At 37.1% G+C, this 261103-nt stretch overlaps 2 protein-coding genes across 4 annotated transcripts; one reads left to right on the top strand and one right to left on the bottom strand.

Moving 5' to 3' along the window:
- Positions 1-97489: 97489 nt before the first annotated feature.
- On the top strand, positions 97490-162983 carry nr5a2 (nuclear receptor subfamily 5, group A, member 2). Its single transcript, XM_028443869.1, has 7 exons — positions 97490-98210; positions 100678-100796; positions 104134-104275; positions 111336-112051; positions 133196-133315; positions 136616-136763; positions 161813-162983. Exons 1-7 carry the CDS (start codon positions 98129-98131, stop codon positions 162058-162060), a joined length of 1575 nt encoding a protein of 524 aa, XP_028299670.1. The 5' UTR covers positions 97490-98128; the 3' UTR covers positions 162061-162983.
- Positions 162984-164090: 1107 nt separating this feature from the next.
- On the bottom strand, positions 164091-260825 carry LOC114461632 (adhesion G-protein coupled receptor D2). 3 transcript variants are annotated; one of them, XM_028443868.1, is made up of 25 exons: positions 260634-260825; positions 260501-260537; positions 260194-260218; positions 259100-259324; positions 258279-258920; positions 254792-254968; positions 254594-254661; positions 253192-253482; positions 252914-253025; positions 252592-252738; positions 252275-252377; positions 250265-250376; positions 249960-250015; positions 249613-249739; positions 248089-248192; positions 246375-246477; positions 245934-246087; positions 244745-244878; positions 243257-243372; positions 241465-241585; positions 213405-213446; positions 207688-207741; positions 204087-204225; positions 183208-183290; positions 164091-164517 (listed from the first exon to the last, which is right to left on the bottom strand). In XM_028443868.1, exons 2-25 carry the CDS (start codon positions 260534-260536, stop codon positions 164389-164391), a joined length of 3300 nt encoding a protein of 1099 aa, XP_028299669.1. In that variant the 5' UTR covers position 260537; positions 260634-260825; the 3' UTR covers positions 164091-164388. The 3 variants fall into 3 exon arrangements, with proteins under 3 accessions (XP_028299669.1, XP_028299666.1, XP_028299668.1); XM_028443865.1 differs by having other exon boundaries at positions 164091-164456; XM_028443867.1 differs by having other exon boundaries at positions 164091-164456; positions 254594-254658.
- Between the last annotated feature and the right edge of the window lie 278 nt (positions 260826-261103).

The following is a 261103-nucleotide window of genomic DNA, read 5'->3' as shown; positions in this document are numbered from 1 at the left end:
CCACTGGACTACAGCATAAACCAATTCAACACATATTCAGTCTATGTCCTCCCAGTACATCCTAACTGGGTAATCTGTCCATGACATGAAACACACAACAGCAGTTTTAAAGCCAAGGCTTTAGCCCAGCATGCTCTGGCTTCCAAACACACTTAAAGCACTGTATGCACTGATACACTCTTATCATTCACATAAATGCCTGCGCAGGCACCAAAACCCTCTCAATTCATGGAGAGGAAGAATGAAGCCAGTGTAGGAGCCAGTATAGATCAAGGGCTGGGCCTCGGGTCTTTTTTCCATGTGTGGTGTGGTGTGTGTGTGTGTGTGTGTGTGTGTGTGTGTGTGAGTGTGTGTGTGGTGGGGGGATACCACATGTATGAAAAAGTCTGGGTATATTAGAGAGGAGTAGGTTATGGGTTTAAATTGAAAGTATATTAATGTAAATAAATGAATGAGACATTTGTGTGAACCTCGTTCTATGACAAACTATGAGAATCTGCAGCCACGTCTGACTGCAGCACAAAGCACAGCGAGGATGTGAGAGTTAAAGCAACTTTGCCAATAAATTATTAAATCATGAATGTTTTCAGGCTAAAAATAGAAGCTTTTTTAAACCCAGCACTCAAAGGATTTAAGTAGCAAACAGGCTTCATAGAGACACCAAACACAATATCAGAAAAAAAAAAAAAAGTCTGTCATTGTTAGTTTACCTCACGTAATCAACAAAAGCATATATTTACTCATTAATTTATGTATTCATTATTAATATAGCCATTGATTTATTTATTTCCACTATTATCAACATACCTGCCATTGCTGTTCTAAACTTGAAGTGCTGATTTAAACAGTCAAAGACTCGTTACATGAACCTGAACATGCTTAGAGACGTCTTGCTCGAAGTAAGTTCTACAGAACACGGGGTTAATATTTTTCAAACCATTATTCAGTACTGCTGCACACAGGGCTTCATTTTTATTGGCACAGAAGATCAAGCAGCTCATTAAATAAAGAGCTCAGCGTAAAGCCTCTTATGGAGGTTCCATGCTCCTTTTTTATCCATATCATGGATGTTATAGGTTGATGTAAAGGCATTATTTTCTTGCCGGATACATCTTTGTTGGTTTCCTTTTTATTTGAGCAGTTATAGGAGCAACAGTTTGTTTATTCCCTGCTGCAGGAGATTTAACAATAAAACCAGGAATGCCATCAGACGCTTTTCCCGTATGCACCTTTATACAGAATTACTGAGCTATGCCAGTGGGGGGTTCAATGCGGAGCTAAACTTCAAAGTCCATGAAAGACGTTTAGTCTGTTCCAGTTTAAGGTATAAAGCCACTGACACTGCAGGTGTTATTTGAACACTGACGTTGAATTTAAAGCATTATTGCATGCCTGTGCAATTTAGACAGATGCTAATTCTGAAAATCAGTGCATTAAATTGTCCATCCGTGTTCATATTACTGCATTTATGTGAGAAAATGAATTAAAAATACTAAGGTTCCTGATTATGATGATTATGGAGAATTGTGAGAAAATCATTTATGCTATTTAAAGGGATACTCAGTCCAAATTACAAAAACCTTTATGTATATGTAAAATTTCCTATGAATGGAAGCAATTTAGAAGCTGCATAAGCAATAGATTGTACTTTAAATGCACACTTAGGGAGGTCGACATGTTTCACGATCCATGACTTTGTGATTACTCAAGGAAGTGCACCATTTACGTAACTCCATCTGGTGTCATGAGGTTAAAGGCATCCGATGGTTCCCATGGTCGTGGAGACTTATCGGTTTTAAGGTGTTTTTCTTGTCCAATTTAAAGGCATGAATGGATCAAAAGTAAAATGGTTGATAGTTGCATCTTAATGCTGCGTCCACCGCATTTTTAGGTCCACTTTCTCATTTACTGGTATGTGCAATTAATCTGTCCATTGTAACGTTTCTGGTCTTGTTACGAAAAACATTATAACATCAAAGGAACTAGATGACATGTAACTAAGAGCTACAATGTCAGATTGAAATGTTATATCACCATAGACTTTGAGTGAGCCTGATATTACGATAACATGATAAGTGATCGCTTATGGGCTGAAATCTCCAAAATGGCAATGCTCATATATCAAGGACTATTATGTATTTGAAGGCTAAAAGTATAAATGACTCCAAAGACGTTTTTTTTTTTACATAAATCAGTTAAAGTTTTAATCACCTTTTGACATATCTAAAATCATCTGCAGCAGTTCGCAGACAGCTGGTCAAAAATAAATAAATACTTAATGTCTCTCATGTTGGACTAGTCTTTTATTTTGAAAGAAACTTGTCTTTTGACAGGCATGCTGTGAATTCGCGATTTAATGACCGTGGCAAAATGTATGTCCCAGGGTTGAGAACCCCTGATGTAAAGTGCGACTGTATGTCAAGTATTGTTTGTTTTTTTAGCACATTTATTTTTGTCAGTTTTCAGTTGTAGTACACATGTTCTAGCATTTAGAGAGAACCTACAAACAACAAAACAAATGTCCTGTTTAAGTTTCCTTTGGGTGAAAATACTGCTTAATCGACTTGTTTCTATCAAAACCGTTTCTGTCTTTCTTGTCATGTGTCATCGCAGGGAGAAGAAGCATTTGTTAAAGTGTGCTAAAGTCAAATGAACTGAATAACAACTTCATCACTTTTCCTGTCATAAATTCTCACATTTTCACACTCCCGCTTTTTTACAGTACGGTAATTCTTTTTAAAACTGCCCTATTTTCACGAAGGCATATGTGAGGGTTGTGGTTGAGTGTGTAAGTGTGAGCCTATGTGTGTACGTTTGAAAGAAATTAGCCAAAGAGCCTTCTCTTTTCAAACCCAGAGGGCCCGGCTGACTCCAGTTTCCAACACGGTCACCGTAAATCAGAAGGAGAAAGAGCTGAGTTAATTGCACGGGCGTTTTTGAAAAAGAAAGCCTCAATTTAGTCCAAAAGCTTTACATCTCCCCAGTGGATGTGGAGGGATGAAAGGAGCGTAGGAAAGGAAAAAGGGGGAGAAGTATGGTGGCGGGGACAGGGTGAGAACATGTCTAGTGTGAACAAAGTTCAGTTTGCAGCATATTAGATTAACTGATTGCCAAACTAGATTATGGCTGATACAAATCTTTAGCCTCAGGAATAAAAATTAAAACTGTAAAGAACACGAGATGACTTTGGATTGAGGAGCATATCGTTTCAGTTTGAAGTTTAATGAAAAGTAGCAGTTTGCATGTTATACTGTACATAACTTTACATAAATTAGCATTAAAACATTGAGGAAACAAACTCCTGGTATGGATAAATGCAAACAGCCTCCGGCTTTAGTAACGCTTACAAGTAAAGGATGGACATTTAGATAACCTCAAAGAAAAGGATGTTTTTTTCAGAATGAAGACTGAAAAATACAGTAATAGCAAACCTCTCAAGTACGAGAGTCACATTATATGTCATAATAATAAAATGTTCTTTAAATATTTCAGTTTTTTGTGGAATCTCATACAGAGCAGTTACAATGATATTATTATAATCTGCTTTGCTAAAAATTCATTTTGGTGTTTGATACTCTTTATCTTACATAAAAACAGATGGCTCATTTAACATTTTAAACACTGTGAACAAACTAAAAGTGCTCTATAGTCTATGAGTGAGCAGCTTTTTTGTATTTCTCCTGCTTATTGAACTTCTCCATTCTACAATGTGTTGGTGTTTGTTTGAAGCACCTCAGACAATTCTACACATAATCTGTGAAAACACCACCAAACTGTAGCTACACATCAACCCAACCTGGAAACAGCTTCTGCAACGGTTCACTCTCCTGTTTTAAAGCTGTTCCTTTCTCACTTACAGTCACGTCTTATTAAAGGTAATTCAAATGTGTTTACAGTTTATTTCTTTATTCATTTATTAAATACAATTGGATTAAATACAGATTGTCTCAAAAGGAGGACAAATGAGTGTCTGTCTGGCATTAGGCTGCATGGAAACTTACAAGTAGCATTATAACAAAAAATGTTTGTGTTTCATTAGCCTTGTATTTAGTAGGTGGTTACTGTTCTATTCACATCTTTCCCATTATGAGTGTTTTCTACTGTTAGGAAAAAAAAACATTGAAAAGGTTTTATGAGAAATACACTTTCTAGCATTTTTGTTTATAATGTTGTTGTTTTTTTGTTTTGTTCCTACTTTGTCCTTGTGAGCCCCTATCCATTAATTCCAGTCTTTCTGTGTTTCACAAGACTATGTATAGGTCTATAGCAGTGGTTCCCAAACTGTGGTACATGTACCCCTAGGGATTCTTGAACACCTCTCAGGAGGTACACAGAAACATATTAAGAACTCTTTAAAACACACCAAATGGTGAATTTCAACATGTATAACATGAGCTAAAGCAGCGTTTCCCATACTTTAGTGCCCCATGTACCCCATAGCCTTTATTTCTTATTGCAAGTACCCCTTAGCAGAGTGCATGTTATACATTATTTATTTGTGTCTGCAGACTCATCTAAACTCTTTCCTGTGTCTTGTCCGACATTAACCTTGAATTTAGGTCTTTTTATTCATTAAATTCTGATGTTTTACTCGTTGTAGAATTTAAATTGAACCTTTTGCTGTATTTTTGTTGTGAGAGTTGTGCCACAAATTATTATTGATGGATGAGAAAAAAAAACAAAAAAACTCTGTAATCTTAAAGAGTAAACTGAGAAACGTTTATGTGTACCTTCTGAGAAGTGTTCAAGTACCCCAGTTTGGGAAGCACCGAGCTAAGGGGTACTTGCGATAAGAAATAAAGGCTAAGGGGTACATGGGGTACTAAAGTTTGGGAAACACTGGTCGATAGGATACAAGGCTACATGAATGTAAAGACTTGAGCTTTAAAAAAAAAAAAACTCCCGACATAGGATCATTATTTTCAATTCCCTGGAAACCAAGCTATTTTTTTTTTTCTTCAGTTTTCTGACTTACATTTACAATTTCTGATGCTATGCAGCAGGGCGGGTCCCTAAGCTAGTGACAAACTTCATTTTACATATCTATAAATAGAGGAAAAGTGCCTTCAGATAATAAAAATGAAACAATGGCTGCATATACCTCAACTTTCTACAGTTTTGTGTTGGGTGGAAAGTTGAGCTGGATTCAGCTTTCCCTTGTTAGCTAACAGCGCACTGTGCGCCTGAGTTAGCTACGGTCATTAGTAGCTGTTACGAACTCTATCAAAAAAGACACTCTGCTTCTCACTCCTGCACTCAGTAAAGAGTTTGATGACTTCCCATGCATGGTGAACATCTGTTTTATCCACAAAGAGACAGATTAGCAAACGACCCTAAAGCCCCCCCCACCCCCCCACCCCCTTCTTCCTAATTTAGCTGCTTAAGGTGCACACAGCTAACTTGCTTCCTTTCTGTTTGCTGATGTTATCATGGTTTCAGGAGACTGTTTGGCAGCTGAAGCCCAACACACACACACACACGCGCGCACACACACGCACGCACACACACACGAAGTAGGTGGATGTGGTGAGAAAGCCGTTGAGGCCATGGTTTCAAAGGTAGCTCTATGTGGCTGCTGACTGGAAACATTCGTTACTGTAAAGCAAAAAAACTCCAGTCTTACATTGGGTAGTTATACAAGACAAAGAAAACGTAAAGAAAAACGCAATAATTCCTTCATGTCTTTATAACCCTATTTAAACTTTTATGCTGATTCTACTCAAATAACATATATAGAGTAAACTTTGTTCTAAGTTTATACCCACGACTACTGATACAACTACTGATCCTGCATGGAGTCAAAAGAGGGTGCCATCCCAACTGACTTCAGTCAGAAATGCTGGGTTTACCATGAAGAAGATGTCGGACTGAAACAGTGTGAACACAGAGACAATCACACCAACCCATTTTTTTTAAAGAACCAATTCAGCGAGTACTGATATATCCTACTCAAGTAGAAGTACTGTTAATTAATTAAAATTGTACTCTTACAAGTAGAAGTAAAAAGCATCTAAATTAAATAGTACTCAATGTAAAAGTTAGTAGTTACCCTCGTTTATTTTTGGTAATAAATCTCGCCACGGGTCGCTTGCGTACAGTAAACATCTCATGTATAAACTTAAAGAGAAAGAGACAAAATCTTGCACAAAGGCATCTGTATAAAATAAAAGGTTTGTCGAAATGTACAATTATTTAAAAAATCGCCAATGAATTCACCTCAAAATGAAAACAATTCTCAGGCACTAAGTATATACGTAGCTACATGAATTCTAAAACTGAGAAAATAACCGTCATTCAATGTTGCTGTTTTGGCACCGTTCATTACATTTAATCTGGTTGTTCGGCTATGATCCGATGCATTTCATCATTGTTTGGTCATTTAATTGTTTGTAGTTTCGCAATGTCCGTTGATAATTTTAAAACAAAAAATAATAATTTACGCAGTAATGGTTGGATGTATTAATGTAACAAATTACTTTACTTCTTGTAAAAATGTACTTAAGTACAAGTAAAATGACTGATTTAGAAATATACTCAAAAAAGTACAAGTACCCAATAAAGCAACTTAATTACAGTAATGTGAGTACTTGTAATCCATTACTTTCACCTCTGCAATTTCCTTTTTTCGTGACCATTTTTTTAATTTCATTTGGAGAAATGTTGTGCAATAATTTAAGAAAAATCTGAGAAATTTTGGAAACATTTAGAATTATTTCCACAATTTGAGATAAAAAAAAATGACTGTCATCATGTGATATAAGCATGGGAAAACTGTGAGCCCTCTAAATATCTTGGAGTTTTATCAAATTTGTGTATTTGGAGGGGTTGAAATACTTACAACTGAATTATTTGGTAATTTACACAATGATCTCTTGCAGGCCACATTGGATGCTCTAAAAGGCCAGATTTGGCCCCCGGGCCTTTAGTTTGACCCATATGGCCTTAAAAAAAACCTAAATAAGCTTTGGGAGACATAGAAGATGCCCCTTGGAGTCAAACCTAAAACCCATGGTTGGATTTCATCACAAGTGAATAGACATTTTTTTTAACAGATATCCATAAATGAAAGCTGAAATTTGACATCAAGTGTGTGAGAAGAGTTTTTAACTAACTGCAGGTTATGTCTTTATTCATTGAATGAATGTTACATTGAATAAAACAGGTGTTGTGGTATAAGCAGTTACTAAATGTTCTTGAATGTTCTTAAAATATATACGGTAATAATTTATGGTGATAGCTTCTTTGTTCTGGTTTTAGTGTTTTTTTTGTAATACATTATTTTCTGAACAGAACTCTTCAAATGGCGAGTTTAAGGTGACGACCTCGATAACAAAGTTAACCATCCTGCTTCCTACGCTCAGCACTCTGTCTTCTCAGGTACTCGAATCCCTGCAGTTTTACACCAATGAGGATTTAAACTACATGAATATGGATATAGTGTGACGATGGTGACGGTGATGAACCAGATGATGAAGGTAGTTTGGTCGTCTTTCAGATAAGCACTAATCTCATTTGGAAACCGTGGCAACAGAGCTAGGTGTAAACTTGGCCGGCAGCATTATCCAGATGAAGAAAAAAAAGTGGGGGTTGAAGGGAAGGGGCTTTTGTGAGTGTGAGTTTCGGTGTTTGAGAATCACGCGGAGCAGCATTAAAACATTTACCCTGAAATAGGGCAGATCTTTGTAGGGGTGAGAAAAGCCTAGGATATTATCTGAGCATGCATAATCCCCAACCAAGGATTGATCTCTTCACTCTTCCTTAGTATCTCCTCTTCCTTTCCTTTCCTTTCCTTTCCTTCCTCCACTACTTCCTCATACTCCCTGTCTTTCTTTTCTGTTCATCCAAGTTATTTGATTTCACTAAATATTACTGATGTGAAGACGGCAGCAAGATTGGGAAGTATAATTAGCCAGAAAGAACTTATTCATATTCAAATTTCACCTTTTACTCTAAAATTGATTTCCAAGAAGGAATCACAATTTGCTTTCCCTTTCTCACCAAATCATCAGATGTGTCACAGCGCCGATTCCCATGGTAAACAACATCCCATCATTGTGATATACAGTATTCCAAATAGTCACCAAAGTATCATTATAAACAAAATCCATGATATGTTTTATATATGTGTATGAAATATAGCACCCTCTAGTGCAGGGGTGTCAAACTGATTTTAGTTCAGGGGCCAAATACGGAGCAGTTTGATCTAAAGTGGGCCAAAGTTTCTATGCTGGAAAACATGTCATTTACACATTATTGTGCCCTAGTTTGCACTTCTACATATACATAAAATATATAAGAAATCGACAATATCCATGCAATAAGTGATGGATATCAGTCCCAACATGATCTTCACTTTAAATTTCCTAGATTTTGTGACCAATTTCTATTCAATTAAGGGAAATATTATGTAGTAATTTGAGGAAAACTGAAGTAAGATTTTTGAGTTTCTTTCAACAGTTTAACATTGAAAATGACTGTAATCATGCAATATAAGCAACAGACGCTCTGGTGTAAGGACAGGTAAAGCGTTTGGCTCAAGGTTAAGCCTATCATTACACGATTAGTTCAAAATTCATCCATCCATCCATCCATCCATCCATCCATGTATTTCATCATTATTTTCATTCCTCAACTACCATAACACAAAAAGTCTTAGGAAGTCTTTTTATAGTAACTATTTAAACAAAGCCATTGCTCTCATTTTGTACCCTAAACCTTTGTTAAAGTGACTGATGCTGGATGTTTTTCATTCCTTGTGTTAGTATACATTGCTAAATTTGGTCCTAAATTGTAACAAAGTCTTTGACATTGCTGATAAGTTCATCATTGTAACGATTCACTGGGTTCTCCACTATTCAGCATTCGCTTAACTTCTCTCTGAGTCAGAAGTTTAGTCACAAAGATTCACTGAAGCTTACTTGATGTGAATACACACACACACACACATGCGCGCACACATTTCAATATATTTATAAATCTATTTATTTATTTTGTTGCAGCACTCCACTCACCTCGGGGTGTGTGTCCTACATGCTTGCTCAAGCATAAGCCAATGTTGCCTCTGCTGCCTTTGCAGGACAGCTCAGAGTTGCTCATTTATCTTAGATGGGTTTTAAAATATGACGCAAAATTCACCATGTTTAAAGTGAAGTCACTCAGAAGCAGACTCCAAAGGTGTAAAAATATTTTCCTAAAATGAGTTTATATTGATTCAATAAATTAATTTCAATACTGACTATTAAATCTATAAGTTAAAAACTATTTCAAAATGCATTTGAACTTGTTTATTTATTTTATTTATTAATAAGACCATGAGAGCGATGGAGATCTTAGGTTCCATTCTTAACTTATCTGTTTCTGTAAAAGTATGATGACCTATCTCAGTTGTTCTTCTCTGCCTTGCTCCCAAAGAAAGCTGTGAAAGGCTTCATCATTTCTGCATCCAATGACAAGTTGAGACAAGCATTATGTATAACAGCAAAACATAAAAAAAAAAATGTAGAAAATGTTTTTTTTTTCATTTGTAGTATTTTCTGGTACTAAAACTATCACCGCAAACAGATTTCATGAATCGCATTGTTCCCCCTGCATATGTTTATTTGCATTTCCTCCTCCCATGTTTTTGTTTACCCTGGGAGATCTGCCTACTATGCATATTCTTTAGGGGGAAACGCGCTAAATGGGTTGAGGGCGCATTGGGAAGCGCAGCGACGGCACAATCCTGATTCCCTGGGCTTTGTACTCCTTATTAGCGTGTGGAGTAATGTTTGCACATGTTTTAATACCACTAAACCTTTAGTGAATCTGCTCCTAAGTTTGTAGAACTCTTTCTGGGCATGACACCGTACTGCTGCTCACATATGCTCTCTTCTGCCCTTAGTCTAGCTTCCACCACTCTTTCCCATAACTTCACTGAATGACTCATCAACTTTATTCCTCTGTAGTTGCCACACCTCTGCATGTATCCCTTGTTTTTGAAAAAGTGGTACCAGCATACTTCTCCATTCCTCAGGTATCCTCGTACTGTCAAAGATCCTGTTGAACTTCCATCCTCTTCAATGCCTGCCTCACTTCAGCCTTACAAATCTTTGTTACTTCCTCTTCTACTCTTCGTTCTCTCTTGCTTTGCTCATTCATCAGCTCTTTCCATTACACTTTCGGCCTCTGTCAACACATTTCCATCTCTATCCTTAATCACTCAAACCTACTGGATGTTCCTCCCATCTCTATCTCTCTGCCTTGCCAACCAGTATAAATCAGTAATTCCCTCTTTACCAACAAACCTAGCATGCAAGTCATCATGCACACTTTGTTTGGCCTTTGCCACCTCCATCTTTACCTTCCGCTGAATCTCCTTGTACTCCTGTCTACTCTCTTCCGTTCTCTCAGTGTCCCACATCTTCCAACCTATTTTTCTGTACGCACTCTTGTACTTTCTCATTCCACCACCAAGTCTCTTAACTACTTTTCTCTTCCAGATGACACGCCAAGCACTCTTCTACCTGTTTCCCTGATCACATTAGCTGGAGTTGTAGAGTCATCTGGAAGTACCTCCTGACAACCCAATTTTTTTCTCAACTACTTTTTAAAAACCACACAACACTCTTTCCTTTTCAGTTTTCACCACTTCGTCCTCTGCTCTACTTTACAGGTCGCTAATCTTTTTCAGATTACCTCGTCTATACAAGATGTAGTCCACTTGTGTGCTCCTACCTCCGCCTTATAGGTCACCCTGTGTTCCTGCCGCTTCTGGAAGAAAATTTTCACTACAGCTGTTTCCATCCTTTTTGCAAAGTCTACGACATCTGTTCATCTACGTTTATATCCTTGATACCAAACCTACCCATCACCTCTGTTGCCTGCACCAACATTTCCATTAAAATCTGCGCCAATCTCCACTCTCTCATTTCTGGAGATACTCAGCATCACTCACATCCTACCTAGGCAACAAAACCACTAACAACATTGAGCATCACACCTTCAATTTCTAGCTTTAAACTCATCACTCTGTCTGACACTCTGTTTACCTCCAGAACATTCCTAACAAACTCCTCCTTTCAAGATACTGTAACTCCTACTCCATTTCTCTTCCTACCCATGTCATGACAAAACAGCTTGGACCCTGCCTCTCCTCTTCTCTCTCTGCCTATGAAAACACCATCCTCCTCCCCTCCGACCAACAGTAGTCCAACTTCCACTGGTGGTGGGCATTGTTAACCTGTGCCTCAACCGATCCACTATAGAAGTCATTTGAGTGATTTGAAGGTTTAATTTGGTATAGATTTTACTTGGATACCCTTCCTGATACAACCCTCTGCATTTATCCGGGCTTGGGACTAGCACAAGCATTCCCCCTTAAGGCTGCCTTATACTTAATATTATTATATTATTGTCTGTTTATATTTCTGTAATTATAAAACAAAAATGTGTCCATATGTTGGTGCTGTTGTTTTTGTTAAACGGATAATATTATTCTCCAAAGTAATTTATCCTACTAGAAGACAAATAAAGTTGACTTTGACCTATTGTTAATATTAATGATGTTATTATTCAATTAATTTTCTTCCCTTGTTATTTATGTTTCATTTATTTGTTTCTAATATTTGAAGCAATATTTTCTTTTATTCTTTTTGCTGCTTGTAATGAATCATGTTTTTTGAATGTGGGACGAATAAAAATCTATATTGTATTGTATTCTATTTAAAAGTAAACTCAAACGACAGTGAAATGTTTCTTATTTAGCACTTTACTATTAGCACTGGACTTGTAAACACAATCTACAAGTGAGAAATAAAAGTGGTTGTAATATTAAATTGACACTCATGGCTTGAACAGATCAGGTAAGAAAAGAACCTACAGCGCCATCAGTTGAAATGTTGTATATAGTTTTTTTTTATATGTTTAGCATGTTATGATTCACATTTCATTCTGAAGCAGTTTAAATCAGCCGTCACTGAGAAAATTCTCTCTGCCCTAAACAGTGCATGCCAGCTTAAATCCTGTGTGCCCACTGATTGACAGCAACGGCATTTCATGGTTGGGCGACGATTATTCTGAGTGCTTTGTCTTAAGCTTGACCTATTACACTGTCCTTTCTCATAAAGTGTTTGAATATCTTTCTTGATCTTTTGTGGCATCTTTCAATTTTGACTTTTGACTTTCCCTTTAGTAACTTTTGAGGGCTTACTGATTGAAAGGTTGGATCAGGGTTGTCCAAACTTTTTGCACTGAGGGCTATAAACAGTAGGGTTGTGAAGGGCCATGCCTCAAGATACAATATATTTTTGTGGTGATAGTAAGTTGCTCTCAACCCAAAAATATTTTCAATATTCAGTCACTGATAAGGTCAAAGCTTCTGTTTTGGGAGTAGTTTGCTTTACTCTAACGTGATCCGCTGTTGGTCTTGGCCTGAACGTTTTTGTTTCCCGCCCCCTCCCCCCTCTGTCCTCAGGGCCGGTTGTAGGCAGGCATATATGAGGGGGCAGTCAGAAATGTTAAGGGGGCATATATGTACACATCATGCTCCAGCATTTTTTTTTTCCCTGGTGTGTTATAGTAACAGTGTTTTCTTCATTGAATTGATAGCCTGCGGTGGTGTTTGTCATGGCCCCGATGGTAGAAGACCACCGTCCACACGCCCTCATATCCCCGTCTATCCATAACAGGAGTAAAACATCCAAAAGGAAGAAAAAGCAAGCCGGTAACACAATGTTTCGGTCTTTAAAAGGACCTTTTTCAGACAGGCTTGCTTGCTAATGCATGTGTAAAAATGTGCATAGTGTAATAGTTGCATCTCTCATAAAATCTGAGCATGCAGTGAGGAATCATAATCTTTGATTTGAGGGGGCAAGACATTTATTTGAGGGGGCACTGCCCCCTCTTGCCCCTGCTAGATGCCGACTCCTTCTGTCCTTCTCATGCTATTTATTTTATCAGAGTTATCCCAGAAACAGTGAAATACCTTTGAATTGTTTGTTTGTGTAGGGGTGCATCAGTATAGAGATGTGCAGGACTTTGACAGCAGACTGGAAAGACAAGAAGCGAAACTTATTGGAGATCAATAATGACGGTACTATTATTGAGTGCGCTGCCTGTGTATTAAGCGTTCTAATTTCTGTGTGTAGAAATACCTTGATAAAGTTGTTTTGTTCCACTACACTTTGTATATTTGACCAGTGTTGAATTTCCAACCAGCCTCTGACACTGAGAAAATGAGTTTACTTGATTCTCTCGCTCTTTTCCTCTCTATTCCTTCGCAGTTAATAGATAATTCAGGCAACGCCGAGTGTTGTGACAGCTACAAAACCCAGAAATAAATCTTTGGGTTGCTTAAAGTCCCTGCATTCCACTGCATACCTCACCCTGGCTAACTTTATTTGATATTAAAAATCCCAACCGTATTAAGAATAAAGTAAATCACAACTTGATATTTCAACATTCTGTTTGTGAACTGATTTAACCCAAGATTTGACTTCGAAAATATATAGCACCATGCTGCAGCAGACACACAATAACGTAATTAGAAACAGTGATGAAAATTGTCAAGCCTTCAGTTAGAATTAAAGGGTAAATCTCATCCCTTCACTCAAAGATGCCTGAAATAGGAAACCAATTACATGTTCATGTAGAACCCTTGAAATTCAAAGGCTGTTGTTATTAGAGATATAGAAACTACATGCGAGCATTAGTAAGACTTTTAAACTGTGACAAGCTGTGTATGTGTATCTCATTTGGTAAAATGTGGAGCATCCTTGCCTGTGATCGTACAGGATATAAATGTTTAACTCAGTCTTAAATTCTCTGGCTGATTGATTATCGGCTGTTCTTGACAGTTTAATTATTTTTCAATCTGCTATTATTAGATGATGACATTTTATTGCCAGGGTTTGACCTTGTAGAACACACGGTTAAGTTATATTGTCATTTTCCAATAACTAACCTCCAGATCTGTTGACAGCGATGTGGGCTGAACTATTAATGTTTCCTTAAAGGTCCAATATCATGCTATTTTTCACCCATCTCCATTTGTTCTAAGAACCCCAAAAACATAGTATTTTAGGTTTATTTTACCAAACTCACCTGTTTTCCAGAGTTTTAGCCTCTTAAAAGTCACTTTCTGAGCAACTCTACACAAACAGGCTGATTTGCGGCCTACTTATGCATATTCATGAGTCTATTGATGGGACACTGACTTCCTCGTCCCCGCACAGTGACGTAGGGCCAGAGGAAGGCCCGCCTTCCTCCCACCCACTCCTTAGTCGAGATCATGCTGCTTTATAAACACGAGACAGAGCGTGGGGGCGGGGCATTCACCGGTACATACATAGACTGTAGAAAACATAGCACTGCGCAAAGGATGCTGAAACGCTCACCTTTGTGGGCGTGTCTGTTTACATGTCAATGACGGCAGAGAGCTTCGTGGAGGCGCGGCTTCTCCAGCTCTGTGCCTCATCAAATTGGAGCGAAGTGTTTGGGCTCACCCTGCAGTATGAAAGGAGCAAATCACCCTCTAACTAACAATTGAGGGAATCAATGAAAAAAACACTTTGGGCATGTGTATGAAGCCCAAATAGCACTTTGTGATGTTTAAAGCACAGAAAAGTTGATTTAGCTTAACATGGACTCTTTAACTATAGTAAATAAGTTTTCTTGTGTTTGAATGCACTTTTTATATGTTACACATTATTGCACATTATACAATTACAATGACCTATTTGAGAACTTCAAAGGTTTTCCACATTTTATGAAGCTACAAAGTGCACTTTGACAAATATCTAGGGCCTTCAAATGATGTGCACAAATCAAAAGAGGGAAACAACAAAGGAGTTTGATTTCAGTCATACAAGATGTTGCTGAATCTAATCTGCATTTCTTTTTTGACAGGAGAGGAAACCATACGCAGAGTTTGCAGTGGGAGATTTATTTTAGCAGGTCCATAATACAGCTGAGAAATAATAATAATAAAAACTTAGTTTGCTAGCAAGGATTCCAACGGCTGTTCCAATAAGTCTCAAAGGGTTTAAAACAGTATTCACATAAATAGTACAATATATTTATATTGTCTGTATATAAATTTGTCTGTACATAGAATTTGGATGAATACATTTACTCCTCACTCAAGAGCAATAAGAGTGATGCATTCTAATTGTGAAATAGATGCAAATGGAATGGCACCTTATCTTAATTCATGGAAAGAAAAGCTATTTATCCAACTGAAAAATGGCTCCGTTATGCATCTGCTAAGCTGTTTCACCAGCTTCCCTCTTTTCTTTCTTCAACTGTTAAACTGCTTTTCTTATTTATTTATTTTTTCTCCATCATGTATCTAAACAGAGTCTGAGTCCTCTGGTTAATGAAGTGTGTCCTTTCCAAGCATTGGGAGCTGACACCCCGCTGCTAATGGAGTGAGAGAGGAGAAGAAGAACAGCCGGACGAGCAAAGACAGCCGCCACCTCACACCAGGAGACTGACTGAACAAACCCGATCCTGCTTGTAAATAACATGGCATCAGTGGCTCCAGGTGCTGAGCATGCTGAATGGTGGCATTGCTAATGCTAGTTCATTAAAATCCTGTTTCTGATCCAAAACTCTGGGGAGTCATTCAGTTTTTTTAAAATACTTGGGCTGTGTCTTTTTTCCTGATCTTTTAATTATTAAAACATCATATTTACTGAAAAAAAAAAAAAAAATGGATCTTAACACCAGTTGGTCAGCAATGTGTGACGTCCACGGAAGTTATATACGTCCATTGTCCTTCAGGTTGGATTTACAGAGATGACTTTGAAATTATATCTGCATTCTCCAGCTCTATCACGCAATAACTTCCTAGCTGAGAAAGCTGATTATTTCATTATTTCTTAATGATAAAGTCTGGCTACGATATTGCCCATTTTCTTTGTAGATATGACAAAAGTAAGCAACTGTCACCATTGGTGTGTGAATGTGAATTTGAATGAGAAGCGTTGAATTTCCTTTAGGACTACGTAGGGTTTGAATTAAATTGCAATAGATCAAGACTATTTACCATGTACCAACTATATATTGTATGTAGACATGGTATATGAAGGAGAAAAAGAAATTGACAGTAGGTTAAAATGTATGGACACCTCCATTTTTTGGGGGGAAAACAGAAATAAAATACACTCGGTGGGGTATTTGTGGAACCAACCCCACAGGATCGAGTTACATTCCATAAAGTTTGGTCAATTACAAGCAGAGATATGAGTTTTTAAAATTTCGCCAATGATGAGAGCTAAGGTTTGATTTTTTAAAATTTGTCCAGAATCAGTGTATTGATCTGGCTCCCCTCCAAAATGTAATGAAATCTTCCATGGCTTGAGGTCTGTCTTTGGTTAAAATTTTGTCAAATGTCAGAATCCAATTAATACTTTTGGTGCAATTCTGCTAAAACTCCAACAAACGGTGAAACTATTTCTGTCTTGACGCAGGTAAACAGGAATTGTTTAACCAGTTTAGGAAGTGACATTTTTCTTACATTTAAATGGAAATAAAACACTTTTTGATTATATTTAATATTATTTAAACACTCCCAAATAGGGTAGACTTTGATCCTATGATCTTTAGTAGATACATTATTTGTAGATGGATGTATGGCAGCTATTAAAACATAATGCTTGACAACGGGCAATGGTGAGAAGCTAACAAGATTTCTTGGCTGCCTTCCAAGGCTTATTCTAACTTTATAGAAACATCAAGTGAAATTCCCTGCGTGCTGGAACAGGCTTTGGCCGCAGAAAATGAATGGAATTCATTTATGGTTGCAGCCCAGCTTGGTTCTTCCAGATGCTTAAAGCTGCTACCCCCTGATAATTTTTTAAATTTTAAATCATAGTGTAGCTATCTCAATGTATCAAACATAATTTACTCCAAAAAGAAAGGACAAGAGTTGACATATGCTTGAATGTTTTGTTGACATTTTTGCGCATTGCATTGGGAGATGTGGAGTCGCGAAGATGAGTGGATAGAAGAGTTTTTTTTTTTTTTTAACATTCTGATTTCACGGGGGATACTGGGAACAAACCAGAACAAAAAGGGTGTGAAGGGGATCACCGTCCTCTTTGTGTGGTGAAGAAACACAAGAAATCACAGTAAGAATGAAGTAAAATCACTTCGTGTACCAGACTCCACATCCCACAATGCATTGTGCAAAAATGTCAATGGTGTGTTTATGGTGGAGATAAAAAAAAAAACAAGCTTTCAAGTGGTAATTTCAACCTTTTTCCTGTATTTTTGGAGTAAACAATTAATTTGATTCATTTCACCTATGAGAGGGGTGTCAAACTCACTTTAATTCAGGAAAATTGAGTTCTTTGAACAATTTAAATTGACTGCAGTCATGTGACAAAAGCATGGGAAAATTGCAATCCTCTATATATTGTGGAGTTTCATTGAATTTGTGTATTTAGAAGAGCTGAGAGATTTACAACTGAAATATTTGGTAATTCAGACAATAATTTTTCTGTATTTTTATATTTCTCCTGCGGGCCGAACTGGATGATCTAAAGGGCCAGATTTGGCCCCCAGGGCCTTGAGTTTGACACATGTGATCTATGAGGTACAGTATATGGTAAGATTTTATCTATTCAATAAATTGTTGGTTTTAGCAGCTTTAAATGAAATCCTGTCCCTTCTTATGTAGAACATTTACATTCAAGTACTGCCTTTCAATGGACCACATATAGTAGAACACAATTCAGTGGAAATTCAAGGTTTCTCAACATTCCCTCACCATCAACTGAACAATGAATGATAGAAATAGGCACACAAATGTAGATAATGAAAAGACTTGAAATATAAACATTGGAAATGGAAGAAGCCTAAGGAAAGAGGATCTAGTCATCCATTTGTGTTTAAGCTCATTGTATCTTTTGTATTAAGTTGGGAGAGACAAGTTGCCTCCAGATACAAGACAAATAGTGAATCCCTGGAACAGCAGCCTGCTACTGTTTATTTGTGTGTGTTGGAGAGTGTTCTGGTGATTCAGACAGACAGTTATAATTAAGGCCAGCTTCTCAGCTGGATGAGCAGAAAGAGATAATACGGATGTGGGCAAACTACCGTCTCCTCTTCTCCTGCACTCTCTCTCATACACTTAAATACAAAGCATGGGCAATTTAGGTGACACACAAGGTTCGTAGTCTTACGCAGAGGCACATGTGTGCAAGATGAAAGCGTCAGAGAACTTCTGTAATGAATTGAACAAGTAGGACACTACTCATTAGCGATGCCTTTGCGCACAGGATGCAACAAACAGTTTATTAGTTTCAGCTTCATGAATTTTGGTGCATGCACCTAAGTGAAATCAGCAAGATAATGTCTTCAGCCCAGTAAGTCTGTTTGTCAGTGAGTAATAGATAAAGTGGCCTGTAAACAGCAGCTGAAAATGGTCTCTGTAATCTTGGGAAGAAATAATAATAATTAAATAAACATGCTTAAATTATAATTGGAAAACTTCACATTATATTACATGGTTTGAATCAGTCAAAATTCTATTGAAAAGAGGACACAAAGGTTAAAGGGAAAAGATCAAATGCTACATTATTAGAGGTAAAAGTAATGGACTATAAGTACTCACATTACTGTAATTGAGTTTCTTTTATGGGTACTTGTACAGTTTTGAGTATCTTTCTAAATCAGTTTTACTTGCACTTAAGTACATTTTAAAAGAAGTAAAGTCATTCTTTACATTCCTACACCCAACTGTTACTGAGTAAATTGTAATTTATTTGTTTGAAAATGATCGACAGACATTGTGAAACTACAAAAGATGAAATGACCAGACAACAATCAAATCAAATCATAGCCAAACAACCAGATTAAATGTAATGCACCGCTCCAGAGTTCATTAATTTAGCTATGCATAAGAATTGTTTTTATTTTGAACTGAATTCAGAATCAGAATCAGAATCAACTTTATTGACCAAGTAATGTATTGAATACACACGAGGAATTTGTCTTGGTGAACTGTGCTCTCTCTGATAGTGTAAACATTAAATAATAACAATCAACTAGATTAAAGAAAAATAAATAAAAAAGAAGTACAACATAAATATAAAGAGTAGTTAGACTAATACTGTATGTGCATGGTGATATCATGTTTTCAGGGTCACATGGGTCTGCTGGTGCCTATCTCCAGCTCTCAATGGGTGTTAGGCAGGGGTTCATTGGGTTGTACATTTTGACAAACCTTTTATTTTAAATAGATGCCTTTGTAGAAAACAAATTAAATTCCAATTGTGCAAGATTTCGATTTGGTCTCTTCCTTTTTAAGTTTATACATAAAATGTTTACTGTATGCAAGGAAACTGTGGCAAGATTTATTACCAAAAATAATTGTGAAGGGTGAAAGTAACTAGTAACTTTTACTTTGAGTACTATGTAATTGAGCTACTTTTTAATTGTACTTGAGTATTTTATGTATGGGAGAAAAAAAAAATCAAATGCTGCTTTATACTGTATATGGTTTCAGTTTTTGAACGTTATCTCTACAACATCTCACCAAATGTGACGTGGTTGTATGCAGGCTGTAATCAAGTGCTGTAATCTGCTGTAAATCTATACTATATCAGTTTGACCACAGTGCAGCTGCAAACGCTTATAGTACACCTCAGACTCCACTGCTGCTGCTCAGGTCTCTTTCACTTGGCACTTCCTGTAGTTTAGGGCCATGAATAACCCGTGCCTTTATTATACTCCCAAGTACCCATTGCTTTTGTCATCAGTACGCCTTACTTCCCCTTCAAACGGGAAGAGACAACAGAGAGGCTTTCAAGCCTAATCAACACATAAGCTCCATCGTGTTAACCCACCATGGTTTACCACTCCTTTCCATTGTGGCTGCTCAAAGGTATAGCATGAGGATTCATTGCAACACATATGGCAACATGTTTACAGGCCTGTGGCCCTGTTCTGGACTGCTCATTGAGTCTCTTGTAATCGTGCACTAGTCTTCAGCCATTCAGAGAAAAGATGAGAGACGTCTGTTTTGCTTTCAAATATTGCAAACTGGAGCATTAACTCCTTTACTAAAGCTGATATCCGGAGTTTCTGAGAAATCAATGTTTATGTATCATTCTTTTGAAATGCAGAAAAATACCTAACTAGTCCTTCGCTATGGTCTACTGTCGGTGGTCATTCATATACATTAATGTATATAAGTCCCTCCCCCTCAAAATTCCTGAGTAGAAATGAAAATCTGCTTTGTGTCTGGTTGAATTAATCAATGCATATAATAGAAAACTGATACAAACACTTACAGTATGAAGTCACTGACTGTACCAAATATTTGTTTAATTAAAAGATTAGTTATCATTTAGTAGTGATATCCTTAAATGATACCGAGGTAAATGCTCCGATACCACAAACTTTAAGAATTTTAGTCCTAACCACTTTGATTTGATCTATCATTTAGCCTATTTAGTGGTGAAAAAGCAATGTCAGCAGCCTTGTAAATATGTTTATGTTCCAAATACTGTTGGATAAAAGAAGATTAAGAAGAATGACAGTGGTTTAAAATGGTTCAGATGATTTTTTTTTTTTTTTTTTGCAGTGTTGGAATGTAAAGTTTTAAATCCCAGCCTGAATTATACGCTTTTAAGTGGCTAACATTTTAATTGGAAATCGACCTCCATTAGTATAGCTGGTGACTGTAGTGATGGATGAGACTGTCGTTGATACCATGTTGAACTGTTAAAACAAAGTGTTAATATTTAAGTATTCAGCTACTCTTCCTATGAGCTGCATACAACAAAAGACACACAATACACACACACACACACACACACACACACACACACACAATTATTCATGCATGCATATTAGAGGCTATACATTAAATATAAACATTAAAAGGAAGCACTGAGTACAGTTATTTTTTTCTTTTCAAAAAGCTGTGCCAATGTTGTCCGTATTAAACGTCTAAATGAGGCAACAAAAAAATTCTTGTTTTGGTTTTTTCCAAAGCCAGACTGAGTTTCTTATTTGGATTCATTATTTTTCATGTGTAAAAGGAAGTTTGTCAGATTTTGCCGTACTTACAGTACAAGTTACAGTATGAGCCTAATTTTTCTGCAACTTACAGGAAGATGAAGCTTTGCCTGGTTCTGAATCCGACACACGATATTTAGCGTGTGTATATGAGTTGGGACTTTTCAGATAAAAAAGAAGTGTATTACTGATTTGATATCGCTTAAGATGACTTTTTTTCAACACAATCATCTGAAAGCACATGTAAAGCTCATCTGTGATGTTGGTGGAAAGTCATTGCTTGTTTGTGTTTTGGTTAACCACTGATTAAAAATGTTAAATGAAAGGGCACCATGTCCACGTCAATTAATGTGTGTACAAAAAAATTCCCCGATTAGTCTTGATTACAACTCGACTTTAATCAGTGCTGCTTTACATAGTGAAATAAATCTGTTGTAATAAAATCATTTGTAATTAGGTCGTATTAAAACTGCGTTTGTCAGTGTGTGTTTATTAAAAAGTACAAGGAAACCTAATGTATTTTAGATGGTTTGCACTGTGTGTGTGTGCGTGTGTGTGTGCGTGTGTGTGTGTGTGTGTAATGCAGGGTGAACGTAGATGGTTGCTCCTTGTGTGCACACCTCCTGTTTTTTTTTTTTTTTCCACAATCTCGTCTTCAAGAAAAGGACTCGCACTCGTGATGTTTACAAAGGGCCCCTCAAGCGTGACCCCTCATTATGTACGGCCCCTCCCCGGACAACTGACAGCGTCCCCGAGGGCATGAAGCATGAGGAACAAAGAAAATAAAAATCACACAAACCACATTTGCATTTGATGTGATTATCCTTCATGGTTGATTCATGGCCTTTTGAGCTTCTGTTAGGGCTGGGTTTATACAAGCCATCAACCTGACACACTTATTTGTGCATCCACTTTTTTCCTGAAAGAAAAGTAATTTTTTCAGTGTTGGATATTGTATTATTCCTAAACGTTCCTGAGTCCTCGTGGGCCAAGAATGTGGTCCTTCTTCTAAGCCTTTGCGTAGTCCTGTAGCATTGCCAATAAATACAGAACGACAGCATCCAAAAATAAATGAAGACGGCTTAGTTTTTGTGTGTTTACTGCTCCCAGATAGGGAGCTTCCAAAATTATTCAAATTGGCTCAACAATGATGTTATATTCAACAATCAGTACAAAATTAGTCCGTTTTTATCAATTTTTGTTGATTTTTAACAGCTTTTTTGGGGAGCATAACGTTATCTGTATTCTGGTTAGTAAGTATACAGAAGGATGTAAGTATGGCCTTGTTTTATTCATGGAACTCTTTGCTCCCGCAGAGCAAAGTCAGCTTTTTAAAGTTTCCCAACAACAGATTAAAACAGTAAGAACTTTACGTGTTTTTCAAAATAAGATTCTCCAGTAATGACATGGCCTTAGGCAAGGATATATATACTGTATACAAATGAACTATAGAAAGTGAAGCACTTTTCAATGTTCATAACAGCACTGCTACATCTAACATACATAATATAATGGATATATATTATATAAAACAAGGGCTTCAATGTTTATGAATATATGTAAGGGTCGTTTAACATTCTTGTCAAGTTTATTTTAACTGTGTAATAAAAATAGATACAACATTTTATTCTAGAAGAATGACTGAATCAAAATGTAAAAATGAACACTAAATCTAGAATCATTTTAGTACTGCATTTTCTGAAAACTTTAAGTAACTAGAATGAATAAACATGTGGAGTGCAAAAAGAAAATAAAGGTGTCGTTTAGAATCATCCAATTTTTGAACAATAATGTGTTTCTTAGTCCATTTTTTTTTTCTCATGCATTTATATTTATCATTACATTTTACATTCTCTGTGCTTGAGACAATTTGTTCAACATTCTTTACAGCTTAAAAAACTCACTAAATCCTGTGAGGACTTAACTTAATAATGCTGTTTATTCACTGGTTTGATGCACTGTGCCATTGGATTGCAAAGGTGACTAAACATGCTTTTGAGCTCTCCTTGAAGGCATTTCACCATCAATAAAAAAAAAAGATTAAAAAAAAACACTTATGTTTATGTAAGCTTGTTGAGGGAATGATGAATTGCCATCTAGTCATTGTTACCCTCAAACATTTTTTGTTTTGTGAAATAGTAATAATAATTTTCTGAAATTACATCTGTGAAAAACAGGTTAAATATTATTTATAATAATAATGTAAGTAAATTATTATTGCAGATACTACTTTTTTTTTTTTTTGTCAAGTAACAAAAATGATGCTGTATGGTTCATCAGCTCCAAGGCAGATTCAGAATCTCCTTTCCCCTGTGTGTGTGTGTGTGTGTGTGTGTGTGTGTGTGTGTGTGTGTGTGTGTGTGTGTGTGTGTGTGTGTGGCACATGTCTGCGGGGCAGCTGTGTCCTCGATATGTGGGGACCTGACCCAGCTGTCATAAACCGTACTGTTGTAGGTCGTTCAGAAAACACAGTAATATATATATATATATATATATATATATATATATATATATATATATATATATATATACATATTAAATGTACGTTCATATGACAGCAGGGACTGACAGGGAATTGTCAACAGTTGATACAAACAAATGTGTCTCAACTGGGCACATTTCAACCTTAGTTTCTTACAATATATTAACATTTTTAATTAGGAATTGTCAAGACAAATCTCTATTTCCTGAGCTTGTGATGTCACAAGTGTAACACGTGGAAAATTAGGTTATATTTGAATGAACATTACAGAGAAAATCACATCATTTTTAGTATTTAAAGTTCATAAGTGAGCTCAGGTAACAGTTGTTTATTTCACATCAAGATTGACAGCACAAAATATAGCCTGAGAGCTTCTATGCTTGTTGGTTTATGCATATTTTATGTTGCAGAGCTATGCATGAAAAATCATATCCTTATCTGTTTCCTCTGTTGTCCACTGAGCACATAATGCTCTGGGGTTAAAAATAATACCAACAAGCCCCTTAAAACAAATGCAATGTGAAAGGCTGGCAAAGACGAGGGGACGCAGCTGTCGGCCAAGCAAATCTTTTTTAAAGGCTGCCCCTAATGATTGAAGACAGTTGGCAATTACGTAAGTATTCACTTTTAGGCCACTGGGCTGAACGTCGTGTCAAGCCCCCCAGACCCTGGCACACATGCATAAATGGGAAGGAGAAGAAGAAGAGGAGGATGAGGAAAGTGGGGGTGGGTGGAGAAGAAGAAGAATAGGGGAGTATAGGGGGGAGGTGGCGAAGAGCCAGAGCAGAGGAGAACAGTGATGCACGTGCCAACACAGCCAGATCAGCATTTACAGATGGACGGAAAGAGAGGGGGAGAATGAGAGGAAGGAAAGGCAGAAAGTAAACGAGAACAACAAGAGAGTAATCACAGATGAGAAGACTGATGTGATGAAAAAGGAGAAAAAGATACAAATGTAAAACTCAGAGGTGAAAGTAATGGATAACAAGTACTCAAGTTAGTGTAATCAAGTTGCTTTTATGGGTACTTGTACTTTTTTGAGCATATTTCTAAATCAGTCATTTTACTTGTACTTAAAGCTGATATCTGGAGTTTCTGAGAAATCTGTTAATTTATGATTCTTTTGAAATGCGAGAAAATACCTAACTAGTCTTTTATTAAGGTCTACTGCTGGTGATCATTCATATACATTAATGTACAGTATATAAGTCCCTCTTTCGTCCTAGAGACCCCTAACAAATTGAAATGATTGCTGAGTGTGTCCAGCCAATAGGCTTCAACTTCCTGTTTTTGAGACTGTCAATCAAAGTGAATGCGAAACTGTGCACGGAAACAAGGCAACAACAGCAAACAGGTAAATAGGATTTTGGCTCTTACCTGACCCATAGACCTATATTAATGCGACCCAATGTGACCTTGTTATGTTCCGTGATGCGCGTGCAGAAAAGTAGAGGCGTGGCTTCTGGTAGGTTGCAGAGGCAGGGGGAGGAAGTGGAGCTGTTGAGGGCGGGACATGGAGACGTTTCTCAGAAACTCCGGATATCAGCTTTAAGTACGTTTTAAAAGAAGTAATTTGTTACATTTCTACACCCAACCATTACAGAATAAATGATTATTTTTGGTTTTAAAATGATCAACGGATGTTGTGAAACTGCAAAAAAAAACAATTGCATCCCATCATAGCCGACCAACCAGATTAAACGTAATACACGGCACCAAAACAGCATTGAATGGAGGTTATTTCCTCAGTCTTAGAGTTCATAAATGTAGCTATACTTAGAGTCTGGGATTTTTTTATAATTTTGAACTGAACTCATTGGTTATTTTGTTTAAAAAACAGTTGTTTTGTTTTTACCAAAAATAAACATGGGGGTGAAAGTAACTTGTAACTTTTACTTTTAGTCCTATTTAATTCAACTACTTTTTACTTGTGCTTGAGTATTTTACAAATGACTTACTTGTACTTTTACTTGTGTACAATTTCAGTCACATAACAGTACTTCTACTAGAGGAGAATATGTTAGTACTATTTATACTTGTGGTAAAACTGCATCTGATCACTTAAAGTTCTTAACTCATGGGCTGGAACCTATTTTTCCAGCCCATGTGTTTCAGCCATTGAAAAGCATGTTTTTTTGTATATACACAAGGAAATCATTACAGAAAAAGCTAATTTTGTGTACTTAAAACTAAAACTACTGCTTTTTTGCATTAAAAAAGAACAAAGAGAAACGATTTTAACTATCACCACCTTTTAGTGTCATAAGGTGATATCCTGACTGACTGTAATTGCAAGTTAAACTTTTTTAATTGATTTTAGGCCCTGCTTTTTCCTATTTATTAGGTGATAATTTAATTATCGTGGGGGTTACAGTATGCTCTTGTAGCAATTACTTTTTTTTTTTTTTTTTTTTTTACTTAATAAAGAACATTAACTAGAAAATGAGAAAAATATGCAGCAGGAAATGAGAGGAACAAAACCCTTGCAAGATTAGTCTACTTTTGCACACAGTAGGTACGTAGGAAATGTTCTGACATGTAATCTGTCTGTAAAACCACATTAACCAATAAAAACCACTCAAATGCATTTAAATGGCCATCGTTCAGTGACTTATTAGCAACATGTAAGCTATTACCATACTCTTACAGTGTTTCCTTCCAGTCATGAGTGAGTACTTGGCCTCGCCACCTGTTTCTTATTCAAACCGAGAAGGTAAACAGCTGCCTTAAAAGAAGATTGATGCACATGCATGCAGAATGCAGATGCACGCTGCAAAATACGTAGTTATTTGCTGGGAAATGACTCTGTACTGTGCACAGTGTGGTCATAACAGCCCCATTTTATTTGCTACAATTTGTCTCAAGTGTCACATCCGTAAAAGGAGATCCTCTCACAGAGAATAATAAGACTGAAATTACAGTTGGTTAAAAACATATGAATGTCTTTTTAGTAGCGCTGATATCTCATGTTTTCACTGGTTGATGGTTATATATTGATAGGAATGACATTTTCCTCTCCCAGGTGTGTGTGGCCAAGTTTTTGGCGAACTTAGGTCATCAAAGCATCAGCAAGAGCGTGTGTGTGTGTGTGTGTGTGTGTGTGTGTGTGTGTGTGTGTGTGTGTGTGTGTGTGTTTTCACAGCGTGTTTAGCCTTTGGATATTAAGTGCAGTCTCCCGCACGGAGACTATTGATGGCACGGCATTATTAGCAGGCTCGTCTGTGTAGTTCGCAGTGGCGTCCCACTGAGTCCACTCATCTGTGATCAAATGTTTGTAGATGTCACTACACTGAGGGCTCCCATTAATACGAACCAGGGTGAGGAAGCCAGTTCTGTCAAATTAGTTGGTTCATTGAAAGCATTGAAAAGAACAAAAAAAAACACTTCATTGCTTTTGTCTTCATCTGGACACTCAATTAGTACAAATATGTGTGAATAACTGTGCAACATACTCCATTTATTCAGTGTATAATACTCTATAAAGTGGAATGTCTATATTGAACGCAGGCATAGCATTCATTGATTAGTGACTATTTTCTTGCTGCAGAGGAACATAGAAAAGCAGAGAGGTTGGACAAAGGGGTGTCAAACTCATTTTAGTTCAGGGGCCAAATACAGAGCAGTTTATCTTAAGTGGGCCACAGATTTTAGTCGGGAAATAAGTAATTTAATCATTATTGTGCTCTAGTTTGCACTTCCACGTATAAATAAATTATACATTATGTACGGCACTGATAATATCAAAGCAATAAGTGACTGATATCAGTCCCTGCAGGGTCTTCACTTTTATGATATTTGTTTTTGTGACCCATTTTTAGTCATTTGGGGAAGTTTGGTGGAATAATTTATAAAAAAATAAAAAATAATAAAAAAAACTGCAGGATTTTGGAAAAAGTTTGAAATAAAAAATGATTGCCATCATGTGATATAAGCATGGGAGAAATGTAGGCCATAGTAATAGTGGAGTTTCATTGAATTCTTGTATTCATTTGGAGATATCTACAACTGAATTAGTTGGTAATTTACACAATGATTCAGGGTTTCTCTGACATTTTTGCTTTCTGCTGCGGGGCTGGATTGGATGCTTTAAAGCAGACATAGGCAACTGGCGGCCCGGGGGCCACATGTGGCCCTCAGTCTAATTTTGTGCGGCCCCCAATGTATATGCACTAAATGACTCAAAGAACACAAAATGACTGAAAAATACAGAAAATTTTACAAAATAATACCGAGGACTCAAACAAGAACAAAAAAAAACACAAAATGAGAGATAAACACACTAAATATCTGTGAAAAGACAAAAAATATACTAAATAACACCAAGAAGATACAAACAAGAACAAAAATACACAAAACGACAACTAGAGTAAACAGAAGTAGAGAAAAATACAAAAAAATGGCACAAAAACACACAAAATATCTGTAAAGGACACAAAATATACTAAATACTGTACCAAGAGGACACAAACAAGAACAAAAAAAACACAAAATGACAAAAAAAACACACTAAAAATCTGTGAAAAGACACAAAATATACTAGATAATACCAATAAAACACAAACAAAAACAAAAATACACAAACAAACAAACACAAAGAAGAATACAGAAAATGGCACAAAAACACACAAAATATGTGTAAAAGACACAAAATATACTAAATACTATACCAAGAGGACACAAACAAGAACAAAAATACAGAAAATGACAACGAAACATACAAAATATGTGAAGAATGTACAAAATGGCACCAGTAACACATATAACGACAACTAAAACAAAAAATTGTAGAAGAATACACAAAATGGCACTAAAAACACACAAAATGAAAGAAAAACACACAAAATGTCTGTACACAACCCTCTCTCAAAAAAAAACGTAATGCAGAATTGACAATAGTGCTGGTAATGTTCACATTTGTTAGATTCCTAATGCTGGCATTAATTCTCAAATCGTTGCCCTCTGATCAAACAATCACATTTCTGTGGCCCCCACTATGATCAAAGTTGCCCATAAAGGGCCAGATTTGGGCCCCGGGCCTTGAGTGTGACACGTGTGACATAAACCACTAACATTTTAGAAAAGGGAAAGCACATTTCTGCTATTTGGATGGTTTTAAACAAACATTTATTTACATCCATGGCTACAAACCCAAAATGTGATTCTTCTTTTATACTTTTACATATTTGTTGTTGCATATTTTAAGTAATCATCAGATTTACATGGCAACTCAACTCCTTTATGTGTTAGTCTTGCAGAGGATGGAGCCACTGGTGCCTGGTGTTCATTTGTACGCCTTGTTTATCACTTTATAACACTGTCCCAGTGAGGAAGCTGCTGCAACAAAGAGGCTGTGTTTATTCCCTTAGACAGCCTTTGTCATGAATGATTTTGTTTAACCAGAAAGTTTGTCCTAATGCAGTGAGTCTTAGCGTTAAGAGGAAATGCTAAACAGCGTGTTTCAGTTTATTCTTGGATCTTTAAGTATCATTTGCATTTCCCTAATGGCTTGATTTGTGGTAATGACCGCTGTCGCTGGTCAAGTTAAATATTTAATGGTAACTTATATTAGAAGGCAGAAACATGTCATTTTTTTATTGTAATTTAACAAATCCAGACAGATAATACCACAATGTGCATTTAAATAACGCTGCATCCATTTACAGAGACCAAAGATCTTGACTAATGGCACTTCATAACATTTCTGCTGGTAATACTGTAGGTCCTGTGCAATAAAAGGCTCCATCCATGATTATAGGCATACAATGCAGGAGACGAGCAATCAAAATGACAGCTGCTTTAAAGCACGCACATCCTATTTGCATATTTTACTTCCTGCATCCTCAGTTCTCAGTGACACGCTGGCGAGTTTGTCTCCTGTCTCATCATTCGTAAATTTAAAACGGATTAATACCCCCCCACCCCTTGTCTCTGACATGTTAGTGAAAAACTGCTTCGATTTTCAAAAAATTATATAAAAAGTAACTCGCAGGGCGGCTTGTCAAACTGTGATTGCTAATCTATGAGAGAGGATTTGAATAAGTCCTCAGTGGCTCTGCTCTCACCCTCTCTCTCTCTCTTTCTCTTTCTCTCCTCCTCAATCTCTCTCTCGTCCATTGCTTGCAGCGAGGGATGAGAGTATGAGAGCATGAGGGGCCCTTCGCCCATCGCACTAACTGAGATTAATTTCAACATCATAAATAACGCAGAGCAGGTCACTGTACTGAGGAGACTGCGTTAGAGAAACAAATGTATTTGATTGATTCAACATTTCAATCTATGTTTTACATCCTGTTTTTGTTTAAGCTGATCGTTAGGGTTTGTCTTAAGTAATGAAAAGCAATGTCACAGTGACAGGCTGTTTTAAATGGGTTCCTCAGTAAAGAAGGACACAGTTTCCAAAAAACGAATCCTAGTAATTATACTTGTCCTCCTCTTTTCCAGCTGGAGGTCACAGGGGCAGGATGTAATCTAAGCAGAAAATCTCAGATAGCGCTCTCCTCGGGCTCTAATCTGAGCCAATCCCAAATGTCAGAGCTCCCCACTCTGTTTCTATGGCTGACCTTAGCCACCCTGTATTAACAAGTGACTTTGGTGTTTCATATTTGCAATGTCATTCTTTTGCTCACAGGTGAAAGTCGACAGAAACGTGAACAGTCGAAAGGTGTACATTTCAGGACATCTTCAGTTCTCATAGTCAGGTATCAGGAAAACCTCTGTCACATACTCGTGTCTCAGCAAAATCTCCGTCAAATGAAACGGCGTCACCTGTTAAAGGGCCCATGTTAAGCTAAATCAACTTTTCTGTGCTTTAAACATCATAAAGTGCTATTTGGGCTTCATACACATGCCCAAAGTGTTTTTTTCATTGATTCCCTCAATCATTAGTTAGAGGGTGATTTGCTCCTTTCTTACTGCAGGGTGAGCCCAAACACCTCACTCCAATTTGATGACGTGTTCCCACTTTGATGACAAATTTGACGCATCACTGAGCTGGAGAAGCCACGCCTTCACAAAGCTCTCTGCCGTGATTGAGATGTAAACAGACACGCCCACTAAGGTGTGCATTTCAGCGTCCTTCACGTAGTGCTATGTACTGTATGTATTTTCTACAGTCTATGTATGTATTGGTGAACATACCCCCTGTCTCGTGTTTATAAAGCAGCATGACCTCAGCTACAGAGTGGGTGGGAGGAGGGCGGGCCATCCTCAGGCCCTACGTCACCATGCGGGGAGGAGGAAGTCAGTGTCCCGTCTATAGACACGCCCACTCATTAATATGCATAAGTAGGCCGCAATTCAGCCTGTTTGTGTAGAGTTGCTCAGAAAGTGACTTTTCAGAGGCTAAAACTCTGGAAAACAGGCGAGTTTGGGAAAATAAACCACAAATACTATGTTTTCGGGGTTCTTAGAACAAATGGAGATAAATGAAAAATAGCATGATATTAGACTTTTAAACCATACGCCATCAGACTAAACGGCCTTATGCCGTAAAACACGACATGACGTTGTATTTTGAAGAAACCAGAAATAAACATCATCAATATGTGCCGCTTCTGATACATAGAGTAAGTTGAAAGCTGTTATATTTTATGTATTTCTAAAGGCTGAGATATATCAACGATTCATTTAACTATGTATTTATTAATCAATCAATACGTTAATATGTCTTAACTTTTAATAAACAAAAGGAATGTTTTCTATTGCACTTTATAATCATGTAAAGCACATTGAATTGCCTTGTGTGTGAAATGCGTTTGCCTTGTTCTTTTCTTTACTTTCATCATCTTTGTTCATTATTTTCGGCTCTTGAAAGAAAATTGTTTCCACAGGCAATTAATAGAGCTGTCCTCACATTGTGGCATTCTAAATGCATGAGGAAATCAACCAGTAATAATTCCTGCACACTCTATAACTAACGTGTATAGTGTTAAAGCTGTGGTACTCAAATTATTTTCTTTAATCAAAAAAAAGATTCTTTTTAGCATCGTATAGTACATCGCAAAAGTAATAATTTCTGAAAAAATCGTACGTCTGCGTGCTGTCTGTGCTTTATAATTAAGAATTTTTGTTCATAAAACACCGGAAAACAAATTGTTGGCGGTCACCCCCTCCAGCTCCAATCATAGGATTTAGAGAAAGGAGGGGAGAGCAGAGCCCACAAAGGAGCCTCCTCATTGGCTGCCACGATTTATAATGACGCGTGTGCACGGTGCTAACACATACCCTTGACAATGACATTTTATTTTTGGCAACAAAATGCAAACTAGGAGATGCTTGGATGCAACTTCAGACTGTCAACCTATGTGTGTGCACGTTCAGCGCTCGTGCGTGACTTCGTGCACTTCCAGAGGAGGAGACTGGGAGGGCTTGTCAGAGTTGGGGGCGGAATTTAGGGTTCTAATTCAGCCATGCCCCTCTCTCATGGTTCAAGATTCAGGTAGTTCAGCTTTAAGGCTGCTTTAAACCAAGGTTGCAGTAGTTTGTGCACTATTGGCCTCATATTTGCATATTTTACTATTAACTGTTATCAGTATCCTAACAAAGTGGAAGCATAAAATCACAGTCAAGGGGTGCTGAGGCACAATGCACAAAAATGTTGAATTTATAGCGAATAGACATCTAAACTTTGTTTTGTCAAATTCAAATTAGCTCAAACGCAACAACCAAAAATTGGAATCAGTTTTCACTGCCAAGGTGTATCCAGATCATACTTAACAATGAATAAATGAAATTGTGTTTACAATTTGATGCTCCCGAATTTGTGGAAAATGACTTCACACCAGCGCACAAAGCAAGGGTCCAAAAAGACACTGTGGGGGATGTTGGAGAAATAAATGCAAATACTGTCATACATACATCTGTATTCTCTTAATCTTTATCTACTAATTTGGTGTCTGATTACATCTTTTGCTTCATGTGATTATATTCACTGATTGTCTTGTTGCACTCTCCATACACTCTTGATTCATCCTCCACTGAACCCAAACGCAAACCCCTTTGAGACAAGCACTTCATCTTTACAATGACAAATCCTCTAAAAAAAAGCAAACGCTGTCACGTTGTAGTAATTTGCAATTCAATACAGTGAAATTGCAGAAACAAACATGGGGGGGGGGGGGGGGGGGGGGAGCTTTCAACCTAAGCAATCCAAACAGGACTGACCTTAAATAAAAACATCCCTTCCACAGTTCCTCGATGATGCTGGATTTGTGTCTGTTGGTCTACATTTATTCAGGGGTGTCAGGGTCTGTTCCACCTTGTTTACTTTTAAGAGGATGAAAATGAACATCCAAGTAGCGCTCTGTTTATAAGCCTTTTTATACATGCTAATACCAGAGGCTGTTTTGCACCCACTGCAGCACTGCTGGATGTGACTTAAGACCCCCCCACACACGCACAGCTTAATCACCAACTATGAAGTTATTAATAAAGATTGAGTAAATTGCAGATTATGGTCATGACTGATACAGTAAATACAATAAAATGTTTTGAATTTTCACCGACAGTCATATAGCGAATCCAGCTTGTGTTAATCGTAAATACACCTGCTTATCAAGATCAAGGGTTATGGAATTTAAATATTCTATATAATCTTAAAAGAGACTTAAATAACTATTTTTTTCATTTGCAGGCTGACCTAAAAGGAGACACTCTCTTCCCCTCATGCCTATTTTACCAATTAAACTGAAAAAATAAAAAAAAATAGACGAAGAACCACTTCAGGTCAAAAAGTTTGAATAGCACAGGTGAAATGGTGCCAAAAAAACAAAATTATCCTAGGGCAAAAGAATATTCCTGCACAGTTCCAGACAGTTTGGTCAGCTTAGATCTTTTCTTGGCAACTCAAACACCCAATTTCTTTCTGACATTATTAACATGGACAGCGTTGACGTGCCTGGTACGCGCCCTGGGCGTGTAATGTCTGAGTGGGTAAAAAGTCCTGTGCAATGACTTCAAGGCTGCTTAACACCTCATAATAAGAAGAAAACGTGACAGATCTCTGACGGTATACCTGCTCCAAAATAATGATTTGTAGGAATATTGATAATTGGGGTTTTTCTGCCAAAGAAATAAGTAGCTAACACATTTGTTATTGTTGTATGATAATGTTTGAATTTTGAATTTATTTTATCTGTCCAATTCATCCACCAAAAAGGTGTCGGTTGAAGCGAAGCTTTTATATATATATATATATATATATATATATATATATATATATATATATATATATATATATATATATATATACAGTTCCTACCCCATCACAACAAAACAAAACAAGTTTCTCTACATAATTTCACACAAAAATTATTTCACTTATATTACTATTTTCACAATATACATTCAATATATATTCTGCACAAGTTTTATATATAGTATACAATCACATCAAACATGTATACATATGTACACACATATACATACATACACATGAATGTATATGACATGTACATAATATTAATGTTATACTATTTCTTATTTACGACACAAATTTCATCAATTAAATTTAGAGTGGCAATGCATAAATGAACAAAAGCCTTTTATTGTGTTTAAGTATTAATATATTTTATACCATTATATACATGTTACTGTATATGTTATTGCTATCCTAGGTAAAATCGTTGCTCTTCTTTCTTCTACTTAAAAATGATATATGATTTAAAAAGCTTTTTAAACTGGTTCATGGTGGTGCTTTGTTTTATTTCATCCTTTAGTCGTATAGCAGTAGTTTAGAAGTATTCCTGTAATCATTCTATTCTATGACCATTCAGTGTACGCCAAGACTGGTGTCCCAAATGATGGAAAATTTCAATTACTCAAAAAAAAAAAAAATCAAAAGGATGGCTATTGCATTTTAAAAGAAAAAATAAAATAAAAGATCCAAGCCCTGAGTGCCTGTGTGACAATCATGGATTATGCAAAGGCTGCAGTGTTTGATAAGATAGATTAAGAAGGTGTTATTTATGTAATAAAAGCCTGCTTGGTTTAATGCATTAACAAAATGATTAGCTCACTCCTAAATCTGCTACATGACATGCAGCGTGAAGAACAGAGACAGATTAAAAAGATTAAAAAGTATATAGTTTAACTCCAACTAGTTTTCTTTTACCAAAGAATTTTAACTTTTTGAGAAAAGCCCAATGTCCATCATCGGTGTTCAATTGAATTAACCTGAAACTTCTGTATTTATATATTTTTTGTGTATGCTGTTTAGGACTACTTGCACTTAAATATTACCTTGCATTTCTTTTAAAATTATTGATAGCATGTAAAAGTAGTTTTTGACTTTTGTTTTCTGTCAACAGGCGTCTAACGTCTGACCATAACATCCATCTTTGAAACATTAATGATGATGATGGAAATGTCTTGTTTTTTCTAATTCATTAAGGTAGCGCATTATTAACATTAATCTTCATTCACCACTCAATGTTTTTCCCTCATTTTTGTTTCAATGACAGACAGTGCATGCATTGATGGACCTCTAACTTTACTTTCTTCCTCCAATTTACACAAATCATCTGCAATTTTTCAGTCCAATTATTATTATTTTTTAAATGGATATTTATTCTCTTTTCACAAAGGGAGTTATTTCACAGAGCATTCATTTAAACATTGTACCCAATGACCATTCTTGTATTTCATATTCTGTTTGCAATGCTAGTTTTGTCTTTCTGTAAAGGGCAGGGAGACAGACAGGTGGACACAGGTTGAAAAGTGGAAAAAAGTTCAGTATTTTGTCCATTGCATGCAGATGTACTATTTATTCAGTTGCAGCTTTGTTTACTTTGGATCCTGCTGTGAGTTTTGGTGGCACAGTCCGGGATTGCATGTGTAATTATGCGTTCACTGACACATCACTTCTCCATCTTTGCACTCTTTGTTCCTCGTATTTCACAACGCCATGATAGCCTCCATCATAACGTCCTTTAGTGAAGTCATCCATAGTCACCCAGCCCAGTGGGTCTCAACCTTTTCAACCAGCGAGCCCCAAACATAGGTGCGGACCCCCAATGTACCTGAAGGTGGTTGAACACAGAACACTGCAGAACAGTCATGTGGAGACGGGGCCATCTATGAGGGGGAATAAAGGGGAGAGATTTTTGGGGCTCATCCATAAAGTCAGCAAAATGATGTTCCATTGTTCTATGAATCTATGATAAGTACATTTATTTATTTATCTGAATAATAGCCACTGTTATCCAATACTTTTAGTATTATTTGGACCATAGTATATAGTATCTTAAAGATGTCAATTCTTGTTTTAATCAGAAATAAAATGGGTTAAAAGTTTCCAAAAAATGGTGGAAAATGTGGTGAAATAGGATTTTTAAAAAAACCCACAGAAATTGATTAAAAGTTGCAAATTGGAGTGTTGAAAAATGGACAGAAAAAGTGGTAAAAGGGGTTAAAAGTGCTAGATAAAAGAAAAAATAATTAGTTTAAACTGGCAAATAATGGGCACGACAAATTGTGAATGTGGTTACGTTGGCAAAAATAAGTATGAAATATGGTTCAACATATGCAACATTAGATGATGGAAAAGTGACAAAAATGGGAGTAATGTAGCAAAAATGCATTGAAAGGATAAATACAGTAATATGGAAAGAAAAAGTGATGAAAATAAATAATAAAACATGGCAAGTTTGGTGTAGTTACAGAAAAAAAGGTAAAATATTCTAGGTTTCTTAAAGGCAACTGGCGAGCACCTCCCAGTGTCTCGTGACCGCAAATGGGGTTCCAAAACCAAGGTTGAGAACCCCTGACCGTAACCCTGGAAACGCTTCCATTATGTCTGTTGGTGTAATCATTCCCATGACACTGAATAAACTGCTTTTATCTGCTCGGTCTGGGCTCATTAATAAGAACCTGTATATGGAAAAAAAGGAACCGTACTGTAGAAAGCACCCAAATGTCTTTGGTGGGGTAACAGAGGGAACAACAGCAGAGCAGCTGAGTGTTTAGGTTATTCCAAAATGAAAGAGAAAAGCTGTCTGGATTTGCTTCATTTGCCACATTACTTTCCAAATCCCACACTGTATTCCATATTTCCAAGACGACTTGCATCACACTGTATGACAATCCTATTTGTGAGCCACTCAGTGTAACCACAATCTGCCATGGACTAATTTTAGACAGGCGATATTCATCAATGTTATTACTATTATCAACTGAAAAAGGGTTTTTATTTCCATGTAAGACTACCTTTAGGTCTATTAAATATAAGTACATAGCTGTGATGAAATTGGCCTAGTGGTGTTTCATTATCTTTGTCTGACTTTTTTTTTTTTTTACTCATCCAATTATTATCTTTAGAACATTTAAAGCCAAATTACTTGTTTTTGTCTTTTTATTCATGGTTAAAAGAGAGAGAGAGAGAGAGAGAGAAAGACAGAGGCAGAGACAGAGACTAAAGAAAATATAATCAACACAGCCTGAATAAATTTAAGAGGTTAGGTGTATTTAAAAAAAAAAAAAAACATTTCCCAGGGTGTCCTTTCACTCTCTCGATGTCAACGCTTCTTTTTAATAATCCATTTTAAGCACTCACTCTTTCCCTGAAATAATCCATTCAACAACCAAAGGCTCAAAATCTGAGGTTACTTTTGCCGGAGGATTTTTTAGATCCAGTAAATTCAGGCAATTACTAACTCCCTCGCTCGAAATATTATAAATGTGTGGGCTTTAAACACGTGAAACCTGTTTAAACATGTTCACATCCAACATGGTAAAGGTAAACCCATTAAGGGGTTTCATTCATTCAACTGTAACTTAGAGATACATCACTCTCTCTGTATATCCAACCAAGTGGAAATGATTTGACCTTTTCACTAAACACTTATTTGTTGTAAAATGTTACATAAAAAAAAAAAAACAGATATTGAGATGTATTATATATGGTACGATTGAGAGAATCAACATCTGACCAGGACATATGTTGCAAGATGTTGCCCCACATTATTGCGGTTCACATGTTTTATTCACACACGACTGCCTATCAACTCATTAAATTATGTGTCAGTTCACATGCGCTGACAAAACAAGCACATATGGATGCTAATGAGGTCATGACGTAAAAAAAAGAAAAAAAAAAGGTATGTATAACATGGAGTCTTCGAAAGATTGTGAGAGAAAATGTGGGAAAGGTGAGGAAATAAGAAATCATTCACTTTTTTCCTGCATATTTCAAAGATAATTCCTCAATTTCAATATTTTTTCAATTTAATCACTGGTATATTCTACAATTATTCCAGGCCCTGATATAAATAGACACTGTAGCTTTCACAAACGTGATTAGGTCAGGATAAGAGGTGGACAAAGTATTAAATGTCATTACTGGAGTGAAAGTATATACAGCTACTCCTTCATACAAATTAAATTAACATTGTAATAACATTACCTATAGTGAATAGATTATCATTGCATGAAATATTATTTAAATCTATCAAGTAATCAAGAAAACCCTGAAACATAATTTTCATCATTAAAATTTCAGATGTGCAATCTGTCTCATATTTATAGTATAACTAAAAACACTGCGTGGTGTTTCAACACTACCATAACTTTATGGTTTGTGTCTATAAAAACCTAAATCAAATAAATAAACATAATTCACTGAATGTCATCACTGAGTCTGCTCATCAGTCCAAAGACGTGTTTGGTGTTTCTCCCTGGGCTCTCACATTGTGTACTGTACCAACATAACGTTTTCCTTTTACTAGCTTTCGCCTTTAGTTCATCACTTTAGTTATTCATTTTGTTTTTTTTTGTTTTTTGTTTTTTATTTCTAGAACTTCCAGGTGACCTTTTTTACAAAAGTGAAATAGGGTCAATTTTGATGGAGAAAATAATTTTGGGCAAATCAAGAATCAAGTTTAAATGTCGAGATTAAAATTGAAATTTCGAGAATATAGTATAAATATTAATACCAAGACTCAAGTCAAAATTTAAAGAATAAACTCAAAATACAATATCGTGATAAACGTTGAAGGTTTGTTATTAAAGTCAAATCTACGGAAGCAGACCAGGGCCAATTCACCATATACAACAGTCTCCATCAAAACTGGCCCATATCTGTTTCCGTAGCTCCTCAATAGCCACAGACGGACTGAATGATCCACCTTTTTTTTTTTTTTTTCTGAACAGATAACATTTTTTGGCCATATCCCTTCAAAGTCAAAGGCAGTGGCTATCCGTACGGTTGCAGTATCAATATACCGACATTCTATCCTTATAAATGGCCCTCATTGGCCAGTTTAGGTCACGTGACTAAGACTAAACCTAACCGTGAACCCTAACCCTGAAAATTGTTGTGATATAGGGTTATAACCTAACCCTAACCCCTAACCCCTAACCCTAACCCTAAGACGCTACTTACGTGTACTTCGTTAAACGTACCAATAGCACCGGGGGTTGTCCGCACGGCAACCGTACGAATAGACACTTTCAAAAAAGAAAGAATCTATTTATTAACTTTGTAAGTATAGTTTAACACATTCATCGATACACGGCATTTTGTAGACGTATGGCATATGGTGAATTGGCCCTCGTCAGCTTCCGTAGATTTGACTTCATTAGAAAACCATAGACTTTTATCACAATTGTATTTTGAGTTTTTTCTCAAAATTTTGACTTCATTCTCAACATTTTGACTTTATTCTTGATTTGCCCAAAAATATTTTCTCCATCAAAATTGGCCCTAATCCGCTTCCGTACTTTTTAAACAACTCCATACTCGTTATTCTATGTTAGCATTTTAAAAAAGTCTTCTGTTGTTTATCTAAAGTTATGTACGATATCTCGTGTAACCAGTATTTGACCTGGAAACAAAATAAAGAATTGTGTTCTGTCTGAAACACAAGGGTTAAATCATGGTAAAAATGTAATCAAGACCGACTCGGTTACCCACCATCAAATAGCTTTTTACCATCTTCGACATAAAGATCTGCATCATATCCTGCCATGTCCTTAAAAAAAAAAAATCACTCATCACAATCATTCTCTCAGGATCAAATTTGAAACCATCACCGAATGCAAGCAGTGAAGAAGACTGAGGCTCCAGCAGCCTGTCAGCTCTGCTCACGTCTTTATCTTTCCTCTGAGTCTTTCCACAGCGAAGACAAGAGGGAGAGGGCCGTGCCTGTGGCATAGGGAAGAAGGAAACGTCTATTCTAATATCCTGTGCTGCCGTATACTCTCTACGCCGGCTTCACATCTATCAGTCCATCTTTGGTGGATCTGCTGTAGGGAAGACACAGCCGTGCTGATATCTGATGTTCTCCATGTTCCTCTTTTCCCCCACATTCAGACAAAGACATGCAGCAAATTACAGGAGAAAAGGAGACAGATTGGAATAGATTTATTAGGTTTTATGCATAGTCGCAAAATCCCAATAAGTGCTTCGTAAAGGGTGAAACGACATAGTTTTCTTGGCATAATTTGATTAAATCAATTGCATATCAGTTGTTTTATATCAGCTAATTGATCATTGATTTGTGCTAAACATTATTTTTAGCATTAAAACTTTAAATTAAGAATAAACATGTCATTTTGAAACCACAGATTATTTATAGATGTAAGAAGCAAAGTCAGATTTATTTTTATACTTTAATCATTTCACATTATTAAAATGTGGTTAATTATTATGTGACATTAAAAAAAAAAAACAAAAAAAAAAACTTGGGCAATATTTATGCAGTAAGCAAAAAATAAATAAATCAGCTTTACATGTTTAAAAAAAAAAAAACTGTATTGGTAACTTAGCCTTTCGATCATGTCAATGATTTTGAGAAGATGGACTACAGATGAAAAATAGCCTTCTGGCTAAATCGGGAACATTATCTTAATAAAATATTGTACACTGTCCCTGTTAAATAAACCAATAAATAAATAGAAGAAAATAGGAAAAGTGAAAAAGGGAAATAAAGAAACTTTACCATCTGATTTGGGGTGCCTCCAAATTTAAAATACTGTTAATTTTGTTTCATTTCAAATAAAGAGAAAACGTGTGACAACATGTTTAGATTTTAATAGAATATTCTGGTGCAGGGTGTTCATTTTGTCGACACATTTTTCGTCATAATTTTCATCGACTACATTTTTTGTAAGTGACAACTAGACTTAGAGTTAGCAAAACAATATAAAAATATATTTATATTTTCATTGACGAATGAAAATGAGACTAAAATTGTTTCACATGGGACAAAATGCAATCAGAACTCGTGAACATAAGATTGTCTGCATCAAATCTGTGTGTATTTACCAAACATTAATACCATCCCATATCAGGTTGATCAATAATAATTCATTCTTTAAAAATGCATAAACTCTTATGCTTTATATCTGTAACATATTTAGCCAACCAAAATCATAATGTCATTTAGTTGACTAAAACTAGACCAGTGGTTCCCAGACTTTCCACAGTCCTGTAGTCCTTTAGACATTAAATCTGAAGCCATGTACCCCCTACTCCTGCACACTTAAAAATACACTAATGTAATGTGATATATATTGTAGTCCTACAGTGAATTTTACCTATCCTGTTGAGGAATGATATATAATAATAATAATAATAATAATAATAATAATAATAATAATAATAATAATAACTACAATATTTGCATTTCCTGAAGAAAATGCAAGTGAGGATGCAGATGCTGGCCCGCTTCATAATGCATTAGTTAGCATTAGCATTAGCCTAGCAATAGCATTAAGCTAGCATCAACATTAACATTAGCATACCAATAGCATTAGCCTAGCATTAACATTGACCTAGCACTAGCTTTAACCTAGCATTGGCATTAGATAGCATTAGCATTAGCCTATCTTTAGCATTGGCATATCTTTAGCATTAGCCTAGCTTTAGCATTATCATTATCCTAACAATAGCATTAACCTAGCATCAACAATAACATTAGCATGCCAATAACATTAGCCTAGCATTAACATCAATCGAGCATTAGCTTTGACCTGGCATTAGCATTAGCCTAGCTCTAGCATTACAATTAGCCTAGCATTAGCATGAACTGCTCTATTCTAGTTTCCAATGTTGTCAATGTTTTTAATTTTCATTCGCATACCCCCAATGACAATTCGCATACCCTTGGGAATACCCGTACCCCACTTTGGGAATCTGGGAACTAGACTATAACTGAAAACATTTTGACTAAGATAAAAATTGGTTTTGGTGCATGTTTTTTTTTTTTTTATATTTTGCTTATTTAGAAGAAAAAAGAAAAGAAAAGAAAAAAAAACACAAGACTCTTATGCCCAAAGGTGTTAACCAACCACCCAACATGTTTACTCACAACATAACTCTAAGTGTCTATAGTGTTTTTCTGTCTGAGGGCATGCAGAGCCTCCACTGCACATAAATAGCTTTAGGGAGTCTAAAGTTTAATTATTTTTCACAATACGCTGTCTATTATAGAAAAATGGAAACCAAATTTAAAATCTATTTTTATTTATATATAATTGTCCAAAAATATAAAAATGAAAAAACCAACCTAAAGGTCAATAAATGAATGAATCCATCCTTGCTGTTTTGTGCAAGTACTGTCAAAAATATGATCCTCTCTGTGTTTAAGTCTGGATTATTGGAGTCACACAAAGTGCAGGTCAGCATGTTAGGATTTACAGAGAATAATCCAGTGCCAGAGTTGTTAGGAAAAGGAGTATATGTTCAGTGTGCTACTTTACAACCAGGTGCATGTATGTACACAAGCAGGTGGTGGAGGTTTGCTGCGGTTGGTGAAAAGGCGAGTGGAAGGTGATGGTGGTTTAATCTCTTCACCTGAAGGTGAGTTAAAGTGGACGCAGTTCTGGAGCATAAACTGAGGGAACACTTGATTCTCTTTTCTGCAGGAAGAAGACAAGGAAGGATCAAACAGATTAAGATCTGGCTTTCAAAATAAAAATGAAAGGAAAGACTTCAATTATTTCCTTGAGCGTGTGATCTCAAGCAGGGGTACGTGTACAGGAGCACATTGCAGGGGGTACTTGGAAAAATGTAACAATTTTTTTAGGCAATTTTTTGGGGGGGACAAATTCACCACAAACTGACAAACTAATATTTCTTATAATTTATTGAAACAGGCCATTTGATCACATTTCTGAGAATAGGACGCAATAATTAGTTACATTTTACTCTTAACTTACAATTGATGTAATCACGTAAACGATGCATTGTTGTTTTTTATTTATTTATTTGCTTTTTAAATAAATTCCACTCATTGTTTTGAATGTTGTAGATGAAGCCTAAGGGAACCAATGTTGGAGACACAGTTAGGGGTTTTGGAGAACCCAGTGTTCCACACATGAAAAACCATATGAAATTATGGAGAGAGGGTACTCATGACATGAAGGGCGTAGAGATGATTTGACAAAAATACAAAGGGGGTACATGGGACAAAAAAGAATGGGAATCAACAATGTGATGGATATTATTTAGTTATTGAATGAAATGTAATTGGTAAATAATAAGATTTTCCATCATCTCAGAACAATGTCCTCTTGTGTTATCAATGCAAGATGTAAAATCAAGTTTTCAATTATTTTCATCGTGAATTTTTTTCAAAATCGTGGCTAAAAACGCAATTGATAATGAATTGGATTGCATGTGAGTGTGTGTTTGCAAAACATGTATGGTACACCTAATAAGCTTTACTTACTTGGAAATTTGCATAAATACAGTGTAATTACCTGCTGAACTAAAGATAATTCATTTAAAGAAATGTCTGATTCATTTGCAAAGTCATTGATCTATTGAAAGTCAGCAGGGTTCATTTAGATATATAAGTTGCTATATTACCAAAATAAATGCAAACGCAGCCTTTACGTGTGATATGAGACTATATTTCCAGTCACGACGTGTCTTTTTGGGAGCTGAGAATTAGAAAAGATCAAAGGTTTGGGACAAGAGAGCATGAGCCTCCTTTGTATGAAAAAGAAAAAACTAAAAGAGAGCCCCAATCACCAGCATGGGGTACAAAGTGCAGCTGCCCTACTAATGAGATTTTAAAATAGGCGATAATGCACCGTTAAACGCCCCTACATGGAGAATTATATGCTTCATGTGTTGATTTATTCAAAGAAGGAGGGGGCTTTGGCATGGATGCGTGCATCTGTGTGTTTGTGTGTGACTGTTCTTCAGCACAATGGCCTAGAGCTGGGTCACCTCGCCTGTCAGGAAGCTGTCAACTGTTCTGCACCTTTGCATGAGTGACAACAGATATATAAAAGACACGGACTGTTTTAGCAACCATGTGAAATGACAACACTCTGTAGCTTTACATGTACTGGGGGGGGGGGGGGGCTCTTTCCAAAGGGAATAAAAAGCAGAATAAAACCAAGTGAGAGTGATAGAATGGTTTCATATTTAAAGTGGCTAAAGCTAACATCTGTTTCATTAAGGCAGAACATGTGTCGTCGTATTCAATGACAAATATCCTCAATTATTGCACTGAATGCTTTCACAAGTGATCTGAAATGCTTAATTACCATAATTTGGAGTTTGATTGATTGTATGCCCACTTTTTAAAGGACAGAACAGATCCAAATTAGATTAATTAGAATTAATATTTTTTGTTAAAGAAAGAAAGAAAGAAAGAAAGAAAGAAAGAAAGAAAGAAAGAAAGAAAGAAAGAAAGAAAGAAAGAAAGAAAGAAAGAAAGAAAGATCACAAAAGTAAAAAATAAAAAAGAGCAAAATGAGAGGCTGCGATAATTTCTGAGTTGAACATCAGCTGCAGCTGATAAAAATCTTTTTGTGTTCTTTGAAACGGACAAATTTTCTCATTTGACCCTTGCTAAACCCTTCTTCTTCTTCTTCTTCTTCTTCTTCTTCTTCTTCTTCTTCTTCTTCTTCTTCTTCTTCTTCTTCTTCTTCTTCTTCTTCTTCTTCTTCTTCTTCTTCTTCTTCTTCTTCTTCTTCTTCTTCTTCTAAATGTGTGAACCCGTGTGTAAGAACGCATCAGCGTAAATCAAACAACAAATCACTGTATTTAGCTACTTCAATGGGACTCTGTGGAAATGAGTGCGTGAGACAGAGAGTTGTGTGTCTCGAGTGCGCTTTTGTATGAGCGATGTGTACCCTTTGTGGTGAAAAAAATAAAAAAATTGCAAAATCATTAGCATGATAAAGGAGAGCTAAGGCTGCCTTGCTGATCCTGTGACACATTACTGAAAACCGCTTAGATAGAAAATGACAGCCAGTTCATTCACGCTCATGGAACCCAATGGCTGCGCCAAGAAAGATACAAAAAGCAGGCTTTTAACATCATAATAAATAACAACAACAGTTGTCTCTTGCAGTAGAAATACACTGTTTATTTACAGTGCCACACTGCGTTCCTTTCTTTGATGTGCCCTGTCTTTTTCTAAGATGTAAGTGCATGCAATGGATTGTGTGTGGTTTCTCTGTGCATGCGACAGGGTTAGACTTCAAGCCTCCGTGGGCCTCTTTAATTAAAGAGTGCGTCTGAGCCAAGCTCTTGTTATTTAAGGTCCTTTTTCAAACCAAGACGACCGAGATGAATTATTTTTGGGATTGGAAAGTGTTGGTTTATCCTCAGAACGCACGCGCGCGCCATATTGGGTCGACAAGGACGCAACAAGAGCAATCAGTGGAGCAAAATCTAGCTTTTGTATCCGACAAAAGGTCGAGCTCTCATCTGTCACTGTGTGACTCTTTAAATGCTAACGTTGACTAATCTGGTGCGACAGCTCTCTTAGGCATCACTTAATGAGGTGTGATGATTTGCAAGGACTTAAGACCCAAAGCTGATCTCTGCGCTACCACCTTGTGGAAATACACGGAATTACGCCTCATTAATACAATCATGCAGTGGAAAAATGAGGCTCGTTTTACAATTCAGGTCATCGGTGATGAGATTTGAAAAGTAACGTGATGCAGCCTTGCCTGTGTTTCTTTGTGTTGTTGATGCATTAATTAGATTCAAAATGTGAGCATTTTCTTTTCACACGTTTCACTTGTATAACGCGTGTATTAGCTATAGCGCCAACGCGCCTCTTTGTTTCCTTTAACATCAAAGGCAATTCTTTGTGTTGCTGTTCATCCTCGTTATAAATGCAGAAAAAAAGAGGTCACGTTGGTGCAGTCACAAAGAAAACATCTATGCATCCGATCCTTTAATCATTTTGTCTTTTTAGTGATACTCAAAACGGGATTTCAGTAGCTAGGATCATTTGATGGCCACATCTTATCGTTTTTAACTGGTAACATGACTCTGCAATTTAATACTAATTTGAAAATATTGTTACACAAAAATGTCATTAGCAGTGCTTTACCACCATTGTTAGCAGGAAGTGGAACTATTTCCCTCTCCCGAGCCATGACAGCACTGATAGCCTGTTAGCTTAATGTGTCTACACTTAAAGCCTTCAGCAGTGTTGGCAAACCCTTGGTTTTCACCCACTGGGTGCCTTTATTCTTACTCATGATGATAAGCTGTTTTAATAACAATCGTGATCTTCTACTCTCACCATTTGCAGTTAGAGTAATTTAATTTTAAAACACTGTTAGGACTTGAATGTAGATAACCACATCTTGGACTTATCCCACAATATAGCTATAATCTATCAATTTCTATGTAACGTAATATAATGTAATCTGTTACAACAGATCTTTTTAGTTATTTTGTGTCTTATAGTTGATTACTAGTTGGCTAGCACAAGCACTGCCTTTGTTAACAAAACAATGATGAGCAGTAAAATAGTTTAGAAGCATAGATATGCGCGTAAGGGCAATGAAAGGAAGCCTTCAATAAACATTACAAATGCAATGCACTATTAAAATTCAGATGAATCAACAAGGAAGACATGATGCATGTGTGTTAAAGAGCTGAAGGTTTCTTTGTTTGGAATGACCCAAACTAGAAGATGCTGCCCTCTAGTGACAGAACATTAGAACAGCAGGCTCACAGTCTAAGGTCAGTACTTCCTGCGTGTTTTAGAATTCTGACATAAAAAATATTTTTGAAACTTAGTCATCAGATATATTTTTTTTGTTAGTTTTTCTTTTTATTAACCCCAAAAAAAATGTATTTATGATAATTAGCTATCAATAATTTCCTTTTTTAATAGCAAAGTAAAGTTTTTCGGGGTTTTTTTTTTTTTTTTTTTTGGAAAAAGTATACATTTCAGTCGAAGTGGGTTTTTTTTCCGTTAAAGTCTCAGTTTTTTTGTAAAGGTTGTGAGCAAAAATATCAGGAAAATAATCAGACATAATTAAAAATATTTACAGTGGGGCAAAAAAGTATTTAGTCAGCCACCAATTGTGCAAGTTCTCACACTTAAAAAAATGAGAGAGGCCTGTAATTTTTATCATAGGTATACCTCAATTGTGATAGACAAAATGAGAAAAAAAAATCCAGAAAATCAAATTGTAAGATTTTTAATGAATTTATTTGCAAATTATGGTGGAAAATAAGTATTTGGTCAATAACAAAAGTTGATCGCAATACTTTGTAATGTACCCTGTATTTTGGCCCATTCCTCTATGCGGATCTCCTCGAGAGCAGTGATGTTTTGGGGCTGTCGCTGGGCAACACGGACTTTCAACTCCCTCCAAAGATTTCCTATGGGGTTGAGATCTGGAGACTGGCTAGGCCACTCCAGGACCTTGAAATGCTTCTCATGAAACCACTCCTTTGTTGTCCGGGCAATGTGTTTGGGATCATTGTCGTGCTGAAAGACCCAGCCACTTGTCATCTTCAATGCCCTTGCTGATGGAAAAAGGTTTTTGCTCAAAATCTCACAATACATGGCCCCATTAATTTTTTCCTTTACATGGATCAGTCGTCCTGGTCCAGGGAAATAGCTTCAAAGCATGATGTTACCACCTCCATGCTTTACAGTAGGTATGGTGTTCTTTCTCCTCCAAACATGATGAGTTGAGTTTTTACCAAAAAGTTTGTATTTTGGTTTCATCTGACCATATGACATTTGCCCATATTGATTTTTGCTCACCATTCTTGTGATTGTTTTGACCCCACAGGGTGAGATCTTGCGTGGAGCCCCAGATCGAGGGAGATTATCAGTGGTCTTGTATGTCTTCCATTTTCTAATAATTGCTCCCACAGATTTCTTCACACCAACTGCTTACCTATTGCAGATTCATTCTCTCCAGCCTGGTGCAGGTCTACAATTTTGTTTCTGGTGTCCTTTGACAGCTCTTTGGTCTTGGCTATAGTGGAGTTTGGAGTGTGACTGTTTGAGGTTGTGGACAGGTGTCTTTTATAATGATAATGCCTTCAAACAGGTGCCATTAATACAGGTAACGAGTGGAGGACAGAGAAGCCTCTTAAAGAAGAAGTTACAGTTCTGTGAGAGCCAGAAATCATGCTTGTTTGTAAGTGACCAAATACTTATTTTACCAAGGGATTAATTTACCAATTAATTCATTAAAAATCCTACAATGTGATTTCCTAGATTTTTTTTCTCATTTTGTCTCTCATAGTTGAGGTATACCTATGATGAAAATTACAGGCCTCTCACATCTTTTTAAGTGGGAGTACTTGCACAATTGGTGGCAGACTAAATACTTTTTTGCCCCACTGTAAATATCAGGGGGTGGGAGATATATAATAGAGATATGATGATTCTTGACCAATGAGACACAAACTGTAACGTATGTAATGTATGTTTTACTGACCTCTTATCATCACATTCAGAAGCCGACTAACCTAAGGCTACTTAACTCCTCCCTCTTTTTCCTTTTTCATCACCTCACAATGGTGATACAATTCTCTACCTGGGTATAAAATGTTTTTCATTTATTATTGCATGTTCTATGTTTAATGTAACCGTTGCTTTTTATGCTAATATGGAGAGCCTGTGATGCACAAACACAAAGGCACATTGGTGTTTATCTGCAAGTTTAAAAATGCATTCACTTTTTCACCCCAAATGTTTAAAAAAAATTCCACATTCAAGCAATTTTCTTAATAATAAGAGGTTGAACTCTATACGACAGATATTTGTCATGCAGTGAAAGCACACAGAGCGTCAGGTCAGAGAAACTGTCAGGTGTCACATTAGATCAGCTCAACGGCCAGCGATCATTATACAAACAAACAAATAACGTTCCTATTTTGAATTTTAGCCAAGGGTTCAGCTTTAATAGGGGCCTTGTCAATCTTAATATCCTCCAGCAAGGCACTGAACTCGACTCATGCAAAGTACATCAACTCTAGTGACAGAGAGCAGTTCTCAGCTGCTCCATCCAAACAGATAAACCTCAGTGGGGCTGCAATAGCTCCTCCAAGAGACAACCTCCCTGCTCTCCATCCGCCATCATCCACCCATTGTCTGTGATAGGTGGTGGAGGGAGAGACCAATGAGAGCCAGGACACACCACACCACTTCACCTTCCCTCTCCTTCAGTCTGACAGACCCCTGAATTACAGTAAATGATGGCCCTCTTTGGTCATGAAACGATTTGACCCACCACCGTATCTCTCTGTGCTCTCCCTAACTCACCCTGCTTCTTAATAGGTCCCAGAGGGTGGCCTGAGTCCCTGAGGAGCGTCTGACAGAGAGGGGGGACAGGCTCTTTGGGGAAAAAGAGGGATGGGGATGAGTGCTTTGAGAAGGAGGCGGATAATAGGAAAGAGTTGCTGCACAGTATAAGAGAGCTGACAGTGTCTGCAGCACATGGTGCATGGCTGCAACTTTCTGTAACATAAGCATCACTTAAACGATGGCATTTTATATATGTTAAGAAAAAAAAATGTGCCAGTTTTTGCAAAAGTGTGACAATGTTGAACTGCAAGCAACAAAAAAAAAAAAAAAAAGCCCAATAAAAACAACACAATACCTGGAAAATGCAGCGAGGAGCAGCTGCTGACAGTTATTTTTATGAGCCCCTTTGGAATTTTTCAAATCACACCTTCATTCACATTATGCGTGACATCTTATGACCCGCCTTTTTTATTACCACAAATCTACATTTAATCACAGAGCGAGGCCTGAAGGTCTGACCTGCCACTGACCTGTAACTGCATGTAAAGATGTGTTACTTTTCCTCATCATGTGCTTTGGGGGAAAAGATAGGGATCACCTGGGAGCATATTTATTTCTTTATGTGTCAACAAATATCTGAATGTTTATGGGCACAACTGTGAGCGTGCAGGATGCTAGAATGAACAGGGCAAACATGACAGAGAATTTAGCTTTTTTTTTTCTGCTTCGCATTACCAGACAGTTTTTGAGTGCAATTTAAAAGATGTTGCTGAGATTTTGATTAGGAATGTATTGCCTGGATCTGGAAGAACTGTTAAAATACTTAGGAATCATTCACTTCTGATCAGTCGTTAGGTCCTTTGATTCAAACATTTACCGATAATGGAAAACAAAGATGTAAAAGCATTTTGGTTTTATGGCCAAACAACTATAGTGGATGAAATGTTGTGAATCCTAAACCTAACCTATGACAGTTAGTGAGAGGATGATCAAAATGTGGTTTCGGGATTTTACAATTACAGCAAACAAAAATCATGTCTTTGTGAAAATCAATATTCAATTTAACTTAGAAATGAGAAATGTGGAGACCATCAAAGAGGGGCTGAATTGTTCCTTTATTAAAAAAAAGATTACATTCTTAATTAGAATAGTCAATTCTTCTCCACCCCTTCCATTATCCTACCCTGACTCCCTCTTCCCTGTTCCCTTCCCCCTCAAACTGCCCTCTCTTTTAATACTTTCAATGATGTGTTTCTTACCCTTCCTTATGGAGGGCTGGTGATGGTCACAATTATGCAATAAAATAAATTAATTTCATTAATTGCAATAATAAAACATGCATTGCTGCAAAAAGATTGCACTACATGTAGTGTTGACCTTCGACAGCATGTGTAGACAAAAAAGAGAGAAAAAATTAAATTAAAATGGAGTGCAGAATTATTAAGTTATTGCCAATAATTAATGCAAGTATATGTAATTTTGACTCAAAAATATTGATGCTTGATTGCTTGCTGTTTTTCTTTTTTTCTACAGCTACTTTTTTTTTTTTAAAGTACTTTAAGATATTGATCATCTTCCTTCTTTTAAAATACATCAGCCTTTATCTGATGCTTACCAGCAACACAATATAAATTTGTGCCTAATTAGTGATTTTTTTTATTTATTCATTTTTTCTACATGATTTTTTGATAATGTAGATATCATGTTTATGTTTTTTGTAAAAAAAAAAAAAAAATGTTTTTGAGATAATTTGTCATGACACACAGCGTATTAAAGTTTAAGTGTTGCTTCCGCCAAGTCCAAAATATACAGTAATATGATTAATAACACGACACATACCAAGGCTTTACCAGATATTGTAGCTCACAAATGAAACAGGAAAGCTTGAAGTGTAACCTCGGGGTCAGGACCCCATTTGTGGTCGCGAAACACTGAGAGAGGGTCTGCAGGGTCAAGAAACTAAGAGTATTTATTTTAACTATTCTTGCTTATTTTTTACAATTTTTCTGCACCAAACTTGCCTTATTTTTGCTCCTTTTAATGAATTTTTGCTACATTACTCCCATTCCTGCCCCTTCTCCATCCAATTTAAATACATTTCCTGCACATTTTTTTCCACTTTCAAGACATTTCTTGCACTTATAAACTCTTTCCGCCACTTTTCCACCTAATATGTTACATATGTTGACCCATTATTGTCACTTTTAACCTCTTTTCACCATATTTCGTGCTTATTTTTGCCAATTTAACCACATGTACTATTTGTCATGCCCATTATTTGCCAGTTTAAATTAAATGTTCCTACATTTGTTTCTATACTAATTTTTCCAATATTGACTCAGCTATGAGGTAGAGTGGCACCCAGCCGCTAGATGGCAGTATTGTGTTATTAAAAGAACAGACTGGGTTCTAACGCTCCATCAACATCACTACTAACTGTTCTGTCTTCAGATTGAACTAATACAAGTGGATGCTAAACATCAAACTCATTTTTCTTGATTTTAATGGTTGAAGTCAGCCACACTGTTTTAAACTAGGGCTGGGCGATATATCGTGATTCAAGATATATCGAGTTTTCTATTTTGGCAATATCAAAAATTACAGTATCGTCTATCTCGATATACATATTTTTAATAGCTTATTTTGTATGAAAATATTAGTTTTACAGAACTCACGCACACATGCATCAGCAAATTTATTCCAGAATTGTCTTTCTGGTCAATGGTCAATGGCTTTCTGGTTAATTTGAATTAAAATGATCCAGATTTATATTGTATATCGCCATATTGAGAAAAAATATTGAGATATGAGTTTTGGTTTATATCGCCCAGCCCTGTTTTAAACTAACAAGTTGTTTGGTCTTGAGATAGTTACCATTTCAAGAATGAGGCTAATCGTGAATGTGCAATCAATAATTGGGATTAAATAATTATTGTAAATTATTGAGTCAAAAAGATGAATAATCAATAAGAGATGAGGAATTAATTTTCACAAAAATTTAAATGATAAATTGTTTTGCAACTAGAATTAATGCTGATATATGCTAAATTATAGGTTGTAACTTCATTTGTTTTATTGAAAATGAAATAAACAAATCAATGAAAAGGTTTTGGGGAATTAGCTTTGATATATAGTGAATTACTTTGAACCTTGTACATTTTAACCCTTCACAAGTCACTCTAGTATGAGTGCGCACCTTTGTGAGGGGAAGCAGAAAAAAATGACTCGTCTTTCTCTCACTTTCACCTTGAATTAGTAAAGAAGGAGCATTGAGAAGTTTCCTTGTTAAATTGCCTTAGCTGTCTCTAATCATCTCTGTGTCTGTCTGAGCTATTTTCATCATTGACACTTAGCCATGGTTGACCATATTTAAAGCCTCGGCTAAATAACAGGAATGCCACAGCTACTATACATAGGTCAGAAAAAACGTTGAACCCACAATGAGTCTGTTAACACATGTTTCATTGTGCTGAGATGTTTATTAGGTAGCAAACACTTCTAAAGACCCCTAATGAGTAACTATGAATGTTTGTGTCTATTCTTGGTTCTGCTTTATAAATATGTTGCTTTTATTGTTGTTTTTCTTCCTTAATGACTCAAAAACATTATACGTGTAGTTTGATTTTATTGTTTTGCTCATTATAGCAAAGGGGCCAGTTATGGTGTGTTTCATTTATAGGAATTGTAGAACATATCAATAAATCCATGGTGATTTGTCTGTGCAGATAGCGTACGTTGGTTAAGGGCAAAAATGAGTGTCCTTGGTTATGCAACAATATTTTCCAACAGTCCAAACAGTTAAACATTAGTTATATATAAAAAAAAAAATAGATTTACATAAACTGGGATATCCACCCTAAACAGAACAAACTAGGTATCAATGTCTAATGGATGGAAGGCTGTAGAGCAGTGTTTTTCAACCTTGGGGTCGTGACCCGCCTAAAATGTATACTAATTGGTAAAAAAATAAAATAAAAAAATACGGATTACAATTACATTGTTAAAGTTAATGTTCATTTTCAAATTACCACATGAATTACAATGTTGTATTGGGGGCGGATAAAATTATACCAAGGGCCACATGTGGCCCCCGGGCCTCCAGTTGCCTATGTCTGATTAGAGTGTAAGGAAATAAAATGACAAGCAGCAAGACCTAGTAAACGTACCACATGCTAACACACACACACACACACACACACACACACACACACACACACACACACACACACAACTAAACTTTCTCAAATATCAATCAAGCTAAAATAAAATATCTGAGGTGACACATCTGGCTACTCTGTACTTTTAACGCATGACAACAAACATGATTAAAACTAATTCTAGAAAGAAAAAATAATGTCTCTGGGGTCATCAGAAATACATGGTATCAAAATAGGGTCACAACCCGAAAAAGGTTGGGAACCACTGCTGTAAAGATAGAAGAAGAGCATCCATAAATATTTTTTTACTCAATACACTGTATAAAGATTAATAAGCTGCATTTATTAAAAAACGGGGGGGAAATAAATGCATTAATACAGTGTTTTTCAACAGTGGGGTACTGACCCCATGCGGGGTCGCCTGGAATTAATATGGCGTCGCCTGAAGTTCTAGTAATCGAAAAATAAACAGATTAAAATTATATACCCAGTTTTAATTATTAATACATTAATATTATTATTAAATTATTATTCTTTACCACACACAAACGCAAACAAGTATTCTATACTTTCACTTTCTCAAATATAAATCTAGTTCAAATAATAATAATAATAATAATAATGCATTGGATTTTATATAGCTCTTTATCATAGACACTCAAAGTACTGAATAAATAAAATGCAGTATAAAAATATCTCAGCTGGCGCATTGTGTAACTTTGTGTACTAATCCTGGCTACTCAGTTTATAAAACAGTGTAACAAACATGATCGAATACTAATTTTATTTAATGTATTTATTTTTTCAAGTCTCCGGGGTCGGCAGAAATTTGTGATATAAAATGGGATCACGACCTGTAAAAGGTTGGAAACCACTGCATTGATAGAAGATGGACCTTCTATGTTAACATTGTTATTTGTATCTTATTATGGACAGTGTATAGGTAAAGACTCAGCATATGCAGTCGAAGGCAGTTTTTCCCAGTATTTGGAGATGTGTAGAGCAGGTGTTTTACTAAACTTTTTCTAACCGATGACAGGAGAGACACAGGGCCGGGAAACAGCGAGTGAAGTCCCCAAAGCACCACAGAGCCTGGGAGAGAACCTGCAGCCATATATCTGCTCTGGTTCTCAGGCCTCCTGCTGCGATGCTAGTGTGTGAGCTCATGTGAAACAAGCTGTTTTCTACCTGCATCCATGCACCCTCGATCAGGATTCTACTACTATTCTATTGTTTTCTACTAAAGAAGGAGCACAACAAATAAAAAACAATAGGTTTTACCAAGTTAAATTGGATTTATGTCACCAGTTTAACCAAAAAAGACACATTTTACATGTTCTCAAAACAGCTCAAGAAAAGTTTAACAAGAAAATTGGCTTGACTTTCTAAGCTTTTTGTGGATTGGAAGAGGTTTTATTAACTAAAATAGGCCTAATTGTGCTTATTTGTACAAGTTTGTTATCCGATCATATCATCAGTTATGTAGAGACCTGTTTTCCTGTGAAGATTATTTATCAATAAAAATTTGAAGTTTAAAAAAAAAAAAAAAAGGTGTTTGTAAGACGATCAACCGAGTGCACCACCAACAACAAGAACACACGGATATGATAAGAACTGATTAAATGTCCATTTTTCTTTCAGACTTAAAATGTTTCCCATCAATTTGTCAAGTTTTGCAAAGCCTAGGTGCACCGCTGAATTCATTTCTCATTTAAATCAATCTCGCCCGACAAAAAAGTGCCTTCAAGGACAGAATGAATGTTGCATGAATATCAACGACCGGTGAATGCATCGCTCCTCATTGGCTTAAAATGTTCGAGAACTTACAGCTATAATAGTGCTGGAAAATGTGGTATTATGTGTCCATAATTTATTTAGCAAATATGTTTGTAATAGCACCTCTAAAGCTGCCAATTTAATTGACATATATTTCATTTTTGACCAAAAGATGTCATTTCCAAGGGCGTAGAAAAGATTTAGGAAAAAGTGATAAAAAAAAAAAGATTTGATGATAAGTGGTGGATTAATGGGAAGAGATAATATTTGATTAAAACCGTGGAAAGGAATGTCTGTAAATATTTGTGTGTGTGTGTGTGCCACACACTGCATGGATGTGCCTGGTCCTACTACAGTATATTGAACATGTGTGTATTCTGTTAGTCCTGATGGAGGTAACCTCAGGATGAATGTAATTAACAAACTCAATAATATAGACGGGCTACAGGGTGGTCCTGTGCATGAGAAGTTAGAGAGGAAGACTTTTATGAGTGTAATTGTGTGTGTTTTATAATTACAAGCACAATTTCACTGCAAAACCAGAGATTGAAAGCATGCTGTAACAATGCAATGCTGTATGTGACTCCATATAACTCACGTGTCAAACTCAAGGCCCAGGGGCCAAATCCGGCCCTTTAGAGCGTCCAATTCAGCCTGCAGAAGAAAGTAAAAATGACAGAGAAAGTGTAAATTACAAAAAAATCCAGTTGCAGATATCTCAAATTCACCAATTTAATGAAAAACTAATATTTTTAGGGGCATTTTTTCTTTGTTTATATCACATGAATGCAGTCATTTTGAATTGCAAATTGTGAAAAGCTCTCAATATTTCCACAAATCTTGCAGTTTCTCACAAACAATTGCACAGAATTCCTCTAAATTACTCAAACAAAAAATGGTAACAAAATCTAAATTTGTTTAAGGGAAATGAAATGATATTGAAAACAATGGCACAGTAATGGTAAAATTGTTCTGATTTTCCCCACCAAAAATCTGCGGCTCGCTTGAGATCATCGTATTTGGCCCCTGAACGAAAATAAGTTTGACACCCCTGATATAAATGACATATAATATATCAAAATATATAATATAATATATCAAAACCTATACAAATTTCAGACCTGCTTGTCACAATTGATTTTTGTCCTTTAATTTATCAGTCACTGTTTATGATATATATCTATATATATATCTATATATATAGATATATATAAATTTTGATATTTTATCCATTCAATAATCAGATTAAATTAAATTAAATCTGTGCTGCTTTGAAAATAATACTTTGTTTTGAAATGGCAGCGTTTTACTTTGTCAATCATCCCAAAGCATCAGGTTATTTTACATTTGAAAGACCTGAGATCATAACATTATAATTTATTTAGTCTGTATATAAACCTATGTATATTTAGACATACTGCAGCTCACTACATGATTGGGAGGTTTAACAAAGAAATTAATTATTTTTAACTCTAGTAAGTTCAGTGTGTCTTCCTTTTTTAACCTTGTCATATATTTCAATTGTTTTTAGTCATTCTTACAGAAAGACGACAAGTTTAAATTATTCGTCCTAGAAAATAGCTAAATATGTAGGGCTGTGACGCAACAATAACTCACTTTACTGTAAAGCTAGTTTGTCAAATAATAACAAGATATCCTTAACAGGATGTTTTGTTGAATACACACATTTTCACACAGATATGTTATTTTTTGCCAAATACCATAAATGTATGTTATTTTATGAACAAATAGGCCTATATACAGACATGTCTCGTTAACTGCCCCGCCTCAACCCCTCCTGTGGGCTGTTTTAATGAGACATAGGATATGCATGGTACAAGTCCAAGTTGAAAGAATCAGTCACTGGTGGCAACAGTGCTGATCCATCAAGGATAACACCTTTTACCCTGAAAATTCTGCCAACTCAGGAGGGCAATTAACACTTTGGCAGCCTGGGTCAGAAATGAGCAGAAGATTTGTCCCCTGTGGATGCTGCCTTGGTTGGTCTGAGAGCTGCAGTTTTGATGTTTGTGTGTTTTTGTGTGTGTGTGTGTGTGTGAGTGCATCCCTGCGATGCTGATAGGCAGCAGGAAGTATTCAGGTAAGGTAGTTACTCCGCAGGGTAATTATACACAACCACTGGAGAGATCACACTAGGGCATTGTGGGTATTTGTGTTTGTTTTAGCCATTTCCTCTCTCTCTCTCTCTCTCTCTCTCTCTCTCTCGAGTCGTTCACATGAATGTAAGATCAAATGTACCTCAGAGGTTCCAGCTAGTTTTAAAAAGAGCATTCATCTGCATATTAGGATTGGTGCTAGGGGGGAACGTGATCACATCCCTGGACTCCAGACACGCGTTTTAGTAAATTTATTATGCGCTCGTAGGCTCACAGAGGAGGTTACATGAATATTCATCAGGCTTAATGTGGATGTCTACACAACTGATAACACTGTCGATTGGACGAAAACATTCTTAATGTTCTTAATTGGTTGAGGTCCCAAGACTGCGTTATAGGTTTTGTGCTTTTATAAACATTTGACGTCTCCCATTGATCTCCTGCAGCCTGACCACAGAATACTAAATCTTCTGACCTCTGATCAAGGCGATTAACCTACGCTATCAATTACCCAATGAAGCATAGCACAGCAGATACGTAGCAGACGTAACGCAAAGATTGTAACGTGACTCAATTGGCTTTAAGGAAATCATACAAAAACTACTTCTGCTCAATGAACTTTTTTTTTTTTTTTTTACAGATTGACCCTCCTATTGTCCTTGGGGACAGTTTGACCCCATACAATGTTTATCATCCAAAAACAATAGTTGATTTTTCTTTTTTTCTTTTTTTTGCTTCATATTTCATGACTTTTCTCTAATTTGATGGATACAATTGATTAAGCATGAAATTATCATGATGCTATTTTGACAATGTGCAGAACAAATACAGTATTGCATGCATTGGTGCTGTTTTAACACTAGTCTGTCAACATGTGACCCATGTGTGACCTTACATCCCCACACCTTCAGGTGCAGAGTTGATACTTTTGAGCTGACATAACTTAATATAATATAGTAGTAGATTATTCGGTCATTTCATTCTATTAGACATTAACAAAACATTTCCATTATTATGTTTACAACATGACCAAAAGGGTTTAGGCTGAAGTTAATACTTAATATATCTAACCCTATTTACAGACTTCCACAAGACAAAAACACAAAGATTTACAGTATAATAAACAATTTCAAGTGTCCAACAAAAGAGAAATACACATATATTTAGCATAGTTATTTTAACATAAATTTCATTTTGTTTAATGTTATTTTTAAACTAAATCATGTCATCATTTAATTAATTTAATCCATTATGGATCTATTAAAGTCTTTTCATTAGTTGCTTACTTTATTCATCTGAGCTTGTATATATTTTTAATTCTAGTAGATTTATACATCTTTTTGAAAGCTGTGACTGTTCCGGACTGTTTTATTTGATCTTTCAAGTCGTTCCACAGATTAACACCTTTCACAGAAATACATCGACTTTTTTTTATTAGTTCTAGCTTTTACATTTTTGAAAATGCCGGTTCCTCAAAGGTTATACTGACTTTTCCTGTGTTCAAAAAGCTCCTGGATGTGTGGAGGGAGAAGATTATTACGCCTTGTACACCATTACTAACGTGTTAAGGTCAACAAGATCATGGATTTTTAATACATTTAGTTCTACAAAAATAGCGTTTGTTGGTGCAAAGAAATCTGCTTTAGTGATAATTCTTATTGCCTTTTTTTGGAGTTGGAAAATAGGATGAGTATTGGATTTGTAGTTGTTTCCCCATATTTCCAAGCTATAATTTAATAAGGAAGAATGAGGGAGTTATATAGTAATAGAAGAGATTTTTTGTCAAGTACAGTTTGCCAATTACAGCAATGTTTTTTGCTAATTTTGTTTTTAATTATATAACATTTGTACATAATGTACAAATATCTGATGTGCCATAAAACACGGTAACTGTACAAAATACAAGGTATTTTTTGGTTTTCTTCTTCTGTTGCGCAATTCTTCTTCACAATGAAGCAACACTGCATCCAACAGGTCATGTATGGTACTGCAGCAACAATGAAGTAGATAGCGGCCGCCGGCCTGATTTTATCAAGAATTTACAAAATTAAATGACGCGTCAACGCAAAATTCTGTCGTCAACATCATCAATTATGCTACTAATCATTTTTGCATTATTGTATTTGTTTCACACTGGTAATAATCTCAAACTTTGCCTATGTGAATTGATATATCAAGGTCATATCATCATCACAACCAATAGGGTTCATACTGTTGTACGTAGTTGTTAATGTTTGGAGATTTGGATGAAAACTATTTAAGATAATTTAATTCAAATTTAAGAGTATGGCCTGATGGTGGCGCTAGAGAACAGGTCAAAGTTTTATTATCAAGGGGTTATTTATGTATTCAACAAATAAACAAAGTGCCGGACACAAAAAAACTTTTTCTGGAGGCAAAAATCCCTGGGGTCAGATTGACCCCAAGGTAATATTTGAGGATAATAGGAGGGTTAAATAATGAAAAACAGTAAATAGGAAAAGTAACCCACTTACAATGAAAACATGCACATTTGTTCAGACCTACATTAACCCATGGAATCTGATCACTTAGTCGTGAAGCTGCCGTGCTACAAACTTATCTCGTTCTTTGTGCCACTCATAAATAACAATAGGAATGTGTGGAGAGAGCCGAGGTGGTGTGGGGTGAGAGGAGTTTGCGCTGCAATCTGTCACGGCTTCTTCACAGACCAAAGTAAAGCAGCGTCTCATTTTGAAGCAACCAGGAAACCTGAGCTTTAGTTGCACAAACACATGCTACTTCAAAAATAACAATGCACTCCTGTGACAGCGACCGGAGCTCTCTAGACATGAGGCATGCATTGCTGACACTCAGCTGCATAGTGCAGGGTTCCTATTACCAAGAGTAAAACACACAGGACCAACAGTAGCTAAAGATAATCACAAGTGACAACTTCAGGACACTCAGGTGTTAAAGGGGATCGTTGGTTTCCTGGAGATGTTGTGGGTCATTGTCTTATAAAAGGGGGCGTCACAGAATGTGGACAATTTTCACTGGATGTTTCAGCTAGTGTTAAAAATGCAAAAAATAACTTATTTTCATGGAATATTCTTTAATAGCTTATACTAGATAAAAAAAAAAAAAAAAGCTATAATTGTCAGGTTTGGTCGCAGTAGACGAAATGAAGTTGTTCCAAATTAAATTTTAAATTAAATTGGGGCCTTTTGCCTTTATTGGTCATATATATGTTGTTACACATATATGAAATTTGTCATCTGCATTTTAACCCATCCCTGAGGAGCAGTCGGCGGCCAGTTTTGCGGCACCTGGGGAACAAATAAAATGTATGAAAAAAAAAAAAAAAGAATCAAAATCTGTAAAAACAGCAAACGGTCCAATAGACGACTTTGTTGGCCATTGATTCTTGTATATCTGTATTATATTTGAACATTTGTATATCTGTATTATTATTTTATCTTATTTGACTTTTTCTACTGTAATATGTGCACTTGTATTTAATCTTTATTTAATGGACAGCCTTTAACTTAATAATGTACATTTTCTTTTCTCTTCCTTGTTTACTGTTCATTCTTTTCATTTCACTTGACACAAGTCATTTCCCTCTGGGATAAATAAAGTATTTCTATAGTTATCTATCTCTGAGAATACCATTAACATAAATAACAGATTCAGAAAACGTTATTTGTCCCAGAGGAGCAATTTTAAGACACAAGTGAGCAGCGTAAACAAGGAAACAAGAAATAGGACAAGAGAGTATTTACAAATACATATGAATATACAATAAATATAAAAGTTGTAGTGGATGCTCTGCTGTTGCATTATTACATAGAATATTGTCTTTTAAATATAATAGTTTTCCAAGAAGCAAACTCTTTCACCGCATCCTAACAAGTTTATGTGCCGCCATAAGGGAAACAAATGTAACCCCCACCACCACCACCACATTCTGAGCCTTAGTGAAGTCACTGTGGAGGTGTCAGCTTCACAAAATGTGCGCATATATTGGAGGAGGAAGTGTTCTGTCAGCTCAGGACAGGTCTCTGTCAGCAGCCTGTATCCTTTAGGGTTCGAGCAGGAGGAAGCAGCCTTGACCAGGCCTTTTCTCCTCCACATCACCACCCAGCTGCCTCACAGCAGCCGGCTGTAAATCCACTCTGGCCAAAAATGAGAAGTACAAGCACACACATACGCATGCACACGCACACACATACAGTATATAGAGTAAACACACATGTGTAAGCGCACCTGGATGCACCATAAGTGATACTGAAAAGTCTCAACAACTTTATTAAATGGACAGCATAATTACTTCAACAGTTCGTCTCTCCTTCACTATTTGGCAGCAGCAGGAAAAAATCAAAGAAGTTGTGATAATGGTGTAAAGAGTACTGGTATATCCTACACCAGTAGAAGTACTGTTACTTTATTTAAATTGTACACAAGTACAAGTAAGTCATACATAAAATACTCAAGTACCAGTAAAAAGTAGCTCAATTAACTAGTACTTAAAGTAAAAGTTATAGTTACTTTCACTCATTTTTGGAAATAAATCTTGCCACAGTTCCCTTCCATACAGTAAACATCGCGTGAAGAAACAAAATCGTGCACAATTGGAACTTAATTTGTTTACCACAAAGGCATCTGTATAAAATAAAAGGTTTGTCAAAATGTACAATTATTTTTTAAATAAAATAACACAAATTATTTTGATTCATAATAATAAAAAAATAAAATAAAAAACGTTCTCAGGCTCTAAATATAGCTAAATTTATGAATTACATGAACTCTAAAACTGAGGAAATAACCAGCATTCAATGCCGTTTTGGCGCCGTGCATTACTTTTAATCTGATTGGTTGTCTGGTCATTTCATTTTTTTGTAGTTTCACAAAGTCCGTTAATCATTTTAAAACTAAAAATAATAATTTAATCAGTAACGGTTGGGTGTAGAAATGTAACAAGTACAAATAAAATTACTGATTTAGAAATATACGCAAAAAATACAAGTATAAAAGCAACTCAATTACAGTAACGTGAATACTTGTAATCTATTACTTTTACCTAATGTCTACCTATCTTCTACCTGCTTATCCTGTATAGTGGGTGCAGGGGACATCAGTTGCCCATTAGGATATCATTAAAATAATATAATATTATATTAAATATTATAGCTTTTGTGATGCCAGGCTTTAGTATTCAGTCTATATTAAAAGATGTCAAATGATGTTAAAAATTTTACATTAAAATTCATGTGCAGTTGATTCCAGCCGCTTAGATTTACAGGTGCCTTTGACCTTTTCATCATAGGAAGTCACCACAACCAGCTGGGTCTCCCTCCGCCTGCTCATACTCATCCATCCATTCCTCCTCCTCCTCCTCCTCCCTCTTCTTCACTCATTCTCCTGAAGTCAAAACACGTCGTTCTGCTTAAAAGCCTGCAGGAATCGCTCTTAGTGATGATGCAAATCAGACATTGGTTTAGTCGTTTTACCAACATTTAATTCATTCATGGGTGAAAATGTTAAATTGAAAATAGTCATTTCAATAAGGTGGACTTTTATTTGGATGGATTTATTTCTTTGATATAAAGCACTATAAAATAACCAATGATGTATTGGTTTATTGGTATGCTTTATTTTAACCCAGAGGATTACAGTTTTTTTTTTTTTTTTTTTTTTTTTTTTTTAACGTTATTTATGCAATATAACATTTTCATTTGGGGAAAATTTAAAAACCTTCAACTAAAGCTGGGTTGGACATTTTCTGTGATCACTGAGAAAATGACGGTGCAATACGTTTTTGATAATACAAAAATATGTCTGTTCCTTGTTAATTTTATATTCTAGGGCAACATACAAAACTTAATGTAATGTTAGATTTAATATATGTAAGGCCACCATTGGAATATCTTTGTAATATATAATCCTTATGCAGATGCAGGTTTGTGACAAGCCAATGGTTCCCTGGCTGACACGTTTTCTGTATTTCTAAAATACATATATATATATATAGTTTTTTTCATGAATTCCTGTTTTTCTCTCATGTTCAACTCTTGATTCAATTCTTGATTTAAAAAAGAATAAATCAACTGCACTGTTTGGTCAAGTATGTACAACTGTGGATTTACAGTTTATCTGTTTTATGTGTTTATTGACTGGCAATAGTTCCCAAACCCCAGGACCACAGTGCAAAATCGGCTCATTCATTGCCATTTAAAGTGACCATTAACATCTCCCATCCTGATAGATTAGCGTACATAACCTCTTTTATACCCGAAAGCCGATTACACCTCCATTCGTGTAATAATGAACTCATGAACCCAGCTTTATTGGAAAAGCCTGAGAAAACGGGGATCAATACGAATGGGCTGGTGAAGCGAGGAACATAGAGATCTAGATTCATGGCGCTGAGGGAAAAGCTTCTCTAAAACGGAATTTATTTGGATGTCAATGAGTACCTTTCACATCAGTCAGTCTCACCTGTTCTGGATAGCTTCACAGAATGAGCAATGTAAGTGCAGCAAGTAGAACATTTCAGCTGCTTAAGATGGATATTTACACATTTGTACGTCAGACAAAATAATTAATTTGGGGAAAAGGATTCGTCTTAGAATCCTTTTTAATAGGGTCAGCCCTTCAGCATTGAATCCTGGGGAATTGTTCATGATCCCTGGAAAGAGGGATCGGGTGATCGAACATTCTGTCACTCTTGCAAATACATTAACGTTATTTCATTTAAATGGGAATCCTCGAACATTTTGCCAGAATCAAATAATAGTTTATTGACTCCACCAAAGTCTATTAAGGTAGAAAAAAATGTCTGAATATCAAAATAGGATTGAACAACTGAGGTTAACCAAGGTAAAAAAAACAGTAAAAGCAATTTAAGTGTCTAATATCCAACTGATAAACCAATAACCAATATTTGGTGCAGATTATAGGCTCCAATGACTTAAAACACAATTCATGTTTACAGTATACTATTAGTAATTTCAATACTGATTGTTTTTAGTATTATCACACATAGCTGTGACTAAAGAAGGAGACTTTACTATTATTGGTGCATAAGTCGCAACTGAATCTATTTAAAAACTTTTTTTCACCTCGACAGAGGATTTCCTGTTTTTGATGCCATTAACCCGCTCTGGACAGGAGCCATCAAAAACTTATGTGTTCATGATTTCCTCTTGGAACTATGGCTTCCTCTTCCTCTTACTAGAGCCATAAAGGCTTTTCCAAAAACATTTTCTGTTACCGACTCAAGCTATAGCTTTATCAAACTATTTTAAACTTGTTCACTTTTCGTGATGAAGCTCTGAATCTTTTTTTTTTTTAATTCATAAAAGTCATTCATTTTTAACACCTGCGAAAACTTTAGATTTAAACAGACCTCAACATACACTTTGCACTGATATATTTATATATTTATACTGCATCCCTTTCTGACCTGACTTTTTATTATTTTTATTCTTCTTACTCTTGTATTCTCACTGTTTATCCAAATTTTTGTTGTGGCTAATGCAATGTAATTTTGTTCAAATGCATCCCTGGTGTTAAGTTGAATGACAATAAAGGAAATCTATCTATCTATCTATCTATCTATCTATCTATCTATCTATCTATCTATCTATCTATTTATCTATCTATGTCATTATTATTGGTTGTTTCATTAAATATTGTGGTTTTTGTTTTACATAATGCACAACACTTTTGAAAGCATTTGGCTTATTTTTCCTGCATTTTAAACATTTAAATTTATAATATGTCTGAGTAGGGAAAACTTGACAGTGTTATCCCTGTGAATATAATTACTTTAATTGTCAATTTATTTTATATCACTTTATTATGAGAATTTATTTTGTCAATATATTCACCACAGATTGGTGTGTTTTTATTTATTTTTTTGTTGATAAACCAGCCTAAAATTGTTGTTTTTTCATCTTATCAACACCAAAGTCTTTGCCCCATTTGTCTCCAACGAAACCCAATAGCTGCAAAACAATCACAAAATAACATAAAAAAAGAGGTCTACACCTACATACTGTACTGTATATATGATAATAATAAAATGCCCTTTTGTATTTGTTTCATAGCGATACATGGAGTCCTCACGACCCTGATGTTGAGAGCTTCCTCTGCTCCTGTTTTTGGATAAATAACTTTTTAAAGAATAGTGTTGTAAACCAACTTGGAAAGTCAGAAAACAATGTAGCATATAGAGTTCCCTTTGTTTTGTGTTTTGTTGTCATGGTTGTAAACCAGCCCTGTGCCAATTCTTCTGAGAATCCCACTGACGTCATCATGGCTGCTTTAAGACAAAAACAAAGTACACAGTCCTTATTTTTGAGCTGGACCTCTCTGTTTAGTTCAAAACAGGCGTTGTGTATACTGTACCTACAGTAGCATTAAAATCCTAGGAAAAGACTCTTTTATAAACATAAGTCTGTGTTAATATGATGCCCTCTGATGTAGTGGTTTTCCCCTGTAAACATTGCTGTACCTGACGCCTATTTCTAACGTTTGGATAGTAGCATGGGATCCTCAGGATGGGACGTCACCGCTTTCAGCACTTCCTCGCATCATCCACCTCCCTCTGATCTGCGACTGTTGCGTGTTTTATTGCGAGGCCAGGGTGAGTATGAAAACAAACTGGGTCTGACTCCGAAGCTTTGATCTCCCCTGTTTCCTGGACCATTATTTACGTCTGTTTCTCACGAAGATTTTTTTTCCAACTCTTTTTCCTGATTACTATGCACTTCCTCACATATTTTCAGTCTAAGTCTCAGACATTGTCTTGGACTTTAATGGTTTCTTCTTGCAGGAAACTATAAAGGGCTTTAGTTGGTTATTGTCTTTCTTCACGACCCCCAGTCAGAACACTGCAACTGCATTCAGGTAAACCTACATCGATATCAGCATTGCCATTTCAAACTCATTTGTGGAAATACTTGTAAAAAAAAAAAGTTTATTATTTTGCAGTGACAATGATTTATAAGCAATATTTATAGGTATGTAAAAATAACCGCTTCCAGAAAAAAGTATAACAAAATCAAAACAAATATACATGCAAAAAATCGAACTCCAAAATCTTAATCTTCAACTAGAATTCAATATGTTACAGGAATAATGATAATTTAAAAAAGCATTTTTAAAAAAAACTATAAAACTATGAAGCATGAAGTCAGCTCCTATAAACCAGAGCTTCTCTGAATTCTGACCAGTGGACCCTGCACATCTCTCACCCTGACCTGTGGACCACCAGCTCAGCAAATATATCAGAAAGGTCCCTCCATGGTAAAAACTATAACCTGGTTTTAGCCAAAAGGTTGGATGTCATTAGAGACCCGAGGTCTTGGGGTCAGTGCATGACTCAGTTTGTGACCTGAGCTGATTTTGATCTATGATACAAGCAGTCCTGGGGTGATGATGAACAGAAACACACACAAAAGTGGATGTGTGTGTGTGTACCTTGTAAGACTTTGTACATTTGTTGGTTGTTATTCCTTTTCACTTGGATGTGGCTAGAAATGCTATTGTGAACCTTTGTAGCTAAGTAGGGCTGTGCATTGCCATGAATCTTACGATAGGATACGATTCACTATTTGCATGTCACGATACAATTTATCCCAGTACTAACAAAAACGATAAACAATACAATCAGGGATTTAAAAAAAACACCCGCCAATCCACCAATTGGCTTTGGCAGGTAACATTGTAGCGTTAATAGCCATTTTGGCTGGTGATGAATGAAACAAATAGCACTGCGTCTGTTTGAATCAGAGGGCTGCAGAAACAATGCGACAAGATATTGTTGCCAGATTGGGTTGTTTTTCGCCAAGAAATTTCAGGGGTTTTGTGTGTGTTTAGACTTTAAAACGTAATGTGTATCTGGCAACACTGCTGGTTGTACTATTCCTACATTACCCATGAACACTATGTCTTGACGTGTCATACAACAATTGGCTAAGTGCTTACGTTAGTGTGATAATGGTTTGGTATCAGAGAAGACAAACAGAACAGTGCAAAACAAACAATAGGAGCTGAAATTAAGTTGTAAAATTAGTTTGGAAAAAACAAACAAACGTGGAGATGGGTGTGAAAAACCTGAACTGCAAAAAAAGAAGGCTGCTGCTGACACAGGGGAAAATGAAGATGGAAAAGGATCAGAAAAGAGGAAGAAATTGAGGAGTTTTAATACTAAATGGATGTTGGGTCATGAGTGGCTGGCAGGGTCGGCTCTGGGTATAGGCGAACCAGGCGGTTTCCTTTGGCGCCATCTGCTGGAGGGGTGCAAAATTTGAATTCTCAAAGTGAAATAAAAAAAAAATGAATAAATACAATTCAACCCATCCTTAACATTTACTTGACACAATTTTTTTAAGAAAATAATAATAGAAAAGCTCGATATGACAAATCTATGTACTGACCAGGTCAGTCCAGAGCCTCTGCACTTCCTGGTCCGGGACCATGGAGGCTTTCTGCTCCTGCTACACCGGGGACCAACGCGCAGTGATGTCACAAACCGGAGTCTACTCTCGCCTGGAGCACCATATTACCCAAGTGGCTGGTATTCGACCATTTGTTCACTTTTAAAATGTCCACTATACAGTTTGTTAAAAAAACTTGAAAAAAAAAATGATTTGGACATTTTTTGGATCAATATGATAATCGCTCAGTCAATTTTCACGATGTATCGCCAAATAAATGTTTTATTACACCCTGTTATTTGTCACTAATGTCACAGATGCTTGTATCAATATATTGACCAAGTTCTGTAAGTTAAACCTCTTTCAGAAAGTCTACACAACATCCACGACTCCATGTTTTCCAAACATTCCTAAAGTGCCATTTGCGCTTTAATGATTCATAGTCACCAATCAGCGACTCATCTGTCATTATGTCTTTCTCTGCATCCGCTGGTCAGTTTCCAATATCACAGGCACTCTGAAGGATCAGCTGAAAGACACTCATTCCTTACAAACACATCACTGGTGAATTAATTGGAGCTTGTGTGAGGGCATTTAGGCAGACATAAGGAGGAGGAAAGCTCCTGTCTGGGAGGGGGCACATGAAAGGAGTCAAGAAGGAGGGGGCGTACAAAGTGTCTGAGAGGTGGGCAGAGAGAGAAAGCCAGACTGGGAAGTGAGTCCGGCCATTGCGTGCTTGAAAGCAGCAGTTGGGACCCTGATGACAGAGTGGTCTCTGGGAATTTAAGAGCAAACGCTCAGAAGTGGGTGTTTCCTCAACAGAAGACCAGGCCAGGAAGGAAGGCTTTGGCTTTCAAAGCATCCACAGCTTTATTTATATTGCGTATTTTCATCGCTAGGAGTCTTTCAAAGACAGTAGGGAACTGTTTTCCAATTTTCAATACACTTTGGCCTCTTTTCTCTCATCTGTCTCTGACATTGTATTTGTTTCCAGAACAATGACTGGCCGGAGTTCTGTTCATCACTGAATGATACTGACAGAATGTAATTGTTTAAAATGTTATGAGTGATAGAAGTTGTGTGAGTGCTTTAACTCTCCTGTGCTCTTCTGGGTTTTACATGTAAAGAAGAACAACCAAAAACACACTGGCATACGGGCCTCGGTGGAACTGTATGACGACAGGAACGGTAAGACTGTCACCGTGTTTTAATTTAAGTATAGGCTTTTGGCTGGTGTGAACAGAAGAACAAGATGCTAACTGTATTCGTAAGAGGACTACCTGTATTTTGCCTGCAGATACTTTGAAATCTAGAGCCAAAACACATGAATTATATTAATTTAATACAACCTTAAAGGATTGTTTTAGTGTGATTATATGAATCCTTGATTGATATCAATAGACACACCTAACGTACCATTGCATTTCTACAGTACATTTGTTTTTAACTATTAACAAATAAAAATTACACACTCAAGGTATAATTCCTTCCTCTTTGTATTACATAATATATAGTGTTAATAACCACAGCACAAAATGCATCACCTTTTCCCAGTAATGACCTGAAACATCCCTCTTGTGCCGTCAATAAAAATCATTAGGTCAACACAGCCAATGGTAAATTAGTCATCCATCAAATGCTTTCATATTTTTTGTAGTCCCCAGTTGTTGATGGATGCAAACAGTTCCTGCTCCTTTGGGTAATGGACTATCCCCCCCCCCCCCCCCCCCCCAAAAAAAAGAAAAGAAAATTTAAATGAATGACATTCCATTTTTAAAACCTATTCTCTATAAATTCCACTGAATGAAATGAAATACAGACTTTCTATATTGCTTTATTGTAAATTTTGATACATTAATACTATTTAAAAAAAAAAAAATCTAATTATCTACCTTTAAAATATGTTGTAATAAGCAGTTGTAATTTCCAGGATTCCCCCCTAATCACATGTAATCATGGATCACACGTCTGAGCTCTCCATTAATATTTAGCTTTTGTGACGTATTTTCCTTTGTAAGTTAGTCTGAATGATCTAAAACACAGTGAAATGACTTAATACATTTGAATTAATTCCTATTGGGTAAAGGAAGAATGATGATTTAAGTTCCCAAAGGACGATTTATTTAGTTTGGTCTGTATTCATCACTGTTGAATTCATGTAGAACCATGAACAAAATGATGTGGATGGCAGAGTCCATTAGTATTGTGGGATATCTAAATAAATGCATCAGGATCAAACAGCAGCGTTATAAGGATAAACTTATCAGAACATGCTGGAATGGTGACTTAAGGTAAAGCAACAGTGCACGTGACTGTATGTATGGCACTCCTGAGGTGAAGGCTTGCAGAACAATGCTTAATTAATTAAGAAGAGGGTGCCAGCCGGTCCTTGGACTCTGGGGTAATCATACAGAGCAAATTTCACTACGCTGAACTGAGGGGAAGCCATCAGTGCATCTGTCATGTTGATTAATTTCTCTCCAGATAGATGCATGTGTAACCTGTCACTGAGCTCCCAAGTGTCTATTCATCACTGCCTGAGGTGTGTGTGTGTGTGTGTGTGTGTGTGTGTGTGTGTGTGTGTGTGTGTGTGTGTGTGTGTGTGTGTTTTGCACAAGAACCTATGTGACTAGGTCTTTCTGCTTGTTATTTTATTTCCTTACACTCAAAGTCAGACATAGGCAACTGGCGGCCCAGGGGCCACATGCGGCCCTCGGTCTAATTTTGTCTGGCCCCCAAAACAAAATTGTAATTCATGAAGTTAGAAGGCAAGGCAAGGCAAGGCAAATTTATTTATATAGCGCATTTCATACTCAAGGCAACTCAATGTGCTTTACATGATAAAACATTCAATTGTTTAAAATCAATAAGAACATTTAAATCAATAAGAACATTTAAAATCATCAGTAAAATCAATTAAAATCATCAGTAAAATCATCATTACATCAACAACATGATAAAAAATCTCTCTCTCAATCATATGCAGTAGAGAAAAAAAGTGCCTTTAACTTTGATTTAAAAATGTTCACATTGGATGCTGACTTCAGCTCCGCTGGCAGTTTGTTCCACTTCTTTGCAGCATAACAACTAAAAGCAGCATCACCATGTTTACTGTGAACTCTGGGCTCCACTATCTGATCTGTGTCCATAGATCTGAGAGACCTGCTGGGTTCATACCTGACTAACATGTCACTGATGTATTCTGGACCAAACCAAGTTATAGGAAGCCCAACATAGCACAGAAAACTGACACCAAAAAAACAGTTTTTGGCTGCGCGCTATTCTGCCCCTGTACTTAATTCCGGCGACCGTGGATCAGGTGGTAGTGGGTCGTCTTCTGATCGAGAGGTTGGGGGTTCGATCCCAGTACCTGACTATGTGTCGAAGTGTCCTTGGGCAAGACACTGAACCCTAAGTTGCTCCCAGTGGTCGACTAGCGCCTTGCATGGCAGTCCTGTCTCACTGGTGTGTGAATGTGAGAGTGATTGGGTGAATGAGCTGATATGTAAAGCGCTTTGAGACTGCTTCAGTGTGGTGATAAAGCGCTATATAAAATCAAGTCCATTTACCATTTACCATTTAATTCAGTCGTTGCGCACCTTCATCCCAGTTACGCACTCTGGGTGCAGCGGGCCCGAAATGTGGGCGCTCCCATTCAAATCTGGCCTTACGCGCATTCTACCGTCTGCCTAAGTTTTTGCCTCTTACACTCATCTGAAATTTTAATGATGAAAATTATGTTTCAGGGTTTTCTTGATTACTTGATAAATTTAAATAATATTTCATGCAATGACAATCTATTCACTATAGGTAATGTTATTACAATGTTAATTTGATTTGTATGAAGGAGTAGCTGTATATACTTTCACTCCAGTAATGACATTTAATACTTTGTCCACCTCTTATCCTGACCTAATCACGTTTGTGAAAGCTACAGTGTCTACTTTCCGATAAGGAAAACATTATATTGCACTAGAAATACGGACTCAGTCACAATTTAAGCCACACATACTCATAATATTGCAAAAAAAGTCTCCCAGAATGAATCTATCCAAATTGACACTGTCACGGGGTTCTATATGATAGCATTTAACAGTTCTAGACGGGACAAAATGTGTTACATTTCTTTATATTTTATCAGTGCCGTCCTTTCCTTTTACCGTAGGGCGATGGTTGCTGCGTCATGGAGCTGATCAGCTCTGGTCACCCGAGTTGTGCCTCGGCAGCTGCTGCTCCTCTATTAATTAAAACTCTGACAGACGACAGACTTCTGTCCACGTTGGTCACAGTGATGTCCAACTATTTTCATACTGCGTCCAACGTAAAGCGTTGGACATCGTTAGTATGAGGCGGGAAAAGGAGAGATTTTAACTGCGACTCGGACAGAAGAATGCGGTTGATCCTCACCGTGCAAAAATCTGATCAGTAATCTGATCAAATCAACCTGTTACACTGTTTATCAACGAAAGCGTTTCAAATTAAAAGTGCACTTTATCATTGTCATGGATTTCAATGATATTTACAAGCTTTGGGAAAACTCCATGTTCCGTGATTTCTAGACAGCCCAAAAAAAGAACGCCATGGCCCAGTCCACCTCCTGGCTTCAGACCGCCTTCATTCACAGACTACGCAGTTTTGGTCGATTTACGCAAGTTGGGCGTGTAAGCTGGACACGAGAATGCGCGCAGGAGAGAGGTGAGTAACTGCAGGCGCAAAAACACACATAATGACTCGAAAATCATACAAAAGGCAACAAAAATTCACCATATTGACAAGAAAATAGACAAAATTTTCTTGTCAATAAAACACACATAATGTCTAAAAACTGAAAAAAAAAACACGAAGAAAATCCACACAAAAGGACTACAAAGACAAAACCCTTTGTTCTTTCCTGAATTGGTATATATTATTGTATATGCTCAGAGTGGTCATTATTCTAAATGCTAACATAAATGTTGATAATGTGGCCCTCGTATCAGAAAATTACATTTTTGTGGGCCCCACTCTGATTGAAGTTGCTCATCTCTGCTCTAAGTCCATCCAGGCAATACCGACACACTTGCCATGTCATGATATAAAGTGTAAAGTTTCCTGTTTGTAGCACTGGCAGCTATACAAACACGATGAAGCCTGATAAGAACAAGTGACAAACCTGATGACAAACAGCTAATAATGTCCTGGGACCAAGCAGATGGGAGTACAGTGAGGAAGTGTATTGATTAGCCTTATTACCCAAAGCATCCGTCTTGGGATCAGAGGCGGGGTAGGACCAGTAGAGGGTTGGGAAATTAGGCATGCTTCAACCATGTTGACGGACTGATGGATGTTGGGCCCCTCAGGACAACAAATGGCCCCTGTTGGTGCACATTTACACTTGGACTCATCCACACGTTTCATCACGTTTGCTCTTTTACTCTGTTCCCATTTCTTCCATACTTACACATATACAAGATCATTAAGGAGATTCATTCCCAACAGAGAAACAAACTGCACTAGATTGATCTCATAAAGACTCTAAATGTTGCTAGAAGGCATCAAACATATATTTGCATGTTTGTATCAAATTGCAGTTAGCATTTGGGTAACCAGCAGCTAAACATGGACCTGAATGTTTGTGCTTTAAAAACAAAAGGTGAAATATTGTGAAGATGACACCATCATGACTTTGTCGTTACGTTATTTATGTATTTTTTTCAAAGGGGTGCTAAATCACTTTCCAATATATATGTATGTATATACAGTATATATATTAAAAAACTATCTGCCTTATTTTGTCTCTTTTGGCATATGTCAGGCCTTAGAAACAGCTATTTTGAAAAAAGAGAAATTGCTGTCATATGATACAACATTTCATCTTATGGCAAAAAAAAAATATCTCATCGTTAGAGTTTTTCTTGGCAAATTTAGGGAAAATATCCTAGTTATCATCATCTTCTTTCAATTTGAATTTACACTCACAATTGTGACAATATCAACACACTTTGAAGTTGATAAAGAAATGTGAAACTGCCGCTGTCCCATGTTACACTGTAATAAAGAATATGTAGATTACGGCAGAACTGTAAACACATTTGGGGTGCAATCTATTAATTTTATTGTTTAAAAACTATTATCACTAACACAGAATTAACATAAAGAACTCGAATGAATAAAAGAAAACAAGAGAGTGAGAAATTCCAGTGTTTAAACACTCCTTAAGTAGTGAGGGTAATGAGAAAGATAGTCTGAACCTGTGAGATGCCATGAGGGTAAACTGCAGAACTTATTGTTATAATTATTGTTCTGGTTCACCTTTTAAAACGCTATTGGGGGCATTAGAGTGAAGGCAGCTTAGTGTAAATATTGTATTTAAAGCATTTCGTAATAACCTGCACTAATTGTGCACAAAAAAAAACACGAAGTTATAAGACTAATTTAAATCTTTCAAAAATAATCAAGATAGCATTAGTTATTGAAAAATAATAATTAAATTACATTTGCAACAAAGGTGCATTACATACAGTATGAAATGAATATTATTTATGCACAACATAATTATCTGTAATGAGATTCAATCTATTCTACTCAAATGTAAGGATTCACTTGTTGTTTTAGCGATTAATGCAATATTCAAACAGTGCCTCAATATTAAACGCATAAAATCAATTAGCTTGTAGCAGAGCTATCCAGGTACTTGTTACAAGATTTAACAAAATAAATGAGGTACAAAGTCACTTAATAATTATAGATATAAATTATTTCAAATATGAACTAGTTTGCATTTTGTCAGTTTCCATCACCCCATCATGTTTAGTGAGTTATGGGGAGTGTGAATTATGCACTTGACTTGTTTTATTCCATTTCCTTCCTGTCTCTCCACGCAACCCGACAATTTCTGAGTTAATCACATTTCACAGTAATGATCTTCTTTCCCCGAACATATCGATGAAACAGCTGCAATTACTTAGCTCAATATTGCCCACATTAGTTGGCCTTAGACGTGTTTCACACGTCTATTTAGCTGCATGGGATTTTAAACAGCATTAAATCGGCTTCAAAGTGCATTCATATTTTAGTCCATTGAGATATTGCTTGGCTGATGGGCTGCCAGTAATTCATAACCTTAAGTAGGCGTAAAAGCCCAAGCAGGGGCTTTACTGATAGGAACGCCATCTATTTTCAAACTATTTACTATTTCTATTTCTGTTGATCTAAGACTAATTCATTCCATTGCTAGTTGCCATGTCAGAAAGTAATGAAATATGGCACATTTCTACAGAAGCTTATTACATTCAGTGAAGAAAAAACTTGTTTAACTTTTTTCTGAATCGATGAGATAAGTGAACAAAAAAAAAAAAAAAAAAATTTGCCTCGTTTTTCTGTTTTTATGGAAATATTTTTAGTTTTTTCTGAATCTCCTACAGAAACTTGTCTCATCAACTCAGAAAAACCGACAAATATTAGCTATAAAAAATTATCTCGTCAATTCAGGAAAACTGAAAAATATTTCCTCAAAAAACTGGACCAATTTTTTTTAATTACGTATACTTTTAGTTCATCAACTCAGAAAAGCCGAAAAATGTTTCCTCCAAAAACAGAAAAATAGGGCCAATTTCTTTTTTTTTTTTTTTATCTTATCAATTCAGAAAACCAACAAACATTTCCTGTAAAAACAAAAAAACTGGGACAATTTCTTTTTAGTTACTTATTTTTATCTAATCAATTCAGACAAAAATGAAAGTTTTTTCTTCAGTAAATAAAATAAGCTTCCGTATGTTTCCTCCAGACATGGGAACAATGATGAAAAGCTTTTGTCTTTTTTTTTTTCTTTTTCACTTCTGGATTTTTTGATTTATTTTTTTCACAGATCTAGCATCATCGCTTCCTGTTTGTGACAGGAGAGTGAAATTACTTCTGTGAAGTGCTGAGTTTTGTGATGCTGTGGTCCGTTTGGGTCGCCTTAGGTGGGAACGTCTCAGTCCTGTGAAGAATGAGGTCAAATCTTTCTGCTGTTTCACTACATTTTCCTCGAGGTCGTGAACAGGAGAGTAAGGAGCATCTTGCATTCTTTCACCTTCCATAGAAAACATTCTTCCATCCATGTTCTCCGTGTAATGGCGAATGTGAACGTCTTATAATTAACATTGGTATTAAAACCTAAAAAACAAAGCTATTGACTACTGCCTTGTCTGCTAAGTATTTTTCTCGCTAATGCATAACAAACACCAATTAAAGGCCTCAAACACTCTTTTTGCAAAAAGCCAATTCCAAGTCTAAGTTCTTCCCACTTAACTGAGGGTGAAAATCATTAAAACATTCCCTTTTTTTTTTTTTAAAGCTGCGTTATTCTTTGTTAAGAAAAGCTGGTGCTTCATTAGAGCACTCTGCTCCACGGAAAGGGGGAGGGCTGCGATGTTAGTGGGATCGATCAATAGCCATCTTCCCCTTGTCTTACAGTAAAGATGCTGAAGTATTTATGAATTAATTGACTCCCGTCATCCCAACAAAAAGGAACCTACTAACATCTCTTGAGCTGTGGTTTGGAGGTCGCAAACACGCTTTGTAATAAATAGAAGAGATCTTTTCTCAAGGCAGGCAACTTAGCACACATACAACACTGACAAGTGATTAACAAGACAGACACCATTTGTTTCTGGAATTAAAAGAAAAAAATAATTATTTATGGATTCATTCATTTTATTTATTTATTGAACTTCCTCGTCTGCATTTTCCTATAAAGGTAAATTATGTTTTCTGTTTTCTGGACCCAAAATGTTTAAATGTCATATCTTTTTGGACTTTGGGAGGAAATCAGAGTAAAACTACAGACATTCATGCACGAAATGCCAATATAAAGACCATAGCCGGCAGATTTCCTCACCATGGATCCAACGATAGATTTATTCTTCAAACTAAATGTTTATTGTTATTAATGCCTCTCTAATGATGCTTCAAGTGAAGTTTTTCAATCACTCTACCCAACAGACACATATAGTTTAGCTGAATGTCAATCTCATCGTGGTAAAAACTAACAAAATCAGTGGCTGTGTTCTAAATGGCACACTCCGTACTAAGCACTACAAACTCAATGTGTATATACTGTCTACTATATACCGTAAGTATGGTTAGAAGGATTAGAATGATGACCATTCCCACTGAAGTATACTTCCAATGTTCATGTTCAATCATTATTAGAGGGATTTGCATGTTCTCACCAGGAATCATAAGCAATCAATTATTGCAATCGTACAGTGCTGCTATAACCAAAATATCACCTTTAAGATGAATTAATGCTTCCATTTGTGCTTGTATTAATCAATTTACACAAATGTCAAAGTTTTGGAACTTTGGAATAGCTTTGAGCAATGAATGAAACTGAATGACCAAGTCTACTAGGTACTGTATATGCAAAAAGGCAAACTCTTGTCCAGGAATGTTATCAGTTTACAACAGGCAGGTTACAACAGAGTGACACAATTTATTTCTGCTTCAGGTAAAAATAGCCCAATATAAAATGGTGAAAATACTTGACATTAATAAAAGACACTTTACAATAAATTAACGTATCAATTAAGCACTCGTGTTTTCTTTTAATGCAGTCGGCTGAAGGCTCACACACCCTCAAGATCAATAGGTTTAAAAGATAAATGAATGAATCAATCAATACTTATATGCATTCACAGACTCAGTCAACGTCTTTATCCTTAATCTCAAATTGCTTTCTCATTAAATTCATCAAATGTCAAAAAACCTTAGATTTAAAAAGATGTATTTGCAGTTAGCTATAGTTACATTGCGTTGCACACTTTTGAATTGTTTTTATTCTTTCTTTTTTTTTTTTAATTTCAGCTGAAATTAGGAATTACACCAAACTCAAAATTGTACAAATGCACATGAAAACCAAACAATATTTGTTTTCATCATGTAATGAAAGATTTCCAGGAGCAGACACTGAGCATTTTCTCTAAAGTCTGCAGGAACGAAGATGTGCCACTGTGGTTGCCTATTACTAATGCATCCCAGATTATACATCGCCACAGTTTGAGGTGAAATATATTTTAGGGCTCTCAACACACATCGGCAGTCTGTATTTTAAGCTGTCTAAATCATGTAATGTCACAAGAGTCTTTTTGATCGCTTGGTGGAGGAGGCTTCCCAGCTCTTGGGTGGTATTGGAGAAGGATCGAGCATGCAGGCCTTTTTTTTTTTTTTTTTTAAGGGAAACATGTTGAACAAGCTACTTTCCCTGCTATGGTCTAGCAACCACGGGTGGAGAACAGTGCAACCAGCCACCCTGTGAAAACATTGTGGTTTGACCACCACTTATGATGCTGGACTGAATGTGAAGACACGGGAGTGGGGTTTGATTCCAAACTATAGGATGAGAGCAAGAATACTTCCTAGATTTTGTACTTTCAATGTTTTAAGTCATCACAAATAAATATTTTAGCAAGTACAGGACATTTGAATAAAGCCAGATATCTTTATTAGAGAAATGCAATTGAATAAAGACAGTTTTCTTGGTGCTTCTACCACAACGTTCACCACATTCCAGCTGTAATATTAGGTCTTTTCCTAAAGGTAAGAGACCACACGTAGAGCACTCTCACCCCTGAAAAAGGAAACTGAAATTATTTTTTAAGAGGAAAAACTCCACCAGTTCGACTTTTCTTGTGGAGATTTATGATCCCCTCTCTCAACGCAAATAAAACACAACCCAAGAAGGAACTAAGAATACCAGCCACCTACAGAGAAAATGATACTTGAGGATATTTAGTATATTTCCTGTTTAATTAAGACCCAAACTAGAGTCTGGTGTCTTTCTTTCTTTACACCCTGCGTTTTTAGAGTCTTTACCCCAGTCTCTCTGTTTGTGTTCACAGGATAGAATTAAGAAACTCCTGGTTTCAGACGGAAGCACTGGGAGGCAACGCAGACTCGTGTGATATCTGTGTGTGTGCATTAACTAATATCTGCATCCTCTTTGGGTTTGATCCCACTTCCATGTGGACATTTCCAAAATAACTACCACCTTTTGACCTTTCCCTTCCACACACACATCACAAAAAATGTCTCCAAAAATTACAGTTCCGTAACAAACACCTTGATATGTATGATTACATTGGTACGGAAGAGGATTAGGGCCAATTTTGATGGTGAAAATAATTTTGGGCAAATCAAGAATGAAGTACAAATGACAAGAATAAAATTATAAACAAATATCTAAAATAAATAAATACAATTTCAGGGGGGGACTCAAAATATAACATTGTGATTAAAGTCGAAGGTTTGCGATGAAAGTCAAATCTACAGAAGTAGACTATGGGCTAATTCACCATATACAACAGTCACTAGGGATGTAACGATTAATCGTAAGGCAGTTAAAAATCGATTCATAGGTATCCCGGTTGATATCGATTTTCTGACAATTGAATTGCAGTACTTTTTTTAACCAGCAGAGGGCACCATCCGGAAGTGTTGGCGGCGGGCGGAGTCTGCTAATACTTTCTTTCTGGCCGCCTTCTACTCTTAAATATGTTAATAAATGATTCATTACCCCTTTAGCACCGAAAGAATATCTGTAATATTACTTGAATATCTGTAAAAGTCACGTTTTTCTATTAGCTCTGTCTGTTAGCATAGCATCTCTTCTTCACTGCAAGATATCTGCATGCCAACCGACCACTGGGTTACCTGCGCCCTCTGCTGGTCCAAACAAATATGACGTAAATCATTGCAATGACGTTTTTTTTTTTTAAAGTCCAATTGTTAAGGCACAAAATATATTTTCAGTTGCACTTTTAAAAGAAAAAGAACTATTATGCAGTTTTGCATTGTTTATTATAGAACCAGAATTTAAATTAATAGGCTTCATTTTCATTTGTATTATTCCTTTATTTATTTAATTCAAGATTTATTTTTAGTTAAATTGCATTGTTTTGAATAGTTTATCAAGGAATTCTTTTGACAATAAAAAAAAGGAAAATAATACAGTATTTTCTAGTTTTTTTTCCCAAAAAAAAAATTTGTCTACCGTCCCATTTTGTAAATGAAAAAATTGTGAGAGAATCGTATCGTGAACCCAGTATCGTGAATCGAATCGTGTCTGGAGTTCAGTGAATCGTTACATCCCTAACAATCACAGTACAAAACTGGCCCAAATCTGTTTCCATAGCTCCTCAATAGCCACAGACGGAGTGAATGTTTTTCATTCTGAACAGTTTTTGGCAATATCTCTTCAAAGTCCTTAAAGAGATTACAACACTGTGTTTATGAGCTAAAAAACAAAGAACTTCTTTACTAACAAACCCAACTTTGAAGTATAGTTTAATGCATTCATCAATACATGGCATTTTGTAGACGGCCACAATCTGCTGTTTGTTGTCATATGGTGAATTGGCCCTCATCAGTTTCTGTAGATTTGACTTTAATAGCAAACCTTCAACTTTTAGATAGCTAGATAGATACATGGATAGCTTTTTATTGTCATTGTACAAGACACGTCATATAACAAAATTTTAGCAGCTTGCAGTAGTGTTACGACACTTAAAAAACAACAAAAAACTATAAAATCTTAATAAATTAAAAGCACACACATATCTACATACAGTGCAAAGGTACAGCAGTGCAAATGCCTCATAGTGCAACAGTGCAATGAATTTCCCAATATTATATTTTGAGTTAATTTAGAAAATTTGACTCTCGACTTGACTATCGATTTTCACCTTTATTCTCAACATTATATTTCTACTTTATTCTTGAAATTTCAACTGAAATCTCAACATTTCAACTTTATTCTTGACTTGCCCAAAGTTATTTTCTCCATCAAAATTGGCCCGAATCCACTTCCGTACATTAGACAATTGCAAACCACATCTTGTTACTTGATCTACAACAAATATTCACACAAACTAAACACTGTATTAAAAGTGTGCACAATCCATCGAGCAGCTCTGGTTTCACTTTTGAGTTCTGAAATGAAACGTTTTACCAAGTGTTACCACTTGGCTGCTGATGAAACAAAAGAACAACATGTTTCAGGCACGTTGATGATAATCACAAGATTTAATATTGCTTTATCTTCATGAGAACTTTTTTAAAAGCGGCCCAGTTTACAGGTTTCCTATGATCAACATGACTGCTGACTTTAAGCAAACGTTTGCATTAAAATCAACTGAGCGCCTCATGTGGCTTTTAAAAACAGTGAAAGATATGATTATGTGCAAGAATGTATGACTGTACTGTAAATGTTATTTTAATCTGGTAATTGACAATTTTGTGTCTGTTCCTGTGTGCGCGCGCGTGTCTGTTCCCACATGCATCCGGTTTGGCTCCCCTGTACCCACATGTTTGAAAGATGGAAATCCACAATCTAGAAATATTTGGGCATCCTCTCCCTCTCAGTGATTAACTCATCAGAATTGTAGCTGCTTTTGTTGCAATCAGCATAAGGGAGACATTATGGAAAATACACACATATGCACGTAACATACACACAAAACGTATGTCCTGCGTACGGATTAACTTGAACCAAATGACATAAATGCACACCGTTTACAAGCATTAACAAAGATATAAAGTATTTCATGCACAGCGGTATCTTTATAAACATAGCCATGTTATATAAATAGACTGTTGGAGGCGCGTGTCTTTAAATTTGTGTATTTTTTTTTTTTTTGTTTTTAATAAATGGCTGTTAACCTCATGAAATTGTGCTGTTCATATATATCTGAGTAAGAGCTTGCTGTTCTCTCTTTAATTACCTAAACAAATAGAGTGCTTGGCATTCTGGGTAAAAATCTAAAATGTGTAAAATATTTGTTTTCACATCTTTGCATCTTTTGTGTTCTGAAAATATTATATACCGTACACAAGTGTTCATCTGTTGAAAGAGTTTTATAATCACCATAATGTTGACAAATAGTTGGACAAAAGACGTTATGGAAATGTCTGGATCTCTTTTTTACACATTTTTTTAATCTGAAATGAAAAGTTCTTTTCACAAATGTAGATTAGAAAGAACTGTAGGCAATGTTAAAGCTGATATCTGGAGTTTCTGAGAAACGTCTCGATGTCCCGCCTTCAACAGCTCCACTTCCTCCCCCTGCCTCTGCAATCTACCAGAAGCCACGCCTCTACTTTTCTGCATGCGCATCGCGGAACATAACAAGGTCACATCGGGTCGCATTGAAATATGTCTATGGGTCAGGTAAGAGCCAAAATCATATTCACCTGTTTGCTGTTGTGACGCGTGGCCTGGTTTTCGTGCACAGTTCCACATTCACTTTGATTGACAGACTCAAAAACAGGAAGTCGAAGCCTATTGGCTGACTCTGCTATTGTTTCCATTTGTATAGGGGTCTATAGGACAAAGGAGGGGCTTATACACATTAATGTGTATGAATGACCACCGACAGTAGACCATAGTAAAAGACTAGTTAGGTATTTTTATGAATTTCAAAAGAATCATACATAAACACATAAATATAGATTTCTCAGAAACTCCAGATCTCAGCTTAAAGTTAAGAAATTTTCTTCAGTTGAAAAAAAAAAAAAAATCCTGCTAAACCTTGTCTGAATAAATGAAACCTCAACTTAACATCCTATAACTGCATGCTTCATACTGCCTGGTTTAAAAAAATAAAATAAAAAAAATGAAAGAATGACAAAAATTCAATGACCATGACCATGCATCATCCATAGCACAAAATGCTTCTCATAAACTCTGCTTTTGAGCCCGACTTCATCCCATCACTTATTATCCGAGAAAGGGAGTCATTTGCTGCTGCTGCTCTAAAGCGTCTGTTCTTACCACCTCCCGTCATCTTTGGAAGCTCAGAGCCAACTGGGCTCCCAGCACTAGACCTGCAACCCTCCACAGATATTTCCTGAGGAAAACATATCACCTCGGGCTAAACCCGTCAGCTGAGTATGCTGAGGCAGCAGCAGCCCCAGCCCACAATCCACCACAGGCCTTAACCTCACTCTCTCCTACCATTTACTCTTTTCTCTCTCCACACTTTTTAGCTTTATTTTATTCTGGGCCTGTTTGAACACACTTTATACAAGAGGTAATGTACATCCTGGGATGATAGACAATTATAAACTCTCTCCAGTTAACATAAATAGGATGAGGCAGCAGATGGAAAACCTGAAAATTCATATAAACAAATTCGACTTTCCAGCTTCATTAAAATATGAAATATTAGGGTTGTTTTTTTTTTTTTTTTCAAAACATGATGACTGCATCAATCTTTTAGCAATCTAAAAGAGGGCAGTTACTTCACATTGGATCCAAAGTATTCAGCTACTGTTTGACCCACGCCTGCTTCTCACCTCACTGTATCACCGAGGCCAAGGGAAGTCAAGGCAAAGAGGTCCATTACACCTCAGGGTCTATCTCAGTCTGCGTCAGGACCATCCCACTTAGTATGAAGGATGACTCCATCTATTGGTTGTCTCATTTTGCCTGTCCGAATGCCCTTTCTGGCCCATGCCTTCTGCCATTAACTGTTTGATTTGTCGAGATTCAATCTCAGGGATGATAATTGATTTAATTGGAGGTGATGAACGAAGGGGTTTATGGAGCATTAAACCTAAATTGGTGATAGGTTTGCGAGTGTAAAGGCATTGTGGCATTCTTCTAGATTTGGTAAAGTCATAGCCAGAAAAGTTTTTTTTGGAAGTAACCTGAACTTTTTTTTGAAAATTCCAGCATTTCTTTTGGTGGCATTTGGTGAAACAGAGACGGGCAACTTCTATCACAGCTGGAACCATAATAATGTGATTGTCTGATCTAAGGGCCACATTATCAATATCACGTCAACATATAGAAGACCATCTTTAGCATTATTACAGAAAAATAAAATGTTTTTTATATCTCTATTGTCATTTTGTTTGTTTTCTTTTATTTCTCAATGCTCTTGATCTGGTTTTGTTTGTCAATTTGCGTATTTTGTCATCATCTTTCTTTTTGTTTTTGTGTGTTTTTCTTGATTTTTTTGTTAATTCCTCAGTTATTTTGTGTATATTTGTTGTCCTTTTCTTTTATTTTGTGTGTTTTTATAAATTCACGTATTTTTTGGAGTCGTTTCATGTGTTTTTGCTGTTTTGTGTGTTTACCTCGGGGGCCGCACAAAATTATACCGACTTTACACCATGTCTGCTCTAGAGGTAAAAGCATTTGTGTTTCACTGTAACCATCAAAACAATGGATGACGAATATTGAAAGAATTTTTTCTCATTTCAATTGTGCACTCACATGCGCGCACTTACACACACACCCTGTAACAGGAAGGCCTGAATGAGAGATTTGATGGATAGGTTCCCATTGCTGTCCCACAGGTAACAGAAGGCATGTTAATGTCTGTCTTCGTTTGCTAAGGTAGAAACAAAGGCGTTTTACACTCTTTTCAAAACACGTGCAGCGGCAGCCTTCCTTTCACATTCCAAAAAAAGAGCCAGACAAATTTGGCACGAGATTTTATGTTACAGACAGACTTGGCAGCAGTTCCTACTCTTCAGGATGTAATAGTTAAAATCTGAAAAAGGAAATGTATTTTGAAAAGCCTCAGATTCAAAATATGAAGAAAAAAAACCCCTGAAGATTAACCTAAACTGAAAAAATTAGATAATCCTAAACTGTTATTTAATCTGTTAAACTACAGCATAGTTTAATAACTACCCTTGGTGTGGTAACCTTGTAAATGGATGTTAGAAAATCACAAAGACAATAATGAGCTGTGCTGTTTGTTCTGGGTATTTCTCTATAATAACTCTTTTTTTTTTGAAGGAGTCACATTAAGGAAAAAAACCAAAAACTCCCATCACAGCTGTTCAGATCAAGTAGATTTCCTGATTTTGTCAACTTTGATATCAAGTAAATCCAGCTGTTGGATGTAAAATGTGGTTGGACTTGGAGCAGTGATGTGTAACTCAGGTATTCTCCCGTGCGACTTTGGAGAGTTGAGTATTGTTCTAAAAGTCCTTTTGATTGTGGAATTGCAATTGAACACATTAAGGTACAACTTCCATGAGCAGGACCTGTACAGTTGTTGCAAATTGTTTCATTGTAGTCGTCTGCAATCACAGTTATACATCACGGATCATGTGTTGATCACATCTCCAATGTATTTTATCCAACAGAACCCCCAATCTGTGATGGATTTTAGGACTTTAGGCTTAAAAATGTTGAAGATTCCTGTGATAAACTCAGTTTAAAGTTTAGGAAGCACAAACTGAGAGGGAAGATGAGTGAGATAGAGAGAATATATGACAACTTAGAAAGAAAAAAAAAAAACCCTATAAAGATGAAGTCCAAAGAAAAAGTGCAAAAAGAGTCATAGTTTGTAGGGTGTGTGCTGCCAGGATCCGATTTCCACATTCTTCGTATCACCACACCAAAATCCTTAATTGTGTGGACAGAAGTGAACCAACCACAGAACTGCTGCTGGCCAGTATTTAGCTGCTGAAAACCCTTGTAGTTTGGATTGGTCGGCTACCCATACTGCATGCAACTGTGGTTTTGGAGTGAGCAAGTGAGAGAGAGAGAAAAAAAAAAATGAAACAAGGAAACAAATGAGGGTGAAAGTTTTAAGCTTGGCAAGAACTACAATTAAAATGAACACTAACGTGACCTGTGTTAATAACTTACTTTGTTTATTCAGACCACTTTCCCACAATCAAGTAATGCAGAGATGTATTTTAAAGCCTCTCAGACTTTCAAAGAGAGAAAGCCACTACGTGAATGGCTGCAGTTCCAAAAGATCCACAAACAATACAGCCACAGCTAAGAATGAGCTGTTGGTGTGCATCCATTTGGTTGGTAGGGCTTTTGAAAGAGTTACCACAGAAGTCAATATAACTTGAGCAATTGAATTTATTTCAAATGTCTATCTCGCACCAGTAAAGACGGCCTGATTTTTAAAAATCTAAATCTATTGCATTTTACTTTATTTTATATTAAGATTTATTGGAAAATAAAGTGTATCGGCCACTGTTTGTTACCATATAAAAGACTATAAAAGAGGACCAATGTGAGGGTTTGGGGAGCATGTTGAGTTGACGAGGAGCAACTTGAAGCATCTGCGAGACATGAGGGACTTGGTTGGTAGAAAACTCTTTGAGAACATTATTTTCCATGAGGATGACAGCTCCCCAACATCCCGTCACCCCCACCCCCCCAACCACTCCACTGGACATGCTGTCTCTGATCAATAAACCTCTATTTTCTCCCCCACACAAGGTTTCCCATTCAATACAGCTGCCACTGGCTTTAAAAACATAGAAGCATGATCCATTTATTATTGGCTGTTACTATGATCTATCTTCTCACCCCTTTCGTACCAAGACCCCACCTCTCTTTATGCTGCTGCCTATTGGGGAAAGAGGGGTCTCTTTATTTCCTTTCCATGCTGCCTAATGACAGACCATCACTAAAGCTCATCATTCACTGGCGGCTGGACTTGAAAGTGAAATGTTTGGTGCGTTGTTAGGAACTATGTGGAATCAGTCTTTGCTGTTGGTTTATCTTATAAAATAATGTCATTAATGTCTGTCAGACTCTGTCTGTCTATCGTTATCCACTTGTCTGTCCATCTATTGATCCATTCCATCAAAACCTTATGGTATGTCCTGCTCACTTTGCAAAACAATCAAAGGCTAAATTGCAGGTACTGCTCTAAACTCTGGGTAAAATTTGGGTAAACTATACATAAATTATATTCAGTAAGGAGCATCTATAGGCCGGGGTTACTTTCAGTTGTTATTCTGACTCCTAATGCAAAAAAACAACACTGTCTTCGAAAAAACTTTACTGCAGATATTACTTTTAAATAATGTCTTAGTAAGTTGAAGCTTTCAGTTTTTCTGAGAACCATAGAAAAATGCTAAACCCTCTCCTTAATTCGGGTTCATGATTGGCTCATTGAGCACAGGTCAGACTGTCATGGCCTTCTTCTAAGCGAGCATCATTCAAAAGACTTTCGGATAGACTTATCTATTGATCCACAATCCTTGGGAGACATGCTTTACGGCATCTTTTTGATGTTTGGCAATATGGCGTACATTCAGCTTTGCAGCATGCCATAGAATCTCTATTAGATAATAGTTAACACTATGAGTATTATGTCAAATAAGTGTTGTCTCTGTTTCATATTCTGGCCTAAAAAAGCAGATGTTAAGGTAAAACAGTAGTACCTTTAAACAGTAAATAAATGAATGAATGAATGAAAATACAAATAAATAAATAAATAAATAAATAAATAAATAAATAAATAAATAAATAAATAACATTTATGGCATACATTTAGGTGTTAAATGATTTATTTATTTATGGCATTTATCTGTAGGGATTTCCTTCTTTCTTTTTAGTTATGGCAGAGTTTGTCCTCCATAGCGGAACACCGGGAACAAACTACAACAAAAATGCTGTCAATTGATTCATGGTAAGAATAAAAAAAAAACAACTCTATGCATCCATCTCCAGACTCCCCATCCCATAATGCATTCCATGAAACCTTTACGAAAAATGTCAAAAAGAGTGAGTTTAGGGTGGAGATCAGAACAAACTTTCGAGAGACAATTTAAACATTTTACATTTTTATTTCTAGAAAATAATCTTTGGTTTATTCATCTACGAGGCCTAGACTATGTTTATATTTGATTAAAAACTTTTTGTCTCCAGCAGCTTTCGGCATGTCAATGAAGGTTTTATGTTGTGGTTATGATGTCACTCAAAAGACAAAAAAAGGCCCTGGTCTCACAGTTTGGCACTTGTTCTCAACTCAGCTGTGAATCCGAGGCTGTAGCTAGGTGTAATATTGCACGTAAAACTCACATTCACAGATCTATAAAAGTACAAATGTAGGGAGCAAAAGTATGCCCAGATTGCTGAATGACACACAGGCTTATACAATTTTGCCAAACCCAAACTGGCCATTTTGCCCTGAGGCTGGAGCTGTCAGATTACGAGCCACCACAGACCCAACTCTACCTGACCACTCTATCTGGAGGTCTTCGCTAATGTGGTTTGAAGCTATCCAACTTTAATATCTATGCACTGTTGAGTAATTGTGCTTGCAGCTGTGTATTTAAAATGTTTTATTTAAAACTATCAAAGAACTTGTGTTACCATGTCTTATATATATCACACACATCCTTTTTTCCCTTATGTTTCTGTGCCAGGTCAACATGATCTCATCTTATTTCCAACCCAAAGTGCATTAACGAATAGGAATGCGAAGCGAGAGGAAACAGCAGACAGCCTGCATTGCGAGAATACAATGGTTTCAAACAAATATTAGTGCTAATACAGAATCAATTGATTAAAAGTTAGTAACAAGAAAAGAAAAAAATGACAACACACACTTAAACGTCACCTTTAAACTTGCTTACCACAGGATGTTTTGGCTGGTCAGCGGAAAAAGATGAAGGCGACCATTTTGTACGGATGATAAATTGTTTGGGCCGACAGGTCACTTCTCTCTCCTTTTTTTTTTTTAAACTATCTTTTTCTCTTTCCTTCTCCTCTCGTTCCTTCTCCTCCTCATGCCAGAGATGCAATTTGTCCACTCCAACTGGGCCAGCAGACAGATTTCACCAGGTGACAGATTTATCAGCGTCAGCTCGAGGTAAAATGCCTCAAACCTGCTGTAACATCCACGGATCCAGAACTAAAGAGAGGAGGAATGCCATTTTTATTTTTGGGGTTAAGGGCAGCTCCTATAGAACTCCACAATGGTTTTAGGAGTGACAGATGCAAATTAGATCAAGCTACAATTTGGTGCAGTGCATCAGATGGAAACATTTATGCCTGATACTGTACAATGTCCCTTAGTAAATGAACTCGGAAAAGAAAAGAAAAATGTTGGTTTAATTTACTCAGAATTTCTCAGAAAATACACATACTTCTAGTTTCCTCTTTTTTGGAGAAAATGTGTGTATTTGAAGAATATATTTTATTATTGTCCAATAAGCCTGGAAGACTGTTATCATTTTTTTTTTTTTTACCTCGGATTACTTATCTAGAACTTTAAGTTGGAGGTTTGACATGAATGTTTACATATGTAACAAACCGAGACACCAACCATTGCACTATAAAGCCATATAAAGTCATGAAAAGGAATGTTTCTGTTTTTGTGTGTGCAACACAATTTTTACATTCTTTTCGTGCTGCGGGACACAACTGTCAAACTCCTGTTATTCGACTCAAAGTTATTTTGTGCAATCAAGGTTTGGGTTATGGTTAATGTGTCATTGATGACGTTGACGCAAAAAATACGTTGACGCAAAATATGCCCGCCGATGCTTCGTCTGACCAAAACAAAGAAGGCGGGGCCAGAAAATAACAACTCGAGTGGCAGTGTAGACATGCACACACACACACATACACACTTCTTAAGGTAAAAGGAAAGTTTAATTTTTGTTGGAAAAGCACTTTCTGACTCTGAATGCATTGTTTTATACTTTTATATTCTTACTTGAACTTTATTTTGGAATTTTGAGTTGAAGAGCAATAAACATATATTGCGATGAGGAATTCATGGTTTTTTTTTTCATTTTAGATATGTAAATCAACATGTATGAATTACTTTTAGTCAGTTAATGGGGAGATAATCGATAATCAAAATGAATCGAACTGGAAAAATTAATCGTTAGATTAATCAATGCATCAAAAAAATAATCCCTAGATTAATCGTTTATCCCAGCACTAATTGACACACATCGGTTTAAAATTGGTTCCCAGCAGCTCCACACAAATTTGTGCTCGGCAGAATAAGAACGTTTCATTACCTGCAGCATGGAAAATGTGAGAAAATTGTGTTGCCACGCACAAAAAGTCATTTTCATAACAGTTTCACAAACTCCATGAGACTGGGCTGCAATGTCTCAGAACTCAGTAGTTCAGGGTAGATTACTACCTAGAACAACATTCGCCTTGTGGCCTATGAATGTCTGCGTTTCAACTGCAAGAAGAGAGCGACAGATGTTTTCCACTCCTAGAATGGCAAGGAAACCCTGAATCTTGTTGTCCAACCACTGGTCAATCCGATGGCTGGTTTATACAGATTTATAAACAGTATATACAGTATAATATATAGCTGCTCATCAGTTAGTTTTATATATGGCAGAGGCTAAACACTTTTTTCACCTACGCATCACTCTGTAAACGTATCCCCACAGAAAGTCCATTGAAATTGTAATACCCTGAAAATTTGAGAAGGGACAAAATTTATACCCATGGTTTTATAGTGGTCTAAAAAAAGATCATTACGGAGGAAAATAATTCAGTTCTAGGGGAAAATATCTTTGCAAGAATATGTCTGAAAATGGGAGCTTGGCCTCACCACAGAAGCAAAGCTAAGACATTTAGGTGGTCCACAATAAACTGCACACATGCAAAGACTCGACTTCTCATATATGCCTGTGAAGTAAAAAAAAAAAAAAAAAAAAAAAAAAAAAAAAGTTAAATAAATAGCAACAAGAATTGCTTTAGCATTAAGCTATCAATGCTAAATGACAAAATTAGCCATTTAGATTATGTGGTATCTCTACCTATTTTAGAAGTAGTATATTTATTTTCTGGCTCCTAAAATAACTGTTGAATTGTGGAATCCTGCCAAATGACTTTTTTTTTTCACTTTCTACACTCAACTGCACAGTATGGTAATAATTCCAATAATTTGTCCCAGTGTACATTTTTTTTTCAGTTTTTGCATTTTCTCCTTTCCCTGTTTAAATGCAATAAAAGTAAAAAGAAACATACATTTTCAAGACAAAATTCCTTCAGTCAAACACATGAACTGCCAGTAGATAATGTTCCTAAGAGTCTGCATGGCCAAACATCGTCCACAGTTAATGGTTAGAATCCCTGTATTTACTCTCCATTAGGTCTTAGCACACATAACGGACACACACACACACACACACACACACACACACACACACACACACACACACACACACACACACACACAGATAGAGAGAGAGAATAAGAGAGAGATGACAGAATAAATGAGTGACCTGCACATCACCCACTTCTCCTGTCACTTAGAGGTTAGCAAACACACTGAAACCAAAATTTTTTACCATCACTGGGAGGAAAGTAAACAAGCACACACTGATCTGGAGCAAGACTTTATCATAGCAGAACAATGTCCTCCCCCATCCTCTCTTTTAGTCCTATAAAGCTGCTTCACCTGCCTGATTTTATGGATCTTACTGCTGCCATTAGGCTTTATTGGGCATTCTCTAACTAAGGCAGGACAATAGCTGCACTAATTGAATAGTGACACATTGATTTTAAGTGTTGTTCCTCTTAAATACTCTCAAACTTTGGGTTTATATGATCCTCAAGAACAATAAATAGTATATAGGATTTCAAATTAAGATTGCCCGGATTTCTATTACACATGACACTTCAATCATACATTTTTTCTCACTGTTGATACGCTTCATGCTTTGCAAATTCCTTTAAAAGGAACATAGATCCCCCAACCATTTGTATTTCATATGTCAATGTGCATTGGTTTACATTGATTAGAGCAGTATTCTCTATCTGGGACTTTTGCCTGGGAATGGATTGAGGTAGATATCCTAATGTTATGCATTTGGTGAAAGTAGATAGCCTGAGTGTGTTCCTGGGGTGGCCTGGAAGCTGTTCTGTGTCATTAGCACAGCGGTAAATGGTTTGGCAGGTTTGTGGAGAGCTGTTGGATAAAAGAAAAGGGTATGGTCCATTGAACACAGCTGTGCGTGTGTGTGTGTGCGCGCGTGTGTTATGTGCATGAGAAGGGTCAGCCAAAGGGGATACTCTGTGTCACAAGTGACCGCAACTCGACCACAGACACACATCTTGTTAGTGAGTGTCTGCATGTTTGTGTACGTTACAAAAAGGCAGAGGTTCATCCTTTCTCACACTTTTTTACTACCTTGGCTGCTACAGCCAACCGCACACTGACCCCTGGGTAGTCTTGTAGGTCTTTGTCTTTCTCAGGTAAGAAAATAAAGTAGTGAACAACTCACTTACTGACCCAAGATTAACTGTGTTACCAGAAGACTTTATAGCCAGGTGTGTTATTGTGTCTATGGTGTCCACTCAGTAACCAAATGGCTTCAATTGCCTCCAAGTCTGTCTTTTGACACCAAAAAAAGAAACAAAAAAAAATCATCATCAAATGGGGTTCAAGTGAGTTTATTTGTCACTTGAATCTGACTGCAAATAGTTGATATGTGTAATATTTAACCCTCATTTTTGTAATTCAGAAACAAACCCATGAATATGCTTTCTTTGGATACAAAGGTTGCAATTGTAAATGTTAATCTTTCAATGTGAAATGAAATAAAAGAAATTCTGAATTCTTTAGGCTTGGCCAGCAATGATTCCCTAAGGTATAGGGAGGCTTCTGATTTAGCCCAAAGGAGACTAATCCTCACCCTGTTTTGGGTGAAGGTCTTATGCTGGAAAATGCTAAATTGGAAAACGCGAGAACATGATAATGCTAAACCAGTGTGCTGTGGCTGAACCGTTTTGGTATAAAGATGCACATTATGACCAATGACGCCAATGTCTAACTGAAAACGCAAAAAGCTTTGAAGCATAGGTTACACAATACAGCTTTATTATCTTAACAGATATTAACTTACTCAGTTTCAGTGCAGGGAAAGTAGGGGCTGCAGGCCGTTCCACAGAAAACTCCCAAACAAACTAAATGAAACATGGACTCATGGAACTGGAGATGAAAAAAAATAAAAATAAAAAAAAATTTTTAGCCCAAAGTTTGTAGGTTAACAAAAAACTAATTGCTAAATATGAATTGCTACTTTTTTGTTATAGATTGTCGTAATGAATAAAAATTCCTCCCATCGGTTGCCTTGGAAATTGACTGTATGAACTTTTCTCATGAATACAACAATACAGTTAAAGTTAAAAACATCATTGTGTTCAATTTAATTTAGACCCTTCAATAAAGTTTTAAGAATTAATATTAAAAGTATATTTGAATGCCTCTCATTTCTAAGAGAAATGATCTTGTAATAGGATGACAATTAAAAGATCAAAACTTAAATTAAATCTGGAAATAAAAAATAAATAAATAAAAAGTAGCTGTTTCAAAGGTATCTGATATTTTATCATCTGTTGTTTAATTCAACAGTTTAAGTAAATCTATTGTTCATAAAGAATTTGCACCAAACAGAAAAAAATAACCTTGAAAACCTACCAAGAATAGGTCTTTGTGTAGTGTATTCATATTTATGATCCAAATAAAGCATCAAATCCATGTTTGACATCTACGTTTAACAGCTGTCAAACAACAGTGGTTTTCCCCATCCAAACATTCATTATGCAACGCACACATATGCATGTTAGGGGCTGCATGCATGAAAAAAAAATACGAGCTGACATTTTCTCAGTAGCTGTTTTTAGAGACATCAACAATGACAAATTTAGCTTTAAGAGAAACTGAAAAGTTTTGTAAGGGTTTGAAATTGTATTCCTGATTTCAAACAAATATTCTGCAGACCTCTCCCTACAACCTATTTGTGTTTTTCCTCCAATCTCAACATCTTACAGTGTCGGTTAGTACCGTACTATTGTTTCTGAAGCCTATCGGAAGCAATGAACAATGACGGTTACATGACCTGTTAATGGATCCAACAGTTACACTTTGCTTTTATAAGGATGTGGTCAAATGTTTCTGTGTTAGGAGAGGAAGACAGAGCAAAGGAGTATGGGAGAAGAAGACAAAGGTGCAGACCTCCTGGGTGTGAGTTCTTGCGAGCCAACTTTGAATTGTTTCACACCAATAGCCTCTCATTCCTCGCAAATGACACTTAGAGGTTGTACTCGTTTACCAGATATAAATAAACCATCTTGATCATGATAAACAGTTACCAGTGGGACATTATCAAATTTGGTAGATTATTTTTCACATTTTGTGTAGGAATTATGTGAAGGTGTCCAAATGTGGTCAAAACTGAATGATTCAGATTGAAAGTACGATATTCTACAGCCACTAAAACTGGGTAAATTGAGTATGACCTTCCTCTCATTTCCATCATTATACTAGTGAAATTGGAATCTTTGCCTTGACAAGCAACACAGTTTCACTCAAATATATGTAATTCCAACAATTGTCCACAGTGCTAAATGTAGCTATTTCACAAAAACAACTTGGAAATCGTGAAATGGTTATGTTTCACCGTGATCCTGAAATAGGACAAAGCGGGTCAGAAAATGGATACATGGATGGATGGGTACGTTTCATCTGCTTAGTCTTTCCAGAGGGCATACTTCAGGTCACGTGACTGACGATTCTCTCCCCGTTGAGAACTGTTTTCATGAACTGGCTATGATTTGCACTGTGGACAGACATATTTATTATAGGTTTTGGAGTGAGGCTGGGTTTTGACATGATTAAGAATTAGCAAGGGGATAAACTGGTAAACTGACAAAAGTGGATCATACCATATACCTATAGTAGCCTCGGATATTACTGTAGAGGTTCAACCCAATCACATGGGGGATCTTGAAACTGAAGGTGTTAATCGAGCAATTTAAATACATCATCGCACATTACAATTCCTTCCAAACAGCATGAAAGAAAATTGTTTGCAGCAATACGGAAAAATGTGAGGAAATATGAGACCAAGAGATTCATTAATTTATGTCACAGCTTCACAATCTTACATGAGACAAGGGCTGAGTGGTTAACACTTCTACCTCTAAGCAAAAAAAAAACACTCAGTTTGTCTCTTCTGATTGAGTTTGCAAGTTCTCCAAGTTTGCATGTTTTATATGCCTTTGGTTTCAGCCCATCTTCTGATATTATACAGTACATACTTGAATTGCTTATCTGGTGGTGCTGCGGGACTGGACTCTTGTCTAGGGTGTGCCATGCCATACACATGATGGGTTCATGCAAGCACCTTTGTATTGACTATAAGGTAATTTACACATAATCAACTCCTGCAATAAAGCTACTTGCTAAATTATCTGGTATTGTTTTTTTGTTGTTGTTTTGTTTTTTTTTTACAATGAAATTGTTAAAGACAGTTTTATAGCAAAAGATTAACTCCTGCTTTTTTCCCCTGCAATATCTGCTTCCTTTTCCCTCTTTTCACAGCTCTGCTTTTCCTCCCGCTTCTCCTTCCTCCTACACCCACAGCCCCTTTATCTGTCAGAGATGTTAGCAGGACATGCAGCTTTATGTAGATCATCTTCTTTCACTCAGTTTCCTCCTGTCAGATACATTAGGAGGGTAGTTCCTCACCAAGTCCCCAATCACCTCTTACCCTACATTCCTCTTCCGCTTTTTTTGAATCATCCTTCAGTCCAGTGGTCGTGACATTTAATCCTTGACGATCACACTGACTCCTCCATGCTCACTACTCCTACCTCTCAGTGAGTGCAACAAGTATGTATACTATACAGGAAACAACACGTCATCTTAACACGGTGTCTTAAACTCGTGTAAGCACTGCATGATATTTGGTGGCCCCCGTTAATTGGCAACATGCTTCCTCCAACGTGGGTTTTAAACGATGGTCTCTTTAGTGTAACTTTACTTTAATATGTTACAATTTGGGGTAAATAAACAAAATCACACAATTCCCATTTAACTATGAAATTGAGATTTGGATTGAAATAAACAGTGCACTGGAAAAATATATGATTATGAACAAACAAAAATGTATCTGAATATTTTACATATGTGTTAAAGCATTTGAGAATAAGATTGATTGCTTTTCATAAAAAAAAAATGATGATGTTAAACTTAATGGATAAAACATAATCTGCCAAATAATATTTCTTTTATATATACTTGTGTTCAAGTTCTTGGTCTTTGTGCGCTGATTGTTTTATGTATACCCATATTGGGCCAATCAGAGTGTGATAAAAAATGTATTTAGTGTATTAATGTTACTATTTATAGCTTTATGTACCATATTTATATTTATATTTTCAAATATTTACACACATGTATTTTCGTATTCATATCTGCACTCTCACTGTATATAATTTATATATCCTACATTGTCGTGTTTTTGTGTTTGTAAATGTTTCGGGCAGAGAGAACGGTAATTTTGATTCTCTACATGTCTTGGAATCAACAATAAAGCTGATTTTGACTTTTTGACTGTAGTGTTACTAAATTTTTTAAGTATCTACAGGTGTGTTGTCAGGCTCATTACACTTCTAAGTTAGTTCCAGCCGTTTTGACGAGGAGATAACTAAACCCGGCCCCCTGATAATGTCAATGTCCCTCCACTTTTAAGCAGCAAGCTTGCAACATTGTGAAGTCTTTACACAAACATGCAAGCACACTCCTTTCTCCAGTCAAGAGTCAGGCTTTGTTTGATCTACTTTGAGCTTTATCAGCTAAGCCCAAATGTCAACACTTGGTTGTTGACAGACTCCGTTTTCTCCAATTTACCCATGACTGTCTAACATCCACAGACCTGGACACAAGGGCTTGGCCTCAAGTACAAAACAAGGTTAAAGGAAAGGATGAAATCGTTTTTGCAAAGGGAACTTTGGTAACCAAAAACTCCATGACTGGGTTTGGTCACTGTTTGAGACTATCCATACAGTATACATACTCGGCCATAATGATGGACACAGCAACACAAAGGCAGACATTTTGGGGCAAAATAATTACAGAGCCCAGAAATAACAGTAATTGTTTAACCATCGTATCTGCAAATACTGTGAAATCTAATGTGGCTTATAAAATGACTAAATGGACAAATCCCACCTTCACTTTTATGCAATAACCCACTTCTCTCTCTTCCTCTTTATGCAAATGTGACGTTTAACTGCATGGTCTCTCTTAGTAATAACTCTACAACACTAAGTTGTCTTGTTTTTATACATTTGAACTTTCATTGATATGCCCGTTATCTTAAGTTGATAATCTTACCATAACTTTTGAAAATAATCAGTCAGTTTACTCTCAGTTCTTATGATACTTAAATAAAAATCTGTTCCCAATGTGTGTCAGTTTAATAAATCCTAATGTGTAGCAAGGGGGTTAGTCCAGAGTTTAAATTTAACAGCACCATGGCTTTGATCAGAAACAAATGTGACTACAGCCTCTCATAAGCTGCAAACCAAAGAGAGTGTGACAATGAATTATTTTTGAGTTGACAAATGAAGTTGTTTAGACAGTATATGCTCATACTTTTACTTTTTCATACACCATATTTCCTGTTTGGACTCTCTTTCTCTCTCTCTCTCTCTACAAAGTTAATTATTTCAGTAGAGCTATGTGACTATAAGGTCTTATCTGCTTCTGTGTCAAGTAACCCCCATTACACACACACACACACACACACACACACGCACACGCACACACACACACACACACACACACACACACACACACACACACACGCACACGCACACGCACACGCACACACACACACACACACACACACACACACACACACACACACACACAGATTATGTTTTCCTCAATGTGTCACTGGGTTTTCATTGTTGCGTTTGCTTTGCATTGATTTCAGTAAGTGATAATGAATTTTAACAAATGAAATGCAACAGGTCTTCCTCAGGCATTACACTTTATTGGTTTTAAACATTCCATTTCACTAAGTTACAAGACAATAGTTACACATTACCCTTTGTCCTTTTTGTTCTAAAGTTTTTTGTCGTTTTTTTAGAGATTGTGCATTTTTATGACATGTATCTTTTTATATGAATTCCTCTCTCCTTACTATTATGTGGATATGTGAATTTAGAAGATTGTGGTGTTCTGCTCAATAACTTTCTTTCTTCTTGTTTTCATTTGTGTAATTTTATCTGAATATATTGGGCTTTTAGAACTACATTGGGAAAATCTACATCTAATGCTATTTTTTAGAATTCTTAAAAAGAAAGAAAGGCGGTATAAAGGCATTTAAATAATTAACTAAACCGTTAAAAAAAAGAACTGAGTGAAAATGTGTTTTAATTGGCAGCTGTAAAACCTTCCTTTACGCACTCATGGCTTCGTGCGCTCCTGAGGTGTCTGAGTCCATCCACGCACTTGCATCACCTCTCTCGGCTTCCTCAGACACCTCCTCTGCTTTTAGCATCCATCATTGCAGGAACAAACAGCTGAGATGTTGGAGATGGGACCCTGGTGTTTGGGACACTGTTCCCCGGCTCTCAGCGCCTGATTGGATCGGGCAGAGATGATGTCAGACGACCGCATGCGCCACGGATTGGAGAGAGCGGCGTAAACAAAGCCGCGAGGAGGCGGAGGAGAGATTTCCATATCTCCAGACTGTCCGACCGACACACTGATACCGACTTTACGCACGGGAGCGTGGCCCCGGCGGCGAACGCCTTTAGACTCTATATAGGCTCAAAGTTACACCGACCGCTTCACAGCAACAGAGAAAGACTTTTGAAACAGAAAATCCTTGGTTTTTGTTTTTGACACGGCGTATTTTTAGGCAGAGTGTTCATAACTGCGCCAATTCCACATAGACAGCCTTGCGCAAAAGTCATGATGGCGAATTAAGTTAAATTAAATCAGAATGAATCGTTTCAAGCAGCCTTATCTCCAGAGCATGATCTGATTTTTTTGGAAGTCCGCATTTGTCCCGAGGTCAACATTAGGGAGTGAAAGAGAAGACATTTGAAGGGTGTTTGTTGGTGCGCAAACGTCCAGGTGTCGCACCGCGCGGTGCGGAGTCTCCAGCTCAGGCCGGCGGTGCTGACATGCTTCCCAAAGTCGAGACTGAATCCTTGGGACTCTCTCGATCGTATGGGGATCAGGGGCACATGCCACGGAACATGCAAGGTAAGAGCTGTTTTACAGGCACAGTTTTAAACATGTTTGTGCTTTTATTAACTGACTGAGTCTGTGCGTAAAACTTCGGCACACACCACTTTTTAAAGCCTGATTATATGCAACCGTTGACCGATGTCATTAGAATTAGGCTCAAATATGAGTTCCTAGATATATTCATGATGGTCTTGATGAAGTTTAGCCATAGATCTTCTCGCCGCTTTTCCGAATAGGTCTCTGTCTGTAAGAGAACTTGGACTTCTCATGTTGCTCTCCAAACAAATATACACAGCCATTCATGCACAGTCCCCAATGCACATGTATTCATCGGAGACTCTAAAGGGCAAAATTAACTTTTCACTGTTTTTCCACGCAATTAAAAGAGAATCCATGCATGGAAAATATTTTTTCTCCTTGAAACCTAAAAGTCAGAATTTGTTATTTAACTGTAAGAGATAAAATAGTCGTAAAAAACTTGATGAAAGCCTAAATATAAAGTTAACTCGCATTTTTATTATCGTAAAATATGTAATGTAGCGTGAAGTGTGCAGAGATCTTCTTCTTTTTTTAAACAAAACTGATACAAATTACAAAACTTAAATATATATATGTGTGTGTGTGTTTTAGATTGCGATTTTCTTTAAAGTTTCCTGCATTTTTTGTTCTAAAGATTTCTCAAGCATTATGGAGAATTATTTTTTTAACCTGCGCATGATTTATCTTTTTTTTTTGTATCTTAATTCTCTATATCTTGTCCTTGAGCGCATGTTTCCTACCAAGCTGTTAAAATTTAAATAGGCTTTGACTGAAATACCAATATAAGCTGGTGTAACCCTCGTCTTATTCCCTGCATGCCATTCCACAGCAATACAAGCCGACAATCAATTAGCCCGGTGAGGGTTTATGACACGCAGATAACGCATCTTACTACACACTCAAGGAGTGTCTTTTTTTTTTTTCTTTTTTTTTTAAGAGAGCCACCTTAACTACTAAAACATGGGATTACAACTCAGAGAGGAACGAGTAATGGGAACATTTTTAAATGATACAACAAGAGGAAAGGTGCAGGTAAATTGAGGCAGTAATGCGCACACATACAATTGCGCAACTTTCACAAAAGACAAAATATCGGTTTAAAATTCGTAACAAAAAGTCTCCAGAATTTTACACAAATTGAAATTAACTTTTTTTTTTTTTTTTTTTTACATCTGCAGTTTGCGTGATGATTATTGTAATACACTGATACACGATTACTAAAAAAGGAAATAATATTGCTTAAAAACAAACAAACAAAAAAAAAAACGTTTTTTACTTTTTGGTATTTTCAACACACAGTTACGAATAATATTGACTCTCTTTCTGTCGTATTTGCGTCAAACTGAACCATCATGCGTCACGAGGACAGGCCCCCAAAACTCGCCTTGAAAAATATCATTTGAAGGATTTTTAAAAATGTGATCATAATAATACTTGTTGCTTGCTGATGGATAATGCATCATGGATCCTGGCCACACATTACTGAACAACTTAAATCGAGTCATTTCAATGCAGCTGAAGATGCACAGCTAAAATGCGTAAAATAAAGGCCTTAACAAGAGGCGTTTTAGCTGACAAAATATTTCCACTTTTAAAAGCCACATACTGAGGGGTTTTTTTTTTCCTGTCTGCTTTTTTATGAGAGGTATCATAAAGGGTTTTGTAAGTGTTGTAAACGTCAGCCTATGGTGTTTGCTTTGTACTATCACGCACACACACACACACACACTATGATAAGTGGCAAGTATTTATAATCCACACAAACACACTGAATAAATGTGAGTATTCTGTATTTAAAGTATTTTATATCCCTTTTAAAAATTTAAAATGCGAATTGTAAATGAGTGTATAGCGAATATTCATTGTGTTTTGCGTTGAATTAAAACTTGTAGCGAAGTCATTCGGGACTACTTGTCAAACGCCTGTACAAAAATCGTCGTATTCACTATAACCCACAAACAACGGTGAAAAAACAAAAATTACAAAAAAAATTAAAATAAAAAAACTATAAAAACATTAAGATTTATTAAATGTGTGATATTGTGTTGACGCTCAGATATTAAGGCTTCATGTGTGTTTTTTTTTTTTATTTATCTGTGGGCGGTAGCATGGTCTCCTTAAGTCCAGGATTTCTCCGCGGCCCCCTGTAATAGCACGATTTTTAATGTATACATATTTATGAGGGCTTCGTTTTTATGATTGTTGATTTTTTTTTTGTGGCTTTTTTCTTTCTTTTCATATGGTCGTCAGCCTTGCCTCCCATCCCCAATTCCACTCCCACCCCGGCCCAATTCAAATAAAACACCTGAAAGCAATTAACAATTAATTTAACTTACTGGTCACGTGGTTCATTTATCTTGAACTCCCGCGTAAAGAACTGCATCTGTGTGTGTGTGTGTGTGTGTGTGTGTGTGTGTGTGTGTGTGTGTCCTCCTCTCTGCAGCCCAGCAGATAAAAATGATGGACTATTCTTACGACGAGGACCTGGATGAGATGTGTCCCGTGTGCGGAGACAAAGTTTCAGGCTATCATTACGGACTCCTGACCTGTGAAAGCTGCAAGGTTGGTGCCTGGACAATCATCAGTAAAGCTATATGCAATACGTCATGACCTCATGAATGTGGTTGTATGCTTGCAAACTCACTATCTACCGATACACACTAGGGCTGGGCGACACGGACCACAAACTCATATCGCGATACTTTTTCCTCAAAATTGTGATATACGATATGAATCTCGATATTTTTTTAATTCAAATAAAGTAAAAAAAAAAACAATTCTGGGTTAAATTTGCTGATGCAAAACAAACAACTGCACAATATGAGTCATTTTTTGGATTTTTTTCCCTTGAGTCCTGTAGTGTGGCTTGTTCAGGGTAAGGTCTGGGTTAGGACGCACTCAGAAATCCATCTATCTGTGCTTTTTATGCTGATCTGAGAAGTAGCAAAAGCAGCGACTCCTAAAACAAGTATTTTTATACAAAATAAGCTATAACAAAAATTATCAAGATAGGCGATATTGTAATTTTCTATTTCCCCAAAATTGAAAACTCGATGTATCTTGAATCTCGATATATTGCCCATCACTACCACAAGTTATCAGCAAATAAGATACATTTTTTGCAGACCAATTTGTCCTTTTCAGTGTTTTCTGTGACGTAGGCAACTAGAGAACTCTTTTTCACTAATAGTGATGGTTTTACTGTAGCTTCTCCACATTTTTGCATACACTGTATATTTAAGTTGACCCTCTTTTTCATAAGAGACCGACAATTCCAACACCAGAGCAGAAATGTCTGTCCCACGCTGTTATTCAGTACAGGAAACACCACAGCAAAGAGAGCCCGAGTCCAAAAATTGTTGTGACAGTTGATCTAACAAACTCTTCCTGTGAGTGTCAGAAGATTGTGAAAAGTGTGCAACAGTTTGGAAAATAATTACAAGTTCAAAAGCGTGCAAAGAGATTTTGTAGTAGTGTGTCATTTCTTTTGCACCCGTTTTTCACTTTTAAAGCGACTTACACACTAAAGTGTTGCGTGTGTTTGTTCAAGCTTGTGTCCAAACTCTCATCACCAGTTCATTAAGAGCTCAGCGCTGTTGTTCACCAGCAAAATGTTTCCATATGTTACTATTAAGGGGTTTTTCAAGCCAAACTTATGCTGATTAATTTCTATCAACAAACCTATACATTCTGTTCTGATTAAAGTTTTTTTTTTTATTTTTTTTTTTTAGTCCTGTAAAGCTGTCAACGCAACATGAAGCTATAAGACAAATGTCTCCGTGTTAACACTATTCAGCGTAAAATTGCACTTCACTATATTGATGCGAGTGTGCACATTTCATGCTGATGTGGTCATTATTCAAAGCAGATGTTATAGATTCGATCCCGTATTATGACCTTGAAATGCTAAGCATTCACTCGGAGGAAGACGTCAGTGGCAGATCTGCTGCCTTTCAGCTTGATTTCTGAGAGCCACAGTCCACGCATGTCCCCGTTCACCAGAAACCCTGCTGTGTCGAGCATGCAGGATGTAGATGAAGAGGTGTTGTATATATAAAGGGCTGCGTATCCTTGTTTAAACATTCATAATATTGATAAGTACTTGGAGCTTGTCATTGATTCTCTCTAAAATGCAAGCTGTCTGTTCAGTAAAGGTGAGATCATCAGACTGATGGATCCCAGCGTTGACAACACATTTGTTTTAACATCAAAGATGTGCCACACGCAGATATGTGTAGTGAGCGCGTTAGATGTTACACTCAAGCTATAAAACTAACCTTATTTTTTCAGTTCTTTATCTAAAATAAATTACATTAAAAAACTAAAGCCTCATATTATCAACATTGGGCTATATCTTAATTTATTTGCTGACATTTTGATGCATCTCATAAAGTGTTTGCAATTCAAATCCTTTTTCAGGGTCATGCTTTTTAGAGCTTTATTAATTAAATTTCACATTTAAACTCAACAAACAGACCCTGATGCAAACACCCAAGCAACCAAACACTAAATGTGAAGGAATTACACTTGTTGGAGTAAAATTACAAGTTGCTTTTTCTTGTTGTGAGACTTAAAATATGAACCTCTCTGTAGTAATTAAAAAGCTGAATTCGAGTGTAATCGTTCCATGGAAACTTTACGTGATCGTCCTAATTTAGCAGGTAAAAGTTTTGAAAACCAGTTGTTATTTGCAAACATGGAACTGGTCAAAATGCATCTGTAGGAATTACATTACTTTCTTTGTTTGTGTTGAAAGCCCTCTGCATGCAGTTGTTGTTTGTTGTTGGTTTTTTTTGTGTGTGCGTGTACTGCGATTGCAAAGTTGGTTTTAAATTGCAAATCCAGAATTGTGATAATGTTGAAACTATAATTTCAGATATGTCATAATTGTGTAATAACATAAGTTCATATTTGTCCGTGTATTATTTTTTTTTACTTTTGTGAAGCATTGAAAAAAACACAAAAAACTACCTTCTGATATATCTCTTGGTTTAGGTTGCAGCTTAAGCAGGAACTTTCCGGTCAGATGTCATTAGTTTGCTGTGCAAATAGGTGCCGTTTAGATATTAATAGCAGGAATAGTGTGCCGAGGGAAAGATTGGAAGGTTTTTTACTCATGCGTGGATTTTCTATCCTTTTTTTTGGGTCAGTTATCCAAAAAATTGTATTTTTTTTTATTTTTTTTATTTTTTTTTATTAGAGATCGACCATTGCAGATTGTCAATGTTTTGTGAAATATTGACAGGAGCCAGGTATTTTTCTGCACTTTTTATTTTTAAAGAGCAGGTTTAAAGATTCTCCTCCTACGTTATAGATCCAGAATACGTTAATACTCTTCTGCTGCTCGTTTGATTTTCCACTGCTGGTGCCCATAATAGATTCAATGTTGCAGGTATGAATGTCTCTATGAATGTAATTTATTGATTTTTTTTTTTTATTTATTTATTTTCAGACTACTACTAGTGCTTCACATATTTTTCAATAATTAAACAAAGAGATGAAAATTTGCTTGCACCATAACTCCGAGAGCCTTTGCATCAACAAACAGGAGGACATTGATTCAAGTTTGGTGTTTGTAGTATTTTGACCTTTTACATGAAATAAAATTCATGAGGCACGGCATAAAGTGTACAAGTGTGAAGTTAAATTTAATAAAACGGACACAATATTTTTTCTGTCCACATTTACAGTAGATCCTTTTAAAAATTGTATAATTTACTTCAACTTCTAATTAAGGTGTGTGTGTGTGTGTTAATGTGCATATGCATGTGTGTGTGTGTGTGTGTGTGTGTTTCCATTAAGCCTGTCCTTCTCCATCTGTCTGGGAGTGTGAATGGGCCAATTAGCATCGCATTGCAGGGGTCAAGCAGGTTGACGTCTTAATTGGTTCTCTCTGCAGGGCTTCTTCAAGCGCACCGTCCAGAACAACAAGCGCTACACATGTATAGAGAACCAGAGCTGCCAGATTGACAAGACCCAGAGAAAGCGCTGCCCCTACTGCCGCTTCCAGAAGTGCCTCACCGTAGGCATGAAGCTAGAAGGTACAGAAACATGTTTGATTTGATTTTACCGCTTCTATGTGTCTTTAAACTAACTTAATGTCACAAGTTTTGCTTTTCCCTGGCTTCAATTTATGTTTTCATTTTAATACTTAGTGTGATTATTTGGAGTTTTGACTCAGGGGACGTACAGTAGGTTGTGAAAAGCACAAGAGCTTTTATTGGTGACTAATGTGTTGTGGTTACAGGTTTGGGATTCCTGGAGGATAGATGAATAAGATGCAGCTGTTGCCTAATTTAGAAGGGATTTCATATGCAAGCAAATAGCAGGTAAACCCGGCTGGGTTCTGGAGTTTTAGTGCCATTCTCAAAGGCAGCCAAACAGAGCAGATGGGTGTTATAGTGCAGAATGTGTAGGAAGTAGAAATATACAAAGTTTTTCACCACGAGTATAACTGCCTTTGGTTAAAATCTTAAGAATTTTTCGATGAATTTAAACTTTGCAGCAGAAAAGAAGTTGTTTATGTAGTGTGTGTGTGTGTGTGTGTGTGTGTGTGTGTGTGTGTGTGTGTGTGTGTGTGCACCCATAACCCGAAGTAAGTATACTTTAATTGTAGGTGTAGTTACTCTTTTTTTACACATGCTGTCGAAGGTCAACATGTAGTGTAATCTATTTGTGACAGCATTGCATGTTTTATTATTGCAATTAAATAAATGAATTGTAGGTGTAGTTACATTCCACCAAGTCTGTGAACTTAAACAATCAGTGTCTTGACTAGAGTTCTAAGGATGCTTTCTTGAATTCATAGTCCTGGTACTCATATATGAGAGAGCTTCTTTATTAAGTTTTTTTTTTAAAGTGATATTAATTCTTGAGAACACATAGAGAAACAGAATGAAGCAGAGTTGGAACATATAGTTTTCAGGTCTATAATGAGCATTTCTGGAGGAAAAACTGATAACACAAAGCAGCTAAAGGTTGGCTAACTGCTACTGGACTTCCACTGAGGTGCTTTAAAAAACCTCTGAAACCTTTCCATTAATTCACAGCTAAATTGAGTTAATCACCCTATAATAACCATGGAAGAATATTTTCCTCCATGATCGACTTGTCTGAGAATTACTTCCCCACAAATTGAAATATAGAGGTCAACACCTGCTCTGACAAAATGATTGTATAGCTTAAAAAAAGTGATAATAATAATTTTATTCCAACATTTCAGCGCATGTATCTCAACAAGATACATGCAAACTAATGTGCTGAGAAAACGGGTCAGGGGTGTATCGAGTGGCAGCTTTGCACTCTCAAATAACACAATTATGGATAAAATATTAGACTTCAGAATGAGAATGTAATGATATGTTTGGATGGTTGTGTTAAAGTGCCTTTGTTTAATTTAATATTTAACTATGTCGGGAACAAACAGGGTGGCCGGACAAGAACAGATGTACTGTAATCAAACACATTTTACATCTTACACAATTACTAACAAAATCACAGGACTTAGGGATTAAATACATTTCCTTGTCATTGTAGATCTTCAGAAAAAAAAAATAGATTCTTCGCTCTGAAATCTAAAAGCACAAGCTGTACAATTACTTGTTTTTGTAGTTTGAATGGAAGAAAGTATTATGTTGCTTTAAAGGTTATAAATCAGACCCTTTGTTTTTAATCTTCAAGAAAATTAGGCTAAAATGAAAAACCCCAAGACCCAAAAAATAATCACACAAATTAAAACAATGAAATGAACAGCACCTCTAGAGGGCCCGAGTAAAACAAAGACAGCCCAACTAAAATGTTACCGGAGGCGTCTCCCTCCACCTGCCATGTGTAGTGGAATTAATTGCTGTTAATTGTGAATGGCCGCTGGGCACAAAGTCCCGGCCTGTTATTTTCCAGGGTGTCTGTGTTTGCATGTGTGGCGTGGGCTGAGGTTTGTTTTGCTGGTTTTTCAGCTGCAGGGCAAGACAGCCCCGCAGCACTCTGACTGGGGCCAGGAGGACCAGTGCTGGGCAAGTCGTGCCACAGCCTGTAAACAGCCTCCCTCACTGCAAAGCTGACATCTCTCAGCGCGTGCACACACACACACACACACACACACACCTACAGCGTCTCCCTGGTAAACACATGCATAAATTCATGAGAAAACCAAAAAGGTGCTTAGAAGGCCACAGGAAAAGACGAGACGCTGCTTAAAGAAATGCATGAAATCTGTGAAATAGAAAAGGAAGTTCTAAGGTTTCTTTCAACAAGTTGAAGAAATTAGGTGAATAATATTAGAAAACCCTAAAAAATTATTTAAAAAAAAATTAATTACATGTTCTGTGTCTGTCTTGGGTTTTGTAAGGGCCAAACCACCAATCGACCATCCTGTAATTTTCATTTTTAACACGAGGCAGCTTTTTGGCAAAGAGGCTCCGTGTCTCAGTGTGTGCGAATCATGTTTGATAGGTAAAAAATTAACTGGGAAGTCTGGGTAAAGGAGCATTTGTGGTCTTTGAAATTTATCTGTTAGTAAACTAAAAAAGCACTGAGATCCCAGACTTGCTGCAAAAATGGCACATACATTTTCTTTACAGCCCAAGCCAGAATGTCTAAAACATTGAATAGGAGAATCTTACATGTTAGCTTAACAAACAGAGTCAATGGTTATGGGCAGTGATGGGCCACAGCAATGGGATTAACTAATCCGAGAGTCACATTATCTACATTTTTTTTGGCATTTAGAATAATGACCAATCGGAGCATTAACACACAGAAGAATAAAGGGTTTTTATTGTATTTTTGTTAATTTTTTAGTGGTTTTGTATGTTTTTTGGATTGGTTTTGTGTCATTTTTTGGGCTGTGGTGGCCTAATGGTTAAGGAAACTGGTTTCTAACTGAGGGTCACTGGTTCGAATCCGACATAAGCTTCACTGTAGGATGTTGGGCAAGACCTTTAACCCTAATGCTCCCCCACCATGGGGGAACATGGAGCACTGGGCTCCTTAGCGGTGGGTTTAAAGCAAATAACACATTTCATATATGTATAGTACCTGTAGGCCTGCATATGTGAGAATAAAGTATATTTTATATTTATGGGGTCATTCTGTGTGTATGTTTGTTGTCCTTTTATCTGTTTTTCTGTGGTTGTCTTTGTGATTAAGTAATTTTGTGTTTTTGTACATTTTCTGTTTTTAAAGAACAATATTCAGGTATTTAGACGAGATGCAAACCTTTACTACCTTATTAAACTCTGCTTAGAAAGACCAAAGCTTGGAAATGAAAATTAAACCAAACCCATTGAACTCTGTAAGTGACTATAGGTTGGACTTTAGCCATGCAGCGTTGCTGTGATCTGTTGCACCACGAGAACAGCAAAAATAGTTGTTTTTCCATTTTATTTTAACATTCTCAGATATCTTAGGAGTGCAAAATTGTTATATGCAGTAGTCAAAGTAAAATAAACACAAATACATCAACATAGGCAGCTACACACTCATTTACACTGCTTACACACACACACACACACACACACACACGCTACATTACTGTAAAAGTGCTGGCCATTTAGTATGCCGTATGGAATCTCTGCCAACATTGACTCAACAAGAAACAGAAAAAAAAATGTTCCATTAAACAGTCATTCACTAAAACTGTTCAACCATGCCCTATTTGAACAGCTCCCCCCGGTATAATTTTCTTTTATTCTCGCTAGTATGTGCCTTGCATCACATGCTTCACTGAGCTGCCTAATATTTCCCTCACAAGTGTATTATATTTTGGATTCACTGACTCAGAGCACGCATTGTGGCTTTCGAGGAAACAAGAGTTATGTAATGCTTTAAAAAAAAATCCCCCCCCCAAAAAAAAAAATCACATAATTAAGGTAATTACTGTGCATCCAAAAAAATGATTACTGTGTGGTTTATGTCCACTGTATGGTCGCAAGACTAGTCATCTATTTCCCCATTTTCTTCAAAATAAATTAGTAAATTAATCTCTGTAAATTCCACAAAATTTAAAAGCACAAGCAGCGTGTTTAAATACTTCCCAGTCTCACTTCTTCCCCCCATCTGCCTTCTTGTACCTGTGGCGGAAGCTGGGGACGTGTCCCATTACTTATGCATAGATATCATAGGTATTCATGTGTGCGCATTGGACAGGGCGCATCCAGAGCAGGGGCCGAGGCCCGACATGACAAACAGGGTGTCAGCAAGGCTCCACGGGACCCATTAATATGCCGGCAGCAGACAGGGCTCTTCACCTACGCACGGTTAATATTCCTGTATATTAAACAACCATAAATCAGAGCATATAAGCACAGAGGGTTGTGTGTGTCATGTGTTTGAGTGTTTTGTGGAGGGCAAAAAGGTGTGTGTATGAGGGCATGCTTTTCTCTGTGGGCAATGTTGTAGTGGTTTTTTGATAATATTTCAGATTACTAGTTGGCACCATTTACTGAAGAATTCTTTGAAAAGCTCTTTTTTTCGACTTTATGTTTCACCTTTGTTTTGTCAAGTACTTTTTATTTGTTTTGCTGGTGAAGAACGCCGTAAGACAGCAAATCTCCTTAAAGAGTTTTCTTATAAAAAATTTTTTTTTAAACATTCAAAAAGCAGGAAGACTAGTCTAGTGCCCTCCCACAATCCATGTATGTAAAAATTATTCAGGGGTGTTAAAATCCCAGTCTTAGAGAAGCCTCTTCTGCATTTTTTAGATGTGATTTTTTTTTAAACACATCTGGAACTGTTGTGGAGAAGTCTTAATGGCAAACCTTTTTCATTACAATCAGGTGTGTTAAAGCACAGAAACATCGATGAGGGACACTGGTAATCTCTAAGTGTAGGAGGGGCCACCCAGGGTCAAACAATAAACTAGGCACATTTATGTGTTATTGATGATTGTCACCTATACCTAGTAATCACTCAGTTAGTTTTGGTCTTAGATTATATGCTTTTTTGCGGACGTTGATTCATAATAATAGGCTTAAATTTTATTTTGAAACCTTGAAATAAAATATTTAGTTTTTTTATACTTAAGTTATGGTGAAAAAAGTCTCTTCATTTTCCAAACCATTTACGTGTCCCCACCTCCTTCAAACTCAATTTTTTTGTTTTACTCTGGCTTTCACAGCCCCTCCCCCTTTCCCGTCTGTATTAATTTGTGTTACATGAATGCAAATCACCTTGTTTAATTACAGAAATCTGTTAGTGTATGCCCGACATGAGCGTACGTGCCTGTGTGTGAGAAAGAGTGATAGAGCTACAGAGGGAAAGAGAGTGAGCGTCTACGTGTGTGTTGGTGAGACCTAAACCCCCACAATCCTGATATTCATGAAGTGAGGGGGTCCCTGAGTCTGAAGCAGGCGAGAGAAGCAGTCAGAGCCTAATTTTGTTTTCCCAGTGGGGTTAACTATTAGTTTCTCAGCTCATTAATTACGCTGTTGTGAGGAATCATGAATAGTTAAAGTTGCGCTACAATAATGTGTAATGGTTACGTTTGACGGGGCTCATGATATGATTTGAGCCCTTCTTTTTCTTCACATGATCAATTTTTAGTGGTGGTGGTTCCTCGCTATGGCTGAAGTAGCCACTACATGGCGGGAAGTGTGTGTATGCAAATCCCAGTTTATTAAAGACATTGTTTTAGCTGCACGGGCTACGCTGACGTATCGGATTAACACTCGTGCTTGTCTGTGATCAGGAATGTGATGTTTGCTATGTTAGTCGTCTGGCAGGAATTTTCATTTTCTGTGATTATGACACCAAGCATATGGGGTTTGTGTGTCAGAACATGTGTGTGTTTCTCCCCTTGGCTCGTCTCACTCAGATCCATGACACTTTTTTGTGGTCATTAAAATTGCTCCCAAGGCGGCGAGGCGCATGTGAGCGAGGAGATCGGTGTGGGTTCATTTTCAACCCCAGACTTCAAGCACGCTCTCCATCCCACAACCACCCCGCCACGCCCTTTTCGCGCCCTCTCTTCATTTATCTTTGTCATTCACCCTTCATAATCTAAAGACAAGATATTTGAGGTGTTTACTGGCTTCCCAAGTGTCAATCATGTTTATCACATTTAAGTAAGGGTATTGTCTTTATACTTGGTTGTGTTCAAGTTTCTTTAAAATATATTTAAAAGTCTAATGCAAACTGCTAGTATTGGCACAAATGGTATTAGCTTCTGTTGCAAAGACTCCCAGATGTCTGCTAGCTCTATGCACTCTGGGCCCAGGCAGCTTTGTCAGAGTAAGAGGTAATTAAGTATGAATAATTAACTCCAGCGGCCCCCAACTGAGCGAGCTGTGCAGTTTCCCTGTGGCAGCAGTCGGTCGGATCACTCACGGCCCTCATAACGGTCCGCTGTGTACCCCTGCTTGTTCATTACAAATACCAGACTGGTTTTGATCCTTAACACAGGATCGTTACTCTGAAGGGGAGGCAAAGGGTATCATGGTGAGATTTGTTTTGTCACACGAAGATTCAAATTGCTTCCTGTCAACGCATTAAGATTTTGGAGTTTTTGTGAAGAAAGGGTTCTGTTAATTGATTATTAATTTTTAAAGCTTTTAGAAAAAAGTAAAAAAAAAAAAAAAAAAATGTTGTTCGAAGTTATGTATTTGTACAGAAAAGGTGATTGTTGCTTTAGCATGGTCATTCGGCAAAGTGATTCAGAGAAGTTTGAGTTTCTGGCTAATGAGTAACTTTGATATCTGTCGGATCCCAGAGGTTTAGGAGTCTACAGGTACCTGTCAAGTAACATGTCAAGTGTAATCAGGAGAACCTTTGCCCTACATAAAAGTTATAAGTGAGGAGTTCACCTGCACATAGCCAAGCATCGATTCTTCAGTACCCATATACACACACAGATTGATTCAGTTTTATTGGTCAAGCATGTTTTAGCATTTATTTCTTGGTGTCTTTAACCAACGTTTGGTCCTTTGAATTGTGAAAGCTTGTGTTTGGGCTCATTCTAATGATTAGACTGTTTGATTGATGCTTTTCCCAAATATGGATCATAGTTCAACTTAGTTTATCATTTACAGTATTAGATTACACACATGACAAAGTTGTATGTATCTTGGAATTAATTATTTTTCCCTCTTCTCTCTTTACACTCAGCGGTGCGAGCAGACCGCATGCGTGGAGGTCGCAACAAGTTCGGCCCGATGTACAAACGTGACCGGGCCCTGAAGCAGCAAAAGAAGGCCCTGATCCGGGCCAACGGTTTGAAGATCGAGGCCATGAGCCAGGTGATGCAGGCTGTCCCTACTGACCTCACGATCTCCTCAGCCATCCAGAACATCCACTCAGCAGCTTCCAAGGGCCTCCCACTAAGCCACCATGCAGGCCACCATGCCGGCCATCACCACCACCACCATCACCACCACCATCATGCCACCGCCCTTCCCCCCACAGACTATGACCGCAGCCCATTTGTCACTTCCCCGGTCAGCATGGCAATGCCCCCACACGCCGGCAGCCTGCAAGGCTACCAGGCCGCCTATGGACACTTTCAGGGTACGCGCACCATCAAGTCCGAGTACCCAGACCCTTACACCAGTTCACCAGAGTCCATAATGGGCTACGCCTACGTTGACGCCTACCAATCAGGCTCACCACCAAGTTTCCCCCACCTGATCGTAGAGCTGCTAAAGTGTGAGCCAGACGAGCCGCAGGTTCAGGCCAAAATCCTGGCGTATCTACAGCAGGAACAGGCCAGCAGGGGCAAGCATGAGAAGCTCAACACCTTCGGCCTCATGTGCAAAATGGCAGACCAGACACTCTTCTCTATTGTGGAGTGGGCGCGCAGCAGCATTTTCTTTCGTGAGCTGAAGGTAAGCAGTTTTTTTTTACATGATTTCGTATGATTGAGTTGATTTTGCTTGGGTTGGCTTGACTTTCTACAATGTCAACTTTGACTGATGTGGCAGTAATTCTGTGAAAAGTTGATAAAAAAAACTTTAGAACTTGAGTTTTGCTCCAGACAGTTCCTTCCACACTGTGAATATATTTCAAGAGTTTTGTTCAGCATTTTTACTGCCTGTCCCACTGCCTGATTAAAATTCAGTAGCCAGTTGCATTTATCCTTTGAATGACACATTTGACTTGGAGTTTCAAGGATAACATTCAGACAGTAACATATGAACCATATACTGTTCTCTTGATTCCTCAGATCCTGCGTGCATAGGACTGAGAAGAAAAAAAACTAAACTTTTTTACTCTTTGCTTATACTAGACTTTCAATATCTTTAAAGATTTGTGAATCCTTTGGAATCGTTAGTCACCACCAGTTCCACTTTACTAGCTAAAATAAAGTGGATCTGATTCTCACATGTATTCATCACTGAACCCAAGAGAGAGAGTGTTGTATTGTGTGTTTGTGCGCTGCGACTTTATTTGCTGTGAACTAAGGTTAATATTAGGAACGGTATGAAAATAATTTCCTGTTAGCTTTTTTCTGCACGCTTCACACAACATTGTCAACTGATCAACTGCAAATTCATCGGGCCTTAACACAAAAAAAACCCTCCAGAAATGTTGCTGTAATTCAGTTTTCAAAGAGAATGACAACAAATAATATAAAACATGTATTATTCAAAACTGAGCCTGCCATTGAGCAGGATGAGAGTCTTTGAAGCACACATGTTGACATTCAGTGTGCACCCTGTCCCTACTATTGACATTTTTTATAATTGCATGCGTACTACCCCTAATTGCACACACATACACACACACTCTTTGTAGGGTGTGGTGCAAGCTAATTATTGTGTGTACTTCTTCCATTAAATTCAAATGATAATTTTTGTTCCATTGTTAACGCTTTACTATTTTTCACACCCTCAGTGTAATTCAATTATCTCACCCACTTGCGTGAGGCACTCACTGATTTGCTGCCATTATGTTTGCCTAATGACTAACTGCATCGTAGTAATTGAGCAGCATGATTGTTACACATGTAGAAAAGGACATGTGCTTGAAAGCAGAAGAAAACTCATTGCATGGATTAGAAAAAAAAAGCCTTGTTGCTTGCTTTATAGGCGGTGAGGCATGTCCCACTCATGAGCAGGACATAATTACATGTTCACTAACTACTCCACTTTCCTGGTTTTGAAAGAGTCATCTAAAGCCCAGAGGGGCCGGCAGGGGTGTTAATAAATAATGCGATGGCTGTGGCTCCGACAGATTTTCCCACACATTCCACAGGCTGCTCGCCTTTGCTTGTTTCTCATCTGCAACCACTGGCCATGCTGTGCAGTATTAGGTGTTGGAGATTCCACATTTATGCATTTATGGTAAATGACTAATATTGTGACAGCGGGTTCTCTTTGTTGATCGTATGGTTTGAGCTTTCACGTAATTGTTAGTCTTTTGTCCTCATGTGCTTGTGCAGTGTTCAGAAGTGTAAAGAGTACTGATATATCCTACTCAAGTAGAAGTACTGAAATTGTTCTCAAGTAAAAGTAAGTCATAGATAAAATACTCAAGTACAAGTAAAAAGGAGCTCAATTAGATAGTACTCAAAGTAAAAGTTACTGTAGTTACTTTCACCCCCCACATGTATTATTTGGGAATAAATCTTGCCACGGTTCCCTTGCATACAGTAAACATCTCATGTATAAAGACCAAATTGAAATCTCGCACAATTCGAACTTAATTTATTTTCCACAAAGGCATCTCTATAAAATAAAAGGTTTGTCAAAATGTACAATACGTTTTTAAATAAAATAACACCAATAAATTCATTCAAAATAAAGAAAAAATTATCAGGCTCTAAGTATGATCTATGAACTGGCATTCAATGCTGTTTTGGCGCCGTGCATTATGTTTATTGTGGTTGGTCGGCTATGATGTGATGCAATTGATTGTTGTCTGGTCTTTTCATTTTTCATAGTTTCACAATGTCTGTTGATCATTTTAAAACAAAAAAAATAATAATTTAATCAGTAACTGTTGGGTTTAAAAATGTAACCAATTACTTTACTTCTTTTAAAACGTATTTAATGGTGCAATAAGTGAGATTTGCAAGCAATTTCTAAGCATATTGCAGCGTAAAACCAACACTTCTGCCATATCTGGTCTTGACCACTGAATGTACAGGTGACAATATTCTCTGCTACACCCCGCAAATGTTTCGGTGGGCCCATGTGGGCCGATGTACAGTATATCGTCAGCTTTACATGTGTGATGCGTTCATGAGTGAAGATGTTTAAGCAGTTTTGTTAGTTGTAAACCTCACAGGTAGCGCACCGTTTATCTGTTTGATGGATGTTTGTTACCAGAGATGATCTAGTTCAGGGACGGCACTGCTGTAAATAGGCTTATACTCACCCAACCGGTGGAAAATTGGTACTACAGGTTGGCCGGGCCGGCAATATTTATTAATGTTTGTATATATAACTATGTAGTCTAAAAAAAATCACATATTGCATGTACAAGTACCCATAAAATCAACTCAATTACAGTAACTTGAGTATTTGTAATCCAGTACCTACACCTCTAGCAATGTGTTAGTTTCAATACACAAACATGTTTGTACACTTGAGAAGTTTTGGAGGGTGTGTGTGTGTGTGCGTGTCGAAAGGTAGTCTTAAACGCTTAAAATTAGATATTAAAGAGGAACTTACATTTGATTAACTTAACTGGGTGTCCTAATTATTTAATGAATGGGGAAAACACTGTCAATATTCTCTCAAAAAACACAAAGTTTTTGCGCTCCTACGTCGTATCTAGACAAACATTGACCTGACCATTAAATTGTGGGATGCAAAACACAGGAAGCAGTGCAGAAAAGGTTTGTCACAGGAGGCATGTGCCACTGTAGGAAGTTATAAATACACTTTCATCACTTACAAGAGCACACACACACGCCAACGCACACATTTATACACACACACCACTCACATATAAAACCTTGCCCCCTCACTATATTTAGCTCTCTAAGAACAAAAGAATTTGTCTGGTTGCAGAGCCAGCGAAGGGGTCTCTGAGCACGGAAGAAAGAGAGAGAGAGTTCCTGTAAGTTAGCCGCAGTCAAGCAACTTGAAAATATTTATCATAACAAAAACTATGAAACTAACACATTTTTGAACAACCTTAAATATGGGAGGATAGAGTTGGCTTTTGCAGCAAACATTTCCTTGATTGATTTAAACTTTTAAGACCTGTAATGTAAAAGTTCTCAATGGAATTTTCTTAATGTTGTCATTATTTTGTCTTGTTCATAAAAAGTCCTATGAGTATGTTATTCTTCCATATTTTTCAACTAAATAAATCTTAAAGGATTTAAGATTTTTTTTGCTGTCAAGTTGGAAAGTCTGAGAATGCAGTGTTTGATATTGTATCAGACAAAGTATAGGAATTATTGTGAAAACCTTTAATAGATTACATTATTATTATTATTATTATTATTATTATTATTATTATTATTATTAATTTATTGTAATTAGCGTAGTTCTTCCACTGCGCAAAGATAACTGAGTCATTGATTGTACTAGAAAACTACTGTACATGTACAACAGACAATTAAACACTAAGGAGCAGGTTACATGAAAAGTACAATTATTGTTTGGGAAATGACATCGCCATGGTAACAATGGAATTAATAAAATAATTATGCACATTTGTTGTACAAAATCAACCGATTAAAAATATAAAGATTAATTAATTATATTTTTTAGTTAAACATCTAAGGAATCTCCCTTTTCTTTAGTCTTTGTAATGTTTCTAAAGAATTCCTGATACTGAGTGTGACTCACACTGTTGCCAGTCTGGTACGGCCCTTTCTTCCGTTGTTCCAACATAGGGATGGGTTACCAGCACAAATACAATGGGACTGAGAATTCAGACGGTCAATCTGGGCCATTGATGTGTTTATATTTTGTTTTCCGATCAGAACTCCCTCATCACCAGAGCCACTCCACCCCTTTTTCCTTTCTACGTCCTTAATTGCAAAGGATGCATGTTTGGTATCGCACACAGAGGTGTGTGGCAAACATTTTTAAAATAGTCACTGCATGTCAATAGGAACATTTATCATCACAATACAGAAACATTTACATCGATATAGCTGGTTATTAATTTGGGGAACTATACAGTACTAACTCTAAAGACCTGAAGCTTCACTTTCTCTTTTAGCCATCTGGGGACAGTTGTGGGGGTTTAAGGCTCCAGACAGGTTTTTTTGCATTCGTGTCTGTTCTCGTTTTGTTTTCATCCTCCTCTGCATGTAGCGGCAATGGCTAAAGCAGAACTGAGGGCCATTATGTTGAGGAGGAACTGCATTAGAAGTCCTGTTCCCTGGGAAAGCTCCCAGCTGAGATGGGACGGCCATATTGGATAAACAGATGGTGGGGGAGAGGGAAAGGACAGGCGAAGAGAACATAGGTGCAACAAAGAGAGGGGGATGAGAGAAAAGATGAGTAGAGGAGGATTGTAAGGAGATTGCAGGGAAATAACAAAGAAGAAACTGAGGAAAGAGGGTAAAAGTGGAGACGAAGCAGGAGAATGACCATTGATGTTGTTTTTGACACAAATGTTTAATACAATCAAATCGCTAATATTTTGGTAGGAATACTGCGCTTATGCTCATTGGCCTTTTTGCTAACCTCGGGACATTTACATTTGTGTAATGTTGATTATTGTGCACTGTCCCTCTCAAATGAAAAAATTAGAATTTAAGGTGTTTTGAAACTAAAAAATCTGAAAAAATCCTTCCTTCATCCATTAATCTATCCATAACAGGTTGCTGCTGCGTTCAGTGTGCCTGCACAGGCATCTGGTTTCCTTTCACATTCACTATAATATATGTTCACTTTTGTTGTCATTTTGTTAGAGACTCCAACCACCTCAGCAGACATGGTTTTGGGCTGTAGGAGAAGGCAGTAATACCCAGAGAATGATCTCCCAAGCCTGGGAAATATGCAAACTCTGAACAAACAGACATGACAGGTGCAAACATTTGCTCTCCTCGCTGTGGGGAGCAATGCTCACCAGCATTTCACTGAAAGGCATCTTTTTTATTTCTAATAATAATAATAAAAACAACTTCTGTTTTTTAATAAAAATGTGTTTTTTGTGAACTTATTATACATAAGATTTCATTTGATCTTACTAAGAAGCACACGTCGCTCACTCATTTAAACTCTGAACATAAAGACTGGCACACAAACACACAATCATTTATCAGGAGGGGAGGCTGACCTACATCCAGCACATTAATTAATACATCTCAACAGGTTGTTGTTGTGTTTGTTGTTGTTTTTTTAGGTTTTTTTTTACTCTTTTTCAATCTTGTTTTTTCTTATCAAACAACTTGAATTAAGAATTCCAACAACCAATAACAAGCAATCTTATAAACCTGGATGTTTGTACACTGCCTCTATGTCCTGGCCTGGCTGACAGCTTCCAAGCAGCAGCATTCCAGTCAATCTCACTGGATGGCATATCCCTGGGGTAGGACAGGAGAGGTGCTGAATATTCTCCACTTATAGATTTACCTGTAGTCTCTGATGCTCCTCTGTACCTAGCTGTCTCATTTTAACACCACACCAGACTTCTCCTCCACGTCTCCTCCACCTTCATCTATTAATATTACATGAGTTTTACGTCTGTGATGAATTTATACTTAGGGGGCTACAGGGGTGCTTTGGACTGACTAGTGATTGCATCTTTCCCCCTTATCCATAGCATCTAATGCAATTACATACATAAATACGCAAGAGCAGTGTGCAGTGAGAGGACAACGGTTCCCAAATTATGGTGTGTGTGATGGGCTTAGTGGTAAAGATTTGTAACTGCATCACTGGTTCATTGCATTTGAATTGTCCAGCAGTCACCCTCTCCCACTTACACCTCATTGCATGCTTCGGTTACAGTGAACTGAAAGGTATGGGGGGATAAAGAGGGATGTATGAAACAAGGGAAGAAGGGAACTTTGTTTTGGTGCTTCAAGCAGAGCAGTGTGGAATGATTTAAAGTAGGGGTGTACATTGGCATGAAATCTGATGATACAATACGATTCATGATTTGGACGTCACAATACGATATATCCCGGTAATAAACACAATGATATGCATTGCAATATCAATAATTACAAATTTCACCTTTACAAGTACAAAATGCTATGAAATACAATTTATTTATTTATTTATTTTTTAACTTGCGAGAACAAGTACATGGTGACTAACTGTAATTCAAGTACCAAACCAGTGGAACATTACATTTTTCAAAAAAGTTTAACTTGAACTTTTCTGATTCTATTAAGTTCCAAACTAAAATGCTGTGAGGGGTGAGTTAGTTTAACAATGTCTGATGTGGTTCGGTGACACCTAGTGACTGGGCGTTTACGTGTTATGCATTCACGTCTATAGATGAGAATTGGTTTAGTAACGTGGAGTGCCATTCACGTCTATAGACGGGGTGTTTTGGCTGGGGTTGCTAGGAGACAGTGTGACGAAGCTCTCCGGTGAATATCTAACTTGTACAATGATGTAGTGACCAACTGGTGACATATACAGTAGGTGGTAGCAGCGCACCTTTGGATGAGAGATCACCGTTATGGGCAGAGCTCAGAGGGAGAAGAAAGGAGTTTACAGGACAGAAAATGGTGCTACGAGAGTTGATGCTGAAGTTCACAGCAGCACACACTCGACCAGAGCATATGTGGAACCTAGGTGGACTATTGAGAGTGTGGCGATAGTGAGAGAAAATGATCAAAAAAACGGGGTAAGCGCTGGCACTCGGCATGTCCGGGAGAAGGAGGAAGTTACGTGTGTGAAGAATGACGGGGGAGAGACTTGGAGGACGGCCAAAATACAGTAAGAAATCCATTCAACTCTGACATAGATAGCAAAATAATAATAATGTTGCCATCAAAAGCCCGGTCTCAGTGTTGTTTTTGTACTTGTATAGAAGGAAATCAATGTTGAGGTGTCACTAAAGCAAAAAATTGCTTCAGAGTCATTAATAGATTTTCTCAGAAAAAGACGTTTTTCTCAGCTTTTTGTCACAAACTAGCGATTTGTGAAAAACTTGCCTCTATTCAACTGCTGTTTACGGAAGAATGAAACAAGCTAGAAACAAAAAAAAAAAAAATTCTGATGAAATTAGAAACCTTAATCTTTCAGAATCTGGTGTCAGATTGTCAGATTGTTATAGTACAAAATATTCTGTGGGTCTTTAAAAATTAGTCAAAATGCTCTAAAATGGCTATATTGAAAGTACAAGAAGGGAGAAAAAGTGTTGACCACAAACAGAGATGGTAAAAAAGAGGGAGCATAGCAAAGAGATAATGAAGGACAGAAGGAGGATGGAGGTGGATGGGGCAGGTTAATAGGAAGATGAACAAGTGACTGTGAGTAGCAACGACCAAGGGCAAGAGGGGGCGGAGGAAGAGACGGGAAATAGTGAAGGACAACAAGGGAGGGTGAAAAGAGGACCGGTAGGTTGTTGGAGGTTGGAGGGGGGTGTTAGGGGGGAACAGGTGGAAGGTTAATGGGCCTGGAGCAGATCCACCAGACGCTCTTGGGCTTGATATATGGGCCTGGGGCCTGGCGCAGGGCGTAAGCTTTCAAAGATATATTATTTCATTTGAGGAGCAGCACCATTCTGGCCCGTAACCTCACCACTACTGCCTCTGCCCCCGCACACATACCCACTCAACCCCATCTCTGCCGCCACCACTAACCCATCCTCACCCCTCACCTCTAACTGCACCCCCTGCGCAGCATTTGTCCAGTGATAAACGAGACATACACCACCACCACTACACGCATTCATGCACAAATGTACATACATACATTATTGTCCCAACACTCAACTATACACACAACCACAGACACACACCCAGACTGACAGCTTTCTTTCCTTCTTTCTTTCCACCATGAGTCATTGTTTTAACAATGCTGTTGGCAAAACCTGCTACATGTTCTTGTGTGTGTGTGTGTGTGTGTGTGTTCAAGGTTCTATTTTAGTGGTAACAATATCTCGTTGATCAGTAGCATGTTGTAGGAGTGGACGCTCACTGTGGTAGTAGAGGTTCACAAAGACCTTTTTTTTCTCATTTTCGATTCATAAATTATTCACCTTCATTGCAGATATTGCTATTTTATTTTATTTTTTTGTAAAAATTGAAGAATGGTGAAGCGGACAATCAGACATAGTGGAGGAACTTCTCTATCATGAAGGCTCTGAATATTTGAAGGTTAACGTTGTAAGGCACTCCAACTGAACAAATCAAGCACTCATGGGCCCCGTAGAGAAAAATACACTTATCTTAAATACTGTATTTTACTACTTAAAGTAATATTAACATTTAAATTGAAGATATGACTAAAATTCGATTATACTTTTTCAATATTGTTGTTAGCATCATTACTATAATTTGTAATCTTCAGCAGAAAAAAGTGGATATGTTCACAGACTTAAAATATATAAATCCATGTAATCACCAATCTGACTGTGTGTAGACAGAGCTTTTCCAAATACTGTAGTGCTCCCGTAGGTACATCCGCACTGGATCACAGGAGGCCGGAAGGAAGAACAGGAAACTTGTTAAAAGTGAAGATTTAAGGTCGCCCGTCCCAGCGGAGCGGCCGTTTTAGGGAGACGACGGGGGTTGAAAGGTTTCAGCTTGTGCAAAGTCTGTTCATCTACTTGTTGCTTTGATGAAGGATAAAAGGCTTTGGTGAAGTACAAGTTTACAAAGCTCTGAGTTTTTGTGAAACTTTGGCTTTCTTGCTTTGCTTCTTCATCCATCAATGAAATTTTTCGTTTTTGTTCTGAGATTGTGTACAATGTGTAACAAGACTCAATTTTTGTTATCAATTTTGTATGCAGAGGAAGTGTTTTTTTTTTTTACTTTCCTGTTTCGGTTACTATTTGTATTTACATATAATTCAATGGAGAGGTAGAAACACTTAAAATTAAAATAAAAACACCCTCATATGTAGTTAGAACAACCTGAATTGTATTTGCAAGCACTTCTGGTGTTTGTTGAGAGCGAAAGCAGGGGGTGTTCAACACTTGTTTAAGAATGATCAGGGTAAAAGGCTTTTTTATTGGCAGGTCATGCTGTTTGTTAACAAGGCAACGCAGGTGACTAGGATGCGTGTTACCCTTAGAGGCCTCACAAACTAATAGAGTTGTTTTATTGTCAGATGGCAATAGAGAGAGAAGAGATTGAAAAGGAACAAAATTGATAGAAAAACAGAGAAATTGGGTACACAAAGTGAATATAGACATTTGATTTACTTGGCCAGGTTGCTAACAAAACAAGTTAAAGGCAAAACATTTTACACATTCTTAAAAAGCACAAAGCATCTTCCTCCTCCGCCAGCTCCCACACTGCTGTACTTATGGCAAAGAGTAGTGTTAAATCATCTTTGATGCTGGAACCTTTCCACTCCATCAGTGCCTCTCATCACAAACTCTGCAAGAAGAAGGACAATTTAAGTGATCCTCTCAGGGGAAATGCACTCTGTTATAATCTGTGGCACACTGGGTGACTGGGAAGAACTGACAGTGGCAAAATGCTGCCAAATAAGTGGTAAATATACGGAGAGAGGTGTTGGCATTTAGCTTCTAAATAGCCTGAAGCGATAGAGTTTCCTGGAGGTCAAAGGGGCCGAGGTGTGGCCGCTGCTACCTTATGTTGACCCTCGACCTGGAAACTAAATTCACCACACCAATGCAAACAAGTCATAATTTATCATTGTGCACTGAATTTAAAGCCTTGTGAAGGGAACATTTTTATTTGTGTAATTATAGCAGTAGTCAATGTTATTGCACTCACATAATTGAAATTCAAATATTACGTTTACACATTTATTGATAGAGCGCTTTTCATGTGTATACAATACAATTCAAAGTGCTTTACATCATGAAAACCTTACATACAACAAAAAAAATACCCCACACAAACAATCCACATATAACCCCAAAGGCATCACACAAACCCACACACACAGACACATAGAATTAAGATGAGGACAATGGCACATGATACCTGTCTGGTACAGAGAATCTTGCAGAGACAGGAGTCCTTCACCAGCACTGAGGGCCCACGAGGTAGCACCACCACGGCCACATTAAAACCTGTAGCCCTAATTGGGAATTTTCTAATACTATAGTTCTATATATATTTTAAGAAAATGATCATAGCAATAGAATGTAATACGATGTAAAAAGATCCATGGAAGAATGGATTGGAAAAGTACATTTTATGAAGTTGTTTTAAAATAAAAAAAAACAATAGGAGATCTAGCTTGATCACTACATTTCTCAGATGACTAAAATTTTACACTTAAGTTACATTAAGAAATATTTTATTCGAGGAAAATTAATCTTTTTTTTTCTTTATCAGTTGTTAATAATGGTGGGACGATACATTCAGTTTACAATATGATAGACAATAATAGTGCGCAATGATACATTATTTTTCTAAAAGGTAAAAAGACAAAAACAAAATAGCAGTTGGAAAAATAACCATGATTTTATTTGAATTTAACTTGGGACATACAGTACTTACTCTGTGTATGACCTTAAAATGTCAACTCAATAGTAATATTAAAAAAAAAGAAAAACAAACCATAACAATTTGGTGTCATACCCTCAACGAAAAAACTTGTGATGATTTAATTTTGCCACATCTTGTTGCACGATGTATATCATCCCACCTGTAGTTGTTTATTAATGTCGTGATTTTACATTTGGTTCCAGGCCAGAGAGGCACCAAGTTTCAAACTTAACTGAAGGGTTTTTTTAAACTGCTCTACTAGATTAAGACAAACACTGTTTCCGTTGGATTTGCACATAATTAAAATGATATAAGCACAATATGATAATAGAGCCATAAGGTTTTATTTTGCCATGTTGCGTGGCATCAATTATCTCCCTGTAATCCTGGCTGACTAAAGGCTGTGTTCGTGTCTGCCGCTTTCGTCACCAGGTTGTCAACAGTTGTTCTCCAATGTCTATTTTTGATGCTTATTTACGGCCTGTCTATTCTGAACAGGGAGTGGAGAAGCTTGGAAAGTTGGGGGTGCAGAAGACAATAGGTAAGACAGTAGTCGAGAGTCGACAGCTTGGCGGCTAGTTTTACACTTAAAGAGTTGTGGGGTATTTATATTTGACTGGGAGGGCGGGTGATTGAATTTGCACACTGATGACTGATGTGCACATTTCTTAGGAGTAACACTAGACATTGTGGTTGTGACGACGGGTGAGAAATTTCAATGAGGCCACACGCCAAACAGCAACCAAGCTGAGAAAATGGCTTCAGCCCTTCCGACAAAGTAGGACAAAGACACCTGTTCTACGTCCCCAGTTTAGGCATTTGATTCTTTGCTGGTTTAGGATTTCTTTCTGCTCTTATTACTTTTACACTTGACTGAAGCTTTTTTATGACTCAGTCCATTCCCTCTTCATCACCTCTCAGTCTGGCAGCCTGTTTCTATATTCCTTTCTATAAATGCCTTAACGGCAATACTGGCACGAGTCTTTAATGAATGATTCCATATATAAGAAATAATAAAGGCATAGCACTAATAATAGCTATTGCAGGCTTGCTTACTTTCAGGATTACACCCTCTCAGAAAGGGGTGAAAGGAGGCTTTTCAAGCAAGCTGAAAAATAACCTGCAATAAACCATATTTGCAGGAAGACTTGTTGAGAAAGGATTTGACAACACCATTCAGTCTTTAGATAATGAAGCAGTCATGTTGGACTGGAACCATAAAAGTTGAAGTTTTCATGTGGCCGTTATACCTCCCCCAAATTCTCTTAGGCCAGTGTGTTAAAGGGCAAATATTGCACTGCACTTTGCATCAGAAACTGCAGCACCAGCCCTATTGCAGCACTGATAGAGAGGAACATTTTACCTCATCTAAACATACTTTTGGGAGCTTCACGGATGCATCTGTTCCAACGAATTGCAGTTTTGAAGTTTCATTTTCCTCAATGTGTCACAGTTTATATGTCAGAAAAGCTTTGGAAATGCACAATTAGCTAGTTTATATTTAATTCGCACAACAAGGGATCTGATTTCAGTCATCTATGGAATTCTGACAAATGTGGTCATACATTCACAGATGTTTGCTTCAAAACCCGAAACTCTGACAATATACTCCAAGGGGAAAAAGAACACAAAGATCCCAGGGAGTAAAAGACAACTAATGCATTGGGAATATGTCTGTCTCCCACCCTCTCAGACAAAAAGCATCACTGCGTCAGTCTCTGCATTTTAAAACAGCTTCTGTCTTCTTCCTTATGTTACGCACACAGATCTGTCTGTTTATGCTTGTATGTGCATTTGGAAAGGAAGTAAAAAATGGCTGTTTCTCTGTGTTCTGAATAATACAAGAGGTTAAAGCCTTTTACTGGCTCTGTTCTCTTCCACTTAACACAAAGACCTAGATGATGGACGCTCACGATCACAGAGCTGCACCAAAACTAAATACTATCACATCACTTTAGCTCTCCATAAACCAAGTCTTAAAAAATCATGGGAAATTGGGAATCCACTTTTTAATGGTCGAATAATAAAATAAACCAAGTGTATGTGTGTCAATGCGCTTGAGGAATCTGGAGGGGTTTGCTAAGCTCATAGATCAATACATTTTCTATGATCTGTGCTATGCAGGTACTGATACCGTATGTGGTTCCCTGGGCTGTATGTGTATTAGCAGTCAAATGTTCACGTGAATAATTGATAGGGCTTTTCTGTGTTTTTAATAATTAGTTGATGGCTTCTTGGCTTTAAGGACTCTGTGTGCGCCTGTGTGTGTGTGTGTGTGTGTGTGTGTGTGTGTGTGTGTGTGTGTGTGTGTGTGTGTGTGTGCGTGTGCGTGTGCGTGTGTGTGTGTGTGTGTGTGTGTGTGTGGCTGGTTAGTGGTTATGCGTGATGAGGTGTGAAAGGCATATTTTTCTGCTTCTAGGGCAGTTTTTTTAACCTAGCTGAAATGTCTAGTAATTGGTTAAGAAAAAAAAAACTAATTAAAATTACATTTAATTATTACCGTTTTTCAAATTAACACATCACACACAATAAATATAAAATAACTGTATTCTATACTTCAACTTACTCAAATATAAAATCAATTAAAATAAAATACAGTATAAAAATATCTGACGTGGCACATATTTTACTTGTTACTTTGTGCACTGATGCTGGTTGCTCTGTATTTGTGACGCACTTTAATAAACATGATCAAAAACAAAGTCTAGGAAAAAAAATGCAAAATAGTGCATTAAACAAATCAGATTGCCTTTAAGCTAGACATTACGTTTGGTTGAAAATTAGGCAACATAACTTCTTTTTCTAAATGTCCTCACAACCAATCTATAAAATGTATAGTGAATGGCTTACATTTAATATTTGGATAAATAGATATTCTGTATGTTCCCTGACATGTGTAGTTATTTATATTTTGCATGTTTACAACTCTGCATTCATGGAAAGACATTCATTGAAATTCATTACCGGTTGGATCTGGGGCTATATTGATTCCTCTAGCTTTCATATGCTTATTGCATGAAGTAAAAACAGACGAGGAAAGTTTGGCTGTGCTTAGTTTATCCTCAAATCCCTGCCCTGATATCAGACAGGGAAGAATGCTTTTGTTGCCATCGTTGACCTTGATAAAAACAGCAGGCTGAAAACACTCACAGGCTCACATCAGTGTTTTGCTTTTCTGTCTTCATTCAATGTTGTGCCACTTCTTTCACATGTAGTGTGTGTTTGTGTGTGCGTGCGCTGTGTAAAGCCACCTATTTGATTTTTCTTTTTCTCAGCTAATCCAATCACCTGAGGGTTGGTGGTTTGAATCCCACTCCATCTTAGATATGGTTTTATCCTCAGGCAAGACACTTTATCCACTGGCCCAAAGCAGCTGTGGCTACAGGTGTAGTGAAGCAATAGTTTTGTCTAGCATTTTAGGAAACACTCCAAGCTATAAATAATGTCGGACTTATCACTGTGTCTGAATTTTGGAAAGTGGTCGACATGACAGAAAACGGAATCATATAAAGGCGAATACCACAACTTGTCGACATGTGAAAAGAAACCATGATGAAGGGAGGGGCAACAGCCAATCAAATGAGGAGTGTGTGGAGAATTCTCAGGGTCAAAGGTCATCCCTCAGAGTCTGTTAATGTGGTCACCGTGGGAACGAATCAATCTCAGTGCCTGGGCAATATCGATCAGATGCAGGCTGCGCACACACGTGGGAAACACACAAAGAATTCTCTTTGACAAACACACACACACACACACACACATTCATTCACTGTTACAAAGGCTTCTCTGCTTTCAGTCTAGTGGACCTGTGATAAACTTTTTTTTGTTCAGCAGCCAAATACGGAGCAGTTTGATCTGAAGTATGCCGCAGATTTAGGTGGGGAAAAACCAGCAATTTCGACATTATTTTGCCTTTTCGTTTGCACTTCCACCAACAATATCCAACAATACTGACAGACAGATATCAGTGTCGGCCTGGATCTTCACTTCAAAATTCCTTGATTTTGTGACCATTTTTTGTGTAACGTCGAGGATTTTTTTTAGATTGTGAGAAATTGCAGGAATACAGAAAATATTGAGTTTTTCATCAATTTACAGTAAGAAATGGCTGCTGTCATGTGATATAGTCATGGAAAAATAGCGATCCCCTGCAAATATTGGGTAGTTTTATTGAATTTGTCAATTTGAAGGGACTAGGATATCTTCAATTGATATATTTTGCAATTCACACAATGATTCATGTTTGCGCAGACATTTTTACTTTTTCCTGTGGGTCACATTGGATGCTGCAAAGGGCCAGATTTGGCCCCTGGGACTTGTGTTTGACACATGGTCTGACGTAATTGAAAGAGACAAAATGAAAACAAAAATTGTTCGGAATAGAGCCCAGATGAGGAACATCACGGTTTCCACCACAAATTGGGATTGTTGGTTTTTCCACAAATTTATTAAACCATGACTTTGTTTTCTCTGACATTTGCAGACAGCAGAACTTTTGAAAAAAGTTTTACTTTTTACCAAAGTAAGACCCTGCATACATTGTGAACAAAACTAGTACGTTGGTCAACTATCAATGATATAATAAACCGAAAGAATGTCACATGTGATATTTTCTGAGCTCACAGATCTTTTTTGGCATCTCGATGGCTGCCTGTTAAGGGACATAATAGCAGTCTAGGATTTCCGTGTGCTCAGTCAGAGATAAACCCACAGGCATTCTCTCCCACCTGATATGTTGGATTAAGGACACGTGCGACCAACAACAGGTGCAGACGACATGTCGATTAGCATCAGTGTCACACAAAACAGGCCCATAACTTGATAAATAACAGTAATTGAACTCATATGGTAGTTATACTGAGGGGTATTTAGTTGAAATGGTCATGACTACAAACCAAGTATCAGCTGAAGATACGATTGCAAAAAGTGATTTATTGTTGCAATACCTTAGGGAAGGAATAGGGATGGAAATAACTTTTATATGCCATCTAAAGCAGTGGTAAATTGTTAATGTAATCAGTCAGTGTGCAATTCACACCAAACTGTTAAACCAGACGAAATATTCTGTTTATGAATGAAATGTAAATGTTTTTGCCTCTGGCCCATTAGGGAAAAATTATTTCTGACTCATCTCTGATAAACTTAACACTGATTAACCTGACTGATAGACCAGTGTATATATATATATCAGTGACGTGCCGTGACCACTAGGGTTGGGTAGGCACATTGCAAATTGAGACCACCAATGACAATATCATATGTTTCTGCTGGCAAGTGTTAATTCAATTCAAATCAACTTTATTTGTATAAAGCAATTTCCAACAAAGTCATCTCAATGCGCTTAAACTTAAACATAAACAAACATAATCAATCAAGAGTAAAATGGATATCATTATCTCCAAACAAACTCACTGAGACTATACACATTAGTTCATCCTGTGAATGGTATATAATTCTATCCACTGAGGGGTGGATTCACTAAGATCTGAAATAAAGGGTGATTATTCAGTTGTCTTCAGTTCCCTAAATTCTTCAGTGACAGAGTTTCCTCACCTGCTGCGTGTAATTCACGAAGATTGCAGCAATGATTAGTACACGTGCAGAACTGGTGCAGACCGTCCTTATTTAAATGAGCGTTTTGTATGTGTTGTGTTGAACATGGAGGGTGAACATGAGTGTGTGGAATTGGAGGTGTTAGTAGAGGAAATGAATAAAACAATGGATGAATTACAGCAGATAGATAGATAGATATTCTTTATTCATCCTGCAGAGGAGAAATGTGCGTGAATGTGACTGTGAGTGACGGATGGGTGCATGCGTGCGGCTGATCGAGTGTGTGAGACAGTGACCCGTGGAGGAGAGATGGATGCACGTCCAGCTTTTTTTTCTCTCTCACACACATTGCGCATTGGAAAGTGCAGCGGCGTCACACTCCTGATTCCCTGGGCTTTGAACTCCTTATTAGCACGTGGAGTGACGTTTGCCCACATTTTAATAGCACTAAACCTTTAGTGAATCCACCCCTGAGAGTTTTCAATTTGCACGTTTTTATCACTACTATAATTTTTCTCTTCACCTGGCCGCTACATCAGAATAGTAGCAACACATGCTTATTTTCCCAGCACTTATCTGCTGTCTAGGATGGAAGCCCACATGGCTGAAATACTGTGTATGCAGAGAAAAGAAAAGTGCTTGAGGTCGAATTGAAAAGCAAGATGAGTGGATTTTATCAACTCCTGATGAGGTTGGACGTAGTTTTGCACACAGTTTTCTCTTGTTATCAGCTCTTGTAGCTAGAATATCATTTAGTTTTTGTGACTTAGTATTTTTAAATATAGACTATATATATATATGACTATATTTGTGTAAAATGTAAAGTTGACTCACACAGCCAGAGTTACAGCCCTTACCAATGCAGCTAAACTAATCATTGTTCTTTTTTATATACTGTATATCTATATACATTTAATTTTTTTAACTGATTTTAGGATCAGCTATACAGGTATATTTCTTTGTGAAACAGATTCAACACTTTACAACATATTTTTTTTACTTTACTTAGTTATTATCAATTGCTTGTAGAATGACCTTCCTTTCAGCCACCAAATGCATTACATTTTAAACGATTCTGATTCACAAACACCAGCCTGAGCCAAAATGTGTTTCTAGTGATGGAACCCAGAATATACTCCTAAGTTAAAAAGGGTTCAAGCTTTGGTGCATTGTAAAGCTCAACATAATTAAGTGTTCGCAACTATGAGAACAACAGGCGCTGTGCGAGGTGAATTAATGCATTTTCCCAGGTGAATACAGACCATGTTTGACTCAAGGCGAACAGATGCCAAGACAGGACTGCACCAAAGCACGGCTGCTTGAAACGCACAAGCATTGATGTCTACTTCAAATCTCACCTGTTGTACTCTGAGACAGCATTGATTGTCGTCCAGCAGACAGAGATGAGAGATTGAAGCACAGCTATTTTTTATGTACAAGTTGTTTGAGGCAGATAAACTCATGCCCGGCCTGCGTACAGCCCCCACTCCCACCCCACCCGTGAAAGAGAAACATGATTTTCTCCATTCATTAAGGCTCCACAGAAGGAGATTCCATTAATCTGTTCATTAGGCTACATCAAAAATGGAAGTACTTATTAAAATCAGATCCAGCTGTGTACTCTCGTTATAGCCCACCGTAGCATACGAAGCTTAACAATGCTCGTGGCACAAGACCAAAACCCGGACCACAAGAAAGGGGGAACAGATTCTGGTACATTGGCCTGTTTTGACTCAACACACCAGGATAATTGCTCTGCTCTTAGCAGGGGGCTATGAATAAACATTATTGTTGGTGAGTGTCTGAACGTTCATTTCTAACTAATTTACATTTGCCCTAAAATGAATTGAATATTTGCTCTTAATCACTGTTTTATATTCTCTATTTACTCTTTTCTCATTCAAAGCCTGGTAGCTCCATTCCATTTCTCAAGTGGTCCTTGTTCATTTTCCTCCCTCTCTCTCTGGAAAATCCCATTAATCCCTGCTAGTGGTTTAAAACAAAAGCTATGGGGTAAGCGATTGATTCAGGCATTGATCTTACTTGCCTGAACAATCATAAAGGTGTTAAATTGGTTTCTTGGAGGATATGTATTTTTATTGCTCGCTAGCTGGCTGCTGTTAGTAGCATTTCCTGATTGAAAAATTTCAAGAAAAAAAAGGATTATTTTAAAAGTATGAAATAATTCATACCTCAAAACTTAACTGTAAAATTTTCATTTGGCACCAGTTTAAACATCAGTTTAAATAACAGTATTTCCAGTGGAAGCCACTTTAGTGATTTGGGACCCATTTAAATGTTATAAAAAATTATACCAAATAAACTACATCTGGTACAGATGAGGGAACAGCTTTCTTGCTCATTATTTTTAATCTTAAACATTCAAACCATAATCCAATTCTTGGTTTCAGGTCATGGCTGTATAGCTGTTGTGAATATTAAATGTAAAGTTCCTTATGAATAGCCTTGATAGGGGTCAATATAATATCAATGATGAAAGTTGTGAAAGAAAAAAATCAAGGTGGCATTTTTCTCACCACGCAAGTGACCATGTTGACTAATAGTTGAAATGAGGCAATGAATTGATAACACTCAAGGAAGCACAATATACCAAACGTAGTTGTCATGTTATGAGGTTCACATTTTCTTTGCAACCATGCAGCAGATTCTATAAGATCAAACTTCATCACGCTGTAGTTGTGACAGAGAAAAGTAACAGCTTGTCAAGGAAACAGCTCGTGTCACTGGTACTTAAAAGGTCAGCGAACTGAACCACAACTCCTAGTCTGCCGTCGTGCCTGTCACAAATTTGGCTCTTCCAGGCGGGTGTCCCCGGCCTTAGTCTCAGCTTCCATCACTCGTCATCGTTCTTTCAGAGCTACTCCTCTTTGATGACCCGGTCCTGTGTCAGAGAAGAGCTTCCAGGCAGGCAGAGCGAGGACAGGCCTTTGATGAGGACCCCGGTACTTGCCAGCACCATTGACAAGCAGCGCGGTCCTTTGAAGACTCTGGTGCTTACATGTGCCAGTTTGTCCACGCACACACTCACGCACTTTCAGCTTCCTTAGATTGAGAAATGAACAGAAGAAGCAGCACTGTGGAGCAATCGGCACCCCTTTAACTTCTCTGCTAGTGCTGTGATGTCTTTTAATGAAGGCATTTGAATTTTCTTCATCTGCTGTTTGAGCAACCCTCAAAAAATTTGACAAGTAGGACAGAAGAGAGAATTTGAATCCCAGCTATTTAAATGTATTAGTTTAAACTAAAGAGCATGAGATCGGAGACTCATCTTTTGTTATGTTTTTTAGAGATAGATTGATGGATTTTGCAAATTTGGTCCTGTTACATGATATTCATCGATATCTTTAGAAACTTTATTCATATTATAATATCACGTTGACATTACTTTAACTAAAGTCTTACTTTTGTCTTGCAGTTCCAGAAATCAAACATGGCACACCTCATTTACCTTATTCCCAGAGACTCTCACCAAGGGAATCACTTATTGACTCAGCAGTCTGAAAAAGTATCACTGAACAAAAGTCAGACCTCGGTCATTGTAAAATACAGTGTCTTGTCCTAAAAGTCATCAAAGCTTCAACTCTTACCACAGATGTTGACATCAAATGCATTTCAGGGTCATTTACTGTGATAGCAGTAAAATTTCCAGACCTTTTTTTTTGAGGTTTTGTTGTGTTGCACCTGCTTGTGTAATTAGGTTGTACCATCGATTCACATTCTTCATTCTGGACGTTTAGGTTCACCATCAAAGGTAGTTCTCACACAGTCGGAGCAATACTTAAAATCAAACCCAGCAAGCTCAAAAAAGACACGCATACCAAAGATGCACAAAGAGCACAATGTTTAGAGATTATAAGAAATGACTTGTTCGTCAGACATTTTCCTCATTCCTTTACCGTCAATGTGGCCTTTATTTTGTCTATGTCTGGTGTTGTGAATGATTAACAAGGTGAAGCATGGGAAGCAGCTAACTGGTACAATGTCGCGGGTTGTTTTAGTTCACAAGCTTGCCCCCTTCACTCGCGTCCGTTTCCCAAGTTCACCTGGCAGCTTCCTGGGAGCCAGCGAGTGGTATTTGAGAAGAAAAGAAAAAAAAAAACTACTGAATCAATACTGCTGGCTGAATCACTCACCAATGGTGGCAATGGCCAAACAGATAAACCTGGCAACATTGTTAAATCAGACACGTAGTAAAGTGCTTAACAGAGGGTGGTTCACATGAGAAAGCTTTAGAAGTGTTCAGGGGACTTTAGAGATCTATGTAAGAGGGGAAAAAACAATGCCCAAGGTACAGAGCTTATCAATAGTCATTGACCTGTGAGCGAGCTTGGCCGGCAAACTGCAGCCTGGGATATTAACCCAGGCAATATATTATTTCAGTCTGAATTGTTCAAAACAATATGGTGTTTTAAGTGTTCAGTTATAGTATAACACAGGAGGAAGAAAACACCTTAGGCATTGGAGTTAACCTTTCCTGTTCCATGTTAGCTAACATAACTGGTGGGCTTTTCTTTTAAACGCAAAATATATTTCAAAAGGCTTATTTGTGCAATGCACTATCCAGGACAAAGCAAGTAAACCCCTCCCCTCAAAAAACAGACTTCCTTCCAGTTTACAGGACTTTATTTTCAAAGCCTTTGGTACTTGGTCACACGACTCGATATGTTATCAGTCAGACCTCCATCTGCATAAACTTCCACCAAGACAAAAGGCCACAGCATGCAATAAAGTGAACACTGAAAGACATCCAATCTGCAGTGATGACAGTTATGTTGCTATGGGTATTAATTTTTCAGTCACACCAGCAGAGGCTGTTGTTACAGCTGTACAGGACAGGAAAGACAAACAGCTGACTGGACACGTTTTTTTCTGTTTTTTTTTTACGAACCAGGTGGATGACCAGATGAAGCTTCTACAGAACTGCTGGAGTGAACTCCTCATTCTCGACCACATATTCCGACAGGTGGTGCACGCAAAGGAAGGCTCCATCCTATTGGTCACCGGACAGCAGGTGAGTTAGAGGTTCACCTCAGTCTAAAAACACCCTTGAACTCTCCAGATTTTGTAACTATTGGCACAAAACATGCAAATTAAAACTACTTGCTGTGTCTGGATTTTGATTTCAGGTTATTTCTTTTCTGGTTAGATGAGGGTTTGGTTCAGGCTTTGGAAGTCAAACTGGAACTCAAGTGAAATGGCTGTCCACACACCTGAAAGCTTCTGTTTATTTTCATTTTGTTTTTTTGTATGATAGTTTTAATCTGACTGTCCAATGTGCACTAACAGCGGAAGATATCATGTTCCATTAATTTTGGTTCCTTCCAAACTAATTTATCAAATACATTCAAATATACATGTGGAAAGCCAGCTAATGAACCAATTAGCAAAAATATTTAATCTGATTTTACTGGTTTCTTTATGGAAGTGAGTCTGAGTCTGAGAAGATCACAAAATCATTATAGGGTTATAGGCTATTGACATATTTATATCCACATGTTTTTATTAAATGAAATACACAAAAAGACTACTAACAGTAAGATTACAGGATTTATCATTTAAATGTCACTGAGCAATCGGATGCTACTAATGTTAGCGTAAGGACTGTTTATGACAGACGAGACAATAAACAGCTTGTAGTAATTTTTTTTCCTAAAAGGTTTAAAGCAGGGCTGGTACTTTAACGCATTTATTGCGATTAATTAATTACAGAAAACTATTTATTTCATGCAATGGATATTCTAACTATTTTTGCACAGTTTCCACTTCTCTGGAATGTACTGTACTAAGTGCTGTTTTTTATTTTGATACACTAAAACTAATTTGTTTTAGAAACTTCACCAAAACATCTGGAAAACCATGAATATAGCTTACTTAAATTTAAGTTTGTGCTTTACAAACAATGCAATCATAATATTCTTTATTCACATTGCACAATTTTGTTGTTTAATTTAAACTAAAAAACGTTGTGTCAAATATTGTTAGGCGATGGATGTAGATTAATCAAGATGAATTAATTAGTCTAATTAATTCTTTTTTTTTTTTAATTGAGTTCCACCTCTAGTTTAAATGTTTTACATTTTAAATTTGTACTCTATTGTGACAGTAGTAGTAATCAATGTTTAGAAATAGCAACATGTGAGTGATAGTAATAGAGAGAAGGAGGGGCTAATAGTCAGGGGAGGAGCAGGATCAGGGTTTATTTCATTTGCATACTTTAAATAATGACCAACTGGTGTTGGCGTGCACGTGTGTGTGTGTGCGTGTGTGTGTGTGTGTGTGTGTGTGTGTGTGTGTGTGTGTGTGTGTGTGTGTGTGTGTGTGTGTGTGTGTGTGTGTGTGTGCGTGCGTGCGTGCGTGCGTGCGTGCGTGCGTGCGAGAGAGAGAGAGAAAGCCTCTGAAACACTTCATTATCTCCTATTATTCTCTGCGTGGCCAGGGGTGACAGCCCAGTGATATCATCACACATATTCAGACCACAGTAGCCACATTACCCAAAGCAAATGTTGCTCTGATACTGGCACATAAAACTGTAATGATTAAGTAAATGAACGACAGTGAGCTGCATTGCCAAAAGCTAGAAACTTTATAACACAGGGTTGATCCATAAAAGCTTTTAGCACAACGTCCGTTCAGTAGACCAATAAAAACATGAATAAGTTTAATCACAAATTAAGATCTGTAGTCTTTTTAGACTTTAGAGTGAAATTTGAATGTAGGGCACAATGACAAATTCCTTGAAATTGGTTTATTTATTAAAAATGTGCAACGCTTCTGCTTTTTTTTTTTTTTCATTTAGACTGATTTTGTAATGTGCTTTTTCTCCAACTGACATGTGACAAATCAAATAAGTTTGCATGTCATTTGCCCTTTGTGTTGCTCTTTTGTTGCCTTTATGTTAGAACATTCCAGCAGCCGAGAGAAATGACCATGACTGCTAGTTTTTTAGATTGTCAGAGGATCAAACACACAGTGTGACTTAGGCAAATGTGTGCAAACATGAAATGACAACGTTTGGACTGATTCGTTGAATTATTAAGTAAGCCCTCACGGCGTGCTGAGCAGTTTCAGTATAATTCCTGGTATTTTGATAGCACGTCTCTCCTGGTGAGCAGAACATTTAAATGACAAAGGGCAAAAAACGGACCATCTTTGAGCAGTAACGCCGGCTGTGCTTTCACATGACGTACACTTTCTGTGAGCTATCCACGTCAGAGCCATCACATTAATCCCATCGTCCATATTTAACTTTAAAACTCAGCTAAGATCATTTATCTTATTTTTAATGGGGGGTGATTTGAAGGTTTATTCATATATTTACCCTCTATGTCTCTGTAGAAGAGTGAATAAAGTTGTATTGATTGATTGTTTGATTGATATGCATGTCATCATCCTTCTACTACGAAGCCATGCTGTAGTGACATTATTGCATTTTTTTCCTTTAGTTTTTACTTAAGGCCAGGAGGCAATAACCTAAGGCATCACCATCAACAGTCCAATCCTTCAGTGAACTTATTTCATGCACAGTTGATTTTATGTAAATTGATTGACACCTTGGAAGGGAGGCAGTGTCTGCTTTTCAAAGAGCCATAACTCTCCCAAGTCTCACGGTAAGAGAAGGGAAAGAGGCCGAGACAAAGGAGAGGCTGAAAACTGGAGGATGCTGAAGTGGCAACAGAAGGGGCAAAAAATAAGAACGCACGTCATCCAAACTTTAGATTTTTGATCCACATTTATTTTGCTCTGTCACTCCGGTTTAAAAAATTTATAAACGAAGCTTTCCTTTTGAACTTTTAACACAATAAATAAATTCCAACCAAACAGCTGCTTTTAATTGCAAATGTGAGCTCGTGGGGACTTCGTTTCTTCCTGGGCTTCAGTAACAGTGCAGGCCAACACATCCCACCATTCCCTGGAAACCTGCGCACAGTCAATTATGGTAATGAATTGTCAATAAATATAAAAATTTAATATGGTCCTGCTTAGTGTGAGTGGCAGCTAAGGGTTTTCATCACAGACAAAGTTGCTGTAGGTGCAGATCTGAGCGTGTAAATGCTAATGTTCATTTCAATGGATGAGGAAAAAGATGAAATAACTATCACAATGCTTAACTGTCACTGTGTCATTCTATACTGTAATGTGCAAAAGTTTTAGGCAGTTGCAAACAAATGGTGGTGTCACAAAAGGTGTTAATAGTGTATTTTAATCAGTTCACCAAAGGAGGTTAAATTCTCTTTGATCCGTTTCAGCACAGTCTGAAAGGAACGGCTGTTGACTTTTGCTTTTTTTTCTGTTATTTTCTTTGTTCCTTTAGGTGGACTTTGCAGTGATTGCTTCTCAGGCAGGAGCAACTCTCAACAATTTATTGAGCCACGCCCAAGATCTGGTAGCCAAGTTACGCTCTTTGCAGCTCGATCAGCGGGAGTTTGTCTGCCTCAAGTTTTTGGTCCTCTTCAGTTTGGGTAAGTCTTTAAAGATCATGGGGTGAGAAGGTGGAAGTGGTTTTGAATTTTGACAGATGCTTGAAAAAGCACATTTCAAATGAGAAATTGTAGTTTGAGCTACGTGTAGATATTCTGTGTTGCATTTTAAAATTCTACACATGTACCTTCAAGAGTGGAGCATTTAAAAGTTTGGGTTTCTTAAAATAACAGCTGGTCTGGAGTATTTTAACACACCTTTTTTTGTTAATGGTAGACCAAAAAATTCATTCTCAGGACTTGATTCAAAAGACTCAAAAAGTCATTTTTTTTGGTTGGACGAATTAAAGCTGCTACCCCTTATACATTTTATTAGATAAAATCATAGTGTATACCTCATAGATCAATGAATCAAAGATATTTGCTTAGGTAAAAGGTAGAAATTGCTGCTTGAAAGTTTGTTTTTATCTTTAGCACACATACATAGTGGGATGTGGAGTTGCGGAGATGGGTGCATAGAAGTTTCTTTATGTTTTACTTCATTCTGATTTCACGGGGAATACCGGGAACAAACTTCCTCCTTGTCTGGGGAAGAAACACATATCACAGTAAGAATTACTTAAAAAGACTTCTGTGCATCTGTTAATGGGTCTCCATATCCCACAATGCAATGCGCAAAAATGTCAAACAAAATTTTTTGCGGTGGAGATAAAAGCAAAACTTTCAAGCAGCAATTTCAACCTTTTTTTAATTTATTTTTTGGAGTAAACGATATGAAATGAAAAAATATATCAAGGGGAGCAGCTTTGAATAATAAAGTTGACGAAAACTTAACTGAGAAGAAAAAAAAAGAAAGAAAGAAAGTGATGTTAGGTGGATGGCAGGTACTTTACTCAAATATTCAGGATGGACAAATAGAAGATTGAAATTGGAGTAGAAGTAGAAGTATGTGGATGTGTTCAGGGGCAAAGATAGTAGTGTCTATGTGTTTGGATGTCTAAAGCAGCTTTCCACTCACTCAGCCGAGGTCAAACTTTACCAGGAGACTGTCATCTCTGACTTCTCTCTAACGAGTCTGCTACAAACGGCCTGTGTGGAGTTTCTCAGGTACAAAAACCCACAAACTTATTTTTTACATCCCCCCAAACCGCATCCAGTGATGTCAGGGTAGTTTTGCTCAGCTGGTGCACCACATTGGCACAGAGAGCAGTGGTGACACATGATGTGTATTTTCCTGATTATTCAGTTCCTACATTCATTTTTGTATAATCCACAAGGGCTGTGCCTTCACTTCCTTACCTCCTCTTGAAAAGAGAGAGGTGCTAATGAGCTCTTAGACAAAAACAGCACACACACATACACACACACACGCACACCAATGAGATCAGGCAGGATTAGCGTTAGCGTTTGCAGTATTTGTGGAAGAAAAAAAGAAAAAAAAACAAGGTATGTCGAGCATTGCAGTGGGGCTTTGGAGTGTGTATGTCTGCTTGCATGCATCCCTGTTTGTGTCAGTTGTTTTATAGGATGGGGATGATGCTGGGGCTCAGAGTCTAAATAATTTGGTAGAAGCATCATCCATAATGAAAGGCCCACCTGAGGGATATGTATCGCCCCCGGCAGTGCCTGTTTTCCGGCGTTGGCCAGGCCTCCTGCGAAACTGACCCAACACAGAGAGCTGGCTGAGGGGATTAGTGTTGGTGCAGGTGGTGCAGATTGGGGTACAGAAAGAAGAGTGTTCAGAGCAATGTGAATCCAGCAGATTATGGGATTAATATCATATACTGTTGAATGGCAATGCACGTAATCTGCTGTGTGAATCCTGAAATGTACACCAGTTTCCCCCTGACAGAGGTTTATAGTAGCCCTAGTGGTGGGAGCTCAGCAGCATCTGTGTAAATCTTTTGGACAGAAGCTGGCACAGGATAGCAAACAGGATTCAGAATTCAAAAGGCCCCGGAATCACCTACATAAATAATTCAATTTCTAATTATTAGCAAGTCTTCAATCGTTATAAGTGATATTTATTTAAGTTTGCAGCAACAACTTAAGTTTATAAAGTAGATGTCACACATTCCAAACTGACCCTCAGTAGAATACGTGGTAATGCTTTCTTTGAAGTTTTATACATAAGGCCCACATTACGCTGTAATTATCTGTCGTTAGCATGAATAAGGTGTCAAAAAGTCTGTCAATAAGTGTCATTTGCTAAATTATGACACCTTTGTAGCTATGTTGGCATTTTTTGGGTTAGGTGGAGGGTACTAGTGGAGTTAGGTAAGGTTAGGGTGAGGCTAACGAACAACTCTTAATGACAGCCTTCATGACACCTTATTCATTCAAGCGTTACCGAATACGTTATACTTTGGTAAAACTTACTAAGTTGTTGTGTCTATCATGTAATATAAGAATATACTAAAGAAGCACAGCAGAAAGTAACAAGTTGTAATTGTTTAAATGGAATTTGTGGCATAACAATAATCCCTTTCTACCAGTAAATATGTATCACTGAGTGTATTACTGTCACCTCTGTGATTTTCCAGGTGAGTCATGGAGTCTATGATGCACTTTGTGTTTCTCGGACTCTTAAGTTTTCCTGATCATCCTTGGTGTGACTCAGTCCATATACAACCCTGCACACTTTCCTTTCTGTGGTGAAATAATCCTCCCTCATGGCAGAGCTTTTAGTTAAGCCAGTGTTCGATAAGGACAGGGATAGAGATGTCACTAGACCAAAGAAGACGCATGTCATGATCTGTGCCATTGTTTGTGTTTGGATTTCGACAGCTTTTTTTTTTTTATCTTTCTCTTCCTATTTAGGTTTATTGCTTTATTTCATCTCCCTCTATCACAATCCCTGTCCCCTGTCACACTTTTCTTGTCTTTACTGAAGGCTTTTGCCCTCAGTGAAAGAGAAGATCATCACTCTAAGGCATTGATCTCTTAAGTGTCTCTGGGACTGTGAGCAATGACTGTATTTCTTGGACATTGAGGAAAGGAAAGGATGCTCACTCCATTGCAGGAGGAGACTTTAAGGTTTGCTGGGGGTCAGAGTTCAGTAAAGGATCACTGCTCGTCGTTCAATGTCAGGACGCTGTTAATGGGTGTTTGATTTCCTTTAAAAGGTTAGAGCACTGATAAGTTGTACTGGTGATTGAACTTCACCAAAGGTAAAACAGCATTTTGCACACAGGCAAGAAGAATTAAAGGTGTTTTCATACCAGTTTACTCTCCAGAAGAACTGGAACTTGTCTAAATCTTGTTTCAAATACTTGTGCTTTTTGCCACATGTTCCAAATATATTATAGAACATAGGTTCCCAAAGTGGGGTACGTGTACGCTAATTGTCATAGGAGGTACATGAATAAAAATTAAAAAAACAGCATGACAACATTAGAAACTAGAATATAAATTGACCAGCAGTCAGAAGCCTCCATGCATTGCCACAAATTACACATGCAGAGCCCCCCAAAAAGCACAAACATTAAATTCAGCCAAGTATTGCAGTGTTCTGTGCATCCTCTCAGCCTCACCCTTCTCATTAAAGTTGTAGCGAGTTCTATTTCAGTTTCAGGGTGGTGAATATGTTGTTTTACTGCTATGTGTTCAATCAACAAATGTTTGGTAGATTTTTTTTCCAGAAAAAGAGATTTGTTTCTCACTGAAAATACTAGTAGGCTAATTAATTAAATAAAGCAAACAAGTGGTAATTCTAAAAAGGTCTTTTCTGTTTTAGTTTTTTTAAATTATTATACATTATTCCTCAAAAGGAAAGGTAAAATTCAGGGAAAAATTCCACTGTAGGGATACATTGTATATGTGTTTTTTAAGTGTGCAGGAGAAGGGGGTACATGGTTTCAGAGTAAATGTCTGAAGGGATATGGGACTGTGAAACGTTTGGGAACCACTGTAATATAAAATAATCAAGATTTGTCTTATTTTAGAAAAACTCACGTGGATGTATTTTCTTGTCTCACATGTTTATTGTAAATGGGGAAAGCAGATATAGTGACAGAGGTCAGGGAGTGTTCAGCCAGCCAACAGTAAACCCTGCTGAGTTGGTCAGAACCTATTAGGTGTAATTGGTTAAAATGGGTGCTGCCAGTCCTCGTCAGCTGAGAGCAGAGCCAGATCACCTGCCAGGCCAGCTCGGAGTGATAATGGTCCCTGTGGACGGAGCACATTTGTGGATCTAGCTTGAAATAAGGTCCTTGGAATAAAGCCGTTAAATGGCACAAAGCTAGTGGATAGCAGTGTGGACCATGTAGATATGTGCTACTTTGAGTAAAGTTTTTGGAAGAAAAACTCTTGATATCATATTTCTCTCTTCAGTGGTGTGCCTAATTTCCAACATGTGTTGTTAGAAATACTTTGAAGTGAGTTTACATCCAAGCTTCACAATCCTGTGGAGCAGTAGTTCACAACCTTTGTGTGTCTTGTGAACCCCCTGAGCCTTATTGTTCAGGAAAGCCCACGAGAAACCAATCATTTAAAAAAAATTAACTTGATATGTCAGCAGGCTCCCCTCTACTCTCTCTTGTGTTTCGGGGAACAGTAACTGCCACATTTGTTTCTGATATATTGACTATTTTGGCATTTTTGCCATGTAGAAATAAATTGATAAATATTCCCACATATGCCCTTCAATAGGTTGCATGCACAACATTTGTCAATTGATTTAAATATTTTTGGCCGATTTGGTTTAATAAACCATTAGAAATCACAATGTGATGCTAACTGTCGTGGTTTTATTAGTAAACCTTTTGCACACACAAACCAGGAAACAAGCATTAGATTTTTCAAAAAGTTTGTACCGTTTAGACTGTGCTATAGTATAATGTGTGATCCTGACTCAGCACTACGATAGCTGTCGTCCAAGTGATTAGTCAGTGTGTGAGGTTGAAGTTAGAGACACCTTCCCATTCGTAGCTTTCTCCTTCGATTCACCGCCATCTTGGCTCTATCTCCACTTCCTTTTCCACATCAATCTTTGCACACCTTCATGAATCACAAGTCCAGGCCACGTCTACATTTAAGCTCTTTCATTCCTTTTGCCTAAAAATCTTCCATAAATCTACTGTTGAAAATATGTTTATTACATGATTTTACAATTTTCATTAAGTTTTTTTTTTTTTTTAGTAACTTCTTAAATAAAGCCATATGCATATGTAACACACATCTGTTTTTCCATCCCCATACTGCTGCTTTAACCCACCGACTTACTGAGTTTTCACATTTTACACTCCATCAGCTTCCCCTTCACTCTCACCCGGGGTTTCCACTGGATACGTCTCCGCTGCGCCACGGCACCGATCCGGTTTTTCACCGCTGTCCGCCATCCGGTAATCCACACCGGTTGCATTTTGAGTGCGCTCCGGTTGAACGACTGTAACGTCTCGAGACAGAGCAGTTCTCACGATATTTATATAATTGCGTTAGAACGCAGATAAATGTATGTGTTATAAACGCCACAATAAACAGATAAATAGGTCGGTGTTCCTAATGAAGGAGAACAAGAAGGGTGGACTCTCTGGATTTGTCATAGACACATTTTTTTAGCAACAGCCAACAGAGAAGAGATAAAACTGCACCAGTAAAACATGAACTAAATCAAAGTTGCTGCAGTTTACAGTGTAGTTACAGTATGAGAGGAATCAATATAGTGGATGACAATTTGTTTTTACACATTATGACGTTTTGGTGATGTATTTACTTGAAATATAGTCTGAAGTGTTTTATTTTGAAAAGTAACCCAGTATTTTATTGCGGAGTACGTGCTTAATTTCCTGTTTAGCTTCATTTGCTCTGTGCTGATTGATGCGTCGTGCTCCGGTGTCCGTGAGTAAAAGAAGCCCTGCGTATATCTGGCGGAGGGCACCGGACTACCGCATCTGGGAAGGAGCAGACACGCACCGCAGCGGATCAGGTGGAAATTAACACATAGACCAAAGTGGAAACCTATCAGCTCCGGTGACGCGGCGGAGCCGCATCCAGTGGAAATTGGGGGTCAGACTAGTAAGCACTAGTGATGCTTTTCTTATTAACAATAATAGAACGCATCACAGTAAAAGTAGAATTTTTCCTGATTTGGGCAACGCAAGGTTAGATGCCAATTTGCTGATGGAAAATTTTGTCAACGTTGATGAAAAAGGAAGGTTTAATTTTCTCTTTGCATTTTTATCTCATGTTTTCTCCACCACACAAAGAGCGAGAGACTAAAAAAAGAAAGAATCCCTCCTTGTAATTCCCAAACAAGTATGTCCTAATTAAGCACCAGCCGAGGCTGCTCAGAATCAATGCCCTGATCCCAGGCCAGTGAGCTGGGGAGCTGGCTAATACATGCTTCCTTACACACACACACACACACACACACACACACACACACACACACACACACACACACACACACACACACACACACACACACACACACACAATAAAGCCTGGCAAATACTCATTTCCTGAAATGAACTAACTCATTTAGTATTCAGTGTGGGATTGATTACATTTTGAGAGGCAGTGACAGTTCAATATTTACACTCATAGAGATTAATGTAGAGGCAAAAAATAATGGAGCGTATAACCTGCACTTAATTAACGTGTAACACTTTACAACACAAGGTGTTTTTTTTTCCTTGTGAGAGCAGGATGCTCTCTGCAGGACCAAGATCCAACAGAAATGAGTCTCATGCGTACCTTTGACCAGATCAATATACAAATAAAGCACAGCGAGTGCGTGTGTGATAGCGAGTTGTGACTCAACATGAGAAGTGACTCATCCATCATTCAACGCTCTCAAAAAATTACCACACAAGTACATATTTGTGTGAATAGAAGCTATATTTAAAGACATGTTTCACTAAGTGCAACTCCTCTTTCTCGACCTTTGTCATTCAGAACTGAAGGAAAACATCAACGTTGAAGAAAATTCTTCTCTTTAAATAAAATAACATTGATAGATAGTTGTTATTGGTAGTTTTGTATGCAACATAAAAACGAAATTACGTTTCACACGTGCCCAACAGTGTAGTGCAATGTTAAATTAATTTAAATAGAGTCGGACTGCTGCGGTATATCTCATTCCCTTACGGCATCAGCTCAAATGTTGAATGAAGGGACGCGAACAGTCTTTCATTGTAAAATAATATATTGTTTACTTAGGGTTCTATCTGTGGATTTATTATTAAATATATAAATTATTGTATGACTTTTGTCACTTAAAGCACATAAATGATAAAGTATTTGTGGTTTACTGCATTTGAGTGTTAGTCCTTTGATGCAGCTGCTGTGTTTAGGGTACGTTCTGTCTCAAAAAAGTTGTCATGGACAAGCACCAAGATAGTAGAGCTCTCAGTGAGCACAAACCTCAACCAAGCGCCAAATATCCTCTTTGCCAGATTTTGGCAGTTTCTGGATCAGTGATAAAAAAAATTACATCCCCATTAATAACGATAAAGTTAAATGTAAACAAATGTATGGACAGCATAATTAATTCCCGAAATATGTAATCCAAATTCGATGCAGATGAAACTCGGTGGGGTAATTTTGAACCAATAACAGTCACTTTTCATAAATATCAATCAGTTACCAACTGAGATATGCATATTTTAAATTTCGCCAATAATGAGAGATAGGGATTTTTTTTTGTTTTTGAAACTGTGGCAGAATCAATATATTGATCCAGATCCCCTCCAAAATGTAATGGAATCTACCATTGCATAATCTATTTTTGTTTTTGTTAAAATCAGTAAGTACTTTTGACCTAATCCTGGTGGTAACAGACAGACAGATAAATAAACACTGGTGAAAATATGGATGAAGCTAAAAGCTCTTGATCGAGTATTTTTCTTGAATAAAGTAAATTTAAAAAAAACTATTTCCAACGCTGTTGCAATACCTTCTTTGATTATTTGATTAACTAGTTTTTCAGTGCCATTGCACAGGAGTTGTTTATATTTTCTAATTATTCATATATAAGACAAGCACAATATGCATTTGTGTGCATTATGCTGTTAATAAGCTAACAGCCCTGAACATACAGTGACAAGGTAGAATGTATTGATAGCCATGCAATGTATTCCTTTGCAGAGAATGTTATAGCTCTTGAAATGTCATCTAATCATGAAGCACTAATAGTGAAGTGAGAGCTTAGCTGTGCAAAACATCCACTGTAAAGATTTTTTTTAAAAAACAATACAAGTACAGCTTTCTTTCACTTAAACTATGTCAAAGATTTGAAGAAAGTTGCCCTTTAACATTTCACATTTGACAACATTTTAACCTTTTAATATTTAAAAAGTAAATAGTTGATTAATATAGTTGTTGATGCCTAGGTTGTGTGCATTTTACATTTTTAATAATATCCAATTGTTTTTGTTTCCAATATATAACTATAAAATAATTGCTTCCAATAACGCTTCCTATGGCCCTCAGATTTATTTTTAACATATTGACTTTAGACAGATGTAATGCTAAGAAAAGTTTGATGTCTGCACAGCCATCCAGCCTGCATGACAAATGTTTGAGTGTGCCACAAATTACACTCACAGTCGCTGGATTGGTGCAATAACAGCAATAATAGAGAAGCACAGTATTGGTGATCGCAAAAGGCCCGACTCTATAAATGTATGTATGAGGTTCATAAAGTGCAATCTATGCTCTGAGTGACAGCATTTATTGCTTTTTCATCACACAGATCTGAAGTTTGGGAAAATGCACTGCAAAGGTGTTGATTAATGATTATTGAACTCTCATCTACCTTCCAAACAAATCTTTTTTTTTCCTTCCATCTTTCAGGCTCCGTTTTGATGCAGGAAACAAACAAACAAAAAAAAAAAGTTGTCCAAACTTCATCTTCGACAGAGCCAAATCAAGCTAATCATGTTTGAGTGTCCCAACTTTAAAACAGTGGAGGCATTCCCTAAAGCAATGAACCTAATTCTTCTGTCTATTTTCTGTCAATTTTAGCAGAAGAAAACTAAAATAGTGAGCAGTTAGTTTTTGATGCAGGTGGCAATTCTATGTAATGAGGCTGTCTAAAAGGCTTTCAGACTTTATCAAGCAATAAAAGCTCCAGGACGGCAGCCTGCCACTATTACCTGGCAATATTGCCGGCTGTTGCCATTAAAGCAGTTGCAGTGAGTTGTGGTGGTTGTGGATCACTGCTTTTCACTCTGTTTTCATCTCACCTTAGACAATTTGTAGTCTATCAATTGATTTAGCATTAAGCCTAAATAATTACAATATCTTTACAGCTGTGCAGAGTTTACACAATCTTGAATTGATCTGTAGCATTTAATAAATAAAACCATGGTATAGATCAAGGGTGTCAAACTCATTTTAGTTCAGGGACCAGTTTGAGCTTAAGTGGGCCACAGATTTTTTGTGGGAAAAAGAGCAAATTCAACATTAATGGTTTGCACTTCCATGTATAAATAATATATAAATGATAAAGTATGTGATTATATCAGTCCCTTAAATTACCCTGTTTTTGGGAATTTGGGAACATTTCCTGGAATAATTTGAGGAACATTTGCCAGATTTTAGAAAAATTGAGAGTTCTTTGAACAATTTGAAATCACTGCCAACATGCGATATGAGAATTGGAAAACTGAGCTTTGCAAATATTGTAGATTTTTTAATTGGAGGGCTGAGATATCTACAACTGAATTAGTTGATAGCGTCATGTGTTTTTCTATCATTTTTACTTTCTCAAATGGGATGAATTTGATGCCCTAAAGTAGGGGTTCTCAACTGGTCTCACCCTGGGATGATCATTAAATCCCGACCCACTCCTTTTTTTTTTTTTTTAGAATTCAGCCGACCAAATTTAATTTTTTTTAAAATTGCCATTGAAAACACCCATATATAGATTTATGTTTTAAAAAATTAGATACTGTATATTTTCCTGTGCAACATGCATTTCAAAGCATGCCTGTGAAAAGAAAAGTTTCTTTCAAAATAAAAGTCAAACATGAGAGACATTAAGTATTTTTTTATTTTTGACCAGCTGTCCGCGACCCAACCAGTACAGGTCCGTGACCCACCAGTTGAGAATTACTGCTCTAAAGGGCAAGATTTGCCCCCCGGGCCTTGAGTTTGACATGTGCGGTGTAGGTAGTATTATATTTTGTCTACACTTGTGTTTAATTTTGAGGAACTTATATCGGTAAGGCATGTTCATCAAAATGAGATTTGCATTGTGTCCGATACTGTATTTAAACAAGGGGAATTTGCTTTGGTGAAGTGAAAACAAGTAGATCATATTTTAATATCCTAACCAAATACTGCATAGGTGGCACTATTTTGTTTATTTGAATAATTAATTAAATGTTTTTATCACGGACTTTCCCCTTTATATAAAATAAAAGATAGTTAAAATATACAGAAACATTACATTAAAAGTACATCAAGCCACATTTTCATTACGACACCAACAAATGAATAAAAAATACATGATATATACATTAAGATTGGCAAAATTATGATTTTTAAAGATTTTTCTAAATAAATAATATTAAAGTTGACATGTCTTTCAGGTCCATACGCAATTTGTTCCATAAGTTAAAAGCTGTAAAAAAGAAGAAAAAAAATAGTATTTGTAGATAGTTTGTATTGGACTTATTATAAAGCTCATGTGCTCATTTCATATCAATAAAACACTTATTGTGGTTTCTCACACTTCTTTTTCTTGTAGATCTGCAAAATAGTATTTTTGCCAGGTTGAACTTCTCCCACCCTCAGTTAAAATGTATAGTTCATCCAACCAAACCCTTCAAATGTACATGAATATTAGGGATTGCTGCAGGGTGGCTGCCAGAATTTAGTGTGCTTTAATTCATAGCCCTGACAAAGCAATACTGGACATATTGCTTAAACTTCTGCATCCCTCAATGGATATACTCACTAACTACCCCTAGCAGTGAGTAAAGCCAGACAAATGTTCCTGTTAAAGTTTTTTTCTCAAATTAAAAAAAAAAAAAAAGAAGAAAAAAAATAATCCCTCCTTCTCTCCTCTCTGGCTCTCCCATGTGGGGTGATTTAAGGCAGGCAGGCTATAGAGAAACTGTTGGCCTCCCTCTTCTCCCTCTCCCTTGGTCTTATTACAGGCTGTCAGTTTATTATAAAACATTAGGAAAGCAGAGGGACACTTGCAGTTACTGTCCTATCGATCGGCACGGATAGATTCTGTGATTTAGAGTTAGCCTCAGCTCGTGCCCTCCACGTTCTTGGTCTCCTATTAAGATACCACCGCTTTGCTTTGGCTATTGATGTTCCAACATTAACAGTTACAAGCTGGTACAAAAAATCAATGTTCAACTTTTATTACCAGCTGCATAGCGCAGAAAACGTCTAGCTCGTACTTAGCAGTCAAAAGGAGGTGTGTATGGCCCACTTGCACGTCAGGTGTTTTCTAAGTGATATCTGCAGTAGTATCTATCATGTCTATAGCACAAAGTATAAGGGCTTTCAGAGGCCGGTCTGGGGGGCCCGGGAGCTTTAGTAGCAGCCTACAATAAAGCACACCAAACAAACACATTCTCGCAAGATACAAAGCTAACAAAAGGTGTGGAGCTAAAATAAAATGAGGAATGGAAAACAAAGAAGAACGTTCATTCTCATCAGTCTGGATTTGAGAGTCTGAACCCAGACGTGGATCTAGAACTGCAGTAGCGTCTCAAACATTTATGAAGAGCTACGATGCAGCAATACGGCACTCCTACTGGGACAAACAGCCAATGGTTCCAATCAATGGAATCTCAAGTTCATTAGACACTTTGCAGCCAACACCTGCCAATTGCTGAGCAGCAGCAGCAGCTTACCACTGGGCATTACACTTGACTGTGTGTGTGTGTGTGTGTGTGTGTGTGTGTGTGTGTGTGTGTGTGTGTGTGTGTGTGTGTGTGTGTGTGTTTTCAGCTCCTGGTCCCACTTGGCCAAGCTTGAAGTTATCATTATATACAGGTTGGTCTGGTGCAATGCTAATTCTGATGCATTCTCAGTGGCCACAGCCCCCAGTCCCAAAGCTATGCTAGCACGGCTGCAACTCCTTTCCAATTAAAGAGTCAGGGAGGAGGTTTTGGGTGGGAAGGACAGGTCTGGGCCCCACAGGGCCCCGTGGAGAACAGGCTAACATTAGCTTGAGAAAGCAAACTTGGAGAAATAAATTACACATGCACATTTTTGTGTTTTCTTGATTCAGAAAAAAACAAACAATGGTAGTTAAATTAATGACATTAATATTTTGTTATGAAAGTAATAATTAGTAATTTATAGAGTTGTCCCGAGCCGATATTGACATCGGTCCGATATCAGCCAGAAAACGAATATCGCATTTTATCGGACGCATCTAAAATCACCGATATAAGCGTTCTGATTAAATTTTCCGCTCCAGCACTTCTATCCATATGTGACTGTGGTTCACACTCCAACAAAGTAACCTATTGTTGCTGACTATTGGTCTCTGTTTGCATAACATCACTTGATCAAGCCTTTTCTAACATTCCACACTACAAAATAAGTAATAAAAGTATGTATGATTCATGCTGATATCGGATCGGATCAATATCGGTATCGGCCGTTACGTAAGGCTGCAATATCGGTATCATATAGGAAGTGAAAAAATTGTATTGAGACATCCCTGGTAATTTAGTATCTTTTGTGAGTAGTCAAGGGTAAAAATAAAGTGAGTACTGAAGTTGTAAACCTCCAGTCTACCCCTTCAATGAAACTCTTTATGACTAAATATTTATGGCCATTGTGACTCATGATGTGTCATTAGTGTTGCTCACTAGATAATCATTACTTCACGTGTGTGTGTGTGTGTGTGTGTGTGTGTGTGTGTGTGTGTGTGTGTGTGTACACACACTTTAGTGTTGTAATTTCAAAATCCACAATTCTTCCAATATAACCATTTAAGTGTGGAAAACATTTCTCATCAAACGACATCGGAAACAAGGTCTTCATTTGCCATTGATTTACGAGGGACTTTAAACGTTGAAACGTGTGACAGTGCATGACAAAATGCTGAGTAGAGTTGTGGTAAAAATAATCCCCTACATTCAGCTACCGGTCTGATATTACAAATGGAGCACAAAGGCATCGCAGCACTGCGTGGCATGTGGATTCTCAGTCATTGTGTCCCTGTGTGAATATGTATAGTGCAGAGCATGTGTTCAGAACTATGGTGGTGGTAATCTATATGATGGTCAGGTGGCTCCAATAAGATGATACACCCTTTGCTCTTTGAGCTTCTGTGTGTGAGCGCGTGTGTTTTCATGCTTTGAGTGCGTGCGTGTGTGTGTGTGTGTGTGTGTGTGTGTGTAACCAGAGACAGTGATTAAATGTTTTAGAGCACAGATGATCCAACAGTTGCTGCCTCTTGTTCTTCCTTGTTCTTCACCACCTTTCTCTCGCCCTCTCTTCCAGTGTGTGTGTGTGTGTGTGTCTTCATTGAGCCCCCACCCACCTTTGATCCCACACCCTCACTTTTGAACCACCTCCTTTCTTGTCTCTATGCTCTTGTCCTGAAAGATATTTTAAGCAACAAAGCTCAGTACATCTCCTGAGTTAAACAGAGAAACACTCACATGGCGTAATGTGATAGCTTTAAAAAAAACAAAAAAAAAACAAAAACAACCTGATAGCGGTTGAAGACAAAGGTCAGGTAGCCGAGGCGAGTAACACATGCTGCAACAGAGCATACATCAATCACTCAAAATCTTCTTCACCAACATGAAAGATCACAAACGCGCACACACACACACACACACACACTAACACAGATTGTAATAACGGTGTGTAATATGGAAAAGTGTCACCGGGCAGGGACGTTTGCCGTGCCAAGTCATAGCCTGTGCAACGCAGCCTCACAGCATGATGTTGTACTTTGGTGCCATCTGGCACTAACATCCACAGCTACTGCTGGCATTACACGACAAGCCTATAAATGCTCACAGCGCTTTGAGATGGGACACTTTAGCCTACACGACACACTTTATAATGAGCATTAAAGCAACAAGTAACTGGTGTTCAAGACTATAGAGAAAGTTGACTAAAACCACTCAAATATGCAAAGCAAATTTCCGACAACTTTTTTTCTCCCTAGTTTCTAGCAAGAAATGTTAATTAAACTCTTCTTTTCATCACAGGGTTTTGAAACAGATGCAGGTGGCACAAAATCGTTGTAGAAGAACCTTCAAAATTGCTTCATCCATTGTTGTATTCAATCCCAGTACTGCACTATTAAAAAAAAGAACTGTATCACTGTATTGTGCCACCTACTGTCACCTGGCAACATGGAGGAGTGATTAATTACTATGCCTAAAAATGACAAAGTCAATGATGGGATGTTATAGAAAAGTAAACACTGTAAATGTGTAACAGCACATCAGTGAAAAACTGAATAGTTTTACGTGGCACGCCAGATTAACTTCACACAAACTTCCGTACAACAGTTCGATGTTGGAAAATCATTGAATGAGAATAATTATAATTATATAAACCAGTTTTTGGTAAATATGTGATATTAGCTTAAAAAAACAGGCCTGACCAACTGTTATGCATTGAAGTGAGTGCATTAAACTGTGCTTTACTGACTTGTTAATTACAAACAAAGCCACACAAAAATTCACATTAATAATGACTGGATTTATATAGCGATTTTTTTCAAGGAAACTCAAAGTGCGTTTCAGAAACCATTATTCATTCACACTACATACTAATGTAGCCACAACTGCACTGAGGCATACTTACACAAGCATGGCTGCCATTACGCACCTGTGACCACCACCAACATTCATGCACAATTCATACCCATTCATGACAATGTGGGTAAAGTGCCTTGCCCAAGGACACGTCAACAATGACTTGGAGAGAACCTGAAAAATTGGCAAAAATAAATATAAGCGAGGGGGTGAGTATTAACAAGGATGTTGCAATACGATACGATGCGATATTATCGTGATATATAGAGTTAATATAAAAATAAACGTAGAGATGAGAAATCAAGTTGCTGTATATGTTCATCAGAAGATATTGATCATTCAGAGGACAAATTGAGTCAAAACTATTTGCTTCAAAACATCCCATTTATTATTAGTGTTTTTGCACATTTTCACTGAAAAAAGAAAATGCAGTGTTACACACTGCCATCATTAAATAAAGTGCAACTAGTTTCTTTTCACTGAAACTACTGTGTAGAAGTCTCAAAGTAACCATGACAACATAATGACGGCATTGTAACAACTGTAAGTGAGAACATTAAGGATAAATCATCCTGAGTTACTGATAATGCACAAAAATAAGAAAAAATGCATCCTATTGTGTCAGTTTAAACACTGGTATGAACAGATTATATAAAAATAAAATGTCTATGCATACATAAATATTGCAGGCAAATCAAGTGCATCAAATAATCATTGCAACACATTGAAAGCATTGTGACCACCACTGAAATATTGCACAAATACACAAAAATATTGATTAAATATATATAAAAAAAAAAGATTTTTTAAATTAACAAATGGATTTAAAATCGGCACCCAAAAAAATTGCGATTTTTTTTTTCACACCCCTATAATCAACACACTTTTGTTACCCCCACAGCAGTTTACCTGCTGAATTCATTATTTAGGAAAGACGCTAATGACGTATTGAGAAACACGGTGTGTGTGTGTGTGTGTGTGTGTGTGTGTAATTATTGGGTTGGGTTCGGTGTAAAATGAGAGTGCAGAAGAAAGGAGGGAGAGATGAGTCAAACTGACACTATGGATTAACTGTCGTTCATGCTCAAAATATATATCCCTGGGCACTCAATGTTAAATTATTAATTCAAATTTGTTAGAGAAAGAATGAGAGAAATCTATTGATGGCGACACAAGGCCTTTAATGGTCTCATTAAAGGGGAGGCTTCTCACACAGTGCACTCTCTGTTCACCACAAGGAGTTTTCAGGGGAATGCAGTAGAAGGGTTGTCATGGGGTGGGGGTACTTGACCCCCCCCCCAATGATTTTCTGTCACTTTTTCCTAAACAAGAAAAGGTTGACCTGCCCCTTCACACCCAATATCCTCCCACCACCACCAAACAAACCTGGTGTGCAATTAGCCAACGGGTGCAAAAGTGCACTGAATGTAAACCAGGTTCAGGTATGTGTTGATTCAGACAAATACTGTTAGAATTCTCTCTCCTACACACACACACACACACTTATTGCCTTTACAGTTGCCGACAGGTACAAATGAAATACAAGGTCAAAGAAACCCTTAAGAGTGACCTCCCAGGTATTCAAATATTGATTTTTAATTCATTAGAATTTTTTTTTCTTCCAATCTACTTTTACATGAATCATTTCCACAGAAAACACCAAGCAAAGACGCGTGAATGTGCTATTTAAGTGTTAGCATCATTAGCCACATGACTCGCAGCTGTTTGGAAATTATGGTGATACCATGGTGGTAATGGGGGTTGTGTGGGGCTAATTTAACTGCCCATACAATCCAGACTGCATTAAGACGGTGAGAAGCTGGGACCTTTGGGTGCATCACTCTGCTCATTGAGAAGCTTTCGGTTCCACCTCCAGGGGGGCTCAAGAAAGAGGCATTGAGAAGTGGAGGTGGGGCGGGCTAGAGAGACCACGGAGGGCTGAGCGGTTCATTGCTGATTCAAGACTCTTACTATCCCTCTGGCACAGGAATTATCATAATGCTGAAACAATGTGATTTTTTTTTCTTTCCTTGAGCATTATATTAGGAACTTTGCAGCTGAGGTGATAGCAAATAAAAGTTAACCATTAAACTATTATCTATTGTTCCCATTTAATAATCATTTCATTATCAGGCAAACTAAGGCTTGCAGGCACCTACATTTATATTACTGCTGATGTTTCAATATCAGGTCTGCGTTCACCAGGACATACAGGAAATAAACCCTCATAGATACTATTCCTAAGATATACACTGCAAGGAATACTGGCATAAATTCAACCAGGAAATTCAATGTGTTGTCACAGTTAAAGATCCAATATCATGCTATTTTTCACCCATCTCCATTTGTTCTAAGAACCACAAAAACATAGTATTTGAGGTTTATTTTCACAAACTCGCCTGTTTTCCAGAGTTTTAGCCTCTGAAACTTTCTGCGCAACTCTACACAAACAGGCTGATTTGCTGCCAACTTATGCATATTCATAAGTGGGCGTGTCTATAGACGGGACACCCTCCTCCCAGTAGTCAAGCTCATGTTGCTTTATAAACACGAGAGAGTGTGGGGGCGGGGCGTTCGCCGGTACATACATAGACTGTAGAAAATACATACATAGCACTGAGCGAAGGATGCTGACATACTAACGATTGAGGGAATCAATGAAAAAAAACACTTTGGGCATGTGTATGAAGCCCAAAAAGCACTTTTATGATGTTTAAAGCACAGAAAAGTTGATTTAGCTTAACATGGACCCTTTAAATGAGCAGATTTCAAGCTATGAAATAAAGTTCAGCTCATATATTAACCATATTCAAAGAGTAAAGAACCTAACGTCGTTTAGAGTTTGCACTTTGAAAGATTACTTTGTGCACCAAAATGTCAAATTCTACTTTAGGCCATGCCAATTTATTTTTATAGTGCATTTCATACACAGGGAAAATATAATGGCCTTTACATAGTTAAAAAGTGCAACAGAAAACATTAAGAAGAGTTTTCAAAAAATCAACGACAAAAACCATAAATCAACAATAAAATGATTAAAAGTTTTCCTCAGTTATAAGTAAGTAGAGAAAAGGAATCCACATAGCTTAGATTTATAAATGTTCTCATTGGATGCTGATTTCGGCTCTGCCCGCAGTTTGTTCCACTTCTTTGCAATTCTATACAACTCTATTTATATAGCGCAATTTACAACAATATTCATCCCAAAGTGCTATCAAAATATAAACATTTTAGGAAAAAGAAGAAAAAAAAACCCAACAAATCCACATGAACAAGCATCAGCTACAGTGGGGAGCAAAACATAATAAATCTCCAGCAGAACCGGACTCAGAGGTGGCAGCCATCTGCAGTGCAGCATAACATCTAAAAGCAGCGAACTCTGGGCTCCATTATCTGACCTGTGTCCATAGATCTGAGAGACCTGCTGGGTTCACACACCTGACTAACATCTCACTGATGGATTCTGGACCAGCAGCAGGGCTTTAAAGTGTTTTCAAATATTTAAATGTATTTTCTAAAAGGAAAAAATCACTTTCACTTGTGTTTTAGGTTTATTTTCTTTCCGCCATGGCCATCATTGAAAGCCCTCACCATAGACATTTCAGGATTTCCACCAACACTTGATACAGGGCAATCATTTGTTTTCCTCTTCACCTCAAGATAAATCCTCACACCTTCGAGCATGCATAGACAATGAAAGCAGCCTTTTCCTTGCACCGATCCTCTTGTTTATTTTATCACACCTAAGGCGTGTTTCTTTTACTATGAATATCTCTACCTTATACTATTGCCAGCCGACGTATTCCTTGGGCAAACCAAATTCCACCATCCGCTACCTGTTCAGGTTAATACCAATAGCAATGTTGTCAGAGGAGGTTAGGATCAGACCTAATATATCCCCAACTGGACTGCACCTACTTTATTCTCTTTTGATGCATGGCATCGGGCCCCTTGAGTGGCTAAAAGAGGGTTCGACAAGGTAACAGTCAAATTGAGTCTTCTTGCTTGTTTCTGACCTGCTTGTAATGCTTCATTCCCATTGGTCTGCTGTTTGCAGGAACTATGAGACGTTTTGGCATTATGCATTGTAAGCATAGAGCATTACTTTGCCTCTGGACACAGGGGTCTCCATTGGCTTGAGGGCATGTATCTCAAGCATGTTAAAGGTATGGCAGAAAAAAGGTTACTGTAAAAAAAAAAAAAAAACAAAGGCTAAAAAATGTACTGCTAAGTCCTAAAATTATTTGACTTATTTAAACAAAAATGTAGAACAAAGGAAATCAAAGAAATGATCACTAATTACATCTGGGAAATGTCTGTGTAAATTGTAAAAAGATAAACGTATCATATCAATAAAATATGGGTCGATCAGATTGCAAAGACTGACCAAAGACCAATTTTGACATTTAAAGAAGAATCACATCCCAATTTAGAGTGAACATGATAAATAACTGTTAACTCTTTCCTAACCACTACAAACTTTTATTATGGAGTTTTAAAATTCCAACATAGAGTGATTAGTGGCCTGTTTTTTTCCCCTGAGTGTTCGATTTCATCCCTCAGTTTAAAAACATGTACATTTGGCCAACTGTAGTATTTGAAATGGCCATAGAAGTGAATATGTACTAAATGTAATTCCTTTTTTCAAGACACCATGCATAAATGCAATTAACTTAAACCCTAAATCCCTACTGGTATGCATTATAATAGCTTTAATACTAGCAACTGGGGGCCACATGCTTCCCTTGGTATCATTTTGTGTGGCCCCGAATGTACAAAATGGCAAAAATGTAAATTTATAAAATGAAGAAAAGAAAAACAAGAGCAAAAACACAAAAACAACAGAGCAATATGCAAAGCTAACAAAAAAAAAAACAGAAAACAGCAGCAAAAATACACAAAATTACAGAAAAATACACTAAATGAGGAGGAAAAACACAAACTAAAGACAATATTGTTTCTTTCCTGTATTAATGCTCAGATTTGTTGTTATTCTAAATGCTGACATAAATGTTAATGTGACCCTTAAACCAGATAATAACATTTTTGTGGCCCCCGGTGTAATAAAAGTTGTACAGTTTTACACATTTTCCATTTTTCATGTCTCTTTTGATTTAAAACACCAAAGTGGAGGTGTTGGTTCATAGAAAAGGAATTCCCCTGCTGGGATCGACAGGAGAATAGGGCAGAGGAGAACTCTAGGGAATAGGAACACATGAGGACTGGAATACTGTAACATGTAGAAAACATTACACCTATCAACACGACACAGTGTTAGTGTTGGGATGTGTGACCAGTTGTAGTATGTATACTATATTATAGTGACAGTCGCATGCTTTATGCCTTTATGAGGTCAGAGCAGCATTGCTGAGATAATAAAATAGCGTAACCATGTGGCCGTTGCTCCTTGCCCTGTGTTCCATATTTGCTTTGATTGCCCTTGCTGCCCTGCATTTTTTTTTTCTTCCCACACATCCATTTTTTTTTTTTCTTCTTCATGTTCTCCATTGTAGTCCACATGTTGTACCTTTAGAAAGTCAAAGGTCACTAGGTTCCTGTTCTTTCAACGCCCCCATCTCTGATTGGAGCCGAGTCGTGAGGCAGATTAATAATGAATAAAGTAGCTGTGAACAGATAATAATCCAGTAGGGTGCAATAAAAAGGACTTAGTCCAGGACACAGGTTCAATTCCCGGCTCTTTAAAGCCACGCTGCTGTAGTAAAAGGTGCTTTAGCTTTGACTGGCTCGTATAAACGCTTGTGAAACTCCCAACTGGGAAGAGACAAACTGTTAATTCACGCCCACGCATGGAAGTGATCAGGTCGTCTCTCACTCACATATAATTGGCAAAGTTTAACTGAAAAGCTGTTTACGATCCAGGAGTTTTATCTGTTGTTTTTGGATCTGATCACAGCACTAAAATGCTGATGTGAGAGACTTGGGTATGTTTTCTTAAGTATTTACTGTAGCTCCAATAAGGGAGAAAAACATAATGTCAAAATAATAATAGAACAGATAATTACCTTCGTCAAAGAGGTTTTTTTTTATTTATTTTTTAACCAGCATTTATTTCTTCCTCTATCCGTTAGCAGGATTATATGAATAGTACTGTTTTGATGACATTTTATCCAAATTAAAACTCTCATCATGGTGAAATATCAAAAATTCATATCAATCTCCACCGTTTTTCATCCGGTTCAGATTTATATTACGCATTTCAATGTGATTATTTTCCCCCAAAAAAAGGGAATGTCCATACATTTGGACCTACTGTGTTATTAATAGACATTTCTTAAAAGCCTTTAAAGTGTGAATGATCATGGTACCATGATCACTGATCCAGATAACTACCGATATCGCACAAATAGGTGATTTATTATGAATTATTTGTTTTTGTTTGACTTATTCCTTTATTTCACCGTACACTTAAACACTACTGAATTTAAAAACAAACACTAAACTCAGTATCTTATGTTATAGTTATGATTTTACAGTGAATGATATAAACCACATGCACATTCACAGCACATTGTTCAATCTGCTGCTCATCTCTTTGATCAGAACCAAAGAACAGGTTTGAATGAGTGTGTGCGTGTGTGTCTGCTGCAGGTTGATTGTAAGGGTCAGCGTGTGCGTGTGTGTGCGGAAACACACACAGAGTCACACATGTGGAGCACAGAGAGAATCCTGTCTAATTAAAAAGCACAGCAGAGATTTCAGAGGCTGTGTCAAACGAGGGAATGTGTGTGTGTGTGTGTGTGTGTGTGTGTGTGTGTGTGTGTTCGCTTTTTGCATGAGGTCGCAGGCTTTAGCATGATTGCCTGTCAAATGAAACAATGTATTCCGTGGGACCTCAGGGTTTCCATTTGAGCATTCGGACGCAGCGCTGCAGCGAACAAACTGTGGCTGTTTTATGGGGAAAAAAGTTGATAATTAGTCCCACAGTGACTAAAGCATGAGATGGAGCGAGCGTGGGGGGGAAGCATTAAGCATTGGAGGAGGAGAGAGTGCTTAGCACATTTAAAACACCAACCTGACACTGTCTGGAAATCAGAGATACTGTCATAATAATAATAATAATAGTAAAAATGGTAAATTGATTTATATAGGACTTTATCCCCAATGAGGCACTATCAACACGCTTCACAATATCAGCTCATTCACCCATTCACACACCCATGTGACAGAGCTGCCACAACAACAATAATAATAATGACAATCAGTTTTATAAAAAAAAGAAGAAAAAAAAATAGAAAAGCATAGTTTTATTCATTTTAACTGGAGGAAAACAAGTTAGTCCAACACACCTGTAATTACCTGTGCAAACAATGTTGATTATAAGAAATGTTTACGAGTCATTTCTCTATTCAAATAATGCTCTTTAAACTTAAGGGAAGAAGCAAGATTGTCATGCATAACAATTATATCAATTTAAAAAATATGTAACAAAACAAAACGTTTGTTTTAACAAATTTAAAAACCGTACTGAGGCGTAAAACCAGGATTTAACAGGAAGCTTCAGACTGTTTAAAGACCATATGAAGATAAAAACACTAATTCATATAAATGGAAATAATCTTTTTTGTTACATAAAGCTTACAAACAGAGGGTGGAAGTTGTTGAATATTGTATTTCCATCAGTAAAACTGTGATTTTTGTTATTTCACCACTAATCTGTCTATACTGGTGCTAATGGGTTTGGTTTTTTATTCACTCATGTTGACCCACGTACAACAATGTTTTTCAGCGCCCACTGCCAGGTTAACCTTATGTAAGGCTATGTTTGGGCTCATCGGACACGTTGAGATGTGTAAACCCAGCTGAGTGTGTGTGTGTGAGGGGGTCAGACAGCTGAGAGTGGCAGCAGGAAAAGGCACATGTCATGTTTGTTTGGAGGCTCTTTTGTCACAGGACACACCCCCTCCCCCCTTTTTCCTGCCCTTCTCTTGGCCTTATTTAGCCCCCCGCCGTGTCACCCTGAGGTCAGGGTGAGCACGCTACTCATGGTTAACACATGCTCTCACACACACACACACACACTCGCTCACGCACACACACAGATTGCAATAGCATGGTAGAGTGCGTCGTAGATGGAAGTGCCTTGAAGGACCTGCGTCTCATTCTCTAGACCTCATTAGCCACTGATTTATATCCCGCCCCCCCACACACACACACTTTCCTCCTAACGCTGTGTATGTGTGTTTTCAGATTATTGCAGGGATTAGTCTAAAACATGGCGGTATTATTAATTTCAGCACACGGTTTAATCTGGAGGTGTCAATTACACGCAGCGACTGTCGTTCCTTGTTACGCTAGCGTGAGCCGACTCAACCTGCGGGTCAAAGAGATTAATAAAAGATCACACGCACAGACACAGAGCCGCTACCTGATTAAATATTCTGCAGCCCAACGCTTCATAATCTTGACGAGTACACAAAGACCCTCCGCCTCACTATTATCCATTTAGCCAGTTTTTTTGTTTTGTTTTGCAATAATCTGCTTAAACCCCTAGCGAGCTTATTACTGTCAAGGAAAAGTGCTCATAGCTGTGCAGAAAGGTTGGAGTTTGAAAAGATGCTAAATGCATTTTGCACAAATAATTAATTGTGAAAAGATTAAGTTTGGTGCATGAAATATTAGACCATTTCTGCCATTAAAAATGTGCTGATAAAGGATTGTATCAGATTTTAATACAACATAAATGTTTTCTTTTTGTGCAATAACGAATAAGGAACAGTAACAGTTTAGGCGTTAATATCACTGTAAATCTGCCCTACATAATTTATCAGCTTCTAGGAAGTTGAAGTCTCAGGAGAGAAAGCTTTTTTTTTTCTCTTTACCTGTTTCTCTGTACAATGCAATCCCAAGAGATGATTCAAAGGCAAAACAAGAAAGGACGAAGGGAAGATTTCATCATGTGGTACATTTTGAGGACAATTAAGATAAGCCATGACCAATAAATTCCACATGTAACAGTCCTCCGATACATGAAAGATGGTTGCATCAAACTAGGAGGCATAATGCCAACAACTTGTTCTAAATTCACTTTTAAAGAACTAAAACTTATTTTGATCGACTGTATCTATGCTCTGTCCTACGGTGCTCAGTGGTACGTCTCCGTCTGATTAGGAAACACTGGGTTATGGTTCACCATCTAGATCACGTCAAAATCATAGCCCAGGCCCCACATCCGACCCTTTGGAGCATCCAATTTGGCCCGCAGGAGAAAGTAGAAGTGACACAGAAAACATGAATCACTGTGTGAATGAAACTCAACAATATTTGCAGGGGCTCACAGTTTTCACTGTGCTTATATTGCACAATAGCAGACATTCTTTAATGTAAAACTGTTGAAAAAAAACTAAAAAATCTTACAAAATCTGTTAATTTTCCTCAAATTACTTCATATTTCCCTTCAATAAATAGAAATTCGTCACAAAATCTAGGAAATTTGAAGTGAAGACCCCATTGGGACTGAGATCTGTCACATTCTTACAGATTTTGTATTGTATGTATACATAGAAGTGCAAACTAGGGCACAATGATGTTGAAATAACTAGTTTTACTGTCTAAAATCTGTGGCCCCATTTGTGATTGAACTGCTTCCTATTTGGCCCCTGAACTAAATGAGTTTGACACCCCTGGAATAGATGAACGTGAGGAGTCTTGTGCTGCTTTCACACAGGGATAGTCCTGGACTACAGCTGATGATATCATCACCTTGATTTGGCTCAGTTTGTGTCCAGGAAACACTTTTTAATCTGCTCCAAACGGGCTCTGATGCAGTTACATGTGCTCGTCGCTAGCAGGCCCAGTTACTGGAGTAGAGACTTCTCTCAACAGACTAAATAGATAAAGAGAAGGGAAGGGTCTCATCTATTTGTCAAGGCGAGTGTGTAAAAGCACAGACACATCTACCTTCTCTGCCTCTTCTTTCACAATATTCAACAATGGTTTAAACAACAAATTATCTCTTCATAACAAAGACTTCGTCACCACTGTTTACAGATTTGTTTAACAGAACAGTAAATAATCATTGACTTCAATAAGATAAATTAACACTACTGGGTCTACTCTTTTCCTCGGATGTGACATTTTGTCAAAACAAAGCATCATCTTTAATGATTCCGTCACGCGTGAGTGAAATTACTGTAATTAAGATATTGGCATATAGAGCAACTCCTTAGCTGTCCAAACAACTGATCTAGAACTCCACTGCCTGATCCACTCTAGCATATAGTAGCAGATATATACATTACAGCAGCATTACGTAGCAATATTGTTGTATTTTTGAACAACTAGGAGGCTACCATTTCTTCTCAATTGTCAAATGGTACTATTGTTCTGTCTTTAATTCACTAACTATTGTCTTACCTCCTTCTTTAGATGTCAAGAACTTGGAGAACTTTCACCTAGTGGAAAGTGTCCAAGAACAGGTCAACGCAGCACTGCTGGACTACGTCATGTGTAACTACCCACAGCAAACGGATAAGTTTGGTCAGCTTCTCCTTCGGCTCCCTGAGATCCGGGCCATCAGCCTGCAGGCGGAAGAATACCTATACTACAAACACCTGAACGGTGACGTGCCCTGCAACAACCTCCTCATTGAGATGCTGCACGCCAAGAGAGCTTAGGCTGCGTTTGTCTGCGTTCCGCGGCCCAAAGACTCAAGCAGAACAAAAACCTCCAGGTTACATTTGACCATTTGAGGAACCGCAAAGGTTAAAAAGCAGTGAGGGTTGAAGAACTTGTTTATATTAAAGCTCATTGTGACGTCTGAGTTACAAATTCAAAGTGCAGATCTGGACACGAATGTGAACAAAGACTCTTGTGCGAGGAAAGCATCCGTTTATTGAAAGGAAATAAGAAAATCCCTTAGCTGCAGAGAAAAATGATGAAGGAAAAACACTTTACACATCAGACACAACGTAGTGATGTTTGAAAGGCTGCACAAGCACGACTACCAGACTGTCAAGGTGTGACTCAAAAGAACTAAAAGACCTTTAGGGTTTGAAAATGGAGAGATTGACCAATACAGTCCTTGTTTTTCTGACGACCTTCCTCTCTCACTGAAACAGGCTTTTAGCTGTAGCTGGTACTGTAAAGACAAACGACAGGAGACTCTTTCCTATCACTGTGCCTGTCTCTCACAGGCCGCAGCAGCAGATAAAGATAAGGATTATTGTAAAGAACAAAGTGATAAACAGCCAAATATGATGTGTTTATGACTTGCTTGAAGACTTTTTTTTTTTTCCATTGTAATAGACATCATTTGTTCCTCTCCGTCACCTTGTGGTTCCATTTTCTGATTCCAGCTTTCCAAAAATCATCAAAAACTATTTACCTCATTAAGACCAGTGTTAGTTAACCTCAATTACAAAATGTCAGCTTGAATAATTGTATTTATAGCCTTTTTCCCTTTAAAAACTGCCCCTACTTTATATGATTTAATTGATTCTGGAAGAAAACACAGTGGGGTACTGGAAAGGGTAAAGACTCAACCTTGCCTTCTACATCAGAAAAGACCAAAGCCTGCAGCAGAAGGATTTAACAAAACAAAGAAAAATAACAATAATCAGTATTAAGAGGGAAAAAAAAAAAAAATCATGATGTCACAGTCGTGAGTCTTGCCTTATTTCATTACCATGCTAGCTAACCTTGCAGATGTGAATGAAGATATGTACAAATATATATAAATTATTAATGTTGTAAAAAAAATTAAAAAGAATAATTCAACTGGTGTTTACATTCATGTATTGGTATGGGAGAGAACTGTGATGAAGCATAAATTGCAAAGCAATGGTTTTCTAAAAAAAAAAAAAAAAGGAAGAAAAAATTGACAATGAAATCAGCAAAATTTGCGTTCTTTGGTGTGTGTACAGAACTTTTCTGTTGTTTTTAGCAGTACCTAAATTATGTCGTGAGACACTAAAATCAAAGAGGAATCTCACTTCAGATATATATTTTTTTTTTGTGTCTGCTGGCATTCAAACATTTAAAAAAAAAAAAAAAGAAAATAGCATTGCTATGTCCATTTCACTTTCAGCTTTTCATTTGTAAAGCCTTTCTTTTTTCTATTTACAGTGCTTTGACTTTTTTGATGTACAGTTTGTCACTGGTTACGCTTAAACAAAAAAAAAAAAAAAAAAAAATTAAGATAATTTATTCCGTCACTGGGTTTTCATCTTTGTGTTACATGACGTGAGGTGTCCACGCCAAAATAAATTTGTTTACTGTAGCACGTTCTTGTTTTGTTTCCATGGGTACATCTGGGTTTAACATCTGGGGCAAAAAAAGTGTATCACAAATGTTTACAGGGAAGGAAACATATCACAGACTTTTTAGGTTAATGACAGAATTAAAAATAACTGTTTTTTTACATTTTTTATTTGTTTTTCTCATCTTATTTAATTGTTTTTAAACCTTTTATGCGCTGTAATTAGCTTTATCTCCATGAACAATTTACCTCATACAGCAGAAATTTAGACTATTATTATAATGCCTTTAATACTAGATTTTTGCTTTTCTGTAAATACATTAATTCATTTATATATATATATATACATGTTTTTTTTTTTTGGCCATTCTGCAAACCTTTCACAAAATATATTGTTCTATTTAGCATCATTGTGCCTTTTCTAACTTGTATTGAAGAAGAGAATCATGGGTTTGAACCCCTCATTTAATGAAATATTTCTATGGAAAAGAAGACAAACACGGGTATATGAAAAGAACAAGATTAAAAATCATAATTTTAGTGGAAAAACCTTGGATTGTAAAACCAAAAAAATAATAATAATCAAAATAAACTGATTATGAAGGCGTACACACAGTTTTCTTCTTTATCTAATGGTCAGGCATTACGATTATCTGTAGTTTTAAAACCAAACCTGTTTTAAAAATGTGACTCATCATTACGGGGCCACATTTCAAACATCCTCACTGAGCAGCATTGGGCCGACTCAGCACAGACGAGGTTGGGAGTTGTTCTGAGGCCGTCGGGAGAAACAGGACGCTGCGAACTCCAGCTCTATGGGAATGTGAAGAATACAACCAGTCAAAGGAATGGTCCCATTAGGAGGAGAGGGCCCCTGGAAGAAAGACAGGGTAAGTGGGTAAGTGTGGGATAAATGGTCACTTCATGGAGGCTATAGAACGTGAATTTGTAGCAACACAGGATTGAGGATAGGAATCAGAAGTCTATTTTAAAACACATTTTGCATGTGTTTCAGGTGTGGGTGGAAAATGTTCAGCCAATAGTTAACATTTAATTAATTAGTAATCTAAAAATATATATACTGTGTATCAAGACAAAAAAATAATAGGTTAAAGTTTAGGGTTGATGCTGTGACGTTACCTTAAATTCGTCACAGTAAAAAAAAAAAGGCCAGTTTTTGTACCGTGTTTGAATCTTTCTTGATGATAATGACAATCCTTACTGGGGGGAGTTTGTTCTAATGCAGCATTTCTATGCTGGTCACAGGCTGTCAGCGTGATCCCCAGTGCAGAGCATTAAAAATCTTACTGGGAGCCTTGCTTGCAGTGCCAGGCCATCTGTCTCTAAATGTGCTAAACCTGCTTTCACTCGCCCTGAATTTGTATTAATAATGTATGTACATTTATCCACAGACTCTAACAAGTGCAGCCTCAGGTGAAAATACTCTGAAATGCATGCTATGTGCATCCCGAAGGTGGACATCAGCTCAAAACCAACCGACTCAAATGACCGACACAGTAAAAAAAAAGAAAGAAAACACACACACACACACACACACACACACAAAACACTTGCCAAAAGCAAGATAAACACATACACACAGTTCTTCTTCTCTCTGTCAGTTTCTAAACAAGTTTTCCTTTCCGTCATATAAACAGCCCCAAGTTGTGTCTGCCAGTGTGATGTGAAGCTTTTAAACTCTGGAACAACATCACTCGTGTTTACTGAGATGCGCTTGTATGTTTCCCCGCATTGTCAAGCACAGTCAAAGGGAAAGAGATTGAGGGCACAAGAAGAAAAAACACACACAAAAAAGGTCCTGGAAACGATCCAACATTGAAGGAAAAAAAAATGTGACTGAATGCAGAAATGTGTAAGTTTGATCATCAGTTTAGTTTCAGGGGGGCCCCGGGGCCTGACAGGCATGAGTTGAGCACAAATATAGCTTAAGGAGGTCTAACTTGTCGTACCATAGGCCAGAAAATACCATACCATGATACACTCAGTAAGTCTATTGTCTTTACTTTAAACTTCTATGTAAAGGAAAAATGAGTTTAGTGGCAGTGAAATACCACATAAAGTCCAGTGTATACTTACCGTTCTTTGTTTAAAGACATTTTTAGATAACAGTTAACAGATATTATTTAAGCCACCATGATATGAACATAACTTTTCAAGTTTTAATACATTCCCTTTTCTTTTAGGAAGGGCCTTATACATAATAATGTAGACGATCGACTATTTTATGAAGGCAAGGGGAGTTTTATTTTCCACTTCTTCTTTTGGATTGTTCATAGGTTTTAATATATATAAATACATATAATAAAATAATGACTTTAAAATGGCATTTTTTTCTGAAACATAGGACAGCTGTTACATTCTGCAGCCCTCGCCAGTTCATCCCTAAACATGTAAACTGTTGCATTGCAATAGAACACGTGTCAAACTCAAGGCCCGGGGGCCAAATCTTGCCCTTAGAGCATCTAATTAGGGCCACAGGAGAACGCAAAAGGTATTGTGTAAATTACAAAATAATTCAGTTGTAGATATCTCAGACCTTCCAAATATACATGTTATAAATCTACAAACTTCCAGTTCTTAAATCACATAATTAGTCATTTTTTAATCTGAAATTGATGAATTTTCTTTTTTTTTTTCAAAATTCTGCAAATTACCTAAAATTTGCTTTAATTTAATGGTTTGTGTAGTTTTGTAGTTTTTTGTGTTTGTCTATTTTCTATTTGAATGAAAACGGTTTTCAGAAGTATTTTGGTCAGTTTGTTTACGTGTGTGTGTGTTTGTTTGTACACAATAACTTGAAAAGTTATGAACGAATTTTGAGGAAATTGTCAGGAAATGTTGATAATGGGTCAAGGAACAGTTGATTACATTTTGGTGATGATCTGGCAGCCAAAAGAAAATATATAGATATATATTGCATTCCTTTCCCCATCCACACTGTGGAACTTCTGTTAGGGAAGAACACTGATGATGACAACAGTGATGTCATCAGTGTCCGATGGTGTACACAGACACACACACACACACAGACTGACCAACATACTTCCAGAAACCATTTTCGTTTTGGAACAGTGTCTCCGTGGAGACGTTCGAATCCGATCGGCCGTTTTCGAAAGTCTGCGCTAAACGAGCGCGGGTTCATTTTGTATATTGTTGACATTGTGTGTTTTTGTTGTCATGGTGTGTGTTTTTAGAGTCTTGTGCATTAATCCTGCCATTTTGTTTCTAGTGTATTTGTGTTTTTTGAGTCTTTTTGTGTATTTTTGTTGGTATATTGTGTTTTTGTTGACATTTTTCTTATTTTGATGTGATTATTTGTTTTGTTGAAGCCATTTTGTGTTTTTTTTTTGCTGTCATTTTGTAGTTTTAGGTGCTTGTCATTTTTTATTTATTTTTTTTTTCACTAAATTAAATAACAATTGTTCATAATATCAAGGAAATCGAAGTGAATTTAAGTTTAAGATCACTTAATGCTTGGATCTCGTATATACTTGGAAGTACATACTAGAGCACATTAATGCTATAATTGCTCTTTATCCTGTTGAAAATCTGTGCCCCACATGTGATCAAACTGGTGTGTATTTGACCCCTGAACTAAAATGAATTTGACACACCTGCAATATAGAACATCAAAAAAAAAAGTGACGAATCTCAGAGTTTCACTATGTAAGGGTCACCAAATAGCAGGACAACCAGTTACCACTGAGCATATAAAACCACAGTATTCCATAGGCTAGATCCATGGTGAGATGGTTATTGTTATAACCCCACAGAACTCCCATCAGTACTATATTTCTGTTAGGATCAAGTGGACGTAAAAATATCTTTGAATACAAGTCAGAGTTTGTTGTATTTGATTTAATTTATGCATAACTATAAGAATAGCTCAATAGTAGTTTTGAGCATCAATTAGCTTACGTTCTAATCACTTACGCCAACCAGCAACTAAGAGTTTGTTTGGCAACATGATGAACAAGGCTTAAAAATGTAAAGATACAATTAATAGGCAAGCATTGTTAATAGAAACACTCACCAATTATAATGCAAAAGCCTTATTGTGGCATGCAAAACAAATACACTTTAGCTTTAGAGATGGAACGGTTCGAAGGCCGCTGCCGTTTCATTTCAAAACATGCATTATACATCATTGTGCATAAAGAGGGAGCCTAAAGCATTATGATGTTTCTTCCATGATGATTATCCTTTATTAGTCATTAAAAAGAGATAGAAGGGAAAAAAATACAACTTTTAAGCACCTGAACCTCGCTGCCAGCATTCTATTAATTGCCTGCACAATGGAGGAGCCTTTGGAGATTTTTCATTTTCAAAAAATGAGGAGCATGCATTCAGTTGCGCTCATGTTATACTGGCACTTAATCCTACAGAACTCACATAAAAAAAAGGACTCAAGGTTGCATCCGAATGAAAGCCTCAACTACAGCCACTTTAGAAATCCATTTAGCGAGTGGGGGGTTAGAACATCTAATTCAAACAGTCACCCTGTTAAAACGGTTGCACCAATCTCTTTTAAAAAGCACACACGCACGCACACACACTTTCAGGCTCGCACTCTATTATTGTGTTTGATTGGTTCAATTGTAAAAGAAAATCTGGCACGTAGAGGAATGGCAAGACACAATGAATTCATCTTGCCAGACCTCATCCAAAGGTGAACACAAACATTCAGTGTTCAAATGCCATAGCATAAAATAATCGACATATACATAGATTCTAGGCTGAACCTATACAAATATTTATTTCAATACTTAGCCACAGTTTGGACAGTGACCCCTCTGCCCTGAGTTAGTAAACTAGCTTCATTGTTGTGAGACATTAAAGAAAGCCGACACAATTGATGAATAAATGAGAAATATTGTCACAAATAGGTTTTTAGGAGAAACTAAACCCTGGAGCTAATGCTAACGAGACGCTGAAGGGAATAAAGGGGAGAGCTTTTTGGGGCGCATCCATAAAGTCAGCAAATTGATGGTCTATTGTTCTATAAATCTGTGATCACCATGTTCATTTATTGATCTGAATAACATCTACTGTTATCCAGGAAGTTTGATATTATTTGGGCCATAGTACATAGTCATCTTAAATATGTAAATACTTGTTTTACTCAAAAATAAAATGGGTTGAAAGTGACCAAAATTAGTTTAAACTTGGAAATAATGGGCATGACAAATTTTGAATGTAGTTAAATTGACAAAATAAGAATGAAATATGGTGACAAGAGGTTAAAAGTTACAATAATGGGTCAACATATGTGACATTAGGTTGGAAGAGTGGTGGAAAGGGTTTATAAGTGCCGAAAATGTCTTGAAAGTGGAAAAGTGTATAGTGAAGGCATTGAAATGTAATGGAGAAGTGGCAGAAATGGGAGTCAAGTAGCAAAAATGCATTAAAAGGAGCAAAAATATGGCAAGGAAAGTGATTTAAATAGGTTAAAATATGGCAAGTTTGGTGTTTTTGCAGAAAAAGGGTAAAAATAAGCAAAAATGGGCTCAAATTGTTATATTCTTAGTTTGTGAAGGCATCTGGCGACCCCCTCCCAGTGTCTTGCGACCCCAAATGGGGTCCTGACATGGTAAAGACCAGCACAGATGGCCATTACTGTGTGGCCGAGTAATGCTGTCTCTGTGCTGCCAGTGCATGGACTCTGACTGAATGCAGAGGTACGTGCCTTGCTCATGGTCAGGAATACCGGCGACACATCAGCTCTCAGGCGAGCGGGACAGTACAGAGGAACAAAATCCACATACGCCTCTCATCCAACCACCATCCATCCAACACCAGAGGTGCACAACGTCCCAGAGACCCCTGTCTACCCAGTTCAAGAATCCCATCATCATTTTGTGAAAGGTGTCACTTAATGACAGCCTTCATGCTAATGACAGTGTAGTGTCAGCCTTATGTATAAAAATTCAAGTGTTAGCTTTCATTCTAAAGTGTTATACAGTATGTTAGTGGGGAAAAACCCATTTACATTCATTGTTTAAAATAGTTCAAATATTGTTGATATTAAAGTGGTATAAAGATATTTACTTTATTGTATGTTTTTTTTAAAACCTATTTTGTAATAGTCACTTTTGTGTACCAGTCGTGCTAAGAGCAGATTGTGAATTTTTTTTAAGGCCATAACAAGAGTTTCACGGGAAGTTAAAGCCTTGTTAATCATGGAGTAGGTTTTTGAGTGTGTGACCTTACAGGAAGTGGGTTACACTATCATTCTGAAGAGATACAATATTTTTGTTATAGATGTAAAATATTGTTTTTCGAGAAAGGCAAAATTGGGTAAATACTGTATATATTTGGTATTAAAATTACTCGGTACATACATTTAATACTATAAGGTTTGTACTGAAATGCAATGCTGGAAGTTTAATAACAAAAATCTTTATTGGCTTGTGATCCAATACAAACTACATCAAAATATATTCACGGTAGACATTTAGAAACTCAGTGATAACACCCTCAAGTGGCTCAAACTTTGTAAATTCAGTAACTTCAAAGTGCAGTTTGTTTAATTTTCTCTAGCAATAACCCACCACCTGACAGCATATCGTCTCTCAACCCTGTTGATTTATATTCCCCTCATTATGTCCACAAGTCACTCTAAATCTTTAGAAATCACATTAAGCTACATAAGCCATTCAAGTCTTAGATGGAGTGTCAAGACAGTGCATTTGCCATGCATGAATACCATATTGCAATCACCTATAAAATAAGAGCTTAAGTAAGAGAGAAGAGACAAACAACACGGCCAGGGTACGATAAATGACGGTACTGCAAAGGTGCCCTCGGGCAAAACATCTCCAGTCCTTGTTGAGATGAAGCTGCTCAGAGACTGAGTAAGTCTGTTTACATTTGAAAAAAAAAAAAAAAAAAAAAAAAGAGAGAGAGGGGTGGCTTATGGGAGATACATTGTCAGTCCGTAATCAAGAGATAATAGTATAAAGTCCACATTTTTTCTGTCCACTGTACAAATTATCACCCGTATTGATAAGACTGAACAAAACAAGGAAACATCATTTATTTTTAAGTTTCTAATCAAACCTTTCCTGTCAACAATAAGAATGTATCACACATAGGACTAGGCTGTCAAGTAGAGCTCAAGTTTTTTTTTTTTTTTGTGAGCATTTGGCCACTCTTTGTTCTGGAAAGTCCATGCATTAACTTACAGGAGCTTTCTTTTGCTGTGTATACAGCACAGAGTCTAATAGGAGGGGAGTGAGGTGAGGAGGAGCTGAGTAAAGCCTGAGGCTGTGAACACCAACGCACGGGGCAGCGGTCCAATCAATACAAGCACTGCCACACGTGCACAACATCGGGTTGGTAAACTGGTCAGATAGTACCTCCTGCTAGTTGTGTTGGTCACTATGGAATACATGATGGTTAATGTACATTCCATTTGGTAAGCTGAAGAAACTGGTAAAAAATAAAATTTCAGCTCGAATGCAAAATATATTTCATTATTTATGTGGTCAAAACTACAATGTTACACTGATTAACGGGTCTTATGAAAAGTACCAGTGTAACATTGGAAATGGTGTCCATTTTCTGCAGCGTAATACCCCCGTGTTGGTACTACCTGCGAATATGGACCCTGTCTATAGACTATGGACCGTGTCTATAGAATATGGACCCCCTCTCGGTCCATTTGCTGTGGAATATGGACCTGTTGTTGTTCTTGGTTAATGGCATGTTGCAACCAACTTGAATAGGTGCATATCGCCAACTACTGTACAGGAGTATGCCATCTACTTCAGGTAAAAAAACTACAACAAAAACTATGTACTAGTGGTGGTAATTTAAAATTTAACCTAACTCTAAATCCAATCAGATCAAACTTTATTTGTAAGAAACGCAATCATACACAGCATAATTTGCAGTGAAATGCATATCACTTCTCCAGATGGGGGTCCACATTGTGTAGAAGGGGTCCAAATTCTATAGAACAGGTCCACATTCTATAGGGGTCCATTTACAAACAAGTTAATTTTTGCTCCTCTTTGGTAATGGGAGTAGTGAGTCTTTCCCCAGGTCTGGGTCCACCTGTCCATTCTTTCCGCCATGGATACCCTCTGCCTCAGAGAGAAGCAACCACATACTGGTGCTTATTTGTAAGTGAGATGAGACTGGGCTGCCCAACATCCTGCATCATTGTAAATAAGGCACAGACCACTATACGCCTCTCCTGACCTGCATTCAGACATAAACAGGAAAAAGCTTTCAGGAAGGAAGTGATATTTTTTTTACAGCTGTGCCCTGTGATGAGGACAGAAATGTGTAAGACCTGCATTTCCAATTTCCCTATCGGAATCCCATGATATATCTCATGTTTGCAAGGTGCCGCTCAGAATCATTTCAAGCCTAAAAAGATGACATGCCAGAAAGTGTGAGGTTAGCGTTTGAGCTTTGAAAAAGAACTGTGCTGATTGTCTTTGGTCCTTTTCCTGTACCAGGCACACAGAAACCTTCCTCTCTTTGTTTTTACTCTTGGATGAAGATCAAGGAACCACATCCAGTATCTGGACCTGTGATCTGTCAGGGTGCTGGGATTTATATGGTACTTGTATTGCATGATATTCATCACATTTGCAAGTCGTGGCAATAAATCCCAGAGGTGGACTGCATGGACTTATCGGAGATGAGGCAACACATCCTTATGTTTGAAGTGTATGTGTTGTGTATTTACAAGGAATCAAAAATAGAAGTACTTTCAATGAGTCATCTGTGCTTTTCAGTTGGGTAAGAACTTCAGTCATGGATGTAATAGCAAACAGGAACATGCACGCATTGATAAATCTCTGTCAATGGAATGGGTGATTAAACTGTGCAGATAGGTTAGGGGCGACTAAAGTCCTGCAGGAAGAGATTTTATGTCCAAAATGTCATAGACTTGTTTTTGCTCTCTCTCTTTCCTGTTGTGTTCTGATAGGGACTTCCTCTCCCTGTTGGGGGATGGATACACTGTCATCTGTCCCACTCCCCATTCATTCATCCATCCATTTATTCACCACTCACAGAAATATGGTCTTTTTTGGATTTTGTGTTAGCATTACAAAAGTGCTTACAAAAAATATAAAACCTAATATGAAAAGCCCTCCATCTAAATGCATTTGAAGACACTATGTATCAGTGTAGGCATTTAAGTAAAAACCTGTGTATCCCTACACGTGAGCCTGGAGGTCAGAGGTCATTACACTCACCATGGTAACACCAGGGTGATCTCTTCCTGCCCAAGCTCTATCTCCATGACCAACTCCCTTCCTTCCCACTGACACACGCACAGCCGCATACACACAAACACATGCAAGATTTTAATAAACTTATCAAGGCAACCTTGTAAATTGACGGACATTAAAAAGTAATGGTGACATGATATTCAATTAACAGTTTTATCATTACCTTTGTCAAGCGCCGCTGTGCGCAGAGCTGTAAGGTTATGTTTTACCCTCCTTTATCTGTTAACAAGATAACTTCAAAAGAAATTTGGATGACATTTTCAGGAAAATTGATAAATGGGACAAGATACAGGCAATTATGTTCTGGCAACCAAAAGAAAAAAAAAAAAATATATATATACAGTATATCCTATTCATTTTCCAATCCACACTGTGGAACTTCTTGTTGATGAGCTCAATGTTGACAGGTAGTCATGGTAATCCTGAGTTTACCATGTTACCATGACATGTTGGCTGAGCTTGAACGGCTTGGCGGAGGTCTGCGCTCTCCGAGTGCTTTTCTAGTTAAATCTGAATTTGGTTATCACTCACCAGAGGTGAAAGTAATGGATTACAAGTGCTCACGTTACTGTAATTGAGTTAATTTCATGGGTACTTCAAATCTGCAATTTTTCTTGTACTTAGTACATTTTAAAAGAAGTAAAGTAATTCATTACATTTCTACACCCAACCGTTACTGAGTAAATTATTTTTTTCTTTAAAATGATCAACGGACATTGTGAAACTACAAAAAATTAAATGACCAGACAATTAAAAGCATCACATTATAGCCGACCAATCAGATTAAACGTAATGCACAGTGCAAAAACAGCACTGAATGGAGGTTCTTTTCTTAGTTTTAGAGTTCAGACCATAGAGACGCTGCTAGATGTTAATCTAACCACTAGGAACAGAGCCCAAAACAATGCAGGCAGACCTGCTAATAGTGCATCATGTTTTTTTGCAGTCAGTGCCTTCTCCTCGCCCTTCTCTTTTTTCTGTTTCAGGTGTCGTGAAGCTGATGATGGCAGTTACTGATCTGTGGTTCACGGCTCAACTAATCTGGGACACTCTGATGTTCCGTCTCTCTATCCTGTTCTGTTGGTCCTTCTGTCCACTAACCCCAACCAGTCAAGGCAGATGGCTGCCACCTCTGAACCTGGTTCTGCTGGAGATTTATTCCTGTTAAAAGGGAGTTTCTTCCCACTGTCACTTATGCTGGTTCATGTGGATTTTTTGGGTTTTTCCTTTTATATATGTTGATTATGTTATTTTACACAGATATGTTTGTGGAAAATAAATTAAATTGTGCAAGATTTGGTCTCTTCCTTTTTAAGTTTATACATGAGATGTTTACTGTGTGTAGGGGAACCATAGCAAGATTTAATACCAAAAATAAACATGGGGGGGTGAAAGTAGTACTAGTAACTTTTACATTGACTATTTAATTGAGCTATTTTTTACTTGTACTTAAATATTTTATGTATGACTTACTTGTAGTTGAGTACAATTTCAATCAAGTAACAGTACTCCTACTTGAATAGGATATATCAGCACTCTTTACACCTCTGTCACTCACTAAGTGTTTTTGCATTAGTTACATTATAAACAGAAAAGTACTCTGAGAAGAGCCTTAATTAATGCCTTTTTATCCAAAGCGGGGATCTGAAGTGAGGAAAAATAGACCAATTTCTCAGACAGGGCCCCCAGCATCTTACAGCGCTAGTCTGGTTTCTTCTCCTCTCAGAGATTTCACACTGACCACCTCACGTACTGTACATGCACAAACACATTGACTTTTACTAAGTCTCAGCCATAAAAACGCATTGCACGCACACGCTCTTACAGTTAGAGAAAGGAAGCCCAGGCTGCCAGAGTCTGTCGAGGATGTGAGGTGCAGTGATGGCACATTAATGATTGGATCCATGTCATCAGCTCGCATTAGCCCACACTGACCAAAGCCTGTCTTTTATTTCAATGAGGATTGTTTGAGTCAAACAATAGCCCCCCAGCTCCACTGAAGGTAAGGAAACGGTGAGAAAGACAACTGTCAGTGGTCACTAAAGAGTATTTTTGTATTTTGGGCAAGGAATGATCCCCTGGGTTTGATAGGGTTGCATATCAGTCATATCACTTTAGCCCAGCGACATCCGCTGTTGTTCAGGTGACAAATAGACTGACAAAGAATGAGCTCCAAAGGAAATACAGCCAAACAATGTCTCTGTGGAACCATAAAAGCTGTTTAAGAGGGAGCAGCATGAGTAAGATATCAAATGACAACTTTTAAAATTGTTAGTGCAAATGAGGAATTTAGTTTATAATATCAAACATGTTTTAGGGATTATAAATGTCAGAAATGAAGATAAATTAACAATTATTTTTCAATATAAATGAAATATAGGAAAATGACTATAATTTGTTTGTACCTGTCTTGCCTTAAAGTGTGTTTAGTATATGCTAATCTACTCATGCAGAGCAGCAGGTCTTAATGAGAAACCTTTTGCTGGTGATCAGTGCTATTGATCAGCCTTAGCCCCTGCTTTAAGTAGGGCTAATTGATCAATCACCAAAGGTTTCTTTGGATTAATGGGACATGACTGGTGCCCCTTCCCCCGGGCAAGCCTGATACTCAGAAAAAGTGCGTGTGCTTATATGTGAGGTTCTTTTCTTTGCAGTGTGCGGATCATTAAACACATTTATTACCAAGTAAAAATCAGGAATGAGAAAATCATCCTATTCAGCAACAACTGAATTTGATTAAAACTGCACAAATATTTAGGTTATTCACATAACCCCAGTTCTCTGATTAAAATGAGTGAGATGTCTCACTATGGGATATACGCACTGCTGCAGCACTCAGAAACAACAATCTTATTACGCCAAACCTGATTGGCTGGTGAAACATATCCATCCGCCACAGATAGTCCCACCTACCATAAGTAGCACAGGTGGACGGCACTATGTCATTAAAAATAACCACCTCTTCTGACTTGCCCAAGCAAGAATGGTTACCTGGTGAGACATTTCACTTATATTTTTCAGAGAGCCGGGGTTATGTAAATAACCTTAAGTTCTTTCATAATATTTCGATCGATGTCTCACTATGGGATGTAATAGCTCACGTATTGAAGACAAGCTTGTCAAGCGTACATCAGCCCATAGGGAAAAGCACTGCTTTGTTGAGAACAGCAAAACAACAGGTGCCACACACGGAGCAGAGACGTCCAGCAAAGAAAACCAGACAAATGTGGGAGGCGAGGACCAACTCACCGGAGCAAAAACGTCCCAAACAGACAGAAATCCAAAAATCCTCTCCAGGACTACGAGAATGTCCAGGACGTTGCCCTTCTACCTGTCGGACAGTTTGCAAGGTCGAGACACCGCGCTCATTTCTGCAGCACCATAGCTCCTACTGTTCTCCCTGTGGCCTGGACCAGGCAACGTTGCACGCGGAGACAAAAGTCGGTGATAACCAACATCTCCTCCCACTTCCTGAGTCGACCCAAAATCCTTGCACAGCTCAGGTTGTTACGCCGTGAGAGGACATTAAGTGCTCTGGTTTTAAGATCCACCGCCTTGTAAGCCTTTTCAGTCAGGGCTGACTGGAGACTGTCAGACTTGGAGGGCAGGCTTGGTCTCCGAGAGGACACTGCTGACAGCTGCGGAAGCAGGTGCGTTGCAACGAGTGGCTCCACCGGAGGCATGCTGAGCAGAGCCAGGCTCTCCATCGCTTCACAGTCAAGGAACGAGGCACCTGTTGCTGAAGGTGCAGTCCTTTCATTATAGGTTATGTATATAACCCCGGTTCTATGAGTAATATGTCTCACTATGGGATGCAACCTCTGTCTGCATTTCTAAGAAGCATTTATTTCAATCTGCCAATCTTGACTGGCTGGTGAAGCGCATCCATCCGCTAGGGGGTGACTCACCTCCTATAAAAGGGGGACATGAACAGACATGCACCATTCAAAATAAGCACCTCTTCTCCTCGTTTGAGCAAGGAGGGTAGTCTGGTGAGACATCTCATTCATATTACTCAGAAAACCGGGGTTATATACATAAAGTCTCATTATGGGATATGGAAACTCCCGTAGTGCAGACATGCTTATCGAGCAGTACCAGCCTCCAGGGCAGAACTCTGATCATATCAGGACAGTAAAACTGCCCGTGCCATGCACAGGGCGGAAACGTCCAGCATGTAAAAGCAGACAAACGTGAGGGGCAAGGTTCAACTCGCCGCTGCACAGATGTCCTTTACAGACACTCCCCTGAACAAAGCCCAGGATGTGGCAAGACTAGGGTTGGGCACCGAAAACCGGTTCCAAATAGGAACCGGTTCCTAATGTCCGGTTCCAGAACCGTTACGAAGATGTTTGCATTTTGATTATTTTTTTCAATTCCTAAATGCCCGCACTAGTTTGTTTCCATGGCTTGCTCTTTGTTTACACGGGGTTTGGATAAGATGCGTTCAGAATGCAACTTGTGTGTGAACACAAGCCCACAACCTTTGGCACAAAGGCCGCGTTGGGTCTCAAGATGATCCTTGGATCACCTGGGAAAAGCTGAGCATACGACGAATGAACCAAGAGCGCATGGATGTCACTGAACCTCTTGACCAAAACCAGAGCGGCAGAGAGGCAAAATTCAGTCCCACCTCCTCCAGTGGTTCAAAAGGAGGACGTTTAAGTCCCTCCAAAAAAACAACCACCAGATCCCACGGTGGCAACAGTAGTCTGGACACGGGGACGAACCTATGTGCTCCCTTCATAAACCGGCAATCATTAGGTGCTGACTGACTTATCCCCAAAGCCAACGTGACAGGTGGCGATCGCGCAAAATACACTTTTACAGTGGAAAATGCTTTGTTTTTGTCAATCAGGTACTGCAGAAATGACAAATTCACTCCCGCCGGGCACTGAAAAGGGATGTGGTTCCTTCAGAGGCACCACCCCTCAAAAAGCCACCCAGAGTAATAAAGAGACCTAGTGGAGGGGTCTCAAGCACTCTGTATGGTGAAAATCACACTGTGATAATCCCACAGCTGACAGATTGAGCCACTCAGGGGCCAAGCCCACAGCACCAGACGGTCTGGATGAGGGTGGAAAACTGTGCCCCTCCCCTGTGACAGCAGGTCCCTGCGCAGCTGGAGCTGTCAGGGACATGTACACAGCAGCTGGTAAATCTCTCCTAACTAATGCATGGCCGGCCACAGTGGATCAGTGTGTGACCACATTCCCTCACCCTGGACAGGGTGGAGGGAATGCGTAAAGAAGCACGCGTGGCCAAATGTGCGCTAGTGCGTCTACGCCAAGGGGAGCCTCCATGCTATGCAGGGAGAAGAACAGTGCGCACTGCGAGTTTTCTTCCCCTGCAAACAGGTCCACCTCAGCCCATCCGTAACGGGTCCACAGCTGCCGCATCACTTCTGGGTGCAGCATCCATTCCCCGTAAAGCGGCGTTCATGATCGTCCATCAACCCAAGTAAAAGAAGATACAATCTGTACTGAACAGATTTGCCCGTCTGAAACAACCCGACACGTCCCGAACATCTTCACACGCTCCAGTGAAAGACGCGCGGGGAACGGCACTGAGCGCAGGGACAGACCCAGGAAAATTATTTCCTGTGTAGGGGACATGGAATGCTCCGCCTCCTCAGTGGAGCAATCGCAGCATCCAAGCAGCGCACAAACACCCTCAGCTCAAAGAGAGACCAAACGGGAGAATGTAGTACCACCCGGAAAGCAAACGTAGGTACTTTTTGTGAGGGGGATATATTGGAACGTGGAAATGTGCTTTTTTGAGGTCGACAGACGTGAACAAATCACCCTGTCGCACCAGACGCAGTAGGGAGGAATGAGTGACCATCCTGAAGGTGCATTTCCTGAGGCACTTGTTCAGGGGCCGTAGGTCCAGCATGGGACGGATCCCGAACCCCCTCGTTTGGGGATCAGAAAGTACCTGGAGTAGAACCCCTCCCGAGACTGAGCGGGAGGGGTTCTACTCAAGGTACTTTCTGGCCCGTGCAGCACGAGGCGGCCCAACCATACAACGGTGGTGCCCCCTCGATGCAGCGGGCCTTACGTCACCAGATGGCCCCTCCGCGAGCACACACTGCTCGCTCAAGGAGACAGGATGACGACGGGAAAACCCCCAATCCCGACCAGGAGGGCGCCGGAGCATCCCTGCGAGTGTGAATAATGTGCCCCTGGTCTAGGGGCATGAGCGATGAACACTGTTTTGAACATGTGTGTGGGTGCATGCCCGTGGACCTGCGGGGGGGAGGCAACAGCTGGGCAGGCCTCAATGAGACTGTGGCAGAGCCGGCCAGGAACGGAAGGTCATGTTGCTTTAAACCGCAGACCCTGGGGAGCAGCATGAGGGAAAGCTCTTCGTCGCACCGGTATAGACGTAAGAGGGGGTCTCCTGGAGAGTCAGAAAGCTTCATTAACTCTTTTTTCTCCATCGAACACAAAGCGGAGCCAAAAATCTCTAGTGGATCAACGGGGGCATCCAGGATGACACTTTTCCACGTCAAACAGGTTGGCCAGGTCGAGCCAACGGGCCTGCTCCTGGACAACCATGTTACCCATCACCTCCCCCATGGCCTGCACAGAGCAGCGCTGGGTGCGGAGGCACACATCGGCAACCGTGGATGTTTCCTTTGTCGCGGGTTCTGAGACAGGGCAAAATCCTAACAGAGTTTGGCCTGATGAGTGAGGAGAGAGAGGGGACATTCAGCGCCCTGACTTAGAGCAGCAGCCGCATATGTCCTACTGGACAGGTATGACTGGAGACAGTCCGCTCTGGACGGCAACACGGGCCTCTGAGGGGACAGAGCGGGCAGTCGAGGGAGCAGGTGAGCCGCAACGAGGGGATCCACCGGTGGCATGCGAAGTAGTCCGAGGCTCTCCATCGCCTCACAGTCAATCACGAGGACATCCTCGTGAAGCGGGGAGGGGGTCGCCAGGTTGAGCATGGAACCCCAGCTGGAAACGTGAGCAGCCTTAGTGTCCATCACTGGAGCCTCTACCTCACTGGCCTCTACAAGGAAATCGTAAGGAGGGAAGGAGTGCTGCTCGGACAGGACAATCTGGCGTGCCAGCCTCCTGTGGAGGCTCCGTGCATTGAATGCGGCGCAGTGCTGGCATAAGCCGGGAGTCTAGACCGCCATACAGACATCGCTCCCTCGGTGAGAAGAGCTTTAGTCTCCCATCACCACGTGACGCAGTCAGGAGAGCAAGTGGCTTAGCTAGCACTACCACACGGTAGCTAGCAGGGATGCAGGCCAACGTGTGCTGGACCATCTGAGATGTCGAGGACAGCGTTGGTTTCTTTCGAGACACAGCTTTCACTTTTGTCCAAAGCTTAGATACTGTAGTAGCAGGAGCTGGAGCCGGGCTACACACTGTGTGCACGAGCCCGTAGACGCCGAGGGCAGTGGGACTAGGAAGACAGTGAGGTGTGCTGAGGTCAACGCCCCAGAATTGTGGCAGGGAAAGTGCAGCAGGCTAACACCGGAGTGAAAGAGCCGCTGGGGATCCAGCTTTGTAGTACAGGCCCCATGTGGCAGATTTATTATTTTTGGTTTGCATGGTTTGAGTCCATCCTCCAATCAACATTTAACAACTATATAGTTGATCATGACAGTTTTACTATGATATGAAAAACACAACCCTCAAATGTTCGGGAGTAATAATAATAATCAAAGAGCTTAAAAGGATACCAAAATATTCCTTTTGCTGCACTTTCAAAAAAATATAACAAAAATAGCTCATTTTGAACATAATGTTAATTTGACAATGTTGAAACCATAGTTCTAAATCAGTGTTTTTTGTGTCCTTAAGATGACAGGAAAAAAACAGAAATGATTGGATTTCCACAAAAGCTAAAGCAGAGAAAATATACACACCTGCAGATGCACTCTAACAAGCACACAGGAGTGTGAAACAGCTTGAGTGAACGGCGGACAGGCTGAATGGTCAGTGTGGTGGTCATGTGTTTTGGATGTGTGGGTTCCAGCTGGCCTGTCATGGGACTCTCCATCGCATGTGAATGGTACGCAGAGGGAGCTTCAGTGAAAGGATGCTGAACACTGAAACACTCAACAGACTAAAAAGGTCACGTGGGGTGATGTCAGCCGGGCATAACCAGGAATCATGTTTTCCTGTTTTATAACACTAGGAACAAATTCATCTCAAATTGGGACTCATTTAATAATGTTTAAAACTATGCAGGTATTCCATTTAAACTGGTGACCACAAGACTGCAGTGCTGACTGGGTTGTTGAAATAAATTGGGTTTGATTCAATCTTGATCAATGACTGCCATCTTAAAAAGAAAAACTGTACTATAGGTCCAGGTGAAGTATGTTTAGCATTTCCGAAAGTATCTCTCTTTAAACAGTTTTTTACTGTATGACTTTCAAAATAAAACTTTTTAAACAGCTGTTATTACTATCAGCAACCAGATCCAAGGACATTAATTGGTTTATGACTGTTTTAACATCTGATTGTCTCTCATCAAATAATGTTTTTTTATATGTACATGGAAGTGTGATTATGTTATTATGTAGTTGCATTTTTCACTGTATATTTTTTTGTATAATTCTTGTAATTTGTGTTACTTTCAGGTGACAATTCTGTCCAGGTACTACAGATGAAAAATAGCTTTCTGGCCAAATTTGGTACATTTTCTGTATTGATATTAATGTACAGGGTCCCTGTTAAATAAACCAATAATTAGAAATAAATAAATACTTACATGGTCACTAATTATGTTCTCACACCAAGAACTCCTTGAACAGAGCTGTTCTTACGGGTGGGGAGTGAATAAATAAAAATATAGTTTTTTCAAGCTTAATAATTTTATAAATTGACAAATTAATCACCCATCCAATTCTTTGTCGTTTAAGATGTATAAATAAAACTTAACTTGTTTTGAAAATGCAGACAATACTTGTTTTCAGCATGAAAGCATAAATGATGGAAATGCAAAAGTCACATCCAATTAATTTACTTTGAGTTTTCCTGACATTGTCAAAGCTATCGTATTTAACATGCTGAAAAAAAGGTTTATTAATAGATCACAAATAGAACAATATAACATCAGGTGTTATAAAAAAATTAAAAAGCAGTGACTCTCCTGCACAGAAACATAAAGATCAAACCAACAATGCCCACATCTACGTCACTGATCGCTTGCTTAACCTTGACCAACTAAACCAGCCACACTTACGTAGCTGACACCCTCCTTTTCTGGATTTAGCATTTATAACGGGACAAGGCCACACTACCATCCAATAACCTTTGGTGTGAACTTGATTGTGTATACACAGGTATAGAGTTTCGGAGCATGCCTCAAGTCCCACAGCTCTTAAAAAAAAAAAAAAACCTACTGTGAAGTTGACAATGAGTGAGAGAGCAGTAAAGTGAAAGGTGGGGAGAGAGGGAGAGACAGACCACCCAACTGCTGAGAGGATAAACAAAGTTGGGCAGAGAGAAAATCAGCTTCCATCAGTTTGGAAGTGGAACAGTTGCATGTTGGCCATCATTCACGTGCAAAAGACACAGCCGGGATCTGAATAAAGATGTTCTGATAAATGTCAGGTCTTAAATATGATATATATTGACTGTTCTTACATCTGGCAATTTTTCTTATCATTTTAAACTAGTTATGCTGCTATAACTTATTTACTTTTGACTGTTTTTTTTACAGGCCATAGGATAAAACAAAAGAGAATTGGTCAGACAACACCAAGGCTGTGAGACAGTACTTAGTACTGGCCACCAGGGGGATCAGACTATAAAGAGAACCTGATCTGTCAGGAGGCTTTGATTTAAATGTCCACGAGAAACAGTCCTGTAAAGTGATGGGGATGGAGTGAATAAGAAAATAAAATGAGAAACACCAACCTTATTCCTGAAATAGTTTTAGTTTGATATAAATGCACTATTTTTTATACTTTACATATGAAAACCTGTTAAATCAAATCAACAGGTTCACAGCAAACTGGAATATAGCTTTAAAGCAAAAATAATTGTAAAGCCACAACATTGGAATTTTACAAGAATACATTATATTTCATTATTAGTGTTATCAAACAATTTACTATTAAACAAAGATAAAAAAAAAAAAACAGTACAAATAAAAAAAAAGGGTACAAACAAGATATTTCTGAAAAATTAAGGTAAAAATGTCAAAAGAGTAATTACATTAAATAAGATATTTAGTTTTATTTTGCTTCATGAGATTATACATGGTACCTTTGTAAAACACATCCCACCACTGAGGTGTGTGTGTGTGTGCATTGTTACCTCTGTGTCTTGATGAGGGACTTTGGAGACCAAAATTGTTGGCATTTCACAGTTCTTTAAAAGACCGGAGCTGCACGGTGGACCTGAAGATAAAGAAACTGCATTACACATGCATATGGTTGGTGTACATTGTGTGGTCTGACAATTAATAAATTTGCTTACGATCAAAATAAATGAAATTATTCATATTAAAACAGAAAAAGCTCAGTCGACATCTATGGGTTTGTTTTCCCACTGTGTGACCTATATGATGCACTGATCTCAGCCAATTACAGACAGAAAAAAAACAGACATAATTACAAAGGATAGCCCAGCGATGGAGGATTATGAATTGAAGCCAATTACAGCTGAAAGAAGTGGAGATGAGACCTAATAATACTATAACAATCAATTTCACTAAGTACCAAACTGAGAGTAACACTGAAAAGAATGATCAAACATTGTTATAAAAGCTGATACTCCACTCGTAAGGTCTCTCTGTGAGAGTTAAAGGCATAGAGGAGGAGTTTCCCGAAGTTTAGAAAGGAAACACCTTCTCCACTTTTTGAAAAAATTCACATGCACAACACTCTTACCTGCTGCCAAGAGGGAACGCCTATTAAAGTTGTAGTGCACAATAAAAACCAGCTCTGTTTACAAGTTGGTGTCGGCATTGCTCATACAAGCTTATTTTATAAAAGAAGATTTACACTTTTTCCACTATGTTGGACTCAACACCGGTAAGTGAAGTGTGCATGTGCAGTAAAGCAAAAACGATCTGGGGACGAGCACGTACGATGGCCTTACATAAACATATCACCAGAATGATTGACATTTAGGACGACCAATAGTCTTAATGATCCACCTGGAATTTGAAGCCAAAACATCCTCCACAAGACCTTTAAGTGATTTATATTTTAATAATTGCACACCCATAATATACTGTATCTAGTAAATTTATGTGAAAATACAATGTAAAAAAATTTTTAGAAGAATGTAAATAATTTAAATAGTGTAAATATATTGTAGATGTTTAATCGATGATGTTACACACAATATTTTACACAAGACACCAAAGTACAATCCTTCAAACCATTCATATGATGCAAAACAATTTCATTTAAATACAGGTACCTGTCCTATATGTTGACGACATCAATAGGTTTTTTTAATGTATTAACAATAAAGAAGAGATATGCATATCCAATTAAAAAAAACAGATTGAAAGTCGGTTCCTAAACAATTATATTCCTTCAAAACAATGACGAGTAGGAATTTTCAGCTAATGTGGCGACCACGTTCTCTGGTGTGAATGAACAAACATTGTTGTCTCGGTGACAGTGTTTTAGAAAAAAAAGAAAAAAGAAAATACAAGCAAGCCAGAGAGTCATAATAAATGCAAGGAGAGTAATCATATTCTAGTGATTCCAAGGAGGAAAATGCCACAAGAGATGTGCGTGACAGCAGACCTAAAGTGGCTTCCATCAAACGGCGCCGATGTCCCGTCATGAGGACTGACCTGGAGTTTGTCAGAGGTAACATTTAAATTTGTTCTGATAAATTTAACCAATACTACTGTACCAGATACAAACTCCTACCAGTCATTTTTAACTTTCTTTTAAGCATCAGAGGGTAAAGAAACTTGCTGCAGCTAGTCTATTCATATTAGCATCTATGGTGACATAATAGCATATAAGATGGAGGACATCATGGACCCATTGACACCATCTCTGCTCGCCGACCTGGATTATTCACCCTGGTTGGTGATCTGAAGGTGGGACGGACAACATCCACTAGAGGCAAAACTCATTTGATTATCAGTTACTCTATGTCCCCCATCACCATGAACACTCACTACATTGCAAGATATCTCCGTCCATCTCTGTCTCATCTACATGGAAGAGGGCAGACGACTAGTCCAAAGGCGAAAGGTCAGGAGTATATCATTCAGATGTGTCAAAGCTGTTCTTAAAGGGAGTGGATGAAATATTAAGTCTATTTAATGTGTGTTTATTTGTTATCAGGAAAATACTTGTTGTGCCCTACATACAGTATGGCTGGTAGATCCAGTCAGTCATTATACTCTTATACTATACGGAAGCCAAGTCAGGACCACAGACACATTGGCATTTAGTACAAGACAGGCTCCTAGAATTCCTGAACAAATAATATTTTGCCTCATTTGATAGACAAGCCAATGTAACCCTGATAGACATCAGCGTCAACTGTTGAAATCTTGCTGTATTTTGGTGCCATAACGCAAGATTTTGTAGATTGCTGTCATGTGATTTAAATATGGCGGATCAGCTCGACGGGAAAGCATTGGGGAAACCTAAAAACAAGCTGCAGCAGATGACTGTAGTGTTGAACTGAACTGGATCAAAGCGGGTGACGTGCATAAACGACTCACTTTAAATCTAATATTCGATGATGAGCTATCTAGAACCTGGATTTGAGAAGTTATTTGCTTCTGATCTACTCCACCAGTGCGGTAGGAGACTTTACAGCCCATGCCCCAGTCACACACACAAACTGGACTATGTTATGGGAGATACACAGCCCACACGAGATGAGGAGTATTCAGATCCCATTAACTTTTGGGGGACAATGAACTACAAATTATGATGAACTGTAATTTGATTCACTTGTGCATGTATGTAATAGTTTCATGATCATTACCAAATAATGTACACCTCACTCATTGCTGTACTAATATTGTATAATACATTTCATGTGCATTCACTTGTTTTGCTTTGTGTGATTATACTGGTCCTCAACCTCCATGAGTGAACTTATCAGAGCTTCTGATTCCACCCGGAGATTATAACACTTTACTGATCATTTGGTATGGAAGATATATTACTGCACCTGTTAAGAAATGGTGTGAAGTCTGGCACAAACAATGAATATATAGTGGTGTAAAAAAAGTTTCTACCCCCTCCGGTTCTTACTTTTTCGCATGTTTTCCACAACTAAAATGTTGCAGATGAAACAAAATTTAAACATTAGTCAAGATAACAAGTAGACACAAAATGCAGTTTTTAAATGAAGGGTTTTATTAATGAGGAAGAAAAAAAAAAAAAAAAAATCAAAAGCTACACGGCCCTGTGTGAAAAAGTGTTTGCCCCCTAAACCTAATAACTGGTTGGGCCAATCAAGCATTCATGATAACTTGCAATTAGTCCTTTTGACTGAGTCCCTTGAGACTTTTCTTTCTAGTATTTGGTCATGATTAAAATGTTTTACAAATACAGAATAGCTTGGATTAGTGCATAAAGTGACAAAAGACAATGCACTACCTCAGATAATTTTATTTGAGAAAGTTTAAGTATATAAAACAGTTGTTTGATATTTGTGTGTGATGTGTTAATTTGAAAAAAGAATTCAAAAAAATTAAACACATAATTTTAAGCAGTTTTTTTTTTTTTTTTTTTTTTTTTTTAAAACTTATTACTAGATATTTCAGGCAACCCCATGTGAGTTCCCAACCCCAAGGTTTAAAAACCCTGCATTAGTGGTGCAGAAGTTTAATCATGATTTCAACCCCACAAACAAGAAAGTCGTACAAATGGTCGAAAGAGCAAAACTGAATCTGGCCACATGTTAAATAAAAAAATAAAATTTTGACTTTGGCATCCACTGCTAATAAATTAAAGTTTTAGATTATTTTCATATAAATAGCAGACCATTTTAAGCTAAATTACATGTCATAAATACACCTCGTATCCCACACATACTATTCTATCATAATCATAATTGACATGTTTTAACCCAAATGTAGAACATTCCCTCTGAGGGAAGCCTGAAGGTGGTTGGAAGCCTTATTCAGGAAGTGTTCACTCCTTTCTTCCCAGCATGCCTTTGGCCTTTCAAACTTCCAGTCAAATGCTGAAAGAAGCCAGACACAGGTAGGATAATACCACCTAATATGCAGCCATATTAAAAGCAGGTTGGCGGTCACATACTACAAACTTGAAAGGCGCATTGGACACACACACACACACACACACGAGTACATACATGCACATCATGGGAAGCTGATGCATATGGCCACATAACCTCAGACATGGGATAATTATGCAATCTTATTAGTTTGAGTACACACACACTACCACACTCATTTAGCACATCAAACACTCATTCTCTTGCCTTTTTTGTAACTTTAGTTTACTCAACTTAAAAATAGCTTAAGGGCAAAACATTAACATAATCACCATAATTAAAAAAAGAATAATATTTATTTACTTGTATGTGGCCATAATTAAGCCACAGTAGTCTTCAGCACTAATGAAATTCTGATGAAGATAAACAGTTATCACAGATAATTACACAAATGTGAACAAAAAGTAGCTCAACAGCTAATTTAGCATGTAAACAAATGCATAAAGGGGTTCTCTGTTGAAGTCCTTAAAAATCACATTGCATACAGATAAGTAAAATGGTGATAGGGCTTTTACTGCATTACATTATTTCACTTCAGTCAGCACTGCACATCTTTTAAAAGCTATATTATATTATACACCTTTGCCTACATTTTGTCGCTTAAAAAAAAATAGCAATACCTTTAATTTTGTGAACTTGATTCTGTTTAATTTTAGAGAATTAAGACATTTACACCATTGTTTGTATTTAAATTGTCAGTGATCTTGTATTTATTCCATTTTCTAATAATAGCTACAACAGCTGATCTCTGCTCACCAAGCTGCTTGTCTATTGTAGATTGGCTCATCCCAGTCCTCTGCAGGTGTACAATGTTGTCCCTTAGACAGCTCTCTGGTCCTGACAGTGGTGGAGGTTGGAGTCTGACTGTTTGAAGGTGTGGACAGGTGTCTTTTAAACTGATGACGAGTTCAAACAGGTGCCATTAATACAGGTAACGAGTGGAAGATAGAAGAGCTGCTTAAAGAAGCAGTAACACGTCTGTGAGATCCAAAATTCTTGCTTGTAGGTGCCAAATACTTGTTTTACAGAATAATTTAAAATAAATTCTTTAAAAAAAAAAAAATCATACAATGTGATTTCCTGGGGGTTTTTTTTACATTCTGTCTCTCACAGTTGAAGTGTACCTATGATGAAAATTACTGTTTATTTTTTTATTTTTCTGATAATATGTAAATGAAAGTGTGAGATGTTATTATGTAGCTACATTTTTCAATGTATATTTTATTGTATATTTCCTTTCATTTGTATTCTTTTAAAGTGACATTTGAACATTCTAACCAGGGACTACAGATGAAAAATAGCTTTGCGGCTAAATCTGATACATTTTCTGTATGGATACTAATGTACACTGTCCCTGTTAAATAAACCAATAAATAAATAAATACAATTACAGACCTTCCTCATCTTTTTATGTGGGACAACTTGCACAGTTGGTGGCTGCCAAATACTTTGTCCCACTGTATATGAGCAATAAATTACTTTTTATTATAGTATATGGCAATTGAAAATTGTCAAACACATTGTTCTTGTAGGAGTTTTTTTTTTTTTTTCCGCAACTTACTTTGTCGTGGAACTCCTCCTAGGCTATTATTGCAGCACTAATGTTATGTCATCTCATAGGGGCAATGTCAAGGATGTGCAGTCGACCTTTTTTGGAGCCAAAATGTCAAGGTCAAGGTCGGGTCAAGTGTCAAAAAACTAAATTTTCCACATCTTTATGAATGTTTATCGTATAAGTTTGATGCTTACATTCATGAAAAGCTCATCTTAAGTGGAGTATTTTATTTAATTGGACCGAAGCTGTACGACCTACCAGTAAAAAGTCCGGTAGTTGTCAAAGTTCATGAAGTCACCAAAAAAAAAAAAAAAACTTTTTCCCAATAACTTGGTCACAAATTGAGATACAGTGCTCAGACTGGTACCATTGACCAACATTTCCTTTCAATGTGTGACCTTGACCTTCACCAAAGGTCATATTTAAGGTCAAGGTCAGTCTTCTGTTTTTCCTGCATTATTACTTTCAATTTAATTAAAAGAACAAACTTGTCAACAAATCCAGATACAGGTTGTCATTTTTGCCAATTTTTTCAATTTTCAATTGCCAAATACGTATTCGCCTTGTGAATACAGGTCTTGCCTAGTTCTTATTATTGTATTTGTCAATTGAAAATTGAAAATTACAGATTACTTATAATCTAAGTTAAATGGTCTAACATTTGTCTAGCAAAATACAGAAAATTGAAATTACACCTACGGTCCTGTGAAAACAATATAAGAATATGGACAAAAAAATGAATATTAAAATCAAACTTGTAAAAATACCTCTACATATTTCACATTTTACCATAAACTTTCTTCACAAGCCGACCAACTGTCCTAATACCAACTTGTGTAATGAGTCCCAGGATGAAAAGTACCTGCTTTGTGAACATCAGCGGCATCAAAAAGGACAATCTATATTCTGCCCTCTGTCTTTTCATTTGAGTGACTACAAACCGCAGCAGCCTCTCTCCACACTCATGTTCAGTCGGGGTAAGGCAATAGTTTTAGCAGGCGAGGAGGCGAGGCAGATTTATGGCGGTGGATGTGACCTCTGGGGCCGTAACACGGTGATGGGTGAGTGGCTCTCAACGGTAAGCTACTGGCACTTGACAAAGTGCCCGAAGCAGAATGAATTTACTTCTCTTTTCCTCAATCATCAAGCAGCCGCTGCCCTGACCCCCATCCTGACTGCTATAACAAGATCTCCCATCTCACAAGGGCCTGAAAAATTTACTGTCACATCTACTTTTCAATGAGCTCAAGTGAGCACTTCTTTCACCTTCAGCGGAGCAGGTGCTGGTGCAGAGGAGGGCCAACCTGCCCCTGTGTGGGTTTTATATGTTGTGTGCTTGCATGTGTATGTGATTGTGTGAGTCCATCCACCTTTACTGAAACTTACTCATTCTTACTCATTTCCTGCATGATGACTGAGGTAAACATACATAACTTTTATACAAAAACATATACGACATAAATAAAAAGACAACAACATCTACACATAACCAGAAACACACGCACACACACACACAACAAAAGACTGTGGTTGCCAGACAGGACACAAAGGGCACAGCTATACGGATGTCGGTAGATACCTCAGCCATTTATATTAGAAGTCAATCTACCTTGTCGCATCTCTACCACACACACACATGCACACACACACTATAAAGTCAGTGTGTTTGCCAGCTTTCATCAGCTTGATGGCGGTAGAGTTGGACTTAATGATCCTGATATTTTTTTATATGCAGTCAATAAATCCTGGAGCACACACATTTAAATTTCACCTTTCTTGCACTGAAGTTGCTGAGGTGAAATCACAGTAAACGTGACGGTGAATAAAGTGAGCTCAACTGTACTCCGCAGTTGTGGTTCAGAAACGTCAGAAAGACCAAACAACATTTCAGTTTTTATTGTTTGGTAAAGTTAAGTTTTACAAGGTCAGTGGGACTATAGAAAAAATATTTGATTATCGAAGACAATTTGTCATAAAATATATTAGCGATACATTGATTAAATAGAAAAGAAATGGCAAAAATACATATTTTGGTCAAATCACAGAGGAAGAGTGACCACAAAATAATGAGTGTGATAGTTTTAGATGTTTTTTTTGTTATGTATATGTGTTTTGTGTACATTCAAAATATCACTGCCTAAAAGTTTGACCCTGAAAAAGATTTACTTTTCAGCTGGACAATGTTACAATAGTTACTGATCAATAAACTGCATCCCAGATAAAGAATATTGACGAGTCGAATAGTTCATTTGATCGAATTTAGACATCAAAGTGTCATAACTAATTCCACCCTTTAATTTTATGAGCCCATTCTTGCCTGCTGAGATAATGTTATTGTGATTAGCCAATGAAAATCAATGATTAAACATGTGTAATTTTCCAAAGACAATGTATTAAAATTTATAGTGTTTCCATCCAGCCTTACTCCCCCACCCACCCCTATTTCTCTCTCAAGTCATCGCATCAGCCCTGAAGCGGCAGGCGCTCTGCTAGTTACAGCTGAAAATAAAAAGGCCATTAAAAAGCTATTCAATAAGCTGCTGTAAAATTGATCAGACTATAAAAGCGGCTCACGTCCACAGATGGTGGACGTCAGACAAACCCACCCGCTCCCAAACATGATATTATGACTGTGACTAAGGGGGGGAGTAGGAAAACATTTACGGAGACCAAAATATTAATTATCATGCAGAAAAAAATGTCTTCATTCATAAAAATTAAAAAAATTAAATATAAAGAAGAAACAAAAAGATTGATATCACTGAGAGATGTATGGTAGTTTAAGGTAACAGGGTTGTTTAACTTTTAAAATAAAACCCTATAAAGGCTGTACATTTGTATCTGTAAATAAAAGAAAGCACAAAACATGAGTAACAATTTTGTAATTGACTTTGGGAATTGTAATTATTTAATTTTAAGAAACAAGTTATTTTCTAATCATATAAAGGCTTGGAACCCCATCTACAAAAAAATAAAAATCCCTCACTTATTCTGTCAACTTTCAATGAGAAAGTTCCTGACATGAATTTTACTTCATGACATAATTAGTCACAATGATGTCAACTTGTGAACGCTTATCAAGGTAAATTGAATCCCTTTCAGCAAAAGATAAACTGTTTTTCATCTGAATGACAATACACACAATAATTTCCTTTTTCCTATTTACAGTTCAGAATCACTTCTAAAGGTAAATTACTTGTGTTACTTTTTTCTTTTTTGCTATTTTAAAATTACAAAAATGAAGTGGTGCTGTTGGCTCAATCAGTGGCAGTGGCTTGGAAAACTGAGTTTTTCTTTTAACTTTCAATTCTCCTAAGCATCCGCGCTTTACAAACCCTTGGGCTATTGCCTTTCTCAATCTGTCCCTGGAGAGGCAGGAGTTATGGTCCCTGTCGATTGAGGAGAAAGGGATGTTATTCCCCTGTCACCTCCTGGTCGCGCCGCCATCCTCCTTGGCCTGATCTACGGCCTGAACCCCCTCCCCAACCCCCTTTTCCACCCTGCTCTCTCCCTTTTCCCCATTTTGCTTTGTTGTAAGCTGCCTGCTATGATGTTGCCATGGACTGCTGGGATGAGAATGATGGAAAAAATGTTTTGGAGGAGGGGGTTAGATATGCTCATACTGGTTTAGAGTGCTGTTGGCAGCCACCATGGAACTAGCGGTAAATGCTTTAGTGATGTGTTAAAGACACTTGCAGAAAAATCGGCATGTGTATGAAATTATATTGGTACAAACACACCAAGGACGAGCAGAACTGTGTAAAATAGGCTTCCATCGTGGACCAATACATTTCATATATTTAAAATAAAACATATAAAATCAGCTTTTTAAAATCCTATTCACTTGGATAAAGCATACAGATTCACAAGGGTAGTGGATAGAGATGGGAGGGGAGAGGAGGGGAGGGGAGGGGGTGGTAAACTGTGAGACAGGCTGGCCCAGGGGAGCTGACCTACCCCAGGGCAAACGCAGGTCCGTGAACGACACCCTTGATAGGGGAGTAGTGACAGGGTTAAACATGAAAGGGCGTTAGATGACGATTACATGTGGTGGCTGCTAGCTCTATGTCACAGCAGTCCCTGTAGATTCTCTCTCATGTCTACTTACCGCTACTACAATCTGATTATATAAAGTATAAGTGTGTGTGTGTGTGTGTGTGTGTGTTTTGAAGTAAGAAAAGTCAGGTTGTTTTCAATCCTATTAATTTTTTTAAAAGGATGACCAGTAAATATATATATATATATTAATATATATATTAATTAAAACCACAACATCCAAATCCACTTATTGAATTTATTCAGACAACTTTTTTCAGGAAATTTACATTGAAATTTACTTAGAAATGTACGTAGATATTTACTGAGAAATGTACTTAGATTACCTGACATGTTTCAACTGCCAATGGTCAGTCTTCCTAAGACGCATAAATTAAACCTTAACATATTATTTAAAAAAAAAAGAAAACAAAATTAACTTGGTAGAATTACCACTTATTTAGGTTTCTATTAAATATTACAGTTTTGCATTTAGAAAACCTTTAAGCGTCTAAAAAAAAAGTTTCCCCCACGAACACAGCAAGGATAACTTGAATTGCGAAACTGATTCATTTATTAATTGAAAAATATATGTATACATTTATTCATGTTTTTTAGTATAATGACGTAAAAAGTCAATCAAGTTTCATAAACTCTAATGAGTGACTGAGTGATTAAGTATATGCTATCAGTATCAGTTCATATTTGCTATATCTTTGCTTTTTCTTTCATTAAGTTGTACTTTAGGCAAATTTTGGCTTTGTGAGTGTCTTCCGGGGCGAAAGAATGAATAAATAGGCGGATAAACAAATGAATAACTGAAAAGAATGGGAGCCGATGTGGCTCGGCTATCTATCATATATCCTATTACCCCACACTCAGCGGCCTCTGCAGTATGTATAATGTAGTCAACCTCTGTAAGCAGATACAAATTCAACTATTTTCCTCCTCAATTTGTTATATCTGACACTGCCAGAGCTTGTGTCGTGTTGCCTCTTTGAATTATGAATAGATTCCCTTCACAAGACTCTTACTTGTGCGTGATAGCGTGGTGTTGTTATGCAGAACAGCTGTGAAAAACACATTCATAAAGGCTGGTATGCTCTGCAGTGGTTGGGTGAATATGCATAAACAGTTGCGCTTAAAGCTACTTAGAAACAAACAAATGGGTTCAATATTTCATCTTTGGATTTGTTTCATTGCCTGTGATAAATGTAAGATGCCACAATGTAGCACAAGTTCAGCGAAAGGCAATTATTTCAGTGTAGAATGTGTGAGAATGTTTTTTTTTACAGTAAATTGTGGCAAAGTATTTTGGTGACTCGGTGAATTTAATTTTGGTGTCAAATATTTGTAAATTAATCAATAAACAACAAATATTACAATGTATTTCAATGGCTGAAGTGTGGACATTGGCAAATCAGTTGCATAAGTGGCAAAGGAAAAGAAAACTGTGAAGGAGGAGAAGGAGGAATGTAAATACGAGGCAAGCTGATAACACATTTTGACCACAGAATGTTTGTTGAGGTATTTATATTGTAAGAATACAATCAAGTCGTCAAAACCTGAACCCACATGACAAGAGCCAATTTTAGGGCCACACATCTTCTAAACACGGGCGTACGAGCCAAACCTCAATGCTACTCTCTCTCTTCTAATCTTGCACACGCAGGTTTGTCTATAACATACAAAGTTTGGAGGAAAATTGTAATCTGATGTCAGCATAGAGTAAGGGCACGGGAAGATAAGTTGTGAGGAAGTGGGTTTTTTTTGGAACTTGGCTGAACTTTTGGGCTCTGTTTGGGCAGCGCAGATGTAGAATTAGCACACATCACTTCGCATCAGTAAGACATTGAACACAAGCTGCTGTTCAGAGGCCAGATACCACTCTGTCATGCAGACCCACACTCACCCCAATCCACGTAATTACAAACGTGATGTCAATTCTCAAAGGAACTGATACGTATCGATGTTTAATCCAAACCAGGTACGGTTTTCAAAAAATACCTGCAGCTCAGATATTAAAGTTTAATCAGACCGATTGTAGTTCAAGTGGCTCAGCATGTATTCCTCCATTCTTCCTCCAAAAGATTATTCCTGCCTACATCTGTACATGTGTTGAAGTGTCCTTGGCCAAGAAACAGAATCTCTTCTTGCTTCCGATGAAGGCTTTTAACCTTACAGAGACAGTTTGTCACCTCCGGGGCCCGTTTCTCACAACACAAATGTAATACACTGTGTTTGCAGTAAATTAATAATGTATTACTGCTCAGTTTACCTGCCACTGATTTTACCAACTCCAGCCCAAATTGATTATAAATGTTATTCATAATCATCCAGACAAAATACAAATTAAGAAGGTTGAAAGGAAAAAGCTCAAAACTAACAGCTAGTCAGCTATCATATTTGGCCAGTCCGCTCTTTAACACCCAGATCAACCTTTGATACTAATTAGCCTTAATGTCAATGGAGGGTGTTAATGTTAGGAGAGTGATATTCTTGGAGAACAATATGTAAACAAGCACCTTTAGGCTTTCTGAAGTGTTCCAAACATCCCTTTCTTCTCCAATGCCTTTATTCCCTTGATTGGTTCTAGTTAAATATTTGGCCATTGGACCCAATGAACAACCCAGTAGACAATGCATTTGTTGGCACAAAACCAGTAAACAAGTGTAACACCAATAGTCTGTTAAATAAGAAAGAATCTGAGCTTGTGTTGGTTTAGTTTGGTGCATAATGAGTGAAAACACACCTGAGGCATTTGGCAAAGAGTACAACCCAGTAGAAAAACTAAAAATCTGGACTGTGACTAACAATGTGAGGCGCTTTGGACTACTAAAGAGGTCATCAAATCCCAAAATAGTCAGGAATTTACAGTAAAAGAAAACAGCTAGGAAAAATATAGAGAACAAAATCTAAATCCAAAACTACTAATCCATCCAACCAAACCCGATGAGGAACTCAAGGTGGAAGATCCAAACCTATGGTAGTTTTACATTGCCCAGTGCCTCAAACTTTTACATTTTTAAATGCAATGATATAACTGCTTAAGACATCATTTAACATTCTACTGCTTTAGCCACAATCCAAAACACCTGCAATTACAAAAAAGTTCCCCACATTCCACATTAACATATTTAGAATCACTTCAGTAGATAGAAGGAAAACATAAATATTTTTGAGAGAAAGGTTTTAGCTTGGGGCACTTCATCTACTTTGAAATATTTTAAATATATAAAAAGAAACTAATACAATTTCACTTTTTTAATTTCTAAATTAGAGCATGCATCAAAATGTAAAATACATATTGTACTTTATAACACTTTAAAGCACTACCTGTACTGCTATTGGAAGACAATATAAGAGTTAAGTGACATATACAAGCAGTTGATCCAAGCGCAATGATCTAAAGAATCAAAAAATAAAAATCTAAAGCATTTAGATTTGTACGGATAATATTTCTAAAGAATAATTTTACACATTGTAATAACTTTTACAAGGGCTCTACGGCCTCTACAATGTCTACCAGCTAGAATGAAATACATTGTTGCAAATGCTCTTTTTTGGAGAGAAGAACTCTGTTGCATGTCAATGAACTGAGCTAAGTGTGAATGACAGGTTGTATGGGAGTTGGGAGGTAAGAGAGAGTTCTCCCTTAAGTAGTGTCAGTGAAGACCTGTATAATCTAGAGAAAGTGCATGTTATAGACGCACTTCTCTCTTTTCTATCTCTGAGGCCCCTAATTACAAGGGGTGCTGAGGAACACATGCAAGGATAAGAGGCAGGGCAATGGTGTCAGATGTCAGCAATGCTCGGGCATATGTTTCTAACAAAATAGGATACTGCAAAATAAGAATGAAGCCTGAACTAAGGTTTGATGTATAGCTTTTACCAAGATTGTGTATTGATGAAAGTACATTTCAATAGACCTTTCTCACAACCTCCGTATTTTGTACGCGATCGCAGTGGAACCCTACTTGGACAGGGCAACGGGGAAATAACAAAGATGGCACAAGACCCGAGCATGAGTTCTTGAAACGTACCTGTGTCACGTACTGAGTTTACCTCCGTACTGAGATTATAACCTTAAACCTAACCTAATTCAATAAACAAATAAAACACGTGTCCATTCACTTTTAAAACAAAAATAAACAAAACAGAATTATTTTTTAGCAAAAATTCATTTTCCAGGAGTGAACGCATGTGCATATATGCGCATATACAATCTGAGTACGATGCGCACTTACACATGACACCAGGCTGTTATTGTATAATGCCCAAAGGCAACATTATCTATCCTTCCACTCCTTCCTTGTAAAAGGTGAAGCTAGACAAAAATGGGTTCAGGCTATTCGGCGGGATGAAGGACCAACTTTTACTATTAAAATGCGGAGATTCACCACGTCCATGGTCCACAACCTCCAGCTCATGATGAACGCCACAGCTCTGGTTGAACTGGTGTTGATTCTGGAGCAGACAGAGGCAGGCTTTGGCCCAGAATCCTTTCTTAAATACACGTTTATATATAATATTATTATATAACATAATGTTACTTTGTGTAAATAATGTTATTTATTCTGTATTCTACAAGGACTTTGTTCATTGTTTAATGCCTACTTGTAAGCACACACATTTATTTTTTTCAGATAATTTAATTGCTCTTTACATCCACACATTCTGAGTTTCAAACATCAGCATGTGTTATTTTTTGCCCCAAGATAAAAACATAACCTGCCCTGTTGCAGCACATACTATTAGGTTTGAATTTTTTATTTTTGATATATTTATGGGAATGTGAAGTTCATGCAATACTCAACTAAGGAGAAGAACATTTAAATAAAAAGAATGCAATTGAGATTTCCTCAAATTAAACAATTTATTGAAACAAATCAAACAGCAGCAGTGGGTATAAAATAAATGTGGGTCAATAAGGTGTTGTGTCCTTGATCATTAATAACAGCACTAACATAAGTTGATCAGCATGATGAAGAGGACACACAAACATATGTTTATTTAAATACAACAGCATCCCTTCAGTCACACACAGTAAGTCCTCGGTCCAAATATAGTTTGACACAAACTTGCGCTGATATTCTGGTTGTATTGAGTCCCAGCAGCAGCGCTGCATCTATAATTATAAACAAACATATCAAAATCAACGTATTGCCTTTATCTGCTGTACTTATGCAAATGTTGTTGAAGCTAGGTAGCTTAGCAAAGGCTAACACTAACATGGTCATTGTTAAGAAATAAAACGTCTTTGATAATTACCTGTGTTCCTGAACGTTGTCGCAGATTCCTGTGACTCCAATGAAGACGAGGAGAGTTGCTGGGCTGAATCTTTACGTAGGATAGGCAAATCTGTGGGGGAAGTTGTGTAGACTCTCTGATCCTTTTTTAATTGGCCAGATTTCTGCTGTGTTGAAATTTTACCGGAAGTCTGCATACACTGCGATTGCTTATTTGCGGTTATTGTGAAAAAGGTCTATAGCTTGTTTCAGATTACCCGATAAATAACATACAATTTTGAATATATACAGTATTTTTTTGCACTAGTACACTTTTACAAAGGTAGATGATAGAAGTTGCACAAAAAATAAGTTTTAAGATAAAATAAGGCAGCCTTTAAGTATAAAAAAGTAATTATTGGTGTTTCAAAAAACTATTGAAATAAAAAGTTGTGTTTACACAATTCCAAGCAAAAGAAATGAAAACGAAGTGACCTCTGTGGTTGAAAACATGAATAAAGTAAAGAATATTGCCTGGATATGTTTGCTAGTTGGGTAAGAGGCTTTAACAAAGCAAGAAAATGGCATGAGGTAATAGAAGTGACCCACTATAGTGAGAGGCCTTGCAACCTTCAACTCAACCATTGTTGGTTGTCGTAAGGAAATGGACCACTCATACACACACACACACACCCACACAAACCTTTCAATTTGAATCCCCCTACACTTCATCTACTGTTCCTCTTTTATTCCCTTTATTTTTAAAGTAAAGGGTCTTTATCATGCACTTGTCCTTCTTGATGCTAGCAGAAAATATGTACTTCACCTTGTTTAAATTTCTGTAACCTGAATACTGCTTGCCAACTTAAGTAAACAGATGCTTAATAGGGAAGTGACCTTTGAAATAGAAAATACAGCAATTCTTTATTAGGATCTTGGTCAGTTTGAAAATAATAAGCCATTCTGTTTGTCATTTGTGTTTCCTATTTAAAAGACAAAACTGACATTTGCAGATAAATGCAATGTTCAGTACATGAATCTAAAATCCATAACATAGTAAGCAGATACATTTGCAGAACTACCAAATCAAAGCCAATACCTTTAATTTCAATAATGATAAATCATATGAATGTGAACATTTCTAAATAAAACCCACAAAAAATGTAATAGAAGAAAAACAAATAAAAGAATAATAACAACATTATTATTTGTATCATTATTATTATAAATATAATAAAATGTATTATTATTAATAACAACAATAACAACAACAACAACAACACAATTTCCCAAAAAAACAAAAAATGATTTCCTTTTAGGGTAATTTCAAATGAATAAATAATAGATAATAATGGATAAAAAATTAAACAGCTATTTTTGAATAAAAGGCTAGATGAGGTTTACTTGAGGTTATCTTATTATTGTATATATCTGTATTATATTTTTACATTTGTATAATTATGTTTACATTTATATTTGTATCATTATTCTTTTTATTTTCATCTTATTCTATTTTTTTACTGCAATGTGTGCACTTCTCTTCAATCCTTATTTAATTAACAGTCTTTTACTTAATTGTTTTTCTTTCTTTGTTTAGCGTTTATTCTTTTCATTTGTAATATTTGTTGAGCATCTTTGACATAAGTAATTTCCCCGTCGGATAAATAAAGTACTTCTGATTCTGATGTGTGTCAACTGGTGGCTCAACTCGTTGCACACATCCATGTAAGACATCTTTAACCATCTATAACGTGGTATGCTGCCTCCAGGTCTGTCATGAAAATCAAGCAACAGTAAATTGACTGTGCAGTTTTGTGTGCTGCTCTTTAGCACGATATAATAGGTTTACTGTGTGCGTTACACTTAACCATGCACGGCTAGTGACATTTGCATGTAGCAGCACTGAGTCATGCACATGCCGAAGGGAGTACCAACAGGCTAAATGCTACATGACAATCCATTTTGGCAATGATTGTGTTCAATCCAAAACATTACATTTACTGCTCATTTTGTCTGGTTACAGCAGAGGTTCAGTTATGTAAATGTGACATGGGAGTGGATTAAATAACTGGCGGCTGAGTGAGTGAAAGAGAGAGCGGGGATCATGCAAATCACTCGCAGAGGAAGTGCTGCAAATCAGCTGGAGAGGCACACAGGGCAGCAGCAATAAGGAGTAATAACATGCATCACGTGCAGCTTTCAAGTGGGAATGGGAACAGTCTGGCAGTTGCAAACCTACAACATCTGTACATGCCAATAAAAAGATCAAGAGTCCAAACATTAAAAAAAATGTCCTTTTTTAAAAAAGAAATAAAAATAACTACTTTAAAATATTATTTAATTATCTTTATAACTTTATCTTATTTGTTCTTTATAGTGACAAAATAACTAATTATGAAAGGTGAAACATGCAGTGGCGCACGCTGAATGTATTATTAATGCTGCAGTGATAATATGGCTGATGTTGTGGACACTGACTGCTTTCTTGAAAAAAATTATTAAGGCGAGGTTTATTACTTGCATTTACAGTAGCGGAAATGTATGTAGCATGTGTTTAATGTGTCATTACCCCCCCAAAAATGTAAACAAAAAAAAACAAAAACATTTTGAAGTACTCTTTTGAATTATTCTATGCTTTAGAAGAATACAATCCATGGGGAGCAGCCATTTTCATTTGAATGTGACGCCAAGTGCAATATAGGACCCATCTGATTTGTCTGATTGTCCTTTATTTCAGTTTTTTTGTGCGTTTCTCTACATTTACTGTGTTATTACTTAAAGGTAGGGTAGGCGATTTTCAAAAGCTAGCATCATTTTGAATGCAGCCTCCCCGACGGCTCCGCATTTACCCCTCTTGCCCCTCCCCCCTGTGCTCCGTCTCACTCACATGCATGCACGCAGCTGCTGCAGAAGAGGAGCTCAGCTCATCGCTTGTATTGTGTAAAAACGTTGTTGTCTCATTCAGCAGTAAGTAAACAATAAACTTTACCATCATGTATGTAAAAAAACATGACCAAAAACTCTGTTTTAACTCTGTGGTGACACGCTTTCATTGTGAGCTCGTGCATGTGAGGGATCGAGAACGAGCAAGGAGACAGGGAGACGTGATTGGTTATAAAAAAAAGTTGTTTTTTTTCCATTGGTCGAAGTTATTACAGATTTACAGCTGCTACAGTTGATGAATTTTCTTCATTCCTTTTTCAGAACACATAAGATCTTATTTTTTGTCAGGACATTAAGACAATTTCAACCAAAAACTTAAAAAGTGTATCTGGATAAAATCGCCTACCCTAGCTTTAAGACAAGGAGCTACTTTGGATGTGTATGAAGCTTTTATTGTGAGCTTTTGCTGCGCATTGGAGCAGACACAGCCGGCAGTCAGCTGCACTATAAATAGAAAACTTCTATATACAGTATTCATTTCTCGCATCAGATGAATTAAATTAGTAAAATCAATTAGTCTGGGAATAACAAATCACACTTCGGGACCTGTTAGTGCCCTACTTTCCAGGTAAAACACTCTGCACAGGCTGCTGGTTTACTGGATGTTCTTAGCTGATCTAAAAGTTTAACAGGAGGCTAAACTTAATTTCACTGAAGCAGGTCAGAATCATATCGCATGTGTAATATACTCATGTTGTCAATCTTTTCAACATTTTAATGCTGCCTCATCCAAAATAATACAAATGACGCTAAAACTAGTTTCAAGAGACGGAATGAAACCAGTGTTCAATCTCTATCTCTTCTCCAGACCTGCTTTGAAACCTGTATCTGAAACATTTGCCACAATCAAACACGTCCAAACTCTGCCGAGTGCAGCACGGGTCAGGCAGTTAAACTGAAGGCATGGTGTCTGGTTAGTGTTCAAGTTTAACAGCAGATTTCTCATGTCTGATTTCAATCAACAAGCCAGCCGCTGTCCAACCACTCTACATTTCACATTTCCTAGCTGTAATGCCTTGCAGATATGCCAGTAGAGTAGGGAAACTGGGGAGTTTGCTGCAATTGGGATTTTCTTTGCCCTTAACCTTGAAGCCATTCAAGACTCTCATAAAGTGTGCAATTAAAACACATCAAAGGTCTAGTAAAAGTATAATAATGCATTTTGATATTGGTAAACTTCATTGTACTACGAATCATTCCAAAAAGCATTAGTGTAATTATTGTTCCTCAATATTTATGTTCACTTTCATCATGAAAGTGGTTTTGTCATTGTTTGTGCTGTTAACCTAATGAACCTCTAAGACGAAGGAGATCTATTCCAAATTTGAAATCAGAACTTATTTATAAGCCAATGTGGGATCAATTTAGAAGGTACATTTATTAGTCAATTACGTGACATCACTAATGGTGAAAAAGTCATCCCGGTTTAATTCACTGCACACAAACCTTATTACCCAATGCTTCCATCACAAAGACTTTCTGTGCGGCCTGTTTTATCTCCTTAACCAGACATTATCAAATGTTTAAAGCCTGTCTGTGCCTGAGGAAGTCTTTTAATTACTTTATGAAGCTGCACCACAGCAACGCATTGACTTGCAATATAAGTTTCTGTAAACTCTAAAAACAAAGAAGGAAAAAAGTGATAAAATTTCACAAACAATACAATAAAATATATTAAAAGCTTTTAGTGGAATTGAATGTAAAGCAGTGGTTCCAAAACTTTTTTCTGGTGACCCGTTAAAAAAATGACAAACCATCGCGACCCAATTCACAATAGGCCTCATATATAAACTGAGTGAAGCGAATTTGTGCATTAATTACCATTCCTGACTATTTTTATCACTATTTCTGCATCAACTTTTCTTATGTTCAATAGGTAAACAAGCAATTTTATGCTGGTTTACCTGTGTTTTACTATGTGTTATTGAAAACATATACACGTTAGATACTTTATAAATCACACCAAAACAAAGCTTTTAGGCAGAGTTAACAGACTATATCATTGAAGTGTAACTGAAGAGTAACTGGTAACTACTCAAAATCTTATGAAGAGAGAAAAATTTCTTTATAGATGTGTCAAGCACAAATGTTCATAAGATGATCGTAACACAAAAACATGCTCATTCAAATGCCGGTGTTCATTGTTGGTTTTGTGATCAGAGCAACATTTATATAATATACTGTATGTGCTACCTGACTTGAGTTGTGTATGTCTTTAAAGGAATAAAAAGAGTCTGTGAAAAGGCTCTGTTGTGGGCTTTGAAGCCATCATTCCATTTAAAAGAAAAACAAGGCAACAGGTGATATAAAAAGAAAAGATGCATTGGAGGGAAAAAGGGTACCGTATTTTTCGGACTATAAGGCACACTTAAAATCCTTTAATTGACAGTGCGCCTTATAATCAGTTGCGCCTTATGTATGAAATTAATATGTCAAAATGTTTTAGTACAACTTTGGTAAACTATGAAGCTGCACTGCTTTATGGATTTTTGGCACTTTAGGGCTACCGTAGTCAGGCGCCTCGTGGAGTGATATGTACCAGTACTGTGCTTCGAGTTATTGTTAATGAGTTGAATAAAGTTTGACTTCTCAGACTATTTTGTTTCGCTTAATACGTCTTAATAATAATAAGAAGAAGAATAACAAACCGGTGCGCCTTATAGTCCGGTGCGCTTTATGTATGAAAATAGAGCCAATCAGACCCATTCATTGATAGTGCACCTTATAATCCGGTGCGCCTTATAGTCCGAAAAATACGGTACACAAACCACTGAATATTTGACTAATGATGAATGTCTTCTTTCAAAGAAATCTGAAAGAATCTTGCAGTTGGTGGCCTTCTTTGCTCTTTTGGACCAGTGAAGCTTTTTGAGAAGCAAAGATGGGAAAATAATCTAAATAGCACCTTTCAGCAGTGCACAAAACCATACTGTAACTGTAGTTGAGAAACAGTTTTTATCCAGAATCAAACTCACTTGTAACTAATATTCACTGGTTGTTTATTTATTTCACTAATTGCAGTATTTTTAAAAATATATACATTTCATTTTAGAAATAACATTTTTCCAAAATAGACATCTCTGCACTAATTAATGGTAATTTCTCAACTACATCTTCTTTACTAGCATGTACTGTTGTATGTTTGGGGGAAAACATGTCTGACCCTATAATTCTATGGAGTTGGAACCAATGCCTACCTCTGGTCTTCTCCGTCTCCGTCCCCTGGCCTGATGTACTAACGGAGGCCTCATCTTCTTGACTTGCATTTGCTCCAAGTGGCAAACTAGCAGGGCGTGAGTTGGTTACTGAGCTTGATGGTCGAGAACTTGCGCAATTCTGCAAGAAAGAAGAAGTGGAGAACCTTTAAGGTGCATCTATTGCCCATGTAAATCATTTTACAATGTTTAACGTGACCCAGACTATAAGTTTAAACAATTTTTGCAATGAGAAAAAGGATAAAAATGTAGTAAAATGCCCTCATAACCTTTTCTCCCTGTGATCATTTTTTGGAAACACAAACATGTTATCAATATCATTTCATTCTTTCAACAATTACCTCAATTTTGCCACAGTCTGAGCATCAACTTAAAACTAAGAACGCAATTAGATATATTTTCTCGCCAAACTTAAGTATAAGAGAATTAGACATTTGATTTTCATAGCTTTAATAATCTTCTATATAACAATAGTGACAAAAGAAAGCACAAACTTATCATGACTCGAGTTAATCAAATTCCGGGCCTATTAATTCATCTTCCAGGTAGAAAGACTCAACCTTCCTACATGCAGCTGCTCAGCTTGTCAAAACTTGAATTAAGATCAAAAAAACTAATCTGCGTTCAATTTATATCAAAATGTCAGTGGTGTCAGGGGCATCCGCTAGTAGGGGGCTGTTTTTTATTTGGGTCCTACAACTGACAGCTTTATTTCACAAAGCAATCTGGCTGTGTGTGTACAAGAAAAAGGTCAGGGTGGGTCAAGACTTACATGGTATCAAATAGTAAGGCAACACTTCTTTAAGTGGCCGTGTGTGTGATTTGTGTGTGTGTTTGTGTGTGTAGAAGAAAATGGTGGAAAAACTGTGTAGGACTCAAATGTTCATCTACAGGTCGAGACAGAAAAGCAGGCTAAAGAGGTCAACAGCAGCGTGGAAAGATTGCAGGATTTAATCTATATGAGAGGTCATTGGGGTTATATAACTAGAACATCAAAAGCAATATGTATGGAACATGGTCCTAATGGTTTTGAATAATCATCTCATTACCGTATGCATTCATGGAATAACTTCTCCAAATGCCTTTGAGCAACTGGCCGCACTCGGCGAGCTCTCGTGATCTCAAAAGGCCAAATATCCAATATTAGCTTTAGCCACCATTTGAAATGCTGACAAAATGTCACTGGTATCATTGTTACCCTCTGTGCACTGGATGTACTTACACCACAACATCAACATTCAACAAAGATAATCTAATCCCATATATCACAAAGAGTGGTTTTCTCATAGCATCTAGTGTATGTTTCCAACATATTATGATAACCATCATCCCACAGCCATTGCTATTAGGAATCCTCTTTAAGTACCTGTATATTATGAACTTTACCTACTAATAATATTGTAAACTTGTAGGTTTATTATTATGCTACTGTCAAACAATAAAATACTACCAGTTACTGTACATACAATGACACATTAGATAAATAATCCTTTATTTTTGTAGGCGGCTGAGCATAGTGGTGCGTAAATTATATGGTGTCTTAAGCAAAAGTCGTGCCAAAGTTAATTAGACACGTAACAAAAAAAAGATAATTTTAAACCAAGATTTAGTCCAAACTAAAAAAAAAAAAAAAAAAACTAAAGCTTGCTTTTTAAAAATTATAATAATGAATCAAGTTGTATAAAAATAGAAAACATGTATGATTTATCTAAAAAATAAAATATGTACATATATATATTTTTTTTATTAAAAAAATTAGAACTGTACATTTTTTGTTTAACTCAGGGGTGTCAAACTAATTCTAGTTCAGGGAACAAATACAAAGTAGTTAGATCTTCAGTGGGCTACAGATTTTAGCTGGGAAATTAAATAAATGCTCTAGTTTGCACTTTCACATAAAAAAAAATTGTAAAATATGTGTAATGATAATATCAAAGCACTACGTGAAACAATAGTCCCTGCAGGATCTTGACTTTACATTTATTTACATGTGATACTTTGAGACATTTTATGAAATAATTTGAGGAAAACTGCAGTATTTTGAAAGAATTGACAGTTCTTTGACAATTTGAGATTAAAAAATTACTTCCATCATGTGATATAAGCATGGGGAAAATGTGAGCCCTGCTAATATTGTTGAGTTTCATTGGATTTCTGTATTTTTGGAGATATCTCGCTGCAATATTATATACAAATAATTAAATTAGTGATTTACACAATGATTCATGGTTTCTCTTCCTTTCAGCTGCGGGCCGAACTGGATGCTCTAAAGGGCCGGATTTGGTGCCCGGGCCGTGAGTTTGACACATATAGTTTAAATGATTTAATATTTATTTTATGGTTTTCTTGCCAAAAGCTCCCCCTACACAGACACAATCCAATGTTTTAGAACAAGGGGATATCCTGTATATGGGGGCATGTGCGGTCATCTAGAGCCAAATGTCTTCTATCTAACCAAAGGACAGGTAGATACAGCAGATCAAACAGGATTTATGGCACCAAACAGCATTAGCTAAAAAGCATCAGGCAGCAGTATTGGCAAAAAAAAAAAAAAAAAAAAAAAAAACCCGTTCTGGTTGTGGATCCAGGCAAGATTGGAAAATTGCAACCACAGGAGGGGTTGAGGAAGCAGTAAAAATGACGGCAGACGTTGGGGTGTGGGGTGGCCGCACTGATAACATGTGCAGGTGATATATTGGACGACACTCGTCGGCAAGCTCCTCAACAAAGCAACATAGAGGCACGCACACACGCACACGCGCGTGCACACACACACACACCAATTTGTCTGTGTTTATTTTATTTCCCATTTCACAGTGTCCATCTCAGAGGTGACTAGAATTGGTTTGTGTTTAGAGTTGAGGCCAAGCTGAAAATTTCAAAGAAAAAAAAAAATCAATCTGTAGTATAGGGAAAAAAATCACTGCGGGGCATATTACAAAGTATACAGGTGTGGGTCAGGGTGCACGAGGAGGGGCAAGACAGAGTGCTGACAGCTATAAAGTGTAACACAACAACCTGGGAATGGAGAAGTGGAGTTAATGGAATGCTTCAGGAAGCACAAGAGGTGCTGCGTGACTATTCACCCTGTAGAACAGACACCATTTGGTTTTTGCGTGAGTCTGAATGTGTGTCTTTTTACTCACTTTAAAGTTTTCTGTGAGTATAATCTCTTTTAAAAGCACAAATACACACTTATTTTTGCCTTACAAACACATACACACACTACTACCAACAACCCACAGTTTCAGCCGGCGTCCAACCGGGCATAAATACTGGCCTGACACTTTAATGTCGGGGGACGGCTTGTCCTGGATTAGAAACTTGTAACCCACTGCAGAGCTTGACATTGCCGGGATGAAGGTGCAGCAATGAGGGGACTGAGATGGGGGGGGTGGCTATTACGGTGGGGCTGTATTTGATGTATAAGGGCATCTAACATGGACTTTGTGGCAACCTTTCATTGGCATTGCTAGGATAGTGCTTCTTTTTTTCGAGAAGCCCCAAAACATTAAAGGAAAAGGTCCTATAACACACATTGATACCAGTGTAATTATTTACAGTAAAAATGACAATTACACACTGAAAAATGTAGCGCTTTTCTCCTCTCCTTGAGTCTGTTGACGGTACTCCGAATCTGAAAAAGAGAGAGACAGATGGAGAGAAACAGATAAGCAGATCTGTTACACCACTTCACAAATTGGTCTCATGATGAATTAAAACAACATCATTCAATTTGAATATGTCTGAAATAAAGAAAGCAGAAAAAAAAGAGGGAAAAGACAATTCTGGGGGCTGTGCGTTTGTGTGTGCGTGCATGTGCGTATGTGTGTATTCCAGCTTGTCCCAGTGGCTAATGGGACTTGAAAGTGACATACAGAGCTGGCAAACTAAGGAGACGACTTCAAGCTATCATCTGTCAACAGCGAGCAGCGGGACCAACAAATGGAGCTATTGGAGGAGAAGAGACCGCCCTAGCAGAACAGATTACATTTTTACACTCCAGATGAAACAGTGTATCCCACACTGTCATTTACCACACACAATGCCACACAGAGATTTCATGGCTGGGACACACAGTGTACAGTGAAAACCACATTAGTGTAAAGTTGCGATATGTAAACTTGAGCTCTACTTTTATATTTCATCCAAATATTTAAATTACAAAAAACCATTAAAATGTTTTTGTGATTCACAAAAATATTCAAAATTATATCTTTAAATTTCCCACCCTATTCTTACACACAAAAAAATCAATACTTCCATACATGTTCTTTTCATTTATTTTTATTTTGTTTTTATCTATTTATATATTCATTTTGAGCACTTACTACAAACAGAATAAGCTTTCGTATTTGTCATTCCTTTTTCAAAACTTATGTTCCTGACATTTTCAACATTACATGCCTCAATTATTACTGTATATACAGTACATACACAAGGCTGATATACATTCATACTTCCACAAAATCTTTGATGACAATAAACATGTTTGATCGTATCTCTATACTTTGAGAAAATACATTGTTTGTACATTGATTTAAATATATAAACTTTTGCATTGCTTGTGTTTTCAATATGTTCTGACTATAACAAACTATCAGTTAAATAATAACAAACTTACATCATAATTGTAAAATAACCAAAATAAAATTATTAAATGACTTTTAATGTGTACTGACACATGTTAATTAAATACATCATCTCAGTGGTATAGAGAGAGAGCGCTAACAGTTAATTTTTAGCAGATGGACACTCATCACCACATTCCGTCTCAGCCCGACCAACAACATTAGTGAGTATGTAATATGGCTTATGGCTTCATTAGGCCACGGCATGTTATAAATTATGACACACAAGCACAGACATGGCGTGTTTCTTACAAACGTTGAAGGGTATATTAAGAAGAGAGACCAAGTCTCGTTCCAGCACTGTCTGTAAAAGCTCTCTATTATATTAGACAACATCCGTGGATGGCCTTCAACATTGCACAGATGTTGCAAAGACACATCTCAACAATATTTAATGGGGAACAATAAGACTTAGGGATTTCACCAATATCAAACGCAGGTTGCGTGCTGAGGCATTTACATGACACAACTTAATTAATCATTTGACAATGAGGGGAAGGGCATTGTTTTAGATGATCGTTATGTGTTTAAGGGCTTTTGTGTACACTCAAGGTTTCAAAATGATGCAAAGCATGGTTCCCCATGTAAATGGGTGCTAAGCTATTACCATATGAAAGCGGTGCACCTAACAACAGCTGCCGACATCCTTGGAGTTGATAGAAATAAAAGGTCATCAAAGCATGGGATTACAAGGTGACCACCAAGGAAAAGCTAATTGCAATGAATAATGGAAAGCTACTGTCAGGTAATTAGCAATTAAACCGTTGCATTTTGAGAATAATCGCAGCAGATGTAGCCTCTCTTCCACGCAATGTTTGTAATTATTCATCCAGGAAACTAGCCTTTTAAACGAAGCTTGCGCCGACTTCTATGCATTAGCTAATTCTCCGTCTTACTTTAGCATATCAAAGCAAACACTTCCTCACTCTGAAATGGTTAAATATGTATTAATTCTAATAGATTACCAACACCACATTCATAAAGTTTTAACTCATATCAAAGATATTTTTATTAACCAGTCAAATTTTCTGTAAACACACCACCGAAAGATGTCCTATAAAAATACTGGTACAGTATGGTCCCAATGGTTAAACGCTAATTATCACCAAACTTATAAAAGTTCATATAGAACTGATGAGGGATGCATAGTCAATGGCAGTGGTTCTCAAAATTTTTTTGATGAAGTACCCACTTTCTATTGCTTTTGAATCCGAGTACCCCCTTTGTCCGACCACAACGTTTTTGCTCAGAATTCTGTGAAAAAAAAAACAACTAGCGAGCATAATCTTGTATTTTCACTTCATGGTCTAATTAAGATCATTTCATCATCATTTTGTGTGTTTTTGGTGTCAGTTTGTCTGTTCTTTATACTATTCGGTATATTTTCTCTTATTTTGTGTGTTTTTGTTGTTGTTTTTGTGTGTTGTTGGTGTTATTCAAATTATTCTCTGTGTGTGTGTGTTTTTTTGGTGTCGTTTGGTTGTTTCTCATGTCGTTGTCATGTGTGTTTCTCTGTTATTTTTGTGTATTTTGTAATGATCTTGTGTATTTTTCTCTCATTTAGTGTGTCTTTGCTGTCATTTTGTCTGTTGCTGGTAATAGTAAGAATTTTCCTTAGTGTGTGTGTTTTTGGTGTAATTTTGTGTATTTTGTTGTTCTTTTTATTATTCAGTATATTAGTTGCTGGTAATATTTAGTGCAATTTTCATTTTTAACTTAAAATTAACATTATAAAACCATATATTTTTAATGCTTTCATTTGTTTATTTTCCTTTCTCCCTCTCAAGTGCCCCCTGTAGTGCCACAGCGTACCCCTAGGGTTACACGTACCTCTATTTGAGAAACACTGATCTATGGGGAACCTATCATTGCCAGCCACCTCATATCAACACAAAACACAAAAACATCACTTGAGTTGTGCTGCTGAACTGCTATAGTGAATTGTGTTGAAAATAAGGGGGGGGGAGTTATTTATTTTTTAATGCAGTTTTTTTTTCTTTCTTTCTTGTGGTATGAGCGATGGTGAAACCTGAGGCCAAAAGAGGTGTGCATCACATTCAACAGGCCAAAAGGTTCAAATCAAGATACAAGCAAGGTGGAACCGGAATAAAGACCCTCTTCTGAAAGGTAGTAACGGTTCAGAGGAAGAAAGGAAAACTGTGGATAAAATAAAGATTAAAGAATTTTCCACAAATATGTTAACAAAGAAATGTGTTGCTTTTGGTAACAGCAGTGCGCACATGAGCTGCTCACAAACTACAAAGACCTCAGGGTCAAGGGTGGTTCGAGTGTTAGAAAATTAATTCTCAAGCACTAAAAAAGCCACTTAAGCAAGAATGCAGCGATGATTTATTTCAGAGTGAAGGGTCAGTCTTTCCTGGCTCTGTCATTGTCAGTGCATTGCCTATGACTCAGGGACAGCTCCTTAAGTACTAGAGTACAGATGCATTGACAAGGAAAAGAGGAAAAAAATGAATTCAATACGACAGTGAATGCAAACACATTCTCCTTAGATGGCCTGGAAAAACCTGATCGTGATATGGGAAAAAAAAGGAGGAAAAAAGAAAGAAAAAAACAAAATATGAATATAAAATGAAACAAATAAAAAAAAAAAAAAAAGAGACAAAAATATAAAAGAAATTAAGTCAAGTATTTGATTCTCTCTATAAACCAATCACCAGTGGAACATCATTAATAAATGTCTAATAAACAAAATTAAAAATTAATACAATATTATAAAGTGCAAATACCAAATGTTTTTCCCAATGTAAACATACTACTGTAGCTTATGGACGTAGAAATGCTTAAAACATTTTTAGTATTTAGGGTTAGTGCATTTTTGGTCTGCCTCTTTTGCACAAATCCCTCCATGGCACCTTTTTTCTTTGTTGCATATTTTTGTCAAAGTAAAAGCTATCAACATCAAACTCCATTCACTTGTGTCAGAGGTCAACCAGAGGCTCTGAGCCAAATTTGGTGCAAATTGGCCAATAGGGGGCGCTATGAACAGAGAAACATCTAGCAATACAAAAGTTGATCAGATTTGCACAAAATTTGGTGCATTTTGGCCTGTAACTTTTACATTTTAAATCACATCTTAAAAACTTTATATCCATGTGTTCCCTCATTAGAGTCGCATCTTCTGACATAGGCCACACCCACTCCCATGGCCTATTGCTTAATGGCACTGCATTATCAGAATCTGAATCAGTTTTGTTGCCAAGTATAGCTTTCATGCAATACAATGAATTTGTTTTGGTAGAAAAGTGCAACAATAAATATAGAGAAAATAGACAAGACCAAGGATAGCAAAATGAAATAATAAAATAATAATAAAGAGTGTTAAGAAAAAAAAAGGAAAACAAACAACAGAGATGAGTAAGATAATGAAATACATAAACTACTTTTTTAACAAAAGTATCCAACAAGTCTCAGCTTAAGTCTTGAATTGGTGCTGAAATCTCTATAGTAAAGGAGCATAACGTTGTACTGTGTAATGAATGTAATGCCTCCATAGGGTCAGAATAAGTAGCCTTAGCTAGCATTAGCGAGTCTCGAGTATCCAGCAGTCCAACTAACTTTCTTTTTAAATGCTCTGGCATGAACATAATAGCTGAGGTCTGCTTTATACATATTGCAGGATGTCTTTTTCTCTGCAGAATTTAGAGAGAAATATAACAAAAAATGTGGACGTTCTCAGCCTCTTTGTCGGCGACGAACTTTGTCATCGATTTTTGTCGATAAAATTGCAGTCTTAACGCAGTCGCACACTTTTTATTTCAAACTTTTAAAAGGGCAGTGTTGAATTTTTACTTTTAATTTTATCTCTTATTTTTTTTAAATATAACGTGAAGGCTAGTTTAAAATAATGCACAAAATTGGAATTTTTCACTACTTTACTTTGTAACTATAACACAGTCTCGTCATGGAAACATTTTCCAATGGAGTCAACACTACTCTCAATCTGAAACAATAGAAGTAAGAAAAAGTGTATACTTTTCAAAATGTACAGCCTTTCCGGAAATTGTTGAAATGTAAAAATAATTTCCTTTTGCTTCATTCCAGAAGCAAAAATGACAACAAGTGATTCTCATGACCTCAGACTCATCCATTAAATCCTAACGCTCTGTCATCTGCAGTCCCCACCCACAGACACCAAAGCTACATTTAAATGGTAATAACGCAGCACCTCAGTATAATATTTCCTCGCTCCTATATTGCGCTGTTGGCTGCATGCAGTTTTTTTTTCTGTCTTGCTATGGTTACTGCTGTAGGCCCTGCTACGATTCCCCTGGCCAGCAGCTTTGTCAGGATGCTAAATGGAGCGCCATGAGTTTAAAAACTTAAAGAGGCAGTGAAATATTAGCCAATGTGGGTGAGGAATGAATGGCTGAGAACAGCTGCGTGTCAGTGTTAAATGGTCGGACTCGGATGCATATAAGTTAGTCCAAGCATGAAGGGCAGTGGGACGCTCGTGTGGAAACGATGTCCCCTCCCCTCTGTTCTATTCTTCTACCCCATCCACAGGCTCTCTCACACACACACACACACACACACACACAGACACACCGTCACACCCCGCCCACACGGCTTTTAAGCAAGAAGCCCATCAGAAACTTGTCATTTCTCTCATTCACTCCGACAGCCTTGAGACACAATGCGGACTTACCTCTGTGTTGTACACCCCATATATCAGAAAGATGAACAGGCCCTGCAAACACAGACAAAGAAAGAGGGGAAGAGTGTGAGAGTGCACCACCAAGGAGGGGGTGGGAGAAAAACAGGGGAGACAAAGTTGTTACTGTGGTTTTCTCTTTCATCGTTTCATCTTCAACAAATATCAACATTAAATGCAAGAGTGACACACAAGTTTGGCTGGTTTTGTCGCAACAAAGAACTGACACAGCGTTTGGGTCACAATGAAGAAGAAGAACCTTTTCAAAGTGGGACACCTTTGCGCAGCTCAGCTTGAGTTTGCATAGCTGACAATATACGGTAGTTCTGTCACATATTGCAGATTGCGCAAAGCCTTCAAAAGCTTCAATCCAAGGTTCGCCATAGCTTCATATGAATAGGAAACTCTTAAGTGCCGGAGTTCAGTGTGCAACTACACACACTAACACCCACAAAAACACACAGAACACGTGTATACATCGACTATATAAATGTCTGCAAATATTTGTCTAAGACAAAATTAGGGGGAAGCAAGAAATGCACACCCACCCACCCATGAAGACACCCACAAGTACAGAAAGAGAGCAACCTAGACCAGAAGCAACTATCAGGGAAAACCATTGGAGGGTAGCGAAGAAAGCGAGACAGGAGGAGCATAATGAAAAAAAAATGCCACACAAAAGAAGATATTTTGTGTTCACAAAACTCACGGCTTGTACCCACGACACAAAAATGCCATGCCCTTGCATACATAAAGAGTGCACTTTTGGTCACAGAAAAACAGCTATTTTTCATTCCATTCCATTGTGGTATCCACTGAATGCACAAGCTGTGCATTCACCTTCGAACCTTAATGTAATGCCATTGCCTCAATAGAAACAGTGAGAATAACATTTGCAGAGTACTGATTGAACTGTGCCACAAAAGAAGTACTGGGAATATTGAAAAGGCAGGTAGAATCTTATATATTTCAAGGCTGACACACACACAGAGGATCCTTTCACAAAAAAACCGCATGCATGTTAGTGTAGCTAACACAAAAAAAAGTTTAAAAGCACATCTTTTACCTTTTATTGCAGCTGGAATGTTAGTATTGATAAACGTTTAAACAAGGGAGAGAATAGATTCTGAAGAGAGGCTGAAACGACCTTATTAATTCATCAATCAAGTTGGAGTATGGAGCCTCTAATTTTTGCCAGGAAGATATCTCTATGCATCAGTGACAGCATGATTTGGAAGCCTATTCACAGTAACAGGGCTGATGATGATGATGACCTCCTGTCTGAGCTACTGCCCATTCAACTCCAGCTAGCCACTCGTGTCCTCCACAGACTAGATTGGTCTGTCTGTCGTGTTAAGTGATACCACAGCACATCCATCCGCCTAAAACTGACAAAGCCGCTGTTCTGAGAATGGCTTAATCCAAAAGGCCCAACAAGAGAGTAATAACACAGTAAAATAAAGGTAAAAACACGTTCAAATGTCTATGCCATATACATGTTTATCGTCTTGTTACAGTATCTATGCCCAGTGTTGGGGAGTAACGAATTGCATGTAATGGTATTATGTAATCAAATTATGAGTAACTGTAATCCATTACAGTTACAATTTAAATAGTTGATAATTGGATTACAGGTACATTGTTAAAATCAATGGATTACACAACGTTACTTCTCAGTTTCGCTGGTTTATTCACTCTCAACATGGCAATGCAATGTATTTCCCAGAAGCCCGAATGTAAATATGAATAAAACCTATTTGCTTCGGTCATTCAGTCTAATGATGATGAGCAGTGGGAGATAGACGTGGAACCGGTAAGAATGCGTTGGTTATGTGGTCTCTGCAGAACAGAGCACATATGGATGCTGTGAAAAAACTTACTCCCTCTGCAAATACTTTCCGCTGAAGAGTGACAAAGTCTGATAAACTTTCCGGATATTTCACCCAGGCAAGACCTCATTAAACAGCAGCTGGACGTCAGCACACAGGCTGATCACAGTTAGCAAGCTAGCGTTAGCTTCTCTTCTATGTTGGGTATGGATGTAATGATGTCAGGGCACAGAACATTATGTGTGTTTTATGTAACCACACATAATGCTGTGAAGCATAGGCGCTAACCACTAATGTAAATTGGAACTTTGTCTGATGCATTGTGTAAATTAATGTAACAAGAACAATAAATGTTTACATGTATGAACATAAGGTAAATGCAAGCTCTTCACAATATTATAAAAAAACAACACACGAACACACACACACATGCATGCACACACAGTATACCTATATAATAGCTAGCAGACCGTGGGTGGCTAATTTGTAATGCATACTCCATTGTATTACATTAGAATTGCAATTTCTAGCTCATTGTTGCAATTTGATTATCATGTTTTGATCATTCCTCTTATTTGTAATTAATCTTTTGTTGTGTGTTGAACAAAGTGGAAAGAACACACTGTGTACATTAAGAAAAATGATCTATTACATTCTAATTGAGTTAAAAATAGGTGGCAGCAAAACAATAATAATGAATTGTTTAAAGTGTTAATTCATTAATATCAGCGCTAAAAAACAAACAGAGGGGGAAAATGGGGCACATTATTTAAATGCAAGTGTGCTTTTGTAAACTCAGTCTTGTTTTCTTTTGAACTCTGAGGGAAAACGCTCCAAATGTATGCGAAAACAGAACACGGTCGCTTTCAAAGTATTGCAACACTTCACATCAAACAAGAGGGCATAAATTAATTAGCGTGCCACTAATTAGGAAACAATTGTATGTTTAAAAAGTTAAAGCCAACAAACACAGTTTGACCAAAAACAGTATTACCCCAGAGAGATGTAAAACAAAGCAGTGAAAGACAGAATATAACACGTGCTTAAAAGAGCAAGAGCTGCTTTTCTTATCAGATACTGAGAGTTTCACTAGTGAATACGACAAGATTGATTTACCTAAGACTCATGTCATTTACATCTAGGAACGGTGTGATGGTTTTAAGCTTTATGCGATTTTGCAACCACCCACTTGTGATATTGACATCTTTCTTTAAGAAATTAACCTCTGCTGTCCTTGTCGCTCTCAGCGCAAAAAGCATCCAGTGAGCACATAAGTGTTTAAAGTGATCCATTATTTACCTGTGCTCTTAAAAAAAAAAAAAAAATTAATTCAGCGCGTTAATGTGTGTTTGTAAGCACAAAATGTTAACGTAATAATGGAGAAATGTTTGGCACAGCCATCACCGCCTTATACACTTTATAGCCACAAGTTTGGCTTTAAAAAGAAGGAAAAAAAAGATATATTTTGTGTTAACTAAGTTCAGTGCCAGAGTGTTTGTTTGGCTCTGTGAAATGCTTCTGATTTATTTAAACAGGAGACAAATTAAACGAGAACCTTTAACAGACTAAAAGGTCAATGTTTTTACCTTCAAGTGTGCAAGTTTGACCTTTCAGGTACACTACTGTAATACACTCAAGTATGTCAACCAGAAATGATGAGTCCCTCTGAAACTGTTTCATCCCAGCTTGATAAATTAGAGATTTAAATATATATATATAAAGTAATACAAAAGAATTGACAAATTCATACTGAAACGGTGACTGTTTAAAAATAATCACGTTAAGTATGTAGATAACATTCATTTGAAAATCTTATTTTAAAAAAAGTTACCCAACTAAACTGTATATGTGATCTTTTGATAGAGCTTGCAGTTAAAATTTGCTAAAGGTACCCTTTAAAACAGTGTTTTTCAACCTTGGGGTTGTGATTCTATGTGAGGTTGCCTGGAATTTAAATGGGGTCGCCTGAAATGTCCAGTAATTGATCACAGCAATTACTGATTGAAAACATATCTTTACATTTTTTTAATTATTCTTTTTCAAATTAAAACAACACACAATCCTAAACAACTGTATTCTATACTTTCACTTTGTCAAATATAAAGAAAATGCAGTAGAAAGACAAGAAATTAAATTAAATTAAATTAAATTAAATCAATAAAATAAATAAATGAAATATAGTGTGAAAATATATGAGCTGGTGTATCTTGTCACTCTGTACACTAATCATAGCTACTCTGTATTTGTTACATAGTATAACAAACATGATCAAAAATGTATTCTAGAAAAAAAAATCTTTGGGGTCACCACAAATTTGTGATATAATAATGGGGTCATGATTCAAAAAAGCTTGGGACCAACTGGTTTAAAATGAAAGATTAGCAAGATTTGTTTGATGCTCTCCAGTTTATGAACAGAAATCTCATGTATTAAATCAACTAGTATAGTACCCGTCGGAAGAATGTATTCATGTTGGAGCTTAAGTAGAGTTGTAAATTATGACCAAATGAGTATGTGTTTGAAGGTTGGATGTACAAAGAGGTGTACATACTCTGTAGTGTTATAAAGGGGTTTATTTACGATTGCAAAGTAAAATAGCATGTGCGTTTTCCCTGGATTCATTCTATGGGACATGTGCATGATAAGTTGATAAAGTTTGCACCAATGCTCCAGTTTAGGTAGAATCTGATAAAAGACACATACTTTCGTACAAATAAAACTACATAGCATGCAGCATTTCTTAGTGCAGGGGTGCTTATCATCCAAGGTAGTAATTAATATACAAACATATAACTTAGCGAGCAGACTGATCCACACACATCTATAAATCATGTGTGTGGCTCACACTTCCATCCAGAGGAAACATGGTTTAGCAACAACAAAAAAAAACAAAACAATAGATGCACACGCTCGGCGTGTATGCAAGCTTGTAAAAAAGTTTCAGGTCGAACAGACACTGCGTCAGGGAGATATTTGCTCCACACACAGACAGACAGACGATCCTTGATTCAATAGATAGATGGCAAAGGAAGGAAAAGCAATGCATTATAAGCTATTTTTTCAAAGTTTGGATGGTAAAAATAATCATGCATTACGATCTACAAAATGAGAACTAAATCTTCAGATTTTTTAAAGATTAAAATGCACCATTTAGGCGTATATACTGTATCTTATACGTGCTTATACTATAGCTGCATATAGTAGGGACAGGTCTACATTCCCTATACATGCTAGACAAAAGCTCCACCTTTCTCTATCACAAATGCTTACAAAATCACCTCAATATTTCCCCTTTACCCCTCCCTCACCTTTCACCACCTCTATTTCCTATCTCCATCAAATACCACAAATTGCACAGAGTTAGGGAGCAGAGAGCGCTGAAAGGTAAAAAAAAATAAAAAATCTCAGAAAACACCAAGTTTATGACATTGTCCTTGGGAAACAAATTTTCTATGTACAGATATGAAAACTATGATTGAGGGGGGAGGGCTGTGTGTTGGCGAGGAGAGAGGGACTGGCAGGGCAGCTTGATCTTTCTCACTGGAATATATTGCCTCTGTCAACCGTATGCTTCGTCTTTTATGAGAAGGAGGTAAAATGTTAACATAAAGTATAATGATAAGATGTGTAACAACTAAAAATGCTTCTTATATTGACTGTAAATAACCTAGATCACATTTTTTATTCTTTTTGGATTTTTTTCTGCATTGTCATCACATTTACACCAATCAGCTTTCACGTCATGACCCCCTGCGTGACACTGTATGGGCTCCACTTTTGCTGCCACACACAAAGCAGTGATGCACTGTGTATTGGGACGGCTTTCTATCAGAATCAGCATTAACTTCCGCTATTTACAACAGCTAGTCAGATGGATTGGAACACAAAAGCCAGCCCGTACTCCTCATGTGCATCAATGAGCCTTGGCCGTCCGTGACCCTGTTGCAGGTTCACTGCTATTCCTTTTACTTTTGATAGATACCAAAAAAACTGCAGAGAACAGCCCGACAAGTGCTACAGTTTTGGAGATGCTTTGACTCAGTTGTAAACAAGCTAAAATGTTTTGAATCTGTTGGTTTAGCAGTGCAAAGGGTTTAAAGCATGTGTTACAGTGCAAGGACAAGCGTGTTTGTTAGAGCCCGATGTGTAACAATGACCTGAAATGTAACAAGACCCAAATTTTTATACAAAAATATTAATAGTAAACCTGAAATGTAATAACTGGTCAATAATGTAACAAAAGCACTGAGCACAAAATTTAATGAAACAAAATTTAATAAAACCCAAAGTGCTACAACTGGTCAGAGGTGTAGAGTACTGATGTCCTGATACAACTTTTTCATTTCCGTTATGATACAGATATTGCAGCCTTGCTTATCGTCCGATACCAATATTGATCCCATACAATATCAGCATTAATCATACATACTTTTGTTACTTATTTTATAGTGTGGAATGTTAGAAAAGGCTTGATCAAGTGATGTTAGTCAAACAGAGAACAATAGTCAGCAACAGTAGGTATGAGAAAAACTCACCCATTTATTATTAACCAATTGGTTACATACATTTTAACCTTCAACATAACATCTACAGTATTCTACAATTAAATAAAAAAAATTTAAAAATGAATTGAAAAAAAAAATCCGATATTCGTTTTCAGGCTGATATGGGACCGATATCAATTCCGGATCGGGACACCCTTAGTAAAGAGTACTGATATGTCCTACTAGGTAGAAGTACTGTTACATGATTGAAATTGTAGTCAAGTACAAGTAAGTCATACATAAAATAGTCAAGTACAATTAATTCATACATAAAATACTGAAGTACAAGTAAAAAGTAGCTCAATTAAATAAAACTCAAAGTCAAGGTTACTTGTTACTTTTACCCCCCATGTTTTTTTCTTGGTAATAAATCTTTCCACGGTTCCCTTGCATACAGTAAACATCTCATGTAGAAAAGACCATATCTCGCACAATCGGATCTTCATTTATTTTCCACAAAGGCATCTGTATAAAATAAAAGGTTTGGCAAAATGTACAATTATTTTTTAAATAAAACAAACACCAATAAATTCAATTAAAAATAAAACAAATTCTCAGGGTATAGCTACATTTATGAACTCTACAACTGAGGAAATAAACAGCATTCAACGCTGTTTTGGAAACAGTGCATTATGTGTAATCTGGTTGTTTGACTATGATGTGAGGTGTTTGATTGTTGTCGGGTCATTTGATTTTTTGTAGTTTCACGATGTCTGTTCATCATTTTAAAATGAAAAAAAATGAATATACTCAGTAACGGTTGGGTGTAGAAATGTAACAAATGACTTTACTTCTTTTAAAAAGTACGTACTTAACAAGTAAAATGACTGATTTAGAAATATACTCAAAAAAGGTAAAAGTACCCATAAAAGCAGCTCAATTACAGTAATGTAAGATATCATCTTGTTGAAAGTAACTGATTAGTTACTTTCAATTTTACTAGTTACTTAAAAACATTTATTACATTCCAGGCTCAGCACTTTTGTTACATTATTGACCAGTTATTACATTTAGGGATTTATCATATATATATATATATTTTTTAATAACAATTCAGGTCTTGCTACATATCGGGGCGTGGCTACATATCGGGCTCTAACAGGGTTAAAGCAGTGCATGGGCCCCTGCATGAACTGCCTTACACCCAGAGTCAGCTGTGATATACCACAGCCGCCACCTGGTATGAAAAAAAAAAAAAATTAAATAAAAGTACAGCTTGTTTGGAAAATGTAAATTAGCAGTTTTTTTTAGTTCAACTGTCCTTTAAATGAAAATGTTTTAACACTACTGAGCCATACCAAAAATTTCTCATAGAAGGAAAATTCTTAAGGAATGAGTGCATGACTTTGGACACTTGTTCTCAATCCTTCATAATCAACATTCTTTATTCATTGTTTCCTGAAATAAAATACATGTATGCTTCACAAACAAAATTACATTAAAGAAATGTATATTTCAAACACCTTTTTTTTAACAGATAGAATAATCTGCATCTGAACTTGGCAATGGGGGAGGAAAAAATCTGCCCTCACACCTGGTAGTCATTAGGAAAATGAGAGACAGAAGAGGTTAAAATGCTGTGATGGGGGAAAAGAAAAGAAATTCACACTTCTGCACTGGGACTTGCTAATGTCTCTGACCCCTCTACGCATAAACAGTTTAATTAACATGTATACATAACTTTCACTTTACCTGCCCATGGTATGTCAAATCAAAGTGTCTGTCAGAGCTGTGAAATGACTAGTTGATATTTTGCAGGTCCTCCCTTCAAATCCCTCTCAGTGTAACTGCTCCAGCTGGCAAAGAAGACATGATGGCAAAAAGACAGGCAGGTAGACGGGCAGCCCACCGGTCTGTCAGTGTGATGAGGTAAACACCTTCAAATAGAAGTCTTGCTACAATCACACCTCCACCAAAATATGTGGAAACACTATTTGCTTTTACAGAAAGGGAATGCCAACTTTCAAAGCAGTTAGATAACATGGTATCATTACATTTAAAGTGTTTCATATATTTATGTCTCACAAGATTAAAATACAGACATTTATCTTCTGGTTTATTTATATAAAAGATAAATAACATCCAAACAGTTTTATCACTTAGGACAGTGATTTTCAAAATGGGGTCTGAGTAGCTTGGGGGTTTGTATTCATGTTGTGACGTTACCAAAATGTATGCAACTACATATGGGGACCAACGCAACAATAAAACAAACTTTATTATAAATATAATAAAACTACTTTACATCAGGCAAACAGTACCAAACAAATGTTTTTCTTTGCAAGTTAGACAGTGGGCAGGTGTGCTTACATTATTATTATTATTTTTATTTTGTAAGTACATATTTTGTTTATTGGTAATGCACTGAATTAATGTTATATACAAGAGTACAACAAGTGTTTTTTTTTTTAACTTAAGCTATGTTGGCATTTTTTGGGTTAGGTGGATGGATCTAGTGGGGTTAGGTAGAATTAGGGTTCGGGTAACCAAGGGTTAGGGTAACAAACAACACTTAATGACAGCCTTCACGACATCTTATTCATGCTAATGACATGTGTCATGTCATAATAATGACAGCGTAATGTCAGCTTTTATGTATAAAACGTCAAGTAAAGTGTTACCTTAATTTCTACTACAAAGATCTTAAATATTTAAGTTGAAACATTCAATGAATAGATCATTCCTATGTCATAGGGCTACAAACGGCAGAAAATTGTGTTTAACTGATGTGAGGATAATGAGGGGCTCGTTGAAAAATGTTCACCCTTGGAAGGGGTCCAAGGATCCAAAAACTTTGAGAACTCCTGCCTTAGGATATGTCCATGTAAAAAAAAATACCTCACATTTTTCTCAATGACATGCTGCGTGTATCTACACTGAAAAGTTGAGCGAGGACCATAATTTCCTTTCTTTTGTATTTATCTTGTTGTCTAATATTACAGAGAATGGATAAGTTATTTTTTTAAGAAGAGCAATTACGACGGCCCTGTTTCCCACGCACTCATCCAGACAGTTTCCCTGACATATTGAAGAGGAGACCCCCAAGTCAGCCTTCCTCTAACAGGGTGTACAGCAACAAAGGAAACCTGAGAGCGAACATACAGACACACAAACACCCCCCCACACACACACACACACACACACACACACACTGATGGGCACTCTCTGAGGCCAGCAGCAACACCAGTCCCGGTGTTTGAAGACTCAGGAGAGGAGGGAGAATTATTAGCTTAGCCCTGAACCACCTACTTAATATAGGGGCCGGCGGTGATCGCTAACAGAGCCTGGCAGGGGTGACAGCTTCTGGCCCTGCTTGAGGAAATCCAATTGAAAAGCAGCCAAGAGGAACAACAAGCCCGAAACAGATGTTGCTCGCTACCACTGGTGCAACTTGGGTACACACAACCGACCGGCAACAAACCGCAATGGCAGAGATAACATAAAAGCACATAGCTTGTGACACATATAGGCTATATCTAATTAAAAAAGTGACCTAGAATGGTACAATTCCAACAATTCTAACATGAAGACAATTCAAAAATAATAATCTCAATGACTGTAAATGACCTAAAATCTCATTTGACTCATGTTGAATGCTGTCAGTGATTTACAGAATTTACTTGTGCTTTCAAACTGATCTGCAGTTAATGTAGGTTTCAATTCCAGCATGCAGGAACGCTAGGAGAAGCTAAAGATTAGTAAAATTAGATGATGATACTTTCATCCAATTCAGGTTTTTTAGAGCAGGTAGTCCAAGGTTGGGTTCAATTACTGTACGTTTTTCAATTACAATTACGTCTTCAATTACCCATGTTCAATTACAACTCAATTATGATTACGGTGACCGGCATTTTCCCTAATTACAAGTAAAATTACAATTATAATTTTCCCCCTGAAAGTCAATTACAATTATATTCTCAATTACTAATGTTCTACTACAATTAATTCCAAAAACTGAGCCTTAAATAAATAAATAAGCCCAAAAAATGTAACCTTCCTCTTGTGTTAGCTTTCTGTTAGTATCTCTTATGGTAACTGGTCAGTTTTGACCCATGTATTAAATCAGCTGTAAAATACACTAAAAAATCTATCTAATTCATTTTTCATCCCTTGGTTACCTTGTTAGGCTTCCTTATCCATGAAAATATTGATATTAATATTTTAGGTGTGGGCATCTAAGCCTTTTTTCTATCAGTATACCCCTATATACATATTTATATATATATATATATATATATATATATATATATATATATATATATATATATATATATATACACAGTATATATATATATATATATATATACATTTTTTTTTTCTTCTTCTAGAATGATCCTCAGGAGAACGAACAGGAAAACTTGATAGGAAACATATTTTAATAATTGTTCACTACATAAGTGTAAGCCATAGAACTGCAACATGGTTCCCCGGTTTTATGTTTAATTAATAGGGATGTAACGATTAATCGTAAGGCAGTTAAAAATCGATTCATAGGTATCACGATTGACATCGATACTTTGAAAATTGAATCGCAGTACTTTTTTTAAACAGCAGTGTACCTGCGGGCGGAATCTGCTACTATTTTCTTTCTGGCCGCCTTCTACTCTTACATGTTAATGTTACATGTTAATAAATGATTCCTTACAACTTTAGCACCGAAAGAATATTTGTAATATTACGTGAATAGCTGTAAAAGTCACGTTTTTCTATTAGCTCTGTCTGCTAGCATAGCATCTCTTCTTCACTGCTAGATTAGCTGCATGCCAACCGACCACTGGGTTACCAGCGCCCTCTGCTGGTCCAAACAAATATCTGACGTAAATCAGTGCATTGACGATTGTTTTTTTAAAGTCCAATTGTTAAGGCACAAAATACATTTTCAGTTGCACTTTTAAAAAGAAAAAGAACTATTATCCAGTTTTGCATTGTTTACTATAGAACCAGAATTTAAATTAATAAGCTTCTTCTTCATTTGTATTATTCCTTTATTTATTTCATTCAAGATTTATTTTCAGTTAAATTGCATTGTTTTGAATAGTTTATCAAGGGCTTCTTTTGACAATTAAAAATTAAAGGAAAATAATACAGTATTTTCTAGTTTTTTTCCCAAAAAAAATAAAGAAATATTTTTCAGTCATCATTTGACTACAGTCCCATTTTGTAAAATATATCGTGAGAGAATCGTATCGTGAACCCAGAATCATGAATCGAATCGTATCGGGAGTTGAGTGAATCGTTACATCCCTATTAATTCATGTGTAATTCACAGTTTATATAGAATCTTAATTTCCAATTACAAATATTTGACCCTAACCCTGGCAGGTACCGCGTTTACAAACTTTAATTTGTGTTTCATTTATTTATTTTAACTACAGTTATATATAATTTAACAATAATAATAATAATACATTTTATTTAAAGGTGCCTTTCAAGGTACCCAAGGTCACCGTACAGAAAAAAACAGGTTAAAAACAGTGAGGAACAAGAAAAAATACAAACACAAAATAAGGTGGACAATAACGGAAGACCTATACAGAAAACCTAACATTAACGTATTACAAGATGTTGAGTGTTTTTTAATTGCAGATTGAGCCCTCTGTTAGACCAGCTGTGATAAAACAAGCCCCACAAATCATTACAACCTAGATGATCCGTTATGATTTGATATTGGCAAAGCAGGCCGTGCCGGTTTCTATTATTTCTGCTACAAAGAAGGAGCCGGGAAGGGAAGGTGGGGGAGTGTGAGAGCTGGGGTGGGGAGGGGAGGTAAAATCAATTGTGACATATCTTTATTACCAGTCGATGACAAATGACGGCACATTTGGCATTGCTCTGGTATTGTGTAAGTGTGTGTCATATTGATTTTACATCAGATGGACAAATGTTATTGAAGATATGTCTAAAACACAGATGAACACTTATTTTACTTGCTTTTATATATAAAATGCAATGGTATTTCTTTTTAATAATTAGATGTTATTTAATTTACTTAAATTTACAACTGGTTCTAAGGATTTACAGTATTTCAAAAACTCTCTAGGTGAGGGTAACTACTTCCTGAACGTGCTCACTGTGCGTACATGTGGAAATGAAATAGAGGAGGGGTAAAGCAAGCGTAAGAAACACGAGGAACTGTAAGCAAACTGGCTTTTAAGCAAGTCAAGAAATGCATGTCTTGGGCGCCAAGAAAAACACGGCTGAGGAAAGTTGATACAGACTTTTAACATGTGTTTAAAAGCACAAGACTTTGAACTGGCGAAGGAACGCATGTAGAGAGCAGTTTAATTAACAATGCTTTATCAATCCGCAAGCTTTTCTTTTTGGGGTGCCCTCTTGTAATATCGTAAGTGTTCCTGCTGTCAATCATCCGAGGTGTTCTCTACTTTTTTCCCCACTGGCAGAGATGAAAAGTGAGAGTGTCATGGGAAACAGCAGCTGGAGACCAGTCGAGTTTAGAGAAACTGTGCACACGTGTGTGAAATTCCTCGTGTGTGTGTAGGCAATCGGCTCAGTTGGCTGTTGGTGACTACACAAGTTCAAGTAAATGCCAAATGCATTTCTTGGTTTTGGCATTTCCACAGAGCTGCATCAGAGGTAAAGTAGTAACAACTACTAACTAGATTAAAGTTTGTTTATTGGGTCGAGATATAGAAAAAATTAACTTGTAACCCACAATCACAATACAACAGCTTAATTTGTTCATACCATTATCATTTATATCATTATTAATATCATCAACAAGTACAGTAGTGTAATCAAATAGCAAAACCTTCCTTGGACATTTTTTTTAAAGAGTTAGCATGTTCTCTCTTCCTCTCACAGTACAAAAACAGGTGTTTGGTCTCAGGCACATTGGTCAAACTCATGGCCCGGGGGCCAAAAACCGGCCCTTTGGAGCATCCAATTCAGCCCGCAGGAGGAAGTAAAAATGAATCTTTGTGTAAATGACTCTCCTGGTGCTTATGTCGCATGAATGCAGCCATTTTTAGTGTTAAAGCTCAAAATTCTTTCAAAATAATAATATTATTATGATATTACATAATATTTTTTCTTTGTATTTTTGGTTGTTCTCTACTGTTTTATAACCTGTTTTTCTGTACGGTGACCTCGGGTACCTTGAAATAAAATAAAATGTGTTATTATTATTAGAATATTTCCATTATTTAAATAGAAATTGGTCACAAAATCTAGGAAATTTAAAGTGAAGATCCTGTTGGGACTGATATCGCTAACTCATTACTTGGATATTGTCGGTTACTTACATATTTTGTATTTTATGTATACGTAGAAGTGTAAACTAGGGTACAGTAATGTTGAAATTACTAATTTTCTCGCATAAATTCTGTGGCCCACTTGAGATCAAACTGCTCCGTATTTGGCCCCTGAACTAAAATTAGTTTGTACACCTGACTTACACGCCTGCATAAAAGTTCTACGTGAGCACGTAAACTTTAAACCAACACAGAACGGTAAATACAGTTATCGGTTACATGGAAGTGATGTTGACCACATGCCATGCTGACATTTTAACACCTAACTTAATACATCATAACAAAACAATTAATCACCAGCAGAAATCCAACAAAATAATGAAAATATACAGATTAGAATGTTAATCGTTGCACACACATTTGTATATATACTGTGTATGAATGTGAAGACAAAAATCAAAGTGATGGGTTAATTGTATTTTTCTTATTGTTTCAAACTGTTTTGTTGTTTGTGTGTGTCCTTCTGTTGCGCTGTGTGTAATCCTCATGTGCCTTTTTGTATCCATGTTTCTGGCGACGTGTGCATATGAGCGTGCTGCAGCACTGGCATGGCTACGGGGGTTTATCCATCATTGTAAACCGGCAGACTCGGTGACTGTCACATGCAATCACACTTCACTACGGTTCGCAGGACTTCAAAGTGAAAATGAATGGTAGTTCATTGACATGAAGACTTCATATATCTTCGTTTTTTTTTTTACCGTTTCTTCCTTTTTAAGTTGACGGACAGACCAAATTTAGCAAAATAAAAAAAACGTGTACATTTTTTACACTTTACATCATGTTATTTAATTCATACATTAAAAACTAGTTCAATAATTGAATAGATTCACCCTTCTGCCCTTAGGGAGGTAATACAGGACAATCAGATTACGTACTACCAGACTCATGAACTGTTTCTTCCCAAAAGCCATCCACTCTCTAAACAATAAACACACACCATACGCACCAGCATCACTACTAATATAATATAATTTATGAATTTGTCTCTTTTCTTATATCTTATACCATACTGATGAACTTTCTATTCCGACAGACTTTTACCATACCTTATGTTGTTTTAATGATAACTGCGTCTCTTTGGCATGAATCTTTGAAGTGTACTTGAATGTTGTGGGGAGGGGCATGTGCAATTTCATTGTACTTTGTGCAATGACAATAAAATGATTCTCTTGTATTCTAGATTTAGGTAGGACCTAAAGAAAGGTGTGTGTGTTTCTTCTGTACTGATATCTTGATCAATAACTATAATTTATTTTATCTTTATTGTATATTTTATTTTTGCCTTAATTTTTCCTTTCTGTATTTGTATTTACCTTTCTTGTTTGCTTGCCCTTTGTTTCTTTGGCTGCTGTTGCGTGTGAATTTCCCCACTGTGGGATAAAATAAAGGATAATCTAATCTAATTATGATTAATATTATTATGTTTTTACATAATCTTATTTTAATGTGTTGCTTGTGATCAATAGATTTGTAACTACTAAAGGCCATGTGTCATGTTGATGCTAGCTTGGCTTTTATCTAGTAATGACTGGAAAATGACACTGCTTCTTAAAAAGATCATGGCATAGGTCTCTGTGTCTCTCTCTCTGCCCATACCCAGTTTCTGCTCTTACTCTGTAAACTGTTTGATTGGCACATACTTTCACCTAATGAGGGATAATTATGTAGGAAAACAAGTGGGAGACCACATCTGTTCAGTGTAAAAAAGCCGTCCTGGGCCTGGTGCAATCTGTCAGATGAGGCTTCCAGGGTGAGTATGTGTGAACATTTTACCCGCCTTAAGTGGCCTCCTAGTCCAGTTCCACACCCACCCACCGTCCCTCCCTCCCTCCCTCCCTCCCTCCTTCCCCTTCCAGACAAGAAGCAGATTAATACGAATCAGCATGTGGCTGTAAACACTCAGCGGGAAGAGAGTATATCTGTGTGCGCTGACATGCATAGGAAATGACCCGCAGTATCTGTCAAGGGTTGACTAGGGGCCGTAGCAGAAAGGGCCAGGGGGCCAGTGAGGGACCGTCAACATCCTAATCAGTGTCCTGCTGCCAGGGCTGTTGTTCTACACACTGAAGTTGTCACTGTTTTTGTTTACTTTTACACAATCCTGCACTGTAATGGCAGTAAACCAGAGTTAGCCACTGTGTGTGCTTCCCACACGCCCAAACACATTTGCCCATAAATCATTTCTGTGTGGGTATACAATGAGCCAAATGGTCTTTTGATGGCCTGCCACAGTTTACAGGTAGGAGCATTGATTATCCTTCTATGGTAATGAATCACAGCTTTAACATCCTGTCATTATTCTACACTAAAATAACAATTTATTGTTTTTTCAAAGTGTTGTGTAATGTGAGTGTGTATGGCTGGGTTGAAACAAAGGTATTCATGTCATGGTAAGAGTTGGTCATAGCATAATGAATAATGATACACATTTTTAAATGCTATTCTCTTCTTTAGATGGGGATTTTGACATCTTTTTTTTTTTCTTCTTCTATTTAAAGTCTGATTTATAAATAAAATTAATTACTTGGTATGTATTCTGTAAAAGCAAAAATCAAATCAATGTTTGTAAAAAAAAAAAATAGACTAATTATTTCATCTACATGGTAATACGGCAAGTATCACATTTTCCGTGCAAGGCAGGAGAAGACTATCAAAGACGCTATTATTTGCAATCTACTCAAGCCAGTGACAAAGAAAATAGCTCACTTGCAAATTTGAACCGATATTTGACAGCCTTTTAACCCTTCCGTCATCCCCCGTGCCCTCCTGAACCCCACCTTACCACCTCTCTACCACCCACTCACTAGAAGAACAACAGACTTTCTCCTTTCTTGGCCTGTGTTGACCCAGTTCTCACTAATTACCCACAAAGTATAGATCAAAGTCTGGCAAATCTACAGATCTGTTGCAACGTGGCAGGGTAAGGAAAACCAGAACTGCCCCTAACCCCCATCACCCCCAGCCACCATTGATATGCTGCGCGAGTTAAGCGAGATGAGGGCTTGTGTGTTGTGTCAGCGAATAAAAAAAGGTGAGGTGGTGAACTTATAAATAGAACGGTCATTCTTTGGACATGGGTAATTTTCTGATGTTAGCTCTGTTTCTGACACTATCTGCCATGTTGGCTGGATGGGGGGAAGAGTCGGAGAGGTGAGGTCACTAAGTTGAGAGTCAGCTGATGAGATGATGCTCACACACCCACACACACGCACACATCAGACTCGAGACACATCAATTTTTTATTGCTAGGGGCATTTACGTTGGACGTACAAAAATGGAATAAACGGTCTCTCTCTGACACACACACACACACACACACACACACACACACACACACACACACACACACGCACACACACACACACACACACTGAAGCAGGGGCAAAGGGGAACGTTTGCTTTCTTATGACACAGCCTATTATTAAATTGAGCTGGCAGGTAATTCTTAGGTAAATAAATGCCAGCGGGTTTAACACAAGGAGAAGTCTTTGGGGTGGCAGTGAGAAATGACAGGAATTCTCTCGCCTCTTTTGACAGGAAGCCTATTATTCCTGGTGCTTTATTTTTTCAGGGCAGTTTCTTAAAAGTCTCCAATAGCGTTTCACACCCCCCTTCTAAAATCAGGGCTTCTCTATTTAAAATACCAAAACCTCCCTCTCTAGGTTTTCTGGTCCGTGTCTTTTTCATAGACTTAATATTTACACTACACGACACGTTGCTTTGGTTTTTTAATACAATTTCCAGAAAATTACTATTGTATAAATGTAAAAGAAAAAAATCATAAATATGATTTTTTTTTTTTTTAAAAAGTCTTCCAACCCTTTGCTTGACGAAGGGATAAAAAGAGAGAAAGGATAATTGAATTAGGTTTTTTAATACAATTTTGAGAAAATGACTATACTATTAAAAACACAATAATCATGTCCTCATCTTTGGCTCCATATGAAAAAATGTAAAAGAAAAAAAAATAAATCTCAGATATAATTTATAAAAAAAAAAAAATAAAACAACCCACAACTGAAATTATGGCTCGTTTGACGAAGTGATGAAAAGAGAGAAGACTAAACATTTTTGTACAAGTTATGAACACACTATAAATATATTGCTTTTAAAAAGCGCGCTATAGCCTCATTACGAGTGCCATCCCAGACAAGCGCAGCGGGAGCCAACACTGACCTTGGTTTCCCGTTTGAAATTTGTTTTAATGCTGCGGCTGGTAATTGAGAATGCGTTGCCTACGGTGCGCTCTTTTTCAAAGGGAAACTTATTTTTCCCAAGCTGTGGGAATGCAAACAATCATGCCGTGTTGTTATTTGTTTGTTTTTACAGACCGAACCTCATAATTATCCAAGACATTCATTAAAAATATGGATACAAAAATATATCTCTGCAATTTCACCTATGACTACATTAAATATTTTTTCATCCTTTTTCCACCATAATTAATTGACAATGTAAATATAAAGACAATTAAAGTATTGTCATGTTCTGCTGGGGGGTATGTTTCAGCCCCAGTAAGGTTCTTGTTAAGTTGTATTTAGATATTATTTATGTTTTAGGATCTAATTTGTTTATTTCTTAGTTGCGTTTTGTTTAATGTGTGTATTTCACTCCCAGTCTTTGTAAGTGTGTGTGTGTGCTGTGAGTGATTAGGCTCCCTCCTGTTTTGCTGAGTGTTTGGACACAGAATGTGGCATCTTAATGTTAGGTTGTTGTTTTTTTTACAACAACCTTTTTTACAAAGTGGAAAATCTTTATTTTCCACTTTGTAATTTGAGTTTAATTATCAAACTGATATCTATTCATTTGAATTTACTACTGCCTCCTACAATCTTAAATATCTCATCCTGTGACAATTATTTTTTACATAAATATGACTTAATAATGAATATAACTAGCGAATTAACTCAACTTTGATGAGATTTTGTACAGGGGAAAAACAAATGTTTCTACTTTAGTTATAACAGAATAAAATGCTTGCAACGTGTGCTCATATAAGTACATTAATTTAGTTATATATATATATATATATATATGTATTTTTGGTATTTCATTCTTCTCTCTAAAAGATTTCTACATTTTCAAATTATAGCATATCCACATTTTTCTTGTTGACCCAGTGCATTCAGTATAAATGCTGCTCCACTTTGGGTTAAATTACACGCGATAGTGTGATACAGCTGACAATGAATAAGGGCGTCAGGGGAATAATAGTTCCTGTTTTGTCCAACACTGCAAATGAAAGTCATTTCCCTCCATAACACGGCAGTAAGAGCTTTGCCTTGTGTGTGTGCCCCAGCCTGTGCAGGCACATTGTACTGCGGTGCGGGCCTGTGAGTAGGCAGAAGAAAAAAAGAAAAGACTAACATTAAACCCAGGTCTGTAAGAAGAGGAGCACGATCCTTTGTTCCTTTTGGGTCTAAAAGAGCACAACTAATGTTAAATGTGTAGTCATTTATTCACCCTGGAAACGGCTTAAAAGCAAATAAATCTCCACACACGTGTTCCCAAATTTTGAGCTTTAAAACTAAAACTGCTCAGATCACATCAAGATTACTAACATTTAAAAAAAATATTTTATTTTAATCCTATTTTACCTATTCTCTATACATTAATACATCTTTATTCTTATCAAATCTAACTAAGTTTTTAGCTTGCGTAGCATTAAATGATCAGTTTTGTTTACGTTGGAACTGATGTGATGATTGTATCATTGTACATTGTAAAGTTATTTTATTACATCTTTGCTTATTACGCACAGGATTGTTGATGTCTGTCAACAATTAAAAGCTATACTTGTGAGGACATTGATTTTTATTGTATGTGATGCAAGTTTGTAAACTTACACAGTGTGAATTTAACATTTACAAATTTTGATTAATAGATTTTCAAGGCAAAAAAAAAAAAAAAAGAAGATTTATTTTAGCAGTTTCGAGTCATTTAGTCTACGCTGGCAAACAATGATGAAAAATGAAAGGAAAATCTGTTTTTTAACAACTAAGTTGTGCAGATCATGATGTTGATCTATAGAAATGACAGATTTTCATTTTTATTTTTGTCCGAAGATGAGTAAAGACATACATTAGGTCCTTTAGATTCTTACTGAGGTTAGGGGGAAAAATCTATGAAGTGATTGACTAATGCTGACCATGGAGCCAACTTTTTTTTTAATTTTAGGCTTTTTGTTGTAAATGTATACATGTATGGAGTTTGATTTTAATCAAAGGTTTAAATATAATCAATGCAAAACATGGCGATTTCTACTAGAGAAAAACAAAGAGTGTTGGATAAAACCTGACATAACATGGTATTTGTACTATTTTTTAGTTGAAGAAGGGGCTTTAATGTAATTTTATTTTTTAGAAAAGACTCAATCGTGTGACAATTCAAGGTTAGCAATGCATGTGCGTATGTTTTTAATGGATTAATTTACAGGTAAAAGCTTCTAAACCGTGCAAAACGTAAAATATTAATCAGCTTTTTTTGTGTGAAAGTGAGAACCTCATTTACAAGTAATGTAATTGGTATTTCATATGTGGTGTACAACATTATAAGTTATTAATATGACGTGTGTAAAGACAAAATAGTGGCTCTCACACATTTACTCAGACTGAAATACACCCAAACTACACTGGTTTAGATAAAAACAAAAGTGTACATGACAGATATTCATACACATCTATAAGGATAATATGCAAACTCCAAAAAGAAAGAGCAACAATACAAACTTTTTCCAGCTGTAAAACAGTCAAAACAGTCATGCAAAAACCCCAAGTGCCTCAACTCCAGGATTTAATATTTTAACACAATTAAAGGTCCCTCTTACTTTACACATGAAGCTACATAATGAAAAACACATCAACAATGTTTTGTATCCACAGAGCAACTGTGCAAAAAAATGGAAAAAAGCCTTTGCTCACTCAATCCCTTCAGACACTGTAAAAGCATTGCTTACCAACACAACAAATCTCCCCATGCTGCAAAAATCAATAAGCAGAGAAACACTCTATTGATAATATCTATAGCTTAGATACACTGTGATGTTGTGTTCACTGGCCAAGAGAGAGAGTGTGTTTGTGTGCGCAAGCCTCTGTGTGTGTGTGTGTGTGTGTGTGTGTGTGTGTGTGTGTGTGTGTGTGTGTGTGTGTGTGTGTGTGTGTGTGTGTGTATTTGGATTTTAATGCTAAGGAAGGATACTCAGTGTTAAGATACATTAAAGCTGTGCCTCAGGTATGAGTCCAATTTCTTGCATTATTGAGCATCTAATAGATCTTTGAGATGATTTAATGAGTGCAGAGTGAGTTATGCCCTTCACTTTTACTATAATGTCTTCACATATCTAATAGTTTTACCATGAGAGGTTAAACAAAATGAATATTTACACCAGTAGACAGTTTAGACAAAGCCATAGTTAATAAAATCTAGAATGATGGGAGTTATTATTTTTTCTTTAACAGTGTCTTTAACCCTCGTTGGCATAGGTTATGATCTTGAATTACACTCAAATTTGCCTTTCACTCTTTATTCATTAAGAAAAAGCTGGAAAATGTGTCAGTTCCGTTGACATAAATGGCAATAATGTGAGGTGAAAGGCATGGTTAGGATGAACTGTCTCATTGATTTGTGCTGCAGTGACAAAGCACTGGGCTGCCCTCCTCAGGAAGTCAACCAACACAACAGAAAAAAAAAAAAAATGATTACGAACGCTCTCTTGAACACTACTTCTTCAGCAAAGTCACTAAAAACAACCCACAGGGACGTAGTCGATTATAAACCTAACGTTTTCTCACCGTAACTCTCTAACTTTCTCCATCTCTCCTTTGCGTTCTCACCCTGCTCTCCCACTCAACTTCCCCATCGTCTCCAACACGCAGCTCAAAGTTATTGATAGTTTAAAGTTATGGTGTAATAATAAGATGGACACTGCATGGCCAGGAGCCTATTATACCCAGGTAATGGATGGTGAGGGGGTTTTGAATGACATTGCCCAGAGATTGGATGACAAAAGGGTGGAGCAATTTATGGGCTCACCCATAGCCCCCCTTTTCTGTCTCGCTAACCAACACACACACATAGGTGCAGACACACAATGTGCAATCTATCTTGAGCTTGATAACGAAGTTGATGAGGCACGTCTGTATTTATGATGACAATGTTCATAAAACTTACTGGCTCAAAACATGAACCTCAAAACAACTCAAAACTCACTTTCACCATCATGTAAAACTATTTACAAAGAAACTTTAATGAAATCAACATCTTTTAAGCAGTGACAGGAGGATTGACTGTTTCTCCTCATAAACACAAGTAAATACCATTAGCTAACATCTACAGTTAGGAATTAAAATAACTACAAACAATTTACCGACATCTAAGTTTTATCACAAGATCTACTCATTACACCATCAATCCATCCATCTATCCATCTTCTTAAAGTAACATAAAGAACAGAACCCCATGCAGCTTACATGCAGCTGGCTATTTTTGCCATTTTCACATTTTAATAATAAATCATGTGTAACTAACTAGCTTGTATCTCGATATTTTTTCCTCCAAATAGCAATACACATTATAAATCAAATATAGTCTGATCAGAATGACAATTCTGGGATAAATTTGCTGATGCAAAATGCCACACAGGCAGATTTATTAACAAACAGCTGTAAAATATGTGCCACTTTTGGCTTTTTTTCCCTTTAAGGGACAGCATGTGTGAGTGAGTTCTGTCATGTGGCTTATTTAGGTAAAAGACACAATCAGTAATTCATCTGAGTTTTTTAGGATGTTCCAACAAGTAGCGAAAGCAGCGACTCCTAAAACTAAACACAAAATAAGGTACAAAATATATATATTTTTATTGTTATTGAAGATATTGTAATTTTTTGTATATCTACAAAACAGAAATCTCGATATACCTTGGCTCTCGATACATTGCCCAGGCCTACTACCTTGTTAACCCTCTTGTTTCAGTATAAACATAGAATTTTACAGTAGAGATTATTTAATCAATTATATAAAGTCTTCTGTTACTGGTTGATGCATTAATAGTGACAAAGGCACCATGTAAAGTTTTCCTGTTGAATAAAATTGTGGTCACAAGACAACCTAGTCTGCAAATAAAGTCAAAGCGCAGTAAATATCCTCAAATCAAATCACAGTGTTGCATGACTCCAATTTAATTTTACATTATTTAGCAGAAATAACATGATGTGTAAGATAATTTTTGATACACATTATTCGCCATCAATTTCTGCCCCTTGTGCTCATCATTGATGACCAAAATTCCAAACAAAGGTTAGCATTGAAAATAAGAGTACGAGTGGAAATACTTTGGACAGTGTTGTGAAGATGCGGAAGGAAAAAGAGCAAGGAGCAGCACGAGAGAGAGAGAGAGAGAGCAATGAAAAAGGCTTGTCAACATTATCTGTTTTATTGATTTAACAGTAAAGGCTTGCAGCTTAAGCTTTATGTTGTTCTGCAAGGGCCCATTGAAAATACAACAGCTGCAAATAAAAAACGATCTCTGGAGGAGAAAAACTTAAGCACGCCTTTTCATTTGTTTGACTTTTAATAAGTGTGTACAGACTTCAAGTGTGTGCAAACTGGAAGTTACACAATGTAGTTTTGCACAAATACTGTACACTGTAGGTCTGGTATTGTCATATTTTATACAGTGTTTTATTTTAATCGCTCATATTATTACAGATTTGCACCTTGCATGCCTTCTATGTGTATAATTGTTATTTTACTAGGCTATTTTCATTCATGTTTTGTATTGAAAATTCTAGCAGAAAACGTTAACATCCTGTTAATTTAAACTGAAGTGTTGGTTGCACTTAATTCAAATAAAATGCGAATACATTTGCCATTAAATGTTGTTTGTTTATGTATAAAATTAATTTATAACCGATTACCTTACAAAAAAATAACAGAAATCTAAAGGAAACCTCACCTGCCACTGTCCATTATCCAGGTATTTATTTCACAGTCGCACTGGTTGAATTTTTATTTTGACTAAAAAGTTACTGAATCAATTTGAAATAACTGAACTGTTTCGAATCGAATTGTTCTAAATTAGCTAATATCATCCTTGTATCACATTGGTAATAACGAATCATGATATGAATGGAATCATTGTTAAAACGAATAGTTACACCCCTGTTTTCGATAAACTTAATGCCCCACTGTGTCTAAATCTTAGTTAAGCTGTTGAAAATGTGAATTTCTCTTGGAGAGGAATATGTATCTTATCTATCTATACAATATTTTAAATGTTTCTTTTTTCTAATCTCTTGTATCACGCCGATCATTGTTACATTTCAAGTTTTTGTTCACCACTTATTCTTGAATGTTGAACTTTACCTCCTAACTAACATTAAAGGACAATGACAAAGTGTCTTCACGCAGGAAGGCCTTGGTTCGACTCCCCGGGTGGATCTGAAGCCTTTCGTGTTGGATTTTTACTTTCTCCTCCATCGTAATAAACAGAGATACTTGTGCATCTATCTCATAATGTAAAAAGACTTTCCGTACAGCATTCCAGGATGCTAGCACCTATTCTAAAGAATAAGACAGATTGCCAGTGCATTGCAAGAAAAACCCATTGAGATATACAATAGCATGCATATAAATATTAATTCATACTTTGACTATGAAGACTACGTAGGCATGAGTTATTTTATCAGTTTAATGATTGAAGAAACTATCAATTAGCATTTCTTTTATGATCTATATCTGCCTACATCTATTATTATAGGGTTGGGCTCTAGATCCCTGGATACACAGGGCATTAAAAGTCAAAGGCTAAAACATGGACACTTGTAAATACAATTCAATTCATGACATTGCACACACAAAAACACACACACACACAGCTCTGTGGTACAGCAGTAACACTACTACCGGTGTTGGAAGTCAACATTGTTTGTACGAACAGGTTAAAATTTCTCTGTTTTAATATATAGCGAAAAATTACCCCTCAAAGTATTATTTATTCTGCAAATAAAGAGATTAATGGAAGCGGGTGGCAAAGTTCCAACAGAAGTGAGTGTATTTGTCTACAATAAATAAAAGAAAACGGGGAAATAAATAAAAACAAGGCTGATAAAACAGCCCAAATCTACTGAATTCAGTTGCACATTAAACAAAATGAAAAATAATCCTATGTAAAAACAGTCATAACAGAGAAGTCACTTAATAATTAAGAGGAAAAAACTGTATTAATTAGAGTCGACATGAAAAACATATAATTAGACATGAGCGGACAAACAGAAGCTATTTATGGAAAGCAAAATGGCCTAAGTTAATGATCAGACTGCAGCTAACTCCACTATTGATTTTCCTGGTAAATATACAACTCAATTAAAGATGTAGCTTATTAAAAGCCCACAACAAACAGCAGCAGCACAGTGTAGCGATGCAGGCGAGGCTGTGCAATGGTGGAGCCGCCTGCTGCAGTGTGAGAATTTAATGATTTCACCCGAGCCCTCTCTGTGATCACTGCACTAAATAATGATGCAACTCAAGTAAAAAGCTGTGTTTTCTCTTTTAAATTCTGAACATTCTCAAGCGGCAATGACCACAGGACAACGTTTACAGCTCATTCACTTCTCAGGTTCTTTATACAGTATATATATACGTTTGCTTTATAGCGGGGATGGGTAACTATCACAGTGGGGGCCACAAACATGTGATTGTATCTGATCCAAGGGCCATATTAACATTTATGTCAGATTGATCTGAGCATTAATATAAGTGGGCAAAAGGTTTTGTCTTTTTTTGTCTTTGTGGTTTTGTCAGTTTTTAGTAATTTCCTGTGTTTTTGGAGTCATTATGTGTGTTTTTGTGTTCTTGTCATTTTTGTGTATTTTTCTGTCATTTTCTGCATTTATGTTGTTGATTTGTGTGTTTTTGGGGTCACTTACTGTATTCTTGTTGTTTCTATATTTTCCTGTCATTTTGTGTGTCTTTGGAGCTATTCTGTAATGTCTTGTTGTTTTTTTGTCCAAATTTTTGTGTGTTTTTGTGTACTTTGCTGCGTGTCTTGGAAGTTGTTTTGTGTATTATGTTGGGCTATATATTCCTTCCAACTTCTATAAATACAATTTTTGGAGATTTGTTTTGGGGGTTGCACAAAATTAGACCGAGGCCCACGCGTGGCCCCCGGGCCACCACTTGCCCATGTCTGCTTCATAGCCTACAGCCTTGTTTTTTATGTATTTAATTAAAATTGTGTCACCTGAAATGTCTAGTAATTAGTTAAAAAAAAATCCCCCAAAAAATCAGGTAAACACTGATTAAAATTCTATTTAATTTTTATGTTTTTTGGAATTATTATTTTTCAAATGCACGTCACAAACAATAAAACTTTCTCAAATATAAATCTAGTTCAACTAAAATGCAGTATAAAAATATCTGAGGTGGTACACTAATCCTGGCTACTCTGTATGTGTAACGCACTTTAAAAAAAACATGATAAAAAACTAATTCTAGGAAGAAAAAAATGTCTGACTGGTCGCCGGACATCTGTGATATCAAAATGGGGGTCACGACCCAAAAAAAAGGTTGGGAACCTCTATCGTACAGTGTTTACGTGAAACATAACTTTCTTAAGGTTTGCCACCAAAAAGCATGTTTTATCAGCACGAGGAGCTGAAAGGCAGCATTGATGAGCCACAAACTAAAATAAAGCTGAATAGACAAAAGCAAAGAATCAAACAAACAGTAAAAATCCACTTTACTTGTTAGGATGGAGCACATGCTTAGCACAAAACAGGCTGAGGCGCTCACTTCTTCCTTTTTCTGTTGCAGCCTCGTCATCCTGGCAAATAGCAACCTTGACAAGCTGCGTGTATACGCACGGTGTTATAACCGCCAAATAATAGTGTATAATAGAAAACCTTTCTGTCCATCACTGACAAACAAAAGATGTTTACAGAACAAACTTCTGAGTTTATGTTTTGTTTTTGGGCCTGCCAATCCTTTATTTGACATTATTTAAATTTGTGCCAGCTAACGTCAAAAATATGAAAAGAAAAATGTGCAATAGAGAGTAAATAAAAAGAGCAAAATGTTTGGTTTTGGTTTGAAGAAAAAAAACTTGAAAGTTAAGAGCGAATTTTCTCAAAGTGTGGTCGAAGGACCACTAATGGGCCATGAGGTCCCCCTGGTGGACTGCATAGTTACATCCTAACTTCATCATCATATTTAAAGAGCTTAAGAATGTCTCAAACTGCCATATTAGGAACTAATTAAATTAAATCAATACTAAAGAAAGGAAATATAGATGTACATTTTAAACATAATTAACACGTTTGACTTATTATAGATGTGGCTGCTATGGAGGATATTAAGATTTTGGTGTTATTTAAATGGTTAGATCAGAGGTTGACCCCATTTTCATATCAATAATTTTCCAATTACACAATTTTTTGGCTTAAATGTGTTTTTTGATCATGTTTGTTATACTGCGTTACAAATACAGAGTAACCAGTACTAGTGCACAATAGTGACACTATGTACCAGCTCAGATATTCATTTGAACTAGATTTATATTTGAGAAAGTGAAAGTATAGAAACACAATTGCTTGAGATTGCCTGTGGTGTTTAAAGTTGAAAAATAATAATTTTGTAAGCTTCCTTTCTCTTCCTGCACTGTATATCTATTTCTGTGATGGATTGTTTTTTAAATGTGCAAAATAGATCAATACAAATAAAAAAATAAAAACCTATTACATAATTTTAAAGGGTAATTATTTTCATGTTATTACTAGACATTTCAGGCGACCCCACATGGGGTCACGACTCCAAGGTTGAAAAATCCTGAATAAATTAATTTTTTAAAATAAAAAAATATAATTTGAATAAGTCATTTTTAAAATTGTATTATTGCTAGACATTTCAGGTGACCCCATTTTATTTCCAGGCGACCCAAAGGTTGAAAAACCCTGGGTTTTAGGTGCACCCAGAAACCAGCCTCAATATGGAGTCTTAAATGCTAACATTCATGTAACAAAGCTCACTTTGCATTCACCGACTACGAACAATGATCCAGACTTTTTTTTTTTTTTTTTTTAAGGATTTTTTTGGCTCTAGTGGCCTTTATATGACAGTTGCTAGACAGGAATGGGGTCAGAGAGAGCAGGGAATGACACGCAGGAAAGGGTCCCAGGCCGGGAATCGAACCTGGACCCGCTGCAGGTGAGGAACTACAGCCTCCGTACATGGGGCGGAGCGCTCTACCCACTGAGCTACACACCGCCCCATGATCCAGACTTTTAACAGACACAAACACATTTTATGTGCGTGAGCATGCATGTATACAGCGTACATTATATACTGCATGTGAGTGTGTGCATGTGTGCGTGCGTGCGCGTGTGTGTGTGTGTGTGTGTGTGTGTGTCTGTACCTGCAGGGAGTTCAGCAGGATGAAGATGTAAGCCAGAACAATAGAGAAGGGAACCAAAACGCCACACAACCACGTCAGTCCCAGAATGGGCAGCAACACCAACACTGCTTTCACTGCCGACCTGCATTCACATACAAAACAGAAATAATCCTCCTGAAAGTTGTAAATATTTACATACATGCAGCTGAGAACTTGTTGAAAATATGCTGAAGACTCAATTGAACTTGAAGTGCACCACGTACAAAGAATTTCTAACAACCACTTCTTCATCTTTTTAATAAAGTTGAGCCCAGGGCTGGATTTTGCTTATTTTTATGCTTTTGGATGCTTAACTGTGCAACTCAGCCAACATAGTTATTCCGTGTGTAACGCCATGCAGCCAGGAAAGCTCACGAGGTGACAACTTCCCACCTTAAAACCACCTTTAATTCTGTTTAGAGTAAATTAGCTTCCCGCTCAGGTGACCGCCAAAACCGCAACGTTCTGTGTGTCTTCGTGTGTGTCGGTGAGCGTTGGTGTGTGACATGCCGTGCAATGAGCCCACGTTTATTTAGTGGAGGAATGAGTTTGAGTTTCCAAGACGGCTGCCACCCACAGGTGCCAAAAGGTTCAAGGCCTGCATTGAAAACCTTCATAGAGCGCCTACTGTGAGCCTTCGTGGGCTGGGGTTGGTGAACAAACATATCTTCTTACTGATAGGATCAAGTAGAGGCTTGCTGGGGCCAATCAACTAAATCACACTCAGATGAATTTTCTCTTTGATGAAAGCTTGTTTAAAAGAATAAGAAAGAAGAGGACAGGAGGTGAAAGGATGACACAATTGTTCCAACACTGGCACTGAGATCAACTCTGTAACAGCAAATACACAAGAACTGAAACACAAATATTTCTAATGTCTTGTTTGCGAACATCTAATATACATGATATGTGTGTGATATACTGCTAAAAAAAAAAAAAAAGAAGAAGGAAAGAAGGATATTGTTCCAATGAGTGTGCTTAAGTCAAAGGTTTTAAACTATGTTTTTCTAGATCATGTCAAACTTAAGGCCCGGGGGCCAAATCTGACGCTTTAGACCATCCAATTCTGCCCAGGAGAGAAAGTAAAAATCACAAAGAAAAAATCAATAATTTTCAATGTTAAACTATTGGAAAAAAATCAACATTCTTACAAAATCCTTCATTTTTCCTCGAATTATGATATAATATTTCCCTTAATTAAGAAGAAATTGATCACAAAATCTAGGAAATTTAAAGTCAAGATTGGGACTGATATCTGTCACTTATTGCTTGGATATTGATGGTTTCTTACATATTTTGTATTTTATGTGTACGTATAAGTGTAAATAAGGACAAAATAATGTTGAAATTACTCAATTTCCCGCATAAAATATGCGGCCAATTTAAGTTTAAACTTCTCCGTTTTTGGCCCCTGAACTAAAATGAGTTTGACACCCTATTTCTAGATATACTGTCAGATAAATGAATGTTGTTTAAATTAAACTTTCAATATTATTTTTATTTAAATGTTTTTAAGATCACAAATTGTGCCTTTGCAAATACAATGGGAGAATTAATTACTTGCGAAAATGACTACTGCAGTATTATTACAACTGTTACTAATCTACTTCTTATTCTGTGTGTAAACTACAGATCCATTCTGCTGTATTTCAACATGTGTTAATGTGCCTGAATGTCATTTTCTAACTACAGAGTTGCTGCTGTGCAAAGGCTTGAGGCGATGGTTAAGGAAACTATATAAAGAGGACAAACAGTGCCTCCCTGTGGTCAGCACCTGGTTTGCTCATAGGCTTGTTCAACAGGACCACTACCCATCGCCAACATGATGGACCTTCTCTTGGTGGTGGAGATGGTGATCACCACCACTCTGGTCAAGACCAAGATATTCACCTGCAAAACATGAGAGAGTAAAAAGTGAGAAGTGCCTTAAAAGGTAGAGGAAATAAAAACTATTCCAACCTTCAACTATTAACTGGCCAGGATTAAATGATGGGAGAGAAAGCAAACATTAAAGAAATAAAGGTTCAATATTTAGATATCTTTAGGAGCGACGCAGGCCAGGATGAGAAATATACAATTAACATCATTAACACCAAATAAAATGCAAAGAAAGTAATAACGAGAATCCTAAATAAGTAGCAGAAATTAAAAGAGCATTAAATTATTAGACTGTATTAGATATGGACCGGGAACATAATGTAAAGTGGAACTAAAGTGCAAAAATAATGATTGAGAATAAAAAACTTTCAATAGTTAGTTGCAAACAATTAGGGGTGTGTATTGCCTATTACCTTCCGATACATAGGTGACGATACGATACGATATATCCCGATATTAAAGTATAGGTGATAATTGCAATTTTTTTTTTATATATATATATATATCCCCGCGACCCTGATAAATGGGAATAAGTGGGTATGAAGATGGATGGATATATATATATGACTTAACTAATCTATAAATGTGTACACCTTCATGAAAACATTATGTATAAAATATATTTTATTGACATATTTTACATTCAAAACATTGGCTTTAACATGCCATGTGCCAACAACTTAAAATAAAAAAATTACATAGAATCTGCCTGTGGCTTTTAAACCAACTTTGACTTTAGCGCAACTTAACTGAGGTATATGCCTAGAACAACAAATAAATGCAGAAAGTTAGTACTTTCTTTTTAGATTTTTTTGAAAAAACACAAGCTGGTCAACATGCCCAGGTTTCAGTTCTTTGCGCAGTTACAAAGTCTCCAGCAGTGGAAAAGACTTTCCTGGTTAAATAAAGGTAAAAAAAAAATAACAATATTAATTTTTTTTAAATCAATATGGATGCATTTTGAATCGATCCGAGAATCGTGCAACGTAATATCGCGATATATCACAGAATCAATTTTTCCCAACACCCCTAAAACAATATTTCTAGTATTTTTATTACTGCACTTTTCCAGTTGTTTAGTTTTATAATGCAGGTGATTTGCTTAATTTAGTTTTTATCAAATGTGATGGTAAAGGTGCAGATGGGGCTTGAAAATTCACCTTTGTTCAACGTGGGGAGTACCCCCAAAAAGTTAGATAACCACTGGATTATATGGATGTGATCCCTGATTAACAGTGATATTTGAGTTTGTAATAAAAAAAATTAAAAATAAAAGCAAACTTGACTAAACAGAACTTGTCAGTGTGTAGGCTACGTGTATTATCTAACCCGCTTCACACAAAGTACACAGTTGTAAAAGTGTGATTCAACTGAAAGAACTGACCATGATGATGAAGATGACAGGACCAGCGAAGCCCCAGATAACGCCGTTCTGGACGCTAAGCCAGCAGTAGCCGTCGGCTGCATACTTGCCTGAGGCAGAAGCGAGTGTGATGGTAACTATGAGCACCGGCAGACCTACGATGAGTGAGAGAAGCTTTATGAAAGGAGGCTGGTGAGGGAAATACATTAAAACAGGAAGAAATTGATCATCTGGACTTTTCCCTCACAGGAGGCCGTCAGTAAGAGAATATTTATAAAGGAAAAAAAGAAAAAAAAAAGAATAAATTTTATTGTAAAACTCAATAAAATTTAGATTTACAAACGGATCTAACCCCCTACCAATACCCTGCCCCCACCCCATGCATGTACAGCTACAGCACAGCCATATTCAGGTAGATCACATATCACAGAGCATGAGTGCATATACGTGAATACATGCATATGTGCTCATGTGTTGTCATCAACACGTGGTACCTTTTTAATACGGTTTAGAAATTGCACAGCAACTTTCAGTTTACAGAGTTTTTGTCATATCACGGTGATACGAGTAGACCAACACACTCGTTATTCTATCTTATCTATTTCTGCTTATTGAGTTACAAATGTGCTTATTATTTGAAATGTATTGCATTACCTTAGTTTCTGCATTTTATTTCTTACACATGTAAAATACATTTAGACTGTTTTTTTTGTTTCATTGTTATTGTACAAATAGAGCTCCCCTTGTTTTCCTGCCAAAAGACTATAGGTGGAACTAGCAGTTTTGCTAATTCAAGCATATTTCATGTGCACTTTATATTAATTTGACCCCTGTGGTATTTTTTGTTTTGTTTTTTTGTCGTTTACCTGTGTTAATGTGATTGTCTAAATGTGAATATGTGAGTCTGATACTACACTTAATTCTAAACACTTAAGAAAGTTGTATTATTTATTATTATTATTATTTATTTATGTCATTAAGAAATGAATGCTTATTTTTTTCTGAAATTGTTTATTAAGTTTTACTTCACTCCACTCCATTTTGGGCATTTATGTTTTATTTTTGTATCTTGTTTCAAGTGTGAGATACAGACTTTTTTGCACAATCATATTTGTGTTTGTTTTATTGCCGAGCTCAAAATTAATTAAATAAAAAATGATGATACTTGTATAAATGTAAAAGAAATAAGAAGGCAAACAAAGCATTGTACCCCAGCCGATGAGATAATAATACTTCATGTGTTGGTCTTCGTTCAGGTTGACAGCGACCACCTTACTCCACAGCAGCAGTCCCTCAACAAGCATCCAGCTAAAAGCTGCCATGAAGAAGAGATGGAGCAGCGCCGCCACCAGTGTACACGCCACCTTTAAAACACACCAGCTTGTGTTAGATTTAACCATGATAAAGTGGAGCTCAAATTTGTCATTGTACCAATCAAACGGGTTTCATAATAAGATATTTGATAGTGGCCCAGCTTTTACATTTTCAACATATTTTAAATATATATATATATATATATATACATAATATTTTAAACCATTAAAAACCTGGTCGTCAGCAGTTTCAAACAATTACCTCCCATAAATAGTTCATTTTAACTTTATGTTGTGTTACATTATTACAACACTAACTCCATAAATGATCCTTGTACCTTGTTGTGAATGGCTGAGCCACTGCAGAGTAGAATAACCTGAGCACACATCAGAGCTATGAACAGGTTCTTATGGATGGCCGTCCGATCTGATTTGGGGATACTGTGGATGCAAATAGAAAATGTCTCCATGTGAGAGAAGTGGTGATGTAATAGAATCACAAACAAAATGTTGATTTCTAAATTAATGACTAAAAAGCTGAAGCAAAAGTTAGGAATCAGAGTCACTGTCTGAAAACCCTACACAGAATGACAGGTTTAACATATTAATTTAGATTGTTTACTCACATTATACATAAAAGATGCAGTTTAAGGGAATTGACAGGAACATTTGCTGAACAGATCCTAATTACCTCTTAATTTTAGTTTCATAGCTTGAGACCTCCATCACTTACTGACTACCAGTTCCCACTGCTCGGCTCTGTTTGCATTCCAGTAAACAAATGTGTGTATATCATACCGAGTCACCGTAAAATGCATAGCTGCACTCTCTGTTAAAGAAAGGTTGTAAATTTGTCAAAGCGCCTTCCCTTCAGCTGATCCTGATCCCTCAGTGATCGTAATGGTAATTACCAGCAGCAGAACACTGCTATAAACCTTCAGAGCAGACTCACGTGTAGACAGCCATAATTACTGGGTCGGCACTGGTCAATAATCAACAAAACTGGGCACTGGGTTGCTGCAAAATTATATCAATGTGTTTTACAAATATAAATGCTACATTTAAAAAAAATGGTGTAGATCATAAGTACCGTGGATGGAAGAAACAAATAATTAAAATTAATTATCATTTAAAAGAATGAACTCCCTATAATGCAAGCAAAGCTGTTTCCTCAGTGGTTTATTAATGAAATGGCTACTCAATAACACATCGGCAGACCCAGTTCTAGTTATTTGTAATAGTAATATCAACAAAAAGACAAAGTCATCAACATCTCCCGCCAGACTGGTTCTCATTATAACTCACAACCTTTTCCTAAATGTCCTAAATCTAAGAACTAAGATGTATACATGAGAAAATATTATCACATCATAATATAAAATTACTAACTATCTTAAACAGTTTCTAACAAAAGCTGTCCCCTTTGAAGATACCTCGAACATAGTAAAGAAAAATGGAACAAGGGCAATAACTCCGGGAAAAATAATTGCGCACTTCTCATTTTCGAACTCCATTAAGGTATTGAGCCATATACCAAGTTTGGTTATCCTATCTTAAACGGTTTCTAGGAAAAGCTGTCCACTTTGAAGATACCTCGAACAGAGTCAAAAAAATGGAACAAGGGCAATAAAAATAATTGCACGCTTCTCATTTTCAAACTCAAAGTATTGATGCCCTGAAGCCACACATCGAATTTGGCTATCCCATCTTAAACGGTTTCTGAGAACAGCTGTCAGAGTGAAAAAATGGAACAAGGGCAATAACTGGAAAAAATAATTGTGCACTTGTCATTTTCAAACTCAATCAAGGTATTGCTAACCTGAAGCCACACACCGATTTCATATCTTCACATCATATCTTAAACGGTTTCTGAGAAAAGCTGTCCCCTTTAACTCGGACAGATGGATGGACAGAGCTCAAACCTATATCATCCTTCCTCTTTGAGACGCAGGATAAAATGCATGAGACAAACTGTGCTTTTGTTGTTGCACCTTTTAGAAATAAGAAACATTGGCAGAAATGGGGACAAAAAAATAATAATAAAGTACTCACTCGAGAACCGTGAAGAGCATCAGGGTCACCATCAGAGCACAGAGAGAAGCACCAGAGCCAATGAACGTCAACTTGGTCAACATTAGTTCTTCCTCAGGAGTCCACTGAGATCACAGAGGATGGTGCAGGTTTGTGGGAGTTAAAGGACAAAAAGAAAAGTGAGGTCACTGTAGGATGTAGATATTTTGGTAAAATACATTGTTCTCTTGATATATATATATTTATTTATTATGGAGTGCAATTATTTAGTGAGGCTGCATCTTCTGATTTTACAGAAGATAAACTAATCCATTTATGCCACTTGTGTTGACAGCAAACTTGGAAATTTGTCTGACCCAGAAAGCGGTGTTAATTTTGTTTTAGTCCACTACATTTTTTAAGTGACAATAACTAGACTATGACTAGTTTAAAGAAAATATGCGCAGAAGAAAATGCATTGATATTATAGTTAACTAATAAAAATAAAACTAGAATTTTGTCACATTGGACGAAATGTGGTCTTACGCAGATATCACATCAAATCTGTCTGCGTTTATTTACAAGCATTACTACCGTCAGGGCAAAATTGTTAGTTATGTTTATTAACATATTTACTCATAGACCTTATTCTTTTTAAGGCTTTAAGTTGAGACTTTTCATTTCTGCTGTCTCATGTTTTCTGCTCTCTTCTCGAGGTCAGCTTCCCAAAACACATCTTATCCCTCAGACACAGAGGCATGACACACTCACATGCCTACACACACTCACATAGTCACACATACACACCCAATACACATCCATTCATACACACACTCACATAGTCACACATACACACCCAATACACATCCATTCATACACACAAACACCATACACGCACACACCTCCAACACTCACGACAATCAGGAGATACCAGAGAACTGGTTGTTTTGACCTAAAGAAGAAACTTTTCACCCTCTTCTTTCACCTCCACCCTGTCCTCTTTATCTCCTGGGGGGAGGAGGGAGGGGGACTGAGGGGGAATATACGTGATGAGTTAGAACTGTGCCACTCTGTCATCGGACGTCCGCCCGGGGCGGTCACTAATTTTGTCCATCTTTGTACTCCTTTTTATTTAGTTTTATAATAAACCTTTTTTATAAAATCATCAATGCCTCGCCTGGACTCCATCATTCAACCAGAGCAATAAATCATGTCTCCAAATGAGGTCAACCGCAAATTTGCCGTAACACTACCATCCCATCAAGTTGATGAATGGTAATTAATTACACAATTGGTATTTTAGTCGATTATATCTGTAACAGATTTAGTTGACTAAAATCATAATTTTATTTACTGTAGTTGACTAAAACTAGACTATGACTGAAATAATCCTGATGACTACATTTTGACTAAAACTAAGTTGCATTTTAGTCAAAATACTACGACTGAAACTAAATCCAACATTAACACTGCCAGAAAATGGTCTTATTACACGTTTGTTAGCAAAACAGTTGCACTATTACTTGCTGTGTGCCAAGTTTTAGGCTTGAGTTCTAAAGTCACTACCTTTGATTCTAGATAATTCATCAGCACTGCAAAGTTGGTGGTATGATTACAATGGCAGGAGGTGGCACTGGAACCAGTAAAAGTCACTGTGCACCCATCACTGGACCAGCTACTAGTATGTGTTCTCCTATACAGTGAAACACACACAGACAAAAAAAAAACATAATCTATCGCAGAATGTTTCACTTTGAATCAATATGCCATGCTTATTATCTGCTAAACTCAAAACATTATGGTAAGATAGAAAGGTTTCATACCTCACTATTCAAATAAATAAAAGTTCACCCCTCAGAAATGAAACCAAATTTGCAACACATCTGATCATAAAGGGATGTTCACAAACTTACATCAGGCTAAAATTCCAAAAGGCACAAACAGGAGAAACTCTCTGTGAATATTTCACCTGGAAACAAACACATGTATGGAACAGTTAGTAAAGTGACATTCCTGAAACTTAGTGATTTTATTTGCATGGTTTAAATAGTGATTATTATCATTGTAGAGTTTAGAAATATGTTTCTAGAGTTGCTTTGAATATCTTTTAATTTACATTATTATCCATTCTCTAACATTCTTTCTCAGTTTTGTGTATTTTTTCACTGCAGCTGCAAAAATCAGGCATTCATGCAGAATATAATGCAATGGACCATACCACATGTGTTGGAGACAGGGTGTACTGAACAGAAATGGGAACATTTTGGGCTTTGGATGAATCCCGGATAGTAGCTGATATGACAGCAGAGGCAAGGCGACCTGGGAGAACTCTAAGAAAAGAAGGACAGGGTTAATGTTCAAGTGTCCATCAGTATATATGATATGACATGAGGCAATCTCCTGTCTTTAAAAAAAATTCTAAACTAAAGTAGAATAACACAGATTTGTTTTCATTGTATCAACTTTACAAAATAACAATTTGCCAAATTTCCCTCTGAAAGTTCACTCTTAGTGGGTGAATGTGTGCTAAAGGGTGAATTTGAATGATTATGTAACTGATTCAAACCAAATTCTATTAACCATACATCTGACAGAGCATTAGCATATGTGCATGTGCACATGCTTATGGTGGTAATAAAAGACACTGCATAAATCATGTTCCTTTACCATTTACACCCAAAAAGAAAACAAAACATAGTGCCATGCCAATCTAATAATAAATAGTGAATAATTACATATAGAACACATTTTTGTACATAATTGTGAGCTGTTGTTGAGTTCATAAAAATCTGTTAAAAATGATGTACCGGTATATGAATTGTTAACATCAGATGTTCAAATCACTTCCATGGCGTTGGGTGTATTAAATCAGGCATTAAAACTACTTCTGAAGGAAGAATTGGTCGCTCTCAGGAGCTCAGTAAAATCCAGAGTTGCAGTGATAGGATAATGGGTAATAAGTCCAGCCGTGAAATTTACTGGCTACTAAATATTCCACAATCAACCAGTGGTGGTTCCAATTGGAAGCCACACTTCTGTCAGTTGTGGCTACAATGTAGACTGGTGTGAATGCAAATTTGTTTTTCAAAAGCACTTTGAGTGTCATGAAAAGTGCTAAATAAATCCAAGCCATTACTATTTATTATTATGAGTACAGTGCCCGTCGGAGGTATGTATTCATATTGACATTAACAGGAGTTCCACAGTGTGAATGAAAAAAATGAATGGGATATATATATCTATATATTTTATTTTGGTAGCCAGAACAGCTGTTTCTTGAACCATTATCAGAATCAGAATCAGAATCAACTTTATTGGCCAGGGGTGTATGAATACACACGAGGAATTTCTTTTGGTGACCTGTGCTCTCTCAGGTAGTGTAACATTAAATAATAACAATCAACTAGAGTAAAGAAAAATAAAGAAATAAAAAAAAGAAGTATAAACATAAATATAAGAGTAGTTAGACTAATATGTGCAAACTAAATAAAAATAACAGATAATAATAATAATAATAATAATAATAATAATAATAATAATAATAATAATAATAATAATTATCAACATTTCCTGAAAATTTCATCAAAATTCGTTCATTACTTTTCAAGTTATCGAGTACAGACCGACAGCGTCGCACTACATTAGCATAGAACAGAACACTGATGAAGTCACTGTTGATGACATCATCAGTTTGACACTGATGACAACGCTGTTGATGACATCATCAGTTAGAACATTCTGATTAAAACTTCAATGACATCACTGTTGATGACATCATCAGGTAGAACATTCTGATTGGAACTTTGATGACATCACTGTTGACGACATCATCAGTGTTCTAAAACATTGTTTTGACAGGAGTTGCACAGTGTGGATTGGTCATTTTAAATTGGCTTTGAAATGACCAAATTACTCCAAAATTAAGGATGCACACACTCGGGGTATGCGCAAGCCGTTGACAAAGTTTCACGTCGATCAGACACTGCGTCGGGGAGATATTCGCTCCCTAAACCTAATGGAAAGCCTTCTTAGAAGGGTGCAGCGACATCATATTAAAGCTTATGGTTTAAAAATAGGATGTAACTCAACTTCATGTGTGTGTAAAGGCAGGTAAAAAAATACTTTTAGCAATATAGTGTAAATACTATATATTTTTATATTATATAGTTATTGTACTAATGTACCCATGCAACTTCGGTGTGTTTAAATCAGTAATGACAGTAGCAACCTTTCAACTCTGTTCTGTTGACTTGGTGTCGACTCCATTTCTCCAGGTTCAATGTCACTCAGGTGGCTGTAGTGGGTATGAACAAACATCACCTCCTCATAACCTAAGTAGGAAAAAAATAAACAATAAAGTGGAGAAAATTTGCTTTTGTGCAGGTGGAGAACAAAATTAATTGTTGAATATTGTTTTAATTTCAGCATTGTTGCAGCTTTTTGTCATGATAGGCACCACTAAACAGTGTGCAAAGCTTTTAGAGGTCGATGCAGCAAAGTAATCACAAGAAAAAATCAACACATTAGTTAAAATATTATTCTAACCTTGTGAATGAATCCGCCGAAGCTCCGTTTCAGAGATAACCAACTCATCCACACCTTTGCTGCCAAGTTTATCAGAAGTGACAGTGGATGGATTGAAGACTTGACTGCAACTCTCCTGGGAGAGCTTCTGCCACATTATGTACACATCTAACGGCAAAGAAAATGTTCGGAGAAGTAATAGAGACACTTGGCTATTGTATGTTTAATAAGGATGTAAGTTCTCAAGCGTGCACTTAAAAAAGCTTATATCACTTGTAATATGCAATATACAGGTCAAAGAAACATACTTTTATAGGATAGTTATGTTCAATGCTTATAATACCTATGTTCTTTGTAGAAAGAGTGAAGCCCCTTCTTTCAGCTGACAGCAAATCTGCAAGAGTTTCAGTGAGATTATCAATGCTCTTCACAATGGTAAATGGCCCAACACTGACCTGCAAAAAAATTAAAAATAAACGTTAATTGGCTCCCTTAAGACACTAAAGAATGACTGTAATAGAAAAAGTAAGCTTGATTAATTCAAAATTTGCACAATATGTAATTCAAACATCAGGCAAGTGACGTTTTAAGCCAAAAGCAATGAAAAAAGAAACCACGCACCCCTTCCTCTGTCAGACCCATCCATTGCGTGGCTAAATTTGGCTCCAGCATCAGACTTGCAACCTTGACGTAGTTGGTTGCTATTGATACCATCCTCTCTGTTGCATTAGCATCAGTAGAGGAACTGCTGGCAAGTGAAGTGGTGTCAATCTGAAAGAGGTGCAGGACATCACTGGGAGTCAAGAGCTGTGGGCCATCAGCCTCGATGGTGTGCAGGGCAGCCTGGGACAGCTGCTGCAGGAGGGTCAGCTCTCTGGTCCCTGAGGTGTTGATGTTTTCATCCTCATTTACCTGCATGGGTGAAAGCATGGATGTTTAGATCATCTTCATAAAACACACAAATCCTACAGATTTGTCTGATTGCTATAACTTAAGTTCAAATCTGGATATTCAACAAAAAAAACTGTCAAAAAAAGACATCTGTCCTTAAGGCAGTGGTTCCCAATCTTTTTTGGATTGTGACCCCATTTTTATGTCACAAATTTATGGCGACCCCAAATATTTTTTTCTATAATTACTTTTTGATGATGTTTGTCATACTGTGTAACAAATAGACCAGGATTAGTGCACAAAGTGACAAGATGCACCAGCTCAGATATTTTGATACTGAATTTTTTTATTTTTTTTGGGAGGGAGGCCTTTTTTCTTTCTTTTTCTTAATACTGCATTTTATTTGAACTATATTTAGATTTCAGAAAGTGAAAGTATAGAATACAGTTGTTTAAGATTGTGCGTTGTGTTTTAATTTTGAAAAAGAATAAATATTAAAAAATTTAAACATGTACACTACCAGGTAAAAGTTTTAGGGTTATGGTTAGTTTTTTTTGTGTGAAAATGCTAAAGTTTATTGTGTCATTGCACTCTGAAATGAAAGCATAGAACAAATAAGGAATTTGAGTTGAAAAAGAAATGATGAAATCCATGAACAATACTGTTCACCTGATGCTCATGAGGGTCTGGTACCACAGTGTGTTCTAACACTGCTTTTATACAGACAGAGGGGGTTGTACTGAAAGTAACAAAGAAAAGTTGTAACACCTGTAGGAATTAGTAGCACCAGCTTTCAAGGCTGAGTCAACCTTCATTGCTGCAGAACAGCTTTAAATTATTAACCCACTTTGTGTTCCCTGAAAAAAGCCTATTTGTATAATTCTGAAATGTACATTATTTTTCAGTTTTGGGCAACCAAACCTTTTTTTTTTTAACATCTGGCTGTTCAGTAATTGCCTTTGTACCATTTCAAGCTATTCATTGCACTTGCACAACTTGAATTACAATAAATAACTGGGAAAAATTAAGAGTTCTCTAAAACTTTTGACCGATAGTGTAATTATTTAACACATTTCATGTGAACCCAAGGTTGAAAAACACTGCCTTAAAGTGATATGATACCTCAACTCACATTAGCGTCACGGAGCAGTTTCATGAAGAATGGTGTCATTGGTTGACTGAAAACATCCAGCACATCTGCTGAAACAGTTAAAGATGCTTTGAAATTCCAATGTTATGACATGTAACATGAGATCTGACACTGCATTTATTTTTTTTAAATCTCCAGAATGAGTAAAACAAAAATGATTAACATTAGGATAAAAGCAACCTTTCTTAAACTGACACACAGCCTCTCTGTAAGATTTGCAGCCTGCAAAGTCAGTCGTTTTCTGAACAGGATCAAATATGCCACAGTCCTCTTCAGACTTTGGGCCGTGAAACCACTGGACGGCAAAGGTTTGATTCTGCGAAGGAGGACCATGAAGGAGAGAATGCAAGAAGGTATCTGCCAACACACACAGGTGAACAAGTGAAGGAAAATTGACATGTTTATTGAAAAAAAACAATGATAAAAGCATTCCTTTGTATGGTTGATGCTACAATGTCCCAATCCGATAATCAGATTTTATCGGACTGCATCTAAGATCTCCGATATATATTATATTTATTCACTGTAGATATTATGTAGATATTATGTTGAAGGTTAAAATGTATGTAACCAATTGGCTAATAATAAATGGGTCAGTTTTCCTCATACCTACTGTTGCTGACTATTGTTCTCTGAGTAACATCACTTGATCAAGCCTTTTATAACATTCTACACTACAAAAAAAGTAATAAAAGTATGTATGATTCGTGCTGATATCGTATAGGATTGATATCGGCCAATACTCAAGGCTGCAATATTGGTATCGTATCGGAAGTAAAAAAGTTGTATCGGGACATCTCTACTAGCTACAACACTGTGCCACTGTTAGCGAAACCAAATGAGCCATCCGTGATTTAGGTATACAACTGAATGTCTTTATTCCAGGTGATCTATTATCATTTAGTTTTAAACCAATTTATAAGCATTCAGTAGTTTAGCTTTCTCATATATATCTGAAGAAAAACCTGTGCACCAATCTAGCACGACAAGATTTGCTAATTGAAGAGTTATTATGTTGAATGATTAGCAGTGCATCTTGCATGCTATCAGTCTGCTAAAGCTCACTCTTATGTTTGTATGTGGTAGAAAGTTTAGTTCACCCAGTCATGTGCATATTCTGCTCTGTGGCCCATAGAAGGGTCTAGATTTGTTTTTTTTTGTGTAGTTTTCTTGAAATATAGACTAGCAACTCTCATTCCGTTGCATTTATTAATTGTTTTAGCTGCCTAAGGCTGCACGATTAATCAATATAAAATCAAAATTGGATTATTTATTGAGGGGGATTTTAAAAAAGTCAAAATCAGAAAACAGATTTTCGTGGAAAAAGATTACAGATGTAGTGCTAAGGTTATGGTCTCTTTACAAACTGTTGAAAAACCAGTTTCAAGCACGTTTAATGTGACAGACTCCCACTACAACCTCGTCTTTTTTCAAATGCAGGTTCACTTTTAAAAATGCTGAGAGATTCATTTTTGGTTTGGGCAGGTTGTTATTTTATCAAACCAACAGGGGATTTAACTTTTTTTGTTGAAGCTTTGCAATACGGAAATTTGTTTCAATTAAAAGAAAATACTTGCAATAATTTAATCCAGTGTCTTTATTTTTTTTTTAAATGGGAAAAAAAAACCAAATTGAAATTGGAATCAAAATCGCATTTTTAACGTAAAAAATCTGGATTCTGTTTTGAGCTAAAATGGTGCAGCCTGATGGCTGCCCATTCTTCTGTCTGCTTCACCACCTTTTCGTTTGCAAAATCCCCACTAAATGAACTGAAATTAAACCAACACCAACTGGTTTTGTTTAGTTCTTTTTTCAACCACAAGCCAAGTGACATAACATGCACTGTGCCTATGTGTATGTAATTTTTCTTACAGTAACCATATGTTGATGTATCTTTGGACATCTGTGTTCAATGAGCCTCTGTAACTCATGGCACTATTGGCAGCAAAGAGGCCCCAAAAAAAGTCAATATAAATGTAATTAGTACATGTGGTTTCTTTGTGAGGTTGATCAAAGTTTGCCAGGAAAAGTTTGATTTAGAGGATCGGAAAAAAAAATGAAACTTGAAGCAAAAGCCGCCATTAGCCAAACAACAAACTAGTTCATTAACAGAGTTTGTAGAAGCTCAATCAAATAAAGCTGTCAAACCAATTCTGACACAGTCAGTTAAATATTTCTGAGGGAATCCAAGTGCAGCGTCTCGTGTCCAGGTTTGGTTCCCCGCGCCTGAGTCAAGCTTATGGACTTTCATCGCTCTCTGGGGACAATGATGTCAGACTGGGAGAAGTCTGTTTTAAAGGGTGGGACTCCAATGATGTGAGTCACAAAACATTCACTCGAACTCTTAGGGAGCCCAAATACAACATGACCACCGACCACTTAATTCTCCAAAAAGGGAAAAAATACCCCATTTTCCTCAAAGTTTTAGAAGCAAAAATGATTTATTATTTATTAGTATTTGTGGTTGTACACTGTGTTTATGAGTAATTAGCCAAGGGGTGATAACACACATTTTGAAGAATCTTATTTTGTAAATAATATAATATGTCGTTCTTCCTGGATACATTTATTTCATCATTTACGCTCATCTACCACATGGTGTGGGACCAAGACTGACCTTTGTATTTTAAGTTCATGTTCTAATCAAGATAATTTCTATCATTATTTTGTGTATTTTCTTGTTGTTTGTCTATTCTTTTTATCATTCAGTATATTTTTTTGCTTTTTTTGTGTCTTGTTGGTATTATTAAAATTATTCTCTTTCATTGTGTGTTTTTGGTGTCGTTTGGTCTTTTCTTATGTTTCTTTGTATGTTTCTCAGTTTTTTTGTGTGTATTTTGTAGTGATCTTGTGTATTTTCTCTCATCTAGTGTGTATTTTTAATGCTTTCATTTGTTAATATTCCTCTCTCTCTCTCTCTCGAGTACCCCCTGTAGTGCCATTGCGTACCCCCATTTGAGAAACATTGCACCATCCGTTACCGTATGTGCTCACTTTATGCCTGGTTTTGTCCTTTAACTTCTATGTTTTAATTTATGAGATAGAGAAAATGTCAATATTCAAATTCCCAATCAGAAACCATAGAACCAAAGTTGTGCACCAAAGAGTCAATTTAAAAAAAACAAAAGAGATGTTATGTGATCATTGTGTTGTTACTTTAGAAACATTTCCATTAATTATATTGTATGATTCGAATAATCAGAGCCACTAAACCTAAACCCAACATCTCCCACCCTACTGTTGGTCATTGCATCATGACTGAGTGAATGCATTTGCTAAGAACATGTGGTGAATAACTGATACCTGTATATATTTTGGTGTATTTATTTCCTATGCTCTGTATTTATTCCTGCTATGAAGGCTGCATGGGTGGAGTTTCGTGCATCAGGCCAGCTCAGATCTTGGCTTGTAACTCAAGGATGCAGTCGAAAAATGCTTTCGAATGGTCTCTATGGGATTGTTTTTCAACATAGCAACTCCACCCAGTATCAGTGCCAAACTAGCTTCACTGTAAACACAAAAACTTTTTTTTTTTAAACCTAGATCTCCCACTGAACCCAATGGACAAAAGAGATGCTCTGCTGTTATAGTGTAATTTTTTCCTCGACTTTGTGTTTGAATCAGATCTTGGCAGTCATGTCCTCCAGTTACATACAATTAAATGTACCTTGACATAGGCTGCCTCTCCAAAGCGTTCTAAGGGAAGACTCTATTTCCATGGCTGCTCCACTCCACTTGAACACCAGCCCGAGGGAAGGTGGTGAGCACTTCTTTTCCATGATGGCTATTTCACTGCTGTTCAGTACCCGATTCCAAATGTGCAGCTCTGTGATGCTCCCTGAGAATGACTCATCAGCTTTAAAAGAGCCTCCATAGGTGTCCTGTTCCTGTCCGATAATAAAAAGGCCTCCGGGACCAAAGCTGTCTGTGGCGTTAAGGCCTTCACCCTTTGCGATTAACACACCATCTGTGTGAAGGGCCCAGCGTCCTTCATTATGGCTCCAAGAAACACACACAGAGTGCCATAAGTCGTCATGGTCGAAGGCCTTAAGGTAAGGCCCATGAACGCCATGGACAAGCAGAGCCAGCTGCACATGTTTGCCTCGGGTCAAGTTTGCACGAAGCTGGAACTCATTCAGGTAAGATGGAGTGGAATAGGAAAAAATCGCTGAAAATCCAAAGTCTTTTGGGTCAAATTGGAGATGGGTGCAAATGGTTACTGAGTCCATGGAGGAGAAGTTTTGCAGAAGGCGTGCATGCTTCCTGTTTGAACGCCCTTCAAAATCCAGAACTAGCGACTGAGGAGAACCTTGAACGTAACCAAACAAAACAAAAAAAGAGAAGTTAGAACCAAAATCGCATAATAATATTCTCTGAAAAAGCAAACAAACAATATTTCTACACTGAGAAAAAAATAACTCAGCATATAAATCTAGTTGGGTAGGAATTAAATAACAATTTCAATGACAGCGTGCACAATGAACCTACTTGTCACATGTGTCACAACTTTTCTGGAGATCCACACAGGCTGGGAGATGCTGAGGGACTTTAAAAAGTTGCTTAACTCTTGGTTTTCTGCTGGCGTGGCCACGGTAGCTAAAGCTCCGGAGCGCTGATTACACAATTCCAACGCAGTTTCCCACTGTAAGCGATCAGGCACGTACTCAAAGTAGGATTCATCATTAATCCCTGCCCCCGATGGCACTGCAAAGACTTAGTTAGAGAAACATATGTTACTGGACTTGATGGTAAAGTCCAAGGCACTTTTATTGATCCAAACAGGTGACTTTACGGATTCAGCTTAAATATCCAATGTTAGCAGTGAAACCACCTCAGCCAAAAACCAAACTAACTTTACCCTTTTCTGTATATAAATAAAATAAATACCAAGGTAAAATGAGACAGCAGGAAGTACACATTAATGAGTGTATTTAACTTAGAACTTGCCCAATGGTGAGTTCAACTTTTCAAGAAAATCTGAAATCATTTCCAAATGTTTTGACACAAGACTAAGAAATGTAATTAAATACAATTAACTGAAAAACTCTTTGAGATGGTTCAAAGTTTCGGTTGTGTAATTTTAAGACAACCCCCGTACAGACAACCCCCAGTGCTATTAGTACGGTTACCGAAGTACAAGTACATAGCTAGGTTTAGGGTAATAACCTAATATCGCAACAATTTTTAGGGTTAGGGTTAGGTTTAGGGTAAGGTTTAGTCTTAGTTACGTGGCCTAAACTGGCCAAAGAGGGGCGCTGCATACGGATAGAATGTCGATATATTGATACGGCAACCGTACGGCTAGCCACATTTTAACTAGTGTGCGTGCGAGTTGACTGGTGACTAATAAAAAAATTCAACTATTACAGCCATACATTCAAATTGTTAGAAAAGCTTAATAATCATCAAATTTAATCTTTTCCTGTAAAATAAATCACTTGATAAACATGTTTTGTCACCTAAAGCCAGCTGTTGAGCATGACTGTCGGTTTTAAGCATAGTTAGCGTCATGCTAACCAATTACCTCAAAATAAATTAAAGCATTCATGATTGGCTTCAACTTAATGAATAATGAGACTCACCTGCTACATAGCTGTGAAAACATATCTGTAAGAAAAGCCAAAGTTGAATATATCAGTAAGAAATTACAAGCAATATGTGAACCATTGTTTCTCTAACAATCTGAAATATCACACATACAGTATGTAAAGGCTTATGCTGAGAATATCTGTTCAATATTCTCTAAATGATGTTTAAGAATTGTACTGTGTTTATTTTCTATTCTTATGTTGTGGCTTACATTTTAACATATATTAGCCTATATCAGTTTGACAGAATCTCTACAACAATAATTTAAAACACCAAAAAAACAGTGGGGTTGTCACTTACGAGCAGGCCTAAACTGTAGTGAAATAACCAGTGCATTCTGTAAATACAAGATTAAAAAAATAAATAACACCTCATTAAAAGGGTATTTTAAGTCTTCTTTTAAAAACGAAGCGGGAAAAAGCTGTTTATTTACCTGATTGATTTGATCCGTTATGGGGACTTCTCATTTCAGTCACGCGGTGTCCGTGAACGCACCATTCCAATCCTCAGAGGCTGAATTGTCCGTTTTCTTCTGATTTAAGACGCTAAACTTTTCTGGGAAGTTTTCTGCTTTTTCGTCTGCATGCAGTCACTGAAGAGGAGGATGTAGTGACTAAGTATGAGCTGTGGAGGATGGAGGGGAGGTTGTAGAGAGCAGTGGGTGTTAACCTACAGCAGGGAGAGGGAAAGAGAGAGAAAGCTCCAGACCAGAGTTGGAGCTACAAGTCCACGTTCCTACCAATAATCAGGCACAAAAAAAAAAAGAATTAAGAAAGTTTTAAATATTTATTTATCTTTTTGGCATCTAACTTCAATAAACTGATGGATATTTGCTGGAGATTATATTCACAAAGATAAGTAGGGCTGGGCGATATGGACCAAAACTCATATCTCGATATTTTT

This window comes from Gouania willdenowi, chromosome 4, assembly GCF_900634775.1.
Source record: "Gouania willdenowi chromosome 4, fGouWil2.1, whole genome shotgun sequence".
NCBI classification, from domain to species: domain Eukaryota; kingdom Metazoa; phylum Chordata; class Actinopteri; order Blenniiformes; family Gobiesocidae; genus Gouania; species Gouania willdenowi.
This window is presented reverse-complemented; position numbering and strand designations above follow the sequence as displayed.

Coding starts and splice junctions, on each gene's coding strand:
- LOC114461632 (XM_028443865.1), bottom strand. CDS start 260,536: ATGCACTGGTTATTTCACTACAGTTTAGGCCTGCTC. Junction 253,483..254,593: donor AACTGCTCCGTGACGCTAAT/GTGAGTTGAGGT, acceptor TCACCCATGCAG/GTAAATGAGGATGAAAACAT. Junction 252,378..252,591: donor TCGGCGGATTCATTCACAAG/GTTAGAATAATA, acceptor TTTCCTACTTAG/GTTATGAGGAGGTGATGTTT.
- nr5a2 (XM_028443869.1), top strand. CDS start 98,129: ATGCTTCCCAAAGTCGAGACTGAATCCTTGGGACTCTCTCGATCGTAT. Junction 100,797..104,133: donor TGACCTGTGAAAGCTGCAAG/GTTGGTGCCTGG, acceptor TTCTCTCTGCAG/GGCTTCTTCAAGCGCACCGT. Junction 112,052..133,195: donor TTTTCTTTCGTGAGCTGAAG/GTAAGCAGTTTT, acceptor TTTACGAACCAG/GTGGATGACCAGATGAAGCT.